The sequence below is a fragment of the Plecotus auritus genome (genome assembly GCF_963455305.1).
Source record: "Plecotus auritus genome assembly, chromosome: 2".
In the NCBI taxonomy this organism is placed as follows: domain Eukaryota; kingdom Metazoa; phylum Chordata; class Mammalia; order Chiroptera; family Vespertilionidae; genus Plecotus; species Plecotus auritus.
Window position 1 is genome coordinate 225,810,480 of NC_137771.1, and position 285,557 is coordinate 226,096,036.

Here is a 285,557-nt window from a genome sequence, read left to right on the forward strand (position 1 = left end):
GAGAGTTCCACCTTGAAGTCTTCTTGTCTGCAGAGCTCCTGATTCTGGCAAGTGCAACTTGATTTGGGGAATTAATTTGCAGTTTCTTCAGGCCCAGAAAGCCGGCATTCATCCCTCTGTCCCAGGCAGCCCTTTGGGACACCATCCTCCAGGACCCAATGCCAGCTCCCCTCCCTCCTCCCTGGCCCACAGCTGGTTCAAGGGCCTCTCCTGGCCACCAAAGCAGTTGGTCAGCCTCTTCTTTCTCTGGATTCCCTAGGTCAGTGGTCGGCAAACCGCGGCTCGTGAGCCACAGGCGGCTCTTTGGCCCCTTGAGTGTGGCTCTTCCACAAAATACCACGGCCTGGGCGAGTCTATTTTGAAGAAGTGGCGTTAGAAGAAGTTTAAGTTTAAAAAATTGGGCTCTCAAAAGAAATGTCCATCGTACTGTTGATATTGGGCTCTGTGGACTAATGAGTTTGCCGACCGCTGCCCTAGGTGATGGCAGACACACCTGCACAGGGTCCCCTACTGCAGGGACACATACCCATAAGCTCTCTGGGCTTCTTCTGGGACATGGAGGGGCCAGGAGATGAAACCTCATACAGAGCAAGACCAGGGCTCTCCCCACAGAAATCTCACCCCAGTTCTCTCCTCATTCTGGCCCCTTGTGTTTCCTCCCTCTGGTTGGGGTCAGCATCACTTCGTTGGAGGTTGGGGGGGGAGGGGCTTCCTCTGGCAGGTGGGGTGTCCCTCACAAGCCTTTGTGTCTGTTATGCACATATCATCACGGAACATCAAGAGTCCCATTCCAGTATGATCTTCCCACCTGCCAGCACACTGACCATAGATATAACAACAGAGCGGTTATTTGCAAATTCTCTCTGCCTTCTAAAGGCGGGTCCTAAAAATTGAAGGACCTTTATTAAAATATATTTTTTAAAATATATTTTTATTGATTTCAGAGAGGCAGGAAAAGGGAGAGATAGAAACATCAATGATAAGAGAGAAGCATTGATCAGCTGCCTCCTGCAAGCTGGGGATCGAGGCAGCAACCTAGGCATGTGCCCTGACCAGGAATCAAAACGTGACCGCCTGGTTCATAGGTCAAAGCTCAACCACTAAGCCACACCAGTAGGGCTATTAAAATATATATTTTTAAAATAAACTTTATTTTTAGAATAGTTTTAGATTTACCAAGAATTTGCAATATTGTTTCCATAAACCCATTTCCTGTTACTGTCTTACATTAGTATAGTGTAATTGTTGCAACTAATAAACCCATATTGGTACATTATTATTAACTACTAGAGGCCTGGTGCACGAAATCCGTGTACGGCTAGCGGCTGCTGGCTGCTAGCCAGGGTCTCCCTTCCCACGGTTGGCCAGCCAGGCCCCACCCCCTGGTCAAACTCCTGGTTGAACTCCAGGTGGAGGGGACAATTTGCATATTAGGCTTTTATTATATAGGATAGTCCATACTCTACTCAGATTTCCTCTGTTTTTCCCTAAGGTCCTTTTTCCGTTCCAGGATCCCATCCACACACCACATTGCATTTAACCATCTCCTTAGGCTCTTGACTTGGACAGTTCTCAGATTCTCGTTTTGAATGACCTTGACAGTTTTGAGGTCAGGTATTCTGTAGAACATTCTTGTATTGGAATTTGTCTGCTGTTTTCCCATGATTACATTGGGTTATGGGGTTTGGAGAAGTGCGATTATAAAAATATATATTTGGCCTTTGTCCCAGTTCCTGGCACAAAGCTCCTAAAACCCTGGGAATTTTCAGAGTGATAAGATGTCTTTGTTTTTCCTAATGAATCCTCTTCAATCACATCTGAGTTTAAGCTAACGAGGTGATAATTGCTGTGCTCCTATTGGCTGCAGGATGGGGGTGGTAGCCAGAGGAACCAACCAGGTGATTAGAGCTCAGAACTTCAAGCTCCCTCTCTGCACCCACAGGCCCGGTGTAAGCAAAGGGGTCAGAGCTAGGCGCTGTCAGGTGGGACGGCTGGAGGGGGCAGGCGGCTCCTGAGTTGTGTCCTTCGTAGCAAACCGGTCACTGTAAGTAAAGCGCTTTCCTGAGTTCTGCGAGTGTCCTAGGGCAGTGGTCGGCAAACTCATTAGTCAACAGAGCCAAATATCAACAGTGCAACGATTGAAATTTCTTTTCAGAGCCAAATGTTTTAAACTTAAACTATATAGGTAGGTACATTGTTATTAACTTAATTAGGTTACTCCTAAGCTGGCCTTTGCTAAAAATTCAAGGGGCCAAAGAGCCCCATGTGGCTCGCGAGCCGCAGTTTGCCGACCACTGTGACCTAGGGACTTATCAAACCTGAGGGGTGGGGTGGGCACCCACGACTTCCTAGGGTGCTGGGCAGAAACGAGGGGAGCCTGGCCGACCCGTCTGTGGCCGGCGTCTGCATTGGGGAATTGGTGTTGCTGTTGGCAAAGACACCACGTGTTTGGTATCTGGAGGAGGCAGACCCGAGAGGGAAAGCGGGCGCCCCTGTTTTTACGGAGCATCTTGAGATGCGGATCTGAGAGCTTGGAGGAAGGGCGTGAGCGACTGGAGGGCTGCATGGAGGAGGGCTTACAATCGAGGTCTGCAGGGCGCGTGGAGGAGAGAAGACTGGCACAAGAGACGCATCCAATGGCTTTCTTCTTTGCAAGTGTGGTCCTGCGTCTAACGGCGTTTGCAGCTCTCCCCGTGACCCCCGGCCCGAGCCCCGCAGAGGCGCGGCCGGCCGCGAGGGGGCGCAGTGCGCGGCGGGGACACCCAAGCGCACCACCCTCTCCCCCTCCATCACGCCGCCTTCCTTGCAGAGGAGTAGGTCCCGGCGCCGCCCCGGGGAGCGCCGCGCCGTTGATCGTGGCCGCGGGTTGCACCCCGGTAGGCTGGGAGACCCGCTCCAGCCGGGAGAGGGGGCGGGGTTCCTGGAAGGGCCGCGAGGGGACCTCGGACCCGCCGCGCCGCCGCGCTCGCTCCTCCCCGCGGCCCCGGCGGGCTCGGCCGCTGTCAGTGCGCACGCGCGGCCCGGGGCGCCCGGAGCCTGGTTCTGACGCCGCCGCCCGCCGGGCTCCTGGCTCCGTCCAGACCACGCGTCCCGGGATCGAGTGTTAGGGGCCGGGGCCAGGACCAGGACCGCCCACCCGCGGCCGAGAACACGCTGAGTTCTATAACCTGGGTGCGGGCGAAGGCTTTCTAATAACCCCAAATGCAGACGCCAGGACAAAACAGATTGCTGCGTTTGACAACATCAGAAACAAAAACCTTAGCGCCAAGCAAAGCCTGCCGTAAACACAGGGCTGGCACGCTGAGGGAACCGAAGACCGAAAATCCAATCTTAAAAAGGGCAGGGCCGAAGCCGTTTTGGCTCAGTGGATAGAACGTCAGCCTGCGGACTGAAGGGTCCCAGTTTCGATTCCGGTCAGGGGCATGTGCCTTGGTTGCCGGCACGTCCCCAGTAGGAGGTGTGCAGGAGGCAGCTGATCGATGTTTCTCTCTCATCCATGTTTCTGGCTCTCTATCCTTCTCCCTTCCTCTCTGTAAAAAATCAATAAAATATATTAAAAAAAAAAAAAGGGCAGGGACACGCATGGACAATCTGCAGAAATTGATATAAAACTGCTCTTTTAAAATTTTATATATTTTATTGACTTTTTACAGAGAGGAAGGGAGATGTAATAGAAATATTGATGAGAGAGAAACATTGATCAGCCGCCTCCTGCACACCTCCCACTGGGGATGTGCCCGCAACCAAGGTACATGCCCTTGACCGGAATCGAACCTGGGACATTCAGTCCGCAGGCCACTCTCTATCCACTGAGCCACACCGGTCAGGGCTAAAACTGCTCTTAAACAAATGTTCATTTCCTTTCATGGTAGAGAAATGCATAGAACTGAGCTATCGCTTCTAACCCTGCACATTGCAGAAAGTCAAAGCAATGGGACAGCCTGTGGGTAAGCGGGCACCCTGATCCATTGCCGGTGGGAAGGCGAGATGGCACAACCTTACAAGGGCTTGGCAATGTCTCACAAAATTAGGGTGTATTTATTTGCCCTTTGACCTGGCACTGTGCGGCTGGGAACTCGCCCTCGGGAAGCACCTCCGCCCGTGTGACAGGATATGTACGCTCAGGGTTCCTGATGGCAGCGCTGCTGCAATGACTACATTTTGGAAAGAACCTCAGGGCCAACACACCGGCAATTGGTTGAGAAAACCCTGCCGCCTCCACACCTTGGAGGGCTGGCTGACTCTGCAGTTGTCAAAAAGAGGGAGGAAGAGCTTGATGCTGGGTATGGAGTGATTTCTAGGATATATGGGTAACTGGAAAAGCTCAATACAGGAGTAATGTATTATGCTATTTTTTGTATAAAAGAAGGGGAACCATTAAAATAGTCAAGTGTCTGCTTAATTTTGCAAAAACAAACAACTCAGGAAGAAAAAGCTGGAAACGAATACATTTAGAAACTGGTAAACTGATTACCCGCAGCGGGTGGCTGGGATAGGCTGAAAGTTTAAGAAGAGGTGACCCTTACGGAAGCCAGACCAGTTTGGGTAGTTTTGCCTTTTAAAAACATGTAAATGTTTTAATATTCAAAACATAAAATTGAGCCCTAGCTGGTTTGGCTCTTGGGGACTGAAGGGTACCAGGTTCAATTCCAGTTAAGGGCACATGCCTGGGTTGTTGGCTCCATCCCCAATAGGGGGCATGCAGGAGGCAGCCGATCAATGCTTCTCTCTCATGATTGATGTTTCTATCTCTCTCTCCCTCTCCCTTCCTCTCTAAAATCAATAAAAAATATATATATATATATTAAAATAAAATAAAATAAAATTGAGTCAACAAAGATGGGGAAACGAAATCTAAACCTGCATACAAATGGAGTTAACAAGGGAAGGAAACGGTAGAGTAAGTTACCCACAGGACAGAGCAGGAAACCCAAGTTGGTTTTGTACACAGCTCTTCGTGCACCTTGCACGTGCCAGCAAGTGCACACGCACACACGCACACACGCACACACGCACACACGCACACACAACCTGCACGGGAACTTTGAGCTTCATTGAGTTGGGAGCGATCTGGAGCAGCAGTTCTGACAATGTTTTTTTCTCTGTGCTGTGAGATTAAGCAAACTAGTAATTACAATGATATTGTGAGGAGGCAGGGCTCTCCCTGCCAGAGGGGGTGATAGCAATATGGAGAAAGGCAGGCAAGCGCTCTGTGAACTGGAATCTGTTCCCTGGAAATGTCTGCTGAACGCCTCTCCGGCAGGGCACCCCATGGCCTTCCTCCTGTCCGTGTCTTGGTTGCTAAAGATCACTCTCCAGGCTCCTGGGAGAAATGGGGCATTCAGGGAGGGGCAGGGAAAGTGCAAGGAGAGCCAGGAGCAGGCTGTGTCAGCTGGACGCAAGGCGATGGTCAAAGAAGGATAGACTCAGGTCAGGACAATACAGGGGCCAGCTTGACAGGACTTCCAGTGGCCAAATGTGGAAAAATTTGAGCATCAAAATAAGTATTGCATTAATGAATTATCCTGTTGAATATAAAAGAACCCACAAGTCCAGAGTGATACTAAAAAGCAAATAAAATTACAAATACATAAATGGAGGTAAAAGGGACAGCTCTAATTTTCTTCCTTTTTTTTTTAATAGAGAGAGAGGGAGGGAGAGGGAGAGAGAGAAACATCAATGATGAGAGAGAATCATTGATCGTCCTCCCACACACCCCCTACTGCGGATTGAGCCCGCAACCCGGGCATGTGCCCTGACCGGGAATCAAACTGTCTACCTCTGGGTGTATGGGACGACACTCAACCAACTGAGCCACACTGGCCAGGTCAGGGACAGCTCTTCTTTACAGCAGAATGCCAGGAATGAATGCTAAAGGAACGATAGAGTTCTAAAAGCTGCCATATTGAAGGGATGCTAAAACCGCTGGGTGCAAGTTTGTTGGGCAATAAGCTGTTACCCAGTTTGGAAGCATTTCTCCTCCACAGATGATTAACTACAAAGGTAAAGAAGGAAGCTGTCTAGTGGGAACGCTGGTGGATACCACCTTAACCATGTGATCAAAGTCAGCATCACCAGTAAGGACGAACTGACATCATGTGCTGAGGGGGACCACTTGGAAACTCAAGTTGAGGGACAAGCTAAAAATGAACGGGCCCGACCCTTTAAAAGTGCCAAGGTCACGAAAGACCAAGCCAGAGAGAAGAACTGAGGGACTGTTCCAGTTGAAAGGGGTCCGAGGAGGCATGACAACTCAGGAAATGTGTGACTTTGAACTGGGAAACAGAAATAGTATCGCTCTAAACCAGGGGTCCTCAAACTTTTTAAACAGGGGGCCAGTTCACTGTCCCTCAGACCATTGGAGGGCCGGACTATAGTTTAAAAAAAAAACTGAACAAATTCCTATGCGCACTGCGGGCCCGGGACGCGTCGGCTGCTAAGCAGGACAGGCAGTGGCCCCTGGCGGGCCGGATCAATGTCCTCGGCGGGCCGCATGTGGCCCGCGGGCCGTAGTTTGAGGACCCCTGTTTGGGGCAATTGGCAAAATGTGAATCTGGACTGAAGAGGAGATATCATTAGCATTGGATCAATGTTAATGTATTGAACTTGGTCTCTGCACCATGGTTACATGAAAGAATGCTGTTTTTAAAATTGATTTATTGATTTGAGAGAGAGAGAGATTGATCTGTTGTTCCACTTATTTCTGCATTCATTGGTTGATTCTTGTATGTGCCCTGACACGAGATAGAACTCCAACCACCTGAGCTGCTTGGCCAGGGCCCATAAGAGAACGTTCTTGTTCTTAGGAAATACTCCCTGATGTACTTAGGGGTGAACAGTCACGATTTCCGAAACTTAATCTCACATGGTTCAGAAAAGAAAAACACGTCCGTTTTACCTTGTACCACTGAGTGGATATACCACTGTTTGCATACTATGTTCCCTACTGTGGAGAATTTAAAATTGTGAACTAAAAAATTCATCCCCCTTTTAAACCATGTTGCTATCAACATCTTCACAAATAGAATTTTTCTTCTTGAGTTGTCGTTTTTTTTTAGGATAAATGCCCAGAGTTATGAATACCAAATCACAGCGTGTAAGTGTTTTTATGGCCTGAAGAAGAGAGTACTAATGGAAGAGGCCAAGAGGGGCTGGTTTAAATAGAAGGTTGTGTGTTAAATAGAACGAGGTGAGAGCATGGCCCTACAAATAGCAGGAGAAGGAGAGCAGCTGTGCCAGCGATTGTGCAAAGGACTCTCGGATTACCAGAACGCCCCACGCCGAGCTTACCCAAGCCTTTTCGGTGAGTAACACCCTGCCATTGTTCTAGACTCGGATCTAGTCCAGGCCACCGTGCCCTAAATTTAGACGTTGGACAATAAGGGATTTGTGATTAGCTGGCTCGTTGCCTCTAGAGGATTCTCCTGACGAACAACCACAATGAGAAATTGTGTGCCCCAGAACCTCATAAATCTCCGAGGCAGTTGTGAAAAATCAGGATGAATCTAAAGTGTTTTTAAGAAGTGTTTTTTGGCCTAAAAGACATTGAATTGAAAACAAATTTAAAAAAAAATACCGGTAATGGGAGTGTAAATTGGTATCACTACTTTGGAAAAATGGTTTAGCATTATTTTTCTTTTGTTTTTTTAAATATATATTTTATTGATTTTTTACAGAGAGGAAGGGAGAGGGATAGAGAGTTAGAAACATTGATGAGAGAGAAACATCGATCAGCTGCCTCCTGCACATCCCCCACTGGGGATGTGCCCGCAACCAAGGTACATGCCCTTGACCGGAATTGAACCCGGGACCCTTCAGTCTGCAGGCCGACGCTCTATCCACTGAGCCACACCGGTTAGGGCAGCATTATTTTTTAACACTGAATTCTAGTTCGGCTCAGTGAGTCCTCTCCTCAGAGAAACACCTGCCTGTGGGCCCCAGAGACAAGAAGGGGATGCTCAGAGCAGCATGGGTTGTCAGAGCAAATTGGAAATTACCCAGTGTCAGCAGCAGAGCAACGGCCACACAAATTATGGTTCAGTCATACAACAGAATCTCACACAGCAGTGAAATGAATAAAGAGCAGCTATGCACAGTTATATGTATGCCTCTTAGAAGTACTGCCTAGACAAAATGAAAGGTTCAGAAGTTTACTTCTTTTTGTTCATTTATTTTGTTCTTTATATTCCACATATAAGGGCAAGCATATGGTGTTTGTCTTTCTCTGTCTTATTTCACTTAAGCATAATAACATCTAGGTCCATCCATGCTGTTGCAAATGGTAAGATTTCATTCTTTTTTATGGCTGAGTAATATAATATCCTATATAATAAAAGCCTAATATGCAAATAGACCAAACGGTGGAATGATGGGTCGCTATGATGCGCACTGACCGCCAGGGGACAGATTAAATGCAGGAGCTGGCCAAAACCGGTTTGGCTCAGTGGATAGAGTGTCGGCCTGCGGACTGAGGGGTCCCAGGTTCGATTCCGGTCAGGGGCACGTGCCTTGGTTGCGGGCACATCCCCAGTGGGAGGTGTGCAGGAGGCAGCTGATCGATGTTTCTCTCTCATCGATGTTTCTAGCTCTCTATCCCTCTCCCTTCCTCTCTGTAAAATATCAATAAAATATATTAAAAAAAAAAATAAATGCAGGAGCTGCCCCCGGCCTGCAGGCCTCAGGCCAGCCAAGGTGGGTGCCAGTGGGCCCTCCTCCCTCCCCGCTGATCGCCCTGCTGGTCGCCCCACAGATCAGCCTTGATCGCCAGCCAGACCTAGGGACCCTACCCGTGTGCTAATTTCATGCATCGGGCCTCTAGATGTATATGTATGCCACAACTTTTTTATCCACTCGACTATTGATAGAAGTTTACTTATTGAATAGTATAATTGTTATTAAGCTAAAAATTAAAACAATGTACTGTGCAGGGATGCATTCATCTGTAGTTAAGATTTTTTAAAACAAAGGAATGATAAAAGTAAACTTGGGATGGAGAGTCAGGGGGATAGAATAGATGAGGACTACAGAGGTACTGGCAATAGTCTAGTTCTTAAGTTGAGGGGTAAGTACACAGTGTTCATTTTATTACTAGACTCAGTACCTTACATCAGGTTACAGAAATTTTGTTGAATGTATTGAATAATATGTCAATTTTTAAAAAAATGCACTGGTATCTACTGTTTTTGTATGTTGCATTTAAAAACAGCAATGTAGATAAAATCAGAAAACCATAAAATTTTATAATTGGAAGAGTCCTTCAAGATAATGGTTAATCTGAAATGTAACCACTTAAAAATTGTAAGTACTAAGGAATAGTTATCATTGAAGAAATGGAGGAAGACTTTCCAAACATAAAATCAGTGGAAAGAGCCATGAAAAAATGAAGAGGTTTTATTTAATTCAAATTTTAAAATGGTGCACAAAAGTCATCTTAAATGAAGTTAAAAGGCAAATGATGAACTAAGATAAAAATATGCCACAAATATCACAGCCTTGGGACTCATATCTTAGGCTAATAGCCTTACTATTCTTTTTTTTTTTTTTTTTTTACTATTATTCTTAATATATAAAGAACCTATAAAGTCATTAAGGAAAATACTAACACCAAAATTGAAAAATGGCAATCGAGATGAATAGATAATTAATAGATGAAGAAATGCAAATGAACAGTAAAACAATTTTAAAAATAAGTTTTTTTAGCAATTCAAAAAAATAGAAAAATAATATTTTAAAGACAGATACCATTTTCATTAATCAAAACAGCAGATTTTGAAAAACTTGTCCTGTATTACAGCACTTGATCTTGATGAGGGTGTGCGAAAATAAGCGCTCATTCTTCTATCAGAAGACAAAATTATATGACATTTGAGGCCCGAAGTTTGGCCTTATGTTTCAGGAGTCTTAGAAAGGGTCATTCATACCCTTTGACCCTAACAGGAGGGGAGGACTACATCTTGAACAATGACCAGAACGTGGCTACAGAGTTCTGTGGAGGACTGTCCACTTCCCATTAGAGAAGCACGCCTGGGGGAACAGCCCAGCACCAGGAGACTTCCACAAATGTGGATGTTCTGTAGCCATCAAAGACCCTGTTCCTGAAGACTTGCTTGTGATCGCCCCTGAGTTTCTTCTCCCCTGTTCACAGAGACCTCAGCAGCCATGGGCGACCTCAACTTGAGGTTTTCTCTGACCTGCTTGCTCGGTAGACCACCCACAAGCTCCTCCCCGGGTCAGACATGGTCCCTTTCTCCAAATGCCTCGTCTCCCCATTTAGGACGTCCTCCTCTTTGGGGGTGTCTTGTGTGGGCACCCTGTGGCAGTGTGGTCCCAGCACGGAATCACGATTCCCTGTTCCGCCGGCAGAGGGGGACGCCTCAAACCCTTGCCTGAAATCACTGTGTTGAACTTGGGGGCTCCAGCGCGCAGGGGCAGGTTGACTCCCGGGGGTGCGGGAAGATCTCAGGCAATGGAAGGAGGAGCAACATGGGGAGAAGACACCCGCTGCGTAAACCCACGCGGTGCACCTGCTTCCCAAACGGCCCTCAGGGGTAGCGCCACTCAGACCTTCAGCCACTTTCACTGTGTGCCAGGGATCAAGACAGCCCAGCCCAGCCCTGCCCTGCCCTGCCCTGCCCTGCCCTGCCCTGCCCTGCCCGTGTCTTCTAAAGACAGATACCTGGGGGAAATAGGAGGTCAGCCGAAGGACTTATATGCATGCACATAAGAATAACCAACGGATGCAAAACATTGGGGGGGGGGGTGAGGGCATGTATGGGAGTGGGGTGGTGGGGGGCAATGGTAAGATATGTATACATATAATACCTTAATAAAAAAATAAAAATAAATAAAAAATAAAGACAGATACCATTTTCATTAATCAAAATAGCAGATTTTAAAAAACTTGTCGTGTGTGTGTGTGTGTGTGTGTGTGTGTGTGTCTGTGTGTGTGTGTGTGAGAGAGAGAGAGAGAGAGAGAGAGAGAGAGAGAGAGAGAGAGAGAAGGGAAGGCAGACACGTGGTACCAACAATGCCGGGAGGGTGTCCCGGCGGAGGACTTTGGAAAGGGGTCTCACGTCGCGCAGGGTCTGGCGCGGCCCCCCGAGGAGGCGGCCTTTGCACGTGTGAGGCCAGACCCACGGGCGCGGCGGGAGTTGGGCGGCGGCCGGCGGTGGCCGGGGCAGCCAATGGAGGAGGGCAGCGAGAGGGTGACTCCGGCCGGGCCGGGCCTCCCCGCCAGTGTGCCCAGCGGGGACAGGGCGGGCTGGAGCGCTGTCAGAATTTGGGGTTGCGACACGGCAGGGGGCCCCACCGAGGAGTATCCCGATCCGGCCTTTCCCACGCTCTGTTTCCCACGCCCCTGCGGCCACCTGCTCAGTCCTCGGCGACCAACCCCCCGCCCCCTTCGGGCGCTTCTGGTGGCGGCCGCCCACTCCCGGGACTGCGAGGCCGGGAGGCCGGGAACGCGGCGGTGGGATCCGGCCTCAGCCCCCAGGTACGTGCGGCGCCGATCGACTCCGGGGATCCGTCTCCCCAGGTAAAAGGAGGTAAAAGGGGGCGAGGTGCCAGGGCCGCGGTTCCACGGGGGCGCAGGCGCTCGCTGCTCCGTGGGTTTCCCAAGACAAGGCCAGATTCTGCCTTGGATCCGCTGTTTACCCTCCCGGGGGAGATATTTATGGGAAGCAATGGTTAACCACGGGTGCTCCTCTGCCTGTTTTCCTTACTCGGGATGTGCGGGTGGGGGCTGGCTGCAGCCACCACTCCGGGCCCAAACCCTGCAGAAAGCGGCTGCGTAAAGCTGCTCCATCGCCGCCTCGTCGGTCCGCGCCCGGCTTCCCCGGGACAGGGCTCTTCCCCTGCTGCAGGCGCCTGGCGACCATTTTATAAACACGGGACATACTTGGCCCTGTGGCTGCTGAGTTGCTTCTTCATTTCTCTTCCTATTCCACCAGATTTACTGTGGTTACAAACCGCCTGCAATGCTCTGGGGGCTAAGGAGTGGGGTTTGCATAATCATTGTAAAAAAATCACCGTTTGACCTGCAAAGCAAGCGCCATCAACAGGGGGCGCTGCCGCCTCGCCGGACCGCGCCCTGGATTCTCCCCACGGAGCCTCCGGGGAAGCTCGTTCAGGGACCGCGAGCGAGCGAAGCTGTGGGCGGGGAACGTGGGGGGCGGAGGCGGGTGTGTGTGTGGGGTCTGTCCGGAACCTTCCGCTGGGTCCTCCCACCCACCCTTCCCACCACCCTGCTTCCCAGACCGGTGACATTTCCGGTAGCAAAAGGCTATCAGAGGCACCGCTTTTGGTTTTGCTGCAGCGGCAATCGGCTTTAACTAAGCATGGCAGCGTCAGTTCCAAAGAGAAACTGTTCAGGTTGGTGGCGGGGGAAGAGAAGGTGCAGTTGTCATGTGACTCGTCTGCCCCTTTCCACGGACTTTTGGGCCACAAGGCGGTGCCTCTGCGGGTCGTTACCGCAGAGCCTGTAACTCCAGCGGAGACTGCTTTTCCGTGGCTCGCTCTCCCCCTGGCGCTGCCTGCCCCGCACAGCCCGGACACTGCCTAAGGGCCTGTTAGCGTTTGACCCTTTCCGGCCCTCTCGTTCTCCAGTTGTCCCTGGGTAGCCCTCTGCCTGTCCCTGTGGTCTTTCTTGTCCCCAGATATGCTCAGGCCAGGATTCCATCCAGCATGTCACAAGGCTGCAGTTTATACTCAGCTGAATGGTGTTTTTTTGTTTCTTTTAAAATATATTTTATTGATTTTTTACAGAGAGGAAGGGAGAGGAATAGAGAGTTAGAAACATCGATCAGCTGCCTCCTGCACACCCCCCACTGGGGATGTGCCCACAACCCAGGTACATGCCTTTGACCAGAATCGAACCCGGGACCCCTCAGTCTGCAGGCCAACACTCTGTGCACTGAGCCAAACCAGTTAGGGCGCTGAATGGTTTTTTTAAAATATGTTTTTATTGATTTCAGGGAGGAAGGGAGAGTTAGAGAGAGAGAGAAACATCAATGATGAGAGAATCATGGATCAGCTGCCTCCTTCACGCAGGATGGAGGCCACAACCTGGGCATGTGCCCTGACCGGGAATGGAACCGTGACCTCCTGGTTCATAGGTCCACGCTCAACCCCTGAGCCACAAGGCTGGGCCACAGTTGTACGTTTTTGTCCTCTGTCCTACACACAGGGCCCTACTCTGAATTTTCTAATTAATGTGATGGACTCCATTCAAAGCGGCAGCCCAGGGCTTGACACTGACTTCATTCCGTGGGGAGATGACGTAACCGGAAGGGGTATTTCACCTGGTAGAGATTTCGGGCACCCGTGACTGGCCCTTGAGAACAATTCTTAGGCAGATGAGCTTTGCCGTGCCTGGGAAAGGCGTTGTGGTCCGCGGGAAAGGAGCCCGGCTTTGTGTGGGCCGTTGGAGCCTGACTTCCCTGCGCTGTCGCTGTCGCAGGAGGTAATACCACCCACCCCAGAGAGTGCTGTGAGGATGGAATTGCCTTGCCCTCCTCTTCCTCTTGACTTTGTGCAGGTGGCTGTTCCTCCATCAGAACAGTCAGCCGTCACGCACAATGATGTTTCGGTCCACAACGGAGCGTGTGTGATGGCGGTCCCCTGAAATCACAGTGGAGCTGCAAGATGCCTACAGCCCAGAGACGTGAGCTGTCATAACCTTGCAGCTGCCGTAAGGTACTCAGGTGCTTGCGGTGATGCTGGTGCGCACACACCTACTTCGCGGCCAGCTAAAGGCACAGCACGTGCAATTATGTACAGTACGTCATACTGGACAAGAATGACTGTTACTGGTTCATACATCTACTATACTATACTTTTTATCATTATTTTAATGTTTTCTTTCTACTTACAAAAATTGCTTTTTGCTGTGTAAGCAGTATGCCATTACTGGGGCAGCGGACTCACCCATCTCGGTTGCCTCATTTTTTCTGTGCTCGATTTAATCTCATGTTGTTTTATACAGCGACATGCTGTACAGGCTGTCCCCTGGAGTGTGTGTAAGGGCACACTGCTGTTTGTACAACTGTGGGATCACCTCAACACATTTCTCAGAACGTAGCCCTGTCCTTAAAAGGGTACACTCAGCACAGCATGCTCACCCTCCACTGGCGCCTGGTGCATGCTCTAACTCTCAAACTGTGGAAACAAGCACTGGCCCCTGAATGCATTCGTATGTATGTGCGCGTGCGTGTGCATGTGCGTGTGCGTGCGCGGATTTGGGGGTCAGGCAATATTTGAACCCAGAATGCCTGATTCCAGACCGTGGCCTCTATTGCTTCACTATGCAAAATGCAGCTCACGCAGGCTCCCCTCCCCCCCCCGGGGCTGCTGCAGGGGTGGGATGGGAGTTGGGGTGCGTGCCACTCCTAATGTTTTTACCTCATTTTGGTTGTAAAGGTTGTAGTCAATTTCCACATTTATTTGACCTCCATAACCCTGTAAAAGAGAGACCTTACTTCTGGAAATGGGACAAGGTCATTAGGAAGACAACAGTGTCCTTGGAGCAAGCAGAGCTCTCCTGTTTAGTTCCCTTCACCTTCACTGAGGTGATTTAGACCTTTGAGGCTGCTGAGTGCTAAGTGCCGTGTGTGTATCTGTGTGTGTGTGTGTGTGTAGTTGTTTGAACTGTAATGGCCCCAACTGCAGGTCCTGTCTGATGGGCAGGAAATTGCTCACAGATGGTGATTCCCCTCCCCCAACCAGGAACAGATTCTGCCTGGGAAGTAAGGGGCCACTCCCCTCTGCTGGATGAAGAGAAATTTGCTCTCAGTGAAGAAAATCCTGTGAGCACCTCTTTCTAGAGGCCAACGGAGTAAAAGAGGTAACAGTGTTACCTCACTTTACAAATGGGTGTATGAGCCAGTTTCCAAAACTTTTTATTAAGCACCTACTATGTGCTGGCACAGTGCTAAATGCCAGAGATAGGAAGGTGAATAAGACATTACTGCAAACCAAATCCTTGTCAAGTGAATCACATTGTCATTGTATTGGGATCCCAGAATTTCAGAGCTCGAGGGGGAAGGTGGAGGTACCACCAACAGAAATGAACAGGATTTGGGGTAGAGAGCAGTTGGTACTCCAGGAAGACGAAGTTCTAGGTTCACGTGGAAAGCAGGATGTGATGTCAGAAGCAGAGATAAAGAAATCACGGTAAAGAGGTAGTTTGTGGGAGAAAAATGCATTTAGTTTTACTCATGCTGCTGCTGAGAAACCAACAGAATATCCTAAAAGGGGTGAGTATGGCACTGGAGGCTGGGAGAGGCCAGAGCTGGCAGTGAGGGCCCGAGATCACGCCCTGAGGGGTGGCCGCTGAGACCCGGCAGGCAAATGGACTGCGGAGGAAGAGAACAGGTGAGGGCAGCAGCTGGCCAGACTCACTCACGCCCCATGGTTCAGAGGGTGAGACAGGCGTCCTGAGAACTGGGTGGATTAGTCTCCTCGGCCTAACAAGGCAGCTTATTTCCCCACAGTCTGGAGGCTGGAAGTCCAAGATCGAAGTGTCGGCAGGGTTGGTTTCTTCTAATAAACACACATACCATTGATTGTCAAATATTCAAAGAAAAGCTCTTCACATTTTATAGTTTTTTTTTAGAAAACATATTTTTATTGATTTCAGAGAGGAAGAGATAGGGGAGAGAGATAAAAACACTAATGATAGAGAGAATCATTGATCAGCTGCCTCCTGCACGCATCTTACTGGGGATTGAGCCCACAACCCAGGCATATGCCCTTGACCGGAATCGAACCTGGGACCCTTGTCTGCAGGCCGACGCTCTTTCCACCGAGCCAAACCGTCTAGGGCCACATGTTATAGTTTTTGTCAACAAAAACCTCATGATTTCAAATAAGTATGCATTTCAATTACCTTTTCTCAGAGGACACTTTAAATAGATGGTAATTCTTGAGTCTCTGGATCTCTGAATATCATTTTATTTTATTAAAAATATTTTTATTGGTTTCAGAGAGGAAGGATGTGGGAGAGAGAGATAGAAACATTAATGATGAGAGACTCATTGATTGGCTGCCTCTTGCAAGCCCAACACTGGGGATCGAGCCTACAACCCGGGCATGTGTCCTGACCGGAAATCGATCCATGACCTCCTGGTTCATAGGGCAACGCTCAACCACTGAGCTATGACGGCCGGGCTCTCTGAATATCATTTTAAATTCACAAACTTGTTTAGCAGTCCAACACTGTTGTGGAGGGAACAGATTCTTTTATTTAGAAAACAGAGACTACATACTTTACTGCTAAAAATGAACTGTTTACGGTTACTTAAACTTCATCTTCTACTCATCGTTTCCTATTAAACTGGGATTTTTTAAATTTCAAAAACTAATCCTTCTCAGCTCTGGCCACTGGACTGATCAGCATGCTGAATGCTTCCTAGGTTCAGACAGAGCTCATGTCAATGTGATCGACTTCCTCTGGGGACGAGCTGTCGTCTATTTAATGGGGGACAGGACAGTGTCCGAGGGGAGTGATCTTCTCTTGGTTTACACTCTGCCTTGTCCCCGGACCATCACTTCCGGGACATGCCTAAGGGCGGGAGAGTAGAGTCGGGGGTCTGGGAAGGCTTTTCTTCGAGAGAGCCTGTCCTTCTGATGGGTAACTGAGGTGGTCTTCAGTTGCTGGCGGGTGAGTGCATCATCTTCCCTGCAGTTGACGGGCTTATAAATGACAAAGTCTCCTTTTGAAATTCCTAGTCTGTGGTTTTAGTCTCCACAATCTGGAAGACCCTTGTTAAGACTCTAGAGCAGGGGTCGCCAACCGGTGGTCCGTGGACCCCTGGTGGTCCGTGAGGTCCGAAAGGTTGGCTACCGCTGGTCTAGAGGAACCCAGATGCAGGGAGTAACAGAGGTGGACTTTAGCAGTCCTTTTCAAATTGAATGTGGTTGTGAGTCACCCGGGGATTTTGTTAAAAAGTGCAGGCATTGCCCTGGCCAGGTGACTTGGTTGGCTGGAGCGTTGTCCCATACACCAAAAAGGTTGCATTTTCAATCCCTCGTCAGGGTGCGTGCAGGAGTCAAATGGATCCATGTTTCTCTCTCATATCGATATTTCTCTCCTTCTCTAAAATAAATGAATCCATAAATCAATAAAAGCATATCCTCCAGTGAGGCTTAAAAAAAAAGTGCACATATTGACTTAGTGGGTGTAGGATGGGGCCTGGCATTCTGCATTTCTAGTGAGCTTCTAGCTGATACCAATGCTGCTCATGCCAAGGACCACTCTTTTTTTTTTTTTAAATTAGATTTTTAAAAAAAAATATATTTTATTGATATTTCACAGAGAGGAAGGGAGAGGGATAGAGAGCTAGAAACATCGATGAGAGAGAGACATCGATCAGCTGCCTCCTGCACACCTCCCACTGAGGATGTGCCCACAACCAAGGTACATGCCCTTGACCGGAATCAAACCCGGGACCCCTCAGTCCGCAGGCCGACGCTCTATCCACTGAGCCAAACTGGTTTCGGCCAAGGACCACTCTTTGAGCAGCAAGGGACTACAGGGTGTGAGTCAAGTACATACACAGTAAGCTCCCCTGATGCCTTTAAAAAAAAAAAAAAATTATTGATTTCAGAGAAGAAGAAACATCAATGATGAGAGAGAATCATTGATTGGCTGTTTCCTGCATGCCCCACACTGGGGATCGAGCTCTCAACCTGGGCATGTGCCCTGACCGGGATCAAACCTGGGACCCTTCAGTCTGCAGGCCAAACCAGCTAGGGCTCCCCTGATGTCTTTTCCATTGCTATCTGGGGGCGATGAAGCTAAGCTCCATTGTTTTAGGTGCACAGCTTTGACCCCCACATTTTCCCATGATGTCTTCTCAGACCAAGACCCTGTGAGGCTTCTAAGGGCCAACCCGGGGAGTTCCCATTCTGGCCGGATGGGGTTATGGTGTCTGTGGGAAGGTGAGGTTGCAAAGCTCTTAAGGAACTTGGGAGAACTAGAGATGCTGTGACCTTCAGGCAGAAGAGATGGCCTCTCCATACCGAGCAGGGGTGGGAGGCTGGTCCTTTGAGCTGAAATTCAGCAAACGTCAATGAGGCTATCTGAAGTGTTTGTCTAGGAAAACATTAGGGCTTAGCACGTTATTAAGCTTTTTCACTTTCTAACTTCTGACTTGTAGCCCTGTGTCATCATGGAGGGGCTGAGTCCCTCCTTGTAGGGGCTCACTCACTTCTTTCTCCAGTGACACAGTTTTAGGTCTTGTTACTGCGGAGGGACCCACTTCCCACCTGTCACTGTAGGATCTGGCTTCAGCCCTGCGTACCGCTGTCTTCTATGTCTGGCCCACTGTGATGCTTCCCTTGTTTTTGAGCTCAGTTATTTCTTCTTGGAGTCTTTCTCTTTTTAAAACTACTCTTGCTATGCAGAATGGGAGAATTCCCTGTGTCATCTGACCAGAGGTCTGAGGTTCTGAAAGTGGGTATTCTACACTGCTATCTTAAAGCAGATGAGCAAAGGGTCAGGTACTTGAAAAACCTGTCCTCTGTCTGATTAAGTAAGGCCTGGGAGTGGTATACTGGCTTGCTTTTACTGTATTATGCCACCCACGCATAGCAAAGGCGAGAATGGGAAGCGACGCAGGGAAATCCTGGCCGTGCCTCAGAGTGGCTGCGGCAGCTGTTCTTTACTTGCGGCTGAGTTGCTCCACCTCTGGTGTCCCCTGAGTGAGGGATGTCCCGTGTCTTGTCCTCAACACTTCCTTGCATGCTGCCTTTGGACAAAGTGAGGCTCCACGGGAGACATCGCATTCATGGCAGGAATAACCATGCTTCCCATAGGGGACAAGAACAGTGAATCATAATTGATGTTTCCCAAAATGGTTTTAGGATGCTCACGAATTGCTCACGTAAAAGAACAGCAGGCAGCCTTTTTACTCCTGATCTGTCTTTCACTTGCTTCCTGCCCTTACTTTAAAATAGGGTCCAGAAAAAAATGTATTATTGCATTGTATGAATTTACATAAATTATCTTCAAATCTTTTTTGCCAGAAGGCCTCACCTTATTTTCCCAACTGGACTGGGTGGAGGCTGTTAGCACACTGTGACTCCCGTGGGGTGCTGGTTAATGCTGTAAACATGCACAGCCCCGTCCTCAATCAGCCTCCCAGCCGCCTAGGGAGGCCGGACCCTGGCTGACGCAGGCCAGGCAGCCCCGGGGCCTACCCCCTGGTGCTCAACTTACCATCCCACCTCTCCCCCCATTTCCCTCCATCACAACGTACCTGCCCATCACCCCAGCCCAGCACCTCTTCTCTCTCCATCACGCCCCCAGCCTACCCCGCTTCCCCGCGGCTCCGCCTCTTCCGGCCGTCGGGAGGGCGGGAGGGCGGGAGGGCCGGCGACTGGGACAGGCGGGAGGGGATGGGCGGGCCGGGCCGGTGAGTTCGAGCGTCCCGGGCCCGCGCCCCGCCGCGGCCGGCCGGCCATGCTCATCACGCTGTGCTACTTGTACCTGTGGGCGCGCTGGGGGCGCCGGCCGGCCGCGCTCGTGCGCATCACGGTGCAGCGGCTGCGCGCCTCGCGCTGCTCCTTCACCTTCTGCGTGGCGGCCGCGCGGCCCCCGGAAGCCAGCGTGTGCCTGAGCCGCGGCGGCCGCGTCTTCTGTGTCAGCGAGAGCCAGGTGGGCGGGCCGCGGCGGGGGCGCGGGCGGGGCGGGGCCTGAGCGGGGGGCGGGGCCCGGGGGCGGGGCAGCTCGGGTGGCGGGAGGGGCGGGGCACTAGCCGAGGGGGCGGGGCACCAGCGGGAGGGGCGGGGTAAGCCGGAAGCGCCCGCCTGGGCCCCTCCTACCTTCTCCCCTCCACCCCGCCCGCCCTGTGCCCTGGGAGCCTGGGAGGAGCCCTCCGCCCAGGGTGTCTGGAAGCGCCGGGCCGGGGCCCCCTGCACGCGGAGCCCGGGTTAAAGGGACCAGAGATCCGAAAACTGACAGGCGCGCGGGGCGAGTGCACGGACGCCGGGCTCTTGGTTTCCAAAATAGGCGCGTACCTGGGCGATCGCGGTGGCCATTGGCACCGAAGCCCGAGAGCGCTGCCCACTTGGTCTCCTGCCGTCCTCCCCTCCACTGTGGGCTGCCGTCTGGTTGAATGAATTCAGAGAAAGACAGCAAATTCTCAGCTTTCTGTCAGAACTGCCCGCCCTCCTCTCCTGTCAGTTGTGTCCTTTACCAGCCAGGGCCTTTGCACCTGTGCTGTTCCCGTTTGCACAGTCTTTGAGTTTTTGGTCCAGTTCTTAGCCTGGTGGCTGCAAGTTCAGCCGCGCTGTGGCTTAATCTCGGCAAAAGCTCTGCTCTCTGTAAAAGGAACAATAGTTCCTCCCGTTCCGCTGTTGGAAATGGACTTGATTCACAGTGTGGTTCAGCGCCAATTTCCATTGAAGTCACTGATACTGTTTTCATGAATATTTCAAAGTGTTTTGCTTTTCATTGGTTTCTTACCCTTTCCTTCTGGAAAGTTGGCTCATTTTTAGCATTAAAATGAGATTTTCTGTGTGCGTAAAACCATAACACCCGAATGGGAAAATCTTATCTCAGGTCTTGAATATTTTGTTGAGGTTATGTTTAAGTATAGGATTGTACTGTTCTGCTAGCAAATAAAAAATACCCTTCCTTGTTAGTCCACTGTAACACAGAACACTAGTATATACGTAACTATGTCTCAGATGGCTCAAAGAGAGCGCCTGTCTGGTACCACCTAGATGCAAAGGAGTGAAGTTCATTCACTACATATGGTGGATGCCTGAGGCCTTAATTCTCTCAAGGAACCCTGATTGAGAAACAAGTCCAAGTGGGGGAAAATGGAGAGGTGGACTTTTCTATTGCACTGGCTTCCACACTGGATCATTTACTTTAAAAAATAACCTTTAGAGTGGAAATTTTTAACATTCAAAAATATTCAGAGGTGAATGTCTTTAATTTTCTTGAAAAACAGTTTTACTCTTTTTTATCCTCACCTGAGGATATGTTGATTGACTTTAGAGAGAGAGGAAGGGGGGCAGAGGGGGGGAAGAGAGAGAAACAGATCGGTGGCCTCCGAGTCCGATCCCTGCCTAGGTGTCGAACCTGCAACTTAGTAGGAGCCCTGACCCAGCATGGAACCTGCAGCCTTTGGTGTACAGGACGTCCCTCCAACCAGCTGAGCCACTCGGCCAGGACAGTTCTACTTTGGAACGTCTCCATGACTTGATTGGTCTTCCGCTAACTTCCGTGACTATAGCGAAAGCTTTTCAGCCCTCGCCCACTGCTCCGGCCAAACCTGCCTTGGGCTTTCAAGGGATTCCACGCCCCCAGTTCTTTGCATAGTTAATTTTGCCCCAGATCTTCAGTCAGATATCACTGTCTCTCCCGCAGGACTAGATGGGTCCGGCCTGCTCTGTGCCCTCAGAGTTTAGTCACGGTTCATCTTTCTAGTTTTTTTTTTTTTTTTTTAATTGCATGTGCTTTTATTTTTCTTCTTATTTTTTTAGGTATGTTCTTAAAGCTATAATGGCTGATGGAGATGGAAGAACAGCCCTCTGGGCTAGGCTTCTGTTAGCAACGGGCCTCTGTCTACTAGGATGCACTTCTGAGCCTCATCTTTTTTTAAAATATGTTTTTATTGGTTTCAGAGAGAGGAAGGAAGAAGGAAAGGGAGGTAGAAACATCAATGATGAGAGAGAACCATCGATCGGCTGCCTCCTGCACACCCTCCACTGGGGATCGAGCCTGTAACTCAGGCACGTGCTCTGACCGGGAATTGAACCGTGACCTACTAATTCATGGATCAATGCTCATCCACTGAGCCACACTGGCTGGGCTCTGAACCTCATCTTTAAAAGGCACTCCGAGCCCTAGCTGGTTTGGCTCAGCGGATAGAGTGTCGGCCTATGGACCAAAGGGTCCCAGGTTCGAGTCCACTCAAGGGCACGTACCTCAGTTGCAGGCTCCTCCCTGGCCCAGACCCTGGTCAGGGTGCGTGCAGGAGGCAACCAATCGATGTGCTTCTTTCACATGGATGTTTCTCTCTGTTTTTCCCCCTCTCTTCCACTCTAAAAATCAATGAAAATATATCCTCAGGTGAGGATTAACAACAACAAACACACGTCCCTCCACGTTGTCATTTGGAGAGCTCCTACGTGCTCTAAACCAGCAGTTGCCAGACTGTCGGACCTCACGGACCACCGGCTGGTGACCGCTGCTCTAAACCAAGCATGTGGAACTCGCAGCCAGCAGGCCACAGGCCTCATTTTCTCTAAACAGTAAAGAACAGTAGCAACAAGCCCAGATTCAGAATCAATTAGCTGCTAACCGATTTCTGGAGATGTTAAAGCTGTCCTGAGTCCTCGCGGGGAGTCTGCAGCTGCGTGTATAGCTTCAGTGCAACAAGAACCGCAGGTGAAGGTGGTCTGCAGGACACCAGCTGAGCTTACTTAGCCCACCTGGGATTAGCGAGGGGCGTGTCCCGGGTGTTGAGTGAAGTGGCCGTTGTGGTTTGAAGTGGCATTCAATCCCTTGTCGGTGTTTTCCTTCTCCCTCTGCAGTCCATTGATGACTTGAACAAATGGGCCCTATATCTCGTTTCTCCTCTTAAACTTGAAGCCGAACACATCGCGTTTGTGACAGAGAGCATTTGGGTGCGGGGTGAGGATTTGCAGAGGCCCTCTTCCCGGACAGAAACCGTGAGTAACGTGTTTTTCACTTGTTGATTGTAAGGAAACGGTGTGTCTTAATTAAAACGGAATTCGTTGTCTTATGAGAGCTTTTTCCTGGCCTTTGTGACTCCCTTTCTTCCTGGATGTTTTGGGTTAAATGAAAACATGTAAGTGAAATTACTTACCCCTGTTTAAATTTTTTTTATTTTGTTAATCCTCACTAAAGGGTATTTTCCCATTGATTTTTAGAGAGAGTGGAAGGGACGGGGAGAGACAGTTGATGTGAGAGAGACACATCAATTGGCTGCGTCCCGCACAGGCTCCGACCAGGGCCAGGGATTGATCCTGCTCCTTGCCGGAATCGAACCCGGGACCCTTCAGTCCACAGGCCGACCGATGCTCTATCCATTGAGCAAAACCGCCTTGGGCAAAACGTTTATTTTGTTTTATTTTTTATTACTTTTTAAAATGTGGCTGCTGGAACATGTGAAGCTCCCGGTGTGGCCCACACCATGTTAGTGGGCAGCACGGCTCAGTGTCCCCAGGCCGTTCAGTCCATCCTCATGTCAGACCTTCGAGGCTGGGAGCGGTCCTGAGAGAACGGGCTTATTGAGCCATGTGCTGGCGGAAAAGGACCAGGGCCTGGGACATGCAAGCTCAGTGGTCGGCAAACTCATTTGTCAACAGAGCCAAATATCAACAGGACAACGATGGAAATTTCTTTGGAGAGCCAAATTTTTTAAACTTAAACTATATAGGTAGGTACAATGTTATTAACTTAATTAGGGTACTCCTAAGCTGGCCTTTGCTAAAAACTCAAGGGACCAAAGAGCCGCATGTGGCTTGCGAGCCGCAGTTTGCCGACCACTGTGCAAGCTCAACCCCCAGCATCTGGGCTGGAGGGAGAAGGCAGACATGTCTGCTGATTTCCAGGTGACGGGGCTCTTTTGTCTCATGGGTTTGGGGCAAAAGATGTAAGTTGTTTTGAAAGTGTTTACATTGGCCATCAATACGGTGCCGGGGGGCGGGGGGGGCGGGCAGGGGAAGCCGCAGCTCTCCGAGAGACATCTCCCAGTCCCGGTTGGTCGTGGGCAAGAGTCTGGGAAGTTCATGCAGGAGCAGGACGTGGTGGCGTCTGGCAGCTGGCATTTATTTATTTATTTTTGACAGCTGCCTAGAAGTTGATTCAAAGATTAAAAAAAAATTTTATTTATTGAATTTATTGGGGTGACACTGGTTAATAAAATTATATAGGTTTCAGGTGTACAGTTCTACAATATATCATGTGTATATAGTGTATTGTGTGTTCACCACCCAAAGTCAAGCCTCCTGTCACCATTTATCCCCCTTTGCCCTCCCCACCTCCCCCACCCCCTTCCTTCTGGTCAGCACCACACTGTTGTCTGTGTCTAACAGGGGTCCTCAAACTTTTTAAACAGGGGGCCAGTTCACTGTCCCTCAGACCATTGGAGGGCCGGACTATAGTTTAAAAAAAAAAACTATGAACAAATTCCTATGCGCACTGTGGGCCCGGGACGAGTCGGCTGCTAAGCAGGACAGGCAGCGGCACCTGGCAGGATAAATGTCCTCAGCGGGCCACATGTGGCCCTCGGGCCATAGTTTGAGGACGCCTGGTCTAGGAGGTGGTTGTTGTTTCTCACCCAGCCCCCCAACTCCCCTCCCCTCTGACAGCTGTCAGTCTCTTCACTGTATCTGTGAGTTTGTTTCTATTTTGTTTGTTAGTTTATTTTGTTCATTAGATTCCACATGTAAGTGAAATCATATGGTACTCGTTTTTCTCTGACGGGCTTATTTCACCCAGCATAATGTTCTCCAGGTTTATCCATGTTGTCAAAAAGAGTAAGTTTTCCTTTTTTTTAATGGCCCAGTAGTATTCAATTATGTAAATGTATCACAGCTTTTTTTAAAAAATATTTTTTCTCTTTTTTATTTTTAAATATATTTTTATTGACTTCAGAGGGAAAGGGAGAAGGGGAGAGAGAAACATCAATGATGAGAGAGAATCATTGCTCTCAGCTACTTCCTGCATGCCCCACACTGGGGATTGAGCCCACAACCCCGGCATGTGCCCTGTCTGGGAATCGAACTGTGACCTCCTAGTTCATAGGTCAATGCTCAACCACTGAGCCACGCCGGCTGGGCTATCACAGCTCTTTTATCCACTCATCTACTGGTGGGCACTCTGTTTTTTTTAAAAATATATTTTATTGATTTTTTACAGAGAAGAAGGGAGAGGGATAGATAGTCAGAAACATCGATGAGAGAGAAACATCGATCAGCTGCCTCCTGCACGCCCCCCACTGGGGATGTGCCCGAAACCAAGGTACGTGCCCTTGACTGGAATTGAACCTGGGACCCCTCAGTCTGCAGGCTGATGCTCTATCCACTGAGCCAAACCGGTTAGGGCCTGATGCGCACTCTGGCTGCTTCCACCCCTGCCACTACCACAGCAGTCAGCGCCATCCAATTCCAGCCCTGAGAATGGGGGACATGGGCAACAGCCAGCTTCCTCTTTAACATTGAATCCAGAAGTTTCCAAAGTCACTTCTCACATCACTTTAGCTGCAGGGGAGCCTGAGAAATACATTCTGTAGCCGGAAAGCTGTGGGTTCAGAGGAACCCTGGAGTTGTGTGACTACAAGGGAGAAAGACAGACTAGATGTTGGGAGATAATAGCATCTCTGCCACAGGTACCCCATTTAACTTACCTTCTAAGGAAAGTTTAATTAAGATCTCCCTTAATGGCGGTTTTGCTTAATTCTTTTTTTTTAAATCCTCACTGAGGATATGTTTATTGATTTTTTTTTTTAGAGAGAGAGAAGAGGGGGGAGGGGAGAGCGAGCGAGCGAGAGAAATATCGATGAGAGAGAGAAACATTGATTGGTTGCCTCCCATAGGCGCCCCGACCAGGGATTGAACCTACGACCTTTTTGTTGTACAGGACGATGCTCCAACCAGCTGAGCCCTACCCAGCCGGGGTGCTTAATTCTTAATTTTCGGGGTCCAGGGGAGGTTGTTGAAAGATGCCTACCCACCAAGGGTGCGAACCAGTTAAGTCATTTTGTCTGTGATCAGCGTGGGTGGGCCTGCAGCCAGCAGCTGGATTGGTCTGGAGCTAGTTTTCCGATGCCTGGGCTATGTCACCGAGGTCCATTCCTTAGGCTGGGCTTCAGAACCTAACGAGGCGTTGCCGTCATAGCTCACTGTCTCTTCACGAGGTCTGCAGGCCGGTTCAGGTTGATGGCTCGCTGGGGTTTTGCCTTTTGGGGGCTCTTAGGAAACTATGTATGTATTTTTCACCAACTCAAAAATCATTTGAATTTGACGGTATCCTAAGATATTCAGTAGAAAATATCTTATTTAAGAGAGACTTTTACCTGATGAGATCTTACATTCTTTCACATTAAAATTTTTTTTATTGATTTCTTTTTTTTTTTTTTTTAGAGAGAGAGGAAGGGAGAGGGAGAGAAACATTGATGTGAGAGCATAACATCCATCAGCTGCCTCCTGCACAATTCCCGGATCGAGCCCACCACCGGGCATGTGTCCTGACTGGGAATCAAACCTGCAATCTTGCAGTCATAGGACAACACCCAGCCAACTGACCCACGCAGTCTGGGGCCAGTCTGTCACATTTTCAGGACGATACAACTCTTAGAGATGTTGAACACGGTATCTTTTTGAATTGGGGCTCTCAGGTGGCTTTCACTGGTGCCTCCAGGTCCCCCCCATTCCCCGTGGCCGTGGAGGGGTTAAGCTGATGGAGCAGAGACATCACGGCCTGCTGTCTGTCACCAGCGCAGCCTGCAGTCATTTGCTTAGGGCAGGATTTCTGCACCCTCCTTCTTTGAGGAACCCCTTTGTTTAGGGCTGTCCAGGGCTTCCTTAGCTTTGATCTTTGGGAGCCAGCCTTTTCTTTCTCTACCCTTGTGTTCCCATCTCGAAGTGCAAACTGGAAGGGTCCTGTTTGCTTTTAGTCCCCGGGAGGCAAACACCTCTGGCCCCGGAGGAGATGCGTGAAGTGCGGCTCTGCTTTGATCAGAGCACCCAGCTCCGCTGCCGGTGGAGTTTGCATGGTCTGTGGCTCCTGGGCCACGTTTCTAGAAAAAGGAAATGCACTTCGGAGAGGAAATGGGTGGCCGAGTTGGGAAACTTGATCAGGGACGTGTGTATATTGTTCTCTGCTGCTTCCTGTCCACCCCCTGGCTTTGTTTATCTCCTGCTTCTCTGTTCTTTGGAGTTAATGATCGGCTCCTTTCACACTAAGCGCTGACTTCGGGGTGGGGCCCTGCCCGCTTGCTCAGCAGCTGCTAAGTCAGCGTTGGAGCACCTGATGCTGGGCAGGTCCCCTGGCGAGCATCTCTGCCCTTCGATTGCCCGCCATGGCGCTCAGAACAGAGATGGTTCTAGCTTCGTGCGGGAGGTGGCACTGTTCCTTTTCAGTTTCCCATTCACCGTCATCTGAGAAGTCGGCTCTGGCCAAGGTGGGAGTTTCCTTCTCATCCTCCTGAGCTCACATCCTTCCTCCATTCTCAGAGCTGGACGCCGGCTCGGCGTTTGTCCGAATTGAGAGCTTCACCTCTCATTTGGTCAAAGATGTCCTCTTTGAGATGCAGTCTGACGGCACCGTGGGTCAGCCTGACCCTCTGGTGAAGCCCAGTCACTGGGTGTGTCTGGGAGGGGGTGGGAGGAGCAGGTGACAAGGTCCAGGGAAGGCCGCAAGTGGAGCTAAAAGGAAATCCAGAGGCTTGTCTTCCTCTAAATATTCTAGGCCAGTGGTCGGCAAACTCATTAGTCCACAGAGCCAAATATCAACAGTACAACGATGGAAATTTCTTTGGAGAGCCACATTTTTTAAACTTAAACTTCTTCTAACGCCACTTCTTCAAAATAGACTCGCCCAGGCCGTGGTATTTTGTGGAAGAGCCACACTCAAGGGGCCAAAGAGCCGCATGTGGCTCGCGAGCCGCAGTTTGCTGACCACTGTTCTAGACCATTAATGGGTTTCGACCTTTTAACCATAAAGACTTGCATTTATTATTTTCCCCTCTAAGACAGTGTTTACCAACATTTAAAATTACTGTTTCCCTTAGGAGAAAGATTCAGTTCAATTTGAATTCGCTCCGAGAGAGAGATGAAATACTAAAAACTAAGATTTTGTGGGGTAGGATGGAGCCTTGGAAGGCCCAAACTATTGCAATGGCTAGGATATTTTTCACACCCCGTCCCCCCAACCATTTGGGGGTTATACGGTCCTGGCTGAGCATACTTGCTCTGAGGGCTCCACGTTTTGGAGTAAGAGCGCCCCCTATGGGCCAGGTGCCTTATGTGTTACCCCATTTAGCGCTCCCAATAGTCTTCCCAGGTAGGTGCTCTTGCTGTCATCACCACCTTACAGACCAGAAACCAGAGCGCAGAGAAATTGGCTTACTTGGGTCACACAGCTCTTAGCCAGAGGAGCCAGGACTCAACGTTGGGAAGTCAGACTCTGGAGTCCTCTTACTACCTAGCCCAGTGGTCGGCAAACTCATTAGTCAGCAGAGCCAAATATCAACAGTACGACGATTGAAATTTCTTTTGAGAGCCAAATTTTTTAAACTTAAACTTCTTCTAACGCCACTTCTTCAAAATAGACTCGTCCAGGCCGTGGTATTTTGTGGAAGAGCCACACTCAAGGGGCCAAAGAATCGCATGTGGCTCGCGAGCCGCAGTTTGCCGACCATGGACCTAGGCTATCCTAGAACAGTGTGGGGACAGCAAATTGCCTTGACTCGTTTTTTCTTTTTAAAATTGGGGTGTAATCCACCTACCGTAAACATCATCCTTCTAAAGTGTACAATTTACAATTCAGTAGTTGTGCAACCATCACTACTATCTAATTCTAGAACATTTTCATGACCCCAAAGAAAAACTATGTACCCATCAGCAGTCACTCTCCACTCCCCCTGTTCCCCCTTCTGGCAACCACTAATCCATAGATTTGAGTGTTTTGGATATTTCATATAAATGGAATCTTGTAACGTGACCTTTAGTTATTGGCTTCCTTCACTTAGCACAGCGATGTGCAACCTTTTTCCTCTCATGACTAATTACTAAACTAATTACTAATATTCTGCAGCACACCAAAAATATATATATTTTGCTGATCTGACCAAAAAAAATAGGTATAATTTTGATTCATTCACACCAGATGTCTATTGTGGTGAGTGTCGACATTTTCTTATGTGATAGTCTAGGGGAGTGGTCGGCAAACCGTGGCTCGCGAGCCGCGGTTTGCCGCTCTGTTGACTAATGAGTTTGCCGACCACTGGTTTAGGGAAAAGAAATCGGTGCCCCTAGCCAAATAGTCAGGTATTGCATGTTTTAAAAATTGTTGTGGCACACTATTTGAAAATCACTGACTTAGCATAATGTAACCAAGATTCATGTATGTTGCACCATGTATCACTGATTCATTCCTTTCACGGCTGAACCCATTATATGAGTATGCACCTTTTATTTCTCCATTCATCTGTTGATGGACGTTTGGATTGTGTCCACTCCTTGGCTATTATGAATAATCCTGCTGTGAATATTTGTGTACAAGTTTTGTGTGTGGACATGTTTTTATTTTTTAAAAATATGTTTTATTGATTTTTTGCAGAGAGGAAGGGAGAGGGATAGAGAGCTAGAAACACCGATGAGAGAGAAACATCGATCAGCTGCCTCCCGCACGCCCCCCACTGGGGATGTGCCTGCAACCAAGGTACATGGCCCCGACCGGAATCGAACCTGGGACCCCTCAGTCCGCAGGCTGATGCTCTATCCACTGAGCCAAACCGGTTAGGGCCCCATTTTTAAATTGAATATTTGTCTTTTTATTGGTGAGTTATAGGAGTGCTCATATATTGTGGATACAAGTCTCTTATCAGATAAATGATTTACAAATATTTTCTCCCACTTTGTTGATTGCCTTTTCATTTTCTTGAAGCACAGACCATTTGTCTGTTTTTTTCCTTTTGTTGCTTGTACTTTTGGAGTCCTAGCTGAGAAACCATTGCCTGATCCAAGGTCATGACATTGTGCGTATGTTTTCTTCGGTGAGTTTTGTAGTTTAGCTCTCATATTGACGATTTGATCCAGCTGGCGTTCATTTGTATCCCTATGTACATGGAATGAGCGAGGGGCCCATTGTCATTCTTCCGCATGTGGAGACCACTCCCACCAGCAGGCTTGTTACTCTGTCCCCGTTGGCTTGGCCTGGCAGCCTTGTCCAGATGCTTGTTTACCCACGTGTATGTTTATTTCCATCCTCTCAGTTCTATCCCATTGATCTCTATGTCTCACCTTCTGCCAGCTGGACTTGGACTTTTGTGCCCATGTTTCCTGGGGTGCAAGGACCCTCAGGGCAGAAGTGGTTTGGCCTCTGGGAATTTCCCTTAGCTCTGTAGGTTCCGGATTTACCCCCGAATTTGGCCTGGCAGTTCATCATGTCGTCATTCTTCAGTGCTTTTAAGATGATGTTTTAATTATTTTATGCAGCATTTCTCATTGTTTTCAGCAAGAGTTCTAAAAATCGAGCCTACCAATTCCAAACTACCTATCTCTGACTTTGAGATTTGGGGCAGTCTGTTTCTGAGAAGATTAATTTGGGGAAGTAGGGAAGTTATTCATGGCATCTTAACAAATGATCACTGTTTACTGCTGCTTTTAAAGTCAGAATTTCCAATAGCTAGTAATTAATTTCATTAATTGAGCACTTTTTTTTGTCCCAAGTTTTCTGCTCGGGGGGGCATTATGTATTTTTAATGTGTTAACACGACAAACCTATAAGATCATGGGCATTGATCCTATCATTTCTCCCTGTTTTCCGAGTGAGGGGACAGACTTGCGAGGTTCTGAGACTTGCCTGAGGACACGCAGCGATGATTAGCTGAGTTTGACCCAGACCCAGGTCTTCGGACTCCAGAGCCAGGCTCTGGACCCCAGGGCTCCCCGTCTCTTTGTCCCAGTTTTAAATTCTTTTTCTTTTTTTTAAAAAAAATATTTTATTGATTTTTTTACAGAGAGGAAGGGAGAGGGATAGAGAGTTAGAAACATCGATGAGAGAGAAACATCGATCAGCTGCCTCCTGCACACCCCCCACTGGGGATGTGCCCGCAACCAAGGTACGTGCCCCCGACCAGAATCGAACCCGGGACCCTTCAGTCCGCAGGCCGACGCTCTATCCACTGAGCCAAACCGGTTTCGGCAAATTCTTTTTCTTTTTTTTAAAAAAAAGAATAAAGATGTTTATTTGTTTTACAATGAACATTCCAAAGGCACATATATAAAATGTATGGTTCAGAATTTATTTTAAACAGCTTCTTAGTTCTGTCATTCTCCGTCTTCCATCTTCCATCCCATCAGTCACTACTGCAGACAGTTTAAAAACTACTTTTTTTTAAGCCAGCACAGTAGGGTTAGGATTCCAGCTAGTGTTCAGGGTGGCAGGCTGCTTGGCTACAGCTAGAACCAAAAGCCATCTGTGAGCTCCCCCAGGATTCCATGGCGTGAGCTCCCATGTAAGCTGGAAATACACAGCAGCCTGGTTGAAAGCAGTTTTTCGTAAGCCTGTGGACTCTTCCTCAGTCCCTCTGTCCACCAAGTGTGAGTGGGCCTCTTGGCCACCCGCTGTCACAGATCACCCATGCACGGAGCAGTTTCAGATTCTTGTATGAAAACTGGAAGGCTTCAAGGACAGCGTCACTCTGCTGTCGTTCTCCCCGGCCCCCTCGTGGCGGACATGGGAACTGGGACGGGCAGGGCGCTGTGGAGAGGCCTGGCGTGTTCTCACTGCTCGGGAGCCACTGGGGAAGCATGTGTACATCTGATCCAGCAGAGTCTGAAGCAGCAGCTGGAGTCACGCTCAGCACCCTGACGCTTTTTGGCACTCGGGGAGCGTCCTTGCCGTGGGCGTGATCCCCGCTTGGAGAAAAGCTGGTCTGCGGGTTACACGATGCATCACTGCCTATTGCGGACTTGTTTACTCCGATTTCTGTTACTAAAGGGCAAGTTGCTGCTTTCCCGGGGTCTGGGGGATGGCTCCTTCCCCCTTTAGTGCCTTGAAAAGCAGGTGAGACGTGAGTTAGTTGAAAGGAGAGGGTTATAGTTAGAGCTTTGTAGGCACTGCTGTTGGGCAGAAATGAGAGGGCTCCCGCAGCACAGCTTTGATGTAATAACGCAGCGGGGGCGGGGAGGGGCGCTGAAGGGGAAATGAAGCACCTCCTTAGGTGAAGAAGACACACTGCAACCTCTCTTTTTCTTCCTCCCATTTCCCCCCCAGATTGTGAAGTGGTCAGACTGTTGTTTGCCATTAGCTTGCAGACCTGGGGACCCTTATCAGTTAATCGCCAAAGCCAGCGTGGATGACTTCAGCAAGCTGGGGGTGGCGTTCATGGAAGACAGACTCCAGATGGCTAATGGGTTGATACCCCAAAAGATTGTTTGTAAGTAACTTTAAACATTTTTAATTTTAATACATATATTTAATGTATTTTTATTGATTTCAGAGAGGGAGAGAGAGATAGAAACATCAATGATGAGAGAGAATCATGGATCGGCTGCCTCCTGCACGCCCCACACGAGGGATCGAGCCTGCAACCCAGGCATGTGCCCTTGACAGGAATCGAACCCAGGATCCTTCAGTCCACAGCCAACATTCTATCCACTGAGCCAAACCAGCTAAGGCTTACACACACACACACACACACACACACACACACACACACACATACTAGAGGCTCCGTGCACAAAAATTCATGTACTGGGTTGGGTCCCTCAGCCCAGCCTGCCCCCTCTCACAGTCTGGGAGCCCTCAGGGGAAGTCCTACTGACGGCTTAGGCCCACTCCCCACGGGCCTAAGCTACAGTCTGGCCTTCCTCTGGGGGAGGCGACCCGGCTGATCAGGAGAAGGCGCCGCCCCCATCACCCCGCTGCTGCTGCCACTGCGGCCACCATGGTTATGGGCCCTCGGCCCTCGCAGCCACTGCGGTGTTTTCATCAACAGGGACTCCAGTCCCTTCACGAACAAATGACAACTTTCTTTAGGCATTTTCAAGATATCTCTTTCATAGGATATGAACTTACTTTCTTTCTTTCTCTCTCTCTCTCTCTTCTTTTCCTCACCTGAGGATAGTTTTCCATTGATTTTTATTTTTTATTTTTATTTTTAAATATATTTTACTGATTTTTTACAGAGAGGAAGGGGGAGGGATAGAGAGTTAGAAACACCGATGAAAGAGAAACACTGATTAGCTGCCTCCTGCACACCTCCTACTGGGGATGTGCCCGCAACCAAGGTACATGCCCTTGTCCAGAATCGAACCCAGGACCCTTCAGTCCGCAGGCCGACGCTCTGTCCACGGAGCCAAATCGGTCAGGGCTCCATTGATTTTTAGAGAGTGTGGAAGAGAGAGGGAAAGACAGAGAGAAACATCAATGTGAGAGGGACATATCGATTGGTTGCCTCCTGCATGAGCCCTGACCTGGGCCCGGGCCAGGGAGGAGCCTGCAACCTAGGTATGTGCCCTTGACCGGAATCGAACCAGGACCCTGCGGTCTGCAGGCTGAGGCTCTGTCCACTGAGCCAAACCGGCTAGGGCAGGATATGACATTTCTTAGCCCCTCCAGCAGCAGACCTCTGCTTTTTCCTCCAGGAGTGTGGTGGAAAAACCCTAGATCACCTTCTTGGATTCTTATTACCCAAGTTACCAAGAACGCCGTGAGTGGCGTACAGGGAGCTTAGCCAATGAGCGGTCAGAAAAGGTGTTTCCTGTGCAGCTCACGTGCAGAGGCCGGACTTCTGGCGCACTCGGCTGCCGGCCCTCGCAGCTGCTGCGGCTTTGTCCGGAAGACGTCCGGTCTAATCAGCATATTACCCTTTTATTAGTGTAGATATATATTGATTTCAGAGAGGAAGGGAGAGGGAGAGCAAGATAGAAATATCAGTGATGAGAGAATCATTGACTGACTGCCTCCTGATCAAGCCCGCAACCCAGGCATGTGACCTGCCCGGGAATCGAACTGTGATCTCCTCGTTCATAGGTCAATGCTCAACCACAGAGCTATTCCCGCTGGGCTGTTTGTAAGTAGCTTTAGATGTTTTCATTATAGCAGGTTTCATAGGTGATTAGCTCACGTACTGTTGAGGACTCCTATTTGGCCTGACTTAAGTGAATGCTTATTCTTGGTTTAATTCAGTCAACAGGTTAGATTTCCATAATAGTATGAAGTTCAGATATGTGCCAAATTTTTTTGAGGAGCTCACCCCTGGGAATATCATGAATGCTTTTAAAATTCTTAAACAAGGGCCCTAACCGGTTTGGCTTAGTGGATAGAGCATCGGCCTGTGGACTGAAGGGTCCCAGGTTCGATTCCGGCCAAGGGCATGTACCTTGGTTGCGGGCACATCCCCAGTGGGAGGTGTGCAGGAGGCAGCTGATCGATGTTTCTCTCGCATTGATGTTTCTAACTCTCTATTCCTCTCCCTTCTTTTCTGTAAAAAATCAATAAAATATATTTTTAAAAAATTCTTAAACAAGGATATTCCATAATCGCGCTGTCTGGGAGCGAGCATTGGAATTCAGAACCCAGGGGATATTTTTCCCAACCTCATACAGAATAACTAGTTTCTAGATTGTAGTTTGATTGAATGGAAAGCATCGTCAGTGTTATTACCAAGTTCTAAATCTTAGTTTTTTATCTGAAATATATACTCTACATACCACAATATTTTGGGACGCATTTTTTTTTTTTTTAAGAAACATGCAAGATGGTCTTCCTTAATTAGGCCTCACAGCTGGCTTCCAGGGTCCAGCAATGTCTTCACTGGCATCTTGAGCAAAGACTGTTCCTTACCAGCTCGGGGATTTGTGTAAATCACTGACTTTCCCATTTGCCACATGTGTGTGTGCCGGATCCCATGCCAGCTGTATAGCAGGTGCTCGGTAAATGGATTTCGAATCAGTAATTGTAAATGATATTCCAGCCCTGAGAACAGATACTGGACAGACCCTTCTTCCGGCCGAGCCTGGGGAGCGCCCTGGGAGTGGCCTTTCCCGGGGTGTGCGTGGGTCGACCCAGAGGAGTGCCTTTCTGTTTTGTAGTTTCACTATCATATTGGAGAGGGACACCCGAGAAACTGACTCTGGAAGTCAGGACGCCAAATGACCTCTCGGAATCTCACTTCCTTCACTCGTCAGTGGGGGAATCCGAGATTTCCCGAGGTGTTGTGGAGACTCGGATTTCACCCGAGACCATCCGGGGCCCCCTCCTGGCAGGTGGGAGCACTTCCCTGGTTCCAAAGGACGCTGCCGAGTTAGGTGGGGCAGCCTTGGGCGCCCAGGAACCTGAGGCAGGGAACGCAGGGAGCGCTATGGGGTTTTGAACGGAGCAGAGGACAAACCAGAGAGGTGACTGAGTGTCTTTTCTGCTCATGCGTCAGCGGTGCACCTGCAGGACTCCACTCTGCAGGAGCTTAAGGACCAGGCCGCCACCAAGCCAGCCCACCACCTGCAGCCGGGCCCCGAATCTGCTGTCCAGGGTGAGCCTGATCCGGGCGTCATGGAGCACATTGGCAAAGATGACCGGAAGGTTCTCGGTGCAGAACCCACGCCAGGGCGAGGCGGCGCCTCCGGGAACAAGGCCGCTGGCGAGAGCGACAGAGGAGAGGGCTGCACCGAGCTCTGCGGCCTCCACCTGTCTAGTTGCCACGAGTGTTTGGAGCTGGAGAACAGCACCATTGAATCCATCAGGTTTGCATCTGCAGAAGACATTCCAGATCTTCCCTACGACGGCAGTGGCAGCGGGGAGGGTGTGGCTGACGCCATCCGCCCCGAGAGAGAAGGGAGGAGAACCAACCTCACGGGGAAGGCACCCAACATCCTCCTCTACGTGGGCTCCGACTCCCAGGAGGCCCTGGGCCGGTTGCAGCAGGTCCGGTCCGTTCTGGCCGACTGCGTGGACCCAGACAGCTACACGCTGTACCACCTGCCGGAGGAGAGCGCACGCCGAGACCCGTGGCCAGACAACTGCCTGCTGTTGGTCATTGCCAGCAGGGAGTCTATTCCCAAAGACGTGCACCAGAAGTTCCTGGCCTACCTCTCCCAGGGCGGGAAGGTGCTGGGCCTGGCTTCGTCCTTCACGTTGGCTGGCTGCCAGGTGACCAGCAAGGACGCGCTGCAGGAGACGGTCCAGAGCCTGGTCTTCTCCAAGGCCGACCAGAGCCAGGTGAAGCTCAGCGTCCTGAGCAGCGGCTGCGTTTACGAGCAGGGCCCCGGGGAGCGGCTCAGCCCGGGCCAGCTCCAGGGCCACCTGGACAACGAGGACCAGGACAGGCTGATTGTGCAAGTGCCTTTTGGAGCGCGTGGAGGAGAGGCTGTGCTTTGCCAGGTAGGCGGCGGGCGGCCCTGTGGTGATCTTTGGGTACATCTGACGGTGAACGTGCCTGCACAGCTGTGCTTTGCCAGGTCTGAGAGTCTGCACCGGGGGCACTTTGGACCTGCGGCTGGGAGTTTCTGCTGATGTGAGTAGATGGGTTAGATCAGGGTTAGATCAGGGCTTTCCTGTAGCGTGAGTATCTCGTCTAATCGGAATACTCGCAGTGGAGGAACGTTATTTATTTCAGGGAGAGAGAGAAAGAGAGAGAGAGGGGGAGAGAGAGAGAGAGAGAGAGAGAAACATCAGTGATAAAATACAATCATTGACTGGCTGCCTCCTGCATGCCCCACACTGGGGATTGTGTCCACTACCGGAATTGAACCTGGGACCCTTCAGTTCCCAGGCTGACGCTCTATCCACTGAGCCAAACCAGCGAGGGCGGAATCTTTTTATTGAGTTAAGAAACTGTTTCCTTTTTTGTTGTTTTAATTTTTTAAAATATATTTTTATTGATTTCAGAGAGGAAAGAAGAGGGAGATATAGAAACATCAGTGATGAGAGAGAATTATGGATTGGCTGCCTCCTGCACACCCCCTACTGGGGATCGAGACCACATCCTGGGCATGTGCCCCGACAGGGAATTGAACTGTGATCTCCTGGTTCATAGGTCGACGCTCAACCACTGAGCTCCCTCAGCCGGGCTGTTGTTGTAATTTTGTATGCTGTCTCTCTTTCCAGCCCTCCTGAGTCTTTTTGGTTTTCTGACCAAACATTTTTCAAGGGTATAGGTTTGTTTCTTTACCATTTTCCCCGCTCATTTGTCTCTAAGATGCATATATACAAGGAATCTGGACATTGGGACAGATGACCATGGGCAGCCAATCAGGTTTTCTCCAGGTTGCAAACCACATGGCTTTGTTTTTGGAAGCCTAATACATGTTCGTCTTATCTTTCTCTCTGCAAATACGGTAACTATAGTAACTGCATTCTCAGAAAATCCACTCTAAAACCCGACTTCCTCGGGCCGTATTTCAGTTTTGAAGAGCGAACTTTGCCGCCCGGTACGCAGACGTGTACTAGAAAATTGATTCGGCACTGTGGTGACCGTTTCTCCGAGCTGCACAGCGAGTCTGCGTGCTGCTCCATCTAAATTGACCCCGTTGCTGTCATAAAATTCGATACTGCATGCGTTGGTCTAGGCAAAAAGGCAATACGATGCAGCTTCAAAAATCAGATTCAGAGGATTAGTGTCATTTGTGATCTCAGACGACGACTTCCAGTCTCTGAGACAGGGTCACTGCTCCCCGCTCAGGCCTGTGTCACTGCGATACCTCGCCGCCGAGATCAACCAGTAAACATCACCACAGGCTGGTTAGTTTCCTCTTGCCCTGTTGGATTTCAGAGCCTTCATCTTTGCCATAAATCGAGTAATGATGTAACCCAGTAAGGGGAGGCCAAGTACTTCAAGCGCAGCCACAGCTGCACCATCGGTGGTGGCCTGGCGGCCAAGGGGTGCCCGCGACGCTGTTGCCGTCCGTCACCGCGGGGAGAGGGGGTCGGCAGCACTGGCTGTGCCGGGCAGGTTTGCAGGGAAATTTAAGGCCGTGGATTATGCTGAGATTAGATTATCAGAGGGGCGAGGAGTTTGGCATGAAATCCAGATAAAATCTCTACAATGGATTAAAAAAATCTCTCTCTCTCTATATATATAAACAGGGTGGGCAAAAGTAGGTTTTCAGTTGTGAGTACAGAAAACACAGTTTATTTTTGTATTATTACTTATTCATTACTAGAGGCCCGGTGCACGAAATTCGTGCACGGGGGGGGGGGGGGGTGTCCCTCAGCCCAGCCTGCACCCTCTTCAGTCTGGGACCCCTAGAGGGATGTCCGACTGCCCGTTTAGGCCCGATCCCAGTGGGATTGGGCCTAAACGGGCAGTCGGACATCCCTCTCACAATCCAGGACTGCTGGCTCCCAACTGCTTGCCTGCCTGCCTTACTGATTGCCCCTAACCGCTTCTGCCTGTCAGCCTGATCACCCCCTAACCACTTCCCTGCCAGCCTTATTGATGTCTAACTGCTCCCCTGCCAGCCTGTTTGATGTCTAACCGCTCCCCTGCCAGCCTGATCACCCCCTAACCACTCCCCTGCCAGCCTTATTGATGTCTAACTGCTCCCCTGCCAGCTTGTTTGCTCCCAACTTCCCTCCTCTGCCGGTCTGGTCACCCCTAACTGCCCTCCCCTGCAGGCTTGATCGCCCCCAACTGCCCTCCCTTGCAGGCCCGGTCCCTCCCAACTGCCCTCCCCTGCTGGCCATCTTGTGGTGGCCATCTTGTGTCCACATGGGGGCAGGATCTTTGACCACATGGGGGCAGCCATCTTGTGTGTTGGAGTGATGGTCAATCTGCATATTACTCTTTTATTAGATAGGATTGTATTATATTCCATACAAACAGCCTACTTTTGCCTCACCCTGTATATTTTATATATGTATATTTTATTGAATATTAATTTTATTTAAAAATTTTCAAGTTTTCAGTTATAGTTGACACATATTAGTTTTAGATATACAGCATAGTGATGAGACATTTGTATAACTTATGAAGCGATCACCCCGATTAGTCTAGTACCCATCTGACACCACACAGAAACAGAGACTTGCCACGTGGCAGAAGTGGTTCCACTTCACGGCGGAGTCGTACCCTCGGCTTGTGGACGTTGCTCGTGTCCTTCGTGGTGGGGCCGTCCTGTGCCTTGTCCGGTGTTAGTTGCATCACCCACTAGATGGGGGTGGCGTCCCCTCCCTCTGAACGCCCAGTTAGAATCTGATCTAGAGGAGTTGTGAGTTCTGGCGCGTTCCTCTGTAATAAGACACAGACCTTTGATTGCCAGGCGGCGCTGTTTCAGTTTTAACTACATAGCACAGCCTGAACGGAGCGCCTGAAGTTCCTGATCTTAAACTCAGTCAGGTGAAGGGGGTGTAGGACAGGCCTTTCCCGGGTCCCCCCAAGCCACGCATCTGCCTGAGTTCCTGCAAACACACACACACACACGGGGACTAAGTGGACTGCCTCCCCGGTTGCTTCCCAGTGGTTATGGCCACCAGGTAGAGGGGGGCTTCCCGCCCAACCCCGTGCGCCTCCCGGGGGCAGTGTGACTCCACGTGGGTTTGCAGCACTCCCATACTTCGAAGTGTCGGTCCGTCATGTACTAGTAACCCAGCTAAGTGACTTGCCCAAGGTCCCCAGACTGGTGAGTGGTGGAAGTTGGGACCTGAAAGAGTTGGATTACTGTCCTGGGTCACGTCCACCATGGCCTCTCGGCCCGACAGCCACGGTTTTCATAGGCTCTTCTGAATCTTCTTCTTGATTGGCATTACTGTCTACATGTTCAGGTTCAAAGGTTAGATCGTGTCGATAATTAGAAGGATTCACAGCCACGTTTTCAGAAACACTGGCGAAGACACTGCTTTTGTGAGTGTTCTGAGTGCCCCCCACTTATGAAGTGGTGTCTCCCCCTCAGGTGCACCTGGAACTACCTCCCAGCTCTTCAGTTGTGCAGACGGAAGAAGATTTTAACCTGCTCACGTCCAGCAACACGAGGAGGTACGACGTCCTGAAGGAGATCCTGACCACCCTCGGCCTCAGCTGTGACGTGCAGCACGTCCCTGCCTTAACGCCTCTCCACCTGCTGCTGGCGGCGGAGGTGAGTGCTCAGCGGGAGGCGCACCGAGGCGCCCTTCTCCAAGCAGTCACCCTGGCCTGGCCAGTGTGGCCCAGTGGATAGAGCGTCGGCCTGCGGACCAGAGGGTCCCGGGTTCGATTCCGGTCAAAGGCACGTACCTTGGTTACGGGCTCCTGTCCAGCCCGGGCCCTCGTTGGACACGTGCAGGAGGCAACCAATCGCTGTGTTTCTCTCACATCGGTGTTTCTCTCTGTCTTTCCCTCTCTCTTCCACTCTCTCTAAAAATCAATGGAAAAATATCCCCGGGCGAGGACTAACAACAACAACAAAAACGGTCAACCTTGTCCTGACTCGTCCGTGGCAGTGGGCTTCCACTTCGATGTCTGTTTTTTGGTTTTTCTATTTGGACCTCTGAGCAATCGTAAAGATGTCCAAGGATAACTGATGTATTTGGCATTTGCCTCCCAGGGAGGGAGGGAAGACTGTTAGCATTTAGAAGGTGTTAAGTCTTAAAACGCTGGCCCTTCCCACACTAAGGGGAAAAGGGTCACTGTTTTATGTGTCAGGAGGTACTTGGAAACCACAACTTATGCACTTGGGATTCAAACCGTCGTTTGACTTGGACCGTTCCCGGCGAATCTCTGGAAGGGAAAATCCCCCGTTTTGCTTTATTTTTGTGCTGACGCCTGCCCCCTTGTGGCCAATCCTCGCTGTGTCTAACAGGAAAGGGCCTGAGCGGGGCATGCCTGCGGGGGTTTTCCTGGCCTGGCGTCTGTCTTTGATGCCTGTGGTTGGTACCTGGTTTGAGCAGGTGGCTAAGCCCAGGCGAGGCTTCTGGCCAAGCTGTCAATTTCTTATTCATTGTGGCAAGTTGTTTTGTGGGTCTGTCTCTGTCGCCTTCCCTAAATAGGGGAAGGGGTGAGTTTAGTGACATGACCGTGCAGATTCAGCAAACGGCTGCTAGCCCAGGTGAGTCTAAACACCACACTCACCTGCTTTCCCTTGGAAAGAATGCACTCTGGCTCCTACCCCAGCATTCAGAGGGGGCGGCACTCTCCGTGGGTGACATTCTGTCCCGTGGCAAACTTGCTGTGCAGAGCAGAGCAGAGCAGAGCTGTGAGCCTCCCGGGGAGAAGACAGACACACAATCTGGGGCATTTAAGAGTAGGGTATTTTGTAGGAGTACTCGAGGACTAGAAGAAATAGCACATGTGGGAGTTCTGTGTAAAGAGTACAATTATTATTATTTTTAAAATAGATTTCTTTATTGATTTCATAGAGGAAGGGAGAGGGATGGAGAGATAGAAATGTCAATGAAGAGAGAGAATCATTGATTGTCTGCCTCCTGCACACCCCCTACTGGGGATCGAGCCCACAGCTCAGGTATGTACCCTTGGCCGGAATCAAACTGCGACCCTTCAGTCCACAGGCCAAAGCTCTATCCACTGAGCCAAACCGTCTAGGGTAGCCATGGGCAAACTACGGCCCGCGGGCCGGATCCGGCTGTTCTATCCGGTTCTCTTGCTCTCCCCTCCGCTCCTTTACTTTGAATTTATATTAGTTCATACAAACACTCCATCCATGCTTTTGTTCCGGCCCTCCGGTCCAGTTTAAGAACCCATTGTGGCCCTCGAGTCAAAAGTTTGCCCACCCCTGGTAGGGCAAGAATACAGTTATTAATATTAAGATTAGGTTGTTGAGAGGTTAAGTCACCAGTGTCTAGTGTTTCTAACAAGTGACTGGTGATATAGGTAATGATTTTAATTTAAAAATTAATAAAGCAACAGGTGCTTTTTCCCCATCTAAGAACATTCTTTTATTAGAGGCCCAGTGCATGAATTTGTGCACCAGTGGGGTCCCTCGGCCTGGCCTGCGTGATTGGGCCGAAACCAGCTCTCTGACATCCGCTGAGGGATCCCGGATTGCGAGAGGGCGCAGGCCAGGCTGAGCGACCCCACTGGTGCATGATGAGGGCTGGGGAGGGACGCGGAAGGTTGACCAGCCAGGGAGGGACCACGGGAGGGCTCCAGGGCCTGTCTGGCCCATCTCGCTCAGTCCTGATCGGCCGGACCCCAGCAGCAAGCTAACCTACCGGTCAAAGCGTCTGTCCCCTGGTGGTCAGTGCACATCATAGTGAGCGGTTGAGTGGCCTTAGCATATTATTAGCATATTACGCTTTGGTTGGTTGAATGGACGACCAGACGAACGGACACTTAACATATTAGGCTTTTATTATATAGGACTAGAGTTCTGATGCACGAAATTCTTGCAAGGGGCTCGGCCCTCGCAGCCGCTGCGGCTTGCCTTGGCCCTCGTAGCCACGGTGGCTTGCTTTGCCCTCACAACCCCGGTTTCGTCCAGAAGGTCGTCCAGAAGGGTGTCCGGAAGGTCATCTGGCTGTCCAGTCTAATTAGCATATTATGCTTTTATTATTATAGATTGCATTTTCATTACACAGGGTCTAGTCAGTTTGCACACTTTTTAATGGGTGCTCCTGAGAATTAATGTTGTGATTTTGTTTGCACCTGCATCTCAGGAAATCAGAGCTCGCTGTCATTTATCTGTTCAGTGCGTTCCGTTAATAGAAGGAAAAGCACCACCTCCATCCATCTGGTGGCATAAATAAGTATCAAAATCAAGCTGGAACTCAGAGCTTCGCCTTGTAGACGACGCCCCTACAGACCTGCCACCTGGCAGAAGGGACAGAGCCATGTGGGCACGGGGCGATGGGACTGTCACTCTCAGAGACCTCCCCCCTTCCTTTCCTGGGCGTGGAGGGCTGAGGCTGGACACGAGGAGGTGCCTGCCTTCCCCGGAGGCTCACGGCCAGGGAGCAACAGACCAGGGCTTGCCCTTGACGGCGCTCCCTGACCTTTCCCGGGAGTCTGACCATGCTGGTCTTGGGACGTGGGCCTCTAGACCAGGGGTCCTCAAACTTTTTAAACAGGGGGCCAGTTCCCTGTCCCTCAGACCGTTGGAGGGCCGGACTATAGTTTAAAAAAAAACTATGAACAAATTCCTATGCGCACTGCGGGCCCGGGACGAGTCTGCTGCTAAGCAGGACAGGCAGCGGCACCTGGCGGGCCAGATCCATGTCCTCGGTGGGCCGCATGTGGCCCGCGGGCCGTCGTTTGAGGACGCCTGCTCTAGACTCTTAGAGCAATGGAGAAGAAGGGGGCCCCGGGTTATCTTCCCGTGAGCAGACGTTTGGGACTCGAGCTTTTCCTGGGTCTTCCTTAGGGTGGGTGTAACCTGAGGCACCGAAGGCTTTGGATCGGGCACGTGCTCACATGACAATACACAGCACGTGCTTCCTCCTCTCGTCCTTCAGCTTCTTGCCACTGCCTGGGGGTGGGGGACCCATGTCCCCCTGCGGATTGGTAACCCCTGTTCACAAACCATGGGCAGGAGATGCTTGAACAAGATTAAAGCACATATTTGTCCTGTCGACACACAGACATTGCATGTAGACTTCAGGCCCACCAGACCCCTGGACACGTCTGACTTTGGAGAAGAGTAATGTCCAGCAGTGCCCACGTCTCATTGCGAGTCTCCGTTTGCTCTGGTTGATCTTCGATGTCTCTACGGTGGGCTGCTTTCCCCTCCCAGCTGCTTCCCTCCGTGTTGACTTTGGGAGCCCGAGGAACTGAGTGAGGGAGTGCATGTCCTCGTTTCTTGGTGTTTATGAATTTCTCCCAGAAGGCCTGGTCTCTGCTGTGGAAGGGAAGGGAAGACTCCAGGGCTTCAGAGTGTGTTTTGCTGGAATACACGTTCTGTACATGAATGCGAAGGTGGCTACTCGCCCACCGTGTCGGGCTTTCTGGGGCGGCTGGGGGATTGCTGCTCTTCTCCTGATGCCGAGGCCGAGACGTTTCAGAACAGCTTCTGGGCACCGTGCTGGGGGCTCAGTGTTTGTAGAGACGGATGGCAGGTTGGGACTAGAACACTTTCCGTCTGCTTTGCTTTCCTGCAGCCTTCTTAGTAGGCCTCATTGATCCCCATGGAACGAAGTTGGCAGCGGAGAGGTGCTTGGCGTCCTGGCACCCCGGGGTGTTACTCACAGCCCACCCTCAGGTTCACCCCCTGCTTCCGAATCCATGCCTGCGCGGGCTCTCTGCTTCCTGTAAAATACGCTGTGACCACACGGTGTCGCTGCTGAGCTAGGCTGCCTGGTCAACAGACACCCTGGCACCGTGAAGTCGTTCGGAGGCTTAATTTCTCCCTCTCGGCATCACAGTCTAGTTTCACAGTATAATTTAGTAGTTTTCCATGAGACTGGTGACACTTTCTTCTGGGTCTGTGGAGATTATTTCAGGGTCACAGTTCATGATATTCATCTTCCATTAAACATGGACTGTGTACGCGGTGCCGTTACAGGATGGAATAGGAAAGAACCAAATACACACGCTGGTTATCTAAATAGTTTTACTGCGTGCCAGCTGTGTTTATACAGTTCGGTGCCTCGACACTCGCTCTTTATAGCGAATAGCACAGAAGATTTATGAGGTACCTCGTGCTTCCACATGACTGCGATATGAATGAAAGAGACTGGCACGGGGATCCAAGCAGAAAAATAGGCCCAAAGTACAGTTGGCCCTTGGTATTTGCAAGGGGTGTGTTCTGAGACCTTCAGCGACACCCAAACACCACAGTATCGTGTGATTTCCGCTGTAAAATCCAGTCAAGTATGATTTTGCGGTGTCACCGTGCGTGATCAGACTAGGCAGCCAGCTCCTGAGGTGCAGACTCGTGGTGGCCAAGCGTACCTCCTCTCTGACCAGGGTCTAGCCGGTTCATCGAGCCTCCCAGGGGCGGGATTGACATTCGGGCCTCAGCAAATTTATGATCTGTCAAAGTAAACCAGTAAAACACACGAGCACACCACACACATATATATCCATCCATAGAAAAAAGACTGGAAGGAAATACAGCACATATATGGTATATTTTTGGGTGGTGGGCTAAGAGCGATTTTAATAAGCTTTTAAAACTTTCGTTGTATTTTTCAAATGTTCTATAATGCGCCTGTATTATTTTTATAAAGAGCAAAACCAGTTGTTAAAAAATTAAAAACCAAATTACTCTATGTCAGTGGACTTTGAAGGCATTCCATAAATGGTCAAAACTTGAATAAGAGGCAAGAAGCCCCATATAGCCCTGGCTGGTCTGGCTTAACGGATAGAGTGGTAGCCTGCCCGGACTGAAGGGTCCGGGTTCGATTCTGGTCAAGGGCACATTCCCTGGGCTGAGGGCTCGATCCCCAGTCGGGGCCGTGCAGGAGGCAGCCAGTCAGTGATTCTCTCTCATCCTTGATGTTTCTCTCTCTCCCTCCCTCTCTGAAATCAACAAAAAGATATTTAAAAGAAAAGTCCCATATAGACGTTGATCTTGGTTTAATGTTTGACATCCGTGTTAATTATATGACAAGTATTAGCTTTGTTGGTAAATGACTCACACTGGTGAGTGGACATTAGGTTTTCCTGTGGCTCTCAGGCCCCAGCTGTCCCGGGCTTCTGGGGGTGGGGGGTCGTTCGGTTCATGATTGGAGGCCTCTCCTTGGACGCAGCAGTTTCTTTTCTTTTTTTTTTTAAAATATATTTTATTGATATTTTACAGAGAGGAAGGGAGAGGGATAGAGAGCTAGAAACATCGATGAGAGAGAGACATCGATCAGCTGCCTCCTGCACACCTCCCACCGGGGATGTGCCCGCAACCAAGGTACATGCCCTTGACCGGAACCGAACCCGGGACCCTTCAGTCCGCAGGCCGACGCTCTATCCACTGAGCCAAACCGGTTTTGGCCGCAGCAGTTTCTTGATGGAACCCCGTGAACTGTTTCTCAGAGGGGACCACACCCGTGCTGACACCTAACGGGGAGTCCTTTGCGGCAGAGGACCCCCTTTCTGGAGTGTGGGCGGAGCACCAGACTCATGAGCCACACGCTGGACCCCAGGGTTCTGTGGAGCGAGATTTCGGGGCGGCCACCACCCCGCCCTGCCGTTGGTGGTGACGAGAAGTTAGCAGGGATGTGCCTTCACTGTGAGGGATGTGTGTGCGTTTACGAGCATCACCGATTTTATAGAAAAAACAATTCTTTCCCTTACCGAACCTGAAGTCCAACCGAGAGACGCCCCCTCTTGCTTCCATTTTGATTTCTGCCAGGGACAGGGCAGAGAGAAGAGGGTGTGCAGTGGCGGCCTGTGGGGTCTGCCCCACACGGATGCGGGAACCCCCACGACGCAGACAGAGCCTCAGCCTCCGCCGTCCCTGCAGAGCAGCTGCCTGGGGTCCCTTTCCATCCCCCAGCCTGGGCGGGCGGAGGAGGGGGAGGCGGAGGGTGGGACCGTGCCCAACCACCCGGCTCGCCCCTTCCCCTGGGACACCCCGCTCCGGTCGGGGGAGCGCCAGGCTCTTTCTGAAACCACAGAGCTGGGATTCTTTGGAGCATTCCTCTCGCTGATCGCGAATGTGGGGGGACCTAAGAGAAGCAGGCAGGAGGCGGGCAGCCTTGTGGGGGCGCATGTGGTTCCTTTGCCTTGGGGTTAAGGTGTAACAGTAACAAGAAGTGACAACTGGGTTTGTTATTAAAGCAACTGGCGGAAAACCACCCTGTCTGTGTGCGGAACTGGCAGTGTGAGAGTTGTGGGATGGATCAGATAGGCTTAAAGACAGAAACTGGCCCTGACCGGTGTGGTTCAGTGGATAGAGCAGGGGGTCCTCAAACTACGGCCCGCGGACCACATGCGGCCCACCGAGGACATTGATCCGGCCCGCCGGGTGCCGCTGCCTGTCCTGCTTAGCAGCCGACTCGTCCCGGGCCCGCAGTGCGCATAGGAATTTGTTCATAGTTTTTTTTTTTTTGGTATAGCAAAGGTGGAAATTTATTGAAGAACAAGTACAGACTCCCAACTGGGGAGAGGGAAGAGTCCCACAGAACTGACTCCCAAGTAGGGAGGGGAAAAGGGTCCCCCATAGTTTTTTTTTAAAACTATAGTCCGGCCCTTCAACGGTCTGAGGGACAGTGAACTGGCCCCCTGTTTAAAAAGTTTGAGGACCCCTGGGATAGAGCGTCGGCCTGCGGACTCAAGGGTCCCGGATTCGATTCCGGTCAAGGGCATGTACCTTGTTTGCGGGCACATCCCCAGTAGGGGGTGTGCAGGAGGCAGCTGATCGATGTTTCTCTCTCATCGATGTTTCTAACTCTCTATCCCTCTCTGTAAAAAAATCAATGAAATATATTAAAAAAAAAAAGACAGAAACTAGTCTCACATTTTGATCTGATTCAACCCCAAATCATTTGCCGCGACCCCCCCCCCTCCAAATAACAGCAACATTGTTGATCACTATAGTTTGATAGTTGTAAACATGTCAGAAAATCCCTGTCCAGTCCCTTCCACCAGGAATTCCCTTCTTGATGCTGGTTGCTTTATGAAGAATCTCAGCCTAAATCGCACCATACGGTTCTAATTCTTCCTTCTCCTACCAACCACTTCCCGTAGCCAACACCGCGTGCCTGCTAAGTGTGTGTGTGACCTTGCTGCGGGAGTTTCTGGAACATGAGATGATCTCTCATTTCATGGCACTCGTTATAGCTCACCAAGTGCCTTCACGGGTGCCATGGTCTCCTGGGGTCTCAGGGTGGCCCTGGGGAGCGGGGCAGAGTGGAGAGCCTCAGGTCTGATGCTGAATTCGTTAGAATTCCCTGCGCGTTTTTTTTTTTTAGCGTAGTGTCTGGTACGGAAAGCTTCCTCCCTTCCCCTTCCATCCTCGTCCTGCGTGTTGAATGTGCAGGGAGGGGGACCTTCTGGTGCTACTCTGAAATGCAGCTTAGAGACGAATGTTCCGAGATCCCAGGGAGAGAGACGGTCGGCATTCCAGGTGCGCCCTGAATAGCTTCTGACGAGCGGCTGACGGGCTGCGTGGCAGCTTTTACGGGCGCCCGGGCGAGCGAGCAGCTGGCAGATTAAAGGCAGCCTTTCAAAGCTTCGCGGCGATGCATGTTTGTAAGGCTCTTTCATGCCCCCCGTCTCTCCTTTTTCCTCCCCTCGCCCCTTCCCGAAACAGCGCTTTTTGTTCATTTTAACTGGCTTCCTGTTATCCCACACAATACCTGTGGCAAAGGTGACATGATGGGTTTTGACATTGAAGCAAAAGGAATGAATGACACGTGGGGTGGTTTCCTTAGCTGCCTTTATTTTATTTTATTTTATTTTTTTTTGGGGGGGAGGCTTTTCAGCTACTGTATGTACTGTATCTTATTTGAATCTTGTTTCCACAGGAATGTGTCAGAGCCGCTCCTTTGGAGTGTAAATCCTGGGCGAACGTCCAGGCGAAGGCTGAGCAGATGCGGTGGGGAAGCAGGCCCACCTTGGGGAGTTTTCCCCCCCCCCGCCGCCCGGTGGTGTGAGGTTTGGGGGTTCTCCGTGTCGCCCTCTTGCTGGCTGGCCTGGGGAAGGGCAGCCGGGTCTCCGAGTGGCAGGGACCTCTCCCCAGCGGCTGTGTGCTAGGGTAGCGGCCTGTCTCGGCTGGACGGACGGCGGTTTTACTTCCTCGGACTGTTTCTCTCCGCCGCGGTGCAGTCACAGATTTGTGGATGGGAGGCTCTTCTGGAATAAAAAATCACCCGGGACCAAATGTTGCCTGAACATCAGGGCCTAATAGCTGCCATGTGTGGCGGGCCAGGACGTGACGGGAACTCCCGGGAAAGCGGATTGAAGCTGCCTCGGGGAGTCTTGTAGCGTCCGGGTCTTCAGAGCACATTTCTGTCTCCCAAGTCGAAAAAAGACATCCCGCGGCGGGAGCCCGCACGGGGCCGGCTTGGAGGGCACGATCAAAGGCCCGCACCGTCCTTGTGGTCGCGACCAGGCCTGGAGCCGAGGGCCGCAGGGTCCGAGGTGCTGGCCCTTGGCCCTGGGAGCGTGGCTATCGCTCAGCGACGCTGGGGGCTGGGACCTGCGCTCCCCCGAGTGACTGGTCCTTCACTTTTCAGGATCTGACTGATTGGGGGGGGGGCCCTGGTGTTTGCGTCCGTCTGTGCTAATCGCTGGAGAATGCCGCTCCAGGAACTGTGCGTCCAGAAAAGACGTTCGTGGTGTTTCTGGGTTCCAAGACCGACGGGCAGTTGGTGGAGCCGCGTGGCGTCGAATCCTCTGCCCGCCCTGCCGGCGGGGACGGCGCGGCTCCCTGTGCTGGATCCCGGGGGCCGGCAGGCAGGGGAAGGCTTCTCTGGCTTCCTCTGAGAGCAGGCCGGCAGCGTAGCAGCGGGAGGCTCAGCCCAGGTCGGTCGGTCTGTCTGTCTGTCCATCAGTCTCTTTCCCTCGGAGGCAGGAGAGCGCGAGTCACTTCCTTAGTTTTGTTCTTGTTCCGGCCCCGTCGCTGCTTCTCAGCAGATGCATCTGCCACGGGGCCCAGGGCCCGACGCTCCTGGTTCTCTTCTGCACCGTCCCTGCCTGCGTGTCCCCTTTCTGAAGCCGTTTGCAGGCGCCCGCGTGGGGCGCCATCGGTGGGAGAAGTGTGGTGTCACGCACTGTGACTGGCTCATCGCTCATGGGAGATGCTCTCCCGGTGGGAGAAGTGTGGTGTCACGCACTGTGACTGGCTCATTGCTCATGGGAGATGCTCTCCCTCCTAAGGACTCCGGAGCTCGCACCCCCTCTGGTCACTGAGCAGCACCCTGCATGCCAGCACCTTCGCCTTTAGGACATCTTTTTAACCAGTTAACGGCCACGCGTCCACAATGGAAACCATCCCCACACGCCACGATATTTTGAATTTAATTAAAAAAATCAATTTGCAATGAATAGTATAAAAATTAAGTATATTACTCACAATTCGGGTGTTCTTGAATATTGTCAGCTGAAAATTCTCATGAAAAATGATTTTAAAGTTGGTTAGGGCTGCCACTGAGGGAAAACATTTTTTTTTTTATGGACACACGTGGCGTGTGGGGAAGGTCTGCCGCGTGCGTCTACAGGCTTATGGCGCACAGTGGGTTAATTTCCAGTCCTCAGCGGACTGAGTCTTCCTAATCTTAACATGAATATAAAAACGTCTGTTCACATGCTTGTTTTAGCTAAAGCTTCCGGGAAGGGCTGGAAGATGGCGGAACTAGAACCTTCTGCCCTGACCCCGAGGACGAGGGGGACGGGCTCGCACAGCGAGAGGTTCCTGCTCAAGGCAAACGGACTCGCCGTCGACGCCGCCTGAAACGGGTTTTGTTGGAGGGGTGCGAGTTCTGTGTGTCTCCCGTGCGTGTGTCCAGAGGTGGGGAGAGAGAGGTTACGGGTGAAGAGATGGGTGGCACTCACACCCCAAGATTTACATTCGGGTTCTCAGGAGAATCTCGTGGGCGATGGCCTGGCCGGGGCAGCCGGCAGGACGCGGGGCCGACGCTCGGGGGCTGTGTCAGGGCCGGTCTTTCCCGAGCCCTGAGCTGGACAAACTCCCGGTTTAATCCCGGTTGCCGTCGCAGGCAGAGGAAACGTTGGAGATATGGAAATGGAGTACTCTTCCTAGAAAACGGGTAGAGCTTAGCCTCTGAGCCGCAGGAAAGTGCTTGACGATGGGTCTTCTTGTCTTTGAGCAAAAATGAACCCCACCTACAGGGCTTATCGCAGTGATCGAGTGAGGGCTCCGCTCCCCCCTCCTGCTTTCAGGCTCGGTAACGAAGGAAATATGTCTTTCAAAGGGAAACAGTCAATCGTGGTTTCATAAATGAAAAAATGATGGTTCATTTTTTTGGGGGGGATGGGGTGGGGGAGTGGGGCATGGCCAGGCTCTTCCAACCTAGAATTGCCTGGATTATTCTAGAGTGCTGCTTCCCATAGGCAACCTCGATATACGCGATGATTTACAGGTGTGGGTTTTTTTTGGCTGTTTAGTCCATAAAACGCTTTCAAAGTGAAAGGTCTCCGTTTCGAAGATCCTCCTCTTTGAGAGTGAGAGTATTTTCCTCCTGTGATGACGGGATTAGGTGTCTCAGATTCGCTAAGTGCGTTTGTCACAGACGATGGCTTTTTAAAGGACAGCTCCCTGCCTCGGAGTTCGCAGTCCCTGACCTTCTCTCTTCGGTTGGGGCGAGGGGCGATGAAATGACCTTTCACATCTTTTCCCGGACTCTGCAGGGTCGTGCTGGTTCCAGGAGAGCAATTAGATGCAAAACAAACAAACAAACAAAAACAACCACAAAAAAACCAAAACAACAATTTAAAAAAATTGTTTAAGTAAAAATTTTTTGATGCATTCTTTTCTAAGGATTTGTGATTATAACCATTTTCATTTTAACCTGGAACAATTTGATAACCTCCATCCACAGTTCATTTCAGCACAATGAAAGGACGTTATGCTTCAGCTTTATCTTATTTCAGGCTCTTCCTCCAACCAATCTTCCCATTAACCTAAGAATCACCAATGCAACATAGTGCAGCAGCCTCAAATGTACACACCAGGTGTGTTTTTCAAGTTTGTGTGCTCCATGGCTGTTTTCAGGTCGCGGCGCCGTTATGTGTGCCAGAGGTTTTCTTCCCAGCTCACGGAAATCCTCGTGCTCCGCAATGCGGTCACACCACGGGTCCCCCCTCATGGCCCTGCGTCTGACAGACTCTGGCCGGCGATCAGGAGCGCAGGGGGACCCTGAATACTTCTCCCTGCGTCTCCGGCGGTCGACTCAGAATTTAAGAGCTCGATTTCAGGCCCTGCTCAGCCACAGACAGTCTCGTTGGACACCTAGTAATACTGTGGTAGGTGTCCGTATGGAGAAGTGATGAATTCGCCTGGGGAGGTTAATATTTTTCTTATATTTAAGAAAACATTTTTTATTCTTTCGTGCAATTGTTTGTACAAATAAAAAAATTCAGGGTGGTGCTTTTTCTACAACCAGTAAATTTTGTTAAGCTACCAATCCTGGTGAGTATATGAAACACAGTTTATTCTGGTATTATTATTTATTAATTATTGTATTCTTTTCCATACAAACAACTATAAATCTACTTTAACAAATACGTTTTTATTGATTTCAGAGAAGAAGGGGGAGGGAGAGAGAGATAGAAACATCAGTGATGAGAGAGCATCATTGATTGGCTGCCTCCTGCACGCCCCACACTGGGGATGGAGCCCGCAACCTGAGCATGTGCCCTGACTGGGAATCGAACCGTGACCTCCTGGTTCATAGGTCGATTCTCAGACACTGAGCCACGCTGGCCGGGCTGTAAATCTACTTTTGCCCCACCCTGTATTTCATAGAAAATTTCCCACATACAAAAAATAAACAGACTGAACTCCTGTGTGGTCAGCAAGCCGCTTCACGCTTTTCCATTCTGGCCAGTGTTATCCATTCCTACCCACTCCTCCTCCTGTATTATTTTGAAGCAAATCTCAGATCAGATCGCTCATCTGTAAATATTTTAGTTTGTGTGTCTAAAACAGCCGTGGGCAAACTACGGCCCGCGGGCCGGATCCGGCTGTTCTATCCGGTTCTCTTGCTCTCCCCTCCGCTCCTTTACTTTGAATTTATATTAGTTCACACAAACACTCCATCCATGCTTTTGTTCCGGCCCTCCGGTCCAGTTTAAGAACCCATTGTGGCCCTCGAGTCAAAAAGTTTGCCCACCCCTGGACTAAAAGATCAGAGCACTATGTAAAAATACAGCCAAATACCACTGTCACACCAAAACCACGATTCCTTCATATAATCCCGTCGGCAGCCAGCGTCCCAGTTTCCAAGGGACAGACGTCTTGGAAGAGGGGCTGCCTCACCCATGCACAGGGTCCTTCATGAAATGAACCCGAGAAAGAAGCAGCTAGATCTAAACCCTTGCAACTCTTCGGGGAGTGATTTAGAAAGTTGATTTCCGTGCCTCTTTTGAATGCCATATTTTACCCCCGTTATTAGGCCATTCTGAAAATGACAACAAATAGCCATTTGTAACAACGTGCAAAGCCACCCAGCACCTTGAAATGGGAGTTTTGTTCCGCTCTCCCTGTTCAGAACTAACGGGAGTCCCTCACCCCCTCTTTTCTGCCTGCGCAGCCCTGGTTTCCCGGGGCAGGGGATGGCGGGGGGGCAGGCGCAGCATTGATTTTTGCTCCGTATGCTTTCGCTTCAGGTTGACGTTTAGCCTTTGACCCAGCCACTTTCTTACAATAAACAGTTTGTTGATGAGAGCAGCTGCCCCGCAGATTGTTTCCAGATTGTTCTCCGGCGGAGGACAGCGTGCACCTTACGGAGAAGTCGGCTGGGGCTGCGGCTCCTCCCCACGCTGTCTGCCTGTCTGCCTGTCTGCCTGTCTGCCTTTGAAGCCGGCTGTCAGCCTCTGAGCGCTGAGCTGTTTATATCAGGGAAACGGTGTGAATCCGGATCAGAAATCGGGTCTCACCATCTTGACTATTTTATTTTATTCTCCGAATGAATGATAGTGTCTTCTAGAAGTTTCTGCCATGTTCCTTACATTGCAGTGGGAATTCCTAGCATTCAGTATGTGGGAATGCGTGTGCCGGTGGTGCCGTGTGGGGAAGTGGACAGGACATACTTTATTTTGTGTAGAAACCCGGGCTCCTGGACTATTTAAAGGAACAAGGTAATTCGCGAACTGTTACTATAGTGCCCTTTTGAAGTAAGTTCTATTTTTTCTACTTTTGAAAGGCAGTACTTTAAATATATATATGTATATATGTTTTAAAAAAATATATTTATATTGATTTCAGAGAGAAAGGGAGAGGGAGAGAGAAAGAGAAACATCAATGATGAGAGAGAATCATGGATCGGCTGCTTCCTGCATGCCCCCCACTAGGCATTGAGCCTGCAACCCAGAAATGTGCCCTGACCGGGAATTGAACCCGGGACCCTTCAGTCCACAGGCCGACGCTCTGTCCACTGAGCCAAACCGGCCAGGGCTATATATATGTATATATATGTTTTTATTGATTTCAGAGAGGAAGGGAGAGGGGAAGAGAATAGAAACATCAATGATGAGAGAGAATCATAGGTTAGCTGCCTCCTGCACACCCGCTTCTTGGGATCGAGCCCGCAACTCAGGCATGTGCCCTTGACCGGAATCAACTGGGGACCCTTTAGTCTGCAGGCCGACCCTCTATCCACTGAGCCAACCTGGCTAGAGATTTTTTTTAATACGAAGGACAGGTACCCCGATGACTGGGTAATTTATGCGGCTTAGTTTGGCTTTCTGCTGCTCCCCCAGCCGCCCGCCCGGGTGTTGCCTGGACTGGCCCGCCTGCTGCAGCAGCCTTCATTAGGGTCAGACTTCCAGCCGCGGAGCCAGCCCGTTTCACCAAACTGGCCACTAGGGGCTGCTGTCAGGACGGTGAGGCTGAGCTCACCTCCCCAGGGGCGAGTTTACTGTTCCTACAACCAGTAAATTTTGTTAAGCTACCAATCCTGGTTTCCCAGCTCAGCCTCACCACGCAGCCTCCCGTCCCCAGGCCTGCTCACGGCGTGTCCCTCCAGCCAGGCATTACGTAGGCCCTGGACGCAGTTCAAGACCTGAGATGAAGACTTGTGTGTTTTTCATTCAGCGCCCGTAAGCTGTTATTCATACACTGATTCCACACACACTGCAGAGCTTCGGGAAACGCACTGGGGTCTGTGCTCGGGGAACCTACTTCCTGCGTTTGGACTTCGGGGTCCGGGCCTCCGGAGGAATGGCCCTGGGTGATCAAAATTTGCTTTTTCTGGAAGGTGTTCTTGCCCGGAGTGGCCTTAGCAACTCCTTCCGAGTGTAGACAGCACAGAGGGTCCTGCTGACCCACGGAGGTGTGAAAGCTAAAAGGAGTTTTTGGTGGTGGTTTGTTTGTTTACTTATTTATTTATTTTTTATTATTTTTTAAAAAATATATTTTATTGATATTTCACAGAGAGGAAGGGAGAGGGACAGAGAGCCAGAAACATCGATGAGAGAGAAACATCGATCAGCTGCCTCCTGCACACCCCCCACTGGGGATGCGCCCGCAACCAAGGTACATGCCCTTGACCAGAATCAAACCCGGGACCTTTCAGTCCGCAGGCCGACGCTCTATCCACTGAGCCAAACCGGTTTCGGCTATTTATTTATTTTTAACAAAAATTGTATCTTTGATGATTCCAGGATTAACAGCAGAGCAGAAATGCACAGCGAATATGAGAGCTGACAGGTGCCTTGGAGTTTCTGGAGCAAATTCCTTCATGTCCTCCTGACTTCTTATTTAAGGAAAACTGAAACGAAGCAAGGCTGAAGGGATAGGTCACACACCCCACGCGGGCCTCCCCTGACCCCCCCACCCCCACCCCCCGGGGGCCATTAGGTGAAGAGGGCGCAGTGGTTTGTGAAAGATGCCTGTGTTACTGCCTTTCTAAGCTCAGGACCTGGTGCAGCTGCACACGAGCGCGCACCGTCACAGCCTGGCCTCTCGGAGGTGGCGGGCGGCAGCACTAGTTTCTGCGTGGCCCCGCCTTGTTTCCTGTCCCGGAAGGGAAGCCAGTGGCCCGCTGGTGTGCGATGCTTCTGGGTGGCCGATGTCGCCCTCCTGGGCTACGGGCCCATCCCGTCTTCACCTGGGCCAACCTGTCTAAACTTCTTACAATAGAATATCTTTTTTTAAAAAAATATATCTCTTATTGATTTTTTACAGAGAGGAAGGAAGAGGGATAGATAGTCAGAAACACTGATGAGAGAGAAACATCGATCAGCTGCCTCCTGCACACTCCCTACTGGGGATGTGCCCGCAACCAAGGTACATGCCCTTGACCGGAATCGAACCTGGGACCTTTCAGTCTGCAGGCCAACACTCTATCCACTGAGCCAAACTGGTTTTGGCAAGAATATCTTTTAAAAGTGCTGTATTTTAGAGCATGAACTGTCTTCGGGCCCTATGCTATGAGGGCAACTGGTGGATCTTTCATACCCGACAAAAGGATTCTAGCCCCTGATCAAGGAAGATTCCACCGTCAATCACGCCATGAGTTACAGGATTTACAACTTTTCTTTCAGCTTTTTTTTTTTTTGAAGATTTTCTAAAAATGATTTTTTTTTGAGAGAGAGAGAGAAACATTGATGTGAGAGCGAAATATCGATTGGCTGCCTCCTGCACACCCCTACCAGGGATCGAGCCTGCAATCTGGGCATGTGCCCTGACCGGGGCTCTAACCGGCAGTCCTTTGGTGCATGGGAGAATGCCCAACCAGCTGACGCACACTGGCCAGAGCTCTGATTGCTTGCTTCTATGAGCTTTTTTTTTTTTTTTGGTAAAGGGTAAGTAGTGTACAAATCCCTTGTATTATTTATGTGAGTATCTGACTGCCCCATTAGACTGTAACCCATCAGGGGTCCTCAAACTTTTTAAACAGGGGGCCAGTTCACTGTCCCTCAGACCATTGGAGGGCCGGACTATAGTTAAAAAAAAAAAACTATGAACAAATTCCTATGTGCACTGCGGGCCCGGGACGAGTCGGCTGCTAAGCAGGACAGGCAGCGGCACCCGGCGGGCTGGATTAATGTCCTCGGCGGGCCGCATGTGGCCCGCGGGCCGTAGTTTGAGGACCCCTGCTTGAAGGCAAGCACCGTATGTTGTCAATCTTTGTATCACTTTCCCAGTGTTTTGCCCATAGTAGGCCTTTAGTCAGTGCATTTTGTTAGAACATTGAAAAGCGTTTGGCTTGCCGAAACTGGTTTGGCTCAGTGGATAGAGCGTCGGCCTGCGCACTGAAGGGTCCCAGGTTCGATTCCGGTCAAGGGCATGTACCTTGGTTGCGGGCACATCCCCAGCAGGGGGTGTGCAGGAGGCAGCTGATCGATGTTTCTCTCTCATCGATGTTTCTAACTCTCTATCCCTCTCCCTTCCTCTCTGTAAAAAATCAATAAAATATATTAAAAAAGAAAAAGAAAAGCGTTTGGCCTTTCCCACTAATGCACTGTGAAGTGCTTCCCCCACTCCTGTGTCGGGGAGACCCGCGGGCTGGGGCGCAGGCCAGCACCAAGCAGCCGGCAGCTCCCACTCGCCGCCCCGTCCGGTCTCGCTCAGTCACCCGTTACTCAGGTGGAACGGGAGTTTGGTAAACAACCACGTTCACCAGTCGAAAAGAATCAGCTGTTGCTGTGCCTAAGGAAAGCTGACAAGACGGAGTTCAGGGGAAAGTGGGGAGAGTTTTATCTTTTATCAGAGTGCTTCCCAGGTTCGAGACGATGCCAATGCCGCTGGCCGGTCAGCGGCTCCTTCTGCAACGAGACTCCTTAGCCCGAGTCCTCGGAGTGCTGCGTGCACATCTGCCCTTTTGCACATGTAGGTGGTGTCCCGGGCCCCACCCCATGTGGTGTTCCCTGGGACTCTCGGAATTTTCCAGTGTCATGGTGACAGCATTGAACACATGGACCTTTGTTAAAATAGTGGGCTGGATAGAAAGCTCTGGGCTTTCCCTAAACCCTCTGCAAACTGCCACTTCTCTCTTCAGGCACCATGGCTATTTTAGTATTGCAACCCTCGAGCTGTTGTTCTAATTTCTACTGAGGGGCAAACATTTGGGACTAAACATTGAATCTTGAAGCTGATTGAAACATGAAGACACTGAGCCCTGACTGGGTGGCTCAGTGGGTCAGAGCGTCAAAAGGCTGCAGGCTCCATTCCTGGTCAGAGCACATACGTAGGTGACAAGTTTGATCCTTGGTCGGGGCACGTACAGGAGGCAACCGATCAATGTTTTTCTCTCTCCCCCCTTCCTCTCTCTCTAAAACAAACAAACAGAAACCACCCACACATCCTTGAGGATTTAAAAAAAGGAGAAGGAAAGAGGCCTCCCAGCTGGTGGTGGCAGAGCTGCGGACCCGGTTCTGAGCTGGGGTCCCTGCCCCACGCATAGCTCTCCAGAGGGTCAAGGCCGGGCCCGCAGATGAGGGGCAAATTGTATAGGATGGTGGCCTCTGCGACCTCAGTATCGGCCAGGCCTGCCGCCCACTCAGCATCGTGGAGGAGTGGGAGGTCACACCTGTGCCTGTGTGTGCCCAGGTGTGTGCCATCCAGGACGTGCCACCCCAGGGCGAGCTGGGCAGGGCGCCCCACAGGTGTCCCACCCGCACCGGGCTCACGGCGCAGAGCCTTCTTGGCGTCCCACGCCCGTCCCCAGCCCCGGGAGCCTGTTTGTGTTGGACGGGGACAAGTGGCGGCGGTTCAGGCAGGCAGGCTTAATGAAGGCCCTGGAGACTTCTGCGGATGTCGAGCCCAAAGTGAGCGCCTCTCTCGTAGAGGCGGTGGACGCCTCTCTCTCTCTCTCTCTCTCTCTCTCTCTCTCTCTCTCTCTGTCCCCACACTCGCAGAACGGGTTTCACCTCTCAAATGAGCCCAGTTGGCCCAGTGGAGGTGTGATGCCCGTAAAACCAGCCTCGTTAGAAATGACTTATTCATTACCTCTGTTTTACGGGTCCACCCAGCCTTTTGTGCTCTTTCGCTAGTTGGCAGGTAACAAAAAACGCAGTAAACTCGTGGCCTTTCGGAGCCTCAGCCTGAGCGATACGTTTACACAATAAAAGGAATACAGTGTGACCGACATTTATTGAGTGCCTACTGTGTCCCAGGCACCGGGGCCTGGAAGTGGCTGTGCCGAGGGCGGACAGAGATTCGGGGCCCACCTGTCGTAAATCCCTTTGGCATCCCAGGGTTGTCATCTCAGGTCCCCGCTGGCCACCAGTGAAGGCCCTGGGTGTGGGGGAGCTCATCTTGGTGCTGGGCCCACGTGGGGCCTCAGGGCTGGCTTGGGAGGGGTGGTCCCTCCAGAGGGGGTCCCCTCGGCCAGCCCCCAGCCCCCTTGGGCTCTCTCCCAGCCGGGGTGTTGGACCTGTCCAGGCTACTCTGTCCCCCTTCAATGAGGTTAGCCCTGCTCTTACAGGAGCGTCACCTTTTGGTGATAAAGGTGTGCTGTGCCGTGTCCTTATGGTCCATGTGGCAGTGGCTGTGACGCGCCAGTTTGTAAACTACAGTGGTAGGAACGGGTTTGTTGTTGTTGTCTGTTCCTGTTTCCTTGAGCGTATTGGAGAACGAGACAGCCATAAAAACGAGCTTGTGTTCCATGCCTGTGTGGATTCCTTTTCTGATTTACACACTGCTGGTTGCCTAGCAACTTACAGTGTTATGACGGAGGCACAACTAAAGTGATTATTTGCAGAGGCCAATGTGTCTCTGAGGTAGGACACCTTTAGAGGTGAAGATAAGGTGTATCTCGGGAAGAGGAGGACCAAACCACAAACAGATGGTAATACCTATTTCGAGTCTAACACTGAATCAGAGGGATGGCTATGCTTCATTTACCGAATCTTTGTGGATGGATAAATGTAGCCGGTGAGACGAGTGATGGGTGAAATGGCTCTAATGGGACCGTACGTAGCATCCTGAACGTCTCTTATCTTAGCTGCACTCCGTTCCGGTGGGTGTGGAGCGGTACCTCATTGTGGCTTCAGTTTGTATTTCCCTGGTGACAAAGGATGATGGGTATTTTTTCATGTACTCTTTGGCCACCTGATGTTTTCTTTTGGGTATTTCTGTTCAAACCTTTTCACTGATGTTCTAAGTTGAATTGTTTGTTTATTTGTAATTCTGTTTTAAGGACCTGAGACTATTCTGGATATAGGTCCTTTGTCAGACAGATGTATTGAGAGTAGTTTCTCTCAGTCTGTTGTTTGTCTTTTCATTTTTCTTAACTTTCTCTCTGGAAGAGCAGCAGTTCTTAATGTTCTTAATTTTTATGCAGTCCAGTTTATCATTTTTTTCTTCTATGGTTCATGCTTCTTTTGTTCTGTCTGAGAAAAGCTTTACCTATCCCAAGGTCAGAAAGTTTTGCTCCTATAATTTTATTTTAGAAGTTTCAGAGCTTTACATTTAGGTCTATTATTCGTTGATTCAATTTAAAAAAAAAAAGATTTTTTAATTGATTTTTTTTTAAAAGAGTGGAATGGAGAGGGAGAGAGAGAAATATCAATGTGAAAGTGAGACATCTGTCAGAACCAGCAACCTTTTCGTACACAGGACGACGCCTAACCACCTGAGGCACACCAGCCAGGGCTCAGGTTAATTTTTGTATACATGCAGGATAAATTAAAAAAAAAAATATATATATATATAATTGATTTTTACAGAGAGGAAGGGAGAGGGCTAGAGAGTTAGAAACATCGATGAGAGAGAAACATCAATGAGAGAGAAACATCAATCAGCTGCCTCCTGCACACCCCCTACTGGGGATGTGCCCGCAACCAAGGTACATGCTCTTGACCGGAATCGAACCTGGGACCCTTCAGTCCGCAGGCTGACTCTCTATCCACTGAGCCAAACCGGTTAGGGCAAGATTTTTTTATTTGTGTGTTTTTTGCATATGGATGTACAATTGTTTCAGTACCATGCATTAAAAAGAGGATCCTTTTTTCAAGTGAACTGCCTTGGCACTTTTGTTGAAAATCAGTCAAACATATATTTGTGGCTCTGTTTCTGGACCCTGTTCTGTTTTAGTAATCTATGTCTGTCTGTACTCCAATATCACACTATCTTCATTACTGCAGCTTTGTAATATGTCTTGAAAGATAAATCTTCCAACCCCGCCCCCCCCCCCCCCCAAATTGTCTTGGTCATTCTAGGTCTTTTCTATTTCTGTATATGTTTTAGAACCAGCTTATCAATTTCTACAAAAAAAAAAGCCCTCTAGGATTTTGATTGGAATTGCATTGAATTCATAGATCAATTTGGAGAGAATTGTCATCTTAGTAATATTGAGTCTTCCAATCCATGAACATGGTATATCTCCTCAGTTATTTTGAGCTCCTTTAATTTTCAACTCAGGAGTATTTTGTAGTTTTCAGTGTACAGGTCTGGCACATATTTTGTTTAATTTGTCCCTAAATATTTCAGGTCTATTAAAATGGTATTTTTAGAAGTTTCAGACTCCAAATATTTACGGCTAATATATAGAAATACACCCAGTTTTTGTATATTGACCTTGTCTTTTGCAACCTTGCTGAACTCACTTACCAGTTCTGGTACTTTTTGGGCAGATTCCTTCGTATCTTCATCATTGTGTGCAGTGTGTTCCAGCAAGAAACAAAGGCACGTTCCCTTTTCCTGTGATGGCTAGCGATCGACTCCCTAGTGCTGTGGCCAATTCAAAAGGGCCAGCAGTTATGGAACTATAAAAAATTCAGATTTTGGTTCTAGCTAAATTGTATTTAATTAGCCTGAAATCTTAGCGAAAGGTAAAAACTAAATTCTTGAAGTTCAAATGTTTTTTAAAAAACATGAATTAGAAGGTTATGAATTTCATTGGGGTGAAAACTGATAGCAGTTGTTTTTTGTTTTCAATAGAACTAATTGGCTTCAAAGATTTCAAAGAGTTAGGTGGATTTGGGATTGGGGTTGGGTAACACTACTTATGTCAGCCTATTTGCCTTGATATATATGAGCCAAACCTCTTTTGTCAACAGAATATCTACACTGCCTTAGTAGCCATTAGTAGACTTAAGCCAAGAATCATGAATCCTTTTTCCTACACATGGCATCAGCTACTTGTACAGCTCTTCAGTCATTGTTGTAACTTGAGTGCATTTGAGGGGACATTCCAGGCAGATTTGCATTAAACAGGTAGTAATGCTGATATTTCTTGCAACCAGAATTTTATTCTATTATCCAGGGGTAACAGGTGTGGTAGAGCCTAAATACTTCCTTTGTGTACTTGGTTTTGATGGCTTAAAGTTGCATTCGGCTATCGTGAATGTAAATATTTATGGGTAGCATACGGTTATATTTCTTAAGAGGCTTTAGGCCTCATTTTATATCTTTTAGATCCTGTTTGTCCTGAGTAATTTACTTGCCTCTGTGTAAGTCCTGAAAGATTATGTGGAAGAAGTATAAGAGAAAAGAAAAACGTGCATTGCTTTCATCAATTTCATTTTTTTGCGTTTGTGCATCCAAGTATTGCTTTTAAAAACATAATTGGGAATATTACTTTTGTAATTAGTAGATATAGTAATCTATATATATAAAAGTGTAAAGTGACCGTTATGACTGAATGACCGGAAGACTGGTTGACCAGTTGCTATGACCTGCACTGACCACCAGGGGGCAGACGCTCAACATAGGAGCTGCCCCCTGGTGGTCAGTGCGCTCCCACAGCCAACTTCCCACGGCTGGCCAACCTCCCGTGGCCCCTACCCATCCCCTTTCGGCTGGCTGGCCCCGATTGGCCCCAATCGGCCCCAATCGCCAGTCAGCCCGAATTCGTGCACCGGGCCTCTAGTGATAATATAATTCTTTGAGAATCTGCTCCCAACTGGTGTGCAAATAAGAGCAGATATTCTACTTGGCCAGTCAGGTGGACCACATTGCCAAAGGGAAGTGTATTGGAGTTGTGGGAGTGAATTTTCTTAGCGCTTGTCACACCTCACACTCTGCGGTAGTTGTGTGTACACCCGCCGGCCTTTCGTCCTCTGTCCACTGTGGCACTATTTGTGAGACACAAATATTTCTTAGATGAATGATGCCTAACTGGTGTCGGATAACTCACTCCAGAGAGGACTCCCTGCTTTATTCGGTCCCGGAAGTTCTGTCGCCTGCCTGCTGTTCCCTTCTGGTTTTCATTGACTTTGAGCGGGGGCTCCCATTGCCTATGCCGGCCGCGCCGTGTCACCACCTCACTCTGCTTGGCTAGTGAAAGCGAGAGTCCGTGCAGACACTTCTGTGATCTAGATGGTTTGCCCGCTTCACCACTGTGTATCTTTAGCCTGTGTGGTTCCCTTGGGACACCCAGCGGCCCTGGGAATGTGGGGAAGGGACTTCAGGCCTGTTCACCCAATCCCTCAAGAGGGCTGACCAACGTTTAAGGAGCAGCGTTGCTTATAGCTAGTGGCCAGATCTGAGGTTTGGAGTGTCTCAGTCAGTTCAGGCTGTGAAACAGAATGGCATCGAACGGGCCACATAACTCAAGGACAGAGTTATTTCTCCTGCTTCTGGAGCCTGGAAGCCGGAACCAGGGTGCCAGCATGGCTGGTTCTGGTGAGGGCCGTCTTGTCGCTGTGTCCTCATTGGTGAGAGGGTGAGGGATCTCCCCGGGTGGCTTTGATAAAGGCACTAACCCCATGGAGGAGGGCTCACTTACATGACTAATCACCTCCCAAAGGTTCCACCTCCAGATGCTATCACTTGGGGGATTAGGATTTCAACATAAGAATTTGGGGGGCCGAAACCGGTTTGGCTCAGTGGATAGAGCGTCGGCCTGTGGACCGAAGGGTCCCGGGTTCGATTCCAGTCAAGGGCATATACCTTGGTTGCGGGCACATCCCCAGTGGGAGGTGTGCAGGAGGCAGCTGGTCGATGTTTCTCTCTCATCGATGTTTCTAGCTCTCTATCCCTCTCCCTTCCTCTCTCTGTAAAATATCAATAAAATATATTTAAAAAAAAAGAATTTGGGGGGACACCAACATTCATTCCATTGCCTGTGCCTGTCATTTGTTCATTCTGTCCTCTTCCTCCACAGAGTGCATGTCCACGAAACAGCACACGGGGACTGTGCTCGGAGGCCGAGCCGAATGCTCTCGGGACCTCAGTGCCCGGGCTTCGTGGCCACGTCCACCTGGGGTTTGGCTTTTCTCCCAGATGGGAGAACGGTTTCCTCATGGGGAAAGTGTGAGGATACGTGTTTTCTGGAAAATGCAAAGAAGGCTAGAGGATTCCTAGTGAGCCCGAGAGCTGGAGGGGACTTTGGAGAATTTAGGGTAGAAAGTGTGAGAAAGAACTCTACTCATTTTCTTGCGTCCTGGTTTCTGAGCCGTTTATTTTTGTGGTTTAAGCACACGAGCGTCCTTACTGCCTGTTGTAGAATAGTTCCAGCGTTCAGAAGACACGAATGTAGCGTTTTTTGGTCACGACTTAGACAGCCGTGGGCAAACCACGGCCCGCGGGCCGGATCCGGCCCGTTCAGCTGTTCTATCCGGCCCGCGGAGCCGAAAGAGCGGAGGGTTCTCTTGCTCTCCCCTCCGCTCCTTTACTTTGAATTTATATTAGTTCACACAAACACTCCATCCATGCTTTTGTTCCGGCCCTCCGGTCCAGTTTAAGAACCCATTGTGGCCCTCGAGTCAAAAAGTTTGCCCACCCCTGACTTAGAAAGTGCTTATGTGACCTCAGTGCCATCTTAAGGAAAAGCTACCCTCATCTAATGCAGTGGCGCGTTACCACCTTCCCGTTTCTTTCTTTGCGACGCAGGACATCCGGGACCCTCTGATGCGATGGCTGGAGAAATGTGTGGATGCTGGAGGAGTAGTAAAGTCCAGCAAGCTCTCCCTCAAGTTTGTCCCATCCCACACGCCTGAAATAGAAGTCACCCCAACGGCTCTCCCCGTGGTGACCGACACGACGGCCTTCTCGTGCGCACATTTTGACTTGGAGATCTACCGGCAAAATCTGCAGACAAAGCAACTTGGGAAAGTGATTCTGTTTGCGGAAGTGACGTCCTCCACCATGAATCTTCTGGACGGGTAAGTGGACCTGTGCAGATGGTTCGTTCCCTCCAACCAGTGCTGGGGAGAAGGGATAGGCGCATCGAACGAGAACTCGCCATCATCCCGTCAGGAAGGGAGGCGCAGGCCTGTCCCAGGAGACTCCAAATGCAGGAAATGAAGTGCAGTTCTTTGATCACAGGTGTGCGTTCTAAAGAATGGGTCGTTTCGGTGCCTGTGACTCTTTTTGTAATGAGGCCTTTCAGAACGTTCTTGGGGAAAAGCACACCGTGAAAAGACACGTTGAACAGGTGGCATTGCTGTTCAAGTTTTCGTTTCGCTTTCGCGTTGCCAGCGCCGGCGGTAGCCGTTTCGTTTATGTCCTTTGCAGGGGCGTCGGGAGAGAAGGTTTGCACGACTTGCAAGCCGTGTTCAGTTGAAACAGATCGGAGCTTTGTACTTTGCTGCGTTCCTGCCCAAGACATTTTTGGAGCACTCTGTCATCCCATGTGGACGCTCGAAATTTACTAAAAACTTTCCTTTCTGTTCCTTCTGTTTCCTGGACATTGATTAAAGGTTAAAAAATGGAAAACAGATGAAAGGACTTGTTTAAACTCCCAAATTAGTCAGTATTAATTAATGCTCTTATTTTGAGATAGTTGAACAAGTAGGGTTACAGAGGGAGTGAAGAAGAAAAGCATCTTCCTTCAACATGGGACTAAAATGTAAGGAATGTAAGATTTCCCCCCCAAAACCCAGATCCCCGCTTTCAGACACTTCCCCCCGTTAGACTGCCTGGTTAGCTGCATAATTCAATGTACGGAACATATGGGAATATTTGGCCTCTCTTCTTAATAATAACTTCTGGAATTTGATAGCATGTTGATATCAAACGGTAACGTTAGCATTTCTTGACCCTCATTCTCAGACTCATGGAAATGGCAGCTTTACTGAGTATGGAGGATGTAGGACAAGCATTTGTAAGGCAGCGGTTTTCAACCTTTTTCTTCTCACGGCACACATACGCTAATTACTAAAATCTGCAGCGCACAGAATGTGGTTTTTGCCGATTTGACACAGAGCAATAGGTATGATTTTTATTCATTCACATCAGATGCCTGTTGTTGTGTTGGCTGTTGTCATTTTCTATTGGACGTGTCCCCGACTAAACAGTCAGGTGCTACATGTTTAAAAGTTCCTGCAGCACAGCCGTTGGACATTGCTGGTGTAGGGCAGTGGTCGGCAAACTCATTAGTCCACAGAGCCAAATATCAACAGGACAACGACGGAAATTTCTTTTGAGAGCCACATTTTTTAAACTTAAACTACTTCTAACACCACTTCTTCAAAATAGACTTGCCCAGGCCGTGGTATTTTGTGGAAGAGCCACACTCAAGGGGCCAAAGAGCCGCATGTGGCTCGCGAGCCGCGGTTTGCCGACCACTGGTGTAGGGGAATTGACAGAGTGGGGCGAGCAGTAGGAAGGGGAATATGAGCCCTGGTACCCACAGTTCTTGTCTCCTGAGCTGTTTGTGTTGTCATAGGTACTTCCCCGCCCCCCCTCCCCCCCCCCCCCGGGTTCCCATCTCTCCAGCCTTCACTCCTCTCCCGCCACCCCCCCCCCCGCCCAAGTAGAGAAGACGCCTGTTCTTGCAGGTGGAACAGTCCTACTTGCTGTACAAACCTGTGATCATCTTTTGTTACTCAAATGAACAGTCGGTTATATTGTCAGTTATATTGAGAGGGTGACCCATTACAATGACATTTTCTAAGAAAACCAACATCTGGCATTTAACACAAGATTTGGGAAAGTGAAATGTGGATGGGAGAACATTGGCACTTCCAGACCTTCTTTGGCATTTCCGGGAACGTAAGTGAAGATTCCTTCATGTTGGACGATCTTGAAACATTGGATAACGGTCTGTGTGCTTGTGTGGTGGGCAGTGCGATACCACGACGCCTGTGGCGCCCTGCTAGGGTGCGCGGACCGAGGCTCCGGGCGATCGATCGGGCGCTCGGGTTTCCTGACACCCAGGGGAGCCTGTGTCTAGGATGGAAAACAAGGCCATGCAAACACACGGCTTCAGGACCCTGAATATGGGAAAGCTCTTTTTTGATATGGAACTTTTAATAAAAAAATAAGAATTCCGTCTACGCAGCGTGGCTCTGTAAACATGGGTAGCTGAGCTCGATGATAGTGGAGCTGGAAACTTCCCTGGGATTAAGACTTTCTGTTTTTACGAAAGAAAGATATTTTCACTCTCCCGGGAGCATTTACAAATCTTTTCTGTTCTCCTCCTGCCCGGTTTCTGTCGGGCGCAGAGGGAAAGGGCTTTGATGGCTGATGGCTGACCCTCTGCTGGGCTCAGAGCAGATCCTGAGAAGCAGTGGCTGCTCGCCGAGACTTACCCTCGGAGGCAGGCGGTGACTCACTGTAGCCCCAGGCCGAGGCCCAGAGCCGGGGAGAAGTCCCTGGGGGCCGTAGCCTTTTTCAAGGGAAGGAACTGGAAGAGGTCACCTTAGTGCCAGAATTGTCCGCAAAAGAACCACAAGATCGACAAGCGAAACACATGACTTATTCCTTTCTTTTTTTAAAAATCTTTTTTGTTGAAAGTATGCCATAGATACTCCTTTTCCCCCATTAACCTCTTCCAGCCCCCTCCCGCCCCCCCCCCCACCCCATTGTCTGTGTCCTTGGGTCATGCATGTATGCACACAAGTTCCTTGGCTGAGCTCTTCCCACCCGCCCTCCCTCCCCTGCCTTCCCTCTGAGGTTCAAGTCTTGGCTTATTCCTTTCTAAGCATAAGGCCAAAACCGCTCCTACAGCGAGTGTTGTATTTGATCCCACATAAGCCACCCTTCGGGAAACACAGCGCACTGTGGTAATAGTAACGGTAATAATAGCCAACACGTAGCGAAAGCTTTTATCTCCCAGACACGGCTTTTATGTGCTTCACATGTGCCCGCTAATTTCCTACATCATCGTTCAGTGCCGGGGGTCATCGCTGGAACCGAGTCAGACTCTGTCATCAGCGTGTGTGGGATGGTTCCTGTCTCTGCATGTTTATGATGATGACATGGCATCACGTCCGTGGGTCAGCTCGCTGTGGGGCAGGAAGGCCCCGGACCGGGTTTGCTCCACGCTTGTTTCTCTCTGCGTACACGCTTCTCGGCAGCTGAGTGGCTCTTTCCTATGGACTGGACTAGAAGCGAAATTTAAATTAGATATAGATCTTTTTAAAAATACGCTGAGTGGCCACATTATTAGGATCTCTGAACTCATAATAATCTGGCCACTCAGTGTATATTCTATATAATAAAAGGCTAATATGCAAATTGTCCCCTTGACCAGGAGTTTGACCAGCAGGCAGGCCGGCCAACCACCCATGTCCCTTCCCCCTGGCCAGGCTGGCCAGACCCCACCCGTTCACGAATTCATACACCGGGCCTCTTAATATATATATATATATATACATACACTGAGTGCCCAGATTATTATGCATTCAGAGATCATCATAATCTGGCCACTCAGTGTATATTTTTTTATTGATTTCAGAGAGAGAGAGGGAAACATCAATGATGAGAGAGAATCGTTGATTGGCTGCCTCCTACATAGCCCACACTGGGATCGAGCCCACAACCTGGGCATGTGCCCCCACCTGGAATTGAACTGCAACCTCCTGGTTCATCGGCCGAAGCTCAACCACAGAGCCACACCGGCCTGGCAGATACAGATCTTTATTATAAGGTCTCTAAAATCCTGTTTTCCTATTTCTACCCCCACCCCTTGGGACCTGTACCGGCTAAATATCGAGAATTCCCTTCCTAAGAAAGGAGGGAGCATGTGTGCTGCGAGCTGTTGAGTTGGCACCCCCTCCTGGCGACCCTGTGAGTGAGCGCAGCTCCCCCCCACACCCCCCCAGCAGCCGGGCTCAGCTCCTACACTCCTGCCAGTGGCGTCTTCTGTGGAGTCCGTCCATCTCATGTTCGGCCTCCCTCTTCTCCTGCTGTCTTACAGTTTCTCCGCACTGTTATTTTTTCCGAAGAACCCGCCTCCTCAGGATGCGCCCGAAGTGGGGCGTCTTCACTGCTTTGTCATTTTGGCTCCAGGGATGTTCACTTCCGTTGCTCTGGGACCCACCTGCTCACCTTGCTGGCGGTCCAGGGTACCACGGAGCTCTCCTCCCACCGTTTCAGATGCCTCCGTTTTTCCCATCGGCCTTCTTTGCATCTGTCCTAGACATGGTGTCCATAGTAACACAGGGGTGTGGGTGGTCTTAGCCTTGGTCTCTTAGGACACGTCTTTGCTCTTGAGTGCATCCTGGCGAGCAGCAGTTCTGCGCAGGCCCAGATACCCTTCCCCTCCGCCCCGCACCCACACCCTCCTCCAGGAAGGCAGTCCTCACCCCTGGTCACTAGCACCGCTGCTCAGCCCCAGGCTCTCCGGGGACGCACAGGCCTCTCTCAGGCTGCGGTCCGTCAGCTGACACAGGTGCGCTCTCGGCCCCCAGCACCTGCAGGACTTGAAATCATAGGCGGGGGTCCCTGTTTGAGTGGTGACACTGGTTTTGTTTTGCTGCTTAGTCAATGTCATTCGAGGGTTTTTCTTACGTTACTGTCAATCTGGGAGGGTTTGGAAATTTCTCTTTGGTCAAATTGTTTGGAGGACGTCCTATTTTCCTCAGGGACTGCAAAGCCAGCTAAGCCGCTGTGCCGAGGGAGACCCTGGGCGCTGGCATTTGATGTCTGGGTGTGAGCGCAGGCGGGTCCTGAGCCACGACTGACCACCTCCACCCCCTGCCCCGCCTCCTGGCCGTGAAATTTACGGCTGAGCCAGTGTCTCTGCAGAGGGAGCGAGTGCTGGGGGAGTCAGTGCAGGGAATAGGGGAGTTTCTTTTTTTTTTTTTTTAAATTTCTTTATTGATTAAGCAGTGGTCGGCAAACTGCGGCTCGCATTTTGTCACCGTGTGGGCTGTGTGGGGAGCTGGGCAGCGGGCAGCGGGCCCAAAGGTAGCACGATGCAGGGCGAGCTTGACCGGTCCATGAAGTGTTTGAGGAGCTGCTCCTGTGGCTCAGGCATTGTTCCTGGCGCCGCGAAGCTCCGTCTGGCCGGGAAGGTGCTGGGCCCGAAGGCTGGGCACCAACCAGCTCTGTAACCGCAGCAGCGGCGCCCTGGATTCGCTTTCCTCAGCTGCAGGATCGGGGCTCCGGGGGCTCCCCCCTCAGCTGCGGGATCAGGGCTCCCCCCTCAGCTGTGGGATCGGGGCTCCGGGGGCTCCCCCCTCAGCTGCGGGATCGGGGCTCCGGGGGCTCCCCCCTCAGCTGTGGGATCAGGGCTCCCCCCTCAGCTGCGGGATCGGGGCTCCCCCCTCAGCTGTGGGATTGGGGGGCTCCCCCCTCAGCTGCGGGATCGGGGCTCCGGTTGCTCCCCCCTCAGCTGCAGGATTGGGGCGCCAGGGGCTCCCCACTCAGCTGCGGGATCGGGGCTCTAGGGGCTCCCCCTTCAGCTGCGGGATCGGGGCTCCGGGGGCTCCCCCCTCAGCTGTGGGATTGGGCTCCCCAGGGCCCCTCAACTCTACTCTGCACCCAGGCGACACTCCCAGGCCAGCACCTGCCTGCCGGCCAGCCCTTCTGACTCCCAGGAGCTCCAGCGTCGTTAGAAGGCTGCAGTGGTTTTCCGATTAGCCTCGTGGCAGCTGGGGAAACCTCGCATGTAATTCAGTTGACTTCTACCGCCAGAGGACAGACAAGGAAAAACAAACCCATACAATCCTGGTAAAACACATTTTGGGGGAGCCTGGCCAGCGAGGCTCAGCATTTGAGCCCCGACCATGAACCAGGAGGTCACCATTCGATTCCCGGTCAGGGCACATGCCCAGGTTGCGAGCTCGATTCCCAGTGGGGTGTGCAGGAGGCAGCCAATCAATGACTCTCTCTCATCATTGATGTTTCTATCTCTCTCTCCCTCTCCCTTCCTCTCTGAAATCAATAAAAACATATTAAAGAAAAACATTTTGGGGGGAATTGCATGGAGGAGAATAGCCACCATCATTTAAGAAAGACAGTATTTTGGTCTCAGAATTTGGGGGCCAGTCTCAGCTTTCCTCCCTCTGCGTGGGTGTCGGCTCGGTCCCAGCCGGCTCTGTACCCCTTTCTTCTCTCCTAACTCTGCTCCCCTTGCTCGCGACGCCGCACCTCCTCCCGAAGTCGAGGCCGAGGGGACAGAGATTGGGCTGGAACTAATTTAATGGCTGAGTGACCTCACAGTAGAGAAACAGCCAGGTCCTAATAGGGATCTTTGTCTGCCTTTTCACCCTGGCTGGTAGCATGCCAGTCAAGAGTCAAGCTGGAGACACAGGTGGAAGCGATTAGACCTGTCATAAAGTTTGAAAAATTGATTCTGGAGGCCAAGTGAATAGATTGAACTTGACAGTGTTGTCCTAAAGATTCTAAGGGAAAATTCTGTAGCTTAATTTGAAATCCCTTGATTATTCATTAGCTTTCCAGATGGCTTTTGTTGATGTTTTACATATTAATGCCTGTATTGTGTTATGGGTGTTCTCTTAATGTGCACGTAGGTAATGAGCAAAGAGTAAATACAGGGGTAAGTGTCCCAAATTAATGGGATGTTAGCGTAATTGTGAAATAAAGGGTCTTAAAGAAGTTGATTGCTTTGGAATAATTAGCATGAGCTTTTTTTTTATGGGCCAATTTGGTACTTTTAAAGTGAAAATTATCAGAGAGTTTTAAAGAAAGCTCCATTTTAGTGTTTATTTCTACATTAAGGCGTAGGGTCTAACTCCAGCCTTTGACTCGGTGGTCATGTCGAAAGGGCTGTTCAGGCATGTTCCGCATCAGATGCCTTTACTGGGGTCCCCATTCGATGGCTGACTAACCTTCTCACCCGAACGCCTGCGGTTGGATTCGAAAGTGGCCTCTTGCTTTCCAGAGAGCCTCTACGTTGTTTGTGCTCTAGGACGTCCATTTTTACATTTTGTCACTGATTTTAAAAAATATACACACCGTTATTGATTTCAGAGAGGAAGGCAGAGGGAGAGAGAGAGAGAAACATCAGTGAGGAGAGAGAATCATGGATCGGTCGCCTCCTGCACGCTCCTCACTGGGGATGGAGTCCGCAACCCAGGCCTGTGCCCTGACCGGGAATCTAGCCATGACCTCCTGCTTCACAGGTTGATGCTCAAGCCCTGAGCCACGCCGGCCGGGGCTTGTCACTGACTTTTAAAAGTAAAAGTCAGCTTACTGTGACGTGTGCCGTTTTGGGGTGACAGTGTCCGTTTAGATGGCATTCCCAGTAGAACTGGACGTTCTGGGTCTCTCTCAGCGTCGGCCCACAGAAGAGTGGGGTGCAGGCATGTGCGGGCCGATGCCCCGTGAGTGACGGGTACCACCTGCCGGGGGCACGGGGCCGTGGCAGGGACCGCTGTGCCCGAAGCATGGGCCTTCCTCGGGACCCGAGTCCAAACCCCAGCACGGTCTCACCTGTCCTCAGAGGTGGGGCCTTCATCTTCTGAGGGTGTACAGACTCTTAGGAAAAATAAACAAAAACCGGGAGACGCGTGGTAGGGCGTCCGTTGGTGGAGGTATTTGCGGAGACCACTGTTCCTCTTTCACTCAGGGACCCGCCTCTGGGTGTGAGGGGGGCATAGGTCCGGCGGGGGCATGCTGCCCCGGGTTGCACCTTCTGCTGCGTGAGCAGCTTTGGGCAGATCAGGAACCTGGCCGCCGCCGCCTCCTCGTCTGTGTGATGTCGCTGGTAACAGTGTCTGCTTTTTCTCTTCTGTTCCCTTGGCAAGTGCGTCCCTCAGCTCCTGTCCCCGCAGCTCAGCTCGCCCAGCGGGGAATCCCGGCCGAGGCCGCCCCCCCACTCCCAGCCTGCAGCCCACCCCAGGCTGGGCAGGGCAAGGCGCCCCTAGATGGCTCTGGGGGGCTCTCAGCTCGCGGTTGCTGAGCTCTCGTCGCTGTGCAGCGCTGCCTGTGACTCTGTCTGTTCCGCCGCCTCCACCCTGCACCCCCCCCCCCCCCCCCCCCCGGCGGCTGCGCTGTGAGAGCCAGGACACGGTCGGCCTGGTCTGTGTTTGGGTGGGGTAGAGTTTTTGTTGAAGGTTTTGACAGCTTTTTCTTGCCATACTAGAAGCAGGATGGCGCATCCCTGGTTACTGTTTTGCCCAAAAAAGGTGTTATTTTAGTATAGTTTGTCTTGAAAGATGAGAAAACCTAGACCATGGTCCATGTTTATGTTTCTCTTAAAATACGTGGAGCCAGTTCTCTCTCAGATCAGACTTTCTCTTTGTCAATCTTAACACCTTATCACGTTCATGGCTAAGAGCAGTCAGTGGAGAGGGCCAGCGTTCAGCGGTGTGGACAGTCCCGCCAGTCCCGGGCCGCGCCTTGCGCGTCACCCATGCACGTCACCCCCGTTTCCTTGGAGACCTCTCACCCTCTGTGCCAGTCAGGGCATTGCATGGGTCCAGCACTGCGTACGTCTCTTGCATCTCACACCTCAGACATTTATTCTGTGGAATTGCTTGATTGTCTACACATATTTGAGAGGAAGGGAGAGGGTAGAGAGCTAGAAACATCGATGAGAGAGAAACATCGATCAGCTGCCTCCTGCACACGCCCCATCGGGGATGTGCCCGCAACCAAGGTACATGCCCTTGACTGGAATCGAACCTGGGACCCCTCAGTCTGCAGTCCGATGCTCTATCCACTGAGCCAAACCGGTCAGGGCTGTCTACACATATTTGATATTCATTTTGTCAGATGCCTCTGTTATTGTGAAAGCAAGTATAAAAGACCACAGAGGGAGTAAAGCAAGAAAAGGTAGAAACGTTAGTCAATAAAGATGGGACAGGGAATTCCTTTAAGGTTTTTACTCCCCCGGTTCCGTTTACCTTAGAGAGAAAGCCAAGCGTGTCAGCTGCAGTTTAGAAGTGAGCCGGGTCCTCTTCTGGTTGGGAATGGTCCCATCGCGTTCGAGAGGGCACAGGAGTTCTGTCTTAGCCACAGTGCCATTCAGACGACCCCTTAAACGACCCCAGAGTGCGCAGAGGGAGCTTGATGGGACCCTGGCTAATGCGTGCCAGGCAGCGTGGGTACTGATGGCAGCACAGGCCTCGCACATTGTCCGCTGCCGGCCCGGGGCTGAGCCCCGACGTCTCATCTCAGTGAGCAGGCAGGGATGCCCACTCATAGGACGGCCACTCATGTCACGAGGGTCAAAGGGGTAGCGACATGGAGCAGGTGGTCGGTAGGTGCCGGGTTTGTCTCCTCTTTGCCTCCCAACTAAGCCATGCAGTGCTCTCCCCCAGTGGTGGCTGCTGAGAGCCATGGGCCTGGAAGCCATGGACATGCGGACGGAGAGTGTGTCCAAGATCCTCATGTGCCAAGAAATGTTTGGTGTGAAAACGGGCTTTCTCCGACTTGGCCACGCAGCAACATGGCTAGACCTTGAGGACATTACGCTGAGTGAGAAAGGCCAGGTGGAGAAAGACAGGTACGGTTTGATATTGCCTATACGTGGACTCTAAGAAAGCTCATAAAAGCAGAGTAAAGTGGTGGTTACCAGCGGGCGGGGAAGGGGAGGAACAGGTATTGTGGAAGCATTGCCTGCTCAGACGGCCTCGGGGCACTGTGGGTGCGTTCCAGACCATCACAGTAAAGGGCGTGCTGCAATGCAGAGTCGGATTGCTTGGTTTCTCACTGCAGAGAAGTCATGTGTGTGCTGTACTGCAGTGCATTAAGTGTGCAATAGCACTGTGTCTCATAAAACAACTAGAGGCCCGGTGCACGAAATTCGTGCAAGAGTAGGCCCTCCTTCCGCTGGCTGCTGGCACCCGCTTCCCTCTGGCACCCGGAACCCGGGCTTCCCTCGCAGCCCCGGCTTCATCTGGAAGGACATCCGGAAGGACATCCGGTCTAATTAGCATATTGTGCTTTTATTATTATAGATGGGCACACTAATTTAAAAGCACGTCATTGCTAAAAACTGCTAACCATCATCTGAGCCCTCAGCAAATCATGACCTCTTTGCTGGTGGAGGGTCTGGCCTTGATGTTAATGAAAACGCGGTATCTGCGGAGCACAGTAAAGCGAGGTCTGCCCATAAGTAACTCCTCGAGATCTAACACCCCGTACGGGGAATAGAGACAACAGTATTGTATTGTAGCCATCAAACTTGCTAAATAGAAGACTAGAACCTAATTACTCCACTAAAAAGAAAGGATAATTATGGAAGATGGAAGATGAACTAGTTACTGCTACAGGGGCAATCGATATGTAAATGTATCAAATTAACATCTACACCTTAAATTTACACAATGTTATATATCCAATATATTTTATTCTTTTTTTTTTAAAATATATTTTATTGATTTTTACAGACAGGAAGGGAGAGGGATAGAAAGTTAGAAACATCGATGAGAGAGAAACATCGATCAGCTGCCTCCTGCACACCTCCCACTGGGATGTGCCCGCAACCAAGGTACATGCCCTTGACCGGAATCGAACCCGGGACCCTTCAGTCCGCAGACCGATGCTCTATCCACTGAGCCAAACCAGCTAGAGCTCCAATATATTTTAATTAAAAAAAAAAAAAACTTCTGTAAATGCAGAAAACCCCCCACTTGGTTTATGAATGAACATTAGTTTCTAAGTGGAAATGTTAAATATTCTTAGAATTTGGTGATCACGATAATTCAAGTGTGATCGCTCACCTGTATATATGTGGTGAGGAGACAGAGGCTGAGTTCTGGGTTAAAAAAAAAAAAAAAAAAGTGTTTTTTTGGTGAAAACCTGTAACTGTGTTGGATGACCGAGCAGATGTTTTTCCTTCGCCCCACTCAGCATCCCTCTCCCCCTTTTCCATTTCTCTCCAGACGCGGCTTTGTGACTCACTTAGAAAAACTTCTGTTTTCCTTTCCAATAAAACACTTACCTGCTTCGGAGGTGAGGGTTGATTTGCTTTCATCTGCCCCTTTAAAATCTTTCACACGCCTCCCAGTTGGCCCCCGGCGCTCGGAGCCGAGATACCGGGCATGCTCTGCGCGGTGGAGAGCAGCATGTTCTCTTTCTGCATGAGGGGGATTCCGTCACGTTGCGATCCCAAACGCCACATTTTTTCTGCATTGCACAAGGAGTCATTCATCATTTTCTCTCTTTGTCTGGCTCTCCCACAAGAGTATTCAAATTAGCGAGAAGGAAAACGATGAAGTCATTGCCTGGCAGCCAAGTATTTTTCCTGGGACGTGGGGAGGGGCGAGGAGGCGAGGCGGGGGGGAAGGAATCGTGGCGAGGTCTGCACCCACCTCTCCGTCTGGACGCGCGTGTCGCTGTCACAGCTGGAGGCCGCGTCCTCTGCGCGCACAGAACTTACCTAAAAGCGAAACCACACGGTGGGGCGGCGGCGTCCATGCCCCGGCAACTGGGGCTGGACCTTTAAGTCTCCTTCTGACCTACCAGCTGTGTGACGCTGCGTGAATCCCCCCGACCTCTCTGGGCCTGTTTTCTTATCTATAAAACAAGAAGGTTGAACTAGACCAGCCGTGGGCAAACTATGGCCCGCGGGCCGGATCCGGCCCGTTCGGCTGTTGTATCCGGCCCATGGAGCCGAAAGAGCAGAGGGTTCTCTTGCTCTCCCCTCCACTCCTTCACCAGCAGCAGTGTTAACATGGCAACGTCGGGAAACACGGCCGCAGCTCCTTCTTCTGAGTGGGCGGGTTTATATCCCCATTCAGTAGAAGGAACAACCTCTCCATCTTCCAGAGGCTCCTTATAATGCCCACGGACGCGTCCCCCGACATCACCCTGGGAATGCGTAGACACGTTATCGTGGTGATGTAGGGAGACACGCCCCTGGAGAGCACAGTATCAGAGCATTAGCTAAAAAGGAGGCCAACAACACTGTTCCCACTGAAGTTGATGTTTTAAAGACCAAAAACCTTTCAACCCAGTCTACATTGCCATCTACATCTACGTCCCGGGCATCATTTGGAAGTTGCACTAAAGAAAATGTTTAATTTACTGTTTACACATTTTGTTCTTTTCTATTTGTTTTAGTTTTAAATTATTTTATTATATTTAAGTTTAATTTGAAAGGCTTTTGTACCTTTCCTTTGTTAGGCAATTTTATTTTGCCTTTGCCATCTTCAATATAAGGTATGTTATTGTGCTATGATTCCTCCATTTTTTGAAGTTTCAAATTATAATAATTAGTGTTTACATTCTTCTTGTTAAAATGTTTGAAATGAATAAAACTATTGAAATAAAAAAAAAAAAAGACCATACCCTTTTATGTAATGATGTTTACTTTGAATTTATATGAGTTCACACAAACACTGCATCCATGCTTTTGTTCCGGCCCTCCGGTCCAGTTTAAGAACCCATTGTGGCCCTTGAGTCAAAAAGTTTGCCCACCCCTGAACTAGATCCATGGCTTAAATACACACTTTTAAAGCAATAAGCCTTTTCAAATGAAGCACCTCCCCTTACAGATGGGGCTGGGGGTGGGGGGTAGCCTTCTCAGAGCCCAGAATCCTCAGGACACAAGTCCAGACCACTGGCCGGGAAGTGTCCAAGGTCCTTGCAGCCGGGATATACCAGGCCCGCCGACTAGGGCGGGTAGGTCTTCATGGCAGGCTGACCGGTGGCTGGGCTGTTCCGGCAGGATGTGAGGCAGTGGGGACTAAGTGGATCTGTTGTAAGTTCTTTCTGTTTCCTGTACAATCCAAACGGAATTCGCTGTGTTTCTTGCCTGTTATGTGTCACGTGTAAGCTCTGTGCATATTATTCACAAAACGCCGCCCCGTTCAGCATTCCGTGCCTTCTCAGACTTAACAGTGGCGAGGACGGAGTAACCCAGCGGGACTGGGGGTCCCCTGCCCCTGAAACCAGGCGGCTGCTGTCGGGGTGTCGTCCAGGTGCTTACGCAGATGTCTCCATTCGAGCTGCGGCTGTCTGAGTAGAAGGGCTTCCAGGACCCCGAGCCCACGATGGGTGACACTGGAGTAGAGACTCGGCTGCGGTGGAGCGGGCCCCGCAGCCCACGGGCCCTCAGGAGCGTCCTGGAAGGCGCGGTGGGCGGACGGGGCGGTGGAGTCGGGGCAGGCACGCAGTTGCCCTGTACGAGGTCTTGGCCAGCATCCTGGGTCTGAGGTCTCCTTGAAGCCAGCTTGGCTCAATAAGGCACAGAGTACAGGAGGGGCCTGGGCGGGAGCATGGGTCGCACATCTGAGGTGGAGGATTTATGCAAGGGGTGGCTTTCTCCCTGCTTCCTTACGGGTCCCCCCTACCCCACACCTCACCCGAGAATATGCTTTTTAAAACTTAATTTTAGGAGAGGAAGGGGGGAGAGAGAGAGAGAGACACTGACACACACGGCTGTGAGAAACATCGATCACTTACCTCCTGCAGGTTCCCTGACTAGTGATCTAACCCGCAACTCCCCCACCCCCCTCCGTGCCCATGCGTGCCTGACGGGAATCACCCCGCCACCTTTTGGCGCACGGTCTGGCTCTCCAGCCAGCGGAGCCACACTGGCCAGGCCTTCTTGGAGTTTTTATTTGTCATCTTCCAGTGCCCTTCCTACTTCTGAAACTATCCTGTGGCACCGTCTCTTCTCCAGACGTGACAAAATGAAATGTCATTTTCGTGATCCTCTCCAATACAGTTGGCAGATATGTACTGAGCGTGTATAACCTGAGGCAGCTCATTCCAGGCGTCTTGTGACAGCTCTCCCCCAAGACGGGCCCTCATCCCATCCCACAAAGGGCATCTGTTAACTTTCTCCCAAATGATAGTTAAGACATTTGTTAGCTAGTTAAGATAGTTATTAGTTAATATTAGTTAATTAGTTAAAATAGATGTTTGGAGGTAATTATTATGGCCTCCTTTATCCCCATATCATCTTTTCTCTAAGCATCTCCAGGTATAAACATGTCTTTACATCCCCATGTTGGAGATCAAAATTTTAAGTCTGAAGGACCAAAAACCTTGATAGAAAGCCAGGCAGGGTATATAAAACTACTTACATTTATTTTTCTCAAAGCATTATCTTATGTATATAAAAGGCTAATATGCAAAGTGTCCCCTTGGGAGTTCGACTGGGAGACTGGGAGTTTGATCGCTTGCTATGCCGTGTGCTGACCACCAGGGGGAGGCGTGGAACATGGCAGGTAACCAGTGGTGGCAGGGTGCTGAGGGAGCGAGGGAAGCGGGAGGCGGGGGGAGACCTGATTGGCCCTGATAGCCAGCCAGGCCCAGGGACCATACCCATGCACGAATTTCGTACACTGGGCCTCTAGTTCAATTATAAGAAGATTCTTGTTCATTACAGAAAACTTGGAAATATGGTAACGAATACTGAGGAAATGAAAATCATGTGTAAACCCACCGTCCGTAAAAGATCATGTTAATCTTTTGGTATATTTCCTTTTAGTCTTTTTTTCCTCCTATACAACATATGTAAATTATGGTTATATTACATGTGAAATAAGCATATAATTTGACCATAATTTATTTAAGCAATTTCCTATGAATACATTCTTATCATTTCCAGTGTCCATTGCTTATTATAAATGATAAGCATATTTCTTTTTGAGCTAACAGTTCTGTGTAATTCTTTAGTGAGCCCATTACAACATTTCTTTTCCCTAAGACAACTGAAAGATTATAAAACAAAAGCAGACAGTGATAGAAGTTGAACAGGATGAGGCTAATATATGTTGTTATTTATGTGATTTCATACTATTTCGTCACTATTACCTCAGATTATTTCATCTTTTGTCCAGAGAGATGTCATCCTATATAATAAAAGGCTAATATGCAAATCGACCGGATGGCGAACAACCGGTCGCTATGACGCACACTGACCACCAGGGGGCAGATGCTCAGTGCAGGAGCTGCCTCCTGGTGGTCAGCGTGCTCCCACAGGGGGAGCACTGCTCAACCAGAAGCCGGGCTCACGGTTGCCGAGCACAGCGGAGGTGGCGGGAGCCTCTCCCGCCTCCGTGGCAGCACTAAGGATGTCCAACTGACGGCTTAGGCCCGCTCCCCCAAGAGGGCGCAGGCTGGGCTGAGGGGATGTCCCGTCCCCCTCCCCCGCCCCCCCCGAGTGCATGAATCTTGTGCACCGGGCCTCTAGTACCCTAATAATAATACTTAACATTAATTAGGCATTTACTGGATGCAGGTACAGTGTATTATGTGTATGTCCCCCATTGAGTCTTTACCAAAACCCCATGAGATAGGTGCTATCATAGCTCCCATTTTAACTAAGAGGGAAGTGTCATTTATCTAGCAACAGGGTTTCAAAATGCATGAAGCAAAAATTGACAAAATCAAAGAGAGAAATAGACAAGTCCAGAATTACAGTGGGAGATTTCCATAACACTCTCTTGTTAGGTGATGGAACAGCTAAGCACATTCATGGAGGATCTGAATCACACTTACCAATCACTTTTAAAGAACTGATGTTTGTAGAACACTGCATCCAGTGGAATATATATTTCTTTCAAGGCCACCAAAGTAGAGTATATGCTGGGCCATAAAACGAGTCTCCATAAACATAAAGGGATTGAGGTCACACACAATACATTCTCTGTCCACGACAGAATTCAGTTAGGAATCAGTAACAAAAATGTACCTAGGAAAATCACAAATATTTCAAATTTAAACAGCAGACATCTAAATAATTCATGGATCAAAGAAGAAATAACAAGGAAATTATAAACCATTTTGAAATTAAGAAATATCTAACTAGAGATACTGTACCAGAAGACTCAGTATTGTTAAGATTCCATTTTACTTGAAACTGATTTATGAGTTCTATGTAAGTTTAATCAGAATCCCAGCAGGAGTTGTATCAGCTGAATCTAAAATTTTGAACATGGCCCTAGCCGGTTTGGCTCAGTGGAGAGAGCATAGGCCTGCGGACTGAAAGGTCCCAGGTTCGATTCCAGTCAAGGGCACATGCCCAGGTTGCGGACTTGATCCCCAGCGGGGGGCGTGCAGGAGGCAGCCAATCAATGATTCTCTCATCATTGATGTTTCTATCTCTTCCTCTCCCTCCTCTCTGATTAAAAAATAAATAAATAAAAATATTTAAAAAAGCACCTTTAAAAAAATAAAATTTTGAACAGGAACAAAGCTGGAGAAGTCATATTACCTGACTTGTTAAGATTTACTATAAAACTGTGATCACCAAAGCTCTGTGGTATTGGCATTAACAAACAATAGATCAGTAGAATAGAATCCCCAGAAATAGACCTGCCCTTAGTTGGCCATCTGCTTTTAGACACAAGTGTCAAAGTTCTCCAGGGAGAAAGGAAAAGCTTCCCAAGAAATGGTCCTGGAATAACCAGGTATGTGCTCCATGTAGGAAAATACGTGAAACGTACCCTCTACCTCCCATCATACACGAAAACTGACTTGACCTCAATACCGAAGCTAAAATTATGAAGCTTCGAAAGGAGAATAGAATGTCTTCATGACTTGGGAGTAGGTAAAAGCTTCACGCGCACATGGTATATATTCACCAAGGTAGAACATACTGGTTATGAAAGCAATAATCAGAAAAAAAAAGCAATTGATAAAATTGACTTCATAAAAATTAAAATAATCCACTTATCAAAAGATACTGATTTAAAAAATGAATAGCCACACACTGGGAGAGAATATTTGTAAACATGCATCTGGCAAACACTGTTATCTATCCTATCTAATAAAAGAGTAATATGCAAATTAACCCTCACTCCGCTATACCCACTAGCCACGCCCACCAGCCACGCCCACCAGCCAATCGGAGCGAATATGCAAATAAACCCAACCAAGATGGCTACGGCCACAGAGAGCAGGAGGGAGGCTTGGGTTTCCCTGGCAATGGAGGAAGCCAAGCTTTCTGCCTGCCCTTGCCTGCCTAGGCCTCCACTCAAGGCTACAAAGTTTCAATGATAGAAGATACATAAACCCAAACAGAAATGGCGGCAGCCACGGAGCTGGAAAGAGCAGGAGGCTAGGGTTGACCCTGGTAATGGAGGAAGCCAAGCTTTCCACACACCCTGGCCGGCCCAGGCCTCGCTTAAGGCTACAAAGTTTCAATTATAGAAGATACATAAATCCCAATGGAAATGGCTGCCGCCACGGAGCAAGCAGAAGGCTTGGCTCCGCTCCAGGCTACAAAGTTTCAATTGTAGAAGATAAATAAACCCCAGATACCAGGGCCTCCGCTTGGGTCACCAGGGGGCGTGGCTGGCCTGCAAACCACCACAGGCCCCTCGCCCAGGCCGCCCCACGCCCCAAGGGAACCCCCACCCTGATCCGGGACACCCTTCAGGGCAAACCAGCTGGCTCCCACCCGTGCACCAGGCCTCTATCCTATCTAATAAAAGAGTAATATGCAGATTGATCGTCACTCCAACACACAAGATGGCTGCCCCCATGTGGTCAAAGATCCTGCCCCCATATGGACACAAGATGGCCACCACAAGAAGGCCAGCAAGGGAGGGCAGTTGGGAGGGACCAGGCCTTAAAGGGAGGGCAGTTGGGGGCGATCAAGCCTGCAGGGGAGGGCAGTTAGGGGTGACCAGGCTGGCAGGGGAGGGCAGTTAGGAGGGACCCAGGCCTGCAGGGGAGGGCAGTTAGGGGTGACCAGGCTGGCAGGGGAGGGCAGTTAGGAGGGACCCAGGCCTGCAGGGGAGGGCAGTTAGGGGTGACCAGGCTGGCAGGGGAGGGCAGTTAGGGGTGACCAGGCTGGCAGGGGAGCAGTTAGGCATCAATCAGGCTGGCAGGGGAGTGGTTAGGGGGTGATCAGGCTGGCAGGCAGAAGCGGTTAGGAGCAATCAGGAAGGTATGCAGGCGAGCAGTTGGGAGCCAGCAGTCCTGGATTGTGAGGCCCAGTGGGATCGGGCCTAAACGGGCAGTCAGACATCCCTCGAGGGGTCCCTGATTGGAGAGGGTGCAGGCTGGGCTGAGGGACACACACACTCCCGTGCACGAATTTCGTGCATCGGGCCTCTAGTGATATATAAAAAAGTTGCATGACTCAATAATAAAATGACAGACACCCCAATTAAACTATTTGAACAGCACTACAGTATGATGCCAGTAGCCAAATAATACCTGAAAAGATTCTTAACATTTTCTGTCTTTCAGGAAAATGCAAATTAAAACCAGGATGAGATACTGCTACACACACACCAGCTTAGCTAAACGTGGAAAGACGGACCACAGCAAATATTGGGGAGGATGTGAAACCAACCCCAATTCCCAAACATCCCATTGTTGGTGGGAATATAAAACGGCACCACTGCTTTGAAAGAACCGGTGTGGCAGTTTCTTATAAAAGTAAACACGTACCTCCCTTCCGACCCAACAGCCCTACTCAGAATTATTTACCCAGGATAAATGAAAATATGTGTCTACACAAGGACTTGTCCCCATTATTCAGAGCAGCTTTATTTGCAATAGTCAAAGCCTGGAAACAGCCCAGGTGTCCATCAGCAGGTGAATGGATACATTGTGGCGTATTCATACCAGTGAGCACCACTCAGCAGGAAAAAGGAGTGGACTACTGATACATGCATCAGCTTGCAAGAGTATCAAAAACTTCACGCAGTGAAAAAGGCCTTCCACAAAAGGTGCGTACTGTGTGACTGCCTTTTGTGCCGTTTTGGAGCAGGCACATCTAATCCGTGGCGGGAGAAAATCAGAAGAGTGGTGGTCTCTGGGGGGAGGTGGGGGGAGATCTACTGGGAAGGACCATGAAGAACCTTCTGTTATTTGATAGGGGTTTTGCTAACCCAGGTGAATACAATTGTCAAAACCCAGCAGATCGTAGGATAGCACCACAGGCCAATTTTACATAAAAGCTAAAATATTGAACTCGAGTTAAATGGTATTCTGGCTTTAGTGTTAGGGTTGGGGAGTTGGGTATTTGCCTTATATTGACACTAGAGGCCTGATGCATGAAGATTCGTGCAAGAATAGGCCTTCCTTCCCCTGGCTGCCAGCACTGGCTTCCCTCCGGCACTTGGGACCTAGGCCTTTGCTCCAGCCAGAGCCACCTTCTGCCTTAGCTTGGGCCCTGCCACCCTCCTGTAGCTCCCCCCTTCCCGCCCCCACCCCCCCATACCAGGCGTCCCACCCCACCCTGGCTGCTCCGCGCCTACGTGGGCTCTGCACAGAGGCCCGGAGTGGGGCGGAACCATGGTGACAACGCAAGCATCCTGGCCCGGCCTCCGCCATCTTTGTCATGTCAATTTGCATATTCCCTCTTTATTGGCTGTGGGCGCCTCCATCTTTGTCACGCAGTGACGGTCAATTTGCATATCCCGTCTTTATTAGATAGGATGCCTAAAGCAATACATGGATGGCTAGATGGCTTGATAGATGCGTACTAAAGCAAGTATAATCGGATATTCATGTAGAATCTAGGTGATGGGGATGAGTGTTCACTCTAAAATTCACCCTTGCTGTAGGGTGTCAATATTTTTATAAGTAACGCGTTGTGGAAGAATTTTAAAGATAGCTATGATCGTCTATTTAAAATCAGTTTACATGGACAGAAATTGGGTTGACGGGAAGTCCTTTGTTGGCCCTGAGTGTGAGGCTGCACCGTGAAAGGAAATGGCTGCGTTTTCTACGTTCATTCGTTTTCCTCTCTTGTCTTCCTCCTTTTCCTTGTGTAAGCGCAGTTTCCCTTCCTCCTTGAACAGAAGAGCTTGAGGTATATGGAAAGTCTTGAGTTCAAACTGAAGTGTTACCTTTGGTGACTTGCTGGATTACTCCCTCCTCAGGTACTGGGTATTCTGAGGGCTAAAATTTAAAACAAAACCACAGTCTGTAGTCTCGTGTTCTGAAGTCCCAGCGGCCTAATGGCTCTTTATTTATGCCCCTCGTGAAAATATGTTAAGAATCTAAATTTGTCTGCACATAAAGTTTTCATTTCTCACACCTCGTATCGTCCAGCCCGCGGCCGGGCCTTTACACGTGTGTGCCCTTGGGAGCTCCCCGCTGGGCACGGGCGGGGGCGTGTCCAGCCCCCTGTTAGGAAGAGGAGATATAATTAGCAGCATTCTCATTATTCAAAGCATTTTCCCTGCTCTACATTCTGATGTAATTTTTCTCCTTAGTTGCCCCAAAGACCCTCTCTGAGGCTCTGCCGGAGGCGGGTGGGCGAGGGAGTAGGTGCTGAATCACTTCCTGCTAAGATGCTGGTTTCCCACCCTTCTCTCTGCCCAGGTCCTTAAATAGCCGTGGTGGCCCGGGGAGGGTACCTTCTTCTCTTAGAGTCTGGATTTTTGTTGTTGATATCTCTGGCTCATAATTTTATGGATAATCATCTTCTTAACTAGTCCTTAAGATACTTTCCTGAATATGATGTTTTATCCTAACCCCCTGCCCCTCTTGAGGTTTTCCATTTACTTAAAAAATATATGTATATATTTTTTTATATTGATTTCAGAGAGGAAGGGAGAGGGAGAGAGAGAGAAACGTCAATGATGAGAGAAAATCATTGATCGGCTGCCTCCTGCATGCCCCACACTGGGGATCGAGCCCGCATCCTGGGCATGTGCTCTTGACTGGACTCGAACCCAGGACCTTTCAGTCTGCAGGCCGACACTCCACCCACAGAGCCAAACCGGCTAGGGCGAGACTTTCCGTTTACTTTAAGGGACACTTTCAACTGTGATTCCTTAACAGTGACCTCTGATAGGAGGACTGAGATGGAAATCCTCGTGTCTCCAGATTTAGCCAATTTGCCAACAACCGGCGGAATGACGGCATAGGTAGGACACGGTTTCTTTCCACTTATTGACAGTCTACTTTTTATTTTTATTTTTTTATTTTTTATTTTTTTAAATATATTTTATTGATATTTCACAGAGAGGAAGGGAGAGGGATAGAGAGCCAGAAACATCGATGAGAGAGAAACATCGATCAGCTGCCTCCTGCACACCTCCCACTGGAGATGTGCTCGCAACCAAGGTACATGCCCTTGACCGGAATCGAACCCGGGACCTTTCAGTCCGCAGGCCGACGCTCTATCCACTGAGCCAAACCGGTTTCGGCAACAGTCTACTTTTTAAATTGTTAGTGAACCGTTCTCTGGGAAGATATTAGAAACGGGACGGAGACACGCCCCCACAGGTGGAGGTCCTCCCAGGAGGCAGACTAGCCCAGGGAGTGCGTTCATGGCTAACAGCGGGGAGCGACTGCGGGGCCCGGAGGAGACCTGCCCATGGGAACCCCTTCTCTTCCCTCCCCTCGCCCGCGTCTCTGCCGCCAGGAGGAGCCTGAAGTGCATCTGGGGGAGCGGGTCCAGGTGCGTGGTCCTCAGGGAGCCGCTGGGCCTGCGTGCAGGCCGGTGGCGGCCGAAGGCGGGGCGCTGGGCCGAGAACAAAAGCAGCCCAAGCTTGCCCCTGACAGTCGTTCAGCATCAACTTCTGAAGTTTTTAAATGAAAAACACACATGCTTTGGTGTGGAATTAAGTATTAAACCGGGGCCGTAGCTTTCCCTCTTCGGGGGGCGGGGGATGGGCTGCTCCCAGGCCTGCAGACCCTGAAGTGGAGGGGCCCCGTCAAGAATTCCCCAGGACAGCCCGGCCGGCGTGGCTCAGTGGTTGAGCGTTGACCTTTGAACCAGGAGGTCAGGGTTCGATTCCCAGTCAGGGCACATGCCTGGGTTTCGGGCTCAATCCCCAGTGTGGGGTGTGCAGGAGGCAGCCAATTGATGATCCTCTCTCATCACTGATATTTCTCTCTCTCTCTCTCCCTCTCCCTTCCTCTCTCTGAAATAAAAAGAAAAACAGTATGGATGAGAAAAAAAGAATTCCTCAGGGCATATGCTCCGATTGCTAGGCAGTTGTTCTGTCCCCTTTGGAGGGTGTGGGTAGCAGGAAACTGATCTCTGGATACGTTTTTCCATTATTTTTTTTATTTTGCTCCTCATTTTCTTTCTACGTTGTGGAAGGATGTACTTCCTGGATTTATATTAGAATCAAAATATAAGCTCCATGCAGAATTTAGAGGAACAATGGAATTAGTACTCAAAATCATAAAAATCCTATAGATTGTAGGCAGCTTTCAATGATACAAGTAACACATGAATCTCTCTCTGTCGTAACATGAAAAATTACAACTAATATTAATGTTCACGCAATCCCGTGTCTCCCCCTCCCACCCTCAGCCTAGTTTATCGTTCAGTCATGTGTCTTGGAGACTCACCTGTTACAGCAGACCATCTAGCTTGCTTTTTTTTTTTTTTTTTTTTCCAAGATAAATTTAATGATTTCAGAGAGGGAGAGGGAGAGAGAGATAGAAACATGAATGGTGAGAGATAATCATTGATCGGCTGCCTCCTGCACAGCCCCCACTGGGGATGGAGCCCACAACCCGGGCCTGTGCCCTGACTGGGAATCGAACCATGACCTGCTGGGTCATAGGTAGATGCTCAACCACTGGGCCACGCCGGCCGGGCTAGCTCACTCCTTTTGACTGCTGCCAGGGGCCCACAGCGAGAGCAGTCTTTGTTGAGCCACGTCCTTCCTAATGGATAATCAGCGGGTTCCCACCGCGGGTCTTAGGACCAGTGTTGCCATGCCCACGCAGGGTTTTTCTCTCCGGTGGGGCGGCAGGGGTGTGTCTTGCCCACCAAGGTGAGCGGATCTACCAGTCTCACTTGGGGTTTGAGAGAACCTGTTTGAACCTGTTTCTCTACAGTGGCCTCTGGTCTGATTCTTGCATTTTAATTCTGACGACAAGGGAGGGGAACCACTCCTACCTCTCCTCACCCACCCCCAAACGAATGTGAAACACTAATGTGGGACTTCTTTGGAGAAATATTTATTACTTTATTTTATTATTTATTTTTGTTAATCTCACCCGAGGAAATGTTTCCATTGATTTTTAGAGAGAGTGGAAGGGAGGGGGAGAGACAGAGAGACACATCGATTGGTTGCCTCCTGCACGCACCCCGACCTGGGCTAGGGAACCTGCAACCAAGGTACGTGTCCTTGACTGGACTCGAACCCAGGACCCTTCAGTCCGTGGGCCGACGCTCTTTGCACCGAGCCAAACCGGCTAGGGCGAGAAATATTTATTACTGAGTAGATTCATCAGAGCAGAACACTTTTTAAAAAACGACCCACGTTCTTGGTTTTGTTTTACAGCCAGCGCCTAACGCTAATTTATTTCTACCGAGTGACTCAATTTAGTAACAATTTAAAAACCTGTGGTTGAAGATGATCGTTAAAGATGAAACAGAATTACTTGAAGGAGATGGAAGTTACCTTTTGGCTTAGCACCAGCTGCCTTAGAGCGAGATCGCTTCAAAGGCATTTGTGATCCAAGGAGTGTGATCCCTGAGTTTCCGCTATGGATTTGCTCAAACCCTGAGAATCGTCTCCCCATGAGAGAGGCCCCGCCCCTCAGGGACCAGAGCAGGAGACTCCGTGCTGAGGCCACAGCTCCTGGATTCAGGATCCTAAGCTCCACGAACTCTCAGGAATCTGGGCCTTTTTGTGGACACACGTTCACAGCAACCTCATACACACGTACGGCTGTGGTCCAAATGGTTATGTCCTTGATTCTAAGACAGTGCTTGGATCATCTGTGCATTTGCCGATGTGTTCATGTCCTGGTGTGTCTTGAGTTTCATTTTTGAAAAAGGATGAATTTCTTCAAGCCCCAGGTTGTTGATTTTCAGCATTTCTGGCCCTTCCTGGCCCCATTCCCGCCCCAGCCGCCGTCCGGAGACTTCAATGTGTTGTTACTTGGTGCTGCTGACCCAAGGGATTTTGTCCCGATTGGAAGGTCCTAAAACGTGTGCGGGTCAGGCCCGCGACAGTAAGACGGCGCACGTGGGTTCCGGGAGCCGGGGGTTAGGAGGTGCGTTCCCTTCTGAAAGGCAAGTCGTTTTAAGCTTCAGTGAACGGATCTATGAAAAAGGTGGAGTATTATTTTACAATAATTTTGGACTTTCATGGCTGGAAATTAAACACAGCGGTTTTAGAGGTATATTTTACTTGAACTTTTACAAGCTCAGGCCATGTTTTTATTAAAAAATCGGACTCAGCACCTTACACGGAGTACAATACCAGATGTGAGATATAAGAGAAATTGCCGGGGCCACCTGCTTACTGTGTATTAAAAACTTGTGTGGTAGCTGATGTCATGTAGCATGCGTGTGATGGGGAGTAATTTTGAGTTATTAGACCGTATCGGAACAGTAAGGATCACGGGCCGTGGAATGTTCAGAATCTTCTCTCTCATTTTACTGTTTGTTTGGAAAGACTCGGGCTGAAATGATGACCCTTTGCTTTCAAAACAACGGCCAAATCCGAGTGCAAAGACCGAAGGGACTCGGAGCGCCTCCTGGAGCCGCGGGAGCCGAGCAGGGGCCGGTCGGAAGGGTGACTGTAACCGGATGGGCTCCGTGGCAAGCCGCGCGGTTGTAATCTCGAGCTTTTCTCTATTTTCAAAAAGGTTTTCCTTTCCTAACATCTCCCGCCCTTTCCGTCCTTGCTTCACCCCTCTTCCCAGGCCTCTCTCGTTGTCAGTAGGAACAAAGGCTCCGTTTCAGGCCTGAACCCGTGGTCGGCCCAGGGGTCTGCAGGCGCGTGCCTGGGAGCCGTGCTCTTTAAACGGGGGCGCACCTGGGACACGCGTGGGGGGGGCGGTGTGTTTTCACACCCTCAGCCTCCGCATGGACTCTCCTGAACCTGATCCCCTCCAGCAAATGCCTGTTCTCCGACACCCCCTTCATAATCGCCCCTTCTCACCCTCATTCCTCATCTTATCATGGATGGAGCCTTGTCTGAGACGGAGCCGCTCCCGGGGCCGGGGGCAAACGAAAGGACAGTGTGAAATATTGCTGTGAGTTAGCAGACGGTCCACTTCTTCCGATGCCATGGAAGACGGGCCCCATCAATCTGTCAGCTGGCAGATCGGGGGATGATAGAGAAGGGCGTGATTTTTGGCAGGTACGTGGGAAGGGGTTTAGAGCATGGAGTGACGTGGCTACCTCTCCTTGTGAGTGCGAACAGGGCCTCTCGGGTTTACGTCTGTGGAAATGGAGAGTAGGAAGGGCTACTGACCGCTGGCTCCTTCCAGCAACAGGGATCTTCATCCATGGGCCCATTAAAAAAGACTCATTCATCTCATTAAGACGTGGGTTTTTACGTGTGATATTTTTATCGAAATGTGAAACATTTATGTTTTTTCAGTTCTGCGCTATTGATCATTGTTAACTCTAAACCATCGCAGTAAAAACATTTTAATATTTAGAACTTTATGGTTATAGGACTTAAAACAATGTCAAACGCCAATTTTTACATACGTGCTTCTATTGTAGACAAGGAAAGCAGGGAGGTGAAGACTTGCCAGTATAAAATGGTTATGTTGGGATGAAACCCTGGGGGTGAAGTAGAGTTTTATTGAAGGAGAAAAGGAATGAGGATTTCTGGCTAAAGAAGTTTGTTCTCCCTGCCGGTGCGGCTCAGCCGGTGGGAGGGTTGCCCCGTGCACCGAAGGGTCGGGTCGTGGTTTGATTCCCAGTCAGAGCACATACCCAGGTTTCAGGTTTGCTGCCCAGTGGGGGCACATACGTACGCAACCGACTGATGCTTCTCACATCAATGTGTCTCTCTCTCTTCTCCCTTCCTCTCTCTCTGAAATAAATTTTTAAAAAAGGTTGCTCATGCACTTTTTAAAATAGGTGATGGTGGGTAGCACATTTCTATGGTACTTTGATTCCTTTGAATATATTTAAAAGAGCGGTGTAATAGTTTTATTTAAAACTAGAGGCCCGGTGCACGAAATTCGTGCATGGGGGGTGGGGCGCGGGGATCCCCTCAGCCCAGCTTGCACCCTCTCCAATCTGGGACCCCTCGGGGGACATCCCTCTCACAATCCTGGACCGCTGGCTCCTAATCGCTCACCTGCCTGCCATCCTGGTCAACCCTAACTGGCCCCCCCTTGCTGGTCTGATTGCCCCTAACTGCCCCCCCCTGCTGGCCTGGTCGCCCCTAACTGCCTCCCCTGCCGGCCTGGTCACCCCTCACTGCCCCCGCTGCCGGCCTGGTCGCCACAACTGCACCTCCCCCCCCCACCCGCTGACCTGGTCGCCCCCAACTGCCCCCCCTGCCAGCTTGGTCACCCCTCACAGCCCCCCCGCCGGCCTGGTTACCCCACGCAGCCTGCTGTTCAGTCGTTTGGTCGTCCCTCACTAACCCCCCTGCCGGCCTGGTCATAGGCAGCCATCTTGTGAGGGTGTGAGGGTCAATTTGCATATCACCTCTTTATTATATAGGAATATCAATGTCACCAGGCCGGCGTGGCTCAGTGGTTGAGCATCAACCTATGGACCAGGAGGGCATGGTTTGATTCCCAGTCAGGGCACATGCCCGGGTTGCGGGCTCGATCCCCAGTGTGGGGCGTGCAGGAAGCAGCTGATCAATGATTGATGTTTCTATCTCTCTCTTCCTCTCTGAAATCAATAACAATCTATTAAAAAATATCAATGTCTACTTTAAGCCAGAATTTCTATCCTTTGCAACCATTCAAACTTATACTGAAAAACTTTGTATGTCAACTTAAAAACAGGCAAATCTTCCACAGTTTGTAAACCGAAGGTGTGAGGCCCACTGCTTTGGGGCACCTAGGGGTCCCAGGGCATGCTCGCGTTCTTAACCCCATTGCAGGGGCGACGGGGGACTGTTGGTTCTTGGTTGGCTAAATGTCTCCAAGGAGAAATAGGACAGAGGATCTGGAACAAGTTCCGGAGATATTTTACAGTAAGCTTCATTTCTCATAACTTTGCTGGGAAAACAAAGCCTTTGTACGATGTTCTGGGACGTTGTGGCTTGAGAGAGTGCTGAGTGCAAGTGTGACCATGTCCTGTCCTTTCTTAGAAACTCACGGGCTTTACGCTACGAAGCTGCAGCCCCGAGCACGCCAGGGAACGCTCAGCCACTGTCCAACCTTCCCTCCAGCCGTGGGTGTCCTCCTGACGCCGCCCGGGACCCTGGCCCTCCTGGTCTCCATTCGCCGACCACCTGCCACTTCCCGAGCGCGGAACTTGGAACGCGCCGTCCCCTGCCTGAGGAGTCCCCCCCATTTCTCCTCTGGTTGTTCCCACTGCATCATGTCGGTCACTCCTCTCCTCTGGGCGCCTCAGTCGTGTCTCCAGCAGAGTCGGTGGCTCTCTCCTGGACCTGTGGCCTCCGCGTCACACTGCACTCACGTGCTGCGTCTCCCCACCGGCTGCAGGGTTGGTGCTCCGCGTGGGCCCTGTCGGGCCCGCAGGGGGATGAGCTCTCACGTCTGTGATTCCGTGTCCGTTGGGCTTGTGAGACTTGGGGGCGTGGGGGTTTTAAATGGCGGGCGTGCACTGAGGGGCACGGTGGGGCTTGCTGGAAGGCCTTGCGCAGAGACCTCAGGTCCACGTCCGCCGTCCCCGAGCTGCTTCCCCTTGGGCAGGCGGTGGCTTCGTCGGCTTCCTGCCCTGGTCTGCCAGACGAGTTAGTGCTGGACTAGAGGTCCTTCCCCCGCTCCCAGGACTGACAGCTGCGATTACAGGCCCGGGAGGCTCATCAGCCTGCGTGTGCGCGGCCCCCAGGCCCCGACCAAGCACGGCTGGGGAACAGCAGGGCGAGGGCGGGTGCTGAGCTTGGAGGGGAACGTGTGAAGTTTGAAAGAACACATAACATCTTAGAAAAATCTGTGAGGGAAAACGGATCGATTCAGAGCCCACGAAAAGATGCCCAACATCATTTGCCAGTGGGAGGAAGGCAAGTCAAACCCCAATGCGATAGCGTCCCACACGCACACGATGGCTGTAACAAGATGGACACACGAGCCCTAACCGGTTTGGCTCAGTGGATAGAGCGTCGGCCTGTGGACTAAAGGGTCCCGGGTTCGATTCTGGTCAAGGGCATGTACCTTGGTTGTGGGCGCATCCCCAGTAGGAGGTGTGCAGGAGGCAGCTGATCAATGTTTCTCTCTCATCGAAGTTTCTAACTCTCTATCCCTCTCCCTTCCTCTCTGTAAAAAATCAATAAAAAAAAAATATATATATATATATATATATATATATATATATATATATATATATATATATATATATAAAGAAGGACACACGAGAGAGGTGTTGGTGAGGATGTGGAGACATTGGAACCCTCCTGCATGGCGGGTGGGAATGTAAAATCGTGCAGTGGGAACGATCTGTCTCAAAGGCTAAATGTAGAGTTACCGATGACCCAGCAATTCCGCTCCTAGATATCTACCCAAGAGAAGTGAAACAAGTCCACACCACAACTTGTGCATAGATATTTGTAACATCACTGATCGTAAGAGCCAGACAACCCAAAGGTGCCTAGTGGGTGAATGGATACATCAATGTGGTCATCCACACGGAGGACTATTACTCAGCCACAAAAAGGGACACAGAACTGATCCGTGATGCAACACGGATGAACTGTGGAAATATTGTTTCCAAGTGGACGAAGCCGGACACAAAAGACTACATATTGTACGGTTTTACTTACATGAGATGCCCAGAACAGACAGATCCAGGGAGTTACAAAGTAGATTAGTAGTTACCAGGGGGCGGGGTGGGGAGATGGGGAGTGACTGCTAATGGGTAGATGGCTTCTTTTTGGGGTGATGAAAATGTTCTCAAATTAGATAGTGGTGATGGTTGTACAACTCTGCGAATATACTAGGACTCCTGAATCCCCCATTTTAAAAGGGTGTCTTTATGATATTTGAATTCTATCTCAATAAATCTTGTATTTAAAAAAACTGGAGGTGCTGTAGAAACTCAGAAGCCTGTGTCAGAAATGGTGTAACAACCAGGAACTCTTTAAAAATAAAATGTAATAAACATCGCTTGGTGGAAAAGTGTTTCCACATCTGGAAACAGCTCAGAGTAGCTTGACAAACCACTACTCACAGGTAAATTATCCGGACAAAGTGCAGAGGGCTGGGGGTGGGGAGGGGGAGGGGAGAGCGCCATAGAGCCTGCGGGCCCAGCAGTTCCGCGCAGGTGCCTGCACCGGGGCCGGGTAGAGACCTGGCGGTGCGGGGAGGTAGGTCGGGAAGGTAGGTCACTCATGCTCCTGGGTGCCGGGACCACATTTCACTTCTCTCTGCCATACCCTGCCTCCCAGCCCGTAGCGCGGTCAGCATTCCACAAATGTCTGTGGAAATCAAATGAAGTAATTTTTCTGTCAACATACCCACCGTGGGGAGAGGTGAAAAATTGAGAAAATGAATAGAATGTGTTTAACTTATTTTCACACTCATTTTATTGAAGCTCTCTCTGTACAAATAAACCCGTGTGGAAGGTAATTGATGGAGTGATAATTTCTAAGTAGCAACGTGTTAAAGTAGATAAGTGCCTCCTACTGTGGAACAATCGCCTGGCCAGAACCTGAACCGCCGAGGTGTTTATTTTAACTCGGGGGAACATTTATTACCCTAAACCCGTTTCTGCGCCAACGCAGCACCTATCACACCAGATGTGCCACGCCTCAGCAAGACGTGCTTCCGAAAGGGCAAGAATCCCCGGATCGGGTGAATGTCCCTTTTTTAGGTGTCTCCTATTCCTTCAGCCCCCGCTCCTTCTTAAATAAAGCTAGCGCTGTCATTTGGCTTAGTTTATTTGACTGACACAAAAATCAACAAGAGCATTAAAGTATACCTTTTTTTCTCAATTGAATATAGCTGAAATTAAAATTTGGATATCTCCAGATAAACGTTGAATTTAGGTTCTTTTTTTTAAAAAAATATATTTTATTGATATTTTACAGAGAGGAAGGAAGAAGGATAGAGAGAAACGTCGATGAGAGAGAAACATCGATCAGCTGCCTCTTGCACACCTCCTACTGGGGATGTGCCCGCAACCAAGTTACACGCCCTTGACTGGAATCGAACCCAGGACCTTTCAGTCCACAGGCCGACGCTCTATCCACTGAGCCAAACCGGTTTTGGCTGAATTTAGGTTCTTATTAACAATGGGATAGCAGTAGCTTTCCCTAACCAGCCCTCCCCGATTCATGAATTCAAACTTTGTCATAGGTCCAGTTTGGGGGAGGAGCAGCTTGACTTCTGGGAAGGGTGTGGGTTCTCGGGGGCGTGGCTTCCCAGAGGGTGTGGCTTATCATGGGCGTGGCTTTGAGTCTGAGAGACCTGGCCTGAGTCCTGCCGCACCATTTGCGAACCGGGTGACCGAGGGGAGGTTGCATGACCTCGCTCTATTTAGTTTCATCGTCTCAAAAATCAGGAAGAAGAGTGCCTACTCAGCGAGAATGAGATGAAATCAGACACCGAATTTGAGACCAGGGACAGAGCAGGTGCTCGATGGAAATGAACCCCTCCTCACATGTGCTTCTGACAGGGGCACCTGTGTGCACGGATACTGTGCCTTCTTGTCCTGCTCATTCTGAAACCTGCCGCATCCTGGACTCTGGAGGCACAATGGTTCAGTAGGCGTGTGACCTGCCAGGAACAATTCTAGGACCGGGTCAGGGTCGGCCTTGTCCCCAGGCAGCCCCCGGCCTGCATGGTGTGACTGAGGTGGCTAGACCATCTTCCGCATCGCCCAGGACCCGCAGTGGAGCAGCGCTGGGGCTGGCATACCCGGGGAAGGTGGTCCATGACGTGCCCCTGGGGACCACTCCCAGTCCTTGTTTGAAATCCTAACCGTTTCAGTCTAAACTCGATTCAGAGGGTGAGGGGTGATGCTGAGTGTAGTTGGCTGCTCTCTGCACACCTGCATTGGGACAGTTAATAAGTTGGGAAGGGTGTGAGGCCGGGACTCGGGGAGCCGTGGCACCTGCAGCCACGCCCCTTCAGCCACGGGCGTGAGACCACGTTTCAAGATGAAAAGGTTAAAATCCTCGACCTTTTTGCTTCTGTGAAGTGTCAGCCACGTAAGCAGGAGAACGAGATGGCAGCTGTTGCCCCGATCTCCCTCCCTTTGTAGACTACGCGGGGCGTCTGTGGGGTGCACAGGGAGAGAGATGTGGGTGCAAAGCCAGGGCGTTTCACGGGCATTTTGCTGAGCAGTCAGAGAAGGGCGAAGGGAGAACCGACAAGGCCGTGCCAGCCAGGCCGTGAGTGAATGAGGGGCACGCGAGGGCACAGAGCCCGGAAGCCGGGCCCGGGGGAGCACAGCCTGATTCCCGGAGAGGGTGACAGACGGGGGGCTCCCAGCAGGCTCACTCGGGACGGGGTGTCCCTCTGCTGGAAGGCTGCCCCCTCCTGTGCGTGGTCCCCGTCTGTCTCCCCGGGGGTCTCTGCTCGGATGTCCCCACGGCCAGGCTGGCTCCCACATTCCTGCCCACAGCGGGCACCGCCCCCCAGGCCCCTCTGTCTGCGTCGTCCCGCCCGTCCTTGTTCCCTGTCCCTCTCGCCCTCTAACACTCAGGCCTCTCTTGTTTACCGCCGATCCCTGCAGCCCGAGTCGCTGGGTAAATGTTTGTGGAATGAGTGGCTGCATTCAGAAAACACACTCAAGGCTGTTTCGATCGCTTCCCCTCGCTCCCCTGTTTTTTGTGTTGTGTGTGTGTGGGGGGGGGGGTTTTAATAGGAGATTGATCTTTCCAACCTCAGTTTTGCCAGCTGTTGTTCCTCTTAGAGACGAGGGCTTGGGGGCCAGGGAGAGAGCCTGACTTTATAGTTTAGGTACTCCTTGGCCAGTGGCTACTTCCGGAACTGTTTACCTTTTGGAGATATATTAAGATAGATTCCAGATGAAAAAAAAGTAACTATCGAAACATGAGCAATGAGAAGACAGTGAAGTGGCTATTTATCAGCAGTCCTGCTCCTGATGAGATAAACCTCTCAAATCGAAGGGCAGTGAATGAGCTTTTTACAGAAACTTTTACTAACTTCAAATATGTAATAAAAATGTTTGGAATACAGCCCTAACCGGTGTGGCTCAGTGGATAGAGCGTCGGCCTGTGGACTGAAAGGTCCCAGGTTCGATTCCGGTCAAGGGCATGTACATTGGTTGCGGGCACATCCCCAGTGGGAGGTGTGCAGGAGGCAGCTGATCGATGTTTCTCTCTCATCGATGTTTCCAACTCTCTATCCCTCTCCCTTCCTCTCTGTAAAAAATCAATAAAATATATTAAAAAAAATGTTTGGAATCCAAGAATACATTTAGAGAACAACAGCAACAAAAGGGCCCCAAGCTCAATGGCGGTCAGGAGCAAGAACGGCTTTTGTGGAGAAAGCAGGCCAGTCTGCGTTGTCAGGGGGATTTGTATGAAGCGGCACAATACGGCCCCCAGACGCCAGCGTCGGGGGTGGGGGCTCCAGACAGCCAGGGCCCGCGGGCCGGCGGGCGAGCAGAGCAGGGTCGATGCGGGGCCCTGGCGCTACGGCTCCCCGCTTACCAAGGCCTTGCCCACACTGGCTGCTCTCGGTGGGGGGGTGACTGGGCCGGACACCCTCCCGCGTACACAGATGCACGAGTCCGCGTGGGCCTCTGTGATGGGAGGGCGGACATCGCAGGAGAAGAGGGCCTGTCTTTCTCCCACCCGGCGGCGCCTGCCGCTGCCTGCCCATCTCCAGCTTCGGGAGAGGCTCAGACAGAAACAAGGGGTAGAGGAGGGGAAGGAGGGCAGATCGATGGCTTGTATCGCTCAGTGCACCTCCCGCAGAGCTGCATCCCTGGCTGCCTCGGGTGAGGTGGCAGCGTGGGACCGGAGAGGAGCCGGCGGGCGGGCGGTGAGTTTTTAAGAATGCCCGTATTTGTGCAGACTTTTCAAAGCATCGGCGGACCCGTCCTCAGGGCAGCAGTCCCTGCTCTGCATGGCACCCCGTTACCCGGAACCCGTGCGTGTCAGAGCAGTGACCTCCCTCTGCACGGCTGTCGAGGGCATGGCCCCCCCACGGGCGGGCCTCACTCACCGGTCCCGTGTGAAGTGGGAACGGCCTGGACTAATACGCTCATAAGTTTAAGTTCACCAAAGGCCGGGCCGCGCGGGGAAGTGCCTGGTGTGGGTGTGAGGGGGGGTGGTTTCATAGTGGGGGAGCCTTAGTTACCTCCTATGCGCTGGTTTGCTGATTTCAAAATACATTAGCCATTTCACGCTCCGGCTCGTCCCCACCTCGTAACCAGAGGTGCGGGAACCTGATCCGAGATGTGGTTTTCTCTTAACAAGGTGATTATTGGGGGTGGGTGTGATCGGGCTTTCACGGGTTTTTTCTCCTTCTCTCTTTCTTCCTGTTGCTGTGGGGATGGATGACATATGTTGCCGGATGATAGAGCTGCTGGAGCGGGTTACATTTTTTTTAATATATATATATTTTTTATTGATTTTTTATAGAGAGGAAGGGAGAGGGATAGAGAGTTAGAAACATCGATGAGAGAGAAACATCGATCAGCTGCCTCCTGCACACCTCCCACTGGGGATGTGCCCGCAACCAAGGTACATGCCCTTGACCGGCATCGAACCTGGGACCCTCTAGTCCGCAGGCCGATGCTCTATTCACTGAGCCAAACCGGCTTCGGCATAGCGGGTTACATTTTAGTGCTTTTCCAGGGTGCTAGTCGGGGCTGCGGGTTTGAGGAGCCACTGTGTGTTCTTCATGTCCTGCTGACCCAGGGAAGCCACTTGTCCCCCGAGACAGACTCTGTCTTAGAGTCCCACTTCCGTGTATGCGTGTGTATTGTCCTTCAACACCAAAGCCGTCCCGTCGAAATCCCGGGCGTACCTGTCCCCACCCGCAGCTCCCCGCTCTTCCCAGCTCCCGGTGGGGCGGCTCGGCTTCCCTCCAGATGAGGCCCACACTTTTTTTTTTTTTAATACTTTTTTTTTTTATTGATTTCAGAGAGGAAGGGAGAGGGAGAAAGAGATAGAAACATCCATGATGAGAGAGAATCATTGATAGGCTGCCTCCTGCACGCCCCCTACTGGGGATTTAGCCCAAAACCTGGGCATGTGCCCTTGACTGGAGTCGAACCTGGGACCCTTCAGTCCGCAGGCCGACGCTTTATCCGCTGAGCCAAACCAGCTAGGGCGAGGCCCACGCTTTTTTAACAACAGCCTTTCTGAGTTACAAGCCACAGCCCATACAACGCGCCATTTAAAGCGCACCATGAACTCGGTGGATTTGGTATGTTCACACTTGTGAATTCCCAGCACCACATCAAATGCAGAACATTTTTGTCACCCCAGAGAGAAACCGGGGCCCATTCGCTGTCACTCCCCATCCCCCCTGCCGTCCCAGTCCTCGCAGCCACTGTCTACTCTTTGTCTCTATAGATTTGCCTAATCTGGACGTTTCATGGACATGGAATGATACCGTGTGGCCTGTTGTGTGTGGCTTCTCGCTTAGCGTGAGCAGGCATGTCAGTCATGCTGCAGCCTGGAAGTATCTGACGTGGCCATCTTTAACCTCCTGAAGTTACACCCGTAGATGATATACCCTGCCTCCACACCTAATTTAAAAATTCAAAATAATACCCTAAATATAATAAAACAAACAAAACGGAGTTGTTACAGTAAAATAACGAGCATCTTCATAGGTGCCCACGTCGACTGCTGGGAAGACATCAGGAAGGGGTCAGGCAGGACCCAGCCAGCTGCCGGCCGGCTCAGGGAGGCGCGTGGCGTTGGGCGACAGACACCACGGATGGCGACGCCCCCGTGACATGCGTTTTCCTCCTGGGAAACAGCTCTGCTCTGGGCTTTCCCCGCTTTCCCGCGGTTCCTGTGGTGGTAACATCCTTGGGAAGCTGCGTGTAGAAGAATGTACAGAAAGAACTTTTCGCTTCTATGTAAAAATACAGTCAGGTTCTCACAGAATTCAGGGGTCCTCAAACCACGGCCCGCGGGCCACATGCGGCCCGCCGAGGACATGGATCCGGCCCGCCGGGGGCCGCTGCCTGTCCTGCTTAGCAGCCGACGCGTCCCGGGCCCGCAGTGCGCATAGGAATTTGTTCATAGTTTTTTTTTAAAACTATAGTCCGGCCCTCCCACGGTCTGAGGGACAGTGAACTGGCCCCTTGTTTAAAAAGTTTGAGGACCCCTGTCACAGATCATGGCGGACAGGTTCTTCCCCCACAGGAGGGACCGGCAGAGCGTGACCCATCTGTTGTGGTGGAGAGGAGGGTCCGATTGCCCGGGGCCCACCCTGTGCATTGCAGGACAATGTGAGTCCCTGGGGCCCTCCGAGCACTAAATTCTAGTCACTGCGACAACCCCCAAAAAACTGGGTTCTGAGAGGTCCCCTGGGGGGCAGTCCTGCACCCATGGAGGACCTCTGCTCCGGGTCCCCCTCGCGACATCCGCTTCGCCATGCACTCTTTTTTTTTTTTTTTTTTTTTTAAAATATATTTTATTGATATTTTACAGAGAGGAAGGGAGAGGGATAGAGAGTTAGAAACATCGATGAGAGAGAAACATCGATCAGCTGCCTCCTGCACACTCCCTACTGGGTATGTGCCCGCAACCAAGGTACATGCCCTTGACCGGAATCGAACCTGGGACCCTTGAGTCCGCAGGCCGATGCTCTATCCACTGAGCCAAACTGGTCAGGGCCGCCATGCACTCTTACTAAGCTTTCTCTTCCTCTCGAGCAGCCCCAATGATTGGCAGACTCTCCTAACAAGAGGGAAGCTGGTACCTTCAGGCACAGTGGAAAGGAAATACTCTATCTGATTCTCCCTGCACCCCCACCCCCCAGATCTGCAGTTCCCCTGCTGCTCAGAAATGTTGCCTTAATAGACCCGTCCCAGGAAGTCGCTCCTGCCCAGCTCCGCGGGCCCACAGCGTGCTCTCCTTCTGTGCTCGCTGTGACTTGCGTCCTATAGACTCTCTGGGCGGGGACACCCTCCTGCGGCCCCCCCCGCTGTGCCCAGGACATGCCCGTCTCGGGTGGAAAGCCACGGAGTATTGGTCTCCGCGGTGGAGCAGTGGGACCTTGTTACGGCAGTGATTTTTATTTTAACTTGTTTGGTAGTTGACATACAATGTTCATTAGTTTCAGGTGTGCAGCGTAGTGACTGGGCATTTATATACCTTACGAAGCGATCACCACACTCTAGAAGCCGTCTGTCGCCGTAAAGTTATTACGATGTTGTCCCCATGCTGTGTGTTAGATCCCTGTACCTTATTTTTATAACCGGAAGTTTGTGTGTAGCGGTGGTCTTGAAATTTTCTCACTGTTGCCCTTAAAATAATTTTGGAAATATACAAATCCCCTTACATGTGTTTAAGCTGACAGCTAACAATGTTCATCAAAAGTTTAAATAATAGTACCCGGCCGTCTGGGCTCAGTGGTTGAGCTTTGACCTGTGAACCAGGTCACGGTTCCATTCCCGGTCGGGGTACATGTCCGGGTTGTGGGCTCAATCTCCAGTGGGGGGGCGTGCAGGAGGCAGCCAGTCAATGATTCTCTCTCATCATGGATGTTTCTTTCTCTCTCTCCCTCTCCCTTCCTCTCTGAAATCAATAAAAATATCCTATATAATAAAAGGCTAATATGCAAATTGTCCCCTCAACCGGGAGTTCGACCAGGAGTTCAACCGAGAGTTCGACCAGGGGGCGGGGCTGGCTGGCCAACTGCCCGCGGCCCTTCCCCCCAGCTGGCCCTGCCCATGATTGCCCCCCCATTGGGGGTGGGGCCAGCCAGCCAACTGCCCACGGCCCCTCCCCTTGCCTTCCCTGCAGCCACTCCCCCTGGCCGGCTCCCCCCTCAATTACTCCCCCATCGGGGGTAGGGCAAGCCAACCACCCTTGGCCCCTCCCCCTGGCCGGCCAGGCCCAGTCAGCCCCTATCGGGACAGGCTGGCTGGACCCCACCCGTGCACGAATTCATGCACTGGGCCTCTATTATTTTTAGAAAAAGTTTAAATAATAGCGAGAGACATAATTCCCAACATATGATGAATATTAATGTTCAACAGAGTAGCATCTCTTTCTAACGTCTGTCCAGTGACTGAGTGCCATGCCCGTGTGAGGCCCTCCATCGTCCACCAACAATTAGATGAAGCTCTTCTTCCACAGCCAACCCTTTATGTTCACTTTATCTCCTTGAACCCGTTTCCGTTCCCGGTCTCATCGGATTTTATATGAGGGTAACACATTGTCATGCTTGAGAATCTTTATCATTCGCCCTCGGATACTTCTCTGCATCAGGACCCTGTGATCTGTGAACAGTGGGCTCTACGCGTAAAACAGTTCCTCCAGATTTGGGTTCTCTTCATAATGATCAGCGGCACGCAATGGGCCCAATACCGAGGCATTGTAAATGTTACCAGCTGCTTATTAAACACAACAAAATGTACTGGACATCTGCCTTTGACTGAGATGGATGGGGTCAGTGGTGTCAATTAGTTCGTTTATCTGTGGGTGAACGTGGCTTATTGGCAGAGTAAGACAGTTTAGCACTTACTCTCTTCCTCCTTTTTCTATACGGAACCAATGAGAAATGTCTTCACGTGAAAAAGTAGGTGGAATGAAGAAGTTGTTTTTTTTTTTAATGTAACATCATCACTCAATTTTGGGTGATGCCAAAGATATATGCCAAAAATTACACTGCTCGCTCATCGGTAATTATTTTTACTGATGGAGCTGTCAGTTAATATCTCAGATCCTTCTGCGGTTTTGTTGAATGCAAAGAACTGGAGACCACCTGCTCTCTGAGAGGGTTTGTGAATAGTCATGGGGGTCACCCACCAATGATATCTCAAGTTCATCTGAGACTTATCAAATTATTATAATTATACGTATTAATGGTTTACCTAAACTCCTAGTTTAATCTGCTTAAAAATAATTGCAAAATTGAAAGTTAATTTTAATACATTCTCGACAATATATTTTTAAACAAAAATGCGTTTATTTTTATTTATTTTTAAAATATATTTTTATTGATTTCAGAGAGGAAGGGAGAGGAAGGGAGAGAGAGAAACGTCGACAATGAGAAAGATTCATTGGTCGGGCGTCTCCTGCACGACCCCACACTGGGGATCGAGCATGCAACCCGGGCATGTGCCCTGAATGGGAATCGAACTGTGACCTCCTGGTTCATAGGTCGACGCTCAACCACTGAGTCACGCGGGCCGGGCCAAAATGCTTTCATTTTATCCCATGTTTTAAATTTATATTTTATTGATTTTTTTACAGAGAGGAAGGGAGAGGGATAGAGAGTTAGAAACATCGATGAGAGAGAAACATCGATCAGCTGCCTCCTGCACACTCCCCACTGGGGATGTGCCCGCAACCAAGGTACATGCCCTTGACCGGAATCGAACCCGGGACCCCCCAGTCTGCAGGCTGACGCTCCATCCGCTGAGCCACACCGGCCAGGGCTGTCCCATGTTTTAAATATACTTTTGAATAAGCCTTGGAGCTGCAGGTGTAACTCGCCCAGTTTTTGGAAAGTGCCTGCCATGTAAACTCATTGGCACAGCCAATCCTCATTGCCAACCAAGTGCCAACTTACCAGCCAAAGACCAGGCCCCTGGTCCTTCCGGCCCTGGCAGAGGTGCACCCGGCACCGAGCTGGAAGGAAGTGGGTGTACGTTCCGGGGAAGGACCCTGCTCTCCTGCTGTCACTGCATACAGGACACGCCAGAGCCCCTGGTCAGTGGGCGGCACAGGCTTGGCACCAGCTCAGGTGGCATTGGCTGTTCGCAGGAGCTGCCTGGGTACCCCGCGGCCTGGCACTTGGCAGCGTGAGGGCCCGGGGCAGCTGGGGTGGGGTGGGGGTGGGCTGTCTGCCGGCAGAGCAACCCTCTGGTCTCCTAGGGAGCCCCACGAGGCTTGTTGTCCAGGTAACACAGAAGGAGCTCGTGGGTGATTTCCCGATAAGCCTACTCCCCTCAATGCAGTTATCCATGTTTTCTTGACATTTATTAAGAACCAGTGTGAACAGTGAAGGCTGCTTCGTTAACAAGTCACCAATTGAAAATAGAGAGGCACTTAGGAGAATGGAGCATTAGTCCCAGCGGTGAGATTAGACGGGCGTTTCTCCTGGATCCTCGTAAAGGGACGCCCCTGAGTGACCAGCGCCCTCAGAAGCCTCGGAAGGTGTGGCGCTACTGAGTGTCACAGGGTGGCGCTGTCACATGTGATCTGTTAGTTTAGAAAGCTCTTTAAAATTCACTCAGGAGTCACAATACAAAAAAGTGGTAGATTCAGTTTCTAGTTTTTCTAATTTAAAAATTTCACGTATATGTTTCTGAAACGTAGACGGCGCGTACCTAACCGTTGAAGTATCTTGCTTCATTTCATAGCCTTTGTTTTAAGGAACCAAAGGGTTTCTCTCCTTAAAACAGATTGGGGAAGCCTGGTTCCCAGCCCATGGACAGAGGGCTGTACCCTCTGCTCTGTCCCCACATTCCCAGCTGCCAGCCCCCAAATGTGCAGGGAGGGCTGTCCTGGGGAGTCACCCCACCCTTCCCTGCTTCCTGGCCGGCCTGGAGACTTGACCGCCCAGGATGGAGTCTCCGCATTGGAATTGGGCTGGGGCTGGGGGTGGGGGGGGGACCAGGGACACAGAACATGTAGTGAGAACATTTGAGGACAAGAATTCAGCCAGGACTTTCATTCTTGCTGACCACTGCCGCCCTATTGTCCCCCACTCCTGAACCGCCAGGGGTGGCCACAGACAAAAGCTTCCCTGGCCCGTGCCCTTTGGAAGGGAGCCCAGGGGAGCCGCCCTGAGGGCTCCGGGCACTGAGGGGTGTCCGCGTGTCCCCTCTCTCAGGAGGCACCTTCCTGAGTCCGTGCTCTGTCCCTGTGCTGGTTTGGGGCTGGCCTCTGGGATGGGGCTTCTCTGGAGCTGCAAGGCAAGAGGGGTGCCCCTATCCCCCCACCTCCCCAACCTGGTGGGGGTCCCACAGCACTGAGCTGTCACCTGTGCTGCAGCCCCACAGAGGGGTCGGGAGGCCATCGGGTGAGCTGCCCCCAGCAGTCACCCCCACATTCCCTTCGTCCCCTCTCTCCTCCAAGTCCCTTCACTGCAGTCGGAGAGAATGCAGAGGTCCAAGCCACCCCTGACTCGCTCTTTAATGTGTTTATAGGGAAAGCTAAGCGTCTGTCAGTGACGGCCCAGGAGGGCCGCTGCAGGGTGGAGGCCGCTTCCATGCAAGGGGGCGCTCACGAGTCTAAACGAAGAGTTTGCAAAAGGAAAGAGACAGAAAAGAAAAGAAACAAATCCACAAACGAAGCGTTTGTCCGAGTCAAGGCTCAGGATTGCCAACAACAAACGGGACGGGGTAACCTGAGCAGAAAGAAGTGTGTTGCAGCCTGCGTGTTGGTGGCTCACCAAGGGAAGGGGGAGGCCGAAGGATGAGGCTGGGGCAGCAAGTTAGAAAGCGAGGCGCCCAGAGCCAGGGTTCCAGCACCGAGGGGAAGGTCGGGCTGGGGAGGCAGCTGCCTGGCGGCCCCGCCCCCGCAGGAATTCTAGACCGTCTGGCCTCTCTGGCCAGAGTCCGGGCGAGTCTGGCCTTCCCGGCCTCCTCCCACCCAGATGCTCCCAGCGGCCCCTTCTCCACCCTCAGGATGGAGGTGCAGGGGTTTGGCCCAAAGCTGCCAAAGCCATGGTTTTCTGTTGAACTCCGATGAGATGGTGATTACATTTAATGATGGAGCGAAGGGAAGGAGATGTAACAGGTTTTTTTTTTTTAAACCTTTGGAAATAAGTAACATTTGCATGTACACGCACATACATGTGTGGGTAGGCTCTCTATAAATAACATGCGTTAGCCCATTGGCACACACGTACGGATTAACTGATTGCAGGCAGGAGGCCTTTTCCGGGTACGCGCCTGAGAACCCGGGGCTCTCCGGGGTTTTACGCTCCCCAGGCTGGGCATGTCACAAACTGCTTCAGTCCAACATTTTTCTGGGTCATTGTTAAAATAACACAGCCTAAATGGGACTTATTCTCAGTGCTGTTATATCAATATATTCTCTATTATTTTAGGGTTAGATTTCCGTGTGTAACAAGAATGTTGTGATTGTCTTCAGAGGGGATTTTATTAGTACCGTTCTAGAATGGACCTTTCATGCCTCCCCCATCTCCATTTTCTCCTTCATTAACTAAGAAGCAAATTAGACTTGCATTTGGCCGATGTCTGCCAAATGTTATTTTTAGAAGCCTCTCACCTCTTTCTCCTTGGGGGTCCCTTGTTTCTTCCCAACTCTGTTTGGCCCTCTCAATCACTGCAATCAACATTGGTGCCCTCCCGATATTAGTTCAGTATGTAAAACAGATTGTTTATTTGCTCTTGGGATAGGAAGGGCCTGTCTAAGCTAAAAAATCCAAAAGGAAATAAGGGAAAAACAGGTTTCTGTACAGATACACGTTTTTGTATGTCAGGCAACGCGATGAAACAGGTGACGGCTGGAGAACCAAATAGCTGGGACATAAACGAAAATCAAAGGGTTAATATTTTCAGCGCCCTGTTTTTTTACAACTGGAAGAATGGGCAAGGGAAAGAGCCGTCGGGTCCCCGAGGAAGCAATCAGGTGACCAGTAAAAATGTGGGAAAACATCTGAATATGATTAGTAATAAAAATGGACAAAGACATAACTTTGTGGGTGATAAATTGTGACGATTAAAATATTATTTGGGCAAAGGGACAGGGGGAAGGGTATTCTCACACCGTTGGTTTAGAATTAATATAGCGTTTGCTGGTGTGTCTTGTGTAACGCACGCCTTAAAATATGCATGTATGTTGACCCGACAGTTCACTTTGTGGGAATTTAATTCAAGAAGATGAAGTAGATCCGTGTGTCTGCATGTTCCCTGCACCACTATTTATAGTACAGAAAAAGCCTCGGTGCCTAAGAATAGGACTTAACGGACAATTTCATAGCTGGGGAGACCCGTAAGAACAGATCCAAAAACAATACCCATAGTATGGTCCAAGTTTTGTTTTAAAAAAGTAAAGAAAAGAAAAGGTTTGTGCATACACTCCAGGGCGATGAACAGAGTGTACTAGAATGTGTTAAAGGCAGCTCTCTTTGGGGGATGGAATTATGGGAGACTTTCCCCTCATCCTTTGTGGTTTTCTGAATTTTCTAAAATTTCTTCTGTGAATATGTATTGCTGCTGTAAAACAGGAAGAAAAAAACAATAAATCCTATCGAAAGAAAGAGAGAGGCAGTGTTTCTGGCATATAGAATATTAGCAAGAGGATTCTCCTTGATATCCTAATTCTTTGGAGTTTTGACCCAAATGTCATTTGGGTTTTACATTTACCATATGCAAAATTTAAAATAAAAATTACCTTTGAGACATTTTTTAGTGAGGTAGCTTGGATATCAGTTACTTAGCTTATCTGCAATTCTAACAAATTGAGACCGATTAGTAGGATAGTAAATAAGATGCTACTTATATCTACTACATAAAGTATATTACAAATAAAGATATTTATATCCACTGTTAAATGCTTACTGTAATTTTCTGTGTGATGCTGTTAGCTCTGTGAAATTCCTTGTAAATGATTCATGGAAATGAGTCTGTCTACTCTAGCGTTCAGATAACTCTGATTCTATTTTGCTTCTTCGACTACCAGCTCTTATTTAGTAGTCACTTTGTATACCAGGTCCTGTGCTAAACACTGGACTTGTAACCAAGGTAGATTTTGCCCCCAAACTTCCATTTCCACGTAAAAAGCATTCCCAGTGTCTGGCGCCGGTTGTATATTCTGAACCCCAGATAGCTTTGCCATCTCCTAAAGCTGCTGCCCAAAGCTTTTCAACGACGAAACTATGATAATTTGTTGCAAGAGGAAAACAGTCACTCTATACTCCGGCAGCAGTGGTATCGCATCCTCAGTGTCACTATTTTACCATTGAGGGGAGTTTTTAAATAAGTTTAAGCTGGGCAGCCGCAACAGCCAAGTGAATCAGATTTTTGTGTTTTTGAAAAGGCCACAGAGATGGCCAGGGCTGTCCTGGGAACGGCCTGCTGAAACGCCCTCGCAGGCTGGCCAAGGAGGCCGCGGCGCAGCTGGCTTTGCGGGCCGGGCGGGCGGAGCCGGGGTATTGACAGCACCGGGCAGAGGAGCCGAGCTGTTTGCTCTCAGATTTAGCGGCTGTTTGGACAAGCGGGGCTCTTTATTCCTGCTCAGACCTGACGGAGCGGAGCCTCAAGGTTGAAAAGTAAAAAGGGAGCAGGAGAAGAAGTTCTTTCTCAACTTCGATTCCTGTCGAAGAAAATAAGGGAAAAACAGGTTTCTGTACAGATACACATTTTCAGCATCTCCTTGTTTCTGAATGCTGTTTCTTTCCATCCTGCCGGAGGTGCTGTCTCTAGGACTCTCTCTGCTTTCACCATCCACTCTCTCGTTTCACCCAAAACACCACGCAAATAACAACAACATCAGCAACGACCCAGAGCTGAGTAGACCTTCCCCCAAATAAACACGTAGGAACTTGGGAAGCCTGGCCTCCTCTGTTTGGGAACACAGGGTCAGGCCCCCTGGAAGCCCCTCTTTAAAAATATATGTGTATGTTGTTACTGCTTTCCGGGAGGAAGGGAGAGCGAGAGAGAGAAACATCCATGATGAGAGAGAATCATGGACCGGCTGCCTCCTGCACGGCCCCCACTGGGATCGAGCCCACAACCCGGGCCTGTGCCCTGACCGGGAATGGAACTGTGACCTTCTGGTTCCTAGGTCGATGCTCAGCCGCTGAGCCACGCCGGCTGGGCCCTAGCAGAGTCTTGATGGAGGTGTGTCTGAAGGTCTCAGAAGGAGGGCACAAACGCAACATGTATGGCGTGTCTCCTGTCAACTTGGGGCGATCAACATCCGCTGTTGCTGCCGGATGTCAGCTTTAAAGCTCTAGGACAGCCGTGGGCAAACTACGGCCCGCGGGCCGGATCCGGCTGTTCTATCCGGTTCTCTTGCTCTCCCCTCCACTCCTTTACTTTGAATTTATATTAGTTCACACAAACACTCCATCCATGCTTTTGTTCCGGCCCTCCGGTCCAGGTTAAGAACCCATTGTGGCCCTCAAGTCAAAAAGTTTGCCCACTCCTGGGCTAGTTGGTGGTGGTATTCCCATTTCATAGATGAGAAAGCAAACTTGGAGGTCACTGAGCATCTAGGTCTTTCTAACCCAGACCCCTCGCCTGGGCCACCACAAAGGGGCCCCAAACACTCCCCGGGGGCGTGGGTGTGCGCGCCTGGGAAAGAAGGCCGCTGAGGCTTGTTTCTTATCGCCATCCAAGCAGGCCGTCTTGGTCCCGGGGGTACGTGGACATTGATACCTACACAGTGACCCTAAAAAACCAAGCCATTACTCCTTTAGCTTTTACACAATACCATCTACAGATGATGTGTTGCAGAATTGTACACCTGAAACCTATATACTTTTATTAACCAATGTCAACCCAATAAATGCAGTACCTTTTTTTAAGGAAACCTTCAGCTTTAACAAAAATTACCTAGTAATGTGGGGTGTAGCACCCCACGTCTTCACTGGGCTGGCTGGAGCCTCCTGAGCTGGCCCCGGTGTGTGTCTCGGAGGTGGCAGAGGGCGTTAGGTTTTGCAGCTGAGGTCAGGGAGGAGCCATTGCCCCCCTGTTTTGCTGGTGACTGTTTTGCTGGTGACGAGCGAGCCTCGTGGTGGTTTTCTCATTGAGGCGGGGAAGGGGCCTGAGGCAGAACCAGCAAACGTTGCCGATCCGCAGGGCGAGGGACCGTGAGTCACCGCAGTGACTTCTGAGGGTGACGCCTGCCCTCGTTCCTCCCGGTTATTCCTGGCCTCCCTGGCGACCTGATGGCGGCCCCCCTTTGCCGGGAGGGGTGGGGGAAGGGCAGAAAAAGGTGTGCAGTGTATGCCTTCCACAGAACGTTGGTTGCTATTTTAAAGAATCACAATCAAAATGTACAAAAGTTATTAAACGTATTTCCTGTGTTTAAAAAAAGTGGCGGTGGAGGCAAGTAGAAGCATAAAAACTCAAGTGCATGTAAGCTCGCCGAGCAACCTGCGGAGGTGGATTTGCACATCGGCCTTAATTGGCCCAATTGACCTTCTCCGCTGTATTTACAATTGCCTTGAAATTGTAAGCAGATGTTCGAACCCCCGCCTTTAATAGGTCTGCAACATCTGTTTCGCCAACACGGCTGCCCACCATAGCAGTGGTAATTAGGGAGCACCTAACGCATACATCTTTCCTTACGGACCCATCGATCGGGTTTCTCCCTGAGGTATTAAAGTCGACCCTTATACTTGCTTTTATTTGAATACATTTTGCATTATGTTTTCTTACACAGAAGAACAGTATGCCAGCCCAGAAAAAAAAAAAAAAAAAAGAGCGGGAGAGGGTGAGAGAGAGAGAGAGAGAGAGAAAAGAAAGACAAACCCGTGATAGTTGTTCTCCCTAATGCATTTTGAAAATCGTGTCTGTATTGTGACTAACAGCGGGTGAAAAAAACTTACGCATCATCAGTCGTAAACCCTTGAAAATGTGCAAAAGCTTTTGTTCTTTCCCGTTGTTTCTGTCTTATAGATGAGGCGTTTCCTGCAAAACCAGCAACGTAAAATGTGCAAATCTTAAAAGCTGGGAGGGAACAACATTTATGTTATTTTTTAATTGATAGTCTTCATTTATTTTATTTTATTTTTTTTAATATATTTTATTGATTTTTTACAGAGAGGAAGGGAGAGGGATAGAGAGTTAGAAACATCAATGAGAGAGAAACATCGATCAGCTGCCTCTTGCACACTCCCTACTGGGGATGTGCCCGCAACCAAGGTATATGCCCTTGACCAGAATCGAACCGGGGACCCTTCAGTCCGCAGGCCGACGCTCTATCCACTGAGCCACACCGGTTAGGGCAATAGTCTTCATTTCTTAGAGCAGTTTAGTTTTATAAAACATTGAACAGAAAGTAGCATTTTCATATATTCCCTCTCCTTTGGCTCCCCACCCTAATTTCCCCATTACTAATACTAGTGCCTTGTGTAACAATTTTTAACATCTTGTGTAACATTGTAGCAATTGATAAACCTGTATTGATACATGTTATTCATTATAAGTCCGTGGTCTGCATTAGGGTTCGAGCGTTGTGTCGCACAGTTCTATGGGTCTTGTCAAATGTATAGTGACATGCATCTACCACTGTAGGATCATACAGAATATTCTTATTGCCCTAAAAAACCCCTGGGCACCACCTCTGAGAGGGAACACTATTGACTGAAATATTCTTATATGAGGATGTGTTTACTTTCAAAAGGAATTATTTCTCATGCATAGTGGTCCAAAGAAATAGTCATTTGGATGTTTTAGAAGTGACTGTACAACATTTTAGAGGATTTTACATTTTTACATGCTTTATATTTTAAAACAGCATTGCATATACCTTATAAATTTTGCTGAGGTTGATGTGGTATGAGTTATGCCTAATAATTAGAAAATTCTGTAAATTGCTAGCGTTCATTTCGATTGCTTACAAATAAATTACTCTTTTAAGGATGAACTCCTTTAAAATTGTGTCTTTAAAGCAGATACTCCTTTGAAACGACTTGCCTGGGGTAAGATGTGTTTAATGGAAAGAGCATGGTGTCCATCGGTTCATTTTAGCTCTGGATCCTGAATTCCTTCCATTGGGGGATAGCCAAAGTCTCGGGGTGAGGAAAGATGGCAGGGAAAAGTGCCCAGTTTCAAACATGTGAAAAGCAACAGCAAGATGCCAGGTTTAGAAGTGAGTGAAGGAATCATGGGTGGGAGAAGGTGTTGTATCTGGCCTGTGTTCTCGCCCAGCAGGTGGTGAGGGGATGGAGGCCCGTGGCATTCAGGGCTGGGGAGTAGAGTGGTATGTGCTGCTCTTGGCACATAACCTTGGGTGAGGCAGACTTTTTATCAGCAGCAGAGGTACATTTTTAAAAAGTATTATGGGCCCTCGCTGGTTTGGCTCAATGGATCGAGCGGCAGCCTGCGGACTAAAGGGTCCCCGGTTTGATTCCAGTCAAGGGCATGTGCCTGGATTTCGGGCTCAATCACCAGTGGGGTGGGGAGGTGGGGTGCAGGAGGCAGCAGATAAATGATTCCCTCTCATCATTGATGTTTCTATCTCTCTCTCTCCCTCCCCCTTCCTCTCTGAAATCAATAAAAATATATATTTAATAAAAATTAAAAAGTATTATGGAAGTATAAAATGCATACAAAACTGCACATATCCTAAGGGTGCACTGTTTTAATTTTTACAAACTAAACTCACGGATGTAATCAGATCAAGAAATAGACGAGTCTAGCATCCCAGAGGCCTCTGCCATGGTCCATTCTGGCCCCCGTCCCCCTCTGTGGGGCTATCCTGACTTTTAGCACCACCCTCGTTTTGCCTGGTTTTGTACTCGATACAAATGGGAACATTTGTGTTCATCCACATGGTTACACCTGCCTACGGGGTTCATCTTCTTTGCTGTAAAGTACCCTGTGGGGCAGATATTCCAGTGTGTGCGTTCTCCTGGTGCTGGGCATTTGGTCTGGGGCGGCTGCGTGTAGCGCCGTTGTAGGTGGTCTGGTGCTTTTGGCGGGCCTTTCCGGGGAGTACACGCCGAGGAAGCGATCTGGGTTGCAAGGTGAGCATCTGTCAGCCTCGGTGCTTTTCTGCTCAGCCCGTAAGCTGTTTTCCAGCCAGTCATGTATGGGAGTTCAGGGTCAGGACTGTCAGCATCCATTCTAGCATCCTCACTTGATGACCTCGTGTTAGTTACCAACAACAAGGATTTCCAGGGTGCCTGGCCTGACCTGTGGCTGAGGAACAGAGCCAGGCCACCTAGGGCCATGGCTCCCTGGGTTTTTTGCAGCTGCCCCCCGGGGGCAGGCACTGTGCCTGGTGCAGCCTTGGGCAAACTACGGCCCGCGGGCCGGATCCGGCTGTTCTATCCGGTTCTCTTGCTCTCCCCTCCGCTCCTTTACTTTGAATTTATATTAGTTCACACAAACACTCCATCCATGCTTTTGTCCCGGCCCTCCGGTCCCGTTTAAGAACCCATTGTGGCCCTCGAGTCAAAAAGTTTGCCCACCCCTGGCTGAGTGCTTTCACACGCGTTAGTTACCTGAGTCATAAATTGCCCTGTGCCCATTTTACGAGGAGAGGACTGCTGCTAAGAGGCTGTAATTTGTCCGAGGGTTTATGTGCCTCAGGACAGACCCCAGCCGAGGCTCTTGACTCCCGTACTCTTAGCCACCGAGTTGTGCAGCCCTTGACTTTGCCATATTCAAGTGCTGATGAAGTCGCACGTCATCCAAAGAAGTTGCAGTACCTGACTTCTAGATAACACGGGGCCATTGTTATTTATGATCGAATTTTATGAAATCTAGCTTTTTATTTTATTTATTTTTTAATTAATTATTTATTTTTTTAATTTAATTTTTTTAAATTGTTTGAAGTATTACAAAGAGTAGTACATACGTCTCCTTTCTCCCCCATTGACCTCCCCCCCCCCTAGCTTTTTATATACATTATAAATTGTTCTAATATTTGAACAATGATTTATTTATTTTTATTTGTTTCGTTTGCAGTTACCTCAAAGCCAACAGAATACCCTTGGTTGACACTTTCAATCCATTAAAACTTAAGTATGAGCCAACGGAGTTAAAATATGTTTGGCAAATTAAGAAACAACTTCAATTTATGGCAGTAAGATGAAAAAATAAATGCTGCCTGAACATTTTTTGTGTGTGTATGTGTGCTGAAGCCTTTCTCATTATTTTATTGAGATGCTAGAGGCCCAGTGCACGAATTTGTGCACAGGTGGGGTCTCTTGGCCTGGCTGGAAATCAGGCTGATAGGGGCCGGCCAGGGGGAGGGACTGCAGGAGGTTGGCCGGCCGCAGGAGGTTAGCTGTGGGAGCGCACTGACCATCAGGGGTCAGCTCCTGCGTTGAACGTCTGCCCCCTGGTGGTCAGTGCGTGTCATAGCGACGAGTTGACCAGTTGAACAGTCATTCGGTTGTTCAGTCACTTAGGCTTTTATATACGTAGATAATTCACATACTATAATATTCACCTTTCCTCAAGTTTTATCTTCATATTGCTTCTCCATCCCTCTGTGAAAAATAACCTTAATGAATTTTATAGAATGAAGATTACAAATTTAGTCTAAAAGCAATATTGTGATATAGCATGCATTTCCTTCTTATAATTTAAGAACATTTTATAATCTCCTTTAAAATGTGGGAGACAGTTATCATTTTTGTATATCATAATTTCACTAGGAGCAATCTAAAAATTCTTCAAAGGTAACCATTAATATATCAATACTAGAGGCCCAGTGCACGACATTTGTGCACTTGGGGGGTTCCTCAGCCTGGCCTGCACCCTCTAGCAGTCCAGGAGCCCTCAGGGGATGTCCAACTGACATCCTTAGCGTTGCAGCAGAGGTGGCAGAGGCTCCCGCCACCGCCACTGTGCTCGCCAGCCGTGAGCCCAGGTCAGGGCTTCTGGCTGAGTGGCGCTCTCCCTGTGGGAGCGCACTGACCACCAGGGGGCAGCTCCTGCATTGAGCATCTGCCCCCTGGTGGTCAGTGCGCATCATAGCGACCGGTCATTCTGCTGTTTGGTCAATTTGCATATTACCCTTTTATTATATAGGATTAGTCAATAATATCTTCATATATTAAGATTAAGATGAAACTTGTTTTGATGTTTCCCCATGGAAGTGTTTTTACAGTTTCTATCAATAGTTACGGAAGTAATACTGCTTAATAGTAAAGGTAGACCAGATTAAAAAAACCCCAAAAACATCTACTCACTTTTCTAGTGACAGGTTATTTTTGTGTTTTGTACTAGTCATTTTTGCCTCAAACCAAATTTAAGTGTCAAGGAATGTGCCCATTTCAGTTCTATGATTACATAGAAATTAGTGATGAAACAAGTAAACCTATAAGAGGTTAAAGCTTTCTTAAGTCAGTCCATGCGTACCTTTTCTGGGTATGGGCTATTTCAGATCCATCCCTAACCCTTTATTATGACTCATGGAGTCTTACTGAAGATTAGAGTTCGTTTATATTTTGAATTTTTTTTCCCCTTGGAGAGCACTTCTAAAGCTGTGCTAGCAAGTTAACAGTGAACCATTGATAAGCTAAGTAACAGTTTTGCTATTAGTACTCTTGGCATCGAGTGAAGTAAACGTTAACTTTAGAATTTGTCCTTGAACTCGGTGAGCAGCATTGTGTCCCTGTCTTGAGTCTTCCTGTGTTGATGTAGTTGGGCTGGAAACAGGTACCGCATCATCACAGATCCGTGCTGGGGCTTGAGGGGTCTCCTTGAATCTTAACACCTCCTGAAATGTCAGAAATGTGCTGGGCCAGCTTCCTGTGAACACTGTGACTGCCTGGACCTCTGCTGCGGTGTGCCTGTCACCTCCTCGGCCTGTGTTTCAGCGTTGGCTCTGCAGTTCTTGCCTCTTGTGTGCGTCCCCGCGGACACCTGCTCTTCCACTGCCCCGTCCTCCGGCTGCTCCCTGCGTCTTCTCCCTCCTTGTAGGAGGTGCGCTCCCTCATTCAGGCAGAGTGTGGCCGTGTTTGTTTATAGAAAGGAAGGCAAATCCTCACAGAACAATGGGTCATTACAACGTGTTTGAGACAGATTTTTAGAGTCGGCCACCACCTAATCTGGGAATCTAAGGGAGATGGTCGGCAGTTTCAGATTCATTTCTGAAAGACAGCCATCCACCTTTGACGGAAGCAAGCTCTCTGTGCCGCCAATGCAGGATTTACTAAAGTGCCCCTAAAAATGTGTCATTGTTTTCTGAGGTGGGTGTGATGAGTGGTGTACCTTGACCTCTTGTGTCTTTCCAACCATGGCTGTTTGCACAGCAAGTGAGCACGTGAGGCAGTGCCCGTGTCCAATCCCATTCCGTCTCCTTGGAGAGACCAACGATGCGATTGCCCTGAAGAGGAGAAGTTGGTCCCTGTTACTGTTGAAGTGATGTTTCCTTGCTGCTTAGAACTGTGTGTCTGGAACGTATTACTTCTTTGGGGCTGTTGAAACAAATTAGCACAAACTGGGTGGCTTAAACCAACAGAAAATCATTCTCTCCCAGTTTGGAGGCCAGAAGCCCCAAATCGAGGTGTGGCCAGGGCCGCACTCCCTGGAGGCTACAGGGGAGGGTCTGCTCCCCCATCTTCCGGCTCCTGGACTTCTAGGGCTTGGACATTCATCATTCCAGCCTCCGTCTCGGCCTTCACGTGGCCTTATCCTCTCCTGTGTGTCTGGCTTCTCTTCTGCCTCTTGTAAGGGTGCGTGTCTTTGGATTTAGAGCCCACCCGGGATTCAGAATGACCTCACCTCAAGATCTTTAGTGACATCTGCAGAGACTCCCTCCCCTGGAGGTTCGATTCCGGTCAGGGCGTATGCCTGGGTTGCAGGATCGATCCCCGGTTATACAGGGGGCAGCCAATCAATGGTTCTCATTATTGAGGTTTCTATTTCTCTCTCCCTCTCCCTTCTTCTCTGAAATATATACAGATATATATATATATATATATATATATATATATATAGTCTCAGAATCTGGGTATTATTAGGCCGTGGACATATGTTTTGGGGGGAGAAGATGCCGCCATTGAACCCGCCATGGAAGGAAAGAAAGCCCGCATTCCTAAGAAGCTGGTGGCAGCGAGGGCGATGGCATATCACTGGCTAGTTTCCTGGGAGGGTGGAGGCTTGCATCTGGCTCTGGGCACAGGGAGAGTGCAGGCGTGCCTTCCCCGGCTGCTCCGAAATGAAAGTGCCGCCTAGGTTACACGCGTCAACTAAAAATGGCATGAAATGACCTAAAAATAGCTCCTAAGTATCCTCTGGCTTTAAAATTGGCCCAGATCCCCATGTTACTTACGAAGTGGGGAAAGGAAAATGTGGGACACCATCAGCTGCATCCATGGTCCTTTCCCGCGGATTATTCAGGGTTTGGCATTGTTCCAGGAAGCCTGCTCATTTTGTTTTCAGTTTGTGTTTTCTTGCCGTCCCTGCTCCCACCCCAGGGTAAGGACTCGGTTGGCTGTACGGCATCCCGGGGTTCCAGCAGGGCCTGGGCTGCACCGAGCCCCCCGAGACAAAAGTGGCTTTCATTACGGAGCTTGATACGGCTTCGTGATTACGGCTGACTTACACACACATTTCTCTAAAATGATACTTTTATGAAAAACCAACTCTTCCAATGTGTGAAAATTACCACTCATTTCTTCCTGCTCGGCTGCTGCGGTTCTCACTGATGTTTGCTCTACTGTAGACTCACTTGACTGGGGAAAGAAGCTTTATTTTTAAACAGCTGTCATTCTATTCCTGCTGATAGTTCTGTGAATTTGAGGTGGAGTTGCGATAATAGCAGCCACTGGACATGTTAAGCGTTAATGCCCTCTTGAGTCAGAAGGGTGTTTTTTTTTTTTGCTGAGATGGATCATTCAGCCACTTTCGTTGTGTGGATTATTCCCTGGCATGGCATGGCCGATGCTGTCTTTTCTGTTGTATGTTTAAATGTCTCAGTCTTGTTCCAGTGTAAATTTGGGGTGATTTCGAGTTGCCGATGAGTAGACGTTTCTCCTTAAAAAACGTTCTTCAGATGATAAAAACCTTTATAACATAGTGCAGTTTTTGTAATGCTTTAGGGCTTCACAAAACCTGTATAAAGAGCTTTCTGAACAATACCCATGTCAGGTCCCGGTTCTAAGAACATCAAGGGCCATCCAGTTAGTGGACCTTTATCATCTGCAGCAAACGTTTCGATACAGTTCCTGCGATCCGAGAAAGCGGCTGGCTTAGGTCATTCCCTGACACTTAACTGCCTTTTTATTTTTCTAGGATTTTCACTGTATTGATAAGAAAAACAGTAGTCCAGTCGTAGCCTTGGTGAACATAGTCCCTGTTCCTGTTTCACAGCTGAGAAGCAGATTAACTTGCCCGGATGGAAGGGTTGACCGTTAAGGCCCTTCGGCCCTTTTGAGTATGCCTGCAGGGCTGTCTTCCAGAACAATCTTGTGACAGTGGCTAGCAGGAGAGGTGGATTAACTCGGAATTTTTTTGGAGATGATCTCACTAATCTGAGGAAACCATAATAAGGATGAGAATTCAGACAGTGGCATTGGGATAGGAGTTGGGAAGAGGCCATGGGCGTATTTGCGTGACGTTATTGAGTAAGAAGATAAGTTCGATGTGGGCACGGATGGCCAGAGCATGAATATAAGCCAGGTGACTCCTGGTTGGATTAAAATGAAATGGGAATCAGCTCCTTGTGACCATGGCCGAGGCTTGAAAGGCCCACGGAAAGCCGCAGAGGCATCATCACCTCTGACATGCCAGAAGGGATACTTTCGTGTCTAAAAATGTCCCGGTGCTGATTATTGCTGGCCAATCCTGACATCTTTATAGTGGCTAATTAGACCACTCAAGTGGCATGTCTGCTCCGAGGACAGCTGATCCCGGGCGTGCAGCACCGTGACCCTGTGACACCCGATCCCAACCCTGGGTTTGGAGACACGCCCAAGTCCATCAACACGGGGCAGCAGGAGCCCCGATGTGGCCTGTGGGGCAGCGAGGCCCCGCACAGGCGTGCTCCCCAGGGTTTTGCACTGAGCGGGGTGTCGCCCTGGAGCCCAGAGTGTCTGTCTGAACTATATTTGGGTTTATGGGAGGGGCCCAGTGTATAAAATTACTGCTTCCCACTGTCATCCAGAGAATGGTGACTTCATAGTACAGCGTTGACATATGTTCTGGATTTAATCTTACCGCTAATAGAACGCATTTTGGTTGTCAGTTGGTTTTAATCAAAATTTTGACCCCAAAGGTGATAGTTATGATTGCTGCTTTTTCTGCTTGATTTCTGTGGGATTCGTACAGGAGTATTCTGCACTGGAAACTGGCTCCATAAAACTCGTGACATAATGTGAAAGTAAAGTCTTGGTCGCAACGTTTAGAAAAGACAAAACTGCAAGTTCTTTCCTGATAAGCGGAGTCAGACGCCTTGGAATCTCTTGGCTTTAAATCTTGGAAGCAGCTGCCTGCCCTGCGGGGAAAGGGCTCCTCCCTGCCCTTGGCGTTCAGTGTGGGGTTCCAGAGGGCGGGGCCCCTGGGCACCGGGAGAGGAGGCTGAAGACCTTCATCCAGGCACCCAGGAGGCTAGCCTTCCTTGAGCGCTCTCTGCATCCTGACGCCACGCAGTTCCTGAGCGACCATTGCACTTTTCTTAAGAGCTTGGCCTCGTTTCTCAACCGGAAAGTTTATTTTTGAGCTCAGAATAGGAAGCCTGAGAAGGATTTCCTGGAAGAGCCTCTCCGTACAAAGCCTGAACCTGCGAAGCACCGAGGCATGCTCACCCCTGCCCTTGGTTTCTGACACGATGTTCTCGCGATAGGAATGCTAGGCCACTCACTCTCGGCCTTTCTCGCGATAGGTCAGTCAGACTCGTTGTTTCTTGCTGTCGGTCACACGGTCATTTTCGCGACGGGTCACACTCGTGGTTGGTTCTTCTCGCGACAGGTCAAACACGTGGTTGGTTTTTCTCGCGACAGGTCACACACGTGGTTGGTTTTTCTCGCGACAGGTCACACTCACACTCGTGCTTAGTCTCTTGAGCAACGGGTCGGTCGGGGCGCTCGGCCTCCGTTGGTCGTGCTCACTTGGACGTGGCCCTTAAACCAGCCGCTCCCAGTTAGAGAAGGAAATTCACTTCCGCGTTTGGAAGCCGGTAATGGTGTAAAGAAACCAGGTGACGACCAAGTATGTTGACAAGCCGCCATGTGCCAGCTATCCTGGGTACCAGCAGGATTCCTTCAGTCTGGACGGACATGGGAAGGAGAGCCTTCTCTCCTCAAAACCCGAGTCCCGCGCGTGTGAGCTGACGGTTCGCGGGCAGTACCTCCCCGCGCAGTCTCGGTGGTCGCGGGCGTCCTCGCCGCTCGCTCACTTTGGAGCCTCCCCGCTGTTGTGTCCGGTGTACCCCTCCGGCCGGGCGGTAAGTCCACATCCTCTGTTGCCGTTCCTGGACGTTAGAATGCCCGCACGAATCCGTGGCTGCAGCAAATGTCTTTCTGTATGTTTGTCCCGAAAGGGATCCTCTTGGGGGCTCTGCGCCCTCGGGGTCGCATGGTGTCCTCCCTGGCCCCGCAAACAGTGAGGCCAGAGTCAAGTGCGGGGGAGGCCGCGCCCAGCCGGTCACAGCCCTTTCGTGGTTCGGGGGGCGGGGGTGCTGAGGACTCTGGGGAGGGAGCGTGTTTTCCCCCCTTTACTTACATTTGAGGACCCATTTTGCTGACTCTTCATAAACGAAAGCCATGTAAATGTAATGTGTTGGCAAACAGTGACCAGGGAGCTCGGGAATAGCTCTCAGTGTCAGGTCGGAGGCTCTGCCTTGGCTGGTGGCTCCGTCTCCTCCTGATACCTGTGTCCTTTCCTCTTCTGTCTCAAACAAGGACACTTGTCATCGGGTTTAGGGCCCACCAGGTAATCCAGGATGCTCTCATCTCAAGACCCTGACCTTAATTTTATCTGCGAAGAACCTTTTATCAGGCAGGGTAATATTCACAGATTCCAGGGATTAGGACACGGACTTACATGGGGGTGGGGGGAGGGGGAAGAAGACACCGTTCAACCCACTAGGTAACAGTATCTGTTAAAGTAATTTATCTTTTTTATTTTGGCACTAGAAGCATTCACCATTGAATGACAGTGAGCCCATTGAGAAGGAAATACCCTAGAGTACTTTTTGTCTCATTCTGAATAAAATCTATATAGTTAATAATGTGAAATATGTGTTATAGCATACATGTAAACTCTTAGGGTGAGCCTATAGACAAATAATAAACGACACAGCAGTTGTTACTGAACCAAGTGAAAATGTCCTTAGATTGGATAATGTGGCGGGTGACAGAGGTGGGAGGAGGCACCGATGAGAAAGAAGTAGAACCAAGGGTTGAACATTGATGAGCTTCTCTTTTAAACTGAGCAGCAAGACATCCTGTCTGGCAGGTAAGACAGTAGGTGGGGTTTTTGGTATGTTATCTGAAATTTCACAGTTCAGTAGAAATGGCAGCTGAGTGGGGGCAGGAGAGGTGGCTGATGGGTGAGTTAGTTAAAACCTCATAGCAGGAAGCCTTAGGACAATGTATAAAGTTGCCAAGCCGTGGAAACCAGTAAGGGGCTGGTGAAACCAGTTACATAAAGCACACTGCATTTTTGAGAGCATTTTTTTTATACTAGTTTAGGAGCTTGGCTAGATCCCAAGGGTCTTTTTAATCACACATTTTCCATGGTTAGCAGTATGGTCTGATAACCACACATCTGTCTTCCATGAGTGGTTCAAATTTTAAAATAGGTATATTGTCATTTGTTGAAAACTTAAGTTCTGCAGCAATATTTTTATTACATTTTCTTTTCCAGTAAGCGAGATCAAAGGAATGATCCTGAAAATTATGCTTATAGTGGACTTACGTAAAAAGGATTTATGCAATCAAATTTACAGATTGTTTTTTATTGATCACAACTTTTATGCTAGGGATCAATTCTAATCTACTTGACATCTTTAATTGCTTATCCACTTAAAAAATTAACTCTGGTAGATGGAAGAACACCTTCTAATGCAAATTGTTTTACTGTTAGTGAAAATATGGTATTATGTTATCGTCAGGAAAAAAAAGAATTGCTGAATAGGCCATTATCCCCTTGTAAGAAGGGGAAATGAAGGAAAGAAAAGGGCTTCCCTGGAGCAGAGTTGTATTCAGCACGTCCTTAGCATTTCCAGGGTGTAGATCAGGGGTGGGCAAACTTTTTGACTTGAGGGCCACAATGGGTTCTTAAACTGGACCGGAGGGCCGGAACAAAAGCATGGATGGAGTGTTTGTGTGAACTAATATAAATTCAAAGTAAAGGAGCGGAGGGGAGAGCAAGAGAACCCTCCGCTCTTTCGGCTCCGCGGGCCGGATAGAACAGCCGAACGGCCCGGATCCGGCCCGCGGGCCGTAGTTTGCCCACGGCTGGTGTAGATCCTGCCTGCTGTAGTGCAGCACAACCACTCATTTATTCCACAGACTAAGTACTACCAGTGCTCCAAGCATTGAGCTCTGGGGAGATAAAAGTGTGAGTATTCTTTTAAGAAATTCAGTCCCATGAGCAATGCATCCTCCTGGTTGATATGCTCTATCCTGATACCTAGTTTTATTCAATTTCTTCCTAATCTATTGAATCAAACTTCGACCAGCACATACAACAGAATTTAATATCCTTTCTTCACTTCTCAAAACACGGGAAGACTAGAAAAATACTCATCACTGTTTCTTTCTGCCATGGGAATTATTGAACCCTCCAACAGACTTCAAGTACAAGCTCCTCATGGATTCTGCAAGACACCTCCATTTCCTAGCCTGCCGTCCCATTTGTGTTCTCAGCAATCGCTTAGGTCTCCTGAGTGCACCGTCCCTTCTGTCCACCACGCTCCCTCTCCCTCTCCCGCTGGTCACATCTACTGTTGGCACTCTTTATCCACACATTTGGCCATTCTTTTCCCACTCTTCTGTGTTCCTTTTGCCTATCAACATATACAGATCATATTTATACGTATTAAGCCAACACTGGGCCCTGTATCACCTCCATTTCATCTCTTTTTCTTTGTTCTGTAGTCACTGTCTAAATCAGCCTTGGGCAAACTACGGTCCGCGGGCCGGATCCAGCTGTTCTATCCGGTTCTCTTGCTATCCCCTCCGCTCCTTTACTTTGAATTTATATTAGTTCACACAAACACTCCATCCATGCTTTTGTTCTGGCCCTCCGGTCCAGTTTAAGAACCCATTGTGGCCCTCGAGTCAAAAAGTTTGCCCACCCCTGGTCTAAATCTTTATTGGGGGGGGCAGGATAGCAGAATGGAATCCCAGTTCCATTGCTGACTGTGTAAACATAGACAAGCTTCCTCATTTGTAAAATGGGAGTGATTATATTAATTATGTATTTCATTCACAGTGTTGTGAAAGTTCACATACAAGGTATGATGTACAACTTGATGTAGCCATTCTAGAAATTGCCGCACAGTAGAACTTCACTGTTTGCCTGGCATGAGTTGGAGGTAAAGGAGGGCTTGGTTCCAGGTGTTTTGAGCCGGAAGGGATTGAACGCAAGGTGGTTGGATTCATGGCAGGTCAATGAGAGGGCTGAAGGCACTACTCTGGGTTAGCTCCAAGAGTGGCCTGGAAAACAGCCTCTGAAGTAGCCCACCGCTGAGGAAGAGGAGGAGTCACGGTTGCTAATGGAACTGCTCCCTTTAGGAGCGCACCTTGTAGCTGAGACCAGGGGTCAGGTCCTACTGCTGTTGCACCCGCTCACGTGTAGGAAGCTTGTGGCCTTTGGATGCTCCATCTGGCTGCTCTCGCCAGGCTGGGGACTGGACACAGCGGCTAAAGCAGCAGGAGGGTGTCTCCGCCTCTTTTCCTTCTTCCAAATCGTATGTGATTGTATCTAATTGCAAACTTATGTCAGCTGCCTCCAGAGCCTTACATGCAGGGCGTTTGCGAATGCCATTTTTAATTTTTCCATCCTCTAGGGTAGGAAGACAGCCTAGAAGGAAGTTGGAAGGATTCGGGGTGCCAGGCCTCCTTATCTACCTACCCCCGGAGGTCTGCAAAGGCTTCCTAGAGGAGTAGGGCCTTGGCTTGGTCTTTAGGGATAAACAGGTACAGGATTTGAACCAGGGGGACATATTCTAGGTTGGCTCTATTTAGTCCATCCCATTTCTCTGTGTCCTCGAGCGATCAAGTCCTTCCTCTTACAGCTTCTCATCTTGGCCCCAAAGTTGATCTTCAGAAAAGGCCCTCCCTGTTGGCCTCTTAACTCTGGACCCCTTACTTTACCTCAGCCCTTCTGCTGAGGTAGTTCCCCTGTAAAGTGCCACATCAAACTCTGGACCAAATCCAAGATCCTCTTCTTTTTTTTTTTTTTTTTGAAGACCCTTCACATAGGCACCAGTGATCTACCACTTCCTGTGTTTCTTCTGCAAATTCAGCCCAGCTCTTCCTTTTGTCTCTGGCTCAGCCGCTGATGTCTCCTTCATGTGCCTGCTTGCTGCTGCCGCCCACCCCTGTGGAAAGAGCAGCCTCACATGCCCGGACTGCTCTTTCCTAAGACCCCTCTCTGAGGGGCGGCCTTCTCGCACGGGCACCCACATTCTCTTTGTGTCACCGTCAGTAAGGGTTATACTTGGTCATGGGTATATTTTTAGTTACAGTTTATGAATATTTTCATGCCACATTACAAATAAACTCAGTGGGATTAATTTGTCACTGAAAAAGTTAAAGTTGGTGTTTGGCACATACCTTTAATGCATATGGAAAAGACAAGCCATCAGCAACATAGTAAAATGGGAAATAGGGGAATTAAGAACAAAAGCAGACAGGTGTTAAATGTTAAAGATTGACAGGTGAAAAGCTCTTTCTGTCATGTGGGGGATGGGGATTAAAAGGTTCATTCTTCGGAAAAAGTACTTACATCAATAGTAGTAAAAGGTGATTATGTATTTCAAATGTTGGCTTAAAAGAAATGAGATTCATCTAAGCTTGACACAATCATTTCATGAGATGTGCAGTGTATGCAAAGTCATGGTTTGTTGATCAAGTAACTGATTCTTTCTAAACTGTAGTCATTTTATCTGTAAAATAAAGGTACTAACCTTACTTGAAATTAGGCTTAAATGTAATAATGTATGCAAAGTGTTAACCCAGCCCAGTCTGGGCCTAATTACTCAGTACATTTTGTCACTAATGATGATAGATAGCTATATTAGTTACTAAATTAAAATTGTTGGGAGATTATCAGAAACATCCGTTTTGGAAACGTTGTGGGACCCATATAATTTCAGAAGTACTGAGCTAGACCAGTTCTTAGAGATCCTGGTTGATTTAATTTTTAATGTTTCATATTTATTGTACAAACTATCCTACTGTCTAATAAAGAGGGAATATGCTAATTGACTGCTATGCCCTCAAAGATGGCAGTGCCCACAGCCACAAGATGGTGGCGCTCAGTCCCCTCAGCCCTGCCGGGGCCTTGCCGCACGCCTGCCTCTGGAGTCTCCCAGGCCCCTCAGCCCCCCAGCTGCCCAGGGCTGGCCCAAGGTGCAGGCAAGCCTCAGATGGCGGCTGCCCAGCTGCTCAGGGCCGGCCCGAGGCGCAGGCAAGCCTCGGATGTCAGCTGCACAGCCACCCTGGGCTGCCCGAGGCTTGCGCTGCTGGCAGTGGCAGCAGCAGAGGTGTGATGGGGGCGTCATGCCGGGTCGCCTCCCGTCCCTGAGGGCTCCCAGACTGTGAGAGGGGGCAGGCCGGCTGAGGGACCCCCCTCTAGTGCATGAATTTTCATGTACAAGGCCTCTAGTGTTTTAATGAAAATACATAAAAGAAAAAAATTCCACTATCATACTAAGTCAATATATCATTTATTTTCATTTTTCCAAAAGCTATTTCAAGCCAAGCCTAGAAGGAAAAATCATTTCATGGTGATATAATTTTAGTGTGGACAGAATTGTGTGTTTTTATTTTTCACCAAATTTTATGTTAGAACCATGTTACAGTGTCGGCACTTCGCCTCTAGTTAAAATTACGGTTAAGTTGTATTGGACTTGTCTTTCCTCTGGGCCATTGCTGTAGAGGCCAGCCCCGTACAGGTGTAACCAGACGCCCACCCCCGTGGTTCAGAGGGTTCTCCAACCCCAGCAATGTGGGGTCCTGCCTGAGCCCACCCAGCTTTCATCCAGGCTCTCCTGGGAAGAGTGTTCCCACTGGGCACGCCTGGACCCGTTGGGATGGTAGCTAGCAGGTTAATGCTCCCCTTTTCTGACCCTCGGACACATGAGTCTGAGGCATGCTCTAGCTAGCTCCTCAGAAGTCTCCCCAGCTCCCACTCATCTTCACTTTCCAGAATAAACTACCTGCACAGCAGCCCTAGCTTCAGGATCTCTTTGGGGAGAGTTAAGACTAAGACAGTAGGCAGAGTGGCCCGATCAGTTGCTTATACTGTTTCTTAATGGTCTTCGTGCTGTTGGATATTTAGGAAATTTCAAATTTCTGTCATTCTGAAGCTGCGTTGAACATTTTTTGTGCCAGGCTTTTATGTCTTTGAAAAAGAAGTTTTAGGACAAACTCAAGGAGCAAGGTCATTGTGTTGAAGACCATAAACCTGTAGATCATCCTGTCAAAGTGCTTCCCTAGGGGGCTGCCCTTAATATAAAGCACCGCCAACACGCAAGTGCAACCATTCAGCTGCTGCCTCTTCGGTGATTTAAATCTGGCTGGCGCCTTGAAGAGGAGGGAACTGCCATCCTTTATGGTTTTAATTTGGTTTCTTTAATGGTTAGGAAGGTTGCGTGTGTCTTCACGCTCTTTGCTGTATTTGTACCTCTCACTGGGTCTTGCCTTTGGTTCTGGCTCTCATAAGGTCCCGGGTGGAGGAGTCTCCACATAACATGAGCAGAGGAAAGCCTGCAGGAAGCAGTCTTCATGAGATACCAGAGGTGGCTTTGGCCCTGCCAGAGGACATCCTGTGCGTGGCGGGCAGCCTGGTGAGGATGGCAGCGGGGAGGCAGTCACTGGGCCTGTGAACAGCTCTCCTGATGAAGTTATGGATCTCGTTGTGCTGAGACAGAAGTCTCTCCATCTGAGCTGCCAGGGAAGCTGCAGGGTTAGTGCCCCGGTAAATCTGACACCCTGGTTTTCCCCTGTTTTTTTTTTTCCGTTGAGAATTGATATTGTAGTACTAATTCTGTCACTGCCCTCTGTCCTCCTTGCTGGTTCCAGCAGGCATGGCGCCAATGCTCTTTCATTTCTCTCGATGCCATAGAGTTAGATATACAGAGAACCTCTGAGGACAATGAACTGAGTTTTGTCCTCCATGGATGGGAGGAGGAAATAGCTAAGGAGGCCTGGTCTACATAGTTCCAATGCAGAGAAATATTTACCTAGATAATGCAAACACAAAGACCCAGTTGGGTCTCATTTACAAAGGTGACCCTGACTCTGTACATCTGGTGGTTGGAGACTATAAAGAAAAATACATAGCATGTGCCCTGCCCTGGTGCACAGTCATGCATACATGCAGCCCACCATCTCCCTGCCCCATGCATGAACAGAGAAAAAAGGTGAGCACACACACCTTGTACATCTGAAGCTGGTAAGGGGGCTGTGGTTAGTCTTGTCATAGATCAGGTTCTCACATACACATATTAAAAGTGCAGAGTACATGAAAGCATTCAATGAATCTTCTAGAATCCTTGAAGGAAGTTGACAAATTAGTATTTCAAGTTTACATGGAAATTATGTATAGATGAAGAAGAGGTATCCATGATAATAGTTCCTTATAAGGAAGGAAGTGGTAGGGGGTCCCAGGCATAGCCAGGTTCAGAGGGGAGAGAATGTGGTGTGTCAGCAAAAGCAAGTAATTCCGTGTTAACAAATGAATATGACACCCTTGGCCATCCATCGATTCAGTAAATATTTACTCGCTGCCTGGCATTGTACATCATGATCCAAATAAATAGGGAATGTAGTTTGGATTGGATTGGGTTTAATTTGACTACTATTTCGTCAGTTCTAAAACACATTTTAACACTTCTGAAATTCTGTGGTAAATGGAGTCTTAGACTAGATAAAAGAGCCATTATTGGTCATTATTGTGTTTGGCAATGTTTAAAAAAAAAAAAATAGAGAAGTCCAGGCTCACAAGTCAAGAAAGCCTGAGTGGTTTGGCCCTGACTGTAGCTCAGGCAAGTCCTGTGGTGATAAAGTAACTTCTACTTGGGTGTTTTCATTTCTTTAACTGGACTTGGAAGTAAAGGTTATCGTCATTGGTAGTTTTCCCCCCAGCTACCTTCATTTTGAATCATTCTGCTGCTATGACCAAACATAAACAGCCTTGTCCTGTTCTTGGCTTTCCATTTTCAGAGCACTTTCCAGGTGTGGATAATTGACCTACATCAGTGGTCGGAAAACTGCGGCTCGTGAGCCGCGGTTTGCCACTATGTTGACTAATGAGTTTGCCGTCCACTGACCTACATAACTGTATTTTTTAAATACACGAGAAGTAAAGTTTGTGGTAAGGATTATCTAGGACTACATCTGCACCTACATGTGTATCTATATATCCGTATATCCCCAACCAAGTTGTCCCTGGATGGACTTGGGAGGGCATGTATGTATGTGTTGGTGGCCACCACCTGCGCTAAGCCCATCACAAGGATGTTACACTGTAGTTGCCATGGCATTAAGACAATGTAAATGTAAAATTTTTCTAAAATCAAAATGTTATTGGAAAGAAAACGAAAGGTCAGGTGGATATGCTTTGTGAAGTCTGTGCTTTATCCATTAGATGAGGATGGGCCCTTTACCACACTAGTGGCCTGGTGCATGAATTTGTGCACATTGAAAGGAAATTAGTTAGAAAAAATATTTTAATATCGCTATTCGCCCTTTCTCTATAATAGAAGTGTCAACCAAATTCACGATCGACAATGACAGATCAAAACACACATCTGTGATTGGCGCTAGCGAGAGCTTTATATGTATCGTGCATGCGTGAGTCAACTTAGCCATATATATATAAAATAAACTTGCTTAGTTAGACCTGCCTTCTGATTTAGCTAAACTTTTTCCAGCCCAGTGAAGCACCCAAACTTGTCTTTCAGGTAATTGTCAGCAACACAGCAGTAAATATCAACACAAAGCAGATTATTATTGTAGATCATGCAGGGAGAACAAAGGGTAAAATATTTAACTGCAGCAGTGTTTGACTATATTCTGCACAGTGAGAAAACCTGAAGTCATTTTCAAGGTCCACCATTTCTTCTTTTCAGTTGGGTCAAGTTTCTAAGCTTTCTAAATCTCTGTTTTCTGGCTAATGAAAAGAAAATAGGATTCCACCAAGTCTCCTATCTACCTACTCCAGGACTTCTGTGAAGATCAAATGAGATGAGGCACAGGAAAACGCTTCACAGACATTTGGTTACAGTGTGAAATGTTTCCACCTGTGTTCCTGGGCTGGAGAAACTCCAAGGAGGCTAGTCGCTAGGGAGAGGAAGCTGGGCATTGCTACATGACGTCATTACCCGGAGCCCACAGCGACCGTTTCTGGGCTGAGTTGGGCTGGGCTGGGCTGTGGGCCTTTTGCGCCATGGGGTCTTGGCAGTGTTGGCTGCGATTTGGTGGGGTGTCGCTCCGGGGTGGTGGCGGGACCTGTGTCCCACTTGGGGAAAGTCAAGGGTTGGTTTGTCAGCGCCAGGTCTGAGGTGCTGGCCAGTGTGCATCATGGCAGCTTCTGCATTGAGCATCTGCCCTCCTGGTGGTCAGTGTGTGTCATAGCTACTGGTTGTATGGTAGGAGGGACACTTAGCATGTTAGCCTTTTACATACAGAGATAGCACTCACAAGAAAGCGTGTCAGCAGTCCTTTAAATTACTTGTATGGGGCCTGACCAGCTCATTTGGTGTACGCGGGAAGGTGAAGACAACTGGCTTCAGCTCTCGGTTTTCATCAGGGACGCTTTGTGCTGGTTCCTGTGCCTCTTCTAGCAGGACCCTACACCCTGGTGTCAGTTTCTCCTCTTCTAACCCCCCTCCCTTCACCTTGTCTCTCCCCCTTCTCCCCTTTCTCTTCATCTCCCCTCCCTTCTCAGCCCTTCCCATTATTGGCCACAGTTCTCATTTTAAAGAACACATTTTCATTCTTCTCTCTCCTGCTTCTTATAGCCCAGACTTTCTAGCTTAAAACTTACGTCAGTTTTAGGGTAATCACTATTTTGTACTAAAAATTTAGCAGCAAGTCTTCAATCTATTCAGATGAAATACTTGAAGTTTTTTTTCTTTTCTTTAAACAAATGCTTCAGTACCATATAGGACATTAATGAGGTACCCAGGAGGTGACAATGTGAACATCTGGGTTAGAGAGGTACTGATACCTTATTTTAAAGTGTAGCATTGAGATCACTGTTAAGCAAAATACAAAACATGAGATTCGGGGAGCAGGTTTCTTTCTGTGGTGTTGGTAAAGGCCAAATCTACCAATTGTTATTTTTTGATGAGTATGCGGTGATGGTTGCAGCTGGGGATGCCAGTTAACCGAATGAGTGAATGTCTTAGCAAGTTAAGTCAACTCACTTCTATAAGTCTTCTCGGCAGTGGGTCAACAAAACCATTGAAACACAGTTGTTTTCTCTGTTCTTCCTAATCCTCACGTGCTCTGACTGTGCACAAAAGGCAGATGGAGAGAGCATGGAAATTACGGCAAATCTGCCAAAGGAAACAGTCTGCTGGACACAGCGGCCAGCCGCCCCTCACAATGCCCACCTTCCCCGGTGATGTAAGAGCCGAGTGACAGAAAACTCCCGACATGCAGGTGGACTGTGTCCCATTTCATAGTTCTTTGTGCTGTAAAGTGAGTGTGTGGTTTGTTTTACCCCTTCTTACGTGGGGATCACGCCTCCCTGAGTGATAACTGGCTTGTCCTTTTACACACTTGCTGAGCCCCGCACGTCCCGGGCACCAGGGCTGGCCCCAGTCCAGGCCGCCATGTGGCCTCCCAGGCTTCACTCATCGTGCTGCTTTCTGGGTTATGTTTCTCCTGCCCCTCCTCCTCCACTGGGCAGCCACCTGCAGAGCTGCTTCTGGTTCCTGGGGCTTTGGCTGCCTCCCTCAGGGTAATCTAAAAGACAAAAGCCGCTCTGACCTGAGAAGTAGAAGTCTGGGAGTGGAACGTAAGACGTGGTGGATGGCCGATATTTGGGGGTAAGAGACTCAGTCTAGTTCCACTCCAGTCTTTACATGAGATGGTAGAATTCTTGTGATTCTTAAACATTCTGTTACTCCGTATTTCCTTCTACGAGGACAGATCTTTTCTTCATAGAGAAGTGGAAGGAGCTTGGATTTTGGTCTGACAGGTCCCAGTTCCATCCTGACTGGTGCCTCCTAGCTGTGTGACCTTTAGCAGCCAGCTGGCCCTCTCTGAGCCTCAGGTGTTTATCTGGAAACGAAGATTCCACCTCCTGAAGGAGTGTGAGAATTAGAGGTTCTGTGTTAGAAGCTCTCCGTAAATGATGTAGCCATGATTATTCTGTTCAGATGCAACATAGTTTAGATGATAAACATAGTGCGTTTGATTAAATCACAAACAAATGACAGATGCTGATGAGAAAGGGAAAGGTCAGAGGGAGTGACTCTTTTCAAATTTTTACAGCATAGTGTTGAACAGTGCTGCACATATGTGAGTTCCCATGTGGTGGAAGCATGGGAAGTGGCATGATCACACCTCCACCTGTGCTTCTCTCCCTTCCACTGTGTCTCTCCCTGCTCCCCCCTCTCAGAGGGCACCCCTCTGCTGAATTTTGTGTTTCACACTGAAAGAGGACAACTTCCTCCCTCCCTCCCTTCCTTCTACGAATACTCTGTGGAGTCCCTCCCATTTCTAGGTTCTTCCCTCCTCTGTGTTTTTGTCCTCAGAGCCCCCTCCCCTGCTGCTTCCTGTCAGCTCCATAGTCTCACAGTGTTTTGTTCTTGGTGTTTGTGGTATTAGAATTGACATTGCTTTATAATTTATCATAATCATTCTCGAGGGCAGTCCAGCCTTTCCCCAGGACTAAAAACGAACTCATCAAGATGTAATTTCCAGTCAGTAGGGACAAAAGCGATTCTTTCAGACCTGCACTTTTAATGAACCGCCATTGTTAACCATCTTCTAGATCTAGCTGCAGATTTCCGCCTGTAAGAAAAGCTGTCCTAAATGCCTGTATGAATGCCCAGCCCTGACTCCATCTTGATAAATGGTCAAATTATCTCTTAATTGAGTACAAGCAAAATACAATGGGAGAGAAAGAGAAGTGTTCAAACACTGCTGCTGCTTCAAGGGAAATGGAGGGCTCTTTCATGTCTGATTTTTAAAAGTGGGTTTAATGACCGTTGTGAGGCTAATGCTGCGGAGACACACATCCTCCCCTGAATGTGGGCGCATAATAACGGCGTTGAAGCTTCCTTATGGAAAAGGGCCTTCCCTGGCTGTTTCATGTCGTGTTTCTCATGTGACTACTTGGACAGCCCAACGTAAAAATATTTTGGCTGCAGGTGTCACAAGTGACACACTGGACCCTCTCTCCTCCATGTGTAGGGACAAAAGCGATTCTCTCAGACCTGCACTTTTAATGAACCGTCTCATTGTAGACACTCAGAATCTAATAGTGTGCCTTTTGGTGAAGTTGTTGAGAATTTTAATGCATTTTAGTTCTCATTCATCACGGCCTATGTGCTCCTAGCGGGAGGGTCTTTAGAAATGGGATTAACTTCTAGAGGAATGCATTAGCCATGCCACAGAAGTAGGCAATGTGCTAACTAGTCTGATAGATTGCTCCAACCCTCAAATCCTCCTGGCCGCCCCCTCCCCGACTTTTTTCCTTTATTGACAGCTTCTCATTGAATGGCTAGAAGCATTAGTGTATTTAGGAGTTAGATGTTTTGTATGATCCTAGGCTGATCTCATATTCCCTTTCTGAAATTAATTCGACACTGCTTTACATGTTAATCCGCAAAGGATTGATTTGGAGAAGGTCAGAGCGGTGCAGCCTTAGAAAATGGAAGAAAAGCTCCACTTAGAACAGCTCATTTCAGTTCCCAGACCTAAGCCCGCTGCCTTTTCATTGTGGCACTTGGACAGCTGGAGGCGGCTTGGACACCTCGCAGAATACATCAAACACTGGGGTTTGCTGTGGGCTGTAGGATCGTTGGGCTAATTAAGTTTAGCTTGGTTAACCAATTGCAGTTTGCAAATTGAACAATTGCACTTTGAAAGCTTCTGACACAATAGAACACAGAATCTTCTTTTTAGGCATAAACATTCCTAGTAATGGAGTAGTACTTTTTGAAAGAAGCTTATACCAAATCCACACAATTTGGATGTCTGTAATGTAAAGTTCGTTTCGCTGGTAACAAAACTCCAGTCTTCTTTATTCGGGGAATTGCATGTTGTCAAAGACAAGAAGCCCCAGTGCAGTGGAGGGAGAAGGTGGGGGAGGAGTGGGGTGAGGGGAGAAATACCCTGGGGGTGCAGAATAGGTGAGTGCTTGAGAATGAAGAGATTGCAGTTCTTTTTAAAGGAGTTTAAATCTTGAGCCATAGTCAAACAAATGTTGGAGGTCCGATCACAACCATGGCACAAGGTAGGTAATGGTTTTTAGAAGATGAAAACACTGTAAACCCAGAAAATCAAATTAAGGCAAATGCAGGGTCATTTGGTGAAAAGACTCAATTTTATAGGGAAAGGCACAGAAACCAATTAAATCCAGACTGAGCGAAGACACAAATGGTAAGCCCAGAGTAATTCCAAATGGGAGTAGTAAAGGAAATTATCAATGTTTGTAATTTATCTTTACATTGAAGGATTCCATGTTAGTAGTTTCTTTTTTATGTTGAAAGTAATGTGGTATGTGATACATCCTGTTATCAAATGCTTAATCTTTTATTTTAATCTAATCTTAATCTTTATCGAATGATTGCTCTTTGGTCTGGAATGTTTCAAGACAGCCATGGTGTATTGCAGCCAAAGTCGCTTTGAATGATTGCCAGGAAGGAGGAAAGCCAACTTTAATTTTCGCTAATGGAAGTCTTACTGGGAACTGAGCAGTGGTAGCAGCTGACTTCTTTGATCCTTTGCTTAAGTAATTAGTGTCATCGTTAGGCTTTTTAAGAAAAGGTGACTAATCATGGAAAAGGAAATCTTACCACCTGTTTCCTTTACACGTGGGCATAAAGCAAGGAGTGGGAAGTGCTTATGTTACTAGTGGATGTGGCCTTCGCGCCTTTGGTGACATCATTGTGGTACATCGGAATGCAGTCATATCTGACCCTCATCTGAGGTCAGCGTGGTCCTGGTGTCTCGCTGTAATGCCAGGCCACCCCTTCATCAGTACAGACTCTAGGGAAAGGAACTTTGGGAGGTATTTCTTGCTACTCTTACTTGTGGTGGGGCAAATGATAAAACAAGTTTAACTGTTCTTCTCATCTTTTCTTCTTGGTCTCTTATGGGCTGGTGAGATAGTTATCTGGCATCTGGATAAAATAATACCCATTTCTGAAATTAGTTATGTGGGTCATCAGTTGCTTCTAGAACATTGAATTCTAATGAGTGGGAAAACAGGCTGTTTATAACAAAATCTACACTAATAAAAGAAAAATATGCAAATTGACCATACCTCCACGATGCCCACCAGCCAATCAGGAGTGAGTATGCAAATTAACCCACCAAAGATGGTGGGTTAATTTGCATACACAGGCACAGAGCGAAGACTGAAGACTGAAGCGGCTTGGCTTCTCCACTGCGGCCAGAGTGGAGAAGCCTCGAGGTTTGGTTTCTCTGCTGTGGCCAGAGCGAAGGCCTGGGTCCTGGGTTCCGGAGGAAAACCGGTGCCGGAAGCCAGGGGAAGGAAGGCCTATTGCACGAATCTTCGTGCAATGGGCCTCTAGTAAATTTATATGTATGCACTTGGGAATTTTTGGACTGGGCATTTGCATGTACCAATCAGAGCTGTTTCTCCACTTCCATTGAGATGGCTCATTACCTGTATCTGTCAACACATTTCACTGGCCACATTGACTCACATATACAGCTGTACATGCCTGCCCTGGCTGGGTAGCTCAGTTGGTTGGAGCGTTGTCCCTAAACATCAAGGTTGAGGGTTGGATCTCTGCTTAGGGCATGTGCAGGAAGCAACTAATGAATGCATGGATGGCTGGAGCAGCAAATCAATGTTTCTTTCTCTCTCTCTCTCAAATCAGTCAATAAATAAAAAATGTAAAGAACCTGTACATCCTTGAACCAGTTAGAGACTTTTTATCACTAGAGAAGCTAAAGAGGAGGAGATCATTTAAGGTTTCTTGGTTTCAGGGTAATATTTAGCAATTCAGAACATCATGCAAAGTAGCAAGGTAACACTAATTACAATAGTCATGACAGTGTGTTAGTAGTGGAGGTTATTGAACTCTTACTCGATACCCTGCTAAGCATTTGACACTTTTTCTTCAATGTGTCCCTCATAGGAACCCGCTGACAGACATACTTTAATTTGCCCCTTTTACAGTGAGGTTAAGTTTGGTTATGTAGCCTGGGATACAGGTGGTGAGCATGTGAGCCAGGATTTGCCATAGCAGTTTGACTCTGGTACTCTTACCCAACACACTTCATTAAAATGTTTTTTAATTTTAATTTTTTAGTATGTTTGATGATAATGCTCCCTCCCTTCCCTCCCCCCTTCCCCGTTGGGAATTAGAAGAAAATTTGAAAGAGACCAAATCTTTGTATTTCATCTTTGCCACTAGGAAAGTTTCATTGGTCACTGGCCTCCGTCCTTCCCAGCCACATTCTTGCCCAGCGGGGCTTCCGAAAGTGTGGTCTTTGCGCCAGCAACCTCAGCTCACCTGGAGCGGAGTTAGAAAGGAGGCTTCCGGGCCCTGGTCCTGCCCCGTCAGGCTCCACATGATAAGTGAGCAGATCCCTGGGCGATGTGTGTGCAGATGAAAGTTTGAGAAGCACCATTCTATTAAAGCCCTTATTTTCTCGTTACACTTACCCTCCCCTCACCTTAACCCCACTCCTTCTCACAGCTTCCTCTTCTCTGCTTCCCCACTGGCAGAGGAAAAGATGTTCATTTCTCGGCAGTGTTCTGAATGCGCTGCATAGGTTTGCCAGAGAAAATGCAGGACACCTGTTAAATTTGAGTTTCAGACAAACGAGATAGTTTTTTATATACTAGTACATCTCGTACAATATTTGGGACCTACTTATACTAATAAATTATCTTGTTTATCTGAGGTTCACAACTAACTGGGCATTCTGTGTTTTTATTTGTAAAATCTGGCCGCCGTAGTTGGAAGAAAAGGAAAGCGTGATCCTTTAGCGGAGAAAATGATAGTGTAAAAAGTAAACGATTTTGGAGGGGAAGCCTGGAGTGTCATCCATAACTTCCTGCCTTTGGCCTGGCTAGTACTTTGAAAGGGATGGGATTTGGGGTTTGGCATCTTCCTCCTGACACAGGTTGTAGGTGTGAGGTGTATTTGGGCGAAAGGTGAGGACAGGGGACATCCAGAGAAAACTCTAGCTTATTCTTTCTGAGCCTTCAAAGACTGTCCAGTGAATGAAGCAATACCCTGGAAAAACCTCACTGAACCAGAATTGGGGGCACATTTTCCACCAGGAGGCTTTAGGAGAGGGAGCTGGCAGGGTTGAACAGCAAAATTTGGAAGAGAAAATGCCCTCCGTGTGAGTATTTTCATTTCTGTAGGGTTCTAATTTGGGCTTATTATGTCAGACTTAACTGTTAGGTTTTCTTGTTTGATGAGGAACATGAAGCTCTCCCTTAGTCACCTCATTAGGCGAAGGTATTGCAGGTGTTTCTCAAGCAGCGTGTGACCTCCTATTTCTCATTGTTAGCCACTTCCAGATGATGGAGTTTGACTCACATGCCCCAGAGCAGTGAAACTCGGATTTAAGGTTTCAACATTTGCCACGACTCTTTGCTTTTTATGCCACTTAATAAGTTGTACATACATATTCGAAGGAAAATTATGAGCTGCCTTATTCATTACACATTTTTCCAGCTTGCAATTGTGTTGGCGTCAAATGTTGGCAGCATTTGAAAGAAATTGGCATATTACTTGATCATTATAAATCTCCCAGTGCTTTTAACTGAAAATGGCATTAGAATCATTTTGTTAAAAATTTGCTTTCTTACATGCTCCCTGTTCGGGAAATATGCGGTGTTGGTAGAATTCTTCCAGGACACATTCGAAATGCTCAACCTTTCACGAACGGGTCTTCTTGCTGTTGGCAGACTGACCTGAAAAGCACAAGTAAGACTGTCTTTGGAACTCAGGCAGAGTGAGATTGTTACAGGAAATTATGTGGTGGAAGAAATGGAAGTTAGAGTATTAAAACGTTGGTTGTTTGGCAGTGTATCTGTGTTGCTTGGTATCGTGAAGTAGGTTGTACAGAGGAATGCTGACTAAATTTATAGTGTGGTAAAGAGATATTCCTAGTTGAGCAAAATTATCCATATTTGCAAATACGTTAGCATAATAGTGCCAGAAAACAGGAATTCAAGACTTCTTGCTATATCTGATTTCTTTTTTTTTTTTTTTTTTTGAGAGGAAGAAAAGGCAGAGATGAAAAATGTAATTTTTTTCTCTCCATCTTTTCTGTATCTGGTCTCTCGCATGCTCTTTCAGATGTAATTTATTTTCCCTTTTAAACTCACTAAATTTAATGAATAGCACTGGTTTGTTGAGGAAATAATTTTAACAATTTCAACGATTAAGGTCAAATAATGAGAGCTACATTTGGGGGCTTATGAAGCCTCACATAAGTATTTTAAAATTTATTTTAAAAATTAAAATTTCTAAGACATAATTTGCTAGATTTCAATATTAGGAAGTCTTATTCTACAACTAACAGTCAATCAAAAACCAACGATGAAGTGTAGCATGAGTGACACAAAGGATATGGAACTTTAAAACTTTGTTAACGTGCTCTGGGTTATAAAAATTATATATAACTAGGGGCCCGGTGCACAAATTTGTGCACCTTGAAAGGAACTGTGGGCCATGAGGCTGCGGTGGGCACAGGGGCGGGTCTCCGCCCATCCTCCGCACCCCTGCCCAGCCCCTCCCGCCGTGGCTCCCAGTCCCCTATCTGCCAGCAGCCCCAGCTCCCGGCGCTGCCGCTCCCACATGCTGACAGCGTCGGCCCCACTTGCACCCACTGAAGGTGCGGAGTGATTGGGGCTGGCACCAACAGTGGGTGCGAGTGGGGCCGGCACCATCAGCAGGTGCGAGTGGCAGCTGCTGCCCCGATCGCCCCTCAGGAGCAGGGGGAGGTGGAGTAGCCCTCAGGGCTGGCAGCTGCTGCTCGCACCCGCTGATGGTGCGGAGCGATCGGGACTGGCTCTAGGCCCCGGCAGCGGGTGTGAGCTGCAGCTCCGGTGCCGGCTGCAGGTATGATCGGGTCCGGCGCTGACAGTGGGTGTGAGAGGCGGTTGCTGGCCCCAATTGCCCCTCAGGAACAGGGGGAGGTAGAGAAGCCCTGAGGGGCGATTGGGGCCAGCTGCTGCAGCTCGCACCCACTGACACCTGCCGAACGATCTGGGCCTGTGCCAGGCCCCGGCAGTGGGTGCAAGTGGGGCCAGCACCAGCAGCAAGTGCAAGCGCTGGGCAGGACCATGGTGTGTGGGAGCAAAGAATTTTCAGTAACCACCAGAGGCTCGCCCCGATGACAGCAACCAGCGCCCCACCTTGATCTGGAGCCCCCACTCACCTGCTCCACCATCCCGCCGTGCCCGAAGCCTGCCATGTTTTGCACATTCCCCTGGTGGTCACTGCACATCATAACAACCGGTTGTTTGGTGGTTCAGTTGTTCCGGTTGTTCCACCGTTCGGTCTATTTGCATGTTAGCCTTTTATTATATAGGATTATTATATAGGATACCATAGAAGGTAGATTTTTTCCCCCTCTCATTAAATCCATTTGGAAATTCATTATTTCCCAATTTGAGCAGACTTAAAGCCTAGAGGAAGGGACCATCTATCAAACTGATTTTAGATACAGAGTCAGTTCCATAAAACTCCAGTCATTTTCACCTTGACCTGCCTATACACCTTGTCCTTTGTAGAAAGACAGCTTTTGTTGTGTTCATGAGGCTAGTTTGTGTCTCCTGCCACTTCCTACTTAAGCAGAATGATCACAGTTCTAGGTGCCACAGTCATTCCTAGATCAATAAAGCCTCATGGAATATCAGAGACGAAAGGGCTTAGCTAGCTCTACCAACCGTCTGGTTCTACAGGTTAAGAAACCAAGGTTCAGGGAGGTGCAGTCATCCCTGTCCAGTCGCTTACCTGTCTAATGGGCATATAGACCAGCTGCTGTGGCTCCCCACTCCTGGTCCTGTGCCCTTTCTGCTCTCTTTCACCGTCCTACGTGCTGGCCATCTTCAGGAATCATGTTCAGGAGCACGTGAGAGCACTGAAAGCCAGCATTTCAAAACTTTAGAGATTAATTATTACTAAAATACTGATAGGTCGGTGTCATGAGTGGAAAAGCTGTCTCTGTGATTTATTTAACCTCTAAACCACATTTCTCTAAGGACCAGTACTCAATGAATCCTATTTTCATACTTAGTTTTGTAAGAGGCACACGATGTTGTCTCTCAATTTCCAGACTATAAAGCTGAGTGGAGTTCTTTTAATAGTCTAATCAGGCGTCCTCAAACTACGGCCCGCGGGCCACATGCGGCCCGCTGAGGACATTTATCTGGCCCGCCAAGTGCCGCTGCCTGTCCTGCTTAGCAGCCGACTCGTCCCGGGCCCGCAGTGCGCATAGGAATTTGTTCATAGTTTTTTTTTAAACTATAGTCCGGCCCTCCAACGGTCTGAGGGACAGTGAACTGGCCCCCTGTTTAAAAAGTTTGAGGACCCCTGGTAAGTGGTAAGTTCATTTTATCAGCAGTGGGAAGGGTATTCTGGCTCAGTGATAACGCTGTACATAGTGGATGGTGTGTGTGTGTGTATGTATCTGTGTGTGTGAACACTATGGTTTGAACTTTCAGTTCTTAAACAGCCTATTTCAAAATAAGAGAATATAGTTAGGATTGACCCTTCCCTGGATGGGTGGGCTCCATGTCCCTCTCTTTGAGTGTGGGTGGGCTCTGTGACTGCTTTGAGCTATGGATATGGTAGAAATGACACTGTGCTGGTTTCTGAGCCTTAATAGATGGGTGCCTTCCACTTCCTGTCTTGGAGCACTTGCTTTGAGCCCAGTCGTCATGCTGTGAGGAGGCCTGTGTGGCTCTATGGAGAAGAACTGAGCCCTGGTCCCGCTTCAGCTGAACTCCCAGCTGGCAGCAGCCTGCAGGCCACGTGCACGGGCCAACTTGTCAGTGGGGTGAGGGGGATCCTGGGAGAACTCCAGTTCTGCCTGCACACCTTTGACCACCGCACGACGTGTTCGTGGAACTCACTGAAAGCGCCGAAGCTGCTGCCCAGAGGAACAGAGTTTTCAGTTCAGTTCAGCCAAGATCATTGCCAGCTAAAACAAGTAACACCAAAGAAAAATAAAATCTAGAATATGGACACATTTTTTTTAAATTGTCTTTCTTTTGTTTGTAGTTGACAAACAATATTATATTAATTTTAGGTGAACAGCACCATGATTAGACATTTATATACCCCGTAAGTCTAGTACCTATCTGGCACCATACATAGTTATTACAGTATTACTGACTATATTCCCTACGCTGTACTTTACATCCCTGTGACTGTTTTTATAACTGGCAATTTGTACTTATTAATCCCTTCAACTTTTCATCCCCTTACCCCCTAATCCACCTCCCATCTGGCAGCCATCAATTTGTTCTCATTATCTATGAGTTTGCTTCTGTTTTGTTTGTTCATTTTGTTTTTTAGATTCCAAATATAAATGAAATCATATGGTATTTGTCTTTCTCTGACTTATTTCACTTAGCATAATTTTGTCACAAATGGCAAGAATTCATTCTTTTTATGACTGATAACCATTGTGTGTATGTGTGTGTGTGTATGTGTATATACATATATATACATATATACATATACATATGTGTATATGTGTATATATATACACAAACCATATCTTCTTTATCAATTCATCTACCATTTTTATGGCTGAGTAATGCCCATTGTGTATATATACTATATCTCCTTTATCAGTTCATCTACCAATGGACATTAGGTTGCTTCCCTATCTTAGCTATCTATATATATAAAAGCCTAAGCGACCGGCTGACCGTTTGACCATCTGACCGGTAGCTATAATGTGCACTGACCACTAGGGGGTAGATGCTCAACACAGGAGCGGAAACCACAGGCATGGAAACATGGAACAGACTGATGAATCTCAGAGGGAAGGGGGGAGGGTGGGAAGAGATTAACCAAAGACCTTATATGCATACTAGAGGCCTGGTGCACAGATTCGTTGCACCCCCTTCCCTCTGAGATTCATCAGTCTGTTCCATGTTTCCATGCCTGTGGTTTCCACTCCTGTGTTGAGCATCTACCCCATAGTGGTCAGTGCACATTATAGCTACCGGTCAGATGGTCAAACTGTCAGCCGGTCGCTTAGGCTTTTATATATATAGATAGCTAAGATAGGGAAGCAACCTAATCAGATTCGTGCACCAGTGGGGTCCCTCGGCCTGGCCTGCACCCTCTCGCAATCTGGGACCCCTTGGGGGATATCGGAGAGCCGGTTTTGGCCCAGTCTCCGCAGGCCAGGCCGAGGGACCCCACCGGTGCATGAATCTGTGCACCGGGCCTTGAGTTGTTAAATAATGCTGTAATGAACTTAGGGGTGCATACGTTTTTTCAAATTAGTGTTTTGGATTTCTTTCTATAACTACCCAGAAGTGGAATTGCTGGATCATATGATAGTTTGATTTTTAATTATTTGAGGAAACTCCATACTGTTTTCCATAGTGGCTGTACCAGTTCCACCACAGAGCACAAGGTTCTCTTTTTTCCACATCCTCACCAACACTTGTTTGTTGATTTATTGATATAGAATCTGTACAATTTAGCATTCATTGTGCTTATCATACAAAACTAAACTACCTGACATTTGAAAAACCAAGAAACTAGAACACTCTCTCAGGAGAAAGGAAAATCAAGTAGTCCAACCCCCAGCTGAAGCAGAAGAGGGTTTTGCCGTGGCAGTTGTAACTATCCAATACGGTGAAGTAACGTATAGGCTATCTCAGCAGAGGAATGGGAATGATTTTTAAAAAGAACCAAGTGGAAATTACAGAACTGAAAATAATTCCCTCAGTGGACCTCATAGTCCAATGGAAATGACAGAGGAGAAAGAGGAAATGGGGCAGAAACAATGTTAGAAGTTAAAATTTTTCCAAATTTTAATGAAAAAAGCAAATTTACAGATAAAAGGTGATCAAGGACCATCAAGCAGAGTAAAATACAGGGCAGCCCACACAGAGCCTTTCCGACTGCAGAAACCAAAGGTGGGGAGCAAACCTCAAAAGCGACAGGGGAAACAACACAGGGAGCCGTAACCCAACTAATGGCTCATTCAGAAGCCATGTGGCCGGGCGAGAGTGGAACGTCTTTAAAGTGCTGGGAAAGAACTGGTTTCAACTAGAACTCTACATCCAGTAAACATATTCTTCAAGAATGAAGGCATTGAGATGATGAAAAATTTCTAAAATGTATGTGATGGTTGTACAACCATGTAAATGAACGTAATGACACTGTATTGTGCCTTTAAAAAATCAATAAAATGATAAATTTTATGTATATTTTCCCACAATAAAATTTTTTTTTTAAAGAATGAAAGCAGCCTTGGCCTGATGGCTCAGTTGGTTGGAGCATTGTTCCATAAACCAAAAGGTTTCAGGTTCTATTACCAGTCAGGACACATACTTAGGTTGTAGGTTCAATCCCGTTGTAGGTGTATACGGGAGGCAACCAATCAGTATTTCTCTCTCACATCATTGGTTCTCTCTCTCTCTCTCTCTTTCTCTCTCTCTCTCTTCCTCTCTTCTCCCCCCTTCCTCTCTCTCTAAAATCAATAACATATATTCTCAGGTAAGGATTAAAAGCATATATATATTTTTTGGTGTCCCCTAAAAAATGTATGTACACTTTAACAGTTGATAGTTCATTTTTGAAGGTGAAATGTATTTTAATAAACACTGCCTTTATAATATTCAAAGTATGTGTATACATTTTTTGGGACACCCTATCCTATATAATAAAGAGGAGATATGCTAATTGACTGCCTCGCCCTCAAAGATGGTGGCACCCACAGCCAAAAGGTGGCGGCGCCCAGTCCCCTCAGCCCCGCCAGGGCGGCAGGCATGCAGCAAGGCTGGGCCTGCCTGCCTCCGGAGTCCCCCAGTCCCCTCAGCCCCCCAGCCGCCCAGGGCCGGCCCGAGGCACAGGCAAGCCTTGGATGGCGGCTGCTCAGCCACCCAGGGCCACCTGAGACTCAGGTAACCAGGGCTGGCCAAGGCTTGCGCTGCCAGCAGTGGCAGCAGCAGAGGTGTGATGGGGCGTCGCTTTCCCCTGATCGCTGGGTCGCCTCCCACCCCTGAGGGCTCCCGGACTGTGAGAGGGGGCAAGCCGGGCTGAGGGACCCCTCCTCCAGTGCATGAATGTTCATGCACCAGGCCTCTAGTATATATATAAAAAAGAATGAAGGCAAAATAAGGACATTTCAGATAAGAGAATTCATCACTCACAGGCCTGCACTTCAATTAATGCTAAAGGAACTTCTTAAAACTTGAAGGGAAATGACACCAGGTAGGAACACAAATGCTTGGGAAGGAATGTAGAATGCTGGAAATGGTAAATATCTGGGGAAATACAAAACAATTTTTTTCTCTCTCAATTTCTTTATTAACTATATAACTACTTAAAGCAAAATTACAACATTGTTTGTGGAGCTTATACCATTTGTGGCTGTGACGCTTATAACAGCCGTAAGAGCAGCTATGGAGCTCTAGTGTTGCAGGACCCCTCTATTTTACAGGAAGTAGCACAATATTGACTGTAAGTGGACTATGAAAAGTTATGACATATATTGTAATCCCTGGTGCAGCCACTTAAAACTACAAGAAATATGGCTAGAAAGCCAACAGAAGATTTGAAATGGATATTCAAATCGTTTTTTTAAAAGGCAGGAAATGAGGAACAGAGGAACTAAGTTTTCATTTTTTTTTTACCCATTAAATGAGTAAAAGGAAATCGTTTTTTAAAAATTTGGGTTATAATAATATGATGGTAGCCGTTTAAAATGTAACTTTTTGAAAAACATTTATTAACATGGGAAAACTGCTCCCAGTGTTTTAACTGCTCCCAGTGTTTCCCAATGTGAAAAACACAGGATACTCAGCCACTGTAGTATGACAATTAAAAAAACACACACAATATATTCACGCTAGAGGCCCGGTGCACGAAATTCATGCATGGGGGGGGTGTTCCTCAGCCCAGCCTGTGCCCTCTCACAGTCGGGAGCCCTTGAGGAATGTCCGACTGACGGCTTAGGCCTGGTCCCTGTGGGAGCGCACTGACCACCAGGGGGCAGCTCCTGCATTGAGCGTCTGACCCCTGGTGGCAATATGTGTCATAGCGACTGGTCATTCCACCGTCGGGCCAAACCAGCTCTCTGACATCCCTGAGGGGTCTCGGATTGCGAGAAGGCACAGGCCAGGCTGAGGGACTCCACCGGTGGACGATCGGGGCCAGGGAGGGACGCGGGAGGTTGGCCAGCCAGGGAGGGACTGTAGGAGGGCTCCAGGGCATGTCTGGCCTGTCTTGCTTAGTCCCAATGGACCAGACCCCAGCAGCAAGCTAACTTACTGGTCAGAGCATCTGCCCCATGGTGGTCAGTGCACATCATAGCGACTGGTTGACCGGTCGACTCTCTGCCCCCTGGTGGTCAGTGCATGTCATAGTGAGTGGTTGAGTGGCCTTAGCATATCATTAGCATGTTAACAATTTGATTGGTTGAACGGACGACCGGACACTTAGCATATTAGGCTTTTATTATATAGGATAACCATACTTCATAGAAAAAAAAAGATTAAAGGAAATATACCAAAATGACTTTTGGTAGTAGAATTATAGGTGTTTTGCCCTAACTGGTTTGGCTCAGTGGCTAGAGCATCAGCCTGGGGACTGAGGGGTCCCAGGTTCGATTCCGGTCAAGGGCATGTACCTTGGTTGCGGGCACATCCCCAGTTGGGGGTGTGCAGGAGGCAGCTGATCGATGTCTCTCTCTCATCGATGTTTCTAACTCTCTATCCCTCTCCCTTCCTCTCTGTGAAAAATCAATAAAAAATATATTAAAAAAAAAAGAATTATAGGTGTTTTAATGTCTTAGTCTTGTTACATTTTCCAAATTTTCTACAAAGAGCATGAGTTATCACAAAATTTATGTCTTAGCTATTGCTAGTATGGGTTTATCTTGGGTGTACGGAATCTCGCCAGCAAGCAGCCTGTGAGGCAGTCCCAGCTCATGTTCTTCTCTAAGCCTCTCCCCTGAGTGTGGGCTGGGCCGGGTGGCTCACTTCTAACAAACGGAATATGTCGCTAGTAATGGAGTGTCACCTCTGAGGTTAGGTTACAAAGACTGTGACTTCTGTCTTACTTGCCTTTCTCTGTCTGTCTCAGCTGTTGCTCTGGGGGAAGCTAGCTAACATGCCCTGTGGCGAGGACCACATGGCAAGGAATTGAGGTTTCTGGCTAACCGCCCTGCAGAGCTAGCTGAGACCTGCTGGTAGTCATGTGACTGAGCCTGGACGTGGACCCGGTCCCAGTTAGGTTTTGAGATGAGCACAGCCCCTGCTGCCACCTTGATTGCAATCCTGTGGGAACCCCTTAGCCAAAGGCACCCCCCTGTCCCAAACTCCTGACCCACAGAAACTATGCGATGATAGATGTGTGCTGTCTTACGCTACTAAGTTTTGGGTTAACGTGTTAAGTAACAATAGGTAACTAATACATTCTCTTAAGCAATTCAGTCTCTTACTGACTTTCTCCCCCTCATCCCTCCCACCTTTAGTCCTTAGGGAATTGTTCCGGTTTCTTCATGGTACCCTTTATTTTTCAAAATTTCCATCAAGGCCTCGAATGTCCTTTTCATCTTCCCATCGTTTCTTCTAGCCCAGTCACCACTTTTTGATGAGTTAACAAAAGATAACCCACTGACTGTGCAGTCATTTAGTCTGTTTCTTTGGAGACTTCCCTGCTCCCTTCAAAAGCCATAACAAGATGTGGCCTCCTTGTGAGCTAGAGCCTGGAGCAGTGGTTCACAGCCTGCTTTTTGTCCCTTTGTCACATCTCGAGGAGGATGTCACACAGAGGAGCCAAACTGAGTTGTTCACTTTGGGCCACTGCAGTGAGAGAGCCAGTGGCCATGCGTGGTTCCCGGCGCCCCAGCTCCAAGCCGCCCGTCACCCTGCGTGCATGGTGGTTGACTTGCTGAGAATCGGTGGTGGGAAATCCTCTGGCCTGGAGTGCACTGAACTCACATGTGACAGCCCACATCCTGGTCCCCTCTCAGCTACAGCTTTGCCACGTCTTCTTACTTAGGCTCTGTATCTGAAGGCCTGCACAGTGAGAGCCACTATTTTTTTCTTAGAGCGCTAGGGAAAGAATCCCTCTGTAAGTGACAGAAAATGAGTGTTGAATGTTTTAAAGCGGAGCGGAATTTGCAAACTTTAATAGAAGCCACCACTGTCCCTAGAGCGTGAAGAGTTATGGGGGGAAATAGCACATCTCACCTAATTGAAAATATCTGCCAATTGAAAATTAGTTTCTCATGAATTGCCTCCTTATTCTTTTAGTTCATACTTAACAGAGTGGACATTTGGTGATGGGCTTTTCAATGCTGTCCCTGTGGTCATCGGCCTAGTCACACCGTTCCTGGCTGCATCAAGTATCCCCAATGCAGAGGATTAAGTCATGGTAAAAGCATACTCTGGATTTTACCCAGAGGTCACGGAGCGCCCCTCTTCCCTTGGCAGCCAGCAGCATTCTTATTACACTTCATTTATCTACTTGGGAGGACTCGGGAGGACCAGCTGGGCCCCTGTCTGCACTCATCAAGAGTTAATTTCAGAGTGAGGTGCTGTGGTCATGAACAAGTGCAGAAGGTCCCCGGTGGTCCTGCCAGACAAGAGGGGCCCTTAATTAGCAGCAGCGTTCAATCAGGCTGCTTAACCCGCCACGGGGCTGAGGTGGTCATGTCCTCCTGCCACCCTCCTGTAAACACAGCCCACAGACGGGCTAGGACATTCGTTTGTGTGGCCCAGGATGAGGGAGTCGGCACAGATCCAGCCCAACACACTTCCAAGGGATACCTGGATTGCTTTTATTTTTGACAGAGTAGTGAAGGTTAATAACAGAGAAATTCCCCCCACCCCTTAATATTTGGGAGCTGCTTTTTGTCTTTGCCAAGTTCACATTCCCCAAACTGGACATCCTACTGGTTCTCTCTCCTTGCTATCAAAAGCCATCCTCATGTCCCGTTACAGCCATTGCTTAGAGCTAAGGAGATTGAGTCAGCTCGGTGTGCTGCACGTCAGAAGACCTCGCTAAGCTTGAGGCCTTCTCCCGACCTCATCTCCAAAACACGTTTTCAGCTGCAAAGTGGAGGTGATTGTACCTGGCTTGCGTACCTGGCAGAGCTGTTCGGAAGATCAAATACAGAAACAGTTGTGAACTGTCAAACATTATACAACTCTGAGGTGAAATGATTGAATGCCAGGTTTGGGTCACTTAACAATTTTTTATTTTTTGTTAATCCTTACCTGAGGATTTTCCATTGATTTTTTTTTTTTTTTGAGAGAATGGGAGGGAGAAGGGGGGGAGGGAATGGGGAGAGAAAGAGAAAGAGAGAAACATTGATGTGAGAGAAACACATTGATTGGTTGCACACATGCCCTGACTGTGGCTGGGGATTGAACCCGTTATTGAGGTATGTACCCTTGATCAGGAATTGAACCCTCAACCCTTCGGTCTGCAGAATGGCTCTCGAACCCCTGAGCAAAACTGGCCAGGACAAGGTTCAGGTCACTTTTAGTTGACTCATTCATTACAGCCAAAGTAGGTGTTTATTTTAATAGTCGCATAGAGAACACCAAAACCTTGCTAGATATTTGTACTTTATTAGAAATGCTGTCTAATGCAGCATTTAATAAATAGCAAATGAATATATGCACTTCCTCAAGCTCTGGCCACATGACTACTGCACACTGAAGACCCTGGCAGACAGAGGGTCAGTGGAGGAGGAGGAAAGGAGGGAGTTCCTTAGCTCAGTGTGACATCTCACTTAGTCCTGAGACCCTCCGGGCACCATTAGCAGAGAAAACCGGAGGTAGGCTCTATCACTTCCTCAGTTCCCAGGCCCAGGACGGGTGATTTGGGGATGATCCACCACGAGTCCATGAGCAGAACCCTTGCTCACCTCTGGGCAAGGTCAGCTTCTGATGGCACATGGCAAACCCAGCATCTTTCCTCCCCCAATGAATAACTGGATTTACTCACCACCAGTGGCTCCGAATTCTTTTGGGTGACCAGAGAGCCCACAGAACAAACGCGGAGGCAGCTCCCCCTTGTCCGTGGAGCAAAGGAATGTGGGGGGTTAAGTGAGTGGCAGTTATAGCACCTGCTGGGAGCACTGCATTGAGCAGGACCAGCCAGGAGGAACTAATGGGCCTCGTGGTCGGCCAGGAGGGTCTCAGCCACAGGAAGAGTCACACTCAGGCTGGGGAGCTGTTGGGAGAACACAGTCATTTAAGGTGGAAGTGCCTAGTATTTTCAAGGTTACTGTAAATTTTAAGCCTTGTTCTTTGTTTACCTGGCAGATGGGAGATGCCATGTCTTGGTGTAATGAAGCATTATGTTAGTATAGCGAAAAGGAAACTGCCCTCCTGATGGAATTCATTCGCACTAAAAGCTCATGGTCTGTGTGGGGATCGCCTGGGAATGGACGTGTGTACTTGTGTGTGTATGTGTGCGTGCAGGCGCTGTTCCTGACGGGAAAGTCGAGACCAAATTGTCCGTTACATTGCCTAATTCCACCTGGCAGTTTCCTGAAGTGGGTGGTGGATAGCAAATCCATTCCTGTTTGCAAGCTTTTTTTTTTTTTTTTTTACCCTAGAAAATTTCTTTTTACCTGTGGTTTTCTTTTTTACTTTTGCTTTGGAAACATGGAAATGATTCATGTAGAATTACTTTGACGGAGAGAAAAGGATTGAAATTGAGGAATAAATCAGCCACTGGATAGTTCTTGCAGCCAAAACCTGTCAGAGCCAAAAGCTCCTGCCGTGTCTGGAACCTTGCTCTGGGCCTCGTGGGCATAAACTGGAACCTTGGCAATAAACTTCTGGACACAAGGTCTCCCTATGCCAGGGTTTCTGGAATCCAGATTTAATATTGCACATTCCTCCTTGTTTTGAAAGGAGAAAATCATTATTTTAAATATTGAGGCTAGACAGAGAACATGGCGAAGGAAGCTGGGACCTGTCATCTGCTTGCTCTAAGACTGCCCTTTGAACCCCGGCCCATCGTGGCCACCTTGTCGATGGAGGACAGTGCCGAGCAGCTGCTCCCCTGGCCAGCTTAAGCTTTGAGTCCTGAGCATTGTGTTCTGACCTGTCTTCAGGCTCTATCCGGCTCACTGTCACCATGACAACGGTGTTAGATGTAGGAGTCACTTTCAGTTAAGGGTTTAGGGTTGGGAACTTGACTCTGCGGAGTTCTGCCCGCACATCATTAATTTTTTTTTTCATTTTAAGTTTTTAATGAAAGTTGTGCATAAGATTACTTTATTCCTGCATCTTCTCAATTGTTTCTTCCTTGTACTTTCCCTTTTCCTTTCCTACTTGGCGAGATTTGGCTTTACCAAGGATCTTTTTGCGGTCTTTGTCCAGCTTTAGTCTAGTGATCACCACCTCGCTGGGGTGAATGCCCGCATGAACAGTTGTACCATTAGCTTTCTCCCGTTGCACTCGTTCAATGTAGATGACATATTTCTTCCTGTAAACCTGGACGACTTTGTCAATTTGCTGCCCTTTGTAATGTCCTCAAACAACCTGGACTTCATCATCCTTTCGGATGGGCATGGACCGAACATTGTACTTCTGTCTCAGCTCTTTGGAAAGAGGAGACGACATAATCGTCCTTCGGATGTGGGAAGGTGCATTGAAATGCCTTTTACGGTTCTTGCTCCAGTCAGAAGTCACAAAGGGATTGAACTTCATTTTGACCGCTGGCGCTCCTACGATGGCCGCAAGAGGGAAGAGCCATCACTAATTTTTAATTTAATAATACTCGCCCATATCTGTACCTATGTCTTTGACCTTCAAAATAAGAATTAGAGGTCATTCCCAGCTGGCATGACTCAGTGGTTGAGTGTCGACCTATGAACCAGACAGACATGGTTCGATTCCTGGTCAGGGCACATGCCGGGCTGCAGGCTTGATCCCCAGTGTGGGGTGTGTAGGAGGCAGCCAATCAATGATACTCTCTCATTATTGATGTTTCAATCTCTCCCTCTCCCTTCCTCTCTGAAATCAATAAAAATATGTTAAAAAAAAGAATTGGAGGTCATATTTTGGGATTGTTGCCGTATTAATTCCTGCTTCAACCTTTAAGCACTCCTTGAAAAGGCTTATATATGGTAGCTTGCTAGTGAAAGGTGCTTGCTGCTCAAGCTGCTGTATCGATTCTGCCCTGATGAACTGTATAAGGGTGGTTCCATTTTGATGGATTTGCATTGCACTGAATTACATTGAGATGAAAAGGTAACCCCCGTTCTGTTGTAAACCTGTCCAATCACAGGAACTCCTTTGTTCTTGAAGTTGAGTACGGTGCAAAGCAAGGGCTTGTAATTTGCATCCAAAGGGCAGGGCCGTATGTCTTAGCTGGGTCACTTATCTGCTTGGACACTGACTTTTCTAAGCCTCAGTTTCTTCATCTATAAAGACAGTAACAATAGCACCTTTTCAAGTTTTTCTGGTGACGAGTAAATAAGACATAGTTGAAAGTGCCATGTGAGTAATTATAAAATACATGTCAGATGTACATTGTATCTATATATATAAAAGCCTAAGTGACCATTATGACTGGTCAACCAAACGACCTGTCGACCAGTCGCTATGATGACACACTGACCACCAGGGGGCAGACGCTCAATGCAGGTGCGCTCCCACAGCCAACCTCCTGTGGCCGGCCAACCTCCCACTGTCCCTCCCCCCGGCCAGCCAGCCCTGATCGGCCCAATCGCTGGCCAGGCCGAGGAACCCCACCCATGCACAAATTCGTGCACTGGGCCTCTAGTATGTAGATAATGCTCCTGGCAGAGAAAGTTTATGTGATTCCCAGTCCTGCTTCATTTCCCCCCAGGCACACAGCCCCCCTCATGGCTCAGCTGATGTTAGGTGGGCGGTCAGTGATCAGGGTGGATGTGAAATGTGCATCTTCCATGCCAGGCCATGAGAGTCTCCCACTCCCCTTCTCCCCTCCCATTGCGATGTTGGAGATGGTATGGGAAAATGTCAGTGCTACCAGTGAAAGAGGCCAGTCTCTGAGTCCCCACTTGGAGGAGAGAGCCCTCTGACGAGCCAGCACTTGGGCCACTGCCCTTGGGGTTCTTTCCGTAATAGTAGCCTACCCTGATTGGTACAAACTTGGAAAGTATATTATTTGCTATTCTTAGCATATAAGTTAATTGTATTTTTATATAACTTACATTATATACACCATAAATATGCTCTATTACTTAAGTCTACTTATATAATGTCATATATAATATTGTTACTAGAAGTACAAAAGAAAAGCAACCTGTATGCAGTTTTTATAAATAGGACATTTTAAGTTTTACTAAAATTTGTATGTATCGTAACCAACACGGAAAGTCAGTAGACTCACTGAGAGGTGAATTCCTGGTGGAAACATTAATAATAATAAAAGATTGGCTGCCATTGATTAAGCACTTACCATGTGCTAGACAGACTATGCTAAGAACTTTGCAACTTTGCAGATATGATATGAGGACCTGATTTCTAAAATATCGTGGAGCAGGCAACTACTAAAACCAAGTTCGGTGGACAGTTGACAGTTGAAAAATTACATGGTCTCTTTGGTGAATTGGATGTGTTTTGGCTGGCGTGATCAACAATAATAATTCGGGGGCCGTGGCTTCCTTGTGATCTGCCAGTCTGTTCTTTAACTTTCATACACACACACACACCCAGCCGAAGATGGTTGCCTGATGCTGCTTCTGTGTGCATTAAACACCCAAGCCTTCTATCCACCGTCTCGTTTCCAGAGGCGAACGCTGCCATTGATTACACCCCAGCAGTATCACCACTCACAAAAGCTTTGTGAGGCGTTGTTCTCGGGTTTGTAATCTTACCTCTTTCCTTCAGTACCACTCTCCACTCCCAAAATTAAGTGGACAGAATCCACACCCCAAAGTAAAGAGACTGCAGCCAACACTGAACTCACTGTCTGGGTGGGCTCCGTAATCACGGGGTGGTTCTGAAGTTGTGCGAGGTAGAGGTAGGTGCTTTAGGGTGACAGATGACGGGAAAGGAATTCCCAGATAGTGCCTTACACTTGAGGTGAACGAAATGCTCTAAAGATGAGCACGGAGGCTGGGGAGCCCCACAGCCCGAGTCCTGGGTTCAGGTCCCAGTCCAGCCACTTACATGGGTCCTTATCTATAAAGCGGGAATAATCATAGGACTTTCCTGCCTCTATTTCCTCACCAGTAAATAGAGTTAATAATAGACGATGTCGTAAGATTAGTGAGTCATTTTGTGAGTGCTCAGAAGGGTGCCTGCCCCCGAAATGGCTGTTTCTGCGGCTGCCTCTGTTCTGTGTGAATGTCGGTTTTCACCTTGCTGGAGCGCTCAATCAGAGTCTCTGTTTTCTCAGCTTGTTGTGACATGCCTATTGTGTTTGTGTGTGCCTGTTTGCTCCCCAAGTGCTTATGGAGTGCCTGCTGTGTGCTGGACACGGTGCCAGGAGTGTGTTCCAAGTATGTCCGCGTCTGTATTCTGTTTTCAGGGGGAAGCACTCTGCTTGCCGACTGCCACGCCAGCACGGAGTCGGGGTGTCCTCAGGCACTCATTGTGATCTTACTCCTTGATGATGTGATGGGGTCGAGCTGACCTCAGAGTCTGTGGGGTCATTTGGGCTCAAGACGATCTGTCCAGAAGCTGTTGGCATGCAGTCTCTGCAGTGATAGTAAGCAGTTAATAAATGTGGAAATGGATTGTTTGAAGCTGACATCCCCAATAGAAAGATGGCCAGACTTTCCTCAGGAGACTGTTTGTAAATGTTTACATTGTACTATTACTAGTTCCTCACAAACAACCCTGTGATTTTGGCTACTTTCTGAATTGCCATTTTTCCAAATTTGAGAACGGAGGCTTTGAAAGCTGGAGTGACTTCCTGAGCCTCCTGGCTGAATCCGGGCCTGGATTTGTAGGGCCCCGGTTTCTGCTCCATGGAAATCTGGCAGATCCACGTTAGATCGAGCTGTTGGACCCTGCTGCAGCTGCTTATAGGTCAGAGGGGTTGGGAGGCTGCCCTTTATTAGCACAAGCCGACCGAAGTGTGAAATGGCACGTGTGTGGGTGTCCACGCCTTGGGGAGTGTCCCCTAATCCCCTGCCTTAAATATCATCTCAAAACTGATGGCTTCCAAATTTACATCTCCAGTCTCTCCACGATCTTCAGATTCTCATACTTATTTGGATATATAAATAAACTATCGTTAGACTTAGATATCTAATTTTTACATATCTAAGAGACATCTTAAAAGTACCTTGCCCCAGTAATCAGGATAGTATATAATGGTAGAAGGGTAGAGGTATAAATTAATGAAACATAGTAGAAAGTCCAGAAATAGACTTACATTTATATGTCCAATTGATTTTTTTAAAATACATACATTTATTGATTTTGGAGAGAGAGGAAGGGAGAGGGGAGAGAGAGAGAGAGAGAGAGAGAGAGAGAGAGAGAGAGAGAGAGAAACATGGATATGAGAGAGAAACATGGATTGGCTGCCTCCTGCATGCCCCCTATTGGGAATCGAGCCCAAAACCTGGGCATGTGCCCTGACTGGGAATCAAACTGGTGACCTTTTGGTGCATGGGACGACACTCAACCCACTGAGCCACACCGGCCAGGGCTCCAATTGATTTTTGGTAAGTTCATTCAGTGGGGAAGATAGTTATTTTAATAAGTGGTGTTCAAACAAAAAGAAAAGTATATAAGAGAGTGAATCTCTACCTTGATTTGATACCATATGGAAATTAACTCAAAATGGATCATAGACCTACATATCAGAGCTAAACCATTAAACTTCTAGGAGAAAACCTTTGTGACATGGATGTAAGGAAATATTTTTTTAAACAAAACATGAAAAGCATGACTTGTAAGAGGAAAAAATGACTTAGTTTAATCAAAATAACTTTTTGTTCTTATTATAAGGCACAGTTAAAACAGAAAGGCAAGCCACAGACTGGGAAAAAATATTTGCAAAACATTTTTTCTGACAAAGGGCTTATAGCCAGTATATATAAAGAACCTTATAACTCAATATTGAGAAGACAACCCAATGTTTTTAAAAGGCACAAGCTTTGAAAACACACTTCAAAAAAACCAAACACATGTGAATGCCAGAAGGTACATGAGAAGATGCTCAGTATCAGGGCTTAGGGAAATGCAAGGTAAGCTACAGTGAGCTACCATTACTCACTCATTGGTGGGGCCGACTCCGCGACAGACAGGTGCGGGGAAACCGGAACTCTCCTACAGGGCTGGTGGGAATGCAGAATGATGCAGCCACCTGAAAACATGCTGGCGATATCTTATGAAATTAAATGTGTGCTCACTATATGACCCAGCCATGCTACTCATAGCGATTTTTTTTGCCCAAGATAAAGGAAAACATATGTCCACTCCAAGACTTGTATGCAGGTGTCCATGGCAGCTTTATTCATAGCAGCCCCAAACCAGAAACTACTAAGTCTTTATCAGTTAGTAAATAGATTAACAAATTGCTGGAATACTACTCAGTGATATAAAGGAGCAAAATATTAATACATGAATTACTGTGGGTGGGTCTCGGAAATATTATGCTAAGTGAAAATGCATGGTTTTGCCTGCCTGGAAGCCCTACGTGATTGCCCCCCACATGTGGGCCTCAGACATGGCAACACACACTCCCTACCTCAGATCCTCTTCCCCTGCCTGGATCATTCCTCTCGCTTTAGGTCTCTACTCACATGTCAGCGTATGAAAGAGGCCTTCCCTAACCATCCTTTACAAGACATAACACAGCCTCCACACTCTTGTTCCGACCTTACCTAATATAAAATGTGCTATTTGCTATTTATCTAATACCTACTGTATTGTTTACTGCTGTATTCCTTGGTCCCTAAAATAGTGATATATAGTAAGTGCTCAATAAGTAATTACAAAGTAAATTATGTGAATGCTCAAGTCAGGAATGCAGGCTGCAGGGTAGGGGAGACGGCAGATTTTGTGTGTCTGGTCAGGATATATACCATTGCACGCTGTGCTGGCAGCTTTCCTTTTCCTTCTCATCCACTCGTGCCCAACAAGCTAGCTCTGTGTAGCTTTGAGACACTGATGAAATGCACACCAGCAGTGAGTGCAGATGCGTTTAATAGGTTCAAATCGGAAATCCTTCGTATTTTTGCAAAGGTATTAAAATAGAGCTTTTTACACAGGAAGCTTCTCAAATGATGTGTAGCACAGTGATTATTAGTCCTCCTAAACCCCCTCCCCCCATTTATAAAAACAGAAATATAAGGTGAAACCAGGAGGAGATAATTCTAATATTTATGAAATGTTGGATCTAAATGGTATTAAAACAGCTATGGACATGGGACTGATCCTGTTTTCTGATATTATCCCTCTATTCTGTTGCTGAAGATGTTTCTTTTAATGCCAGATTGGAAGATTTTAGACATAACACAAATACTGCCTTTGGATGGCACAGTCATAAATTATGTAGGGAGAGAGGTAAGAGAGATTGTGGTCAAAAGTCATCTACGTATATAAAAAGCTAAGCATCCAAAACAACTGGATGACCCGAACAGGCTGTGTAGGGTGACCAGGCTGGCAGGGGGATTAGTGAGAGATGACCAAATGACCGAGCAGCAGGCTGCGTGGGGTGACCAGGCTGGCAGGGGGATTAGTGAGAGACGACCAAATGACCGAGCAGCAGGCTGTGTGGGGCGACCAGGCTGGCAGGGAGTTAGTGAGGGGTGACCAAACGACTGAGCAGCAGGCTGTGTGGGGCGACCAGGCCAGCAGCAGGTTTAGTGAGGGGCGACCAAACGACAGAGCAGCAGGCTGCGTGGGGCGACCAGGCCAGCAGCAGGGTTAGTGAGGGGCGACCAAACGACCAAGCAGCAGGCTGCATGGGGCAACCAGGCCCACAGGGGGTGCAGTAAGGGGCGACCAGGCCGGCGGGGGCGCACTAAGGGGTGACCAGGCCAGTGGAGGGGGGGGAGTTGGGGGCGACCAGGCTGGCGGGGGAGGGCAGTTGGGGGCGACTATGCCTGCAGGGGGGGTAGTTGGGGGTGACCAGGCCAGCAGGGGGTCCGTTAGGTGTGATCAGGCAGGCAGGCATGTGAGCAGTTAGGAGCCAGTGGTCCCGGATTGTGAGAGGGTGCAGGCTGGGCTGAGGGGACCCCCCCATGCACGAATTTCGTGCGCCGGGCCTCTAGTCTTTACATAATAAACTTGTTGATTTAGGTCTGATGATCTCTATATGTTACTGTACATTCTGCATTGCTTCTTTCCCCTCGTCCTGAGTTCTTCCTTCTGGGAGTTACCACTCGTAAGCATGGGCTTACGTGTTCGCGTAGACTTGAGATCATACTAGAATCATGAAACGAGTCCGGCAGCTTTTCTCGTGTTCTAATTTGTGGGACATAATGGAATGTTTTCAAAGTTAAAAACTGCAGCTGTTTTGAACCCCAGTAGTGTTTGGTTTACTTAAGCCACCAAAATATTTTTTTAAAGCCTTGTCCTTAATTAACCTTTTAAATTAAAAAGATACTTTTCTAGTTTCACTGTTTTTCTTTTTTCCAGTGAATGACCTAAATTAACTGTCCAGTTAATTTTTAATGAATATTTATTCACTCATTCGTTTGACATTCATTTAGATTTATTGGGCATTTGCTCTGCACAGAGCATTATCCCAGGCCCTGGGGGAGAAATGAATGGCAAGAGTCCTTCCCTCATTTCTTCCAGAAGGGAAACACAGATCTCCTTCACATAAGACAGCATGTCTCATTCTCTGAAAGGAAGGGGTTGAACCACTTGGGACCCTCAGACATTTGTCTGTCATGGAATACTAATTTTGCATATTTTTTGAGCTCTAAAGTAGTCATAGTCTCAAATTTTGTAGTTTGAGTTATAAAAGTATGTAATCATTTATTTGTCGAATATTTAATTACTAGAGGCCCGGTGCATGAAAATTTGTGCACTGGGGCAGTGGCGGGGGAGGGGGGGCCTCAGCCCGGCCTGCCCCCTCTCACAGTCTGGGAGCCCTCAGGAGATGTCCTGCTGTCCATCTGCGGGAGGCGACCAGGCAGATCAGGGGAAGGCAATGCCCCCATCACCCTGCTGCTGGTGCCACTGCCAGCCACCCTGGCTGCCGGCCTTTGGCCCTCGCTTCTTAGTGCTGGTCCCGCCCCCTGCCCACTGGTGGGTGGGGGGCGATGTGGGGCCAGGCCGGCTGGGGGAGGGGCTGTGGGAGGTTGAGGCACAGCAGATTGCACCCCGTCCAGCCTCTGTGGAGGCATGGCACCGGGACTGGGCCCACGCTGCTGCCTCTGCGGAAGGGGCAGCACTGGGACCAGGACCGCACAGCCCTCTCTTCCACTGCCTCTGTGGAAGGGGCCGTGGCACTGGACCGGCCCGCGCCGCTGCCTCTCCACACCGCCTCTGCAAAACAGGCTGCAGCGCTGGACCGGCCCGTGCCGCTGCCTCTCCCACACCGCCTCTGCAAAACAGGCTGCAGCGCTGGACCGGCCCGTGCCGAGGCCTCTCCCACACCGCCTCTGCAAAACGGGCTGCAGCGCTGGACCGGCCCGTGCCGAGGCCTCTCCCACACCACCTCTGCAAAACAGGCTGCAGCGCTGGACTGGTCCGTGCCGAGGCCTCTCCCACACCGCCTCTGCAAAACGGGCTGCAGCGCTGGACCGGCCCGTGCCGAGGCCTCTCCCACACCGCCTCTGCAAAACGGGCTGCAGCGCTGGACCGGCCCGTGCTGAGGCCTCTCCACACCGCCTCTGCAAAACGGGCTGCAGCGTTGGACCGGCCCGTGCCAAGGCCTCTCCAGCGGCGACTGCGGTGGCGGCCGGTGCCTCTCCTGTGGCCTCTGCGAAAGGGGCCGCGGTGCTGGACCGGCCTGTGCCACCGCCTCTCCTGCGCTGTGGGCCCTCACAGCAGCTGTGGCTTCGTCCGGAAGATGTCCAGTCTAATTAGCATATTACCCTTTTATTAGTATATATTATTTTTAAATCTTCAACCAAGGATATGTTTTTATTGATTTTAAAGAAAGAGGGAGACAGAGGGAGAGAAACATCAATGTGAGAGAGAATCATTAGTTCGTTGCTTCCTGTACGCACCCCTACCGGGTATCTAACCCAAAACCTTATGGTGTACGTATGGGATGACAGTCCAAGCACTGAACACAGGGCAGGTCACCAAGTGTTTTAAAAGTACCTGGTGTGTGTGGCATAGAGACTGTGAAATTCACTCAGCACTTTGTTCCAGAGGTTGTCGCCATTTTGGAAAACACTTGTCACCCTTGACTCCCATTTGAATGTATTTAAAAAGTGTGTGTCCATCTCGCCCTTCTCTGCACACGGATGTGACACGCATGGACAAGCGCCCCCGTGGCTCTTAGCAGAGCAGGCGGTGCTTTTCTCAGAGTTTCCAGCTCAGGGGTGATGACAGGGCGTGGCTCCTGAAAAATAAGGCAAGGCTGTGGCTTTCTGAATTCTTAACCGGTGCCTTTGCCAGAGAACAAAGTCAGGTTAATCAGACGTTTCCCTCTGTAGTTTGGCTCATTCCTTAGCTGACCACCTGGTGCCAGGGCTGTACGTACCATCTCCAAGGCAGTGGTTCCCAAGGGAGTAGCCTCGTCCAGAGCTCTCTACAGGGTCGCCTGTTCCTCAGCTACAGACCACTGCTTAGGTTCCCAGGCTGGCCGGCGGCATCGGATCCTGGCCACCTCTGAACCCAGCACCTGGTCTCACCCTCCGTCTGCTCAGCCCAGGCTTCTTCCTCTCAGCAGGCGGCACCTCCCTGTTTTTGTAGATGTGGCAGAATTCTTGGACCCATCATGGACGCCTGTCCTTTCAGGAATCCAGGTCATCCTCAAGTCCTGTTGGTCCCACTCTCAGAATGTGTCTAGAATGCTTCCACTTCTCCGGGTGCTGGCACTCCCAGCTCAGCAGTTACCTGTCGTGGGTACTGGGGGTGCCTCTTACAGGCGACCCTGGATAGTAACATCAGTCGCCTCATCTACAAAGGGGCTGTCACAGTCTCCGGCCTGGAGCCGTCCCGGGATTAAATAGGACCGCAAGCAGCAGCTCATAAAGGGGCTGGGAGAGAAGCAGCTGATGAGGACCCTCAGCTGAGCCACAGGAAGTGCCCTCCAGCAAGTCTGACATGGCGGGATATCAGCAGTGACTGCTGTGGTTCCTCCCGCTCCTCTGCCCTGACCCAGCACAGGGAGTGGTTTGTAAGCAGGTGGCAGCTGTCTCTGGTCACACAGATGCCAAAGGGAGCTCGTCCTCCTGCCGTGTGCCGTGTGCCGGAGGAAAAGGCTGCCTGTCCCAGGGGTCAGTGCTGAGAGCCTGCTGAGCGCTGCCAGGTGATTTAACAGGGTCCTTTCATAGGTGTCACTATTGGCACCTGGTTAATGGGTTGGGGACTTAGGGACCCGGTGCCGAGTTTGTCTTTTCCTGTTCCGTGCGGCAGGGTACCAGTGCCTTGATGACAGGTAGAGCATCTTCTGCCGGGTTTCTGAGGCGCAAGCTCCTGGCTGGCCACCCCTGCCCCTGGAATACTGCTTTTCTCAGGTCTGCTCCCCTGGGGTTCACCGTGTGAACCCTGCTCAGCCATCCCAACCCACCTTTTTAAATGGTGAGAGGATGCCCTGTTTTAACCTGTTTCTTCTCCTTTTTTATTTTCTCTTTTCCCTCTTCCCTTCCAAAGAGTGTGTTTTGGGGGTCCCCTTGCAAGGTTTATGAAGCTATGGAAATTTGATCCTTGTGGTCTCCCAGACAGGCCTTTTGAAACAGCCGCATTCCACATGGCCTGTGGGCCCCTGCCTTCGTGGCCCCGGCTTATGTGGCTCGTGAGGGCCCCCCTTCCAGGCGCTCAGAGCTACTCTCGGTCCCAGGCTGCCCATCGCATGTTCCCATCACTCTCTATTTCTCGCAGACGGTCCGGACCCACCTAGAGCAGGTTACATTTAATGGGGTGAGAAAACCCACATGGTAAGGGAAAAGTCGCAGGTGAGGTCAAGCTGCTTCCTCCCGGGAGGCGGAGTGATTTTCTCCTCTCTGGCTCCCACACCAAAAATTCATACAAAAGAGCTCTTTTTATGTTTGATGTATTGCCTTTAAAAACCAAGTCCTTCATGTTTTTTCATTTTTGGTTCATACCTCTTGGCCGACCCAGCAGGAATTTGGCAGTTGGCTGTGCTGCTTCTCGCAAATGCTGAAAGCTGTGTCGCTGAAGGTCCCTGGCTGCTGGGAAGACGGGATGGGTGGGCTGAGCAGGTTGGGGAGCCATGGGGCGCCCCACTCCAGTTTGGGTGTATTCAGGGGCTTAATCGCTTGTAGACACTGATAGCCAGCACACATGGGGCCCCTTACGATTCTTGCTACTATCTATATACGTTAGAAAGTTTTCATAAGCAAGAGGGTTTTTTAGGGTTACCCAGGGCATGGTGAGGTGGGTGCAGATTTCGTTTTGGACAAGCGCATACTTTGCTATATTTTCCCTCGTGCGAAATCTTTTCTATTATGATTCATGTTCCAGAAGATCCTCGATTAGGCATCTTTAACCCACTGTAGACACAAGCAAGCTCAAAAACATGAAGGCACACCTTAACGTGCTATTTCATTTCATTCTGTTGACAAAGTACATTGCCCAACACCCGAATTCTGTGCTATAAAAAGAATCAGAAGCCACACCAGTGCCAAATCAACTGATAGGCAGTGATGGGGAAAGGCATACTGTGAGAAAATTCTGCCAACTTCATAATCTTTTTAAACGGAGAGAACACCCAAATCCTGCTATCTCCTGCTTTCCAAAATACAAGTGCAGTTTCAGGCCGACGGAGGCACGCCCCGCAGATGGCCCCAGAGCGTCCTGCCCGCCTTCCGGTGCACACCGCCCTCTTGCCGAGTCTCTACTGACCGAAGTGGAGCCTTCTCTCTGCCTTCTGGCTCTTTCTCTGTGGCTGAGCAGGAACTTCAGACTCTGAGGAAGGCAGCTAAGCATAGGATGTGTCTCTATGGTTATTTTTATGTCTTTACCCTGAGTATAGGAGGCAGGGTAATACCATAGAGCCCTACTTCATAATCCATCACATACATTGAACTGTCTTCACCCACGAAATTAGCCAAAAACGAAACAACCAGATAACATGGTTTGTTTCTTTAAATGCCAGTATTTGAGACAGGCAAGGATATAATGAAACAGGCACTCTTAAGCCTTGGAGGGACTATAAATTGGAACAGCCTTTTGAAAAACAACTTGATGGTAGCATTAAGGAACTACAAGAAGTTTATATGCTTTGACCCAATAATTCTACTTCTAGTCATTTGCCCTTAAGAAATAATCAGATGTATGGGAAAATCCATACTCATGAAGAGTTACTATTAAATACATTGTATACAGTAATTCAATGGAATATTATCCATCCACAGAAAGACTAACAATGTAGAGAAATGCTCAGATAAATTAAAAAGCAGGTTAAAATAAATAGTTTGTAGATTAAAATCTTAAAACACGCATCTGGCCAAGCATAACCCTATACACCTTTTGGTTGCAGGTTCGATTCCCGCTCAGGGCACATATGTAGGTTGAGGGTTCTATTCCCAGTCGGGGCACATATGGGAGGCAACTAATCGATGTTTCTCTCTCCATCAATGTCTCCCCCCGCCCCCCACTCTCTCTCTAAAAATCAATAATAAAACATTCTCGGGTGAGGATTAAAATAAAGTTCTTAAAACATGCATCTGAAAAAGACGTAGAAAATATGGAAAAGTGATAATAGTTGTCATAGGGTGAATGATTATATCTTTCATTTCTATTTTCTAAGCTAACTATAGTACAGTTACTTTCATAAATTAAATATCCTACATACTTCTGACCACGGTAAAGGGAACATTACTTTGGCCTTTACTAATTTAGAACTCATGACTATGGACAGAGTAAACTGAAATTTCCTTTGTTTATGGACACAAAAATTATAAGTAAGGAGCATGTTTAAATTACTTGGATAGTTAAAGTCTGAAGTCATACTTTAGCACACTTTTCATTAATTGGATTAATTGAAAGAAGTAGACTGCATTAAGTAATTGTTCACATTAGACTAGAGTTGTCTGACACTACAGTTCTGTTCTCTCTGTGACATGCGGTGGGTGAGGGGGTGTGTAGCTGGGGGAGGGGGTGTGTAGCATTTAAGAAGGAAGAAACAATTGCCTCAAATTATGAGGCTGTAGATCAGTGGTTCTCAACCTTTGTAATGCTGCGACCCTTTAATACAGCTCCACATGTTGTGGTGACCCCCAACCATAACATTATTTTCATTGCTACTTCATAACTGTCATTTTGCTACTGTTATGAATCATAATGTAAATATCTGTGTTTTCCGATGGTCTTAGGCTCTACAACCGCTAGCAGGGTCGCCTAAGACCATTGGAAAACACAGATATTTACATTACTATTCATTAACAGTAGCAAAATTAGAGTTATAAAGTAGCAACGAAAATAATTTTATGGTTGGGGGTCGCCACAACATGCGGACCTGTCTTAAAGGGTCGTGGCATTAGGAAGGTTGAGAACCACTGCTGTAGATGGTCCTTTTGTTGCCTTTTTCTAAAAGGGTAAGGAAGGTACTCAATTGCTAACTGGAGGGACTCTCATACCCATTAGAACTCTCTTAATCAAAGAATGTGTATCTGATCTTAAAATAAAAAGATGCCTTACACAATCTAACTGCTGGCAGTTATAGAGCTCTGGCATATGACTGCACCCCAGTCAGTGGGAACTGGGGTGATGGCAGTTGGGGCTCCCCTGCATGTCTCTGTATTACAATAATGAATTATTCATCTTTACCAAAGAAGTTATTTCTCCTCAATAAAAATTCCTTTGAGTTTTTATAACTTCAGGATCCTTTTAATAACACACTCATTTTCTATAATAATCTCCGACTGGAACGCAGCGCATAAGCCTCTCCCGCAGACCCCGCCCACAGGTCCTCCTCTCTCCCTCCTTCCAGACCTGGGCCATGCAGGGACTTTCATGTTCCTCCTTGCGTTTTAATGCTTATCGTAAAAAGCGTTATGAGGAGTTCCAGGCAGTTTCATTTTGTGCAGGCACAGCCGGCAAGCTCGATTTCATTAGAATGGTAAGCTCCCTTTTCTCTTCTTGGCTTTAGGAGGGTCGTTCACTGCGATAGCGTTTAGCAGTAGGTCCAGAGGTGTGTCAGTCCCCACGTCCTGCTGGAGAGTCCACTGGGGTCCCTCTGGTGACAGGGTGGCTGTGCTGCGCCGTTTGGCTCCGTGTACACCATGCCCAGTCCAGCTGCACTGTGAACCCAGCACACTGCAGGTGGTGGTGACCTTGGCCCCTCCCTCACTCTCGCCAGGCGTGTGCGTCCCTCATGTCTCGGGTCCTGCAGGGCACTTCTCCAAACACGGAGCTTGTGTGCAGAAGGGGCGGGTGCACAGCTCAGCTGCAGGAAGACAGTTGCCATCTCCAGGAGACGCCTACCTCTGTCTTCCCTGGGGAGTCACTGGACAGCTTACTAGAGCTCGAGGGAGTGGACCGAATCTAGCAAAATGGAAATGGAAGAAACATCTGATCAGACTGGAGCCAACCAGAGGGATGACAAGCAAAAGAGACGTCTCCCTGAACACCTGCTCTGGCCACCCTCTGGTGGATGGGCCAGGGCACAGACAGATTCCAGCCTGGTGTCAACACAGGCGAACTAGGCCTTTATTTATCGGCCAGGAGACAACCACCGCATTCACACAGCACTTGGTAGCTTTATCAGTGTTTTCACGGGTCTTTTCTTTTAAAAATTTTTTTAAAAAATGTATTTATTGATTTCAGAAAGAGGAAGGGAGAGGGAGAGAGAGAGAGAAACATCAATGATGGGAGAGAATCATTGATTGGCTGCCTCTTGCACGCACCCCACTGGGGATTAAGCCCGCAACCCCGGCATGTGCCCTTGACCGGAATTGAACCCGGGACCCTTTACTCCGCAGGCCGACACTCCTTCCACTGAGCAAAACCGGCTAGGGCTCACAGGTCTCTTCTGTCTGCCGCACCATCATGTGAAGTGGGATGGGAAATGAGGTGATTCCTCTTTTTCCAGAATCTGCTGTGGGAGAGGACCTCCGACACGGGTGCGCTGGTCTGGGATGTGGGAGCCGCCTCCTCTCCTGGAAGGGGCTCTGCCGTGGAGCCTCTGTCCCTCCGGCACATCGGAGGGAAGAGCTGACGTTAACTCGGTGCCCACAGCGTGCCAGTGCTCTGCTCAGGGCGTCCACGCACAGCGACATACTCACTGCTCATGACGCCCAGGGAGGTAAGAGGTAGGGCCTAGTTTTATCTACAAGAAACTCGGGCCTCAGCTTAGGCTGGGGACCCTCGGGGCCCCCCAGCAAAGTGCCTGGCTGGGTTTTCTGTGAGCCCCTCCCTCTGGGGGCAGTGCCTGCTGTATGGTGGCTGTGCTGGCTGGAGGGCCACGCTCCCCAGAGACTGGCACTGACTCGCCAGCTCCCGGAAGGATTAAGAAAGTGCTCCTCCCGCCGGGGCCCTGGGGGATGCTGAGTCACACGGACTTAGAGTGGAAGTGACAGTGTCCCAGGCAAACCAGCGCGGACACACACAGGCACACACACCCCGCCAACCGAAACACCTGAGCAGTCCCTGCTCCCCGGGTCTGTTCATACTCCTGACCCCGATACGTTCCCGCTCTGAAACGCGGCCGAATGCCATGCTGCATGTAGCTGAAGTTATTAACAAAGGGAGCGTCCTTCCACACGTGTTCGGGTCTTTAAACGGAGGGTAGGGTTTGCTGTGCCTTAACCAGCCCTCACGTGGAGGGAGCTGCCTCCCCTGAGCTCTGACCCGTCATTGCCCTGAGCCTGAAGCGGCCCCCTAGCTTTGTGCTGCGAGTCATCCTTCTGTCGGCGTCTTTTCTCCTTGTTTATTCCCGTTCAGTGAGGATGTGACTTTCCTAGAACTTGTTTGCGTTCTCCCCTGTAGCTGACATGGCATTTCAGTGAATAGGAATCCAGGGTATAAATGTTCGTTATTAAAAACTACCCCCCCCCCATGACTTGCTCTATCATTGTTTGAGATGGTTCAGGATGCCTTTAAAATTTTTTTAAAAGAAAAATGAAACAAAGAAAACCCAAGGAAAAGATTTATGTATTTGGTTGGGGGAGGGAGAAATTCAACTTCTCATAATAGTTTTTAAATTAAATTTTGTACTCGTCTAAATCCCTTCCTTCTCCACCCCTTCCTCTGATATTCCCTCCCTCATTAAAACAGGATTTCGATGGTATTCACAGGGAAGCTGATTTACTGGAATAAAGAGGTTCTTTAAGTTTTAAATTTTGGAACATTCCCAGTGTGTCTGAACCCGGGTTTCAGATTTTACTGGCATTTTGTTGGCAGAGCAGCCTTTGGAGCCTGTCCTGGTTTGAGCGTGTTTCCTGACACCTTTGGCGGTATGGTACTATGGTTTAGATTTAAAACAAAATTTAAACAGAAAGGCATATATAAACATATACAGAAGATTGATTCTAAAATGTCAAGCAAAATAAAAGGGCAATAAAAACTCTCAAAAATTAACAAATGGGAAGAACTTTCTTTTTAAAGGGGCAGGAAAAGGCAGGATAAAGACAAAGATCCCAGGAGAGAGATGTTTCAGGAAACCCCAGGAAAAGCTGCCTTTTCATCTGTGCCCAAGGTCATCTCCACCCACAAGTGTCCTGTTGAAATAGGGCGAGGATACTGACTGGGCACGTGGTCGGTGACTGCAGTCACCAGGCCCACAACTGCATCCACCTGAGATGAAGGGAAAGCTTACGGGGGTGAGGCAGGGTGGCAGGGCCCACGGGTTGGAGGGGTCTCCAAGAGCAGCCACAGAGGGGATCTCCCCCTTCCCATCCTGGGCCTGAAGGGGCCAGAGAGGAAATAGTACTTTCCAGACCTGGAAAATGAGTGAGGGTAGAGACGGGTCCAGCGTTAGGAGATCCACTGGGTCCTAAAGCCAGCGTCTCGCTTAATGGAGACATCTTGAGCATTCCCACAAAGACCAGGAGCAAGGCCAGGATGCCCACTCCTCCTCTACTGCACGTCATCCAGAGATACCTGCCCTTTCAAGTGACAAGAGAAGTCAATTAGAGGCGCACACATTGAAATAGAAGTAAAACCGCCTCCATCTGCAGCGACATGGTAGCGTGCCCGGGTAAAATGAAGTGAAACCGAAGATCTCGGTAAGGGAACAGGATTCATGTCCTGCCAGCACGGAGCCCCACCACAGGTCACCCCCAAGGGGCAGCAGGGCAGGCAGAAAATGGAGTTGGGGAGGGGTGATTGGAAAATGACCATTTGAACGAAAATCTGTGATAGAATTGGATTCTGAACCACGTTTAGTCATGGGGGCCATAAACCTAGCAGATCATGGAGCCAAGCCCTGCGTGAAAGAAAGGCCCCTTGTCCCACTGAGTGAAGAGTTAAGCTGGTGCTAAGCTTTCTGGTCCAACAAGCTCTGGCAGGCTGCTGATCTCCGACAGGGCGGGGCCGAGGAAGGCTCCGAGCAGGTCTGAGGTCTGCGCCACGCGGGGAGGCAGGAAGGGTGACATCCAGGGCAGCGAGCTGGTGAAAGAAGCAATGGTTTTGAGGCCAGCTGGCAGGGCAGGACATTCTTCCTCATAATTACCCATGAGCGGCGCGGCACTGGGCGGAAAACGGGCCCGGTGAGGGCCTGAACGGTGGGTGGGGGCTCCCCTTTCTAGAGGAAGAAATTCATTACCTTCATGTTGCTTTGTCTGCCTAGGGCCTAGGCGTTTCAGCAGCCTCTTAGCTCTGTAGGGAAGGAAACTGCTCAGAGTCGTACTTGATGCAAATTGCGTGAGGGAAGTTGGGTGTATTTGAAGCAGAAGCATGTAGAGAGCAGGGAAAACACCTCACAGGCAAAAGACCCGGCTCATGAACTGGGGTGCAAGTGTGCTGTCTAGTTTTTAAAAACGTAAGATGACTCTATTTCAGTTCTTAAAAAATGCAAAAACCCCATATTGATTTTACTCTTTGGGCCTATATTTTCATAACTTTCCAGAAAACGTATAATCCGCAGAACCATCAAACGTACCCAACTGGAAAAATGCATTTTAAGAGATTGGTGGCATGTCTGCCTTCACATTTCGTTTTGATAAAGGACGAGATTCTTGGATAGTGACTCGGGGAGTGGGCCTCAGAGCCAGGCAATGCTGGTTCCCTGTGCTGGGACCTCACCAGGCTCGGGCCCCCACTTTCTCATCAATAAAATGAGGCCACAGGGCAGTGGCCATCACAAGAGTCGCCAGTGTGTTTCAGTGAGAAAATCGCTCATACCGAGGGCCCGGCACGTGGCTGGATGCTCAGTAAAGAGAACCATGTGGTGTATATGCAGTCCAAAACTTGTGGTGCTTTCTGAGTACCTGGAGATCCCATCCTTGGCCTATACTTGAAGATCCATGGTTTATCGATCAGTTAATTAGTTCACAAGGCCTTGGAGAATCTTAAAGTGAGTGTTGGCTGGTGTACTCACTGTCATATAGTAGTCAAGAGTGGGGGGTGTGTGTGTGTGTGTGTGTGTGTGTGTGTGTGTGTGTGTATGTGAGAGAGAGAGAGAGAGAGAGAGAGGGATGCTGAAAAACATTTTATAAAATTCAACATTTTGATAAATACATTTAAAAAATGGGAATTAATGGGTATTTTCTTAATAAGATTATGTATGTGTCCTAAAGGTAACATTTTATTTCGTGGGAAAACCCTAAGAAGTAAGGATCTATTAAGATCGGAAGCAAGGCAAGGATGCCCACTATCTCCCCTTCTACTTCACATTGCTCTGGAGGGATTAGCCAATCCAAGTAGACAAGAGGAGTCAGCTTGAGGCATGATGGAAAAGGGAGAAAAACTTGATCCATTTGCAGATGATATGATGTTATACCTGGGAAACCTTTAGAGAATCAGTGATCCTCTCATTCTCGCAATAAAGGGATTAGTAAGGGAGCATGATATAAAATTAGCATATTAATCAATAGTCTTCATATACACATACAATAACCAGCAAAGGCTATTAGGGTATGCATTTACAATAGCAACAAATAAGATAAAATACCTAAGAATGAATTTAACAAAAAATGTGCAAAGTTTTACAGGAGATAACTTTAAAACGTGTCTGAAAGACACAAAAGTTAACTTGAACAAACATAAGACGGCCCTTGTTCATAGATGGGACAGCTCTACATCACAAGGATGTCAGTTCTTCCCAGGTAACTCACAAATTGAATATATTTGTAACAAAATATCATGAAGTGTTTTTTTACCATTAAGCTAGACAAGTAGATGCCAAAGTTGATTTGAAAAAATAAATATGTAGGAAGAGCCAGGAAGACTGAAAAGGAAAAGCCATGAGGTGGTACTAGCTTTGCTAGATTTTAAAACACACTCAAGCCTCTGTCATTACAACAGTGGGGTACTGGCACAGGAATAAATGAGACAAGCAGGAAGGAGTAGAAAGTCCAGAAACAGACCTGAGAGCATATAGCAATTTAGTGTATAATAAAGATGCATTCAGATTCCTACGCCAAAGGCAGACTGTTTAGGAAATGGTTCTGGGACAACTTGAAAGACATGTAGGAAAATCAGATCCCTACCTTTCACCATACGTAAGAGTAAACCCCAAATGGGTCAGGGATCCAAATGTAAAAAGTGAAGCCCTGTAAGGCCTGGAAATGGATGAATTCCCGTAGCACATGGGCATGGGGAAAGGCTATGAGGACACAGACACAGAGGCATTAAAGGAGATTGATACATTTGACTACAGAAACATGAAAAATAAAAAGTTTTGTATGGTACCAAACACCATACATAATCCAAAGATAAACAACAAACTGGAAGGAAATATTGGTAAGATAACGCAGATTAAAGCCCTAATAGTACCTAAATATAAGGAACTGTTAAAAATAGGTGAAAGACATGAAGAGGTAATTCACACTATACACACGCACATATACATACTTTAAACATTTGAAAACCTCACATACAGGAAAAAGGCAAAGTACAACTACACTGAAATGCCGTTTCTCACATGACATCGCCCTGTGTTGCCAAGGCTCTGTGGAAATACGTATCCTGTCCACGCTGGTTCGTTAGCAATGGAGGGGTCTGGCAATATCTAACAACGCTACGTATGCATTTTCCTTCTGACTCAGCGTTCCGCTTTTAGAATCCACCCTGAAGAGACACCTTCACCCACACAGAAATCCAGGTGAACAAGGGGTTCACTGTCCTGTCGTTTCGGACTCCACCTAAGTGCTGATACAGATGCATCGGGAGTAGTTGAAGGGCTGTGCTACATGCACACAATGGGTTACCTCCCAGCTGTAGAAAAGAATGAGGAGGACTGTTAACTTATAGTAAGTTACAGTTTCCAGGTTATAGTAAGTTGGCGGGGGTGGGGGGGGGGAGACAAAAAACAAAGAAGTATCTACAAATGGTAACTTTCTCTAAGGCAGAAAGGCAAATAAGAAAACATGTATCTGTTCATTTGTGCAGAAACACGGGACGAATAAACCAGCAACTAGTGAGATTAGCTGAGTTGTTATTTACGGAGAGTCGAGGAAAGGGAGATCCAGGTGGGAGGGGTGGGTGGGGACCTGCCACTCCTCAGAGTGTGCTCTCCTGTACAGTTCTGACCCTTGGACCGAGTTAAAAATAGAAGAGAAACAAGATGGGAGCGGAGAGCCTCTAATGGAATACAGAAGTACACTTAAGCCTAACCTTCATTCTCATGAATAACATAACCACACCGAAGTGAAAGGAAAAGGAACAAGCTCAAGGAACCTCTAAACATAATATTTACCATATCCCCTCGGGCTAAAGACAAAAAGAACTGCATAAATATTGAACCCTCGTTAGTAAGTTTGTTTTTCACAGTAGCATGGGTCAGCAGTTCTGAAACCACGCTCTGTGTATTACAGTGTTGAGCAAATAAGTAAATACATCTGAGATAATGTGAGCCAGATTTCTCAGCATTGGAGAAGGAAGTACAGACACAGAAAGGAGGAACAGTGACCCTCATGTTGGGTTGTAATGGGAGTGTTCAGTGAACTCGTGGAGTTTAAGGCAGACGGATGGGTCTGTGGAAGGACGGGCGGGAGGGAGGTAAAAACACACTCATTTTTTAGCTCTTTCCCGGCGCTCAGATTTGTTTTGTAAATATCACTCTCCACAAAACGGAGCCAAACCTCTTTGCATAAATGGCTGATTCCAGGGCTGGGGCTGAGAAAGTGCAAGAAGAGCCGGGAACCTCTCCCGCCAGGAAGGAAGGAAATGTGCAAGGCGACAGGACCGCTCAGGAGGACACAGCCAGCTTGAGGCAGCGGCCACTGGCCGACTCTGGGGCAGTTGAGCTTCCAAATGAATAATGATCGTAAGGTCTATCGCCTATTGAGTGAGAATCCCAAGTCCATCCTGATAGAAATAAATGAGTAGAAGGATAAGTAAGTAGGGAGAAGGAAAAGCGCGCACAGACAGCCGTGTCCCGACAAGCAAATATGAAATAAGTGATGGCATCAGAAAATGACTGTCTGTCAGTCATCAAATAAATAATCGAGTCAAGCAGGACTCATCCACAGATACAAAACTAGGAGATTAAATTTTATGAGGAACATATTTATCTTTCCAGAAGTAGTTCTTAATCACAGTGGAAAAACAGTAACTTCACAGTGCAAAATCCTGGCACACAGCACCTTAACCAGGTGGGGCAAAGTCCCTCACTAATATGAGGTGTTCATTATAGGGAAACGGAGGGGGGATTGATGGGGTGTATGGGAAGAGAACTCGGCACATTCTGCTGGTTTTCTATAACCTTAAACCTCAAAAAGTAAAGTCTAGTAATTTCTTCAAATGCTGTATTGTGACACATGGACATATATGAAATGGAAATTTCTGTGTCTACGTCGTTTCCCTGAGCACCACCACACTTGCGCATTTACTTATTATCTGCAGCTGCTTTGGGGCTGGGACCTCAGGGTTGGATGTTTGCAGAAGAGGCCATATGGCTCACAAAGGCCAAAAGAGGATGCCGGCCGCTGGGTGCAAGTCGTCTCCCCAGCCCAGAGGCGCTGCCCGGGGACTGGAACCGGGACTGAGCCTGCCACCTCTGCACAGGCCACGTGCTCCACCAGGCATCAGTGCAGGGGACAGGCGTGGCAGCACGTATGTCGTGTGAGCTACGGGAGGATGCGTGCAGGGAGCCCGTAACAGCTCGGCAGCTGCTGGCCTTGGCATGGTGAGTCTGACCTCTTGGAAAGGGGATTACTCACCAACTAGTGAGCTGGCGGATGCGTGCATAACCTGCTTGAAGGAAAGCTGGGTTTACGTAACTCTTTTATAGCACATTTCCTGGTTATAAAATGAATGTACTCCAAGTGTAGGAATATTGGAAAATTCAGAAAAATTGAAAGAAGAAAACGAAAGCCACTTGAAATACTACCACCCAGAGATTACATAGAACAACACAAAAGTTGTTGAACTCCTAACAGAATTGTGCCTCCACGTCCTGGAGCTGACGGCGCTAGAGGTGCCCTGGATGCTTCTATCAGCGCAGCCAGGAACACGGCCGCATAAATGGGACCGTACTGCTGCTGCTAAGCCTTCCTTTTTAGTTATTAACGTAGCAGGAATGTCCACAACTGCATCAACCACGTCACTGTAATACCTCAAGTAAGGGATTTTTCCAGTTGTCAGAAATGTATCTTGTAAAATGTACCAATGCGTGTTTTCTTAATGGGGAAACTGTCTAAAAGAATACATGCTTTTAGTAAGAAGAGGGGATGGCATCAGTGGGTAGCTCCGGAAGGTGAAGGCAGGATTATATCCGATGATTTGAATGTCTTCCTTAGGATCCGTGTAATCTCTGGGTGGTAAATTCTCAAAGAGGACTTCTGTGGATGGCTTATTTTCTGCTTTGTACTTATCCATAGTTTTCAAATAATTATACTCCTTAAAATGACCACAGCTGATACTTGGTTATATTTCCTAATATCTTAACGAGTGTAGCTTAAACATCATGGAAGCCACGCTGTGTATAGCATCTCCGCTGGTGAAGGGACTCTCACGTGGGGCTGCCGCGGTTCCTTTTGGCTCCTCTGTTGCGGACTGCTGGCACCACTTCTGATTGTTCACCGTGTAATGCTGTGATGCGTGGTTGTGCCCCCGGATTCTTCGTTCTCCCTGTCTGAGTGCTTCTGAGGCTTCAGTCTTAGGAGCACAGTCACCGCGGCTGAAGGCATAACATTTTTAAGGCTCTCATTGCATAAGGAAAGGCTGGCTTTAAGCATTCTGCTCATTCATTACTGTCAGATAAGCTCTTACTCATTGCTTATAATAAAAGAGGGCTACAGAGAACTTACTGACTTATTTATTTTTAAAGCAGCTCTTTTAGTCCTGTCTTAGAAGTATTTATGAATAGTTCATTACAGATATTATGTCTGAACATAAAAATCCTGATTTCCCCAAAAAACTTTTCAAAATAATTTTAAAGGCAGCTAATCATGTTAAAGGAAATTGTAAAAATAAAGAAAAGAGTTTTACCAAATCTCACTCCTTCCCTTTCTATGAATCCTACGTAGTTGGAATGGAAGTATATGTAGTTTCTGTGTCCTGCCTGCTTTTGTAATTTAACATGCTATTGCATGCGTCTGTTGTTGTCACAGCCTCATAATGATGATTTTTAATAACTACAAAGTATTCCACTGACTTCATATACGACAGTAACATAACCATTCCCTGGCTGGATACTGAGATTTTTACTAATTTTTACTTGTAGCACTGTGGTGAATGTGGACTATTTCCTTGTTTCAAATCCCAAAAGTGGATTGACTGGGTCTGAATTTAAATTTTTATTCCTTCAGAATTTTCACTAATTCGTACTGGCCTGTCTTCTAGATTAGTCTTAGGTGTTGAAGTTTTATTCCAGCGACCTCATGGAATTCATACGTTCCCATTGGCAGAGCACCCAGTAGGTGCTGTGATGTCCGTAGGAACCTACGTGGCCAGGACACTGCCCTGTTTGCAGGGGGACTTTTATGGGCCGGGATGTTTCAGCCTCGGAACACTTTGCTTGCATGCCTGGCTGGCCCTCCACTGAATGCACTCGGCTGCCACTCACAGAGCCTTCTGCTCCGTAGCCTTTGCCAACAGGAAAGAAATGTACAGAGGCAAGGCGATAATCATTACGGAGCCCCCTCCTTCTTTCCTTTTTCTGTTTCCTTTTGTGAGAGCATCAAGTCAGGATGGAAAGGCGTTACGGTGCCTCCTTGCTCCTGAAGCAGACTCCAGCGACTTCATTTGGAGAGATGCACAAGCTACAAGGTTCATAAATGCTCCTTTGTTGCCCGTGGCTGTGCGGCTTGGCCCCAGAGTTATCTCGGATGCGCAAATAAATCTGGCGGCCTCCAGTTGTCTCCGGTTCAGTGTTGCCCCTTCCCCGCTTGTCTCCCTCCTCGCCGTTTCCTCTTGGCCTTCAGCGCACAGACCCGTCTTCTCGTCAATATGCCCTGTTAACTGCTGCCAAGCCTCCAGCAGTTCAGTGCATATGTTCCCTTAATCATTTCTCTTTGTTCTAGAAGTCTGTGTTTGGTTTCTGAATACCCGCCTGCCCCCAGTTCCACCATCACCGTCATTGGCTAGAGCGCATGGCTGTCTAAGGTCTGTTTAAAGAACATCCTCGATTGCCTGGCCGGGAGGGCGCCCGCAGTCTGTGCACAAGGTGCTAAATCACCCCTCCCTCCCCGAGAGCCCACAGCGGCCCTCCTTGCCCAGGTGAGGGACTGCAGGGCCTCTGGGGCGCAGAGGGGCCTGGAAGACTATCTCCCTCCCTGAGGGACAAAGCTCCCTTCTCAGGCCTTCCCGCTGGCCCCACACAAGAAAAGGACGCTTTCTTGTGTAGGCCCCGCGATCTCAATGGGCTATTTATTCATGGCGTCCAAGAGAAATACCTCGGGAGCTGTATTTCATGGGAGATGGAAGGGGCCTGGGCTGTGGGCGGCGGGCCGCCTGCGCCTCCTGCCCTGCGCCTGGGGCCCCGCCCGCCCCCTACCCGACGCCCCCTGCCCTCCTGGCTGGGCTCTTTCAGCAAGAAAAGGGGTCTCCGGGCTGCTCCTCCCCGGGGCCTGCACGCACCGGGCACAGCTCTGCCAGCCGGGGCGCACGGAGGCCCAGGGCTGTTTTTCTCTGCTCTGAAGGGTTCTCCTTCTCTCCCCATTTGTGACGTTCCACGCGTTCCTGGAGCCACAGGAGAGGAGGAAGAGCTGCTGGAAGCGTGGGCTTGCTTCAGCCTTCTCCTCGGCCAGGGGCGCTGTGGAACCCTGGAAACTATTATGGGAAACTTTATGTTTATACAAAATACCATCTCTCCCTCCTCTGTGCCCTGGCCGCTTCCCTCCAACAAGTACTTCCAAGAGGCCCCGCAGCGGCCCTGCCAAGTGGCCAAACCTGCTCTTTGCTTTGTTTACGAACCCTACCGTGAGCTGTACCCCGCGGCACCTGGTCAGCTGCCCCGGGAGGGAGGGAGCGCCGCCCTGACACGGGCTAGCACATGGGGGACGTAGTTGGGAGGAAATTCACAGAATGAGGGTTTCCCCCCGGCCTTTTCAGAAAAAAAGTGACTGTTGCCCCGTTTGCTGGAGATACAGCGCGCTTTCCTACCTCTCCCCTGAAGGGAAGTTTGTGTTCTTTTAAGTGAAACCAGTTTAAAAGCAGAACTCGGGCCGAAAGTGACCCAAGGTTCTCCCTTGTTCTCAGAAGGTGTAGATTTATTTACTATAGTTAAAGCGTAATTAGTTCTCAGGGGAGAGTGTATCTTTTAAACGGCTTTATTACCACCATATTGGTTTTCTGAATAATCAGAAACTTCTGTTATGATTATGTTCTAGGGTTCGAACAGAAACGCACTGTAAGTAGAAACAAATGTCAGGAATTGTTAGTTGTCACTCAAAGAGGGGACAGCACATCAGAAAGAACTCGATGGGATATTCCAAAGGAATGTAGTCTAACAGCGTCTTAAACTGGGTAGCAGCTCAGGCGGTACGCATGCCTGCCTCCTCAGTCTTCCCGGAGGCTGGGAATGGGGTGCAACCCAGGAAAGCCGGAAGGTGGCCTTCCTTACCCACACGTTCACACATGAGTGTAAACAGGTTCCCCATCTTGTCTGCGCCCGAGGATCCCCTGCCTGTGTTCCGGTTCTGGCTGACCAGTCTTTCCCACCATTTGCAGGTTGATGTTTGAGACGCCGCAGGAAATAGGTTTAATAGCCATCGCAGTCCGCCAAACACAGGGCAAAGGTCAGTCATCTTTTGTTATCGTTTCTGTTGTGTCTGTTTTCTAAAATCGGTGACTCTCGTGGCCAAGAGAGCCCACTGATTGTGCTGATCCTCAAGGTGACTCCACTTCGAAGTCATTTGTTTTCACCCCTCCCGCCCCCGCCCACCCTGCACTTGAATGGAGGAGAGGGGGGTTGATCAGAAGATTGAGCCTGAGTAGAGTTAAAGCATTCTCAGGCGGAGATGTGTAGTAACCACTCTAACATCTTGTGAGTTCTCCCTCTGCCACGTTCTGGGCATTGCGGTTTGTGGCTCAGCACTGTGCTGCGGAGACGGTCATTTTCCTGCGGGGCCGTCTGTGTCTGTACGGAGAGTCGCATGGCCCCTGCCCCAGCTGGCACTGGGATTTGCATGGAGCCTCGCCCATTCACCAAGTGCCCACAGGGAAGCAGAGGGCTGCACAGAGCTTCCCCACCTGTGACCCTCGGGGGCCGGAGCCCGCGCCCTCCCAGAGCTCACTGTGTCTCTGGCCGAGCACAGACTCCGTGTTCAGTGTCATGCCGGAGGCACCGGCCCCTGCGCCTCCCCAGCCCGGCCAGCGCCAGGCTGACCCACCTGTGCTTTTAACCCTCAGGCTCGGGCGCCTTTGTCAGAAGGAGCAAAGAAATAGGAATCAGCTTCTGTTTCTTTCTCTTAAACATTTCCTAATCCTCACCCGAGGATATGTTTTTATGGATTTTTAGAGAGAGAGAGACAGACAGACAGAGAAACATGGATCAGTTGCCTCCTCTACGTGCCCCAACTGGGGATCGAACCTGAAATCTTCTGGTGTACGGGACAACACTTCAACCCACTGAGCCACCAGGCCATGGCTTAAACATTTCTTTTGAACACAAAGAGAAAAACATTTCATTTTACTAAAAGCCATGGGACTCAGTATGGTGGTTTTTAAAAAGACAGAAAAACTTTTTTAGGCCCCAGCATAGATCCAGGGCCTCCCCTGCCCAGCATAGACCCCCCTGCCCCAGCATAGACCCTCCTGCCCCAGCATAGACCCCCCTGGCCCAGCATAGACCCCCCTGCCCCAGCAGAGACCCCCCCTGCCCCAGCAGAGACCCCCCTGCCCCAGCAGAGACCCCCCCTGCCCCAGCATAGACCCAGGGCCTCCCCTGCCCCAGCATAGACCCCCCTGCCCCAGCATAGACCCCCCTGCCCCAGCATAGACCCCCCTGCCCCAGCATAGACCCCCCTGCCCCAGCATAGACCCCCCTGCCCCAGCATAGACCCCCCTGCCCCAGCAGAGACCCCCCTGCCCCAGCAGAGACCCCCCCTGCCCCAGCATAGACCCCCCTGCCCCAGCAGAGACCCCCCCTGCCCCAGCATAGACCCCCCTGCCCCAGCATAGACCCCCTGTCCCAGCATAGACCCAGGGCCTCCCCTGCCCCAGCATAGACCCCCTGCCCCAGCATAGACCCAGGGCCTCCCCTGCCCCAGCATAGACCCCCCTGCCCAGCATAGACCCCCCTGCCCCAGCATAGACCCCCCTGCCCCAGCATAGACCCCCCTGCCCCAGCATAGACCCCCCTGCCCAGCATAGACCCCCCTGCCCCAGCATAGACCCCCCTGCCCCAGCATAGACCCCCCTGCCCCAGCATAGACCCAGGGCCTCCCCTGCCCCAGCATAGACCCCCCTGCCCAGCATAGACCCAGGGCCTCCCCTGGGTGATATAGATGCCGTCCGTCCTGTCTCTCGCCGGCATCGCCGTATGGTGAGAGTTAGACTGTGAGTGATGTTCTGACACGGGAAGACTTTGAATCATCAAAGCAGATGATGTGCTCACAGAGGCAGACCAGTCTGCTAATTACTGGAACTTGCTCAGCAGCAGAGCTTCAGATCTGGGGAAGCTGGTTGAGTTAACCCCAGAGCACCCAGCGCCTTCCCCCAGCCCAGGTGTGTTCAAGTGGGACGGCCTTCCCGTGAGGCTCGGAGTCTGTTCACGTGGTGAAGTGGCCAGTTTCCCGGTGGGGCCTGTCTTCCAGGGCGAGGAGGGAACGCGTGGCTGAGCCCCGTGGGATGCGCTCTTTCCACGCTGCTGGTCTCCGTCCCACTGAGGTCCCCGCTGGGACAGAGGATCCCGTTCGTCCAGCACCTGATGTCCCTGGCTGTGGTGGAGGCGGTCCGGTCCATCCCTGGGTACCAGGTACGTGCGGCTGCCTCACCCGGGCGTCCCCACCCTGTGTGCAGGTGCCGGCACGAGGTGTGGGCAGCATGTGCTTGCGTGATGGCTGCATGCAGAACCTCGGCCTGCTCTTTGCCACGTTGGCAGCAGCGTCCGTGGAATTGGTAGCTGCTTTAGGCACCAGGATGGCTGCTCCCCGGGGTTCCTTGTGTGCTGTTGTCCAATAGCCACAGCCTAGGAAGGACGAGACTTGTTTTTTATTGAAGCACGTTGGACTGGATGGGGCTGTTTGTATTTCCTGGTGAAAGGCTTATTTTATAGGGCAGAAAATCCCCCTCATTTCCTACCTCGTTACCCAGCCTGTGCTCAGCAGGGCGGCCTAGGGCTGCATTTGCGCAGGTTCAGCGTGTGGTTTGTGTGGGACGCTGCTCCAGCCGTGGGGACAGATGTGCCGCTCCATCCTTCCTGTTGGTGCTTTGGTGTCAGTGACTAAGAAGACAAGGAAAAGGGGGCGAGTACCCCAGTGACTACAAGCCGTCTCTCCGCTCCCTGCCCCACCTATTGGACGCCTTGTCTGTTTTCCAGGGAGAATTCCATGTGGCCATAAAGAAGGGGTGTCCCCTGCCTTCTCCCCACCTGCAGCTCTTACTTATGTCAGGCTAGACCAGGGGTCCTCAGACTTTTTAAACAGGGGGCCAGTTCACTGTCCCTCAGACCGTTGGAGGGCCGGACTATAGTTTTAAAAAGAAACTATGGACAAATTCCTATGCGCACTGCGGGCCCGGGACGCGTTGGCTGCTAAGCAGGACAGGCAGCGGCACCCGGCGGGCCGGATAAATGTCCTCGGCGGGCCGCATGTGGCCCGCGGGCCGTAGTTTGAGGACCCCTGGCAGACACATTCATGGGGGTAAGTCCTGAGGCGAGGTGCTGCGCGCATGGCTCTCGGAGGAGGCTGGTCCCGCGTTTACACAGAGCGGCCCGCCCTCCCGAGCTGCAGGCACGCCCTCAGTCACCGTGTGCAGGACCTGGGTACACGTCAGGCCACCACAGTATGGGTTAGCCCAGGGCCATCTTTCTCACATAGGCTCCTTGACCCCCGAGAGCCTTAGATCCCCCCACACCCACACCCGCCTGCATCTAGCACGTGGCAGCTGCTCCGTGGTGGTTGATGCTGAGATAAAGAACTGCATTCACCAGACAGGCAGCTTCAGAAAGGGTTGTTTATGATGATAAACAGTGATGGGGGTGGGAAGAATGATGGAGTTAATGCCAAACGTGTCCTTAGGCCTCTCTCCTTAGCTCCGAGAGGTGCTTGAACACTGCTTGCCCCAAAGGAGTGGTTGTCATTCTGAAAAGAAGAGGGGATGAGCCCCTGGCCCTGCTTCCAGGCGTTCTGTTCCTCTCCCTGTTAGCTGGAGGCCGCAGCTGGCCCTGGTGTCCGACGGCCTCATTAACACGCCGGCTTCCCTGTAGGACATCAACCTGCGGGTGAAGTGGCCCAACGACATTTATTACAGCGACCTCATGAAGCTCGGCGGAGTTCTGGTTAACTCGACGCTTGTGGGAGAAACATTTCATATTCTTATTGGTAAGTGTTTAAAGCCTTTCCCCCAGCACTTGGCTGTGTTGGGGGAGTGAATTATCATACGAATCACTTTTTCTTTGAGTCTTGTAGTATAGAATGTAATACGGGTGCACAACAGGCAGATTAGTTGAAAGTGCTTCGAGGGGTTTATTAGCCTTCCTGTCCGTGGCCATGGAAACCAAATTGGTATCATGTCAAACGCATTTTCTTACACCTTCCCACACGCCTGCTTCTTGTCGAATTAGAAATGGTGAAGGTAAGCCACGGTGAGATACACCTCACACCTGTTAGCACGGCTTGTATCCAAAAGACAAGAAATGACAAGTGTTGGCGAGGACGTGGAGAAAAAGGAATACTTGTGCCCTGTTGGTGGGAATGCAAATTGATGAAGCCACTATGGAGCTGAGGTTCCTCAAAAAAGTAAAAATAGATTTAGCATATGACCCAGAATTTTTGGCATCGTGTGCACTGAATTCCATGCCTACACTCCATGGCTGCCTCAAGGATCGTGTGCAGAGCGACACGAGGAGCCGGCGGACCCCTGCAGAATCTGCTCTGTTGTTGGAGTAACTTTTGTTTTCCAGATGTAGATGATATTGCTTTGTTTTCAATAGGCACATATTTTTAAAAAACATGCTGAGGCCCATCAAGCCTTCACTGCGCTGAGGATGGATCAGAACATTGACTGAAGGACAGCGCTAGTGTAGATGTCATCGCTCTGTGTGAGGAGCGTGTGGGACGTGTGCTCAGAGGCCCCGAGAACACGGTTGTCTTGCTGCTAGTCTTGCAGTGTTTCGTTGCTGATTGAGGGCCCCTGTGAGGTTGATTCCGGGCCCTGCTGAAAACGTGGGTTCAGCTTCTCGGAAGACCAGTGGCTCCCGCAGAGATGGCGGTGTTAAGTAACGGCAGAGATAAGCCTGTTGAGGCCCCGCTGCTGGTAACTCAGCTTCCTGAAGCCTGGGCTAGGCGGCCGGCAAACAGCCCTGAAAATGGGTTGGCCCCTCGCCAACAGCTAAGCCCAGCACTAAAGACGTCCAGGGATAAAGCATTAAAAGATGTGTTCTAGGGTTATTCCGTCACCAGGCTTTGAAATCTCTGAATCCACAGTTTACTCCCTGAGACCTGAATAAAACTCTTTCTTTTCAAGCATGTGTTCTGTTACTCAAGCAGGAAAAGAAACAAGAGCTTGTCGGTGCTGAGCCGCAGGTCTAGGCTGGACCACATGAGGTACCGTTTCAGAAGCAACTCTGAGCAGTTTTGTCCCCCCCTCCCCTTGGCGTCTGTTGAACTGAATCAGAAGCGGCTTGCTCCTTTCCGTCTTATTGCCAGGAAGGTGGGGACGGTCCTGGCTTGATGAGGATAATGAAGGAAGAATGGAAAGAAAGATGGGCTCAAATATATATGTCCCTCCGTGAGTGGGCAGCGAAGTCCACACGGATGAGGACAGGGAGGCAGGAAGCTGGCAGTAAACGCTGTGCCTCCTTCCAGGCGTTGAAAGGAACAGGCGACGCCATCAGCAGGTTGAGCTGTGCATGTTTCTCAGTTCTTTGTTTGTTTCTGACCAGGCTGTGGATTTAACGTGACTAACAGTAACCCCACCATATGCATCAACGACCTCATCGCAGAATACAATAAGAAGCACGGGGCGGACCTGGCGCCCTTAAGAGCTGATCATCTCATCGCCAGAACTGTGACGGTGCTGGAGGGCCTGATGGACACGTTTCAGGACGCAGGGCCCAGCGGGGTTCTCCCCCTTTATTACAAGTACTGGGCACACAGGTCAGTGCTGGCGCCTCTTCATTCCTTATGAAGCCAGTAGTTCAGTCCCTTCAGCCGAGAACCCAAGCACCCGTCGGTCTAGCTTCTGATGGAGAAACCTGGTGGACACTGCCTCCTGGACAGGCCGCCAGTCCCAGGCCGCGGGCCTCCCGCGGGGGTGCGCTGGGAGGGACCACCTCACTGAGAGGTTTCCTCCGGCATGTTTAAGCAGAATCTCATTGTGAGGAAATAGACAATTGTAAATTGTGGAACATTCTAGCCAACAATGGTTTTCAAAGTGAGCTTCCCCGGGCTGTGGGGACTTGGGAGGAATGCCGATTCCTGAGTCTCCCTGACAACCTCCTACATCAGAAACCCCAAGGCTGGGCCCAGCTTTGTGCTCCGACAAAGGCTCCAGGAGATTCTCAGGCCCCTGGAGTTTGAGAAGCCTGATGTGTGCCCACAGGCCTCTGCCTTCCGCACGCCAGTGCCTTAGACAGGCAGGTGGGCGCTTTCCGAGAGCAAAGACGCACGGCAGTTAAGTGCAACGTGTGCTTCCTAGCTAGCTTCTGGCTGGGAGGAAAGAGCCACGGGGGGCGTTAAGGAGACAGGGATGCGAGCTTGCAGGGTGCTAGGTCTGGTTAGTGCAGCGCGGGTAGTTTCCCAAGGGAGAGAGCGCTGTTAGGGTTTTGCAGGGGCGCATTCTCATTCGTAGGAGACACACGATGGAGTATCTAAGTGTCATGATACTGCAGCTTATTTTAACTGTCAGCCCCCAAAAAGTGTGTGTGTGTGTGATCAGTTGATGTGAATTTAAGTAAAGGGAGCGTATGAGATTCGTTGTATTATTTTTCCAACTTTTCTTTTTTTTTTTTTTTTTAAAGAGTTATTTTTTTTATTTTTTATTTTTTTTAATATATTTTATTGATTTTTTACAGAGAGGAAAGGACAGGGATAGAGAGTTAGAAACATCGATGAGAGAGAAACATCGATCAGCTGCCTCCTGCACACCTCCTACTGGGGATGTGCCCGCAACCAAGTCACGTGCCCTTGACCGGAATCGAACCCGGGACCCTTCAGTCCGCAGGCCGACGCTCTATCCACTGAGCCAAACCGGTTCCGGCTCCAACTTTTCTATAAGTTTGAAATTCTTCAAAAGAAAAACGTTGGGGGAGGGGAATTGTGTACTTTTGAAACTTAAAATTCTATACATTTGGAAAATATTTAAAAGACGGAGAACTTTTCAACTCTGCTTCTTTTCCTGTAATCTCAGCCCAAACACCCAGAGTTTGCCCTGTGTTCTTAAAGTGCTCGACGGGGCGGAGGTGGACGATGAGCAGCCACTGGTGAGAGCAGCAGCTCCTGCCCCGGCTGCTCGGTTGGTTAGGGCGTCATCCCGATACGGCAAGGTTGTGGGTTCAATCTCAGGTCAGGGCCATACAAGACTCGACCAGTGAATGCATAAATAGGTGGAACAACAAACCTCTCTCTCTAAATTCAATAAATAAAATTTTAAAAAATAAAGAGGGAAGCAGTTCCTAACTCCCTGTTGGACTTGCACACACCCCGGTCATTGAAACAGCTCACGCGGACTGTGCGTTGGAGCGCAGACAATGCATCTAACCTCGCCTGGCCCAGCCCCGCCCCCCCGCCCCTTCCTGTCAGGGGTAAGGACAGTCAGCCACATCCCATTCCAGTGACCTCTCTCTGTGCTTTGTTCCCAGTGCCCAGCGAGTCCGCCTGGGGAGCGCTGAGGGGCCAGAGGTGTGGATCGTCGGCCTGGATGACTCCGGGTTCCTCCAGGTTCACCAGGAGGGTGGCCAGGTGGTGACTGTGCATCCGGATGGCAACTCCTTCGACATGCTCAGAAACCTCATCGTCCCCAAGCAGCAGTAGTCCCGTGGGAAGGCGGCCGGGGGCGCGCAGAGCGGGCCTGGCGCTGGGACCATCAGGACTGGCCCCGGGCATGGCCACTGCAGCAAGCATTCCAGTTCGGGCCTGCTCTCTCCTTGCCCACAGACCTAGAAAGCCAGCTTAGAGGTGTGGGCGAACGTCTGCTCCCTCCAGTTAGCCTGTTCGTCCTTGAATTTTGTTCTGTCAGTTATTTCCTCGGGTGATGGAAGCTCTGGGGGAGGGTTCCGTGAGGAAAAGGTTTAGTTCAGGTAAAGCCCTACCGAAGGTGTGACATTGTTCCCCCCTCTTGGGCCTGGATGTGTGTTTATTGCAACCCCCCACCCCAAATATTTTTACCTGGAAACCACAGTGGAATAATTCAGACATTTCCCAGCAGTGGAGACCTTTACCCCTAGACCATTAAAAAGCAAATCAGAGACAGCTCTGGGCTGCGCGTTGGCGAGGCCGAGGTGCAGCAGCTGTTTATGGCCCCCAGGGCGGTTTCCTGCGGGCAGACTGGCACTCCGGCGTCGTTACTTTTGTGTTAACGAAGAGAAGAGAAGGTCAGCTTCGGAGAGCTCCTCTCGGCCTGGCGGTTTGCGGTCCAATGGCCGTGGCCGCAGAGGTGTGTCAGCTGGGCTGGCTGCGATGATCGCGCAGAGGAAACCGGTTAATTACTTTGACTAGTTTCTCAGCTCTCCTTTCATAGCTTGAATTTACTGCGTATTCTGGAGTGACGGGATCAGGGTCAGGGCCCTTCAGGGCTGCTGAGGCATTGCCCAGATGTGGGTGCGCCCTGGCTCTTGACAGCTGGAGATGGAGGCTCGCGCTGACGCACGCAGGGAGGACTGGGAGCTTTTGAGCCCGCTGAGGCGGCTTTGAAATGTTCCTGTGAGACTGCTCACAGCACACGGAAGTACGTGACCTGGTATTTGTAAATCATTTTTTTGTGCCCCCTTCTGATACCAACAAGAAAGAAAAGAAAATGTTATTGATAAGGAATGCCATCATTTAAGAAGTGTGTGTGTTTGTGTGTGTGTGTGTGTGAGAGAGAGAGAGAGAGAGGAGAGAGAGAGGGAGAGAGCGCTCTTTAAACTATCTTCAAAATCTGATATACTAAGTCTCCACCGAAGAACAAAAGGAAGGAAGCCTTTTGATATACATTTGCTGTTTCCAGATGTACTCCATGCTTTTTCCATGTAACTCCTATCTCTGCTGAACGTGTGAACCATGCACATTACTTTCCAGCCTTACGAGGCCGGTTTTTGCCCACTTTTCTCTCTTCCTGCCAGTCCCAAGTGAAATTAGCGGAAAGAAAACTGGTGGCGCTCTCAGCTTTGAACGAAACGGCCTGATTGTGCAGCCAGAGCCATCTTTCCCCACCTCGGCCGTCAGGCTGATTCCCGAGACGTGCGGTTTGGAGGAGAAGATGGTGCGCCCTCAGCCAGGCACGGGCAGCCCCACAGGAAGGGAGCAAAAGAACGTTCAGTACGCCAGCCCCAGCCCGATACGTGTTTTTTGGAAATGTAACTTTTTAAAAAGAACTTCCAAAGTAATTTTTGCAACTAAGACTTCAATTAGAATTATCCCCCTTCCCCCACCCCCCACCCCCAAAGGTCACTTTCTTCTAAATGCCCAAGTCTTCCTTTGGAGTTAGTCCCAAGTTTAAATAGAAGTTCACCCCCCCCCCCCCAACCACTACGGACAGACTCACCCTTGAGAGGACTCTGCAAAGCATCATCGAGAAGAGCGATCTCGGGCGCATTCATGCAGACTTGGTAACGGGAGGCCAGTCATCTCTGAGGGCCGCCGTCATTACTTTCCCGTTTCTTTGGGGGGTTATTTAATGAAAAACATGCTATGTTTTGTTTTAAGCCGAAGTCCGACTCTGGACAGTTCTGCTTTGGGGAAAAAAATGTTATCATTTAATTTCCTTTCTGTAAATTAAAACTAATGAAGTGTGGCCACGTCAGCGCAGAGAGAGCTGCGGGCGGCGCTGCCTGTGTGCGCGAGACTGCGCTTGCTTGTGCCACGTCCCGGGTCTTCAGGGAGACAAAATGGACTTGAAGCAGATGCTGAGCTTTTCCTGAAGCCGATCTGCCTCAGATGAACCAAAGACTTTTGAAATTGTGCTCCGTATAGAGCACGGCATACAGGCATTTTCCTTAGAGCTGTCAGCACCAGAGAAACCCACCCACTCATCCATGTGGGGTGTCCATGCACCCGGCAGTCTGATCCCGAGGAGCTTTTAACGTCTTAACAGAACCTCTGTGGTCCTGGTAGTCCTGAAACAGGACACTGAGCTCAGGATTGGTGTGTGTGTAGGACAGGGAGTGGTCCCCCAGTTTGGAGGCTGCGCTTGAGCATCTGGCAGGTTATGGGCAAGGCAGGAAGGACTTCTCTCTGAGCTTAAAGCCGATTTGGGGGACACTTCCAGAAGTGCCTGCTGACACAGGATATGCCAGAGCCGGGCTTCCTGTGGCCGGTGGAGCAGGGGGTGAGGAAAACCCCACTCTGGAGGATTTCAGGAGCCGGCCTGGGCAGGGCCGGGCTGCATGCACAGGGCGTGGGCTAAGTGGGAAGGGTTTGTGTCTGGCGTGAAACAGTCCGTGGGGTTCATGGCTGTGGTACCCTCACTTGTGACCAGAGAGGTAGACGCACAAGCCCAGGTTAGGTAGCACACCCCGCTCCCACATACCCCCCCGAGTCTGAAAACCAGAGAGAAGCCAGCCTCACCCAGCAGACTGAGAATGCAATGAGAGACCTTTCAGGCTGACATTCTGTAGATCTGTTTGCTGCTAACAGGCAGACAACGGAGAATCTTTATTCCTGGGTAATTGCTATGCATATTTGAAATAAAAGGAAGTGGCAACCTTTGCATTTTTAGCTTTTCAAAGAATCGTGTCTGAAAAGTAATTACTTTAAGCCGATGCCTATAAAACACAAGTCTACCAAAATAAACTTTAAGACTTTCTATACAGTTTGAGCTCCTTGTTATTTTTACCACGTTTCATTTTTAAAAATAGACAACTATTTTTGGTTACAGTATTTTTATTCATATTTAAACATTTTTACAAAATAAATAGTTTTACAAGGTAAGGAATATGTATGTATTTCTAAGTATTAAGAAGCTGGTGCTTTTTTTAAATGTATTTTTGACAAATGTATTGTGTCATACAAAAGAGAATTCTTATTCCAAAGAAAGAAAGTTAGCAAAACCCAAAAATAAAACAACAAAAAAATAAATGTTTGAGATGAAAAATAAATTTAATAAAACAACTTAATGTAAGTTTTTAAATTTAAAATAAATTGAATGTAACAACAAATTAAAGAACATATTTTGTTCTTGTAGAATTTTTTCTTACTCTTGTATTTTTTCTTACTGCTTGATTGCTGTCTTGCCAGTTTTAAGATTTAACCTTATAGATCATACTTAAGTTTAGGATCAGCTTGAATAATGCATTTTAGATCAGGGCTATGATTCACTAACCATTTTAAGCTACTGCAATTTTCCAGCATTTATTTGAAAATGTTTTTATTCCATCTTACCTGTGGCAGTCTACCTTAACTGTCTTACAGTTATAATAAATTACAACTTCGGATAGACTTTATACAGGAGTCATTGACCGTATAAACCCTCCCACCCAGAGGCTCCAAGGGAGGAAGACATGGCTGTAGAACTTAAAAGGACGGGGTGAGGGGGACATGTGGGGGCAGAAAATACAGGCTCCTGCAGATCTCTGAGCGGCCCTGCTTCCCACCCTGTTCACTTCTCTGCAAAAGTATGAATGGAATGGCTTTTCTAGCAAGGGCTTCCGTGAACATAAAGGAATTCTTTTCCCTGGGAGGCCCTGTGGAGGCCCCGTCAGTCTTGAGCTGGGCTTATTTCTCAAATCCATTCGATCTGGCATTTCTATTAACATGTTAGGACCCACTACAATTTGTGGGGGGGTGGGGGGTTATTTATTAAAATGCTTCCTCTTCCTCTGCCAGGCCCTCACAGAAATCAAGAAGTGATATCCCCAGCTTAAATGTGCAGCCTCTTAAAGATGGAGGTAACGCTATTAGGTTGCCATAGTAACTGCTTCTGTTAAGATTGCACTGAGCTGCTGACTGCCTCCTGCCAACTTGCCTAGGAATCTTACTTCACGTAAGATGTTCAGACAAGGACGTCTTCTCAAGTACATACACACTCTTTGTTAAGCCCGTTTGTGTTATCAATTGTTTAACAGTCTTCCTTCCTCACAGTAACCTTTGATCTTAAACTGCCCCGAAAGCCTTTGTGGTTGGTTTATTAAACACGGCCCCCAATGGCTAATAACAAAGTAGATGCGAAAGCATTTTGCTGCGCTTTATTGAAAAGCGTCAGGTGATACACCTTCTGCTCATCACACCTACACCTTCCGGGAATCAGGGTTTCATTATGAGTCTTTTGAGCATAATAGGAATCCCTTGGGCCTATTTATGTGCAGCTCTCACAAAGGGCTGCTTGCTAATGAGGTACAGCTAAGTGCAGGCAGGGGTGTACCGTCCAGCCCCCTGGCTGAACAACAGGTGCTCCTCAATTTGCAAATTTCATCTCAGACCACACACTGCCTGGGAAGGAGGCAGGTCCGCACAGTGACACTTGCTTAGCAACAGGTTTCACATTTTCTCAGACAGTCGAAGGTGCACTTTGGTTCTAGAAGGATGAGTTAACGACATTTGTGGAAAGCCCTTTCCCTCAGGTGGGTTTTCCCGAAAGTAAATCATTTTTGAAAAATCAACACGGAGTGTTCATGGCGTGGAGCAAATTGACAGATGGTGGATCAAGGCATTGAGCTATGTATGACACAACTTTTAAATGGTGAAACCTTGAAGCGAAACTATAAAAATAAAAGTATAAAACACTGCTGGTGCCTTATGAGATTTCTGTTTCCCTGTGTCAGACATGACTTGTTCGCATGGAGTTTTGCTACATAGAAAATGCAGACAATGCCCACGTCATTTTCATGACATCCCCGGAGCGCGTTTTCTCCGCGAGGCGCAGTCCACTGACCATTCCCCATGTTGCACGTGCAGTTTAACTCACCAGCCTGGCAGCAAGCAGCAGCCTCGGGATTGCAGGGCCAGAGGGATTCTGCCTTGTACTCAGACCTGACAAGGGCAGCCAACCGCATGGGCTGCCTGTCACCCGCGGGTCCATCTCCTAAACTCTGGCTGTGTATATCCTGTTTGCATTCAATGCTTAACATTCTGAAGTGCTGCCCTTGGTGTTATCCAGAGCTCAGAGGAAGGAAGAGCTGGTGGATGTACTTGAGAAGCACGCTCGCTCGCCACCTTGGTCTCAGCTTGTAGGCTTTTTGTATTAAAGAGTTAAAAACAACTTTTCATGAAACTCATGCATGACTCAACGAGCAGGATTGTCTATTCATGGGACTTGGGATAATCACCTTCTGCCTGGACTTAGAATCTGAAAGGGCTCTGAACGCAGGAAGTCTGCCTCGAGCCGCCACCCTGCGTATCTGACCAAGTCAGGGTGCGCTCCTCCCTAAGGTGGAGGGCACTGGCGGAGCCAAAACTCCTTCAATCCCATGGTGGGACGGTGAGCATCCCGGGCAGGCGGGGCGCGCGAGCCTGATTTCAAAGGAAGGGCACGGAGTGCCCCCAAACAAGGGGAAGTTTGAGGTCACTCGTGGGACTCGGCCCTTCAGGAAAACGCGGCTCTTGAAGAACGTGTGTCAGTCCTCTCTCGACACCGGCCTTCATGGCATCTACGGTAAAAATCTAAAAGTGGGCTGCGGAGTGCTATTAAAATAGTTCTCTGTATAAATTAATTTAAATCGTGCATATACAGCTCGGCCCTCTGAACTCAGCTGGACGCTAGGAAACCGGAGCCAAAGAGGCCTGGCCTATGGCTTCTCCCTGCGGAGGCCCCAGGAGCCGCTGGGTCACCTGCTGTGGGTGATGATGACCGAGGCGCCCAGGTAGTGCGGCAGGGGCGCGGCGGGCGGCGCGGCGGCGGCGGGGCCGGGGGGCAGGGGCCGGTGCGCAGAGGCCGCCGCCTCCGGGGCGTGGGGGCCGCAGGCGAGGGCGGATGGGGCGGGCGCAGCGCCCCCCAGCGGCCCGCGCCGGGCCAGCACGCGGTGGTAGTTGAGCAGCACGAAGGGCAGCTGCGCGGGCGCGGGGGGCTCGGGGGCCGCGCGGGCCAGCGCCAGGCGCGCCCCTTCCCGCGGGACCTGGCGGGCAGCCTTGGCCGGGCCCGGCGGGGGCTCCTCGCGGTAGTGGCCGCAGCTCGGGAAGCTTGGCGGCGGCGGCGCGGTGTCTTCGCTGAACCTGCGCGCGGGGGCGGGCGCTGCGGGGACAGGCGACAAGGTTAGACATCCCGGAGGGGAAAGCAGGCAAATGCCTAAGGCCTAGGGGACCCGGGCGCCGCCTCCACCCCTCGCCACCCGCGCTCAACCCACGGAGCTGCCGCCGTCCCTGCCCCTCGTGCCTCCGGGGCCGCGTCATCCAATCGTAAGATGCGATTGGAGACGTTCTAGTGGCCGCATTAAGGCGTGGAGAGAAGCAGGTGAAATTACTAATACTTAATTTAGTACAACATATCCAAAATATTTCAAGGTGCGATCAGATTTTAAAAGTATGCTTTGTGCCCTGGCCGGTTTGGCTCAGTGGATAGAGCCTCGGTCTGCGGACCAAAGGGTCCTGGGTTTGATTCCGGTCAAGGGCATGTCCCTCGGTCACCGCCGGCCCTGGTCAGGGCACGTGCAGGAGGGCAACCAACCGATGTGACGATGTTTCTGTCTCTCCCTCTCTCTTCCACTCGCTCTGAAAATCAAGGGGAAAATTACCCCCGGGTGAGGATTAGAAAAATAAAAGTATTTTTTGTTTCTGTGTTTGAGCGCAGACAGCCCACCTCAGGGTGGCCGATGGCTGGCTACCAGACTGGACAGCGCTGGTCTGGAGGTCGGCCCTGGGGGAGGGGCCCAGTCGCCCCATCTTTCTGGCTGACCCCTCCGTGGGCACAGGAGCGGGCACTCCGCTCCCTCCAGGGTTGTCATGATTAAAATGATCACCGCTTCCCTAAGCAGATGCTTGCCACCAATGGGCTCCTCATGCCTTCACCTCAAGGCCCCCTTTGTCTCTCTTTAATGTGAAAACTCCAGGAAGTGGATCACAAATTGCCCCAAATTAGCACCTCGGGGCCATATGCTACACCAAGTGTGTGATAAATGAGGTGCTTATTGACCTCTCACTTTCAAAATAGCCATTTAAAAAAGCAAGCCCGTGCGTCTCACTGGCGACGCCCATGGAGAAACAATTCTTTCCGTCACTCAGGCGGACAGGGGTCCAGCTGCTGCCCAAGCCCGTGGCTGTCTTTCGTTCCTCAGGGGTCCCAGAGCCTTGGGGTTATCTGAGGGACCCAGCTGGGTACTGGGGACCCACATCCCAGAAGCCTGGGACAGGCCCAGGCCACAGGCAGGGCTGTACTGGCCCCGTGGCCGGGAGTTTTTCCTTAAATTGGTTCCTTCTGAAGCACACGTCCTGGTCATCTCCGAGGTTCGAGTTCTCCCAGGCCCTTCGCAGCCTGGAACGATGGTCAGGGCACAGAGTGAGAGCTTCCCGAGCAGCGGGAGGGGGACCGAGCCCCACCTGCCTCCAGAGGGGACGGTGGGGCCCGGCCGGCGTGGCTCAGTGGTTGAGCGTGGACCTATGAACCAGGAGGTCACAGTTCGATGCCCAGTCAGGGCACATGCCCAGGTTGTGGGCTCGATCCCCAGTGTAGGGCGTGTAGGAGGCAGCCAGTCAATGGTTCTCTCTCATCATTGATGTTTCTCTCTCTCTCTCCCTTCCTCTCTAAAAATCAATGAAAAACATTTTAAAAAATATAGAGAGGATGGTGGGGGAGGGACCCCCAGGGGCCGTCCTCTCTGAGCACAGGGTTTTCTGCGTCCAGTGGCCCCCGCAGGACGTTTGCACGGCCTTGGTCTGCATTTTGAGGGTGCAAAGGAAATACACCTCCTGCAGCCAGTCTCAACCCCATCTCCGACCTTCCGTCTGGGGTTGGCCCAGTGAGCAAGCAGGGCTCTGCTGGGCCCAGGGCAGCTGGTGGCACCTCCACGGAGGACCTGTGTCTGCTTGGCAGCCACCAGGAGGAGCTGGCTGAGGGGCCATTCCTATCTCTCTGTTGTGGAGCTAATGTGTGCAGGACAGGCACCTACTGTGTCGAGCCCCAGGGTAATCATGTCCCATGGCTTAGGATCCCAGTTACAGATGCAGAGACTGAGACCTGGTGGGGGAGGGTTTGGTGGGTGACATTTCCGTCCCTGAGCCCTGAATTTCCACTGCTGCTTGCCACACTTTGAAAATTGGCACGGGAAGAAAACCAAGTCTCCCATATTCGTTTTTGGCTGGAGCAGAGCATCTATAATAATGAAAGGGTAATATGCTAATTAGACCGGATGTCCTTCCGGACGAAGCCGGGGCAGGGAAGCCAGCCCGGGTCCCGGGTGCCAGAGGGAAGCGGGTGCCAGCAGCCAGGGGAAGGAAGGCCTACTCTTGCACGAATTTCGTGCATCGGGCCTCTAGTGAACTTACAAAATACGTGCAGCCTGGCTGGCATGGCTCAGTGGTTGAGCGTCAACCTATGAACCAGGAGATCACGGTTCGATTCCCGGTCAGGGCACATGCCCAGGTTGTGGGCTCAATCTCCAGGGTGGGGCGTGCAGGAGGCAGCCCATCAATGATTCTCTCTCCCCCTCTGCCTTCCCCTCTGACATCAATAAAAATACATATTTTTAAAAGCAGTATGCGTGCAGCTGAGCCCTTCTCAGGACATGGAAGCTGCCTTTGAAAATCCCTTCGTCTCCCTCTGAGGGAGCAGAGGCCAGGATGTTATGGGGGCAGCTGAGCCCCGTTCCTGCGCCCTTTATTCCGTCACGGGTGCCTCTGAGCACACGGACCAGTCACCCGGCTTCAGCCTCTCACACGAGGGGCTCGCATTGGGAGCAGGAAAGCACAGCGATCCCTACTTAGAAGCGGGAAAAGGGGAGGTGTGCCTGAACTGTGAGGGTCCCGCTCCACCCGCCACCCACCGCCACCCCCGCTGTCCGCAGCCCCGCCCCGCCCGTGCCCACGGGACCCACCTTCGTAGTTTGGCACCAGGCTGTGCCGGGCAGTGTTCACCGGAGGCTCAGAGAGGCTTTTAGCTGGAGACGGGCTGCCGGGCACCAGGGGGTTGGCATAGTGCCACTGGCACTCGCCGCCGGCCGGCAGTGCGCTCAGGAAAAAGCGCGCCACCTCGCACGGGGACCCTTGGGGCCCGAATTTGGCCGGCAGCACGGGCTTTTTGCTGCTGAAGACGTGGGGGTCCAGAGGGCAGTGTCCGTAGCGGTAGGAGAAGGGCAGGCTGTAGGGCGGGGTGTACAGGAGGTCGCCGCCTTCGGGGTGCAGCTGCTGATCCGGGGGGGCTGCGGCGTCCGTGGGGGGGCTGGCCCTCCAGTTTGCCAGCTGGCCGCATTCCAGTCTCTCCATCGGGAACGGGCTGAACTGCTGCGTGGCACAGGACGCGGTGAAGGGGGGCTCCCGAGGCCTGAGACCCGGTGCCCGACCCCTCCCAGGGCTGGACCCCTCCAGCCACCACTGCGAGGTCCCCCTGGGGACCCCAGTGACCCTCCCCAGGTACAAACATCTCCTCTCCCCAAGCTGGCAACACCGCACACAAGGGCATCTACTATTCTAAGAGCTCGCAAACTACGGAAAAAAAGAAAGAGCCCCGATCGGGTGGCTCAGTGGTTGAGCGTCGACCTATGACCCAGGAGGTCACGGTTCGATTCCCGGTCAGGGCACACGCCCAATTTGTGGGCTTGATCCCCAGCGTGGGGCATGCAGGAGGCAGCCGATCAATGATTCTCTCTCATCATTGATGTTTCTATCTCTCCCTCTCCCTTCCTCTCTGAAATCAACAAAAATACATTTTAAAAAGAAAAAATGTGTTTTTCTTAAATCCCGTGGAAACAGACGATGCACCGGGGCTGGGACCCACATTTCCATGGACTCTGCGCCTGCCCGGTGGGACCTGACCAGGCCACGAGGCCAGGCCTGTGCACCTCGGGCTGTGTCCCTACCGAGCGGGACGCTTCCGGGCAGGGAGACCCTGCTAGGCCATGAGCGAGGGCCAGTCCCTAAAATGCCCCCCCATGTGTTACCTGTGGGGGGTAAGGGTTTGTTCTCAGCTTTGTCTTCATCTTCGTGCTTTTGGGTTTAGCTAACTTCCTAGTTTCTTGTGAGGTAGACAGGGCGGTCCTCCAGGAGTCCTGGGACTTGGCCGTGGACACCTGGTCCAGGGACAGCTGCAGCTCCTTGTACTCAATGTCCCTGAGAGGCAAGAGGGGCAGGCGTGTCCAGCCGGCGGCGGGCTGCGGGCTCCCGGCGCCGCCCCAGCGACATCGCCCTCCAGGCTCCGGGGGCCATTTCAGCGAGGCCGGTGCGGGCCGGATTGGAGAAAAGGGCAGGTCGCTCGTTATAAGCCACCCTGCAGCCCGGTGCAGCGCCCCCAGAAATGCTGAATGGGGACAGTGGTACTGGGCAGAAATGGGGGGCCGGGTGCAGCTCTCTTCAATCCCACGGGACCCCAAACACACTGCCTGGAGACTGTGGGCTCTGTCTCCAAGCATCGGTGGCCCCGCCGGCTCGTGAGCCCCCAGGAAGGCCTGGGTGGGAACCTTGAGGGTCCAGGGGCCCATTTTTGCCCTAAAGAGCCACTCAGAGCTCTCATGCCCCTGGGAGGGGAGGCCGCCCCAAGTGCTGGCCCTGTCACATCTGTTTGCTCACAAAGTGTTGAGGGGCTAAAATGCTCTCGTCCCTGCAGTTTTGCTAAAACCTCTCTGCTTCCAATACAAAAACAGGAACAACCCCAGCGCCCTATCGTCCTGCGAGAGAGCGTGGCGCCTGAATGCTCACGGCCTCAGAGCTCCAGGGCCCTGCCCAGCGCGGCTGGGGCACACGGCTAGCACGTCCTGGGTGAGAGCCAGGTGCCGGGTGGTAACGTACCACGGCACGGTGGGCGCAGAGGGCTGCACCGAGTGGCCAGACGACCATGACCTCTGAACGCATAGTAATCTGGCCACTCAGAGAGTGTGTGTGTGTGTGTGTGTGTGTGTGTGTGTGTGTGACTGCACCGAGTGGCCAGACAACCATGACCTCTGAACGCATAGTAATCTGGCCACTCAGTGTGTGTGTGTGTGTGTGTGTGTGTGTGTGTGTGACTGCACCGAGTGGCCAGATGACGATGACCTCTGAACGCATAGTGATCTGGCCACTCAGTGTGTGTGTGTGTGTGTGTGTGTGTATGTATGTGTGTATGTATGTATGTGTGTGTATGTGTGTGTGTGTGAGACTGTACTGAGTGGCCAGATGACGATGATCTCTGAACCCATAGTAATCTGGCCACTCAGTGTGTGTGTGTGTGTGTGTGAGTGTGTGTGACTGCACAGAGTGGCCAGACGACGATGACCTCTGAACGCATAGTAATCTGGCCACTCAGAGTGTGTGTGTGTGTGTGTGTGTGTGTGTATGTATGTGTGTATATGTATGTATGTGTGTATGTATGTGTGTATGTGTGTGTGTGTGGGGGGGACTGCACTGAGTGGCCAGATGACGATGACCTCTGAACGCATAGTAATCTGGCCACTCAATGTGTGTGTGTGTGTGTGTGTATGTATGTGTGTGTGTATGTATGTATGTGTGTATGTATGTGTGTGTGGGGGGGGACTGCACTGAGTGGCCAGATGACGATGACCTCTGAACGCATAGTAATCTGGCCACTCAGTGTGTGTGTGTGTGTGTGTGTGTGTGTGTGTGTGACTGCACCGAGTGGCCAGATGACGATGACCTCTGAACGCATAGTAATCTGGCCACTCAGTGTGTGTGTGTATGTGTATATGTGTGTGTGTGTGTGTGTGACTGCACAGAGTGGCCAGATGACGATGACCTCTGAACACATAGTGATCTGGCCACTCGTGTGTGTGTGTGTGTGTGTATGTATGTGTGTGTATGTGTGTGTGTGTGTATTTGAGGCCGGTGCATGAATTCGTGCATGGGTGGGGTCCGGCCAGCCTGGCCAGGGAGAGGGGACATGGGCGGTTGCCTGCCTGCCTGCTGGTCGAACTCCTGGTCGAGGGGACAATTTGCATATTATTAGCCTTTTATTATATAGGATATACACTGAAATCAATGAAAATATTTTATAAATTATTATGCGTTATTATGCATTCAGAGATCATCATCATCTGGCCACTCCGTGTCTACGGTCCCAGGTAGACTTAGGTCCTGTTCCTCCTAATGGTCTTAAAAGTATTTGCCACTGAAGTGGACCTTCTGGGGTTTAAAGGGACCAAATCTTTACCGTCGTTTATAAGAGGCTGTATAGGAAGACGGGGGAAATGGGCTATCCCCGTCCCAATGGCAGGAGCAGGCGCGTGCCCGGGACCCATCGTGTGGGCACGGGGAGTGTCAGGTGTATGTCGGGTCCGGGACCTGCACCCCCTTTCCATCCTGTTCAGGATGGGGAGCATCCCTGCCCTCCCTCTGCCCACCCTGCTCTCACCCGGGCACGGACCCTCCCCCTCCAGGCCCGGAGCTGGCCCCCTTTCCCAGGCACCTGGCCCTCAGTGCCGAGTACTGCGATGGTCTGGACCTTCCCAATCCACCAGCGTGTTCAAACGCAAACAGAACAGGAGACAAATGAACAGTTCCAGAAAGAGAGAGAGGGATGGTGCTGACTGGAGCGAGCGATGAGGGGCGGGAGGAGAGAGAGCAAGGAGAGAAACAAATACGTCTGACTTACGTGAGGACATAATTGACACTCACGATGCAGTGGGGCCGGGACGAGCGGCTGTTGTGCACGACGGTGGCGTAGCTCTGCACCCACACCCAGCCGCCCAGCTTGGACAGCAGCCGGTAGTACTTGGTGGTGACCTGGCCCTTCACCAGCACTGCAAGCAAAGGCGACAGGATCCCGAGGGACCATTAGCAGGCCCTGCCTGTGGGGACGCTGACCCCGGGTGACCTACAGCCCTGGTTCTGAACCTGCGTGGGGTCAAGGACCTTCCGGGAACCTGGCAAAGAGGGCAGGCTTTCCCTGCTGGAGGGGGCACGCCTGTGCACACCCCGCCCTCTCTCTCTCTCTCTCTCTCTCTCTCTCTCTCTCTCTCTCTCTCACACACACACACACACACACACACACACACACACACACACACACGATTTCTGCCCACGACTCCCAGGGCTGGGAGGCACACTCTCCCTCGTTAACAACTTGAGTTTAAAGCCGCTGCTTCCACTGGGAACACAATGAGCCCCATCAGCATTTGCATTCGGCAGAGGGACAGCACGGACCTGCTCTCCACGTTTCCAAAACGCCACCATTACTCGTGTTATAACCCCAGGCCCATAATAGGTGGGGATGGGGAGGCGGGGGGAGCCACGTAGTTATTTAAACAAAACAGTAAGTTTCGTGACTCAACTAAGTGTCCGCCTGCTGTCCATTGCTGCGCCCAGAGCCCGTGTACTCAGTGACACTGCTACTCGGCCGCCGTCCATGTTTTCTTCCCGTCAGCCCGGTTTATATGTTTTCTTCCCATCAGCCCGGTGTCCCGGGTGGTTCGTTTCCCGTGTTGCTCCTGTAGCAGCTCCTGAACGCTGGGCGTGTGGCCGCCTCCATGCACAGAGCCAGCGCCAGGCTGCTGAGCCCTGGCTTCCGGAGCCTGGGCACGCACACACCGCGGCCTCCTCCCGGCCTGCAGCGGGCCGGTGCGGGAGGGGGAGGAGAGGAGACTCCGGGTGGGCGGTGGAAAGAGAAAGGCTGACTTATCTTCCCCAGGGATGGACGGGGAGGCCAGCGCGCCCGTCCCTTGTGGCCGCAGGCATTCCTGCCCCTCGGCGGCTGGCCCGGCTGTCACCAGCGGACACCGGGGCGAGGGGGTGGGAGGTGGCCAAGTCTCTGACCGCAGGAGCTGGTGCTGGAGGACACCCTCCCCCGCCCCCAGATTCACAGACACAGAAATTGATCCCCGTGGATACACTAGGCAGAGCCCCGCCCTCTCCTCCCCGCCGCCCCCTGGGCTCCCGGCATTCTGTGACTCCTCTCAGCGCCGGGGGACGCGATGGCCATTCTCACACCTGCAGCGCGACGTTCTGGTGCAGAAGGAAACCTGCTTCCAATGTGACAGTGGAGGCGTGATTAGCCTTAATGTGGAGAGAGTTCGACCAGAGGGATCGCACCCTGAGGCCCTCACGGCACAGCCCGCCAAAGGCCACACGCAAACGGCAGCCACATCTCACTGGTTGGTTCCATGTGTGGCTGGGTGCCATCCATCAGGCCAACAGACATGCAACGGAGAACCGACATTGCATGATCCCAGTGGTGGAAAGGTCCAGAGCAGGGACAGCCATGGGGCGGAAGGCCGGTGAGCAGTGGCCGGGCTGGGGGGCGCGGGGGTGGGAGGAGCCAGGTCCTGGAATTGACAGGCGACGCCGGCTGATCCGGGGAGAGGCACCGCCACGTGCTGATGGAAGCGGGAACTGGCGTCGGCCTTCTGGAAAGCAGGTGCTTCCAGGAAACGGATGCCCAACTTCACCTCTGGACACCGATCCCACGGGAATTGTGAGTCGTGTACAAGGACTGGACCCCAATGAGTCCCTGCTTGTCATTCAGGGCCACGGCGGGAAGGGGGCAAAGCCAGGACGAGTGCTCGCAGCCACGAGCTGCTGGAACGTGGTCGTCACGGGAAGGCGGACGTCACAGGAACGTGGACGTCACAGGGAAGGCGGACGTAACGGGAAGGCGGCTGTCACGGGGAAGGCGGCTGTCACGGGGAAGGTGGCTGTCACGGGGAAGGTGGCTGTCACGGGGAAGGTGGACGTCACGGGGAAGGTGGCTGTCACGGGGAAGGTGGACGTCACGGGGAAGGTGGCTGTCACGGGGAAGGTGGCTGTCACGGGGAAGGTGGCTGTCACGGGGAAGGTGGACGTCACGGGGAAGGTGGCTGTCACGGGGAAGGCGGACGTCACGGGGAAGGCGGACGTCACGGGGAAGGCGGACGTCACGGGGACGTGGACGTCACGGGGAAGGCGGACATCACGGGGACGTGGACGTCACGGGGAAGGCGGACGTCACGGGGAAGGTGTCGGAAGGGGCCTGAAGGAAAGGCAGGGGCGGAGCCGCACCGAGCTGAGTCCTGTGCTGCGGAGGGCAGTGTGCCACATGCCCCGCCTGACTGTCACCTGGGCCAGGCGGGCGACTGCTGTTTCTCTGAGTGCCTCGTGGAGGAGGGGCCAGCAGCTTCCAGAAGGTTCTGTGTAGCTACACAGGGGCTGGGGTGGGCCCATCAGGGGAGACTTACTTAACCATTTGCTTCTGGCCCCAAAAGGAAGCGACATGATCAAACGGAGGCCCCTCCGCCGGGTTCCCCGAGGCCCTGCCTTCTCCCAGAGCAACGCGCCGCTCCCTCCGCTCGGAAACGCACTCCCGGCAGCGTGGGCCCGGCCCCAGGCCCCAGGAGTGTGACCGGACTCTGTTCTTCCCGGTGTCTCAGGCAACGCTCTTCAGACCGTCCGTGGCCAGCCTGAAGCCGGGCGCCCCGAGGCCGGGTTATTCCGAGTCCTTTAGGTCAGGACCCACAGGGTGGACCCTGCCCAGCTTCCTCTCCGCCTCCCTGGCTCCGCTCCGAGGAGGCCAAACACGGACATGGACATGTTTCCTCCGCTTTTCTCTGACCCAGGGCGACGGGGCCACAGCAACCCACGGGGAATCCCCGACGTTTAGTCACGACACTCCTCAGTCCGCTCTCGCCGCCCCTGCGGCCTGAGAGCTGCCGGAAAGGATCCCGGGCTGGAATGATCTAGAATAAGGCCCTGCTGTGGTCGTGATGGACGGACGGACGGACGGGGGGGTCGCCCCCACACCGTACGCTCCTGACTGTGCGCCTTGGAGCTGTCTCCCCGACATCGCAGGCCGAGACGGCTCTGAAAGCGGGGCCCACGCCCAGAGGACAGCCAGCGGCCGTGCTTTTCGGAGGCGACTTTGGGATGGAAACGCTAGTTCCATAAATGTGCTTCCCCCAAAATAGGGGGCCTTCCTGGTTCCCCCAGAATCCTTCCTGGAGGTGGGGCCAGACTGGGAGCCAGCCCCTGGGAGGAGAGAATGTGGCCTGAAGCATAATTTCTACATCTGTCTTGAACTTTAGGAGCTGAGCAGGACCCCAAAAATGCCTGCCATGGGTAGACTAGTGTCCCCCCAAGATAGATCAGCTACATCCTAACCCCAGAAGCGGTGAGTGACCGTATCTGGGAAGAGGGTCTTTGCAGGTGTGATTAGGGCTCTCACATTGAGATCCTCCTGGATCAGGGGGAGCCCCAAATCCAACCAGCGTCCCTGTAAGCGACGGAGGAGGAGACGCCGACACGCAGAGGGAGACACGCGGAGGTGGGAGTGCGTGGCCACAAGCCAAGGAGTGCCGGCCGCCACGGCAGGTGGAGGAGACGCTGAAGTTTCACCCCTGAAGCCCCCAGAGGGAGCACAGCCGCCAACACCTCGATCTCAGGCTTCCGGCCTCCAGGCTGGGGGCCCGATTTCTGTTGTTCCAGCCCCACGGTGTGCGGTGCTCAGTGACAGAGCCCGGGACCGTCAAGCTCCTGCCGCGGGAACATCGGCGAGCGGCTCCCTGCCTGCCCTCTCCCGGCTCCTGCCTCTGTGCTGGGGTGGAGGGGAGGGGGTCTCAGAGAGTGAGCCCTCAGGAGGCCGGAGACCAGCCTTGTGCTGGGTGCTGCGTGGCCCCCACACGCCCCCGCCCTGCCTGCTGGATGCTGCGTGGCCCCCACACGCCCCCGCCCTGCCTGCTGGTTGATAAGACATGGAAAGTCCTGGGAAGAGAAGCTCTTGGGGCGGCACTTCCACAGGCCACACCCGGGGCCGCTGCGAAGCTCCCGATCCTGGACGATGGGCTGGACCGGCCCATCGCGTGCCCTCTGGCACCGAGCAGAGGGGTCCGCCTGTGATGATAAATGTCCAAACCTGCTTCCGGTGAAGGGGGGCGGGGGGCAGGGGACGGCTTTTGAAGTTACTTCCCGCCTCCTGCTCTCAGCCCCTCCCCCGACTGTGCGGGTTCCCCACACCTGCATCCCCAAGGGGAGCAGCTGCCACCTCCCGACTCTGCTCGGAGGGGGCATCGGGGAGCTTTTTGGTGAACTCTGCTCGGAGGGGGCATCGGGGAGCTCTCCGGTGAACTCTGCTCGGAGGGGGCATCGGGGAGCTCTCCGGTGAACTCTGCTCGGAGGGGGCATCGGGGAGCTCTTCAGTGAACTCTGCTCGGAGGGGGCATCGGGGAGCTCTCCGGTGAATTAAGCTGCGCCCTCCATTTCCAATCGTGAGGCCCGAGGCCAGCGTGGAGCCAGCGTCCCCGGCGATGTCCATCACACTCCTCCCAGTGCAGGGAAACGCCCCCTTTCGCCTTTATCTTCTGTTTGAAGACCTTTGTCCCCGAGCAGTTGCAAACAGAAGCCCATTTGCTGTCCGCACCCACCGCGGCCTGGCTCTGTGCACCGTCCCCTCGCGGTTTCCTGGCGCGGGTAAGGTCGGAGTCGTAGCACGGTCGCCATCACCGTCCATGGCGCTGTCTCTTGCTTCCTCTGATTTATGGATTCTCGCCCGTTTGGCGGAGAAAGCCACGCTCCCTCTGGGCGCAAACGCTCGGCTCTCCGTGCTCCTCGGAAGCCCCGGCTCGCCTCCCTTTCCAGTCCCTTCGGATCAGCCCGTCCGAGACTCCAAGTCCGAGGGAGGCGAGCGGATGTGTCCTGGAGTCCGGGAGGCCCCGGAGCAAAGCCCTCGTTGGGGGGAAGCCAGGCTCCTGGGGACACAGACGGCCGGGCTCTGGGTGTGACACCGCGGCTGGGACGGGCTGAAGGCTGAAGCCACGCCGTCCAGCTCCGGTCCCACCGGCACGGCTGCGGCCTCGCTGCCTCCCTCTACCTGGGGGCTCGCCGGCTCACCTGGGAGTGGACAGAGCCCAGCTCCCCGCGGCCCCGGGCCACAATCCGGGAGCGGGAGCCCCCAGTGGACAGCACGGAGGCCTCACTGCCTTTCCAGACACTCACTGTGCCTGCTTCCCCGCAAACGCCTCTCCTCGGCCGGGCGGGGGGCGAGGTTAACGGTGCTGGAAGCCAGTGTGGCTCAGTGGTTGAGCGTTGACCCAGGAACCAGGAGGTCAGGGTTGAATTCCCCAAGTTTTCCTTCTCGCACCGCAGCCCCGCGTAGAACAGCGCGTCCGTGTGAGTCAGGGGCTTGCTCTCCACCCGCTCGCAGGACAGCAGCGGCTCCCCAACACGCTCCTGCCTCAGCCGAGGGGGCTCGGAGCCCCCGGGGCTGGGTCTTCCCCTCTCCTCCCACAGTGGTGGGGACTGCCCCCCGCGGGGGTGGAGGGACGGGGTGGAGTCTCTCGGACACAGAGACCTTTGCGCGCCCTCGCGGACTGAAGGGGGCAGGAAGAAGCATCCATGCCTGTGCAGGGGTGTCCCCGGTCACGGGTCTCGGCCTGCAGTGGCTCAGGACAACGCCCCAGGACCTGGCACGCTCAGCGGTCCCCGTCCCCACCCGATGGCCAGCCAGGCAGCCCTGGGCCTGCCGTCCGCCTGCCACCCCGTGTCTGAGCCTCTTGGTCAGCACAGAGCAGATCTGTCCCTCCAGCCCTCCCGCCCGTGAACGGGCACCCCAGGCCAGCCACCGCACAGTGGGCTGGACGGCGAGGATGAGGCGTCTGCTCCATCCCAGAGATTCGCTGCCGAAACTTGGGTCCCAGAAGTGTCACTTCTTTAGGCATTTTGGTGGCTAGAGCACCCCCAACCCAACGGCCCCAAACTGCCTCTGTGGCTAATCGGATGCTGTTTGCTCACTCTTCCCACACGGACTCCTCCCAGCCAGACGGTGGGCCGCGGCCGGAGGCTCAGCTCCCAGCTCGCCACCTCCTGCTGTGTGACTGTGGGCAAGCGGCTTACCCTCTCTGAACCTCAGCATCCTCAGCAGTGAAAAGAGGGTCATGACCACGAGACGGTCGCTCTGGGTTGACCAGATGTTCACTCCCTGACACCACTGCCCTGGCGTGGTGAGGGCTCCGTGGGGTTCTTTAACGGCTCTGACTGTTACTCGCAACGGGTGTCCAGATGTCACAGAGAAGCTTCGTCCCAAATCCACAATCTAGAATCTAGAAGCTTCCACACCATCCCCCACACCTGCCAGTGTCACTGGGTGTCTGGGCTCTGACAACGAGGAACTGCTTAAACCTGGCGTGCGAGGACGCCCGCCTGAGGCTGACGATTCCCGTGTGCACGATGGACGCACCAAGCAGGGGCCGCCCCCACCCTCGGGCCTCCTCCCTGGCTGCCGGCCCGGGCCGCACAGGCCGTACTCACGGAGGTGGTGCGCGTAGCGGAGGTGGAACGCGTCGCAGCCGTGCACGTGGTGGTACAGGGTCTTCTCGATCAGGTCCTGTGGCTCGTACCCCGTCAGCTCGGTCACCCTGGGGACGGGGGAGTGGGGCGCCATGAGTGACCCTGCTCTGCAGCCTGCCTTTCACCTCACTTCTCCCTGGTTTTGCCAACCAATCAGATGCTAAGAGGCTGGGGGTGGGCGGGATGCTGATTTCGGAAACTAGGAATGATCTTTTTTTTACAAGAAGAAGGTCTGAACTCCAGCCTGGGCTGGAGGGAGTGCCAACGAGCCGAGCCGGCCTGCTCCTCGGAACCGCGGCGGGAAGGGTGGGGGCTCAGCGCGCAGCCCCGGTCCAAGTGCAGCTCGTCCGAGGACCTTCCGAGTGAACTTGGATACGACGTTGGACAAAGCTGCCACCCTGAGACAGAACCCTCTCTCTGGGGACTTTTGTGGGAACCTTTTTACGGATTACTGTGGTGAGTCTGACCCGCCTGGCTCAGCGGTTGAGCCTCGACCTATGAACCAGAAGGTCACGGTTCCATTCCTGGTCAGGACACAGGCCTGGGTTTCAGGCTTGATCCCCGGTAGGGAACGTGCAGGAGGCAACTGATCAGTGATTCTCATCATTGATGCTTCTCTCTCTCTCTCCCTCTCTGAAAAACAAATGTTTTAAAAAATTTCTCCCAGGAAAGAATAAGTTAAAAATAAATAAATAAATAGCCCTAACCAGTTTGGCTCAGTGGATAGAGCATCGGCCTGAGGACTGAAGGGTCCCAGGTTCGATTCCGGTCAAGGGCATGTACCTTGGTTGCAAAAACATCCCCAGTAGGGAGTGTGCAGGAGGCAGCTGATGGATGTTTCTCTCTCATCGATGTTTCTAACTCTCTATCCCTCTCCCTTCCTCTCTGTAAAAACATCAATAAAATATATTTTTTAAGAAATAAGTAAATAAAAATGACTTTACCATTTTAACCATTTGTAAGTGTACCGTTCAGTGGCAGGAACGCCATCCACAATGTGGTCTGCTCATCCCCACTTCATTTCCAGAACTTTTCACCCTCCAAGCAGAAACTCTGCCCATTAGATAGCAAGTCCCCATGTCCCCTCCCCCGTCCCTGGCCACTTCTCCTCTACTTCCTGTCTCTCTGGCTTTGTCTCTTCTAGAAATTTCATCTGAGGGGAACGCGTCATCATTTGCCCTTTTGCGTCTGGCTTCTTGCAGTCAGCACGATGTTTCCAAGGGCCCTCCACGCTGCCGTGTGTGTCGGGTGCCATTCCCCTCATGGCCGAGTCATATTCCACAGCTCGCAGACCCCACGTCTTGTCTATCCGCTCTTCTGATGAGGGACGCTGGTTCCTGGCCATTGTGTGGGTGACCGTGGCACCTCCAGTCCGCACTGGACACCGTCCACTGTCGGGCTCCGGACGGCCTGTGGCTGGCGAGTCCTCGGCGGGGGGGAGGAGTTAGGGAAGAACTGGAGACATCGGAGCCTCGCATTAGCGGGGGGATGGCTTTGGACCCCCCAGAAATAGCATGACACGGAAACTATGGGGCTAGAAGGCCAGCCTTAAGCTCCCTGGAGCGACGGGAGCACGTTCCCAGGGCGTGGGTGACGTTGGCCTCTCCCTTCTCATCACGCCCGGCGTACTGGTCCCCCACGCCAGCCCTTTGAAGAAGCGTGGCTGCCCGCATCCGAGGCGGCGTGGTGGCGTCGGGGGCCTGGGGGGCGCTCCGGCGCAGGTGACAACTGCATGTGGCCAGGGCCCCGGGAACCGGGCCCGGGAGCAGGCGGCCCAAACGACCTGGCGACAGACACTCAAGAGCAGATGAAAGATTCCAGAGGCGGCGAGGCCCGGAGCAGCCGCGGGGACCGAGGGCGGCCGGCCTGGCGGCCCTGCCCGTCCAGACCTGAAACATTAGCTGCAAATGAAACGGGGAAACCTGACCTCGCTCTCATTCCCTCGCTCGCTCCCCTTTCTGTCGAGTTCTGTGCGGGCTCGGGCCATAAATCTCGGAGAGCCTCATATTTCCCTGGAATCGCTCACTATTTGGTGTACGCATTTCCATGGTGCTCCTCGGGCAGGAAGGAGCGGGCGCGGGGCAGGCAGGGACGTGCGGAGGCCAGGGCCTCGGGCTCCGGGGACGCGGTGAGGGCCACCTAGGGCGCCAGGCCCTCGGAGCCCCCCGCTGTGGCAGGAGCAGGAGCCGCCTGGCTTCCCCCGAAAGCACGCCGGGCCCCTCTCCGGGCGGGCTGAGGGAAGCTTCCCAGGCCCTTTGGACGAGAAGTTTCAGAACAACGGCCCCGAACGTGTAAATGAATCAGAAACACATGTATTACGTTTCTCATCAAAGTCCACACGGCTTTAAAAAATCACAGGGGGGCAGGGTTTGGCAGCGGGCCGCCCCGTTTTTCCAGCCCTCTGGTGTCGGAAGACCTGTCAGAGGGATCTGCCAGACCCCAAACATCGCTCGTTGCCCCATCCTTCGCAACAGCACCAGCTACAGTTTCAAAGGGAGAGCCCACAACCCCCCACGAACCGAACGCCAGGTTATGCTGAGGCCAGCTGGGTCTGGGATTCTGGGTCTGGGATTCTGCGGGGTGGGGGGCCCCGCCCTGGGGACTTGGGGCGGCTGGGCTTCTGGCCAAGCCCTCTTGGGGGCCCGGGTCTGAGGGTCAGAGCTGCCATCTTCCACCTCGCAGGCCATTCTGCTGACCTCCCTTCCCAGCGCCGGGCCAGGCCCCTGTCCCCGGGCTGACCGCCGCGGCCGCAGATGGAGGACCAGCGATGGGAAGACTTCTCCAGTGCCTTTCCTCACTGAGCACCTCCGATGAGGGAGATTGGAACAGGCCTCCCGCCTCTGGGAGCTTCCTGGCACTCAGCAGGGGACCCCAGTCTCCTGGGGGAGAGGGAGTTTACCTCCTGGTCAGCGCCTGTCCTTCCTACCCACCCCGGGGCATGGCCCCCACACCCTAACGAGAGGGACACTGGCTTTCAAGAAAGCCCCCTCCCGAGGCCCCGCCCTGGCCTCCGTCTCTCCGTCCACCTCCTCTGTGCGGCCCTGTGTCTGCCGGGAGGCGCAGGCTGGGTGGGCCCTGAAGCCCCTCCTCGGGGAGACCGCTGCTTTCCCCTCGTAGAGAACTCAGCAGGTCTCAGGGGCGGGGGGTGGGGGGGTGAAAGGTCAAAGACAAACTAGGAGACACACAGGGAGAACCAGCAGTATCCTCCTGCGAGTCTAGGATAAAGCGGTGGACAGCGTGTCCTCTCTGTCCACTCTGCGAAGGGACGTGGCATCTGGAAGGAACGCTCCTTCACACCTGCTTCTGCCCACGTGGTCCGGGACCAGGGCCAGCCCCGACTCCTGTCCCCGGGGGCTGGCCCCCCCTCCCCCACCACCCCCACCACAGGGAAACAGCACTGCTCGGCCCTCGGCCCTCGCATGAGGGGCCGCATCTTCCCCAGAGCCGCCTCACCCCTGGCCCGAGTTCCTGGGAGACAATGACCGTCACACAGGCCTCGTCATCTCGCCACCTGAGTGGAACCAGGTGCATCAACGATGAACTAGACTAACCTGGGTCCTCACCTCCTACCCTGAACCAGGTGCGTTTGCTCTTCTTCAATAAACGGTTAAAACGATCAGTTTTACGTGCTGTTTCTTTTACCACAAAAGTGAAAATAATCAGCAGATCCTCGTCCCAGGAGAAACAGGAAACAGAAAGATAGCAAGAGACGTCCTTCCTCGGGGCCAGCTCGGCCATGCCACGAAGGTCAGGCGCCCGGGCCCTGAGCCCTTCCCCTGCACAGTACGGGCCCTTCCAGGGGACGGGAGGGTCAGGGTCAGGGTCAGGGTCAGGGTCAGGGTCAGGGCTAGGGGAGGCGGAGGCCCGGGCTCACCTGCTGGTGCACCCTGCTGTGACTCTGCAAACGCTCACACCTGTTTCCTAACTTCATCTTTCCGGGGCCCTGTGGCAGCCGGGCGGGGGGGCGGGGGGAAGGCGGCCTGCCTTGTGTTTTTACAGATAAGAGACCAGAAGTCCAGAGAGGCCCACGCCCCCAGGGACACCAAGGCCTCTAGCCCAGACCTCCCTCCGGAGCAGGCTGGCCCCTCGGTCACCCCAACGCCTGGCCCTTCCTCACTCACTCTCCCTGCTCTCTCCAGGGCTCGAGGGGAGAGGCAGGGACAGCGGGGAGTGTCTCAGGCAGGGCACCGGCCTAGCTGTGGTCAGCGTCCCCCCAGGCAGGGCCGCCTGTCTGCTCCCCGCTCAGCCCCCGGGTGGGAGGGCCTCCCCGACACACTGCCCGTGCGGACCTGCTGGCTTCCAGGTCTCCAGGCCTGAGGGCAGGCAACGCAGGCAGAATCCTGACCCTGCGGGCCCTGGAGAAAGGAAGCCACCAGGTCCAGCCCTGCGGGATGACATGAGGTGGGATGACAACGAAGGGAATGAGGTCTGATTGCCCGTAGCTGAGGGAGCCGGCTGCACCTTCGCGCTGAGGTGGCTGTTAATCTTTCCATTCCTGCCTCAGTTTCTCTAGACCAGGGGTGGGCAAACTTTTTGACTCGAGGGCCACAATGGGTTCTTAAACTGGACCGGAGGGCCGGAACAAAAGCATGGATGGAGTGTTTGTGTGAACTAATATAAATTCAAAGTAAAGGAGCAGAGGGGAGAGCAAGAGAACCCTCCACTCTTTCGGCTCCGCGGGCCGGATAGAACAGCCGAACGGGCCGGATCCGGCCCGCGGGCCGTAGTTTGCCCACGGCTGCTCTAGATCCTTCCCGACCCAGTCTGAGCCCGGCGCGTTCCCTGTCCATCCTGGGTTAAGGGTGTCGCCTTGAGGGGCCTCGGGCAGCCACTCACCTGGAGTCCAGGAAGATGAGCTTGAGGTCGAGGCTGGCCCGGAACATGAACATGTTGCTGTGCAGCTTGACCTCGGTGACGGCGCTGGGCGGCAGCGACTGGCCCACGGCCACCAGCCCCACCACCTGGTAGCAGGAGTCGTACAGGGACATGTCCAGCATGTACTGCCTGACCTTCAGGTAGCCGCTGCAGTGGATGACCTGGGGGAGAGGGCGGGTCAGCCCGGCGGCCCGGGGCGATGAGCGCCGGCTCCCGGCCCCGGCCCCGGCCCCGTCTCTCCACTGTGCAGCCTGTCCCCCAGCCCGGCCTCCGGGAGCTTTAGCCACACGCCCAGTCCCCGGCCCGGGAGGAAGGCTGGTCTCCTGTCTCAGAAACAATATCAGAATAACACGTGGGGCTGTCTCCCTCGCTCACGGTGGAAGCCACGGCTCTCTAGCAGAGAGAGAGCGGGTGCCTGAGCACCATCGCCACGCACGGCAGGTCAGCGCACCTCGGGGGTGAGCCTTGGTTCCGTAACCTTCACGCCAGCTGGAAAGCTCATGCGCCGAGGGGACTGGATGCGACGTGCTAACTTGACATTGACATCACTTGACAAGCTACGTCACCCAGGAAACTCAGAATCCTTCCAGCAGAATGGGGAAAACAAAGCTTCATGGAAAATATGCTTTATTTATAATTCAAGATTTTATCCCCTTGTAATAAGCCACCGCCGGCCGGGGTGACTATAGAGAAACGCTGTAATAGCTGCAGCCGAACTCCACACAAGAGAACGTGTGAGTGTTCCGAATGTCACGCAGCAGCGTCCACGCGGCCTCAGGCCTCGACACTGGAAGCGCTGTACCAGCCCCATCAGAGCATCCCCAGGGGCTCACGGCCGCCATGAGGGCAGGGAGGAGCAGCACTTCCAAAGCCTCCCTCCAGGACTCCCGAAGGGATTCCCATCCTGACAGCTGGAACAAATCCTCAAACCGTCTAGTCTATTCTCCCATTGCACTGAGGAGGAAACTGAGGGCAAGGTGGGTGATGTGTTTTGATTAAGACTGGACAGTTAGTAAGTGGCAGAAACAATTCAAGACCCAGCGTCCAGAAGAAGGTCTGTGGGTGCAGTTCCGTGCTGGGGGTGCCCCAGGCCTGGGCCAAAGAACCTTCGAGTCCGGGACAGCAACTAAGAAACATCCTCCAAACCACAAAACAGGGTGAGGTCAAGTCAGCGCCAAGAGCTCCGAGTGTGGCTCCAAGGAGGGGCCGAGGAGAGGGCACAGGAGGAGGCAGACCCGGTGCTGGGCATCAGGGGACCTGCTCCTGGATCCCACAGTCCGCGGAGGTGGGCACGTCAGGCAGAGGAAGGGGCCGGGCGGGGTGGGGTGGGGGGAGGGCGGGCTCTGCCGCTGACCTGCCTGCCCTCCGGTGTCGGCGGGTGTCCCTGACGTAGAAGGGGGCCGACCACACACCCTCAAAGGGCTGCTACACGGTTAGTTTACCCGCTAGACCAGGGGTCCTCAAACTTTTTAAACAGGGGGCCAGTTCACTGTCCCTCAGACCGTTGGGAGGTCCAGAGTATAGTTTAAAAAAAAACTATGAACAAATTCCTATGCGCACTGCGGGCCCGGGACGCGTCGGCTGCTAAGCAGGACAGGCAGCGGCACCCGGCGGGCCGGATAAATGTCCTCGGGGGCCGCATGTGGCCCGCGGGCCGTCGTTTGAGGACCCCTGCTGGCTAGACTCTAATGATCACACGGGGAGACGCTGCCGACCAAGCTCTGCTCCGCACTCGAGTGGCTGCCCTGTCCTTGCAGCACCGTCCTCGTCGCCGGGCATGGCCGACCTTCTGAGGACGAGCGACATTTCTGGGCTCTGAATGCTCCCTGCGGCCTGGGACCCCGCCTGGACCACGCGGGTTCCGTTAGCTCAAGGGCAGCGCTGTGCAGAGCAGAACCTCAGGTGCCAGGTGAACCCGCCCTGAGCCCGTGCCCTCCGGTCCCAGGGACCAACAGCCTGGGAGACGCCAGCTCTCACCGCCATCGGAGCGGCGTCGCTACCGTCCGCATCCGTCCCGTGCCCTCCTGTCCGCAGATGTTCTCGGGGTGAAGCACAACCCTAACCAGTCAAGACCCGCCCCTCCTCCACCCACGGCCTGCCTCCTCCTACCTTGTATCCGCTGCACGTCAGGCCCGCGTTTCTCTTCGCCAAGACGCACTTCATGCGAAGGAAGAACGACCTCTCTATCTCGTACTCTGAAAGCAGGAGCCGCGTTAGATGGCCAGCTGTCCCCCCCGCTCCCCACTGTCACCCCAACAATGTCAGTCACCCTTAGGACCCAGCCAGGGCCTCGTCCCAGCAGCCCAGATGCCAGCCCAGAGCCTGGCCTGTGGCCAGACCTGGGGGGGTGGGGTCCTGGGGGAGTGGGGACCTGGGGGGGTGGGGTCCTTGGGTGCGGTGGGGGCTGGGAGTGGTGGGACTGAGGGGGTGGGGTCCTTGGGTGCGGTGGGGGCTGGGGGTAGTGGGACTGGGGGTGGGGACCTGGGTGGGGTGGGGTGCTGGGGGGATGGGGGCTGGGGCGGTGTGGGCTGGGGTTGGTGAGACTGGGGGGCGGTCCTGGGTGGGGTGGGGTGCTGGGTGGGGTAGGGACTAGGGGGGTGGGTCCTGGGGTGGGGTGGGACTAGAGGGGTGGGGATCGGGTTGGGGGGAAACAGGTGGGGTGGGGTCCTGGGTGGGGTGGGGTAGGGGGTGCAGAGCTGGGCCCCATCCGGCCTGGCCTCCACGTGCCCGGAAGAAGGCGGCTGGAAAGAGGCCACAGCCAGAACTTGGGACAGGCCAGCCTGGGGTCAGGTGAGGGCCGTCCAGGCAGGGGCCCGCGTGGCACCACAGCGGCCTGGTGCCCGAGAGCTGACCTGCCCCGGGGGGCGCCTGGGCCTGCGAGGAGGCCTCCGACGCCCTGGGGCGGCAGAGACCGAGTGAAAGTCCCACATGCAGCCCTTTCCCGAGTGCAGCCAGGGAGCCAGCCCGGGGCCTCCCGCCATCTGTGCCCCGGGGCTGAGGCTGCCTGCAGTGTGGAATGGGGGACGGGACCCAGCACACCCGCTGGGCCAGGTCGAGGCTTTCGCCCTCACCCACGGCCCTGGACGGACCTCCCTCCCGGTCACTGTCCCGCTGGGCCACCACCTGCCGTCGGTTCTCCCGCAGGCCTCTGCACCACTCCGCCCTCTGCTTAGGGAGGGAGGGACCGGCTCTCCGGCACCCATGCCCACGTGCCTGCCCCTGCGGGAGGGGTGGTCACTCACGCTAAATCAGCCCCTGGGAGTGGTTAATACGTTACTTTTTAGAGAAAGGTTACCCCTGGGAATGGGCGTGCAGACTCCACCCCCACCCCCGAGGGCACGCCGGGTGCCGGTAAGGGGTTCGCTGGAGAGGCACCCCCAGGCGGAGAGGCTGCCACATTACCCACAATCCTCTGCACCTGGGGGTCAGGGGTCTGAAGGGCATAGCTTCCCTTTGACACGGCGCCCGTCCGCCCCATTTCCACACAAGCTTGGGGTCTGAGCAGCAGCTCATGATAATAAGGGTGAGGGGAGAGCCTGTGTCTCACCCAATCCCCTTAGACATCGGGCCAGTTCCGACCCGAAAGCAAGTCTGCGGGGGGCAAGGGGGTCAGCACGGTGAGCCCCAGTCCCTCACTGTGAGCCCCAATCCCCTCTCTGTGAGCCCCAGTCCCCTCACTGTGAGCCCCAGTCCCTCCCTGTGAGCCCCAGTCCCTCACTGTGAGCCCCAATCCCTCACTGTGAGCCCCAATCCCCTCTCTGTGAGCCCCAGTCCCTCACTGTGAGCCCCAGTCCCCTCACTGTGAGCCCCAATCCCTCACTGTGAGCCCCAGTCCCCTCACTGTGAGCCCCAATCCCCTCACTGTGAGCCCCAGTCCCCTCACTGTGAGCCCCAATCCCTCACTGTGAGCCCCAATCCCCTCACTGTGAGCCCCAGTCCCCTCACTGTGAGCCCCAGTCCCTCCCTGTGAGCCCCAGTCCCTCACTGTGAGCCCCAATCCCTCACTGTGAGCCCCAATCCCCTCTCTGTGAGCCCCAGTCCCCTCACTGTGAGCCCCAATCCCTCACTGTGAGCCCCAATCCCCTCTCTGTGAGCCCCAGTCCCCTCACTGTGAGCCCCAGTCCCTCACTGTGAGCCCCAGTCCCTCACTGTGAGCCCCAGTCCCCTCACTGTGAGCCCCAATCCCTCACTGTGAGCCCCAATCCCCTCTCTGTGAGCCCCAGTCCCCTCACTGTGAGCCCCAGTCCCTCACTGTGAGCCCCAATCCCTCACTGTGAGCCCCAATCCCCTCTCTGTGAGCCCCAATCCCCTCTCTGTGAGCCCCAGTCCCCTCACTGTGAGCCCCAGTCCCTCACTGTGAGCCCCAGTCCCCTCACCGGGAGCCCCAGTCCCTCACCGGGAGCCCCAGTCCCCTCACCGTGAGCCCCAGTCCCTCACCGTGAGCCCCAGTCCCTCACCGTGAGCCCCAGTCCCCTCACTGTGAGCCCCAGTCCCTCACTGGGAGCCCCAGTCCCTCACTGGGAGCCCCAGTCCCCTCACTGAGCCCCAGTCCCCTCACTGAGCCCCAGTCCCCTCACTGTGAGCCCCAGTCCCTCACTGTGAGCCCCAGTCCCCTCACTGTGAGCCCCAGTCCCCTCACTGTGAGCCCCAGTCCCTCACTGTGAGCCCCAGTCCCTCACTGTGAGCCCCAGTCCCTCACTGTGAGCCCCAATCCCTCACTGTGAGCCCCAATCCCTCACTGTGAGCCCCAGTCCCCTCACTGAGCCCCAAGCCCCTCACTGAGCCCCAAGCCCCTCACTGTGAGCCCCAGTCCCTCACTGTGAGCCCCAGTCCCCTCACTGTGAGCCCCAGTCCCTCACTGTGAGCCCCAATCCCTCACTGTGAGCCCCAATCCCTCACTGGGAGCCCCAATCCCTCACTGGGAGCCCCAATCCCTCACTGGGAGCCCCAGTCCCTCACTGTGAGCCCCAATCCCTCACTGTGAGCCCCAGCCCCTCACTGTGAGCCCCAATCCCCTCACTGTGAGCCCCAATCCCCTCACTGTGAGCCCCAGTCCCTCACTGTGAGCCCCAATCCCCTCACTGTGAGCCCCAATCCCTCACTGTGAGCCCCAGTCCCCTCACTGGGAGCCCCAGTCCCTCACTGGGAGCCCCAATCCCTCACTGTGAGCCCCAGTCCCCTCACTGTGAGCCCCAATCCCTCACTGGGAGCCCCAATCCCTCACTGCGAGCCCCAGTCCCTCACTGTGAGCCCCAGTCCCTCACTGTGAGCCCCAGTCCCGCACTGTGAGCCCCAGCCCCACTGTGAGCCCCAGTCCCCTCACTGAGCCCCAGTCCCTCACTGTGAGCCCCAGTCCCTCACTGTGAGCCCCAGTCCCTCACTGTGAGCCCCAGTCCCCTCACTGTGAGCCCCAGTCCCTCACTGTGAGCCCCAGTCCCTCACTGTGAGCCCCAGTCCCGCACTGTGAGCCCCAGTCCCTCACTGTGAGCCCCAATCCCTCACTGTGAGCCCCAATCCCTCACTGTGAGCCCCAGTCCCTCACTGTGAGCCCCAGTCCCTCACTGTGAGCCCCAGTCCCGCACTGTGAGCCCCAGCCCCACTGTGAGCCCCAGTCCCGCACACTCTGCTTGGCCGGGAGCGGGCGGTCCCCTCCTGGGCCGGTGCTTCTCCGCACGGTCACCGTCTCGGCAGTGCCCACAGGAGCCGGGGAGCCGGCATGTTCCCAAGGCTCGTTCGCTGTCACTTTCTACCGTGTTAACGAGCGGGGCTGTGAGGGAAGGAAGGAGCCAGGGCGCTGGGCAGCGGACCTGGATCGTTGGGAACAAGGACAACCCAAGGCTCTGACGACTTGGGGGTCCGTGTCTGTCCAGCTGGACATGACCCCCCGTGAGTGTCAGTGTCCGGTGCCCTGTCCTCCTGGCCCTCACTCTGTTAGAGATGACTCCTCAGACTCAGCGTTCCCCCCAACCCCGGGGTCTCGGCCACGCGGGCCGCCACAGCCCAAGGCAGACCGGAGACCCTCGGCCACCTGCCGGTTGGTCTCATCAGAGGTCAGAGGGATCACCAGGCCGGGCCTGGGTCAGGACCTCTCCCGTCCGCACGGAACAGCCTCGCCATCGGTGCGGACACGGGCCGACCACAGGGGGACCCCGTCAGGCGGGTGACGTGACGGTGGGACTCAGGAGGAGGGCCGTGTCCCCGATGGAGCCGGGCCAGGGGGATGACCTGCCTCCGTCTAGACCAGGGCTTCTGACCCGATCTGTGTCGTGACAAGACCTACCAATGCCCACGCAGAACGCCGCCTCTGAGCGCATGAAATGAAACGGATGAGAATCCGAATGGGCGGTGACCATCGGACCGCAAACAGCGGTCACAGCATTAAAACAAGGGGGTGCGCTTGTCACCGCGCTGCTTTATCAGCACAGTAAGCAGCCGGACGCGGCCGCGGGGCCTCCGGACGCCTGCCAGTTCGAGGGAGCGAAGGGATGGCACACGGCCTCCCGTCCACAATCTATACGCCAAGGAGACGCTGGGTTTCAACCAGAGGAATACAACGAATTTCCCCCTTCGGTCTCGCAAGCTCACGTCCTCACCTCGGCCCCTTGGTTAAGGAGCCCGGGCCCAGGCCTGTGTGGCCGGAATGTTGGGCCCAGAGCACGTTAGGGAGTGTCTCTGCGCCACCTACTTCACCTCCCAGCCGGCACCCACCACAGCGCCCAGCACCCGACGGGGCTCCGATGTGCTGCCTTGAAGGACAGAGGCAGGAACGCTAACCCCCCTCGGCGGGAGCCGCGTGCTTGCTGGGGCCCTGGCTGGGCAGCGCAGGGAGCAGACCCCGGGTCATGTCCCATGTCCGAGAGCACCGCCTGGCTTTCCTGCTGGTTTCTTTCCGCCGGGAGGATACGCACCTTGGAGCAGGTGATGGTGAAGGGGCTGGTGGGCCGCCAGCACGGCCGTCATCTCGTCGTGGTCGGACGGGTGGATGTACTCATAGATGCTGTTGCCCGTGAGTTCCACCTGCCGCAGAGGGAGGGGTCAGGAATCCTCCCGGGACTGCGGGGAGGGGGTGTCCTGCAGACCACAGGTATGTACCTGCAGGGACAGGACTCCGGACCCCGCCGACTACCCCCCCTCCTCCCAGCACAGACACACCCGTCTTTTCCAAACCTTCTCCCCCACCTCCGAGGACAGAGAGGTGTGAGCTCAAAACTGAGAGTCCTGAGCAGAAATGGAAAGTGAAGGATGAAAAAGGTGAGCCATGGCTGGCTGGCGTGGCTCAGCGGTTGAGCATTGACCTATGAACCAGGAGGTCACGGTTCGATTCCCGGGCAGGGCACATGCCCGGGTCGCAGGCTCGATCCCCAGTGTGGGGTGCACAGGAGGCAGCTGATCAATGATTCTCTCTCATCACCGATGTTTCTATCTCTCTCTCCTTCTCCTTTCCTCTGTGAAATCAATACAAATATTTTTAAAATTAAATAAAAAGAAAAGAGGTGCCAGAGGTGGGGACCCTAGTGGTCTGGGCAGTGTCCTCCTTATGGAGACAGCTGAGCCGGCACCCTGCTGCCCGAGATGGTCAGCCATCGCCCAGAGCGAGGTCCCGGGAGCCTCGCCCCCTCGGAGGTGAGAGGCAGGTGCCGCTCCGCCCGCGGTCCTGAGGCCGCCCTTCTCCTGCAGCTCTGCTCCCCGGCCAGGGAGACGGCCTCGGGCCTCCCAGCCCACGATGACTGTGCTGACCCACGGTTCCCACCCACGGGTGCAGCTGGGGCCCACCCCACGGAGCTATGTGACCCTGGGTTCAGACCCCGCCTAACCCAGACACACCCCGCAGAGGACAGCACCCTGCGCTGCAGGGCCGGGCCCGGAAAACACCGTCACTGTGATCGTGACACTCAGGTCCCAGCGGTTCACTTCCGAGCCCGAGAGGTTTCCTATGTTCTCCAAACACGAGTGCCAGGGCCCCCGTCGGAACGACAGTCTCCAGACCAGTCCCCCGCACCCCTGCTGGCACGGGCACTGGCGGACACCATTCTAGAAACGGCCGCCGGGGAGCAGCCTTCTGAGCCGCCGTGCGGGTCCTCCTTGGGAGGTGAGGACGGTGAGCCAGCGCGCCCGGATGGACAGGGGGCCCCAGCGCAGTGATGGCACTTCCTCCACAGCCAGGAGGGGCCCCCAAAGCCCGTGGGAGAGGAAACTCAAAGTGGGCGGGGCATGCCCGAGGGTGGCAGAGCCCCTGGGGTGGGCGTGCAGAACTCCGGGCCCTGCTCCAGGGCAGAGGGCCAGCTGAGCAAGGGCGGCTGGCGAGCGCTGGTCCCACCCCCCACCCCCGACTCGTCTTTCTGTTTGAGTGTGTTGTCGAGAGCCTCCTTGCTCTCAGCAGAGCAGGGAGGACCTGACCTCACGATGGGGCAGCCCAGATGGTGCCAGCTCACGCAGCAGGACGACTGGCCAAAGGTTTAATGGAGAGTGTCCCCACCTTTCCAAACCAGCCGAGGCCACCAGCTCTTCCCCAGGGACCACGGAGAGGTGAAGGCATCCACCCCTCTCCTCCGAGCCAGGGCTTCCAATTTGTTCAGAAGCATGAGCTGCCTTTTCAAGTCAGAGCAAATTACGTTCCTGGCCCGGGAAGTGACCTGGTCCCTGGCCCGGCCTCGTCCCCAGTTCTGTTCTCTGTGTTATTCATAGAACTAGAGGCCCGGTGCACAAATTCGTGCATGGGTGGGGTCCGGCCTGCCCCGATCTGGGCGATGGGGCCAGGCTGGCAGGGGGGAGGGCCAGCCCCGCCCCTTGCTCAAACTCCCGGTGGAACTCCCAGTCGAGGGGACAATTTGCATATTAGCTTTTTATTATATAGGATGTCTCCTTCCAACGTTGTGCAAACAGAGCCATGGAGAGAATCCTGTACAGAAGGCCGCCCTGCCCACCTCCCGGCCTGGCCCTTTCCTAGCTACCCAATGGATGTCCGCCTCGATCCAAAGTTAGTACATGAGGCCATTAAAAAATAAGTAGCAAAAACAGCACGTTCTTCAAGCCTTTCCTGTTCATCCTTACATTTAAATAACCCGGAACATGTAAGCCAGTCACGTGGGACCCGATGATCTTTTTTCTGGGGCAGCAGGAGACGCCTTGTGGGCGTCAGGTGAAGAGTGACAAGACTAGTAAATAAGGAAGTCATTTTTTCTTTAATTGATTCCCAATTACCATGGCTTATTTTAAAAATTAAAAATAAAACGAAATAGAATTTCTTTCTTAATCTTCACCCGGGGATATTTTCCCATTGGTTTTCAGAGAGAGTGGAAGAGAGAGGGAAAGACAGAGAGGAACATCGATGTGAGAGAAGCACATGTTTGCCTCCTGCTTGACCTACCAGGGCCTGGCCGGGGAGGAGCCTGCAACCAAGGTACCTGCCCTTGACCGGAATCGGACCAAAACGCCGATCCCGAACCCTTAGTCGGCAGGCTCACGCTCTATCCGCTGAGCACACCCGCTAGGGCCCAAATAGACGTTATGTGTTGGCCTATCGTTTCTCCCCTACCTTTGTTTCTAGGGGAGGGGATCATTCTGGTTTGCTCCAAGGTCTTGTTTAGAAAACAGGAACCTGTCTGGCTAGAGAAACGGCTTCGCGTGCTTGCACCAGGCCCTGCCCTGTGCCCGCAGGCCCATCCGCCACCCCTGCCCTCTGCGCCTGGAGCAGGAGAGGAGCGAGGCCTGCGGACCAAAGGCTTGGTTTTCCGAATATGCGGGCCGTTCTACAGCACGGAGGCTGTCGGGGAAGTCAAGCCGGCTTCTAATAGGGAAACATTAAGGAACCCGTTTGTGATGATAAAGCAATGCTGACCTGGACTCGGAATTACGGTCCACGTGCATTTCCTGTATTTACATATCTCCGCGTGCCTTTGAACGCTGAAAGCAATGCCACTGCCTCAAAAAACAAACAACGACGGCCGTGGCCATAAACTCTGCAGCTCTCAGCCATCAGCCTTATTAAAACACACCCGCCCCGTACCTACAAAACGCATCGCTTTCCTACTGAGAGCTTTTTTAATGTTTTGCTGGATAGCTTTTCTTCCTGCCAAGGAAACGGCCCGGATAAATACTCGATGGGATACATCCTGGGTCAGAGCGGGGCGGCACCCCGGTCTCGAGACACGCACGGTCCCCGCTCTGGGTGTTTTGCTGACTACGGTAAATTAAGCTTTTTAAAACGAGATGGTTTGAGTTTCAGGGTTCAAGTTATGTCAACAAACATAAAACGCTGTCCTTTCTCTTCATTTCAAGAGCGAACGGCTTAGGTCTTCGGACCCCGAACCACACCGGCTATTTTTACACCGCCCTTCCGCTGCCCTCTCAGAGGCACGTTTCCCTTGTGGGTCTCCAGGGCACGCGGCGACATTTATTTGAAAATGTCTATGCGTTTCCTACAGGCCATATAGCGTGTGCAACCTTGGTAAGGAAATCTAAACCCCATGGGTGCTTATAGCCGTTTGAGGCAGCACACAGCAGGTACACGGAGCTTTCTTCCTTCTTCAAATACAAGTTAACGACAGTAACCAAAAACCACGGGATTGAACATATAACAAACCTGCATGAATACGAAGTGCTTCCCCAGCCCTGCCTCTGCCAAGTAGACTCGTTGGCCTGCATGCGTGGTTATGAATTAGACATGTGTCCCACCACAGAGGGCGTCCCGCCCAGCAGCCCGGCTCTGTCTCCAGCACCTGGACTGTGGGCTGAGGCGAGAACTTGGATTTCGCGGTTGTCTCTGTCATTTTTTTTTTTTTGGTATGAAAATTTGACAGTAAGGGTCAGCTGTGTTCCCTCATTTAAAAGCAAAAACAATGCCCTGACCGGTTTGGCTCAGTGGATAGAGCGTCGGCCTGCGGACTGAAGGGTCCCAGGTTCGATTCCGGTCAAGGGCATGTACCTTGGTTGCGGGCACATCCCCAGTAGGGGGTGTGCAGGAGGCAGCTGATCGATGTTTCTCTCTCATCGATGTTTCTAACTCTCTATCCCTCTCCCTTGCTCTCTGTAAAAAATCAATAAAATATATTAAAAAAAATAAAAAAATAAAAGCAAAAACAAACTTAAACACTCTCCATATAAAGTTGATTTCTTATTCCAAACTTTTTAAAAAGTTTCATAAAAGGCTTTGAATTGAGAAGGGCTTGTAACGTAATCATTTTCTCACCCTCAAACCGATAATTCCGATAGTTATCTAGGTAGCTCAGGTGGAAAATAATTACTACTTTGCTATGAATTACCACACAGTTAAGGCAAACCCAAGGAAGGGGCTTATGTTCCCCAGACGCTGCTAGCATGGGGTTCCACCCTGAAGTGGGAAAGATGGCATACTGAATGAAATCAGGTCACTGAGAGTGGTGGAAAGTTCCGGAACACAGAAGGGCACTAGGTAAATATAAGCTATAAAGGATAGCTGTTCCTATCGCTATTCATCAGGAAACCTGTTTGAAGGTTACTCTTAGACGACTGGGTAACGCTTTATTAACATTTTTCTCTCTGGTGACTTAAAAAATTAATTAAGCCTATGTTAATAAAGTTTTCATGTCTGACACATTTAAACCAAAAGTCAGTTTGCCTGACTTCTTCCTAACAAAATAATCTAGAAGAAAAAAGAAATTTTTTTAAAAGAGAAGTTGGGTATTTGACATCCTCTTCAATGCTTTATTTTACTATTTAAGTGAAGAAGACAGAAAAAAATACACACTGCGATGCTGCTTAGATTGCCTTCTGCACAGCTAATTGTGGGCAGGAGGCGGACCTGAGGGGCAGTGTTTGCTGTTCTTATTTAAACAGCTCACAGAACATTCCCCCATGCGAGCTCCCTTCTGCGCTGGAGTGTTTTTGTAACTGAAGACTGATACCAAGACGGTCCTGCCAAGCCATCAGGAAAAAAAAGGAAAAGAACAACAGTTGTCCTGCACACTTTGATACTTCCTCCTATGTGATTGCCACTTCTGGAAACATCTACCAAAGGCATCTCTGTGTCTCCCTTGGGAAACGGTAGTGTATAACATGTTCCCTCCCCCTTCAAAATCATAGCACAGAATTGTAGGTCTGCATTAGGGCCAAAAGTAAATGTAATTTTCATTTGTGACTCTGCTCAGATGTCCTCTGTGGAGGGAACAGTGAACAGAGGCATGTGTGTCAGCTGTCCGATATCTGGGTCATGTTAACTAAAGAGGAAAAGGACGGAGGGAGGGGTGTGGGATCTGAGACAGAGCAGGCACTGAATGAGCTGCAACGGGCCGGTCTGTGCACGGTGCCTGTGACGAAGAGCCCCGTGTGTGTCCACCAAAGGGTGGATGCCATCTGCAGCAACCTCTGTGCATTCTGAAGTGCAATACTAATGAGATGGTGATGAGGCCTGGCTTTCGGGCAGCTCCCTATCGCTGGCACATCACATAAAATGGGCACTTTGATTTGCTTCTTACCACAATCCTGAAAGAGAGGAATTATTTTCTTAAGTTATCACTCCGGGAGGTTAAACGCCTGCCCTATCAGACAACAAAAACCACGTAACTGAATGCATTTCCCTTTTTGCTTTGGCCGCTAGGAAGCTCAGATTTAAATGTACTATTTCATAACAGTTACCTTCGCCTAATCTAAAATATGTTCGACCAGTCATTTTTAAAGTATGTGAACTGTTTTGTCTTGTCTGTGACATTCTAAGACTAATCAAAGGTTTCATAAAGCATGGCTGGAAAAATTAAGTAATCTGATCGAGGTCTATCAGCCACAAAGCGAGCCAGGAGTAGAAGCCAGGTCAAACAGTGCCAGGTCAACATTCAGAGAATAAAAACTTTGCAAAACAGAAAAAAAAAAATGGTAAATTTCCTGTCTCCAACAGTATTTTCCATCCTACAAGGGCACTAACTACTCCCACGAGTCACACTGTGCGAGCCAGGCCCTGGGCAATCTCATCTGGGAGACCTGGCTTCATAAAGAAGAGGAAAGAAAGAGGAAAGAAAACGCCAAACGATTCTAATACGAGATGATTCACTTCAAAGAACTCTGCATAAAAAACACATGGGCACGGGGCATACGGACAGACGCACGTTGGAAGAGAAGGCTGTAAACAAAAGACAGGTTTAAAAAATGTAAAGGCAGCAAAGGAACGGGGATAGACACCAGATGCGACGGCAAGCGGGTGATTTCGCGTCTTCACGAGAAAACCGAGCCCCTTTAGTTGGCACGTTTTATTTTGGCTCAAGGACACAAGGGGGCTGGTGCAATACGAGCCATTCACGGCCCCCTGGGAGCCCATTTCCTGTATCTAATTAATTCTAGTGCGATGGAAAAGCTCGCTCTGATAATTCCCAATGTAAAGAAACATTTAGTCCCTGCATGTAAAAAAAAAAAGTGGCTTTTAGAACCCTGTTCCACACCTGCTAAAATCAGAAATGTGAATGGTAACCATCACTTAGCGTCCCCCCCATCTGGACCCCCCCCCCCCCCCCCCGCCACCGGCCCAGACGGCAGCCCAGCTCCCCAGCAAGCCCTCGGCTGGCCCGCCGGGGATCAGGAGAGCCGAGTGCCATTCTTCCCAGGGGATGAGCCCCTTTAAAAAAAAAAAAAATGGTTCCAGAAAAATCAGTCATATTTAAATGTTCTGAAGAAACCAGGACCTTGCTGTGCAAAACAGTAGTAAACTGCGTTTTATGAGTTTCTATCACAAGCATATAAAATGCTTTACTGAAACGACCACTGAACTGGAAAAACTCAGGAAAAATTACCCCGAATTCCATGTGAACACTCATAAACCCCCCCCCCCCCCCGCTTCTCTCTCCCCAAAGCACATTCTGCATAAAATCCACGTTCTCCTCCAGCCCTCCACTCGCTTTCACAGCAACGCACGATCCCACGTGCAGGCCATGGAGCAGGGGCTCCGAACGCCGCCTGCCTCTGTGGGGCCCCGTTTTTTATCCACAGAGAGTCCTGCTGGACGCGGGGAGCCCAGGCCACTGAGCGGAAGCTCAGAGCGAGGCTGGCTGTTGCAAAGACGGGCTGGTCACCAACCCCGAAGGAAAAGGGAAGGAAGAAGTGAAACGGAACGCGGAGAAGAAAGGCCCCCTGGGACGGCCTAAGAAGAGGATTTGGCCATTCTGGATCTCGCTCGCTCCCAAAAGCAGATGCCCGAACGCGTCGTGGTCACGTGGGGTAACCCACCAACACCCATTTCACACTGAGGGTGGACATAAAAGCAGGTACCACCTACCTGGGACAAGCCCAGATGAACGGAGGCCGTTTCCGATATGTACATGATTTTCCCGTCAGATGCCACCACGAAAACAAAGCCGTCCAAGGTCTGAAAGAGAAAACGTGCCGGGGTCAGAGACGATAGGTACACGTCAGGGTTAAACCTAATCGCTGCACGCTCTCTGGGACGGAGGACTGTATAAAATATGATCACCAACACGTATTTGTCAAATGCAAAAAACAGAGCCCAGCCCCGGAAGGGCTGTAAGTTACACCACTCCGAGCCGAGTCCCCGCACCAGGCTCTCAAACGCTTTTAAAGCGCTGTAAAAACAGTCTTACACGCACATCGCAAAAAATCAGGCAAAACGTTGGAGAATTCCTATCGTGCCCAGTTTAAATGCAGTCGCTTTATTGTTTGGGGTTATTTTAGCACTTAGCACAAATCCGGAGTTCTATGGTGCTTAGGGGACAATCGACCGCTATATAGACCATTTTATGTCATAATCGGCAGTGTTTATACCACGAGGACATATGCTTTATTTGCCACGATCTTCTAGTTACCGCTAAGTACCATTTGAATAATAAATTCCAAACACTACCACTCCCCAGAAAAGAAAATACCGGGTTATTTGAACAGACTATGTCTACAGAATTAATGATCTCAAATAACCTTTGCAAAATTGAAGGAGAAGAAGTATCAATTTCTGAAAAGTTAAAAACTACCTACGTGGTTATTCTGATTTTGCCAAAGTTGGCTAGCCCTCAAAAAAATAAAGTAAGATTATAAGAGGTAATGAAGACACATAAAAAGGTACTGAACATATTTATGTGTGGCAAGGACAAAAAAAAACAAAAAAACCCCAAACACTATAAGTTGTTTTTGAAAAAGGAAACTGCATTTTATTTACCCATTCATATTTTAAATTGGTGAAAGATCCAGACAGCCCACAATGCTGCCCCCATAAAAAATATTCCAAATTAATTTCTGGCCACAAATTCTATTTTTACAGCATGTAATTGAAACCAGATTACCTTTGGCTTTTTCCTAAATCCCCCCTCCTTGGGAGGGGGACCTAAAAAGAATGCAGCCGAAATGAAACTTGGAAGATGCCCTTACATTCCCCTCTCTCAAATGGAGTTTTTGTTGCAAGAACCCTTGGCCAACTAAACGCTCGTGTCCTTTTCCTCTGCTGAGGTGGAAATCAACATCTTGATTAGAAGCCTGACTTTCACATTTCTAACTCCGCTACAACATTTTTTTTTTCCCCCATCTAAACGCCGTCTCACAAATATAAACGACAGGGCCATTTCTAAAGCTGTCCGCGTTTCGGCACCTTCTGCATTCTTCCTTGACTCCGAAATCCTGAAAGAGATACATTAACGAAACAGTCTCTGACAGGGAGCCCTATGAGTCAAAGAAAAATTATCATAATCAAATTCTGCAAGTTGCCAGCAGTAGCTAAAAATAATATCCTTTATGGAAAATGCCGGGGACGCCTTCACCACTTCAAAGTTGGCTTGCAAGTGTGCAAACTGAACTGCAAAGGGGCTCGTCCACACGCCCCGCGGAATTCATTACAGAAAACGGAGCGGGAACCGGAGTAGGTGGACGGTGCCGCCAGGTTCTGACCGGGGTTCCCAGGCACTTAGCTGTCCCCGATATTAGTGCCACTTATAATACGCAGGAGCATCTAACACGGAAAATACCGCAGGGGGCCGGGCCGGAGGGGGGCCGGAGGGGGGCCTGGCGCGCGGGCCGGCGCGGGAAGGACTCCAAGAGCACCATTACCCGCCGCCGCCGCCCCGCGCGGTGTTGTCAAAGCCTCGGGTTTCAAACATTCCCGGGACCTGCGCTTCCCGGCGCACGCATTTTCAAAACATAAATCACACTCGGACACTCGGGGCAAACGAGTTTTGAAAAGATCTGCTTTTTCCCAGCGCGGAGCTCGTGGCTGACTCTGACCCAAGTCACCTCGTCCGGCCGCCAACTTTCTCTTTTTTTCGCCTTTAAAGCAAACACCGAATAGCAGGAGGAAATGCAAAGGAGCTCTCGGCGGGCACTTTTCGGTGGCAGAGATGAATGGCGGGAGAGGAATGAATCGGGTCGTTGAGGAGGCTTTGTGAAGGGCGTCTGAAAGGCTCTGAAACGCCAGGCTCTGCGTCCCCGCCCAGCGCCAGCCGCCGGCCAGGAACTGGCCCTGGAACGGCCGGGCCGTGGCGCGGTTACCCGGCCATGCGCCCTGACACTGCGGAGGAAACCGAGGTCTGGGGCAGTGTAAGTGCTAAGGACTGAACTGGGGGCGCTAAGTGGTGACCACAAACCAAGCAAGGGCTCCCTCCCTCCGTGAGCCAGGCGCCTCCGGAGGCCGCACCACGACCTGAGCCCACGGCTCAAGCACCGGAGGGACCATTTGGAGTGAACCTCGCTCCCCTACTTGCTGTGTGACGTCAGGCGTGTTGCTTAACCTCTCTGTGCCGCAACTTCCCCCTCTTAAAAGAAATGGAGTTCAGAATAGAACGCACTCGAGGTGGGTGGGGAGGCCAGATGATGCAGGAAGATTTAGGAAAGGATCTGGCCCGTCATAAACTCTCAGTCAATTCCAGCTGTTAAACTATCAGCCATGCGGTCTCTCCTTTACGCAACCCTTCCAGACACGCACAACTGTCACCCGCGGGAGCTGCCCCACTCTGGTTCAGAGCGCCCTGACCCGCTCCGCTGGCTCCAGCGCCTGGCACAGCCTCAGGCACAGAGCAAGGCTCCCTAAAGATGTTGGGGGGCGGGGGAGTGAAGTTTGGAAAGGACTTAGCCACACCCAGGGCGCCCTAAGGCCTAGATAGAGTCCCGGGGCTGAGGGACAGCGAGGTGCTGGGAGGCCCGGGACTGGGCCGCGGTGGCTCTGGTTGAGCTGAGGCCACAGGGTCCCGGCCGGCCTGGGTGCGGGGTGCGAGCACGAGGTCGGGGTACCGCCTCTCCCCTGGGAGCTACCTCCCCTCCCCTCGGGCTACCTCCCCCTCTGCAGCTGGTGGCGGCCTGTGGGTCCACTCCGGAAAGGGAGAGAAACCTCGAGACAAAGTGTTGGGGTCACCGGGGAGCACCATCCAGGCCCGGCTGGGGCTGTTGGCAGCCATGACCCCCTCCCCCAGGCAGGGCCCTACCTGCAGCAAGTGCGACCCCAGCTCCTTGGCGACACTGTCCAGGGGCCCCGCGCGGCTCGGCTGTCCCCACGCGTCTCCGAGACCTGGGCAGGGGGACAGAGGAAATCAGTAAGGCAGGACTACCTGAGCCCCACGCCAGCCAGAACCCAAACCCCTCACTCCCAGCCCCCTGAGACCCCCCCCAGGGCCCAAACCCCTCACTCCCAGCCCCCGGCGCCCCCCCAGGGCCCAAACCCCTCACTCCCAGCCCCCAGCACTCCCCCGGGACCCAAACCCCTCACTCCCAGCCCCCTGAGCGCCCCCCCCAGGGCCCAAACCCCTCACTCCCAGCCCCCTGAGCGCCCCCCCCCCAAACCCCTCACTCCCAGCGCGGCGCCCCTCAGCCTCCATTAAAATGCAAAGGCGGGGGTGGGGTGGGCTGGGGGGGGAGGGGGTTCCCTCCAAGGCCCTGGCTCCCAGCACTCCCGCGGCTCAGCTTGCCAGGCCCGTCCTGCCTGGGCCGCCCCTGCTCGCGGCTCTGAAATGGAGTTTCATTAGCTGAAGAGCCACAGGGTGATCCACCTGCGTTGCTGAACTAGGCCATCCTCGCGGCCCACGGGGCTCCCGACTTGACCCGAACTGATGGCCCCCAGGACCCTCCCCCCTCCCTCCCCGGCCCCAGCAACTGCATTTCCCCAGACAGAGAAGCCCGCAGCCCGCCGTCCAGGAGGCAGCTTTGCCTGAGTTTAAAAATGAAATAAAATAAGAAATCTTTTCCACCTCAGTCACCCCGGGGTCCCAGGGGCGCCATCCCGTCCAATCCCAGAGCTGGGGGGGGGGGGGAAGGTTACCTGGGGCTCTGGGGGGAGGGGGGCGCGCCAGCCGCTGCCATGGACCGAAGGCGGAGAAAGCCCCATATTTACTCGACGCTAATGGGGAGGTGTCTGCTGTCACGCAATTAGGGTCCCCCAGCCCCTCGGTTTCCTAACAGCCCCCACCAGGCCTCCCGCTGCCCCATCACCGAGGCTGCCAGCCTGCAGGAGGCGCCGAGGAGACCGGCCTCCCCACGACTCCAGGGGCCCGGCGCAGGGCTGTGACCCGGCCCCGGCTTCCTCTGCGCCTCGGAGGCGGCGGGAGAGCCAGGTGAGGTGGCGGCGCCGGGAGGACACGCCGGGCCCCTGGAGTCCCTCCCGGGCAGCCAGCCTCCCCCAGGTAGCCCTGCGCCCCGAGGCCCCAGCTCCGGGCCCACTCGCACCCACCCCCGCAGCCGCGGACGGAAGGACGGACGGATGGACGTGCGGGCTGGGCTGTGGGTCCCGCTGGCGCGTCCGCCTTCCCAGCGGCGACCTCAGGCCCGAGCGGCCCCTGCCCGCTGCGCGCGGGGCGGGAACCTGGCGCGGCCACCGAGAACGCACGGGCCTGGGTCCCCGCGCCCCTGAGGACGCTGGCGAGTGAGGGACAGGGAGTCTGGGGCAGGCGCTTGGGGTCTGTCTCCCCACGGTCCCCGAGGGAACGGGCATGCGTTTCCGGCGGCTTTGACCCCGGGAGGTGGAACCGCACCCCGCGAGAGGAAGCCGCGGCCTGGACCCAGCGGCTTCGGGGACCCTTCCCCGCGAACTTTGGCAAAAAAAATGCCACCTTTTATTCTTCCTCCCGGGCTCCAGGAATTCGGGGCTTATCCTGATCGCCCCAGAAGGAAGGAGCTAATCTCCAAACATCCCCACCCCCATGTGACTGCCTTCAGCCTCCACCATGTGGCAGAGCTGCCTGTCCTCAGCGCCCGCCCCCCCCCTCCAGGGGTGACCCCAGTGACCAGAGCGAGGCCACTGCCCCTCATCGCAGGCCTCGGCCCCAACGGTGTCAGTGGGCAGTGGCAGCGCGACCTCCACTAATCAGAACCCGAAAGGACCACAATTTAACGCCCCCGCCCCCCCAGGCTTGAATGAAGAAAGAACTTCACAAAGACCCAGGAATTCAGATTTCCGAAAATGGACAGATGGGCCCTGGTCACTGTCCTTCACCGCCCTTCCTGGCTCAGTGGTCCCCTGGCCTTGGCTTCTGGAAGGTTCCCTGCCCAGTGACCTGGGAAGGTCTACACCCTCGGGAATGGCCCCCACACCAGACTCCCCCTGACAGCCTTGTGGGAGGCTATGGCCTCACCTGCGCACGTGCCTGGGTAACTGGGTGTAATGGACAATTTCCGAGAAATTCGGACACCCAGCGGCTTGTAGAGAGCCTGTTCCCTTCCCTCTCATCATTTCCCGGTGCTGGCCCACAGCCTCCGTGTTCGCGAGGAGATGTGGTCAGAACGCTCCTTCCAGCCCTGGTGGTGGGTGTGGAGGCATGGTGGGGGCGAGAAGTTCCCCTCGCATCCGCCCTGTGTCACCCCACGCGGGGTCCCCTGTGTCACCCCACCTGGGGTGACAGCTGCCAGCTCTTCCATTAGAAACTGCTGTGGGCGAGGCCTTTTTACTCAGCCTATAAAAACCACTTTGGGCAGAAGACAAGACTAAATAAAGTCAGGTTGGTAACCAATGTGCGCCCCAAAAGTGAGGTGCTGTGTGTGTGGCCCTTATCTGGACATAACAAAGGGCTTTGAAAGAAAAATGAGGGCGGGGGGGGGGGCGGAGGGGGTGCTGAGCGCTTCGAGGGTGTCGGCCTGTGGCTGAGGGTGTCGGCCTGTGGCCCGCTGTCCTGCCCAAACCTGGGAGCCCCCCGCTCAGGGAGGGCAGCAGCCCAGCCAGAGTCCTAAGCCACCCGCGGCTTCCCAGCCACCAGGGTCTGGGTCCCACTGGCCTACAGCAGGGAAACCCGCGGGGGACTCGCTGCCCCTGGGATCCCCCCAGGTTGGGGGAGGGGGAAAGGGTCCAGGCATCCCCACCCCTCTGCCTTCCAGCGTTGTGGGCGCCCACACCCTGGCACTCGGCTGGGCTGCTGTTCAGTGTAAACCCCGCCCCCACTGCCATGGAAGCTTTCTAAGGTCCCTCCTGCTCTTAGCACCCACTGGGCCTCCAGGGGCCGCCACACAAGTAAGACGCTTTCCCAGGGAACGGGGTCACACCTCTCCGATGAGGGGACACAGGAGCTGAGACCTGCAGGAGCAGAGCGCACTGTGGCCAGGGACCCCCAGGGGCAGCCCTGGACTTCCACACGAACTCGCAGGACAGTCAGCACCAAGGGCAGCCTGGGGTGTCCAAACGCGGACAAAAACACTGCGCACGGGGACTTGGGGGCAATTAAACGGGTTAACAACAGGCCTGACCCCGCCCCTACCCTCCAGGGAAAACTGGGCCTGGGACTGTGAAAACGCAGGGAGACTCTGGGAGCCCCCCCCCCACCGCCAGGGACACCAGGGCTTCACCCCCCCCTCCTCCCTCCTTAAAGATGCCAGCTGGGCCGGCCTGGATGGTCTAGTGCCTGGCCAGCAGCCTTTATGTCTCACCTGTGAAATGGGGGTGTTGGGGGATGGAATGAGCTAAGCTCACAGGTGCCAGGCGGAGAGACTCCAGCTGCGCCTGCCACCCCGGTGGTCTGGCCTCCTCGCCCTCTCCCACGCCGTCCCTGCCTCCAGCCTTCGCCTCTGCCTCCCCTCCCCCAAGTACTACCTCCTCTCCCAGGAAGAGGATGTGACACGGGGAAGCTTGGCCTCTCCATGATTGGGGGCCGTCTGAAGACACAGGGTCACACTCTCCACTTGCAAACCACGCCAAAGTCAAGGGGGCGGGGCGGGGGGAGTGAGGGAGCCAGCATCTACTGCCTGTCACTGCTCCCCCCACGAACCCCCCCCCCCACACACACACAGGCAGGTCTGGAGCACCCTGGGCAGCTGTAAGTGAAGAGTCGGGCTGCCCGCCTTGCCCCCCAGGAGAGCCCAGAGCTGGCAACTCCCGACACCAGGAACTGTCGCGGCTCTGGGCCTCCGGGCCCTTCGCCCTTCTCCTGCCTTGGATGCTGTGTCTCCCTGGGCTCCCTGAAAATCCCAGCCTGGCTCCAAACCATCCGTCAGGCCCGGCGGCAGGGACCAGGTGTGAAGGGGGTGGTAAGGGTGCCCCAAAAAGGCCGGGGAAGGCGAGGAAAGGGGGCTTCCAGCTTGCCCTGCCACGCAGGCCAGTGCTGTCAGCAGTCACACAACAGATGCAAGCCTCCCCCCCCACTCCTGATGCTCAGACCTCAGGATGGGATGGAGCAGTGGGCCACCACACAGCGTGACAGCGGGCCAGGCTTCCGTGGGCACCGAGAGCCCGGGACGGAATAAGCTGCCCTGAGCTCCAGGCCCCTCCTCCGAGTGCCAGCCCCTGGAGCACACCCTCGGGCCCAGATCCCCCCCACCTGCGGAAGCGTCCTGCTTGGAGACCCAGCTTCCCCTCCGGACCCAGGCGCACGGCCTGGCAGGCTTCCAAGCAGAGAGGGGAGAGGGCTGCAAAGGCCCGAATTCTAAAAACTAAGTCTATTTTTAAAAAAACTACATTATCTCGGGTTGCGTAGAGAAAGGCCTTAGCTCTGTAACCCTGCGTCTGTTTAGGGGTGTCTGTTCTCACCAAATCCTCTGAATCAAAACATTTAGATTCCAGACAACAATTTCTAAGACAGCCCCCTCCTCCCTGGCGCTGGAATGTGTGTGTGTGGGCGGGAGTGGGGGGGGGGGGATGAGGGGTTGCCTAAATCTAAACGCAGACAAACCCCACACTGGAGTAACCCAGGCCTCCAACCCCACTTCTGTTGTGTGCGAATGAGGCTTTTGCTTCTTTTAAGCAAAAGGCTGCGATAAAGGTTCCAGTTCTTCCCCACCTTGCACCCACACCTGACTGGGTCCTCAGGCCTGGGGGTGGGGTCGGGGGCTCCGTTCTCCTTTTCACAGTCAGTCTCCGTTTCCAACTCTGCTCCTGACCGAGCTCTGGCCAGTTCCTCCTGCGTGCCCTGACGGGGACCCACGTGCTGGCTGCCCCGCGGAGGGCACATCTCTGCTCCCGGGAAAGAGGGGGAGGCCGAGGGGGAGGCCGCGGAGGCCCTGCAGCTCCAAGGCTGGCCCTGGGCCATCGGACAGAGCAGCAGAGTGCGCCCACCCCAGTGCTTCGGGCTCTCCTGGAGGGAAGGCCGTCCTGAAGGAGGGCAGGCAGACCCCGCGCCCCCGCCTCCCCAACCACCCTTAACTCTCCAAGTTTCCTGAGTCCATTTCCGAAGCCAGCCTTGCTATTCTGCCCTCTTTCCTAACCCATCTGGCCCCCACTTCTTTGGGGAGAAAATGTACGGATCCAGAAAACAGCGAGTCTTGCCATTGGGGGTGGGGGTCCACTGAGTGAGGCACTCCGCCGTGGAAGTGGCGTGTGGCTGGGGACACGCAGGCAGTGAGCTCACAGGACGGGGGTGAGCACAGGTCTGATTTGCACCCACACAGCCAGGCTCCTCGCATGGACCTCGGGAACCCCGTGCAGCCCGTTGCACAGACAGGGAGACCGCGGTCCAGTGGGGCAGCTTGGCGGAGCTGAGCATGAAAGGCCCAGCTCCTGCCGCCTCCCTCTGACCCCGCTGGGCTCCGTTCCCTCCTCCTGCCCCTCGGACTCAGGATGGAAGGAGCTGAGGCAGAGGCGAAGGGAGAGCGGGCACAGGCTTGCTCTTGCCTCCCTGAGGGAGCTGGAGGCGCCCTCCTATGAAAGGTTCCCCGGAGAGTCCTGCGGGTCCTTCGGCCTCTGCTGTTTCTGGGTCCCGAAGTCCCAGACCCTTCCGCCCAGGCCCTGCCTGCTTTGGGCTACGGAGCAGCGGAGCAGCGAGGCCCAGGCCGTGCGTGGCACGTTGGTTCTGTTCTGCCCGGTATCTTTCCATCGGAGGCCGAGAGCCCTGCAGATCCCGGAGCTCCGGCACCGCCCGCCCGGGACGGCTTTGGCCCTCAAACCCGCCGGATGCTTGCGCCCTGACCCTGTGGCTCTCTCAGCCCCCTCCAATCTGGAACCACGTCCCCAGGGCCGACCCTAACCCCAGAACAGGTTAAATCAATTACAGCGCCTCTTCGCCTCCTCACGCTGCCCTTGGGAGCTACCGCAGGGGCAAGCGGGTAATTTTGCATAATTGAGCGCTTTCTAAACTCTCCCTCTCCCTCCCTCCCTCTCTCTCATCCCCTGGCACCTGCGTCACAACGTCTTGTCCCAAAACTGATTTGAGAGAAAACAGTGCAGCCGCCCAGAGGTGCAGGCCAGAGGCCACCGGGTGCAAAGGCGAGTCCCGAGGCTGCCTGCCCACCCCTCCAGGCCGGCGCCCCCACTCACTCCAGCGCTGCAGGGAGTCGGGTCAGAACCACCTCCCCCTCTATCCCCTTGGATGGCTCCCCAGCAGGTTCAGGGCTCTTTCCAACACTGTAGGTACTCCTGGAATTCCAACCTCCCATCGCCGCGGAGGCGCACAGCCAGGCCACTACTGAACCACACAGGGGCCGGCGCTCCAGGCCGGACCCCCAGCGCCAGCAGCAGGCTCAGGGCCACGCCATTCTGGGCCCTAACACCTGGAGACTGGTTTCCAGGGCTGGAACACAGAGCCCCCGTTTAACTCTCTGCAGCGGCAGACCCGCAGCTTCCTCATTTTTAGCAGGTTTTCCTGGAAATCCCCCGAACAACCTACAGCTTCCCATTAGGCCTCCTTCTTCAGACCTCCCTTCTAACTAATTTCTGGCTTATTTGAAATCTGTTGGCAACCAATCATGAAATCTTCGGATTGTTTCTTTGTATATAATTCCCAATGGGCGCAGGGGAGGTGGGCGCCCTGTCTGGGCCCATACCTCCCTGTAGCATTCGGATAAAAAAAAACCAGCTCCTGGGAACACACCAGTTAGCACCCTCCTTCCCGGGTGTGCAGGATCCGGCCAGTGTAAAACCTGATCCTCTTCGAGTTTTCCCGGAAACTTCAACTGCAGGGGCATCACCTTTGCTTCTGGGCGGAGAGGTCACCCATGGCGGACAAACAGCCACCACTGCCCAGCAGCTCCTCCGAGATCAGGGTTGGGAAGGGAAAGGTGGCCGGCGGGTCTCGGCTTCTGCTCTCCGGAGGAAAGCTCCCAGCGGCTGCAGGCCCAGCTGAGAGGCACCCGGAGTCTAGGCCGCTGCTTCCGGCTCCCGGCTCCCCAGCCAGCCACGCAGCAAGCTGGAGGCCGAGCTGAGCTGGCGGCCAGGCCCTCACCGCTCCACCCCGAGGTGGCGTGGAGTGCAGCTCCTGACCCAGAGGAGACTGTAACCAGCTTAGCACCCACCACGGAGGTACAAGTGTTGAGCTTACGGCTGGGCTGATACTCTGGCTGAGCGGCCCCAGTGGCCGAGGAGCTGGCTGTGGAGGACACCTGTCGCCGCTCTGCAGAGACCCTCTATGCCCTGCCGCTGAGGTTGGCTCCCTGCTCACTGCGGCTCAGAGCCCACTCAGCCCCGTGGACCCTCGGCCGGCAGGAGGTCCTGGGCACCCACCACGCCAAGTGTGGGGTCTCTGGCGCTAGGCAGCAACCACCCCCCAGGGGCACAGCGGCTGCAGGGGCCTTGGTTCAGAACCACTGGGCACCCAAAGCAAAGGTGCGGTGCCCAGGCCTCCCAGTCCCGCGGTGCCCGCCGGCTGCCATGGTCACTGGCCACCCGCAGGCCAGAGCTGGCCCAGAATGCCGGCCAAAACACCCCAACATTTCTCACCACCGCGCGTCTTCGGGACCCATGCGTTCCTTGCCCCCGGGGCACCTGCCCCTCTGGGTTTTTAATCCCAATCCGGAAACAAGACTATGCTCAGGCCTGCCTGCCATTTTCCAACTAATCGCCTGGCTCTCTCTCCTGCCTGGTCTGGGCTCCACACTCGCCCTCACTCGCCCTCTCTCATACCCTGACCTCCCGAGGCCCAGCCCCAGGAAGGTGAGCAGAGAAGGGCATCTGGAGAGGCCGAGACTGAGGCCGGCCCCAGGGTGCTCTGCGGGCGCTGGGCCTACGGCCGGACCTGGGCGCACTCCACTCTCCAGCGGGAGCAGCCAGCGCCTCCACTCCCCGCAGGGCGCACAAGCTCCCCTCCGCGGAAGGAGAGAGAGAAGCGAAAGAAGGAAAGAGTAAAAGGGGGAATTAAACGAGAAAAGGGAAGGAAAGGGGCGGCAGGATGCAACCGCAGGCTCAGAGATCAAATCCCCGTCCGCCCCAGGCCAGCCCCAGGCCAGGAGATGTTTTGGTCTCGGGGCTCCTTGTCTTGAGCAGGAGCCAGAGCCCCCTGGCCCGGCCTCCCCAAGACTCCCTGGGACTGCGGGGAGGACTCAGCGCCCCTCCGGACCAGCGGGGGCCCAGGCCGCGCGGCTCCCCAGTTCCCGCCGCGCTGGGGCCTCACCTTCGGGGAAGACGGCGCGCATCTTCAGGTAGCTGGTGGTGAGCCGGATGATGGACGCCTTGTCCAGCTGCGAGGTGATGGCCGACGGCAGCGGGAGCAGTTTGGCCAGCTCGTAGAACTCGCCATTTTCCTTCTCCCTCCGGGTCTTGGCCGCATTCTTGGACTTCTCCTTCATCGCGCCTCGGCTCCGGGCATATTAGCCCCGGCCGAGCTCCAGGCCGCGGAGTCCCGCTCCGGCTGCGCGGCGGCGGGCAGGTCCAGGTGAGCCCGGGGCGCCGGCCGCGGGCAGGTGCGCTCCTCCCGCCCCGCCGGGCGCAGCCTCCTCCGGGCGCGGCTCCCGCGGAGACGGAGCCCTGACTGCCCGCCGCCTCGCCCGCTTCCTTTCTCCCCGCTTCTCCCGCGCGTCGCTTTCCGTGGGGGGTGGACCGGGGCCGGCGAGGAGGCGGAGGGGCCGTTTAGTCCGTGACCGAGGACTCGTCCCCGCTGTCCCGAGGCCCCTCCGGGCGGGAGGGCGGCGGCCGCGGAGCCATGGAGCGGAGGCGAGCGGAGGGAGCGGGCGGAGGCGGCGGGGCCGGGCCGGGCGCGCTCTCCCGCCCTCCCTGGCGGTCCCGGTGCCTGGAGACGCGGCGCCCGGAGCCCTCGATCTGGCGCGGGGCGCAGCAGCTCCGAGGTCCACGTGCGACCGAGCCGCGTTTGTTTATGGCGGACCCGCCTTCGGGCGGAGCACCGGCCGCGGCCGCCGGGGAGGGGGGGCCTGGGGGGAGGGACCGCGGCGGGGGCGGGGGCGGCGAGCCTCGCCTGCAGACTCCCGCGGCCCGGCGTTCGGGGCGCGCCTCCGAGTCGCTGCCTCCAGGGACGCTCCCGGGAGAGACCCGCGCGCCCGGCTCGGGGTCCGGTGAGTGCGCTCGGCGCGCCGCGGGGATGGCGGGCGGGTCGCTGGACCGGGCGCTCTGAGGGGCGGCGGGAGGGAGCGAAGGCGGGGGGGGGCGGGGGATGCCGAGACCTCCTCCGTGGCGCCGGGCAGGGAGGGGCGCGACCCTCGGGCCAGGTGTCCGCGGGGAAGACGGAGCCTCGGCGCCCGCCGCCCGCGCTCTCGCGCTTCCCACCTCGAAGGTCCGAGCGTCAGGGAAAGGCCGGGAGAGGACACCCCCCTCCCCCCCACCTCGGGAGGGCCTGGAAGTGACCCTTCGCCCTCTCTCCTCGGGACGCGGAGCCCAAGGAGACGGGCGCTCACCCGGAGGGGCCGGAGGCCGCGGGCGGCAGGGAGGGACGGGCGGGAGCCGAGCTTGGAGGCCGGGCCTCGCCCAGGGCGGCGGGGACAGGTCCACAGCCCCGGCTCCCATGCCGGGCCCAGCGCGGCCGGGATTTGGGGGAATCTGCCGGGATTTGGGGGAATCGTGGCTGCGGGGGCGCCTCAGGTCGCGGAGGGTGGATCGTGGGCGAGCGCTGGTGGGGCGGGGGCAGTTAGGGTAGGGACTCGCAGCTGGAGACGTGGCCACACTCTCCCCGCCGCTGCCTGGGTCCGCCAGTCCGCCCGTCCCTCTTCCCCGTCCCCTCCATCCCCAGTGCCTGCACCGCACCGCGGCTGGGACCCTCCAGACTTCCGGGGTGCACAAACCCCACCTCTGCTAGGGTCTGCACCCTCCAGTTGCGGTCATACCCATGCGCTGGGAGGACCGCAGCTTCCCGGGCGCAGGGTCAGAGGGCAGCCCCAGTGGATGCGGGGCGTGGGGTACTGGGGCTCCCTCGATGTAGTGCTGTGGGACTGGGGGCGCCTGCTCTGGAGGTGGGTGCTTGGAGGGGAGAGATGCCCTGCCGGCGCTAAGATCTCGTTCTTGGTCCACCCACCAGCCGCCCGGGAGGGACCTGGAGCGGAGCGAATTCAGTGCAGGACGCGGCCGGGTGCTGGCCTCCTCCCCCGCGCCGGGAACCCCCTTTCCGTTCAGGGCGCTCCGACCTTTTCCAGAATCCCTTGGAAGGCCAGAAGTTCTTTCGCGGTGGGACGCGCCCAAGCGTAGACCCCAGCTGGAGGGGACACGTGGCCCGCACCCTGTACTTTTGGTCTTGGCGCGCAGGGCCGCCGCGGAGGAGCGGGCAGGATCCTGGTTCCAGCAGAGGCGCAGAGGGTCGGGGGGGCCACTCCCCGCTGGGCTCGCCCCACTGGAGCAGCCCCCGTCCCCCGCAGTGCGCGCCTGCACCCCCGGCTTGGGAGGATGCAGCGCGCCCTCGCCCTCTCCCTCCCCCATTTCCCGTCCTCAATTAGGGACCCGGAGAATTCCTCCAGGCTGGACGGGCATTCTCCCCATCGCAGCAGCACGGCCAAGTGGACGGGGGAGAAACCCGGCAGCAACAGAAGGAAACTTCTCCCCTGGCTGGCGGGGCTGAGTTGGACGGAGTGTCCTCCGTACCCCGAAATTTTCTCAGGCCGAATTTAGGGGAAGCACACTGAGATCTCCAGGCAGGGTTGTCTCCGGGGCAGCCTCAGGTCTGTGCGGGCCAGACGGGCGCGAATCACGTGTCCTGAGAGGCAGCCTTGGGCGTTTGGAGATGCGCAGACACATCCTGTGGGACACTTTCGGACCCAAAGCCTGCCCAGCAGACGCCCAAGTGGGCACTGTACACCCCACCCCAACACATCGACTCCGAACACCGTGCCACCCGCAGTACCCAAGCTCAGAGTTTCCCCGTGGGTGGGGGGAGGATGGGGCTGCCTGGGGGGAACAGTGAAGTATGAGCCCCCCCCCACCCCCCCCCCCGCCACCTGCCTGACTGGGGCCTTGTCAGGGGCTCGGTCCCTCAGACAGGACACTCAGGACAGACGGCCACAGGCTAGTGGCGCTGTGGAAACTGGGGAAGCACGAAGCCCAGGCCCTGTGGAGTGACCAGCATGGCCGGCGGCCGCGGACTGGGCACCGCCTGCGTGTCCCTGGACCCTGCGCTGTTGGTGAGGGTGCGCCGTCCTCCTGCTCTTTGCTTTGGGCCCAAGCCGGGCACCTCACCCGGGGCAATGAGACCAGCCTGTGGAGACTCAGTGGAGAGGCTTAGAGACAAAACGAATGAGCCCCAAAGTCCCAGACTTTACCCAGGACGGGGTTCCCTTTGGCCAGGCAGGAGCCTGCGGACTCTGGAATGATGGGAGGTTGCGGGCAGGAAGAGGATCAGACACACCGAGGGCCGGAGCTTCCAGGCCTGCTGGGGCGCCCTCACTCCCAGCAGGTCCTGCTGAGCCAGTGTGGGAGCACCCAGGGGCCCAGGAGCGGCCTTCCCGTCCCAGCCCCACCCCCACCTCTTCAAAATGTTTCCATTAGGAAACTGATCTGGAAGAAATTGAGGCACAAGAGGAAAGGGGCGGGCCCAGCCCCACAAGCACAAGCACATCTGCTTGGATTTTCCGCTTCAGATGCTCCCCAACTGTTCTTCTCCCCACCCCCCAAGCCGGTGCCTACCTGAGGCCCATCACCGCAGGAAACCGGCTTCCCCTGCGGGAAGACACAGATGGTCCATGGGGATGGGCTCCGGGAGAGGCTGCCACCAGCGGGATCGGAGACTTGGTCCCTAAGGAGATGGGGGTGTGGGAGGACTTGCTCGATTCCTAGCACGAGATTTGGGGGGGGGGGGTTGAACTTCAGAAGGGGTGCAGAAAGGGAACTCCAGCCACTTGGAGCCAGCGGAGACACTGAAGCTGGAACCTACTGGATGCATAAGCCCTGGTCTACACAGATGTGGTCGCTCCAGAAATCCTGCCGCCCCGTGAGGGCCACGTCTGACTATTTCCTGGCTGGGAGCCTCTGTTCCTGTGACCTACCCGAAGGAGTGCCTCAGTTTCTCCTTCCTGTCCCTGTGCCAGCCCCAGGGACGTATCCCCGACTTTTCCTGGGGTCACTGTTGCTCCCAGCAAAGATCAGACCAGGACGATGTCCCACTCCTGGGTAACAGCAATGACAGGTACCCTGAGCAATTCGTGATGACCCATTCCTCAGGGAAGGACAGGACCCGGCTCTGCCCCCCGCTTCCCAAGTCCCAGAGGGAAATAAGTGATCTTTTTGTTTTGTTTTAAATAAATTATTTCACTGGAAGTCACTCCATTGGACAGTGTTTGCTTTTTAGGTTGGTCAGCGTCTCTGATGATGTGGTTACGTGGCAGGAACTAGAGTAGATCCACCTTCTTGCACTAGGCCCCATGGGGCTGTGGGCTGGGGTGTCCCCGCCGGTCTGGGGGGCAGGACAGGCAAGGGAAGGAGGTACCCAGGGCACCTGCTTGAGGCCGATTCTGCTCTGGGATTCCAAGCAGAGCCGTGTCCTCCTCTGGGACCCGGCTGTCCAGTCCACTGCGGGTTCTGGGACTGAGGGCGCCGCGGGGCACTTCCTTACTCCCCCCCACCCCCCGACCCCCTCCCCGCCTCAAGGCGAGGCCTCGAGGGAAACACACAGTACCACTGGTCCCAGAGCCAGGCCGTGGGGAGCCACAGAAGCCAGACCTGGTGTGGGTAAAAGGTGGCCACAAGGTTCTTCTCATTTACTGGAGCTGAGGGTGTGTAGCCCTTTAATTTTTAAAAATAAATTGTATTGATATTTAGAGAGAGGATAGAGGGAAGCATCTGTGTGAGGGAGAAACATCGACTGGTTGCTTGTCACACTGGCCAGGACTCTTAAAACTTTTTACTGATTTTTTTTTTTTTTTTTTAGAGCGAGAGAGATTTGTTGTTTCACTTACTCATGCAGTCGTGGATTGATCTTGTATGTGCCCTCACTGGGGATCGAACCCTTAACCTTGGCGTGGAGGGTGCAGCCCTTTTCTCAGCCTTTTCTCCCCCCTGCCAGCCTGGCCTGGCTTTCTCCTCCGTCTCCTAGAAAGTGCGGCGGGAGGGGGTGTACCCGCGCGCCTCCCAAGGCACAAAGCCCTCCAGTGTCCTCCGGGGAGCGCAGGGATCCGCGGAGCGCAGGGATCCGCGGAGCGCAGGCGGCGCCGGTGACTAGATAAGCACCCAAGGACCCCCAGGGATGGGGCCGCGGGGGAGGGGAGCGAGCCTCCGCGCCGACCCCCCCCCCCCCCCCTTTTCCACAACCCGACTGCACGGAGCTGGGAGAGTTCCCCCGGAGCTCTCCGCCCGGCTTAACAGAAATATCACCTTAAATCGCGGTTGGGGAGAGGCCGCCATCCATTCCCCGCAAAGCCACGCTCTCCGCCCCCAGCGACGGGGGTCGCCCCGGACGCCCTGGAGCTGGAGGATCCTAACCGCCCGGTGCGCGCGCCCTTCCTCGGTGGGTGTACCAACCACGCGCCGCCCCGGACGCCGGAAACCAGCGAGTGCGTTCACGCCGGCGCCCAAACTGCCTTTCAGAAACACCCGCCAGAACCTTCCTTTAGAAAACAAAACCCACCCACGCGGACAGACCTTTTCGCGCCCCAGAAAGCACGGACAGGACGCGCTTCGGGTTCGTCCTCCTCCGGCAGGTAGAACAGCCCTTCACAGGGCGGATGGTAACACGGGCTATCGCAGTATTTCACGGACACCAACTCGTTTCACTATCGCAAGGGGACGATTTGCAAAGCGAAGTGAACACGGGAACGTCTCCCTAATCTAAACAAATCCGCAGGAAGGGTGCGACGCCTCGTTCGAGGTTTAGCAGGGAAAGTTACAGAAAGGCCGGCGGGGCGGCGGGGCGTGCGCCCCAGCCCGGCGAGGGCGTCTTCCCGCTTGGCGCGGATTCTTCTTTTTTTTCCTTTTCATTTAAAAGCCGGCGTAGGAGGCGGGCTTCCCCCGAGCTGTCCCCGGGGAACGCACTCTCCCTCCGGCAGGAGGAGGGAGCGATGCCTGCAGCAAAGGGCCGGAGGGCCGCGCGGCGTCCTGCGTTCCGGGTGCACCGAAGCCGGCCTGGGATCTGAGCGGCGGCGGGGCCACACGGGTCGCCAGGTGCGGAGGTGAGGGGGTGGCGGCCCCCCTCGCAGCCCCGCTCCCCTTTCGGAGACCAGTGTTGGGAGCTGTGGGGCGCACTCGGGGTCGTGGCCAGCGGAAAGGGCCGAGCGTCAGGCTTCCCCGCCAGAGGTGTCCTCATCCCGCAGGGGCCACTGAGGACTCCGACTTCCGGCGCTGGGTGCGGGCGCTTGCGGGAGAGGGGGGTGTTTCCTGCACACTTTGCGGTGTGGTTCCCGCTTTTTAAAAAACCGCGGTCTCAGGACCGCCCGCGGCGCGCCCCGGGCAAGTCGGCAGAAGGGGGCGCAGCGTGCGTGGCCGCAGGAGGGGCTGAGGAAGCGGGAGAGTGGAGGCTCCGAGCGCACGGGGCGGGGGGGGGGGGGTGTCAGCAGACAGGGGTGGGAGGCGCAGTGCACCTGGAGTGGGAGCTCAGGAGGATTCGCGCCCAGTGGGGGGGGGGGTGCGCAGCATACCCCGGGGTCTGGTGCGCACCTGCAGGCGGGGACGGGTGGGGGTGCCCCCCACGCAGGCTGCTCTGCACGTCGGAAGGTGTGGGTGACCCTGCGGTGCCGACCTCCAATCTTCCCCTTATCTCCTCGCTCCACCTCTGCTCCGCACTCCTCCCCCCCCCCCCCAACACACACACACACCCATTCTTTCCAGTTGGAAAGTAGGGATCCGAGGGAGCCGGGGCCATGTGGAGCAGGCGGGAGAGAGCGAGACTCGGTTGTACATGGGTGTGTTGGGGGGATGTCTGGTGGGGGTTAGAGGCTGGTGCTTTCATCTGGGCTCCGCCAAAGCCCCTTGAACCAACCCCTAGTTGGCGCGCACGCAGGCAGCCCCTATCAGACAGCCCCTATTTGGGGGTCTATTCCCCCCTCCCCGCTGGCAGCTCAGCGCTAGAGGGGAAGCGGGGGGAACAGGAAGGGGGGTTGTCCCGGTCCCCTCGCCCCCCTTTAACTGCCTGGGAACAGAGTTCCCTTTTGGTGCCAGAGCAAATGCCCCGAGAAGGATGCAAGGGGTAGAGCACATTTTCGTATAAAACGAAAGACTTAAAATTAGCACTTTTTTCAGTTCAGGAGTATTTTCCCTGGCAAGAGAATCCGCTCGCTGATAAACTAGGGGGCCAATGAAAACCGAGCGGCTTGTGGATATTTTTGGCCCCAACTCCAGTGCAATCTTCACTATTTAGCAAGTGGAACCGAAACCATCTTAGGTCACCAACGCTCCCTTCGCGCCCTGCAGGGTAGACACAGACATTGTTTAATGGAACAGAGGGATTCTTTCTCAGTGCTTCGCGCCCAGAAGCTTTTGAGCCGGCGGGTGAGCCCTGGGGTGCCTTTCTCCCTGTACGCTCAGATTTTTATGTCCAGGGAACATTCCAGTAGCTTTCTTCTCCGCGGGAAGGGTGGCCAGGGTGGGAGTGTGCCTGCAGCTCCAGGGAGTCCCTAAGAAGTGCTCCTGCGACCCCAAGGTGGAAGCCAACTAACCCTCTATTACAGTGGGGTGACAGACGTCGTTCAATCTTGCTGGTCCCTGGAGAATCCCTGCAATTGCTAGGCCCCCGGGGGGTGGGGGTGGGGACGGGGGTGGATACTTGGAAGAGGTTACTGAGAAATCCAAGTTTTGAGTTATCACAAGCAGGCTTGCGGGGAAGAAAGGCCGGGACGGTGGTTGAGTGACAGACATCGAGCTCAGCCCTGTGCCCACCAAACGTGACAACCTCAAGCAACCTTTAAGCACCTGCAGTAACGCACAGAGCATCACGGCATCTGTGAACGGGCTTTGCTTCCTGGGTGGTGGCACCATCTCTGCCCTCACACAAACAGTGTTAGCGCTCATGGAAGTCCATTACAGTAACTGACCGGGACATACCCGCCCTGCCAGGTGGAGCAGCCGGCGGGGTGCTCCCTGGGAAGGGAAGGGACTTAGTTCTATTTCTGTCCAGCCTGATGCCGACACCCTCATTTTAGGAGAAGCTGTGGACTGGTGACAAAGGAACGTGGCAGCTGGGGTTGCTGCACCTGCGGGACGTTTGGGATTGCGGGGCCGCCCCGCCCGCCTGGTCTTCGGGAGCTCTGTGCTGGGACCCTGCTTCACTGTCTGCCATCCAGCCGCTAGGTTTTCTGAAAGTAAATCCCAGAAATGGAAATTCCCTCTCCGTGTCCTGCGGACAGTTTTTCATATCCGAGTGGCCTGCATTGAGCCAAGAGGCGAGGATCCTTCCTGCCATAGTCGGAGCAGCCCTGAAACCTTCCCCTGAGGTTGGGAAGGCAGGCCCGGAGACACACAGAGAACAATTCCCAGCGAGGAGAAGAGAAACAAGGTCCAAGGGAAGTCACAACGTGCACATTTCACGGCGCCCTAGGAGCGTTACTTGGCGGTAATGTGTTTTTCTAGTTGGGCCCGGGGATCTGAATTTCTCCGTGCGCCTTGGCATGTGTGGGTCGTGAGAGCAGCTCTCAGCGAAGATGACGGATGGATCTTTCAGGAATCCAGGCCTTCAAGCTGATTTTCTACGTTGGCTGTGGAAGCGGCTTCACTTGAGATACTTTATGGGATGGTTGTCAAGGGAATCTTGAGTGAAATTTCTCAGGAGTTGTCTCGAAAAGCATTATTCATCATTAAAAAGTGATTCGTAGAAATCTCTAGAAAAATGATGGCGAGTTATGTTCCGGCATGTTTTCAGGCCATGTGGAATAGATAAAACCATTAAGGTCTGGATGGGCGATACCGCCTCGCAGCCTCCCTCTCACGGTGCCAGCAAGACCGGCTGTCGCTTCACGGCCTGGGGGACGTGAGCTGAAGGACATCTGATTTTCGCCAGATATTTTCTATGTTGACAATACACGTTATAATTCCGTCCCTTTAAAGACTCCTGAATAGTATATATTCCAACAGATGGGTTAGGTAGAAAAAAAGGAGTATCTTTAATAACTTTAGGACTCAAAAAATTTTTTTAAATATATATATATATATATCTTTATTGACTTCAGAGAGGAAGAGAGAGGGAGAGAAAGATAGAAACATCAACGATGAGAGAGAATCATTGATCAGCTGCCTCCTGCACTCCCCACACCCAGGATTGAGCTTGCAACCTGGGCATGTGCCCTGACCGGGAATCGAACTGTGACCTCCTGGTTCATAGGTCAACGCTCAATCACTGAGCCACCATGGCTGGGCAAGCTTACCTTAGGGTTTTTTAAAAGGGGAAACACACCGTGGAAACCCTACGTGGCAGGGTCCGAAAGACAGAACCACCCACTGGAACATAGAGCCACCTGGTTGGAGGCCAGCTAATGGTCAACAGGTTTGTTGGCACCTTGGTGAAACGCTCAAGACTGCCCCCGCACTTGGCTCTGCAGGGAAAAGGGTACATCGAGGTCCCAAGGTTTTAGCCATACAAAGCCTGTGCCCTGGTAGCTGTGTGGCGATGACTGGCCGCGGCTTCCTCTCCTGGCAGGGAGGTGGGGCAGCGCTTGGCACGTCTACTTGGTGGCCTGCACTGGTTAATGCAGCTTCCCCAGGCATTGGGTCTGTGGTCTGACTTTCCCTGAGCCGTGGTGAACGGTAACAATGTGTGTCTGTTGCTGATATTTACATGGAGAATTGTCATTTAATAGGGCAGGTACCTCGTTAAATAATCCAAACAGAAGCACTTACTAAAAAATACTCCCAATGTCCAGCCCCGTGTGTGGCCACTCTGATGGGCTCTGGTGTGACTTATTAGGTCATTTTCTGACTCTTCACCGTCAGCGAGTTCACGGGTCTGGGAGGGGAGTCGCCGGCCGGTGAAGGTGGCTGGCACAGACTGCAGGCTGAATGCTCCCGGCCCTCCTTCTTCACGTGCAGTGAGAACTGGGCTCACCTGGAAGCAGCTTGTGCTTTACCATCAAAAGGAGAGTCGGGGAGTCCTCACACATGCCGACTGGCACACACGCTGTCACTCACTCAAGAAACATTCCTGAGTGGCCGTGGTGTGCCAGGCAACCCACCGGGCATCCGCATATCAGAGGGAGTTCCTGCCACTGAGGCGGCTCCGTCCTCAGAGTGACTGTGAGGCGCTCACCGGCTCGTGTGTTTCAAGGGCCTTAGAGATGTTCACAGCTTGGAACCCCTAATTCTGTTTCTGATGGTTTGTCCTCTGAACATCATTTCTAACATGAAAAAAAAAGCGCCTTTTCTTCCCCATGAGTATTTGTTAAGGGTGCGAGCTTGGGTGTCAAGTTTAGGTTTGACGTCTCTTTAACCCTCCGCTTTGCTATCTGTACAATGGGGATAATAGCTATTTCTTAAGGGGGTTATGAGTGTTAACTAAAAAATGAATGACAAATATAATGACTAGAAAGGGCCTAGCACACTTTGTAGAAGGAAGTATTCAGTATGCCATAGCTGTTATCATTGGCATTATAATCACAGCATCATTTATAATAGTACACTTTGGAATATTAATATCCTATGTAATAAAAGCCTAATATGCTAAGTGTCTGATCATCCAGTCGGCCGTTGAACCAATCAAAGCATAATATGCTAATGATATGCTAAGACCACTCAACCACTTGCTATGACATGCACTGACCACCAGGGGGAAGATGCTCCAACCAGTAGGTGAGCTTGCTGCTGGGATCCGGCCAATCGGGACTGAGCAAGATGGGCTGGACACGCCCTGGAGTCCTTCCGCAGTCTCTCCCCAGCTGGCCAACCTCCTGCATCCCTCCCCAGCCCCAATCGTGCACCTGCACTGGTGGGGTCGCTCAGCCTCGCCTGCACCCTCTCACAATCCAGAACCCCTTGGGGGATGTCGAAGAGCCGGTTTCAGCCAGATCCTGCAGGCCAGGCCAAGGGACCCCACTAGTGCACAAATTCATGCACTGGGCTTCTAATTTATAATATCAAACTAAATGAGTGGAAGTTGATGAATTAAGTTTTGATACATATATACAGGGGTGGACAAAAGTAGGGTTATAGTTGTGAGTACATGAAACAGAGTTTATTCTCATATTATTATTTGTTAATTATTGTATTATTTTCCATATGAACTTTTGCCCATCCCTGTATTTAATGAAAAGTTATACAGCTATTTTAAAAGATTGTGGATGTTTATACCAACATGGTATGGACAAATACCTTCCTAGAGTACAGAACCTGGAGAGCTGTTAGTCATGTTTTCTGGACTCCCTTGCAGCTAGGTTTCCTGAAATGACTTAAGTGTAGCCAATTAAATGCACTTATTTGAAAAGTAAAGTGGAAGTCACACTTCTGTGGCCTTTGTGGTTTCTGCTGGTAGGCATGATTGTGTGTGTGTGTGTGTGTGTGTGAGATGTGTTTGCAGAGGTCCCAATGACATTGCCCTGAAGCCAACAGTTCCAGTGGTAGTGATCCAATCCCTGGATCACTGCTAATGAGGGCATTGCTGGATTCATCAGCCACAGTGGCAACTTCCTTATCCCTACTTCCTGACCAGCTATGTCAGCAGCTACCCTGGCCTGTCAGTTCTGCTGTCCATCCTCGGAGAACCTCTTCTCCAGTCCTTCCAACAATTTTGTAAGCACCGAAGTCCTTCTGTTAAATCTTTTTTCTGCTTAAATTAGCTCAAGCAACTTCTGTTATTGGCAAGTAAATCCTGACGGATGTACGTTGGAGATCAAGCCAGTACTATAAATCACTACATATTGTATGGTCACCATTAAGTGAAATAACAAAACTATGTAGAGAGAAGGACTAGAAGGAAATTGTTCAAAGTGTCGATAGTGATGCCCGGGTTTAAGGAGGAACAATGCCTCAGCTGCCCTGGGGTCACTGGGAACGGGACTCTCCAGCGGAGCCAGATTCAGGACTCATTAGAGGGATGGTGCCCCTTCGCAGAGGGCCTGTGCTCCTCACGTCTTAATGTGTGGGATCCCTGCACATTAACGGGGGGACCTTTCCTCCACAGGGGTCTACAGCTGCTTGTTCCATACCAAGGTCATCTCAGAATTCTTCAAGGATTTTTTTACCCTCGAGCAACAATCTCAGATCCGGGTGCGCCTGGGGGACCCCACGCCAGGACAGCCCACCGCCTTCCTGAGGCCACAGGTTGCCATGCAGGTTTCAGTCACCCCAGCCCTGTCTCCGGGCCTCTCAGCTGCTGAGCAATCCTGCCTCAGTCCTTGGTCATTCCTGTTCAGCTCTGACCACAAAGCCCAGGGAACTCCACCGGCCTCCTCGCCGCCCCTCCCCCGCTTCTAGACTCAGCTTTCCACATCTGCCTCTTTGGTGGCCTCCCTGGGGACCTCTTCCACCTCCAGGGATGTGTCATGTCCGGTGGATGTCCCACACTCCCACCATGACACCTGCTCTGAGAAAACGCTAGGACAAATGCAGGAGTAAAGCCGTGCTAAGTATGGCCCCGCCGGCGTGGCTCAGTGGTTGAGCATCAACCTATGACCCAGGAGGTCACGGTTCGATTCCCGGTCAGGAGACATGCCTGGGTTTCGGGCTCGATCCCCAGTGTGGGGCGTGCAGGAAGGAGGCAGCCGATCAGTGATGTTTCTATCTCTCTCTCCCTCTCCCTTCCTCCCTGAAATCAATAAAAATTTATAATAAAACAACAACAAAAGGCGGTGCTAAGTATGACCCCTCCCAGCAATATCAGTGTTTTGAGCAGGGGCAAGGCCAAAGGAAGGCAGCTGTAACTGGAATTTGGGATGTGGACCTACCGGTTTTGCAGGGTCAGGAGGGGAAGGAGGGGTATTGGAATTCTGAGCCTGCCTGGCTCCCCCAAAATCACACCAAGTGTTCAGCAGTTACTGGCTTCATCGGACAGTAGAGATGCTATATTTGGAGCGATGCCTGTAATGACTCACGGCTTCCCTGGCACACAGAGCCGGCAGGATAGGGTGCCAAACCCCTTTCCACATGACCCCGGCGGAGAAGGCAAACCGACTACACACTCACGTTTACTTACATTGCTCCACTGAGTGACCATGGGGACTGAGTTTTCCGAGGGGGTGATGTATGAGCCTTACACACATGGGTTTCAAGCGGGGACACCGCCTGCTTCGCTCTGGCTCTGCCTGGGGAGGGGGCCCTTTGGCTCCCAGGAGCCAAAAACCGGCTGGTGGAGGCAGGGGAGGGGCCGAGTGGGGGACACAGCCAGCTCGGCCCCTCCGCTCACCAGCGGTTTCGCTCGGCATCACGGGACGCTTCCTTGCTGCTTCTCTCGAGAAAGAAATAGGACACGTGGACAGGAAGACGGACAGTGGACCCGTCTGATGCCGCAGAAGCGTGGGCACGCTTTTCCTGTCTGAGCTGCCCTCCGTGAGGACTGCTGCCGGCGAAGTGAAGGACGTCACTTCTTTCCCCTCTCTCTCTGCTCGACATCCCAACCAGGGAGCGAGGACAGTGTGGTTGGTCGAAACATGGTTTCCCAAAGCTAAGTCCGTGTCCTAACCCCTGCCTTGTTTGGAAGCAGGACTTTGCAGATGTGATTGAATTAAGGATCTAGCGATGAAGAGATCACCCTGGGTGGGGGCGAGGGGGACACACAGCCAGCCAACACCTTGGTCTCAGACTCCTGGCCCCCAGAACTGTGGGAGAAGGACCCCTGTTGCTTTAAGCCACCCAGTGTGTGGTAACTTGTTCTAGCAGCCTCAGCGCTCCGATACAGACTGGCTCTGACACCCGTTCCAGGAAGCCTAGGAGGTTGTGGTTTCTACTCTGGTCGTTCCGGGAGGGGGCCTCGCTGCAGCAGTCTAGACTACAGCCCACAGCAAAGCTTCGACGACACGATACCATCAGTCCTTCAAGTTCTAGCCAGTCTGGTAGCCTTTGGGGGGGATGCCATTCCTGGAAATACGTCCCCGTGGACGGCCCTCTGCAATGTGCTCTGTGATCTCGGGGAAGGGCTACCCTCTCTCCGTTAGCACCTTGAGCAGCGTCCCCTGGGCACCCCTGTCTTCCCTGAAGATGCGCAGTGGCCGGGTGAAGCTCGATTCGCTTGGGAGAAGCCTCGGGGCCGTCTTGACCCCTCGGGCCTTCACACTGCCCCGCCATGATCTGCATTTGGTCTTAGAAAGCCTTCCTTCCGGCCGTGCTCTTTGGTGGCTAGGCTCCTAATTAAAATGCTGGGGGTCTTGCCAAGGCCCCTCCGCGCCAGCCCCCTGCCCCCTGGCACTGGGCCCACGCAACTACACGGACTCACCCCGAGTCTGAGGACCACTCAGCACCCCCTCCTCTCCGGTGTCCCTGGGCCTCAGCACCACACACACACACACACACTCCACATACACATACACACACATACCACACACACCCACACACCACATATACCCCCCCCCCACACACACACACACACCACACACACACACACACACACACACGCGGGAACCCTCAGGAAAGATGCAGTTCCTCACATTAACTCCGCATGTCCTCAGGCTGAGTCCCACCTTCCAGATCATATCTAATTTCCCATGTTTTTTTTAAATTATTAAAAGTGTTATTACAACATTTTACTTGGGCCTCTGTTATTTCCTCTAGGGCAGTGGTCGGCAAACCGCGGCTCGTGAGCCACATGCGGCTCTTTGGCCCCTTGAGTGTGGCTCTTCCACAAAATACCACGGCCTGGGCGAGTCTATTTTGAAGAAGTGGCGTTAGAAGAAGTTTAAGTTTAAAAAATTGGGCTCTCAAAAGAAATTTCCATCGTTGTCCTGTTGATATTGGGCTCTGGTGACTACTGAGTTTGCCGACCACTGCCCTGGGGTGAGTATTTTCTTTTAAGCACACAAAAAATAACTCTTCGGGCGAGCGATAAACAGAGCCATTAGGTCAAATTAATTGGAGTAATTAAGAACACATCGTTCTCCTGGGAACCCCGCGTTGTAGGCGCTGGTCCGGGCAGGTCTGGGGGAGGGGGCTCGCGGGGCGCCCTCGCCCTGGTCCCCGCCAGCTCCGGCTGCTGGTGGTTCTCACCGGGAGCGCGCCGAGTGGCGGTGACACGCTAATTGAGCCTCACTGCTTCCAGGTGTGTGGCACACTCCGGGGTCACGCGCAGGAGCCGCACGTGCATCCAATTACTGCCGATCGGAAGGAATGCAACCTGTCACGCGGCGAAGTGTCAGTCAGCACCGGCCCCTGCCCTGCGGAGCGCCTCCTTGGCTGGAAACGGTGTGCGTGATGGGGAAGCGGGGAGGGAAGGGCCAGCGGAGGGTAGGTACATCCTCTGGAAAATGCAGGCGAGGGGTGCCCACTTGTGTCCAGGTCACACTGGGGTGGCGTCAAGAAGCCGCAGGAGCCCTGACTGATTTGGCTCAGTGGATAGAGCGTCGGCCTGCAGACTGAGGGGTCCCAGGTTCGATTCCGGTCAAGGGCATGTACCTTGGTTGTGGGCACATCCCCAGTGGGAGGTGTGCAGGAGGCAGCTGATCCATGTTTCTCTCTCATCGATGTTTCTCTCTCATCGATGTTTCTAACTCTCTATCCCTCTCCCTTCCTCTCTGTAAAAAATCAATAAAATATATATTTTTTAAAAAAGCCGCAGGAGCCTGGCTGGCGTGGCTCAGGGGTTGAGCATCGACCATGAACCAGGAGGTCACGGTTGGATTCCCGGTCAGGGCACATGCCCGGGTTGCAGGCTCGATCCCCAGTGTGGGGCGTGCAGGAGGCAGCTGGTCCATGATTCTCTCTCATCACTGCTGTCTCTCTCTCTTTCCCTCTCCCTTCCTCTCTGAATCAATAAAAATGTATTGGGGGAGGTGGGGACAAGCCACGGGAGCCAGGAGCCGCAGAAACCCATCCCAGGATCTGAGCGGCGGGTGCGGGCCCAGGGCTGCGGGGGCAAGAGCCTCATTACATATGCGGAGTTATTGCATGGGGCTGACTTGTGACCTTGACGTTTTAAATGTTTGTGCTTCACCTTTTCATAAGCAAAGCAAAGAACCGGTCACTTTCCTGCAAGTTTTGGCTCTCGCCTATTCATCTTAAATTGCGATACTTTGACAACCAAAACATGCTATTGATTTATGTACGAAGAGTTTTTACAAACCAGGTTTCCCGCCCGCCCTGGTTGTCATGAATTGTAACTGAGCCCTTATTCGCTTTGGGGTCTTTCAGACGAATATGAGGCCAGGACACCCCGGCCCCCCCGCCCCCCCCCCCCCCCCCCCCCCGCCCCACGAGGCCTTCCAGAGGAATTTTTCCTTCCTTCCTTCCTTTTTTTTAAAAGGCATTTTTCTTAGGGGCCAGGCACAGTTATTATAATTAGTATTTATTACACCGCCTTCCTTCCCCAAACGCACAGTGATCAGTCATGATCACCGCCCCCACGCTGCCCTGCATGGAATAAGTATTATCCCCCTCTCCCATGGCAACAAGAAGCGGGGGCACGGGCTCATTCAAGGTCACCTGACAAATTATTCCATGCTAGAAACCACAGTCGCTTCGGCTCCGCCACCGAGTAGACAAACAGGCCATGTTTCCACTTCCCGCCTCTGGGTTGGGCGTGGTGGCCCAGCTCCCTGGTTGACCTTGGCATCCACTCACCAAGGGCAAATACTTGCGAAACACCGAGCTTCCGCTGTGTTTATTGCAGGCGTCAGAAGCTTTGGTCGACAGAAGACAGAGTGAATTCCAAACCTCAGGAGCCCAGCGAGCGCTTCTTCCTGGGGACAGCCTCGTGGTCGGTGCAGCCTCGTGGTCGGTGCAGCCTCGTGGTCGGTGCAGCCTCGTCGTCCGTGCAGCCTCATTGTCGGTGCAGCCTCGTGGTCGGTGCAGCCTCGTCGTCGGTGCAGCCTCATTGTCGGTGCAGCCTCGTGGTCGGTGCAGCCTCGTGGTCGGTGCAGCCTCGTCGTCGGTGCAGCCTCGTGGTCGGTGCAGCCTCATCGTCCGTGCAGCCTCGTGGTCGGTGCAGCCTCGTCGTCGGTGCAGCCTCGTCGTCGGTGCAGCCTCGTCGTCGGTGCAGCCTCGTGGTCGGTGCAGCCTCGTCGGTGCAGCCTCGTCGTCGGTGCAGCCTCGTCGTCGGTGCAGCCTCATCGTCGGTGCAGCCTCGTCGTCGGTGCAGCCTCATCGTCGGTGCAGCCTCATCGTCGGTGCAGCCTCACTGTCGGTGCAGCTTAACCGCATGCCGTTTCCCTTCCTCTCCCCGCTCCCCGCCGCTCTCCCAGCGCCTCCCTTCTCCAGGCCTCTCCTTAGTCTCCTCGCTTTCTCCTCCAGAACGTGGGCCTTGGCCGCGGAGCACATCGAACAGGCTGAAGCTACCGCTGTCCAGCCTGTCTGCCTGGCCCGCCGGGAGTGCCACGCGGCTCAGCTTCACAAGGGCGGCTCCCGGGGACTGGGGTCTCCACGCTGGTCATCGGGCTGTGCAGTGGGCACCCGGGGAGGATGCTGAAAACGGCCTGATGCTACACAGCTCCGGTGTGTGTTCCCCATCTTATTATGAAAGTAGGGATCTCGTTGCTTCTGGATTTCATTGATAATTCGCGTATGAAAGCCCTCCGTTGGGATGTTTTAACTGAAGCCACCTTCTTCCCCATTGCTATGGGATGGGAGCGGGGCCTGGGCAAGAAGAGGCACAGGTGGGCTTGTGAATTCTTCCCTGGACACAAATAAGGTTGAGGTTGTGAATCAGGGAGAGAGAGGAAGAAAGAGAGAGAGAGAGAGAGAGAGTAGGGAGTGGCTATAGGGTTACGCCTCGGACTGACCAGTGGCAGGGCCACAAACAGGTCCCAGCGTGGAAGGCAGAGCCCAACTAGATAATTAAGCTTAACCTTCTAGCCCTCCCTTGCTCCTTCCCAGGTAGCTAACGGGCTGTGGGAGGTGCAGCAAGTGCTGCCAAAACAAGGGGAAACTCACAAGAACATTGTAAGCATGTTGACCACTCCCTTGTTTGGCTTTGTGTGCTCTGCCTGTGAAATAAAGCTTCGGCTTGCAGGCCGTGGGCTGTCTCTCCATCGGAGAAGCAGCATTCCACCCAGCCCCAGCTGTATTCTCTTGTCTGTCTTTGATCCTTCACTGCCCCTCCTCAGGCTCACTGAACGTGCCCGTGGGGAGAGAGGGGGGGGGGGCGCCTAGAGGGGACCCGTGGCCTGTCCAACGCACATCAGTATAACCACACTTTCCTTGTTCAGGGGAGTGATGCTCATTTCTATGCGACCACATCTGCGTGAATTATTTTAAAGTAGCACCAGGTGAAGACGAGAACATGTCCTGATGCTCTGCCCTTGACTGGGTTTCCTTGCTGAGTGTGAGCGGCTAAACGCAGGCTCAGCCCCAGACACTGAGGGCTGGAGCGGGCTTTCTGGACCCCCCCCGCTGGGCTGCGCAGAGCCAGGGAGGTGAGCTGGCTTGGAAATAGCCGCCTTGCTGTGTCCTCACCTGGTGGGGAGAGAGAAGCAAGCTCTCCTGTGACCCTTCTTGGAAGGGCCCTCGTCCCATTCATGGGCTCCACGTGGCCCCGTGACCTGATTACCTCCCAAGGCCCCACCCCCGTCCCCTGTCAGTAGAGCGCCAATATATGAATGTTGTGATATCCAGCCCATCACAGCAGGTTAACCAGGCTTTTCGATGAAACCCGCTGAGTGGACTCAGGAACAGCCCTGGCCCCCGTGTCTGCCCGGCCTCAGTGCAAGAGCATTCGCCCTTCCGTCTTTGGCTTGTGCATCTTTCAAACGACCTGTCTTGGTCCAGATTCCCTAGGAAACAGAGCGGGGGGCAGGGGGCAAGGAGGAGGAGCAAAAGCTTTATTTGGGAGGTGCGCCCGCAGGGCAGGGAGAGCAGGGGGTGCAGATAAGGGGGGTGGGAAGCAATGCCATGAGCCATGAAGACAGACTGGTTGCTCAACAGGTGTCACCGGGGTCTCCTGGGGCTCAGGCAGAAGAGGGGGACGGGGTCCGGAGGGAAGTTGGTTCCACCACTCCCGCCCCGCCCCGCCCCGCCCCGCCCCAGGGACACCAAGTCCAGATCTTCATTTGCCAGTTGATTCTCTTTCTCGCTTCCCCAGAAGGTGCGGTGGATAGTCTCCATCCCCGAGGCCGCCTGGGGACCGAGCCTGGGGCCAGGAAGCCCCCCTCGCTGAGTCCCAGAGGCCTTTCCTGGAGCCCCTGCCCCTGGACAAATAAAACCGGGAGTGGAGGTCATGACGCCGCACGTTATTAGGCGAAATTGGATTAATTAACCTCGTCTGGCCTCTCAGCTGAGAGCCAGGAGGACGGGGTCTAGTTCAAACGCAGCGTTTTGGAAATGTCGGCCGTGACCAGGTGATAAATATTTATAAATACCCGCGCCTCGTGTGCACAGGGCGGGCAGTGTGCTGCCACGCGGACGTCCACAAAGGCACTCTGTTGTCCACACACGCTGCAAGCCGCGGCCTTGAAAGGGCCCTTATGGCTGTGCTGTGCGTGTGTATGAAGAATAATATGCCGACGGCCCGGCTGAATGGGCCCATTGATGGGGTATCAGAGCAGCTGGGCCGGGCGGCGGGGCGGCGGGCGGCGGGATGATGATAATGTTCCTCCAAGAGAGAGGCCGGGGCCCGATGGCGCGGTGCCAGGGGTCACCAGCCTTGGCCGTGCCCGGCTGCGGTGTTTGTTCTGGAAACGTTGACGTAGGACTTGAGTGTGTCCTTGAGCCGTGGCACGTGCGTCCAGAGCCACAGAGCCGTGAAAAGGGTCCCCCCGCAAATCGAGCTCCAAGGAGTAACGGGAGGGTTAGACGGGAGTCCCAGCGAAACCCTTTCCGCCTCCCCTTCCTGAATAGGAAGCGTTTTCTGGGTTCTCCCACATCCGTCCCTTCCCAGCCTCTCCCCTGCTTTTCTTCAGGCGTCCTCAAACTACGGCCCGCGGGCCACATGCGGCCCGCCGAGGACATGGATCCGGCCCGCCGGGTGCCGCTGCCAGTCCTGCTTAGCAGCCGACTCGTCCCGGGCCCGCAGTGCGCATAGGAATTTGTTCATAGTTTTTTTTTTTTAAAACTATAGTCCGGCTCTCCAACGGTCTGAGGGACAGTGAACTGGCCCCCTGTTTAAAAAGTCTGAGGACCCTTGGATAGACCTGAAAGCTTTATCCCTTCCAGGCATCTCGGATCCCGTCCTTGTCTTAGGGGGCTTCTCATTCATTTATTGAACCAATATGCAGTGAGAGCCTACTATGTGCCCGACATGGATCAAATGCTGGGGCCTGGGTGAGGGATCGGATAGACATGGCTCCTACCACCCTCCTGGGAAGAGACATAAAACAACAGCAACAGCCTGGCCGGTGTGGCTCAGTTGGTTGAGTGTTGACCTATGAACCAAGAGGTCATGGTTCAATTTCCGGTCAGGGCACATGCCAGGGTTGTGGGCTCCATCCCCAGTAGGGGGTGTGCAGGAGGCAGTCGATCAACGATTCTCTCTCATCGTGGATGTTGCTATCTCTTTCTCCCTCTCCCTTCCTCTCTGAACTCAATACAAATATATTTAAAAAATCAAAAAGGAAAGACAACAGCAACAGGTTGACCAAAAACAAGAATGACGTCGGAGAGGATGGCAGGCAGGTCCCCGCTGTTACGGAAGGCTTGGGTTGGGGTGTGTGCTGGGGGAGTGTTTCCGGGGGCCGTCCAGGAAGTGTGCCCAGGAGTGACCGGTGGGTTGAGAGCTGGCTGCGAAGGAGCCGGCCTCCCAGGGTCTGAGGCTGGAAGAACCTTCCAGGCACAAGGAAGAGCAAGGGCAGAGGGCCAAAGAGCCATGACCCTGGCGTGTTCCAGGACCAGAAAGGCAGAGAGCTCGGTGAGCCAGCGGCGAGGGCCAGGAGGGGTCCACCTGAGCGTGAGTCCGGGATGCCGGCCCCTCTCCGGCTGGGGCTGTTGGGCCGCCGTTGCCCAGAGCACGTGGGAAGCCAAGAGGCAGTTTTCGGGTTGTTGATTCACCCCCTGCCCCCTCCCCCATGGATTGGTTGACGTAGAAACATCTGGGATTTAAGCACGGCCCGGGGCTGGGGGTATGGCCCCTAGCATTTGAGTTTGAGCTTAACGCTGTCAGTCTGGACATTTGTCGGCACAGAGCTGGACGGCTCCCGCCCCGTTTGATCCCGGCTCCCCGGGAGGCCTCCAAGGTGACAATTTCCTCGCAGACGCTCCTCGGCGCGCTCACCACTCCTCGCGGTTGAAAGAGAAAATTTAAAGACTCACCTTTGTTTATTATTCCAAGAATCGTTGACGTCAGGATCGATACACCCAGACAGAAGCTATTAACATCTTAATGAGTTCCTCAGTAGTATTCCGACCTGCGTCCAGGAGTCATGGCCCTTGGATTAAGGATGCGCTCCGGAAACGACTGTAAATCTATGTAAGCGCGGCCCCCGTGGGGAGCTGTCACCTGTCAGTCCTGGGAAGAGGGGCGAGCACGCGTGAGTCAAGAAGCACACAGCGGGGGGGGGGGGTGGGCGGGGAAGGTGGGGGGGGGGGCGGGGGGCGGACTGGCCCTGGGCGGCACGTCTCCTGCAGGAGAACAACCTTTTCAAGCTCCATGGTCGCCACTAAATGACACACAGAGTTCACCGCTGTCGATTGTCAGGTGTGTGTGTTGTGGGGAGGGGTGCGGAGCGGTGCTGTGAGGACGGGAAGACGTGTCTGCCCAGCTTCCTTCATTCAGACCTGGGAGGTCACCTTGCGGGAGGGGTGAGGCTTTGGAGGGGCAGACAGATCCAGATCCAGGGACGGTTATTGGAGAAGAAAACTGGGCGTCTCCGCGGCCAGGGGGCTGGGTGACAGGCCAGCACAGGGATGAGCGTCCACAGGGCTCCAGGCAGCGTGGTAAATGCTTCGCTGTGAACGCCCTTTCCGGTTCCCTCTCTCCTCGCCGTCAAAGCCCTGAGCATTCCCCTGGCGCCCGCGTGCTCTCTCTCTCTCTCTCTCTCTCTCTCTCTCTCTCTCTCTCTCTCATATCTTTTTATTGATTTTTAGAGAGAGAGGGAGAGGGAGATAGAAACATCGATGAGAGAAATCCATCAATCAATTGCCTCCTGCACGCCCCACACTGGGGATGGAGCCTGCACCCCGGGCATGCGCCCTGACTGGGAATCGAACCGGTGACCACCTGGTTCTTGTGCCGACGCTCAGCCCCTGAGCCGCGGGTCAGGCCCCCGTGACTCTCTGACCTGATGGGGCTCGGGCTGCGGGAGGGTCAAGCCCACCAGTGGGACCTGGTGCTGACGCGGGCCTACCCTGGGGCTTTGGTCTCTGGGAGGCAAACTTGACCCTGTGTTTGTGCCAAGGGGAAGAGGCCTACTCGTTTGTGAACTCGGGGCGAGGGTGCACCCCAAGACCCGCTTTCCTTGTGGTGAGACACAGGGCCCAGGGCTTGCTCTTGGGCTGGGGTTGGGGGCGAGGTGGGGGCGACCTGGGGGGATGACAGGGCATTAATGACAGTAACCACCCTGGGAAGCCTCTAGCGACGAGCCGTTCGACTGCTGGGCAGGGCTCCGGAGGCCGGGAGGCCGGGAGGCCGTGGGGTTCAGCAGCTTGAATCTGGGGCCGGGAAGAAGCTGGCACCGGGGCGGGCAGGGCTGAGGCTGAGCCAAGGAGAGCCTCCGAAGATGTGCATGCGGGAGGAGGCGGGAAGAGGCGGGCCGGAGCCCCGGGGTCCTGAGCCAGCGCCGTGTTCTCGCACATGGAGCCTGTGAAGGCCAGGGTGTCGTGGGACAGAGCCAGCGTTCCCATCGGCTGGGACACGGCGCTTCCCTCTCCTTTGCTGGACACCAGCCGACTTGGAAGCGTGAAGCCGAGTGCAGGGCCAGCACAGCGGTGCGCCAGCGCGGGTTCCCTGCCGGCACCTCAGGGTCCCCAGGGCAGTGACAGCACATGTGGCTTCTCTCCAGAACAAGATGGACATCCAGAGAGGCAGGGCGGGTAAGCCGCTGCTGCAGCCGGCCGGGAGGTGGGGAGCGCTGTCTCCACGGGCGGGCGGCCTTTCCTCAGCTGATGGGGCAAACTCAGCCGTTACACGGGAAGGACCGGGGGCCCTGGAATGTCCTCTGGGTTGTCCTTCAGCTTCGTGGAGAGCAATGGGCAGGCGACCTAACCTCGGCCCCTCACTTCCTTTTTTCTATAAACTTATGTATTTATTTACCTCTTTTTTTAAATTATTGATTTCAGAGAGAGGAAGGGAGAGGGGGAGAGAGAAACATCAGTGATAAGGAAGAATCATGGATCGGCTGCCTCCTGCACGGCCCCTACTGGATATACAGCCAACAACCCGGGCCTGTGCCCTGACTGGGAATCGAACCTGGGCCTCCTGGGTCATCGGTCCACCCTCAGCCACTGAGCCACGCCAGACGGGCGGCTCCTCATGCTCTGAGCTCACAGATCACTGGTGCGTTTCTGTTCTTCTGCGTTTTGACGATGTTTTACTCGGTGTCTACGATGGACTTCGCTTTTGGCAACGTGGGTGGGCCAAGGGGACCTGGAAGGGCCGTGGGTACAATCACTGACAAGGGCTGGAGGAGGAAAACAGCGAAAAGGCCCCAGGGTCAGAGACCCGGGGGAGCTGGCGTCCATCCCACGGCAGGAACCCCCTGGCCGAGGCGGGGCCCCACCGGACAGGTGTCAGCCCTGGTTTCCCAGCCACTGCAGCACCGCTGAGCTGGGGCGCACACCGGCTTCAGGCGAGACCCTCCAGGGGCAGCACGCTCTGCCAGCGGGGCCTCGGGGCCAAGGAAGGCTTTCTTTCCATCTCGGGGCGGCAGGGGCAGGGCTGGGAGGAAGCTCTGGACCTTGGAAGGGATTCCTGGCGGAAGGAGCCAGAATGACGGCTCACCACTGTCCACCCTGTCGCTATTGGTGAATTTTCTTTCTGACCAACAAGGATGGTAGTCCTACCTAACTCTTCCCAGACACAGCTTTGTCAGAGGTGCGGAAGTCCCAGCCAAAGTTAGGGGACCTTTGTGGCTTTAGTCTACCCAGCATTCTTCTCCCTGCCTCCCGGGGGGCAGCTACCCCCTCCTTCCGTTCTGGCGAGAGTGCCAGTCATATACCCTGCCCCCTAGGGTATGTGTAGTTATGGACACAAAGCCTGCTTGGCCTATCCCAGCACCCACCCCCTGGCCACAATGGGTGACCCAGGGTGAGCCTGTGACCAGGCCAGGGCCCCAGAGTCCTTTCCTGTGATCCCGGGAGGAGTGAGTGCTGGCCTTCAGGTTTGCTGAGATGGAGCAGCTGGGGCTGGGGCTGTCTGTGGCGATTCCTCCCCCCACTCGCCCTCCCTCCCCGCCACGGGCGCCAATGACCGTGACGGCTGGCGTGGATGGAGCCGTTACTAGGCGCCGGGTGCTGTCCGAGTGCTTCACAAGAACACGGCAGTTAATCCCCACATCATCCCCACTTTGCAGATGGAGAAACTGAGGCCCAGAGAGGTCAAGTCCACTGCCCTGAGCCCGCACGGCTGTAAGTTACGGGATCGAAGCCCAAGTTTGGCTTCAGAGCCTGTGGTTTAACAGCGCAGAGGGAAGCAGGGCCGAGAGAGAGGTGGGTGGCAGGTGGGCAGATGGACCGGCCTGGTGAGTGGTCAGCCATGGAGACCGACAGATCAGCTGATGAGATGTCTGTCTCCGTAGTCCCTGAAGCTAGCTCTACTGCAGGAGTTCTCAATGGTCAGTGCAGCTGAGTTTCCACGTGTGTGTGTGTGTGTGTGTGTGGTGTGTGGTGTGTGTGGGGTGTGTGTGGTGTGTGTGCGGGTGTGTGTGGGGTGTGTGCGGGTATGTGTGGGGGTGGGGGGGTGTGTGGGGTGTGGATGTGTGTGGATGTGTGTGATGTATGCGTGTGGGGTGTGTGGTGCGTGTGTGTGTGGTGTGTGGTGTGTGTGTGTGTGTGTGTGGTGTGTGTGTGTGTGTGTGACTTAGCTTGAGTTGTAACTGGCTTTGTTTGCTCTCGTTTTGTGTCCAACACGCTTTCCGTGGCCTCCCATAGGGACACCCGCTTTGCCTTTGGGAACCATCCCCCATTCCCTCCGGTTTCGGATGGAGCTGTCAATCAAGGTGCCCGACCCTCTCCTGGTGAGGTGGGTGAAACGTGTGGCTCAGACCTGACCAGAGTCCTGTCCCCTGGCCACAGGGAGGGGCTGGTCCACCAGCCCCCCGGGGATTTGATCACGTAGATGACGGAGAGACTGTCTCTTTCTGCCGGACTTGTCTGCCAGGAGCACCGCCTTCTGCCCGGGCATCCCTCACCGCTGCCTGGTGCCCAGCCTACGCCAGCGTCCCCTCGGCAGCTCCTGTCACCACTTGGAGGGTGGAGTCTGGGCTTAGAACACAGATAGATGAGTCTGTCCGGTTTTAGGGACTACAACGAGGGACCCCTTAACTCAGGCTGGTGCTTGGATAACTCGGCGTCTTGTCTATCACCACCCCCCGCATCACCTCACCTGTGCGACTTCATGTAATGTCTCCGTGACATCTGACGACCCGTGTCACCCCTCAGCACTGAAACAAGAAAGAGCGTGTCGTCCGAGCCCTCGTGCAGATGTGGGAGCCAGCGGGCAGCGTGGCTACCCCTGGGGACTGCTGTCATGGCCACAATCTGCTAACGGGACATGAGACGTGTATCGGAGGCCGGGCTGCGGGGGGACACCGGAGTATAAGTGTTCTCCCCAGCACCCCATTTCTGAGCTGGCGATGTTCTCCTGGGGAGAACAGACCTAAATGTTCTGGAATTGTGTCCCCCCGTCCCCCTCAAGCAAGCGTTTCTTACCAAGCTCGGGACCGAGTGACTCTGCCGCAGGGTTAGACACGGGCCCTGTGTTGGACGGCATGCTCCTTGAAACACGCGTGACCCTCCAAACCCGGGGCGGGGTCTGTGTTCCCGGAAAGGCGTTGGTGAGAAGACAGAAGCACACCTGGAGAGACCCCCCAGCCAGGGGACCAAGGGATGAAGCCGTGGCCTCTTGTCAGGGTGCAAGTACGTGTCTGTGTGTGTTTTCAGGTGAAAGCCGCCGTTTTCCAAGGGAAAATTCAGTGGCACTGAGTCATTCCCCGTGTCGTGCAGCCACTCCTCCATCTAAGCCCTCCCGGCGCCCCCAAAAGAACCCCACTGAGCTGCTGCTCCCCACGCTCCTCTCCTCCCGGCCCCTGCAACCGCCCAGTTCTCTCCATCTCTGTGGATGTGCATACCTTATGTATGTATAATACACACACACACACACACGTTCATGCAAACGCAAGCGTGCGATCGTGGCCTCCACTCTGCCGAGCGTCTTCGGGGCTCCCCCACGGTCCCCTCAGGAGCGGGTGCCAGGACGGCCCTCCTCTCCACGGCTGAGCGCTGTCCCGCCGTGTGCTCGGACGGCGCGTGGCTTCTGGTTAAGAGAGTGACTGTCACCTGGGTCATCAGGCCGGGAAGCAGCTGGAGGCGGGGTCCGCCATGGCCGTGACCGGAGTTTTGAGCCCACAGAGTTAAGCAAACAGTAGCAAAATAAATTTGGGGCTCAGGCTCTGGCAGGTTAGGGGAAAGGTCATCCAGTGAGTGTTCTTGGGGTGTGCCCCCCAAATACACCAGGGGGGGCGCTCTCTCGCGGGTGTGGGGTAACAGTCCTTGGCTTCGGACTGCTTGTGCGGCTGTTATTAAACCCTGTTGCACGCTGACAATGCAGGGTTTTACTCGACTCCTCATTGTCCTGCTCCAAACGTCCTTCCTGAGCCCGCACGGCCGTGGTCCCCTCGGCCTCCTTCCTGTGCCCCGGGGCCGCTATCGGGTGACGCGCAGGCGTGGCGCTCCGGCGGCGCGGCCTGAAAGCTGACCCTGTCCCCTCGGGTTGGATGGAATGGTCACCGTCTGCTTCGTGGGTGTGGGGTGTGGGTGTTTTTTTTGGAACAAGAGGCATAAATTGTGCGTTGGGGATGAAGACAGATGATTCTTGAGTTAAATGGGGTTTTAGAAACGGGAGTGTTTGTTTATGGGTTGGAAACATTGAAAAACAATATGGTACTGACTCTCCCGAGGAAAGCGAGCTGTTTTCTCCCTAATGAAGTGTTCGAGACGGTTGTTGGGGAAACGCATGATGGAGGCTTGTTTTTTAATGGTTCCTCCTGGGCATGTCAAGATCAAGCTCTCTCTCTCTCTCCTCTCTCTCTCTCTCTCTCTCTCCCCTTTCCCCCTGCCCCCCATCCCCATTCTAACACACACACACACACACACACACACACACACACACGCACGTTAAAATCTTCACGGAACCTTTGCTCTGTGAGCAGGACTCTGCTTTAAAAAAACTCACAAATATGACCCGGGCCTGCATCTGCCAGGAAGGCAGGGCCGTGTTTGCTCTGCTCAGCACCGAGCACAGGTCCAGGCACATAGTAGGTGCTTCGTAAGGGCTGGTAGGAGTGGACGCTCCTTCCTGCTTTGCCGCGTCAGCATCTTCCTGGTTCCGGCAGGAATCCAGACGGAAGTTTTAGGAGGAATTGGCTGGTGTGCTGCTCCAGAGGAGAGCCATCTTTATTGTCTCATTCATTCATTCATTCATCCATTCATTCATCCATTCATTATTTACATATTTATTTATTCTTCCCATTCCCTCTGGCAGCTGTCAGTTTGTTCTCTGTATATGTGGGTCTGTTTTGTCTCGTTTAGTTTATTCCTCCATTTTGTTGTTTTAGATTCATATAGTAAGAGAAGAATAATTTTTAGTTCATTAAAGATAATGTTTTGAGCCCTAGCTGGTTTGGCTCACTGGATAGAGCGTCGGCCTGGGGACTGAAGGGTCCCGGGTTCGATTCCGGTCAAGGGCATGTACCTTGGTTGCAGGCACATCCCCAGTAGGGAGTGTGCAGGAGGCAGCTGATCGATGCTTCTCTCTCATCGATGTTTCTAACTCTCTATTCCTATCCCTTCCTCTCTGTCAAAAGTCAATAAAATATTTTTTAAAAAAAGAGAATGTTTTGAAATATACAGAACAAGATTGTGTTTATCCACGAGTAGGAAGGACTTGTCCACAAACCGCTGTGTCAATGCCTCTTTCATTGGGGGGAACGTGTGAGTAGAAATGACACCTGCCTGAGTGTCCTCCAGAGAAACAGAACCGGTGGAGAGCGCTGTGGGAAATGGGTGGGTAGGGAGGCAGATGCCAGCCACTGTGCGCCTTTGATTCACTCAATGCCCAGCCTTCCCCGAAGTGGGTGCCATCATCCCCACTCTACAGATGAGTAAACTGAGGCTCAGTGAAGCGCCTTTGCCCAAGGTCACCCATGTGACAGTTAATTTTATGTGTCTACTTGACATGTTCATTATGTATGTATAATAAATACACACACACACACACACACACACACACACACACACACACACACACATCTGACTGGTCTGTTCCCCTGGGAGCCCTGGCTAGGATGCCAGGGCTGTTAGGAAGCTGTACCTGGGGGCTTGGGTCCCAGCTGGAAGGCCTTTCCCGGCACCACACGGCCCAGCAGCAGCCGGAAGCCCGGGACACTCTTCCCGATGGAACCAGGAGGCCTGCCTGCTCTGGCTCCGGGGCCCACTGGGCCCTCGGCCAAGGCTCTGCGTGTCCACGTCTTCCGGCAGGAGTGTCCTCTCAGACAGGCTGGGTGCCTGGGGGAGGGGAGTGCACAGTCCCAGGACCAGGACCCAAGGTGCCAGCCTCCTTGTGGACACTGCTGCCAGCCCGCAGGGGCGGAAGGCCTGGGGGTGGGAATCCGGGTTCTTGCCAGGTTTCAGAGCCTGTCTCTCCCGCCAGAGGGCCCAAGCGTTTCAGCAAGGAGCCATTCTGGAGACAGCAGGGAAAATGAGTATCTCGTGTCCCGTGATGTCCCATGATGTCCCGTGATGTCCCGTGATGTCCCGTGATGTTCCATGATGTTCTGTGATGTCCCGTGATGTCTGGTGACGTCCCGTGATGTTCTGTGATGTCCCATGATGTTCCGTGATGTCCTGTGATGTTCCGTGATGTCCTGTGATGTCCCGTGATGTCCTGTGATGTCCCGTGATGTCCTGCACTAGAGAAGCCCTGCCTCCGGAAGATGGAGCTCATCCGTTCACTCAACAAAGATACTGAGCCGGGTGCCTCCCATGGGCCAGGCATTGGGGTGCAGTGCGAACAAGGCGGCAAGGGCCAGCATCAGAGAACTCGGCCACAGAGAGAAAGGCTTCTGTTTGGACTCAGTGGAGTGGTAGAGGGGGCTGGGCCTTGGAGAGGTGCTTTCAGGGACACCCAGGGAAGTCTCTTGTCCTGATGTGTTGCTCCCGCTAATGGGATGTTTGGCCGTTAGAGATTCATTCCTTCGGCTATGAAAGACTTTTAAGACGTCGAGGAGCCCAGATCGGGCACCCGGTGCCGTGGAAGAGTACACAGAATGGGCTCTGGGATGAAGGGCAGCCGAGGACGCAGGGCCAGAGGGAGGGGTGCCCAGGACAAGACTCTGCTGGCCGTGAGACCTGTCCGGACATCAGTCCTTCTGCCCCCGCGGTCCTGGAGCCTGGCTGGGTTTGCTGAGTCCCTGGCTCTTCCCCCTTGCCGCCACGTCTGTGCTTTTGTTCAGGTCTCCACTCATCGGGGAAGGCATTCCTTCTGCATTGGGGAGTAAAATCGATGTCTGTCCCTCCCAAGGCCCCTCGTTTCCCTTGCAGATGATTGATTGGAGGATGAACTTGGGACTCCGTTTTGACCAATGAGATGTGTGTGAAGGGGAATCTGTCAGGAAGGGGTGAGGGGTTTATGGAAAAGCTTCCTTGCTTTTGAAAAGAGAGGGAGGAGACCATGCCTCCTCGCATGCTGGGCATTGATGGGTGGGAAGCAGAGCTGGGACAGGACCCCCGAGCCGGTGGCTGTGGCCCCGCTGAGTCAGCAAACCCCGGAGCTGCCTCCCCAGCACCCCGGTTACATGGAGAATGTGACTCTTCATTGTCTGCACCATGTGGAATTTAGTGTTCATTCATTTCTTGAACAAGTGTTTTTTCAGCACCCACTGTGTGCTTAGAATTGCAACTATTCTAGCAGGGGAGACAGATTTTTAAACAACTAGAGGCCCAGTGCACGAAATTCATGCACGGTGGGGGGGTCCCTCAGCCTGGCCTGCACCCTCTCGCAATCTGGGACCCCTTGGGGGGTGTCCGACTGCCAGTTTAGGCTCGATTAGGCCTAAACCGGCAGTCAGACATCCCTCTCTTAATCCAGGACCACTGGCTCCTAACCACTCGCCTGCCTGCCTGATCGCCCCTAACAGCTTGCCTGCCTGCCTAATAGCCCCAACCGCTCGCCTGCCTGATCACCCCTAACTGCCTCTGACTGCCTGCCTGATCACCCCACCACTTGCCTGCCTGATCACCCCTAACCATTCGCCTGCCTGTCTGATCACCCCTAACCATTCGCCTGCCTGCCTGATTACCCCTAACCGTTGGCCTAGGCCTTGACCCCTGCTACTGCAGCTTCGTCCAGAAGGACATCTGGAAGGTCGTTCAGCTGACCGGTCTAATTAGCATATTACGCTTTTATTATTATAGATAAACCTGACGCCCTAGCTGGTTTGGCTCAGTGGATAGAATGTCAGCCTGCAGACCGAAGGGTCCCAGGTTCAATTCCGGTCAAGGGCACGTACCTCCTCCCCGGCCCGGGCCCTGGTCAGGCTGTGTGCAGGAGGCAACCAATCGATGTGTTTTTCTCACATCGATATTTCTCTGTCTTTCCCTCTCTCTTCCCCTCTCTCTAAAAATCAATGGAAAAATATCCTCGGGTGAGGATAAAAACAAACAAACAAACAAAAACCCAATAAACCCGATGAATAAGTAGCATTCATAGTGAATGTGGATAGAGTAGTCAGGGAGGCCTTCTGGAGAAGGTGACAGTCAATGCCCAGCATCTGAACGAATTCTCCCCGGGAGGGTGAATGAGACGGCGCTGCAGTGCAGAAGCTGAGCTCTCTCCTGCAGAGTCTGCGTAGAAGGAAATGCTGCTCCGCTGCCGGCCACTTGGCCCCCTCCCAGGGACATGCGTGTCAGGAGGCACATCGGACAGTCCCCACCGAAGAAAGTGCTGTCGGCATCTGGTGGAGGCCGGGGGTGGCGGCTAAACCTCCCAGAAGGCACAGGACAGCCCCCCCTCATCCCCCATGAGAAAGAGTGGGGGGGGCCCAAGTGTGAAGGAGCCTGGTCTAGACGGCCTGACAGGGAAACCAAGGTGGACCCATCTGCCCCTTCCCTGAGCGGACCACACAGAACTCGGCGGAGCAGGTGGGAGCGCCTGGTGCGGCCCTGCCGCCTGGGCACACGGGAGTGAGGAAGAGGAAGATGCCAGTCTGCGCTCGCCGGTCCCACCCGCTGCCAAGTCGCAGGGGAGGCGAGAGGAAACACACCCCCCAGAAATCCTGTTTGTGGCGCAGGAAGGTTTAGAGACTCGGCGGCTCTCGGATTACCGTTGGGATATCAGTTTCATCATCATCACCCTCCATTTCCTGTTTTCCTTATCTCGGAATTACTTTCCCCAGCGTTTGCCCGGCCCATCTGGCCTTGGCTCCGAGGTGATTAGATATGGGCCTGGTTCATAATGGATCGGAAGGCGGCGATTGTTCGCTTTGTGAAATTTCAAGAAAGAAATGAAAGAAGCGGCCACGCCGGCGCGAGATAGCGTGTATGTACAGTCCCACCCCCTTTCAGTGCCGGAAAAGACAGCGTATTTAGGAATGTGGCTGAGGGTCTCGCTCCCTTTTTGTGTTTTTATGAGGGCTTTGCCGAGTTACCACCCCTGCAGATTGTGGGGCTTCAGAGGCATCCTTGTACGTTCGTTTTTGCTTTTAGCCTTTCCCCCCGGGGTTGTTTTTTCTCTTTCCTCCTTCATGGATACGTTTCCCTAGAAGCCATTCCACACACCGCCTTTTCCTGTTGCCCGCACCCTGGAAACATTATTCCAAGGAGCCTGGGAGACCCACAGCCCGTGGCCCTGCGATCCAGCACTGGCCCACTGCGCACTGACACTCGGCACCCGGGCACCCCACTGCAGCGCATAGTTTGGTGAATGTGTATTTTCTTGATTGTTCCAAACTACCGTGCGAAGCCACATCCGTTAGGTGCTCAGCACGGCTCCATGTGCGATGGATGGCTTTGCAGGCAAGCAGAGGAAGGCTGCCCGGGCTGGGTCTCCACACACCTGGTGGCCGAGACGCGGGCCTGCGTGTTGGGACCAGGCCTGAGAGCTTAGGTTCCCGGGGCTCTGTGGGTCTCGGGGCAAGAGGATGTCGTTGGCATAATTCAACATAACCTGCCTTCAGGATCCTCTGATGTCAGAGTGTGGTCATGGGCTAAGGATGTGGGTTCAGGATCTGAGAGCCCTGGACCCCCACTTCCTATGATGTAACCCAACCAGTGTTGGTAGGACTTGGTAGGCAGCTGGTTGGGGTTGAGTTATATTCCCCATAAAGAGATGCTCAGCCCGGCTGGCATGGCTCAGTGGTTGAGCATCAACCTACGAACCAGGAGGTCACGGTTCGATTCCCGGTCAGGGCACATGCCTGGGTGGCAGGCTCGATCCCCAGTGGGGGGCGGGCAGGAGGCAGACGATCAATGATTCCCTCTCATCATTGATGATTCTATCTCTCCCTCTCTCTTTCTCTCTGAAATCAATAAAAATACAAAAACAAAGAGAGAGAGAGAGAGAGAGAGAGAGAGACGCTCAAACCCCGGGTACCTGTGCATGTGCCCTTATTTGGAAATGGGGTCTTTGCAGGTACGATTAAGGTGTAAGTTATACGAAAAGGAGACTAGACACAGACACACTCCGGGGACACCACCAGGTGACGGCGCAGGCACATGGTGAGGGGGCAGGGGGACGGCCCTGTGAGGACGGAGGCAGAGACCGGAGCCCGTGATTTCCAGCCAAGACACTCCAAGGTCGCCAGCAACCAGGAGTTAGGAGAGAGCGTGGGGCAGTTCTTGCTCTGAGCCCCAAGAAGGAGCCAACCCACCAACACCTCCATTGTGGACCTCTGGCCTCCGGAGCTGAATGAGACATAGGAAGGAAATCTTCCAGGATAAAAATCTATAATAATAAAAGCGTAATATGCTAATTAGACCGGACAGCCAAATACCCTTCTGGACGTCATTCCGGTCATCCTTCTGGACAAAGCCACCATGGTGGGGGCTGAGGCAGAGGTGGTTAGGGGCGATCAGGCAGGCAGGCAAGTGATTAGGGGCGATCAGGCAGGCAGGCAGAGTGGTTAGGGGCGATCAGGCAGGCAGGTTAGTGGTTAGGGGCGATCAGGCAGGCAGAGTGGTTAGGGGCGATCAGGCAGGCAGGCAAGCAGTCATGAGCCAGTGGTCCCGGATTGCAAGAGGGATGTCTGACGGCCAGTTTAGGCCCGATACCCAGGATCGGGTCTAAACTGGCAGTCGGACATCCCCCGAGGAGTCCCGGATTATGAGAGGGTGCAGGCCGGGCTGAGGGACCACCCCCCTCCATGTATGAATTTCATGCACCAGGCCTCTAGTATGGAAAATAAGAAAGAAAACGTAGGTGACGTGGAGGATGGCTTCAGTACGTCCAGCATTTTATCAGATGGCAGGTCCAAAAATATAACAGGGGGAAACCGAAAGGAGGATATATTCAGAAAGCAATGTCTGTCGCTTTAAGCCATGCAGTTGGTGGCACTTTGCTATGCAAGTCCCAGAAACGGATACAGTAGCTCTTTCAGAGCAACACAGGATTCTACCACTTCCACTTTCTAGGGGACACTGAGAGCCAAATGTATTGAACCCGGAATAATTAAGTCAAACCTATTTTTTTTAATTAGTGGGGAAAATATTCATAGTGGTCAAAAGGAACCCATGAATTAGTCAATAAAGGGGTTGGGTGAGAAACAGGTATTTGTTTATTTATTTATTTTTTTTTTAATTTAAATTCTTTATCGTTTAAAGCAGCGGTCGCCAACCTTTCAGACCTCGCGGACCCCTCCGAGACTCTCTCCTTGGCTTGCCCACAGTCTTCTCCTTGGCTTGCCCACAGTCTTCTCTCCACGGTGTGGCATCGTCTTCCCTCTGCATGTCTGTCCACGTGGCCCTTATTGTGAGGACAGCAGCCCCACTGGCCCAGGGGCCGACCTCCTCAAGGGTGACTGTGACTCGTTACACCTGCAATAGCCCTGTTTCCAAACAAGTCCCATTCTGCGGTCCCGGGGGTTAGGGACACACTTGGACCCCTAGCAGGGCCTTGGGGTCTTTGACAGGAGAGGTCCCGGGGGAGGTGATGAGACCACCACTCGTCGCCACGCGGAGCTTGGCACCTTAGCTCCATCATCTTCTTCTTCTTTTTAAATAATACTTTTATTGATTTTTACAGAGAGAGGAAAGGAGAGAGAGAAACCTCGATGTGAGAGCAGAGCACTGATCAGCTGCCTCCTGCACCCCCACCCCACCCCGGGGATCCAGCCACAGCCGGGACATGTGCCCTGACCGGGAATCGAACTGAGCCACACTGGCCAGGGCCATCGTTTTCTTAAAGGGGCTCATGTTTAACAGGAAGGAGGATAAAATCTCTCCCAAGTGCTGGAATCTCCTACCTTGATGGCATGTTGTTGGAGGGACGCTGTCCACCTCGAGGCCGGTCCCTGGGCCCAGGCCTGCGATGGTGGCCAGGAGAGGGAGGGCGGGTGGTACTGCCATGTCACCCCGGGTGGCTCCCACAACCGATTCCCAGACCAGGGAGACGCAGGCAGGCACTGCCCAGTGGCAGGTAAGAGCCTGCTTCGGACCCGCCAGCATTCCAGAGGAGAGGACACGTTGGGAGGCAGGCTGACGCCGGGCCAGTGCTTGAAAGGGCTGGATTAGGGAAGCCCGAGGGGCGGGCGTGGGAAGGGAGCGATGAGGAGGAGAGCCGGGTGAGTTTAGGGTGGTGAGCGGCCCAGGTTGGCAGGTGCGGAGGGTGCCTGCAGGGGCACGTGGCCCCGGGAGCCCATTAGCGAGGGCTGCGTCTGGCCTGCTAAGGAAGCCAGTGCCAATCTGGAGTCAGTCCAGTGCCATCAGGAGGTTTCGATGTGAGGCGGGCGTGTGTGCGTGAGGTTTTCAGACGATTAATCCATGTCAGAGTGGCACAGGCAGACCAGGGCGATGAGCGATGGGCCGGGGCAGCCAGGAGCAGGAGGCAGTGAGGCGGGCCTGGGCGTTGCCAAGTCAGGGAGCAGTCAAGGGTGACTGCCAGGTGGGTGCCCCACCCAGAGAGGCGGTCACGGTGCTGGGAGGGGGCGCTGCGGGAGGCGGGCACCGCCCTGGCGGGAGGCCCCCCCCTCCCCGGGGGAGCACCTGGAGCAGCGAGGGAGGCAGGTCTGGAGGAGAGGAGAGGAGGCGAGGGGACAGGATGGAGTGTGGTGTGTGGCTTGTTCTGTGGCAGGAGCCCCGAGGGGCGGGGCAGGGGGCAGGCACAGAGCCTGGAAGACCCCACATTGAGTTGGTGGGACAAGGAAGGAAGGAGGAGAGAGAAGGCCCTGGCCGGTGTGGCTCGGTGGATAGAGCATCGGCCTGTGGACTGAAGGGTCCCAGGTTCGATTCCGGTCAGGGCACATGCCTGGGTTGCGGGCTCGATCCCCAGTGGGGGGCGTGCAGGAGGCAGCCGATCAGTGATTCTCATCATGGATGTCTCTATCGCTCTCTTCCTCTTCCTTCCTCTCTGAAATCAATAAAAATATATTTTAAAAAAAAAAAAGGAGGAGAGAGAAGTTGGCAGGTCATAGCTCCCGGGGCAGCCACCACGTCGGTCACTGTGGCCACAGCCCTGGCCTGCGGGTGCCGGCACACAGTAGGAGCTTAGTAAGTACCTGCTGGGTGAGTGAAGGAGACAGGAGAGAGCCGCGGCGGCCCAGCGTGCGGAGTGTTTCAGGAAGGGGAGGGACCACCCTGGGGCCGACGGGGGAGGCCACGTATCAGTTCCTGGGGCTGCTGCACAAACTGCCACAGACGAGGTGGCTTAAACCGCAGAGAGGTGTCCCCTCCCGGCCTGGAGGACGAAGTCCAGAACGAAGGTGTGGGCGGGGCCCCAGCCTTCCACAGGCTCTGGGGCGGGGCCTGCCTCTCCCAGCTGCCGGGGCTCCCGTGTCCTGGGCTGCGGCTGCCTCCCTCCACGCTTGGCCTCCGCCTTCCCTGGGCCTTCTCCCTGTGTCCCTCCCTGCGTGTCTTTCCCTTCCCGCCTTCCCTGGGCCTTCTCCCTGTGTCCCTCCCTGCGTGTCTTTCCCTTCCCGCCTTCCCTGGGCCTTCTCCCTGTGTCCCTCCCTGCGTGTCTTTCCCTTCCCGCCTTCCCTGGGCCTTCTCCCTGTGTCCCTCCCTGTGTGTCTTTCCCTTCCCGCCCCTTCCGAGGACACCCACCGTAATCCAGGTGGTTTCATCTTGAGGCCCTTCCCTTCATTACATCCGCAAGGAGCCTTGTTCCACGCGAGGTCATGATCTGAGGTCCCGGGGGGACGTGTTCTGAGGATCTGAGGTCCCGGGTGGACGTGTTCTGAGGTCCCGGGTGGTCGTGATCTGAGGTCCCAGGTGGTCGTGATCTGAGGTCCCGGGTGGTCGTGATCTGAGGTCCCGAGTGGACGTGTTCTGAGGTCCCGGGTGGTCGTGATCTGAGGTTCTGAGGTCCCGAATGGACGTGTTCTGAGGTTCTGAGGTCCCGGGTGGTCATGTTCTGAGGTTCTGAGGTCCCAGGTGGACGTGATCTGAGGTTCTGAGGTCCCAAGTGGACGTGTTCTCCGGTTCTGAGGTCCCGGGTGGTCGTGTTCTGAGGTTCTGAGGTCCCGGGTGGTCGTGATCTGAGGTTCTGAGGTCCCGGGTGGATATGATCTGAGGTTCTCAGGTCCCGGGTGGACGTGTTCTGAGGTCCCGGGTGGACACATCTTTAGTAGAACCACCATTCAACCCACAACAACCACAGATAGACACTTTGAGGCAAAAGAAGGCAAAAGGCTTGAGGATCTGTCTCCGCCTCTGGAAATGCGGGGGAGGGAGAGGAGTGAGCGTGGAGGAGAGGGCATGGAGGGGGAGGAGAGGGCATGGAGGGGGAGGAGAGGGCAGGGAGGGGGAGGAGAGGGTGGGGAGGGGGAGGAGAGGGCGGGGAGGGGGAGGGGAGAGCAGGAAGGGGGAGGGAAGGGCGGGGAGGGGGAGGAGGGCGCGGAGGGGGAGGAGAGGGCGCGGAGGGCTCGGATGGGAAGAGTGAGGGCAGCGCTCAGGGGCAGCAGCTTTGGCAATAGCTGGCAAGGCCGCTTGTGCTCCGTTTCAGCGAGAGCAAAGAACACGGACTGAGGAAGGAACACGCGCCGTTTGCTGATTCGGGGGCAACATTGCGAGCCATCGGGCTGTAGGCAAGCACTCCCACCTGTTCCAGTTCAGCCCGGTCCCACAAGCCAACGGCATGCATCCTCTTCGCTCGAGACCAGACGCCCGAAATCCCGGCGCCCCCCTGCCCCAGCGGTGGGGGCTTCCTCGCCTCCCCTGGCTCCAGGTTGGCCGTGGCCCTGGGTCCTCCTTGGCCTGTCACCCGTCACTCCGATCCGCGCCTCTGCCATCACGCGGCGTCTCCCCGGTGTCTGCATCCCAATCCTAATCCCTCTTCTCTCTCATCAGGACACCAGCCACTAAGGGCCCCCGGATGACCTCATCGCAGTCATGACATCCGCAAGGACCTCACTTTCAAATAAGGGCGCACCCGCAGTAACGATGGTTGAAATTCCCACCTCTCTTCTTGAGGGACGCACCCCCGTGACAAACGCACCCTACGGGGTTCAGGGCGTCCTTCAAGAGCCTCCGACACGGCAGCCAGAGGGTCCCAGCAGCTTCCCGGAGCCGGAGGGACCTGCCTGAGGGTAGCGACGCCCGAGTTCTGAGGTGCAAACAGCTGTGGCCAGAACAGCCTGCTTCCCGTGGCTGACCGCAGCGTCCCCGAGAGGAGACAGCCAGGGCCTCCTGCGAGAACAGCGCTGGCACCCCCCCCCCCCACCCCGTCCCTGCCCCTCCCACCGCCACGACCCTCCTGCCGCTTCCTCTAAACCACAGCTCAGCATCCAGGGATGGAGGGCAAGAGACAGACTCCCCCCGCCCCCCCCCCCCGCAACTTCAGCCAGCTCCGGGTTCTTGCCTTCCACTAGAATCATAAGTAAACGGACTTAAAAGATGTTTATCACACAGGCAGCTGGCCCCAAAGCGTTTCAGAAACACAGAGGTGTCCACACCGCTGCTCAGGGGTGAGGATAACCACACAACAGGTTGGGGGAGGCGGAGCATCTGCAGCCGAACCCCTAGGAGGGCCTCCTGTGCCTAGAATCGCTCCAGGAGTGGGTGGGGAACCTGGGGTCACCCCACGGGTCCAGTTTGTCCTGTCCCCGGGGCCAGGGTTTGCAGCGAGTCAGGCGCCCCCTGGTGGACGTTGTTAATACTCCCCTTAGGAAGGTGTGCCAGCAAGTCTAGGCATGGCTGGCTCCATCACCAGGCAGTGGGCTCCGACGAGGAGACATTCAGACAATCCCAGACACGTCTCTGCTTTCAAAGGGAAGAAAGCAAGGCCAAGAGGAAGCGTGGCATCCCCGTGGCCCCCGAGCGGCTCGGGGCAGAGCCGGGCTGGAGCCCTCGGCTAACAGAGCAGCAAGGATGATCTGACGTCGGGGGGGGGGGGGGGGAAACTGGGTCCTTCCCGCCTCTGAGTCTTTAACCGGAAACGCCCTGCCTTGGGTGGGATGGATTTCAGGCTCCTCCCCAGCGCCTGGTGCGGTTGACAGTGTGTTAGTGATGAGGTGCTGTCGTGGGAAGTAGGGGAGGCCACAATATTACCCCCCCCCCTTTTTAAGAAGCGTAATTATCTCCCCAAAACTGTTTTTCTTTTAATCAGGGACAACAGAGAGTTTCTAACTAGGGATTTTTAAAAAAATGAATACTTCTGGGGCGGGGGGGTGGGGTGCACCCTCACAGAAAAGGTTTCTTGCAGAGGGCACTTCCGCCTGTCCCATCCTCCCCCGACCCCGCACCCCCTGTGGGGTGGGGACATTGCTGTTGTCCAAAGGCTCCTGTTACCCTCCAGGCACAAAACCAGAGGGTCCTGCTTTGAGCTGCCCGGGACTCCTCTCCACATCCCTCTTAGAGACGTTCATCGGCGGCGAGGGGGTGACGCCAGCCCTGACCCCTGCAGGCGCACGGAGCAAACATGTTTATGGCGTTAGCAATCGCTGGCGTGATCTCCTTCGGCGCCATCTCTTTCCAGAAAAGCTGCCACAGGCAAACCAAAGGCCATGCATGGCCACGCTCATGCAACAACACACCCAGGCGTGCCGATGAGGAGGAGCGCATGCAGTCAGCGGCCCGGTCATTACTGAGGCGTCCCCTTGAACGTGGCCCTACCCTTGCTAGCAGCCACTCGGCTGCCTGGTGTCGTTATTAGGGAGAGGGAGCCAGCAGTCCCTCATGGGGCTGTCTCCCCCACCCCCCCATGGCATTATCTTCTTTTAAAGAGAAACCCTTTCCTTGGACCTTCCATCGCTCGCGCTCCGCAGTGATTTCAGGCCGAATGCAGCCATCGTCACCATCCAGCTGTGCGTGGCAGGACCTTGGTGACACTACGGGCGTCGCCATAAACACAAGCCCCTGGGCGCAGCTCTGCCAGGGCCAAGCAGGATCCAGGCAGGCGCCTCCCCCGGGAGCGAGTGTCACGGAGACAGAGCGGGGACTCACTGAGGACTGGAGTCCATCGCGCCGCCCGGCAGCCGAGACAGTGGGGCGCCCGAGCTGCACAAAGGCTCCCCGGCTCCATCGCGCCTCCGGGCGGGTGCGGCAGGCGGTCCTCGCCCCGCGCTGGGCCTTGGGGGCGCGCCTCCTTTAGGGACGTAGGACCCAGCAACTAGCCCAGGGGTGGGCAAACTTTCTGACTCGAGGGCCACAATGGGTTCTTAAACTGGACCGGAGGGCCGGAACAAAAGCATGGATGGAGTGTTAGTGTGAACTAATATAAATTCAAAGTAAACATCATTACATAAAAGGGTACGGTCTTTTTTATTATTATTATTTCAATAGTTTTATTCATTTCAAACTGTGCTCTGATCCTGTGCTCTCCAGGGGCGTGTCTCCCTACATCACCCCGATAACGTGTCTCCGCATTCCCAGGGTGATGTCGGGGGACGCGTCCGCGGGCATTCCAAGGAGCCTCTGGAAGACGGAGAGGTTGTTCCTTCTACTGAATGGGGATATAAATCCGCCCACTCAGAAGAAGGAGCTGCGGCCGTGTTTCCCGACGTTGCCATGTTAACACTGCTGCTGGTGAAGGAGCGGAGGGGAGAGCAAGAGAACCCTCCGCTCTTTCGGCTCTGCGGGCCGGATAGAACAGCCGAACGGGCCGGATCCGGCCCGCGGGCCGTAGTTTGCCCACGGCTGAACTAGCCGCTTCTTGGGCACCGAGATGCTGGCATCTTTATGCCGGTGAGCACCATGGAAGTTGTGTTTTTATGAAACCGCCCGCCTGCCGAGCCGGGAGGTGTGTGCTGGAAACCAGGCTCGACGCGGAGGGCGCTGCCCCCCACGTGCAGGGCTGCTGGCCCCACGGGCCTCCGGGAGCCTCAGGCGCGAGTGTGCTCACGGCCGGAGAAAGACGGCACCCAGCACTCACCTTGGCATCACCCGCACGCGGAGGGGAGCAGATGGCACCTGGCATCGCCCGGCGGGCTCTGGGTTCTCCTGGCAAAGCGGACACTGTGCCAACGCGATCGTCCGGGCGCACGCGGCACCTGGGGACTGCCAGCGGGTCCAGGTGGCCCCTCACGCCGGGCCGCTTCCCCTCCGCGGAGAAAGCAAGCAGGTGGCACGTGGAGCCTCCTTTCAGCAGGACAGTGCCCCTGAGGGTCCGAGGGTGGCCCCCGCCGGCCTGGGAGGGTGGGGGAGCCCTGGCCTGGCGGTGGGCTCCTGGGGAACACCCAGAGCTTCCTTCCCAGCAGTGGGGCCTCTGGGGTGAAGCTGTGGGCCCGGAGACTGGGGGGGGGGTGTGTGTGTGTGTTCACTGAGACGCTATTTTCTCCGTCACCAAACAATGGCTCGCTGTTCCCCAACGGGACCTGGAGGTGGACAGACCCCAGCCACAGGCGGGGGCCCCCAGCTCACTCAGGGGTGAATGTGGGGCACCAGGCCTCTGGGCCCGCAGGATGAGCCCCCCACCCCCAGGCTCCCCGAGCTGGCCCACATGGAGATGAAGGACCCACCTCACCCTCTTCTCCCACCTGTTTTTTCTCGGGACCCGTCACGGCAGCAGGATTGGGGGGCATTGGAAAGGGAGCTGAGGCGGGCGGAGGCCCCGTGTCACCTGAAGGGTGTGATGTGGTGGAGCGGGAGCCGAGTCTCCAAGATGGATGATACTGTAAATACACCTAAATGCCCTCGGGAAAAGAAATGGAAACCTCTGTTTACTATTGGTTTTTTGAGAATTTGAGATACACCTGACATAGAACATGGCACCTGTTTTAGGTGCATGGAATAATGACGTGGTATTTGTGTGTATGACGAAATGACCACCACAATTAAGTCCAGTTAGCAGCCAGCTCCACATACGGTTAGACACTTCTTTCTCGTGCTGGGAAGTGTAGGGCCCACTCTGTTAGCAATGTTCCCATCTGCAGCGCAGTGCTGTTCACTGTAGTCACAGGCTGCACATCCTCCCCCTCCCCCAGCACTCAGTTACCTTAGAACTGGAAGTGTGCACCTTTGACCCCCTTCACCCAAACTGAAACCGCTAATAAAAATGACAACCGTGCCAAAACCGGTTTGGCTCAGTGGATAGAGCGTCGGCCTGTGGACTGAAGGGTCCCGGGTTCGATTCCGGTCAAGGGCATGTACCTTGGTTGCGGGCACATACCCAGTGGGAGGTGTGCAGGAGGCAGCTGATCGATGTTTCTCTCTCATCGATGTTTCTAACTCTCTATCCCTCTCCCTTCCTCTCTGTAAAATATCAATAAAATATATTTTTAAAAAAATTCTTAAAAAAAAAAAATGACAACCGCCTCACCCTGGATGTAGTAGCAATATTACGCAGGTCTGCGAATGGGCTGTAAACGGGGGTGTGTCCATAGCGGGTATATGAGCCGGCATCATCGCAGAAACAAGCAGCCAGGCTCACAGTACGCATCTCTCATTAGGTTACCGGGTTGGCGACACAGGGTGGGGCAAAGATAGGCTTGCAGTTGTTCTTATGGAAAATAACACAGCAATCCTATATAATAAAAGGCTAATATGCAAATTGACCGGATGGAGGAATGATTGGTTGCTATGACGTGCACTGACCACCAGGGGGCAGACGCTCAGCGCAGGAGCTCCCCTGGTGGTCAATGCGCTCCCACAGGGGGGGCGCCACTCAGCCAGAAGCCAGGCTTACAGCTGGCAAGCCCAGTGGCGGTGGCAGGAGCATCTCCCACCTCCATGGCAACACTAAGAATGTCTGACAGCCGTCAGTAGGACATCTCCTGAGGGCTCTCGGACTGCAAGAGGGTGCAGGCCGGACTAAGGGATGCCCCCCCGCCCCCCCCCCCCCCCCGCTCCGAGTGCACAAATGTCGTGCACTGGGCCTCTAGTTAATAAATAATAACACAAGAATAAACTCTGCTTCGTGTACGCACAACGGGTAAACCTACTTTTGCCCCTCCCTGTATAACTCGGAATATGTCCCAACGCCGCTGATCACATGACAAAGGCCTCGGCTGGTTGGACCCAGAATAAAGGCCACTCAGAGGCTGGACCTTGCGCCGTCACCACAGCGGTGCGGGGCACGGTCGCGGTGACCTGACGCGATGAAGAACGTGAGCTGTCCAGTCCCACACAGCTCGCCGCCACCCGCCCTCCACGTGTCCCCCTTGCTGGGGGCCAGCCTTGTGTCCTGGGCTCAAGGGGCGTCTTCAAGCCGATGTCCGTCTGCAGCAGCGGAAGGCCCCAGAAATATTGACGCCGGGGAAGATGGAGAGGGAGGCGGGGTCCTGAACTACCTGAGGGCCCCTCATGGAACAGAGGCGGAAACTGTGGGGAAGTGATGGCTGCACGCACAGCAGTGTGGCGCCCCCATCTGTCCCGAGGGAGCCGTCTGTCCCTGGGTGTGTGGCCACCTAACGGGACACATCCAACTGGACTCAGGCCCTCCCACCCGGGAGCTGGGGGTCTGTGGGCCGCCTGCCCAGAACGCGGTGAAGGGCACCCAGCCCCAGGGGTGATCTACCCCAGCATGTCAGAAATTCTTTAAAAAAATTTTTTTTTTTTTAATTTCAGAGAGGAAGGGAGAGGGAGATAGAAACATCCATGGTGAGAGAGACTCATCGATCCGTTACCTCCTGCATGCCCTGCATTGGGGATCCAGCCCGCAACCCGGGCATGTGGCCTGGCCAGGAATTGAACCCTGACCTCCTGGTTCATAGGTCGATGCACAGCCACTGAGCCACCCGGCTGAGCCAGGAAGTTCTGTTAAAGGGTGCCGGGGGGGTTTCAGTTTTATTTTTGAGCCGTTTGACCAGGATTTTACTTTTTGAAGGGGCTGGGGTATAACGTGTGTTTTAATTACACATATGTTACAGATCAAAGGCATCTTCATCATGGAAAACCATCCTAACGACCTGAGATGCTCTCCTTCGCGTAGCTTTCTCAGACGAGGCCCGCTCCCAGGGGCGATGGCGGCCGTTCAGACGTCTTGAGAATGACATGATGTGCTGCCATTATCACATCAAAGCACAGGCTTTTCATCCTCTCCGAACATGTTTTTATGATTGAGAAACAATATGTAATATTTGTTGTTTTTATCAAAGCCAAAAGGAGGACGTATTCAAGGGGCAAACACGTTTTCCAGATCCCGTGATCCATCCGCCAAAGACTATGAATATGTCTCGTTAGATTTATTACATTTTTTTTTTGGCTGCAACGGAAAAAGAAATGAAAGTGGAAAAAATAATCAAAATTAATGATGGCCTTATGAAGCGATGTGAACTTTCTAGAAAGAAAAGCTGCGCCTATTCCCTAAGTTGTGAAGAATTTATAGGAAGGTTATATTATTTTAAAACATTCCTTCTAGCGACACAGAACGTGAAGTTTTATGTTCCTGAGGGTGCATGAGAGTCAACTTGGTTCGCTGGCCTGGTGCTGCTGCTTCCCGAAGTGTGTTCCCGGGGGCGCCAGCCCCACCAGCCGCTCCTCAGCGGGGTCTGTGGGGGGTGTGGGGTCACCAAAAGGCAGATAAAGCTGGAGCCCATGTCCCTGACTTGCTGTCCTAAGTCCGATGGCATTCAAGGCTCTGAGAGGTCCCGTGTTAAAGACTTTGTTCAGCCCTCACCGGTGTGGCTCCGTGGACAGAGCGTCGGCCTACGGACTGAAGGGTCCCGGGTTCGATTCCGGTCAAGGGCATGTACCTTGGTTGCGGGCACATCCCCAGTGGGGGGCGTGCAGGAGGCAGCTGATCGGTGTCTCTCTCTCTCATCGATGTTTCTGACTCCCTCTCCCTTCCTCTCTGTAAAAAATCAATGAAATATATATTTTAAAAAAAAAGACTTAGTTCGTATCCCTTGCAACAGGTTCTTGGAAACTTGGGGGGTAGGATTAAGACCGCGGGGTTGACTGCCAGGAGACTGGGTGCAAGTGTGGTTTTGCTGCTCACTGGGTGTGGGACTTGGGCAAGCCACCTCCCCGCACCCCCGCCGTGCCTCAGTTTCCCCAGGTGCGTCACAGAGTTAGGGGTGTGCCATCGGTAGAGTTAGAGTTGCTGTAGCGATGATTCACGCCCCCTCGCCATTACAGGGCTGTACCTCCCGGCCCCACTGGCCTTGGCCTCTCCGTGGGGTGTGCTTTAGCCACGGAACATGCGCGCATCGCAGCACCGGAGGCGACCCCCGTGCGCGTGAAAGGGAAACGGGTGCGTTGTCCACGCGGCGATGGAACACAGCTCAGCCCTGGAAAGCACACGGCTCGGGAGGTGTTGCCATGGGAACACATCTGGGCGGGAGACCGTGCTTACCGAAAAAAGCAGCTACCAGTGGTTCCTATCGCGTGATTCTCTCTATTCTAATTCTCCAAAACCGCCGATCGTGGTTCTCGCGGGGTGGGGAGAATTCCAGAGGCTCTTCTTACACTTTTGGACATTTTATAACGTGCTTTTATTCTTTTTTTTTTTTTATCCTCGCCTGAGGATGTTTATTCATTTGAGAGAGAGAGGAAGAGAGAGCTAGGAAACATCGCCGTGAGAAAGAAACATCCATCGGTTCCTCCCACATGTGCCCCGATGAGATGGGACCCGAAACCCAGGTGTGTGCCCAGGTCGGGAATCGAACCTGCCACCCTTTGGTGCAGGGGTCCTCAAACTTTTTAAACAGGGGGCCAGTTCACTGTCCCTCAGACCGTGGGAGGGCCGGACTATAGTTAAAAAAAAAAACTATGAACAAATTCCTATGCGCACTGCGGGCCCGGGACGCGTCGGCTGCTAAGCAGGACAGGCAGCGGCACCCGGCGGGCCGGATCCATGTCCTCGGCGGGCCGCATGTGGCCCGCGGGCCGTAGTTTGAGGACCCCTGCTTTGGTGTATGGGACGATACTCCAAACAACCGAGCCACCGGCCAGGGCTGAAGACGCACTTCCTTAGAAATCAGAATGAAACAATGCCGATATTCCCACCCTGAAAACTAGTAAATTCTTCCCTTGACGGCAATCACTTCTCTGCCTGCCCTACCCTTTACATCGAATCCCGGGCACGTCTTTAGAACATTCTGGCCTCTCTGAGTCTCTGATTCCTGGTCTGTAAAGTGTGGGTGACCGTGTCCCCGCCCCGGGGAGGTCCTGGGTGTGAAAGTCACCTCGCAGAGGGGGGCGGGAAGACTGCGGGGTTCTGGCTTCAGGGCCACGGATATCTCGGCTCGCCTTTCTCAAGGAAAGCCAAGGTCTGCGTATGCCCGGCGTGGGAATGGCTGAAACCACAGGAGCTGCTTCCCTCCGCGGGCCGGGGGGCGCCTGCCAGCACTCCCTGTAAATGGCTTGGCAGGACTTGTTCCCCCAGCCTCTACCCGGAACCAGAGTCGAAGGCGGCAGGCGAGGGCCTGACAGGGGTCTGTCTCCACGCCAGAGGGCAAAGCGCGGCTCCTCCCTTCTCCACCACCTGCCCATGCACGGGGCCGTGTGGGGCGGGACACGGCAGAACCTCAGGGCGCCGCGATGACCGGCTGGCCGAGTGGACGCGACCTCATGGCCATAAGCTGCTGCGGAGTTCCAGCAAAGCTCTGCCCAAGGTACAGCCAAAGGTTAACCTTGACTCCCAGAATAAAGAAGTGACATTTGGATGTTTTTTAGAAATATATTTTCATTGATTTCAGACAGGAAGGCAGAGGGAGAGAGAGATAGAAACATCAATGATCAGAGAGAATCATCAGTGGGCTGCCTCCTGCACGCCTCACACTGGGGATGGAGCCCATAACCTGGGCACGTGCCCTGACCGGGAATCGAACCGTGACCTCCTGGTTCATAGGTCAACACTCAACCCCTGAGCCACACCGGCCAGGCAACAGTTGGATATTGTAACCAATCACGGACACGTGGGATTTCCGTGGCCCACAGGCAGCGCTGTGCCTCAGTGTTGAAGAAAACAAATGAAATACCGGGGAGGGCCCTGGGAGGGGTGGGAGCCCAGGAACCGCCATGGGGCAGGGCACCGGCGTCAGAGCTGACCCGAATCTGTGATTGGCCAGCGTGGCCCTTGCAAAGCATGTCTCCTGCGTAATTCACTCGGTGACGTCAGACTTCCTGGGGGGTCCGAGGAAGCAAGAACGCTGTCTATCAGTATAAGTGATAAGGTCACAGGAAAGCTCTGGACAGATACTTAACTGTGTTCAAGCGCTGGGAACGTCCGTTTGCTGTAAAATAAGGCGGTCGCCCTGAGTAACGCACTCCACAACGAAAAGGATGGCAAACCCTGTTCCCGTTTACAGAACATCTCCAGCCACGGACGCTGCAGCAGATCCACATGCCTACGTGTTTCCCTGAGCTGCCTTCAGCCCTTTCGGGGGGAAGTCCGGGCCCAATAAAGAACATATTTTGAAGTTAAATCTGGAAAATATCACAGTCAGCCTGATCGTTAGGGCCTCGGCCGCCATAGGTGTTCAACAGAGAACCTAGCGGGGTGCGTGCGTGTGTGTGTGTGTGTGTGTGTGTGTGTGTGTGTAAGAGAGAATGGTTTGCAAATTAAAAAAAGAAAAAGGTAAAAGCAGGGTTAAGACCTCACCCAATGCATTTGCTTTTCGTCTTTGGGAAACGCTTCCTAGCTCTCTGGCTTCCGTTGAGATCAGATGGGTCCAGAGAACCCCGAAGGGCATCCACAATGGAATGCAGGGCAGACAGCCCTCAGGGCCTATCAGGCCAGACGGTCAGGCTCGCTCTCTTGTAAATGAAGCCCCTCCTCCGGGGACCACCCCCCCAGAGCTGACAGACCCTCTCTGTGTGTTCCCCCCACCCCCCGTGAGAGAGGACTGTCTCCACCCGCCGTTGCCGAGGGTGACATCCTGTTGAAGGTCACCGGGACTAACCTACTCGAAGATGGGGGACCCAGGCAGAAGGTGGGGACCCAGGCAGAAGATGGGGACCCAGGCAGAAGATGGGGGGCCCAGGCAGAAGATGGGGGACCCACCAGAAGATGGGGGACCCAGGCAGAAGATGGGGGCCCAGGCTGAAGATGGGGGACCCAGGCAGAAGATGGGGACCCAGGCAGAAGATGGGGGACCAGGCAGAAGATTGGGGCCCAGGCAGAAGATGGGGGCCCAGGCAGAAGATGGGGGACCCACCAGAAGATGGGGGACCCAGGCAGAAGATGGGGGCCCAGGCAGAAGATGGGGACCAAGGCAGAAGGTGGGGGACCCAGGCAGAAGATGGGGGACCCACCAGAAGATGGGGGACCAGGCAGAAGATGGGGACCCAGGCAGAAGGTGGGGACCCAGGCAGACGAGGGGGACCCAGGCAGAAGAGGGGGACCCAGGCAGAAGATGGGGACCCAGGCAGAAGATGGGGGACCCAGGCAGAAGATGGGGACCCAGGCAGAAGAGGGGGACCCAGGCAGAAGATGGGGATCCAGGCAGAAGATGGGGGGCCCAGGCAAAAGATGGGGACCCAGGCAGAAGATGGGGACCCAGGCAGAAGATGGGGGACCCAGGCAGAAGGCAGAAGACAGTCATCTATTTTTCAGCCAAGACCTAACGCTGAACCCCGCCCACAGAGGAGGGCGACAAGCCGAGCTGGATGGCGGAAGGGGATGTGTTATCCGGGCCGATCTACGGGCTCCTGTGGACGTGAGCGCACGGGGTTTGGTGCAGATAACACCCGATGGCTTCCCATCCCCTTACCTCTCGCCCGGCTCCCTGCCCAGGGGCTGCCACCTGGGCCCATCAGCAGCAGCAGCAGCACCTCATCGGAGCGCGAGCGCGCCAGGCTCCTCTCAAGCCGACAAAGGAAACGAGAAAGGTACAGAGCGAGGCTGACAAGTGTGGGCCCAGGGACCCATCGGGAAGAAGTAAATTGTGTTTGGCACGGCCTCGCCCACCGTCTTATTCCGAGTTGAAAGCGCTAATAAATAAAACAATGTGGGCCTGGCTGTCAAAACCACATTAGGCGGTCCTCAAGGGTTCTCCCGCCAGGAAACCGTGGGGAGCTGTCAAAATAAATAAAGCCGAGGGGGAGTTGTTGAGAAGGGGGACAGGGGGAGACGGTCTCCGGCCGGCCGGCAGGGCTGGGCTGGCAGGTGGCTGGTTCTGGGAGAAGCCCTTCCTCCGTGAACAGCAAGTGGAAGATGTTTAAGGAGAGAACGGCTGCCTTTCCCTCCGGCAAGCACAGCCTTCCTAGGCGTCACAGAAACACGGGTTCAAACCTCGCGCTTTGACACATAGAAAGAGTCGCCGACCATCGGTCCTTCCTCCGTGGCGGGTGTATTAGAGGTCAGAGGTCAGGTGCGCCAAGGCTCCCGGCTAGGTTCAGGGGAAGCCAGGATTTGAGACGCTACGTGATTTGAACTTGGAAAGGAGGGGAGGGGCTCAGTTTAGCACTGGGTTCGGCTTTGAAGTCTGCAGTGTTGTTGGCAATGACTATCCGCGTGGTGCTGTCACTGTTCTGGGAGCGGATGTGTTCCTGGGGCCAGATCACATGACACCAGGCGGCTTCCCAGGGGTGAGCCCTGGGGAAGGGGTGGCAGGAACATTCCTGCAATTTCCCAACGGGCAGCTGAGCAGCTGAAAATGGCGGCTCCACGGAGAGGCCGTGCCCGACACGGGAAGGTGCCCAGCGGGGACTCGTGGTGTCGTAACTCACCTGTCAACCCTCTCGGCGCGCAGCCCTTGTGTTCCTGCTCTGCTCGGAGGCTCGGTGTGACCTGCTTGGCCAGCCTTTTGATACACGGATGATGGTAGCCATGGTACTAACACTGACAAAGGCCACTGCACCAGCCACATCCCAGTTTCCATTGGTGTGTAACAGAGTATCCCAATGCCATGTGGCCCAACGCAATCATTATCTTACTAGCGGCCTGGTGCACAAAATCCGTGCACAGGGGGTCCCTAGGCCTGGCCGGCGATCAGGGCCGATGCGGGCTTTCAGGCTGCTGGCCAGAGCCTCCCTTCCCCGGCTGCCCCCTGGTGGTCAGCACACATCATAGCGAGTGATAGAACTCCCGGTCTCCCAGTCGAACTCCTGCGGAGACACTTTGCATATTAGCCTTTTATATACAGAGACTAGAGGCCTGGTGCACGAATTCGTGCACCAATGGGGTCCTTCGGCCTGACCTGTAGGATGGGGCCAAAATCGGCTCTCTGACATCCCCTGAGGGGTCCCGGATTGCAAGAGGATGCAGGCCAGGCTGAGGGACCCCACCGGTGCACAATCTGGGCCGGGGAGGGCCGCAGGAGGTTGGCCAGCCAGGGAGGGACTATGGGAAGGCTCCAGGATGTGTCCGGCCCGTCTCGCTCAGTCCCAATCAGCTGGACCCCAGCAGCAAGCTAACCTATCAGTTGGAGCGTCTGCCCCCTGGTGGTCAGTGCACATCATAGCGAGCAGTTGAGCAGCCTTAGCATATCATTAGCATATTACACTTTGATTGGTTGAATGGCTGACCAGACGACTGGACTCTCAGCATATTAGGCTTTTATTATATAGGATATAGTGCCCGATTCGTGGGGCGTGAATTCAGCCAGCACTGTGGATGGACGGAAGTCCCTGGTGACGCTCGGCAGGCAGATGGGCTGGTCTGGAGGGACCACGATGTCTGGCATCTTGGCAGGGGTAGCTGGAAGGCTGGGCCCAGCTGCACGTGGGCCAGAGCGCCCCCACGTGGCCAGTGTCAGGGGGGCCATCTTTATATGTGGCTCAGGGCTCCGAGAGCAGGCTTCCCTGTGGGCCGGGTTCCTGGCCATTTATGACTCCGCCTGGGACGCACACTTTTTCTGCACCGAGTGGTTCAGGCAGTCACAGAGCCCCCCAGATTCAGGCAGAGGGGACTCAGGCTTATTCTCTCCCCTCCCCCAGTCTCACTTCCCCCGCCCCATCCCTGCAAAGGGCGGAGTGACAACATGTGCAGCAGGCTCGGTGCAGACGCCCCCTGCCTGGTCAGAGAGCAGGGACTGGGTTCCCAGCACACAGGCCAGGCCTGGTCTGCACTAGGTGTTCAGCACAGATGTGTTCAGTGAATGGACACCTGGTGAATGGCCGGCCTGAAGACTGTGCTCAGTGGGTGAGAGTGGGTTCACGGGACCAAGCCCTTCTCCAGCCTGGGTGACACAGGGACCCAGCCCTTCCCCAGCCTGGGGGTGACCGAGGGACCCAGCGCTTCCCCAGCCCAGGGGTGACCCAGGGACCCAGCCCTTCCCCAGCCCAGGGGTGACCCAGGGACCCAGCCCTTCCCCAGCCCAGGGGTGACCCAGGGACCCAGCCCTTCCCCAGCCCAGGGGTGACCCAGGGACCCAGCCCTTCCCCAGCCCGGGGGTGACCCAGGGACCCAGCCCTTCCCCAGCCCGGGGGTGACCCAGGGACCCAGCCCTTGCCCAGCCCGGGGGTGACCCAGGGACCCAGCCCTTCCCCAGCCCAGGGGTGACCCAGGGACCCAGGGACCCAGTCCTTCCCCAGCCCAGGAGTGACCCAGGGACCCAGCCCTTCCCCAGCCCGGGGTGACCCAGGGACGCCCCCCTCGTCCTGGCAGAGGGGGTGGGTGTCACCAGGCGCTGAGCACCCCTCTGTTTGAGGAGTTGTTGTGACTGCAGCTGCGAGGCACCTTAGGCCGTGGGTGACGGGTGTGAGGGTGAAAGTCTGACTCGCTGAGCACACTACCCAGGAGACATCGCCAGCCCCAGCTCAGCCCTGGGCCCCACCCGCCCTTCCTGTCCCCTGGCCTGAGGCAGGGGCTGGCCATTCCTGGCCGTGCGAACAGCCCTACTGACGCGAGGCGGAAAGCGCGGGGAAATGCGGGCGCAGTGAGGCCAGTGGCGTGTGAGCAGCACAGAGCCCCATCGTGAGCCCCGGGTCCTGTAGACACGCCGGCCTGCGGATCGGGTCTGCGCTGGAAACCACGGGGGCGCCCGCTGTCACAGGTGTGCCGGGCGGGCAGCCATCTGTTCAAACTCTGCCAGGCACAGAGATCCCGTGCCGAAAACTCCCTTCAGCCACCTGCACGCACCTGCTGCAACAGGCAGAGCTGCCAGGACCCCAACAGGAGCCCCCACAAGGCACCGGCGAGGGCGGCGGCAGGGCGGGGAAGCGGGACCGTGCGCGTCCGTCTTGCTGATGTGCACGTTTTTCATGGCCCGACGAGGCCTGTGTGGTTTGGCCCGAGGAAGATGCCTGCACCCTTCCTCCCCCTGAGCTTCTCCAAGCTCTCTTACCGTCTCTCATCCACCTCTCAGCTGCCAAGCCGTCGGCAGCCGGGGGGCCGGGGCTCCCCGTTTCACAGGGAGGCGCCCAAAATGCAGGGCCCATCTGGCCGCCCTTCGCCTGCGTTTCCTGGGGGCGTCCTGGGCCTCTTGGCAGGGCTGAGGGGACTGGGCGCCACCATCTTGTGGCTGTGGGCACCGCCATCTCTGAGGGCGGGGCAGTCAATTAGCATATTCCCTCCTTATTGGCTGTGGGTGCCACCATCTTTGGGGGCGGGGCAGCAATTAGCATATTCCCTCCTTATTGGCTGTTGGCGCTGCCATCTTTGGGGGCAGGGCAGTCAATTAGCATATTCCTTCCTTATTGGCTGTGGGTGCCGCCATCTTTGGGGGCAGGGAAGTCAATTAGCATATTCCCTCCTTATTGGCTGTTGGCACCTCCATCTTTGGGGGCAGGGCAGTCAATTAGCATATTCCTTCCTTATTGGCTGTGGGTGCCGCCATCTTTGAGGGCGGGGCAGCAATTAGCATATTCCCTCCTTATTGGCTGTGGGTGCTGCCATCTTTGGGGGCAGGGCAGTCAATTAGCATATTCCCTCCTTATTGGCTGTGGGCGCCACCATCTTTGCGACAGCGTGAGGGTCAATTAGCATATCCCTCTTTATTCGATAGGATAATAACTTAATCTAACCGCTGCTAAATGTGGCTGGTTCAGTAGGCCTCTCTTAGGGAGTGGAGAAGAATCATTTGTTATTCACATACAAGGATTTGCATAAAAATAGATACCAATAGTTTCTTGAGAGCATTGATGCCATTTTTTCTTTTAGTCTCCCTTACCCATGAGTTTCCTTCTAAGCCCTTTTGTCATAGCCAGTCTGAAGGTAAACTTTAGTTCAGTTCTTGTTAAAATAATTCAAAACTAGTGAGGCCTTGCTATATGGATTCTAATACCAGGCACCATGTTTTAAAAACAGACCCCAAGTTGCATCGCTGGGGTGGGCGATGCTGGGCGGGGGCGAACAGAGCCTAACAGACATCCCGGTTTGGTCAGAGGTTAACCACACCGGGACATTGAAACCTCTGGACCTCAGTTTCCCTTTCTGTAGCGTGGAGGGTGGCCCTTATTGTGTCCCTAGGCCTTGTGCTGGGTGGCTTGTCCCACCTAGAGCTGATGTTTCCATTGTCAACGTCACAAATAGCTAGTTTACTCCCATTCATAGTGGGAAGAAAGCAAAGGAGAGGGGTCCGTGCCCTGCAGACCCCTGGGTGAAGGGACGGAGCGAAGGGGGAGGCGGGCGCATGCTCAGTACAAGTCAAGGTGCCGCAGGGGAGGTCTAGCCTGGGAAACGATGGGTTAGCTAGGGGCGGACCCCATCCGAAGCGCATGAAACCCCGGAGAGTTAAAATCCCCAGGCAAGCCCTAACCGGTTTGGCTCAGTGGATAGAGCATCGATCTGTGGACTGAAGGGTCCCGGGTTCGATTTCGGTCAAGGGCATGTACCTTGGTTGCGGGCACATCCCCAGTAGGGGGTGTGCAAGAGGCAGCTGATCGATGTTTCTCTCTCATCGATGTTTCTGACTTTCTATCCCTCTCCCTTCCTCTCTGTAAAAAAATCAATGAAATATATAAAAAAAAAAAAAAATCCCCAGGCAAAGGGTTCCCTCTCTCTTGCTGGCGCTCTTGTGCTCTTGCGCTTGTTCTCTCTCTCTCTCTCTCTCTCTCTCTCTCTCTCTCT

At 52.6% G+C, this 285,557-nt stretch overlaps 2 protein-coding genes and 1 pseudogene across 4 annotated transcripts; 1 reads left to right on the forward strand and 2 right to left on the reverse strand.

Annotated features, from left to right (window-relative positions):
- Positions 1-11,038: 11,038 nt before the first annotated feature.
- On the forward strand, positions 11,039-183,049 carry HLCS (holocarboxylase synthetase; the record flags this gene model as incomplete). 2 transcript variants are annotated; one of them, XM_080658290.1, is made up of 11 exons in its annotated part: positions 11,039-11,491; positions 22,546-22,683; positions 31,982-32,144; positions 35,142-36,088; positions 39,598-39,780; positions 63,976-64,247; positions 174,620-174,687; positions 176,707-176,867; positions 178,320-178,434; positions 179,997-180,210; positions 181,914-183,049. In XM_080658290.1, the coding sequence occupies 9 exons, from the start codon at positions 32,093-32,095 to the stop codon at positions 182,083-182,085; spliced, it is 2,184 nt and encodes a 727-aa protein (XP_080514416.1). In that variant the 3' UTR covers positions 182,086-183,049. The 2 variants fall into 2 exon arrangements, with proteins under 2 accessions (XP_080514416.1, XP_080514415.1); XM_080658289.1 differs by lacking the exon at positions 11,039-11,491 and adding an exon at positions 19,460-19,654.
- LOC308243160 (large ribosomal subunit protein uL24-like) lies at positions 148,580-149,050 on the reverse strand (annotated as a pseudogene). Its single transcript has one exon. The product of its transcript is annotated as a large ribosomal subunit protein uL24-like (transcript).
- Positions 183,050-188,012: 4,963 nt separating the features above from the next.
- On the reverse strand, positions 188,013-232,299 carry SIM2 (SIM bHLH transcription factor 2; the record flags this gene model as incomplete). The annotated part of the gene is made up of 11 exons (XM_080655969.1): positions 188,013-188,416; positions 191,211-191,616; positions 192,273-192,441; positions 194,912-195,059; positions 201,529-201,635; positions 206,404-206,603; positions 208,552-208,637; positions 213,351-213,459; positions 220,679-220,768; positions 223,818-223,900; positions 232,125-232,299. 11 exons carry the CDS (start codon positions 232,297-232,299, stop codon positions 188,013-188,015), a joined length of 1,977 nt encoding a protein of 658 aa, XP_080512095.1.
- Positions 232,300-285,557: the final 53,258 nt, after the last annotated feature.